The following is a 278966-nucleotide window of genomic DNA, read 5'->3' as shown; positions in this document are numbered from 1 at the left end:
TTGACTAGTATGATATGCTAAGCGAAGCATATTAAGTAGCTCGTAAACTCTTTCAAATACTACTAGCTAGCTAAGGTCGATATAGATATACCGATATTAAAGTCTATATATAAGAAGGTTGTTCGTAATAGTCAACTTAAGTAAAAAGAGCTTAAAAGTGTTAAAAGATATAATTATAATTAAGCTTTAATAAAAAAGAAATAAAAAGAAATGAAAAGATAAAAAAAAAACCGCTAATTAAAACTTAACGCTCGCAAGAATGCTGCTTAAAAAGAATTAAGCGTAAGCAAAACCCTTTTTAAAAATAAACTAACTTAATAAAATATATTTAAATCATAAAATGATATTATATAATATTCAAGTATATAAGACGTTAATATATAAGTTTAAATCAATAGTTTAATAGCAAATTCGCTAGAATCTAAACATGTCTTTTTAAGCTATTGATTCGTTTTCATTTTAAATTACTTTAATTACTTACGAAGATACCGATTTATTTTAAAGTCAAGAATTCGAAAGCTTTATAACTAATTTCTCTAGCCTAGTACTATCAGCAACTATTAGATGTTTTAATTAATATTATATTTAAAACGTTAAAGAGATTAAGACTTTTAATACTTAATAATCATAGACCTTATAGTATTTTTAATAACAAAAGGCTAATCAAAATCCTTTGCGAATCGATTAAAATAAAAAGAAAACTTCTTTTGTATAAATTGGATTCGTTTAAGCAGCTAAAAAATCAACAAAAAAGCTTATAGTATGCTATAAAAAGTGCGACTAAGCTTTAAAGCATCCGAAGCTAAAAGCTTTTAAAACGAAAGCATTAGCCGATCATTAGAAAACGGATGTTTACAAACGCGTCGTAAGTAAGCCAAAACAAAAGCTTTAGCAAACTCAATTAAGATTTAAATCTTTTTAACGCAATTTAATACGTTTGTTTTTATTTATAAATTCGATTAATAAATCTAGTAAATCTGATTAGTAAATTTAATTAGTAAATCGGATTAATAAATCTAATTAATAAATCTAATTAGTAAATCTAATTAATAAATCTAATTAGTAAATCGGATTAGTAAATCTGATTAATAAATAATAAAACTAATATCTAATAGACATATCTATTACGAAGAACGCTTTCGCATTAAGACTTAAAATTAGCATTTCGAAAAGGTGTTTTAAATATTATATTATTTACGCGAAGCTCGTTTCGAATAGTTAATAACTTGAATTAAGAATCTCTTTGCGAATTACAAAACTTATATCTTAAGCTCTTTAATGCTTCAACTATTAAGCGAAACTTCGACGATAAAATTCTAAAAATTGATCGCTATTTATTAAATAATTTACTAGCTAATCAAAAACTTAGCATTTCATTAGATTATTAGTTTAGCATTAAGCGCTATTCTTTTATATGTATAATCGGAATTGCAATTATAAAAGATTAGCATATAATTCAGCTTATGCTTAGATTTATATACGTTAAGTTCAATTATATAAAAGAAGAATTAGTAAGAATTATTTACGAACGCTTTATTAAATTAAGCTTAATAGAAAAAATAATCGCGATTACAATAGATAACGCATCTTCGAATAACACAATAATAAAAGAATTGCTTAAATGCGTCGAAGATGCGTTTAAGAAAAAGCTTTTTATAAGCTAAAAGATTTTATACGTTCCGTATATAGCTTACGTCTTGCAATTATCTTTTAAAGCGTTGCTCGGACCGCGATTATCGCTAACGAACGAAAGCTTAGAAAAGCATTAAAAAGAAGATTTTAATATAAACGAGCTAAAAGAAGCAAGAAGACGCGATAAACGAAAGATTATATATACACTTGCGATTATAAGTTTTTTTTTTTTTTCAAAAATATTTACTAATTATATTTATTAATTATTAATCAACGTATTTAAGTTCGGAAGTTTATTAAGTGTGTTACGGCTAGCTAACCTCGAAAATCGCGATTTAATAAAACGATAAAAGCTTTTATCGACGATTTAAAGCATTTTTTAACGAAAAGCTTAAAGCTTATTTTAAATGTTATTATAAAATAAGATTTTACATTTTATATGCTTAATCGATTTATAACTTTTAAAGATGTTATTTAAAAACATTATATAAAGATCGATAAGATAAGTATTTTCAAATTATTTAATACTTAATAAAAGCAAATCTTATAGCTAATCGATATCTTTCGACCGTTTCACTTTTTAACTATGTATTTAAGTGAAAAGCTTAGTTTTATTATTTAATACGGATTTTTAATATTTAATAAAATATTCGAACGTTTAAATAAAGCATAAGCACGATTAAAGTCTAAATATATAAAGATTTCGAAAGAAGATCGCAATGATTTTAAATAGATCTTGCAATTAAAAGAAAACGTTATCAATATTATCGAGAAATTAAATAAATATTATAAGAAAACGCAAGAGCCGCTAAAAGATATTTTTGCTTTCGCGATAATCTTATATCTTGCTATTAAGCTAAAGACTTTCGACTTAAATTTTTCTTAGCTTTACGAAAGTAAAGATTAGTTTGCAATATATCGAGCGAGATTCGAAAAGCTTTTTAACGAATATTATAAGTCTTTAATATCTATAGCTTAACGTATTAATAATATCAAAGCAATCGATCGTCAACCGATAGCCGTTTTATTACTCCGCGGTAAATTAATGCTAAGTTTTTTTTTATAAGCTTTTTTCGAAGATATAAATCACGAGTCGTCGGAAATGCATAATTATCTTTTAACTCGTAAGTTTGAAATTTTAATTCAAAACCTTAATTTTATTGATTTTTATTAATTAAGTTTAACGGTCGACGGACAAGAGATTTTGACTTCTTAGCGAAACCTTAAGCTTCGATACTTTAATCTAGCTCGAATAGCTAAAGATTTTCTATGCATCTCTTTAATTAGTGTTTGCGTAAAAAAAGTATTTAATATTGCAAAAGATATTTGCGATTATCGTCGCGGTAATTTATCGTTATTAACAATCGCAAAAGAAATAACTGCTTTATATTTCAAGATATATAATACTCGCTTAAATAAAGCTCGGCACTTATTCGAATCGATTTTAATAAATTACAATGATTTAAATAAAGATCAACTTAAAGAAGAATTCGAATAAAAAGTATAAAAGTTTCAAGAATAGCAAAATCGTTAATTTTAAAGCTTATCTTGTTTTAAATATATCTTTGCTTACGATAATCTTGCGATCGATCAAGACTTTCGAATAATAAGTTTTAAGCAACGAAAAGCTAAGTTAATAATATTGAAAGCTAAAGTGCGAAAATCACGTAAGTTTAAATAATATTAATTTTATAAATATTTATTAATTATATTAAATAAAAGAGAACTTAAATAAGTTTTAAGATATTAATAAAGATGTTTCGTTTAAAATGCGATAGCTACGGTACGGAAAGTCTTTAAATTACAAAGAGCATTTAAAAAGTAAGTTAATTTACTTACGATATTTTTACCTTTTATCGATTTACTAATCGATTTATTAATCGATTTACTAACTATCATATAAGATTATACAAAGCGCATTCTTCTGCTTCTTAAAGCAAAGTCGTAACAAATCGATTATATTCTTTACAAAGAAAACCAAGCAAAGTAAATCAATCGAAAGTAGCTACGGATTTACCTTTCGATAAGTAAACTCAAGATGATACAAATTAAAACGTTTTTAATAATATAAAAAACGAAAACGATTTAGAAAATTCAGATTCGAACGGTACGAACGAATCGACTAGCTTTAAACGTTATATAAACTATAAAAATAAAGTGTAACGAAGTACGATATTATATAATATACGCTTTTATTTAAATATAAATTCTAACTTAAATATTAGCGATAGCAAATTTATGCGATCAAAACGATTCGAATAATATTTCTCGACAAAATTATTTTAACGCAAAAGAAATATTAAACCTTAAGCAAGATGATAAAAAGATAATAAGTAGAAAAGAAGCTGATAAAATACCGGACTCGGCTTCGCTATCTTATAGAACTTTAAATGCCGCTTAAACCTCGAAACTTAGTATTTCGAAACTTAAAACTCCTTTAATCGTTATTTAAAGTCAAAGTAAATCAATTATTATATATAAGTTTAACGACCTTAAATCTAATACTTTTATAAGCGAACGAATTACAAATCTATTATCAATTTTAAAGCGCAAACGAATAAAAAAAAAAGAAAATAATAAAGCGGGATTAATATAAGATAAAAAGAAAAAAGCTTTTTTTAGAATCAAGCGTTTAATTGCAAAGAGTATCGCTCTTGCTAAGTTTTATAATTAGCGACTTTAATTTTATTTACTAAATTGCTTTTTTTGTATTATTAAGTTTTTGTATTTACTTGTTTACAATTGATTACAATAATTAATTGAATTCTTTTTTATCGATATCTTTAGTTTTTTTATTATTATTAATATATTTATATCGACCTTAGCTAGCTAGCTAAGAACACCGGTAATAGTAGTTAAAAGAAAAGTTCACTCGTGAACCATAGTTTACGAGTCAGTTAGCATGCTTCGCTTAAAATGTTATATTAATTAAAAGACCTTTAACTTGATTATAAAACCTTTTAATTAGCTAGTGCACGTAATTCCTTTAATCATAAGTATTACTTTTATTAAACTTTAAAAGAGCTGATTCTTTTTATAACTATTAAGTTTTTTAGTAAAGTTAAGTTATTCGTAAAGCTATATAGCCCGTGAACTATAGTTTACAAGTAAGTTACGTGTAGCAGCTTTAAGTACGTTAAGTGTAGCAGCCTTACGTAGGTTACGTATAGCAGCCTTACGTAGTTTACGTATAGCAGCTTTAAGTACGTTAAATATAGCAGCCTTACGTAGTTTACGTGTAGCAGCCTTAAGTACGTTAAGTGTAGCAGCCTTACGTAGGTTACGTATGGCAGCCTTACGTAGTTTACGTGTGGCAGCCTTAAGTACGGTAAGTGTAGCAGCCTTACGTAAGTTACGTATGGCAGCTTTACGTGAGTTACGTGTGGCAGCCTTAAGTAAGTTAAGTGTAGCAGCCTTACGTAAGTTACGTATAGCAGCCTTACGTAGTTTACGTATAGCAGCCTTAAGTACGTTAAGTGTGGCAGCCTTACGTAGGTTACGTATAGCAGCCTTACGTAAGGTACGTATAGCAGCTTTACGTAGGTTACGTATAGCAGCTTTACGTAAGTTACGTATGACAGCCTTAAGTACGTAAATTCTTTTTATGCAACATTTACTAATCAGATTTACTAATCAGATTTACTAATCAAATTACGTACGGTAAAGCACGTGCTATAGCCGAGCTAAGCACGTATAGCAAAAGGACGTGCAGCATGCAAGGTTTCTTTCCGTACAGCATTTACTAATTAGATTTACTAATCAGATTTACTAATCAGATTTACTAATCAGATTTACTAATTAGATTTACTAATCAGATTTACTAATCAAATTTACTAATCAGATTTACTAATCAGATTTACTAAGCGAAGCGTTCTTTTTTTATTCCGCGTCGAGTTCGTGTTTCAAATATTGTAATTCACTTTTATTAAATCGAAGCATTGCATCGATTATCATTAAGCGACGCGTTATTTTCTTTGTTCTGCGTCGATTCATTGTTTCAAATATTATAATTCACTTTTGTTGAATCGAAGCATTGCATCGATTATCATTAAGCGACGCGTTATTTTCTTTGTTCCGCGTCGATTCATTGTTTCAAAACGCGTTATTTTCTTTGTTCCGCGTCGATTTATTATTTCAAATATTATAATTCACTTTTAATAAATCGAGGCAATGCTTCGATTACGATTAAGCTACACTTTTATTTTTATATAAGTACTCGCTCTTCTTCCTTTTCCTTTTTTTTTTTTCATTATCACTTCAACACTTAACTTCTCAACCTCAACCTCAACACTTAACTTCTCAACCTCAACTTCAATACTTAACTTCAACTTCTTAACCTCAACACCTAACTTCAACTTCTTAACTAACTTCAACACTCAATTACAACTACATTCAACTTAAGTAATTATTTTTCTTTTGATTCCTTGCTTTTTGATTCTTTGTTTCAAGCTAATTATTTTCTTTATTTAGCAATGTCGATTCCTTTCCTTTATAACGCTATAGTCGAAGTCAACCCTTTTAACACTAGTAGTAATAAGCCAATCAACGAGATACTTAATCGCTACAAGGATTTCGTAGTCGTTTATACTAATAGTAGCGTTATTAATTCAATGTTTATTTGCTATAACGAAGAGGATACCGCTTTGTTTTTAAGACCAATCGGCTTCGATTACGAATAGAAAGGTCGCAAAAGTTTTGTCGACGAGTTCGGCATCAAGCACTACGGTGCTAACAAGGTTAATAATAATATCTATATTCTATGATCACTAATTGATTTTTTATTTAAAAGAAGAGCGCTTAAGTCCTTTGTTTTTTCGACTACTTTGTCTTTTTCTTTAACGCAATTAAAAAGCAATTCACTTATAAAGATGTTAAGGTTCGATTGATCTTAAGTGATCCTACTCTTAAGCTTTTCGATAGCGATCATGCCGAAGCTAAAAGCATCTTAAAAGAGCTATTGATGCTATACCCTTTTACTATCGATAGCACTTTAATATACAAACGCCTCACCCTTAAGTTCTCGAATGAAAATGAGTTTAAGTAGAGCAACAAGTGCTAAAAGCTAAAAGAGCTACTTAAGTCAAACGAGATTTATTTAAACTATGCTTATAAGCAAGAGCTTAAGCCAAAGGCGGAGACTGAATTGAACGTATTTTACGTAATTGCAAAAAGACGAGTCTTTATCAACTTTTTATAACTAATAGACTTAAGCTAAAGAACGGGTCTTTACTAACCTTTAAGCCTTTGTAACTAGTAAATTTGACTAATACTCTAAGTCTCTAATTAGTAAATGTGATTAGTAAATGTGATTAGTAAATGTGATTAGTAAACCTGATTAGTAATTATGCATATGCATATTTTTATATATATAAACCCTATAGAATAACCCCACGCCCTATAGGGTTTCCTTATAAGGAAGGGCAGAATTTTGTACTTCCCGTAGGTTCTCCCGTAAGGAGGACTCAAAACTCCGTGGGGCCCTATGGGGCCCCATGGAGCAGCCTACTTAATGCTAGTAAGCACTACAATTAAGAGCTATATTCGCACTTACGAGCTATTCAGTTAGTCTTTGACAACTTCCGAATTAATCGAAAGCGGATTCTGCAAGTCACTTTAACGCTACCTTGCTACAATTTTCATTTTGCAATCTGTCCTTTTCAATTATTGTTACCAACGGTGACCCAAGATAAATTCCAGTAGTTGTGGTGGTGATAAGTAATCCAAGGGCTGTAGTAGTGATTAGTCATCCAATCACGTGAGACTATTCTATACGGATCTGGCAAGATTTGTGAGCGTGCTAAGACTTTTATTCCATGTTAATCTATTGAACTTTTTTCGGAACGGGTCGGCCCGTTTAATTCATGTACAACAGCTAAGCCTAATTCAGCCACCGCTATTAATTCTGCCACACGTAACCTACGTAAAGCTGCCACACGTAATCTACGTAAGGCTGTTATACGTAACCTACGTAAGGCTGCTATACGTAACGCACGTCGCTGCCTTACGTAACGCACGTCGCTGCTACACGTAACGCACGTCGCTGCTACACGTAACGCACGTCGCTGCGCTGCCTCACTTAACTTACGTAAAGCTGCTACACGTAACCTACGTAAGGCTGCTATACGTAACTTACGTAATGCTGCCACACGTAACGCACGTCGGTGCAATACGTAACTTACGTAAGGCTGCCATACGTAACTTACGTAAGGCTGCTACACGTAACTTACGTAATGCTGCCACACCTAACTTACGTCGCTGCAATACGTAACTTACGTAAGGCTGCTATACGTAACTTACGTAAGGCTGCCATACGTAACTTACGTAAGGTTGCCACACGTAACTTACGTAATGCTGCTACACGTAACGCACGTTAGTGCTTTACGTAACGCACGTCGCTAGCACTGCTTTACGTAATACGTAAAGCACTGCAGCTAGGCTGCTATACGTAGCTTACGTAAGGCTGCTACACGTAACCTACGTAAGGCTGCTATACGTAACGCACGTCGCTGCCTTACGTAACGCACGTCTCTGCCTTACGTAACGTACGCTGCTGCTTTAAATATAAGTAATTTGCAAATGGGTCTGAGGTTTCTTTAATAAAAAGGGGGGTTTAAGGGGGTCCCCCTTTTATATTAAATTATTAAGTATAAGTAATTCGCAAAAGGGGCTGAGGTTTGCTTAGTAAAAAGGGGGGGTTTAAAGGGGTCTCCCTTTTATATTAAATTATTAAATATAAGCAATTTGCAAAAGAGTCTGAGGTTTCCTTAGTAAAAACGGGGATTTAAAAGGGTCCCCCCTTTATAATAAATTATTAAATATAAGTAATTCGCAAAAGGGTCTGAAGTTTTCTTAGTAAAAAAGGGGGTTTAAAAGGGTCTTCGTCTTATATTAAATTATGTTAGAGTAAGAAATTCTCACTTTATGAGGTCTGTGCTGTTGCTGCTAAGGAACGCTTGAAGAGATGGATAGTAACTGCTAGTTAGAAGAAGGAATAGCTAGCTAGCGTAGAAGGAGAATTGCATATAGTTCTCTTTCTTTTTGTAAGGATTACTTTTTCTTTAGATAATCGAAATCAATACTTTTGGAACCATCTTCTGCTTTTTTATTATAAAGAAGAATTATCTTTTTATAAGTTATAAGCTTTTAATGCTTAAAAGGTGACGGAACACGCAATTCGCAATACGCAATTCGCAAACTCGTCGATCGGCTTGACTTCTCGCTTTGTGCGAAGTACTACTTGGTGGTAGTAAACCTTTCCTTTTCCTTTTCTACTTTATTATCAATTATCGATTATCGCTTTACATTAATCATTATCTATTCATCGATATAGCTACTACTTAAGAAAAATTCGCTAGAATAAGACAATAGAAAGGCGTAAAGACCTTTATCAAATCGAATTTAGACGAATAGTTCGAAACTATCGAGACGGTCGCTTAAAGCGAGGATGTCGCTTATCTATTAGACTATTCGGAATCCGAACACTACTATACAACTATTACTAAAGCACTTTTGTAAAGACACGATATCGTTAATAGCATTTAAAAAATATTAAAAAGGCTTGATAAAGATGAATACGATAAATTGATTTACGAGAATAAAAGTCTTTTGAAAGCGTTTCGAGTCGAAACAGCGAAATTCAAACTCAACTTCTTTCGGAAGCTTAGCGAATTCGATCGCTAAAAGATTAAAGACCTCTTTAATATTAAGACTATGATCTAAAAGCTAAAAACTATTTACACCGCTACGACATTCCGATTTATATAAATCAAGCTTTAAGCTTTTATTAATTTTCGTATAGACTTTAGAATTTCTTTTAGCAATAATTAAAAACGCGTTTTAATATGCCGCCGAAAGGCTTATAAAAGCTTAAAAAAGGATTAATTCGACGATGATTATTGTTAGTTGATCTTTTGCATTAAGCTTGTTCTTTTAAAGACATACACACTATTGTACGATAGCTTTACCTTTTTTATAATAATAAATTAAAAGCTAAAACGTTTAGACGAGAAATAAGAATTTATTATTAATCTAAACTTTTAAGTAAAAGTATTCGCAGCTTATTACTCGAGTGACGAAAGAGCTTATATAACTAGCCGATAAGCATCTTATAAACGAGCTCTTTCAGGTTAATAATTACGCAGTCGTCGCCGGTCTTAATCTTTTAACTTTAAGGCTGAATGTTTTAAGTGCGGTTTTAATAAGCATATTAGTTTTATATATTAATTCGTTGAGATTGGTTTTAAAGCTGCTAAAGCTGCTCGTATCTTTAAAGAAAGCGAAGAGCTTAACGAAGCATTACGGATATATTAATTATTATTACTTAAAAGACGATCGACATCTTTTGCTTTTTTGTATAAAAACAACTCTTTATCACTTAAGTCTAATTAGCGTGCTCGAAGCAGATCTAATAGTGCTCGCAAAGATAAGAAAAGATTCGCTGCTGATATTGAATCCGATTCTTTAAGCGAGGTCTTTAATATCAAAGAGTTCGCTAGCTTATCTTAAAAGAAGCGTAGTAAGCTTTTATTTATACTAGCCGCCGCCGATACTAGATGTATTAGCTATATAATTGATTCTTTGTCTTTATTTAATAAGCTATTAACCTTATACTAAAAAAGGATTTAAATCGAAGGAAAGAAGCTTTATTCGGATAATATTAGAATTGCCGAGATATTATTATAAAGAAGCGGGACTATTTATTTAAAAAGTATATTGCATATCTTTAGCTTAAGATGCACATTAATATTAGTAAAGAAGCTCGTTAGTTTTAGTATTATAAAGCAATTCGATGATTAAAAGATGATTTTTATACGCAAGTTTAATAATATACTTTTGATTAAGGCTAAGGTATAAAATAGATTATATATCTTTTCGAAGTTTTTTAAAAAAGCTAATAAGATGTCTTTTGCTATTAAAAGCATACGCTACGCCGATCGCGACGATGCTATCGCTAGCGTTATGCTTATACACGTAGATCAAATTGATCTTTCTTTTTAAATAGACTCCGTTAATAGCTGGATTTTATTAAGACTTTTAAGATCATGCTTTTCGAAGCGTACTCGATACTTAATTAAATATGCTGCTTTTAAAACAGCAAAAGATCTTTTAATTGCTACCGCTAACTTTTACGAGGCTTTAAGTAGTAATAGCGAGATCTTTTTAATAAATAACTAAGACTTTAGCGAAGTGGAACGTTTACCGCTCGCTTCGGAGTTTAAAAGCTTTAAAAAAAGTATATCGAAGAAAGAAAAGAATAAAATAGCACGCAAGATTAAAAAAGTCGCTATTTAACAAAGCGAGATTCGTTTTAAAGCTACTTTTTTTATATTAAAAGAACGTCGCTTACAACGAGAGCTCTTTCGTTTCGTTGCTTATTATAAGCGCTTTAATTACTATAGCACCGAAGCGCTTTTATTATTACATATAGTAACGGATATTAAGAAAATTATAATCCTTTTAATCATCCTTTTATATAAGTCGTGCGCTCGATAAAAGATATTTAAAAAGAAGCTTAAGAAACTCGCCGAGCATAGCACTACGATACTTAAGAAGCTTAATTTCGACGTAGTTAATCCTTTTTTATTATTTATAAAAAGCTACTAATACTTTAGCGAGCTTATAAATAACTGGACTCGCAAGACTTAGACCCTTTTGTTTCGAAATCGAAAGGAAATTAATAAAGTATTAATTAAAAAGAAAAAGGAGCTTGAGCGATAATCAAGCCAGCTTCTCTTAATAATAAGTATCGATAACGCGTCGAAAATCCTTAAGATTATAATTACGTAAGTTAAAGCAAAAAGAGTATTTATTTACAATACGGAACTTTACTCGTTATATTAAAATAGCTTTGTAAAGCGCTTTATCAAAACTACCGAGCACTTTATTAAGACAGCACTTAATAACGCTAAGTTGCTTATCGAGTTCTAATGTAAAGCTATTAAAGCGCAAGCATACACTCGTATTAAGCTACGCTAAAGACTTAAAGTAGTAGAAGATATTATAAACGAAGTAACGGAACAACTTTTCCGTATCGAATATAAGATATCTTTTTAAAAGGCTTAAACTAAGAAAGTATTAAAAGTCAAAGATTATATTAAGATATAAAGCTGCAAAGTCATTGTTTACGTTCTTCGAGAATCTCTTTTAATTAAGACTAGAAAAGACAAGCTTATGCTTTCGAGTAAAAAAAGGATATTTATAAGCTACGACGAAAACATTACTTTTTATTATAAAGTATATATTCTCGAAATGCATAACATTATTATTTCGTTTAACGTTAAGTTCTTTAAAGATATTTTTAAAAAAGCAATCGAGGATTTTAAACTTTAAGTTGAATTATTCGACGGCATATTTTAAGCATTAAAAAGCACGTATAATCAGCACGTCATTCGTGCACGTAAAAGACGGCTAAGATTTGTAAACTTGCTTATAATAAACTTAATACGTAAAGAGCAAATTAAGTATCTTTTAAACTCCGTTATAAGAGTTAAAAAAGGATTAGCTTTTAAAACTAAAGATTATCTACTTAATAAAATTATTAATTATGCTTTCGAAATGCCGTTTGCGCTAATAACAATACCCTTCCGCGTCACACGATCTTAAACGAAGAATGCTACTTTTCGAAATAAAAAACTTAAAAAAGCTGAATCCATTTCGCTTTTATAATTAACATCGCTTATTGCCGAAACGAAATTAAGCGAGAGCTTTATTAATAGATTGAATAATCTAACTTCTTTTAAGCAAGATTATTAACTTGCACAAGTTATTTTTTAAAAGACTACCGGAACAAAGAGAAAAGCCGACAAAGAGCTCTCTTATGCTTTTAAAACATCAATCCAGCTTCGACAAAGCTAGACCTTACTCGATTCGGAATTAAATAAGCGTGCGAGTAATGCCTTTGATCTCGGTAAGCGATACGCTAAGACTTTTACGTTTTAAACCTCGCTTATTACAAAGAAAAGAAAAGGCTTATTATTAATAAAAAATAAAAAAGCAATATTAGTTATTCTCGATTAATTTAATGACGTTAACGGCATGTCGAATGCTAAAGAGATAGCAATAATAGCGCACGCGGCTAAACACGACATCTTTATTCTTATTACTTATAAAAAGGCTATAAAGCATCTTATATACGGCAAAAAGTAGAAGAAAGCTATTAATGCCGAGTTTGCTACGCTTATTACTAATTATATATAAGAAGAACGCATCCCTTTTCTTAGAGCTAATCTTATTAGTTGCAAATAAGTATTTACACTTAAGTTTAAGGCAGATAAAACCTTCGAACGCTTTAAAGCTAAGCTCGTAGCGAAAGGTTTTTCTTAGATGTACGGCGTTGATTATGACGAGATATTCGCACTTACAATTAAAATAGCGACCTTTAAGGTATTCTTTATAGTAGTTGCTTATAAGGATATAAAGACACGCTAATTCGATATCAAGAACGCTTTTACCGAGTTTATACTTAAAGAAAAGCTATAGATAAAAATGCCGAAAAGCTTAAAACGCACGAAGCGAAGATCCGCGCTTCGATTGCTATAATCTTTATATAGTTTTAAATAATTTGCACGCGATTAAAACTTTTTAATAAAAAGAGAGCTTTTTAATTAAGGATTCGTATAAAGCAAAGCAGATCTTTGTTTGTTCGTCTACTTAAAAAAAGAGATTAGACTATTAATATACGTAAACGACTTAGTTATAGCTGCATCGAATGCTAAAAAGCTTGATTAGTTTAAAAACCGCTTATAGTTACGATTTATTATTAAACCGATAAAAGAGATATCGATGATCCTTAGAATCAAAGTTATTAAAAATAAAGCGAAGAAGATTATTAAGCTTGATTAAGAGATCTACTTAAACAAAGTCTTAAATAAGTTTAGAATCTCGAACTTAGTTTTTAACGTAAAGAATGTATTTACGCTTATAAATAAGTATATCGATCTTCGCTTAACTTCGGACTAAGATAAAAGGGTTGATGCTACTTGATATCGTAAAGTAATTGGTTTATTAATATATGCGATAGTATATATACGCTTAAACATCGCTTTCGCACTTAATCGTTTAAGCTAGGCTGCTCTATGGGGCCCTATGGGGCCCCACGGAGTTTTGGGTCCTCCCCACGGGGGAACCCACGAGGGGTACAAAATTCTGCCCCTCCCTATAAGGAAACCCTATAAAGCGTAAGGTTACTCTATAAGGTTTATATACATAAAAATATGCATATGCATAATTACTAATCAGAATTACTAATCACATTTACTAATCACATTTATTAATTACATTTACTAATCACATTTACTAATCACATTTACTAATTAAAAACTCAAAGTATTAGTCAAATTTACTAGTTATAAAGGCCTAAGGGTTAGTAAAGACTCGTTTTTTAGCTTAAGTCTATTAGTTACAAAAAGTTGATAAAGACCCGTCTTTTTGCAGTTACGTAAAATACGTTCAACTCGGTCTTCGCCTTTAACCCAAGCTCTTACTTATAAACATAGTTTAGATAAATCTCGTCTGACTTAAGTAGCTCTCCTAGCTTTTAGCACTTGTTGCTCTACTTAAACTCATTTTCATCCGAGAACTTAAAAGTGAAGCGTTTATATGCTAAAGTGCTATCGATAGTAAAAGGGTATAGCATCAATAGCTTTTTCAAGATGCTTTTAGCTTCGGCATGATCGCTATCGAAAAGCTTAAGAGTAAGATCACTTAAGATCAATCGAACCTTGACATCCTTATAAGTGAATTGCTTTTTAATTGAGTTGAAAAAAGAGACAAAGTAGTCGAAGAGACAAAAGACTTAAGCGCTCTCCTTTTAAATAAAAAATCAATTAGTGATTATAAAATATAAATATTATTATTAACTTTGTTAGCATCGTAGTGCTTGATGCCGAACTCGTCGATAAAACCTTTGCGACCTTTTTATTCGTAATCGAGGCCGATTAATCTTAAAAACAAAGCGGTATCCTCCCCGTCATAGCAAGTAAACATTGAATTAACAACGTTACTATCAGCATAAACGACCACGAAATCCTTATAGCGACTAAGTATCTCGTTGATTAGCTTATTGCCACCGGTGCTAAAAGGGTTGACCTCGACCATAGCGTTATAAGAGAAGGGAATCGATATTGTTAAATAAAGAAAATAATTAGCTTAAAGCAAGAAATCAAAAAGCAAAGAATCAAAAAGAAAATAATTACTTAAGTTAAATGTGGTTGTAATTAAGTATTAAAGTTGATTAAGAAGTTAGGTATTGAGGTTGAGAAATTAAGTATTAAAGTTGAGGTTGAGAAGTTAAGTGTTAAGGTTGAAGTTAAGTATTGAGGTTAAGGTTGAGAAGTTGAGTATTAAAGTTGAGGTTGAGAAGTTGAATAGAAAGTAATTATGATAATAATAAAAAAAAGAAAAGGAAAAAGAAGAGGAGCGAATACTTATATAAAAATAAAAGTATAGCTTAATCGTAATCGAGGCATTGCCTCGATTCATTAAAAGTGAATTATAATATTTGAAATAATAAATCAACGCGGAACAAAGAAAATAACGCGTTTTGAAACAATAAATCGACGCGGAACAAAGAAAATAACGCGTCGCTTAATAATAATCGATGCAATGCTTCGATTCAATAAAAGTGAATTACAATATTTAAAACATGAACTCGACGCGGAATAAAAAAGGAACGCTTCGCTTAGTAAATCTGATTAGTAAATCTGATTAATAAATCTGATTAGTAAATCTGATTAGTAAATCTAATTAATAAATCTGATTAGTAAATCTAATTAATAAATGCTGCACGGAAAGAAACCTTGCATGCTGCACGTCCTTTTGCTATACGTGCTTAGCTCGGCTATAGCTCGGCTATAGCACGTGCTTTACCGTACGTAATCTAATTAGTAAATCTAATTAGTAAATCTAATTAGTAAATCTGATTAGTAAATGCTGCACAAAAAGAATTAACGTACTTAAGGCTGTTATACGTAACTTACGTAAAGCTGCTATACTTAACGTACTTAAGGCTGCCATACGTAAACTACGTAAGGCTGCTATACGTAACTTACGTAAAGCTGCTACACGTAACTTACGTAAAGCTGCTATACGTAACTTACGTAAAGCTGCTATACGTAACCTACGTAAAGCTGCCATACGTAACCCACGTAAAGCTGCTATACGTAACCTACGTAAAGCTGTTATACTTAACGTACTTAAAGCTGCCACACGTAAACTACGTAAAGCTGCTATACGTAACTTACGTAAAGTTGCTACACTTAACGTACTTAAGGTTGCTATAGCTCGGCTATAGCTCGGCTATAGCACGTGCTTTATCGTACGTAATCTAATTAGTAAATTTGATTAATAAATCTAATTAGTAAATGCTGCACAAAAAGAATTAACATACTTAAAGCTGCCATACGTAAACTACGTAAGACTGCTATACGTAACCTACGTAAAGCTGCTACACGTAACCTACGTAAGGCTGCTACACTTAACGTACTTAAAGCTGCTACACGTAAACTACGTAAAGCTGCTATACGCAACCTACGTAAAGCTGCCACACTTAACGTACTTAAAGCTGCTATAGCTCGGCTATAGCTCGGCTATAGCACGTGCTTTACCGTACGTAATCTGATTAGTAAATCTGATTAGTAAATCTGATTAATAAATGCTATACAAAAAGAATTAACGTACTTAAAGCTGTCACACGTAAACTACGTAAAGCTATTATACGTAACCTACGTAAAGCTGCCACACGTAACCCACGTAAAGCTGCTATACGTAACCTACGTAAAGCTGCTATACTTAACGTACCTAAGGCTGCCACACGTAAACTACGTAAAGCTGCTATACGTAACCTACGTAAAGCTGCCACACTTAACGTACTTAAAACTGCTATACCTAACGTACTTAAAGCTGCTACACGTAACCTACGTAAAGCTGCTACACGTAACCTACGTAAAGCTGCTACACTTAACGTACCTAAGGCTGCCACACGTAATTTACGTAAAGCTGCTACACTTAACGTACTTAAAGCTGCTACACGTAACCCACGTAAAGCTGCTATACGTAGCGTACGTAAAGCTATTACACGTAACTGACCCATGAACTATAGTTCACGAGTGAACTCTTCTTTTAACTACTATTACCGGTATTCTTAGCTAGCTAGCTAAAGTCGATATAAATATATTAATAATAATAAAAAAACTAAAGATATCGATAAAAAAGAATTCAATTAATCATTGCAATCAATTGTAAACAAATAAATACAAAAACTTAATAATACAAAAAAAGCAATTCAATAAATAAAATCAAAGTCGCTAATTATAAAACCTAGCAAAAGCGATACTCTTTGCAATTAAACGCTTAATTCTAAAAGAAACTTCTTTCTTTTTATCTTGTACTAATCCCGCTTCATCATCTTCTTTTTCTTTTATTCGTTTGCGCTTTAAAGTTGATAATAGATTTGTAATTCGTTCGCTTATAAAAGTATTAGATTTAAAGTCGTTAAACTTATATATAATAATTAACTTACTTTGACTTTGAATAACGACTAAAAGAGTTTTAAGTTTCGAAATACTAAGTTTCGAGGTTTAAGCGGCATTTAAGGTTCTATAAGATAGCGAAGCCGAGTCCGGTATTCTATCAGCTTCCTTTTTACTTATTATCTTTTCATCACTTTGCTTAAAGCTTGATATTTCTTTCGCGTTAAAATAATTTTATTAAGAAATATCATTCGAATCGTTTTAATCGCATAAATTTGCTATCGCTAATATTTAAGTTAGAATTTATATTTAAATAAAAGCGTATATTATATAATATCGTACTTCGTTGCACTTTATTTTTGTAGTTTATATAACGTTCAAAGCTAGTCGATTCGTTCGTACCGTTCGAATCTGAATTTTCTAAATCGTTTTCGTTTTTTATATCATTAAGAACGTTTTAATCTATATTATTTTAAGTTTGCTTATCGAGAAGTAAATCCGTAGCTACTTTCGATTGATTTACTTTGCTTGGTTTTCTTTATAAAGAATATAATCGATTTGCTACGACTTTGCTTTAAGAAGCGGAAGAATGCGCTTTGTATAATCTTATATGATAATTAGTAAATCGATTAGTAAATCGATTAATAAATCGATAAAAGGTAAAAATATCGTAAGTAAATTAACTTACTTTTTAAATGCCTTTCGTAATTTAAAGACTTTCCGTACCGTAGCTGTCGCATTTTAAACGAAACATCTTTATCAATATCTTAAAACCTATTTAAGTTCTCTTTTATTTAATATAGTTAATAAATATTTATAAAATTAATATTATTTAAACTTACGTGATTCTCGCACTTTAACTTTTAACTTTATCAACTTAGCTTTTCGTTGCTTAAAACTCATTGTTCGAAAGTCTTAATCGATCGCAAGATTATCGCAAGCAAAGATATATTCAAAACAAAATAAGCTTTGAAATTAACGATTTTGCTATTCTTAAAACTTTTATACTTTTTATTCGAATTCTTTTTTAAGCTGATCTTTATTTAAATTATTATAATTTATTAAAATCGATTCGAATAAGTGCCGAGCTTTATTTAAGCGAGTATTACATATCTTAAAATATAAAACAATTATTTTTTTTACGATTATTAATAGCGATAAATTACTGCGACGATAATCGCAAATATCTCTTATAATATTAAATACCCTTTCTACGCAAATACTAGTTAAAAAGATGCATAGAAAATCTTTAGCTATTCGAGCTAGATTAAAGTACCGAAGCTTAAGGTTTCGCTAAGAAGTTAAAATCTTTCGTCCGTCGACCGTTAAACTTAATTAATAAAAATCAATAAAATTAAAGTTTTGAATTAAAATTTCAAACTTACGAACTAAAAGATAATCATGCACTTCCGACGACTCGTGATTTGTATCTTCGAAAGAAGCTTATAAAAAAGAACTTAATATTAATTTGCCGCGGAATAATAAAGCGGCTATCGGTTGACGATCGATTGCTTTAATATTATTAATACGTTGAGCTATAGATATTAAAGACTTATAATGTTCGTTAAAAAGCCTTTCGAATCTCGCTCGATATATTATAAACTAATCTTTACTTTCGTAAAGCTAAAAAAAATTTAAGTCGAAAGTCTTTAGCTTAATAGCAAGATATAAGATTATCGCGAAAGCAAAAATATCTTTTAACGGCCTTTGCGTTTTCTTATAATACTTATTTAATTTCTCGATAGCATTGATAACGCTTTCTTTTAATTGTAAGATCTATTTAAAATCATTGCGATCTTTTTCCGAAATCTTTATATATTTAAACTTTAATCGTACTTGTGCTTCATTTAAACGTTCGAATATTTTATCGAATATTAAAAATCCGTATTAAATAATAAGACTAAGCTTTTTACTTAAGTGCATAATTAAAAAGTGAAACGGTCGAAGGATATCGATTAGCTATAAGATTTGCTTCTATTAAGTATTAGATAATTTGAAAATACTTATCTTATCGATCTTTATATAATGTTTTTAAATAATATCTTTAAAAGTTATAAATCGATTAAGCATATAGAATATAGAATCTTATTTTATAATAATATTTAAAATAAGCTTTAAGCTTTTTGTTAAAAGATGCTTTAAATCGTCGATAAAAGCTTTTATCGTTTTATTAAATCGCGATTTTCGAAGTTAGCTAGCCGTAATACACTTGATAAACTTCCGAACTTAAGTACGTTGATTAATAATTAGTAAATATAATTAATAAATATTTTTTTTAAAAAAAAAAAAACTTATAATCGCAAGTGTATATGCAATCTTTCGTTTATCGCGTCTTCTTGCTCTTTTTAGCTCGTTTATATTAGAATCTTCTTCTTAATGCTTTTCTAAGCTTTCGTTCGTTAGCGATAATCGCGGTCCGAGCAACGCTTTAAAAGATAATTGCAAGACGTAAGCTATATACAGAACGTATAGAATCTCTTAGCTTATAAAAAGCTTTTTTTTAAATGCATCTTCGACGCATTTAAGCAACTTTTTTATCATTATGTTATTCGAAGATACGTTATCCGTTGTAATCGCGATTATCTTTTTTATTAAGCTTAATTTAATAAAGCGTTCGTAAATAATTCTTATTAATTCTTCTCTTGTATAATTGAACTTAACGTATATAAATCTAAGCATAAGCTGAATTATATGTTAATCTTTTATAATTGCAGTTCCGATTATGCATATAAAAGAATAGCGTTTAATACTAAACCAATAGTCTAATGAAATATTAAGTTTTTGATTAGCTAGTAAATTATCTAATAAATAGCGATCAATTTTTAAAATCTTATCGTCGAAGTCTCGCTTAATAGTTAAAGCACTAAAAAGCTTAAGATATAAGTTTTGTAATTCGCAAAGAGATTTCCAATCCGAGTTATTAATTATTCGAAACGAGCTTCGCGTAGATAATATAACATTTAAAACACTTTTTCGAAATGCTAATTTTAAGTTTTAATACGAAAGCGTTCTTCGTAATAAATATATCTATTAGATATTAATTTTATTATTTATTAATTAAATTTACTAATCCGATTTACTAATTAGATTTACTAATCAAATTTACTAATTAGATTTACTAATTAGATTTATTAATCCGATTTACTAATTAAATTTACTAATTAGATTTATTAAATTTATTAACCGAATTTATAAATAAAAACAAACGTACTAAATTGCGTTAAAGAGATTTAGATCTTAATTAAGTTTGCTAAAGCTTTTGTTTTAGCTTACTTACAACGCGTTTGCAAATATCCGTTTTTTAATGATCGGCTAATGCTTTCGTTTTAAAAGCTTTTAGCTTCGGATGCTTTAAAGCTCGGTCGTACTTTTTATAGCATATTATAAGCTCTCTTGTTGATTTCTTAGCTGCTTAAACGAATCTAATCTATATAAAAGAAGTTTTCTTTTTATTCCAATCGATTCGCAAAGGATTTTGATTAGCCTTTTGTTATTAAGAATACTATAAGGTCTATGACTATTAAGTATTAAAAGTCTTAATCTCTTTGACGTTTTAAATATAATATTAATTAAAACATCTAATAGTTGCTAATAGTATTAAGCTAAAGAAACTAATTGTAAAGCTTTCGAACTCTTGATTTTAAAATAAATCGGTATCTTCGTAAGTAGTTAAAGTAATTTAAGATAAAAACGAATTAGTAGCTTGAGAAGACATGTTTAGATTCTAGCGGATTTGCTATTAAACTATTGATTTGAACTTATATATCAACGTCTTATATACTTAAATATTGTATAATATCATTTTATAATTTAAATATATTTTATTAAATTAATTTATTTTTAAAAAGGGTTTTGCTTACGCTTAATTCTTTTTAAATAGCATTTTTGCGAGCGTTAAGTTTTAATTAGCGGTTTTTTTTTTTATCTTTTTATTTCTTTTTATTTCTTTTTTATTAAAGCTTAATTATAATTATATTTTTTAACACTTTTAAGCTCTTTTTACTTAAGTTGACTATTACGAACAACCTTCTTATATATAAACCTTAATATCGGTATATCTATATCGACCTTAGCTAGCTAGTAGTATTTAAAGGAGTTCACGGGCCACTTAATATGCTTCGCTTAGCATATCACACTAGTCAAAGGACTTTTAACTTAACTAGTAAACTTATTAGTTAACTAGTGCGCGTGATTCTTTTTAATTATATAAAAAGAATCAGCTCCTTTGAATTTTAAAGAGCAATTAGAATTTAAATACTTTTACAATCGAGTGTTTTGCAATTGCAAGTACTTTAACGACCGTTACGAAGTTACGAATATATTCTTTAATCGCTTAAAAGGAATTTAATACTCAGTTTTTTTCAACTTTTACTTTCGATAATTATTAATTTCAAATTCAAATAATAATTTTATAATCTTTTTAAGCTTTATATGATCCTTTCGCTTTTTTATAAATTCTTTAAATAATCGCTTAAGGTCGTTATAACAAGTACTTACTTAAATTTATTAAAGTTTAATTAATATACAAAGATAAAGTGCTTATAGAAATCTTAATTTAAATATAATCTTTGCAGCTTTCTTTTCGGCTGCTGTTATGCGGTAAATAAAATTAATATAATCTGATAAATATTAAAAATAAAAGCATTTAATTAAAAATTTATTATATAAAACGATAGAACACTTTATAATCGTATTAGCTTATAATTATATTTACAAGTTCGAATATTTATTATAGCTAAAGAATAGATAAAAGAAATTCATATTTTAATAGACGCTTGCCGATTTATTTATAAATGCCGTTTTATTATTTATATATTAATCAAGTTATTAATTTATTAAAGATTGCAAACCAATTAAACTCGATCTTTACTAAAGTAGATAATAAAACTTATTATTCCTTTTCTATTAGACGAACGAACGGTCGAAACGCTCGGTATGCAATAGAAATGCTAGACGAAAAAGGGCGTAATCGTAGCTAGTTAGTTAGAATAAACGAATATCGAGTTAAGCGGTTTTTAAATAACGGCTATAAAATTAAGCTATTTATTAAATGGATTAATAAAAACGAATATAACGACGGATATTATAAAATTGGTATTGTTAACGGGCAAAAGACTTTTTATATATAAAAAAGAGGTATCGCAAGAAAAGAAGGTAATAAATTCGATAGCTTGCGAAGGCCTCTTGAATTTCATTATTATAAATTAATAGATGAGTTTATATAAATAGTTTTAAAATCGTTATTATATTAAATAAAATATATATATAATTAACTTTAAATATAATTCATAAATCTAAATATTAAAATAATTTATTAATATATTTATATCGATTTTAAATATAGCAAGTCAGTTAATTCTTTTTATTTAAAACTTTAAGATATAACGACCTTAAGCGATTACTTAAAAGAACTTACGAGAGCGCGAAGGTTTATATAAGAGCTTAAAAGAATCTTAAAGTAATGATTTAAAATCAATAATTACCGAGTGTAAAAGTCGAAAGTAGTTGAGGTTTATATATACGAAGATAAAAGCGCTAAAGACTCGTAAACTATAGTTTATAAGTCAAAAGCGAAGAATAAAAGAATACGAAGAATACGAAAAAAAAAATAAAGAAAGTAGCTTAACGCATATAAAGTGCGTTTAAGAGACTTATGACGACTTTAAGCGATTACTTAAAAAAACTTACGAAAGCGCGAGGTTCATATAAGAGTTTAAAAGAATCTTAAAGTAATAACTTAAAATCAACAACTATTAAGTATAAAAGTCGAAAGTAGCTGAAGTCTATATATACGAAGGTAAAAGCGCTAAGGACTCGTGAATTATAATTTATAAATCAAAAGCAAAGAATAAAAGAATACGAAGAATGCGAAAGAAAAAAAAAAAGAAATAGCTTAGCGCATATAAGATGCGTCTAAGAGACTTAGCGTATCGTTACAAGACTTAACGTATCGTTACATAAGAAACCGACGATTAGTAAATGTGATTAGTAAATATAATTAGTAAATATGATTAGTAAATATAATTAGTAAATATAATTAATAAATATAATTAATAAATATAATTAATAAATATGATTAGTAAATATAATAAGTAAATATAATTAATAAGTATTATTAATAAATATAATTAATAAATAAAATAAATAAAAGTATTTTTGTAAAATACAAAATTTGTAATTAATCGTGAATTCTATTCTATATAAACTTAAGCATTGAGTTTAGGAATGATCTTAATTCCGTATCGCTATCCTTAACGCCGTAAAACAACTCCGGAGCTAGCTCGTCTTTTTTCTAAATCAATTGCATAACGCGTTGAAATAAAATAAGATCGCAATCAGCTTTTTTAAATTCAGCATTCTTTTCGAATCCTTTTATATTTTATCAAGCGGCTGGACCCGGCAATTCGTATTCAATCTTATCGGTATTTGCTTTAATTTTAGCTCGCTAATACTTCTTTTTATCAAAGGAAAAGTAGACGTAAAAAAGCTTAATTGGATAAAGATTAAAAGTTATAATATTAATTTAATTGATTAAAAGCATAATAAAATGAATTTTTACTTAATTCGTTTTAAAACCGTACTTATTAAGTCTTAAGCTATCAATTTAAGAAAAACTTCCTTACTTTTTAAATTAGCAGCTCGGCACTTCTTTATTAAAGACCGCGCTATACTTTGCTAATAGCGACGAAATTGCTAAACGGTTATTATATAGCGTGACTTTATATTATTAGCAAAATATAAATATTTAAATAAAATAAATGCTTACTTATACGTGCTAACGTGCTAATTGCCGAGTGACCTTCTTTATCTCTTCATCGGTAATCGAGACGTATCTATCGCGAGGTATATCATTATTTTCTTTTTCGTCTTTTCGCAAATTAAATTCTTTATAAACTTTTTCGTTTAAATTGAATGCTTTATCAACCTAATCGCTATTCAAGTATTTTCTATTATTAAATCTAATTGTAAAAGAAGCGGCTTGTATAGCAAGATTATCCGCGTAGATGCTTCGATTCTTTTTAAAATCGATTAGTAAATTGCTTAGTAAATTAAAGAAAAGAAAAAGTATCGTTTATTTATAAGATTCTTTCGCATTTCGGCTTATCGAGTTTTCTTTTTAGCTTTTAATGCTTAAGAATATTCTAAGGTTTGTTTTTAAATTGCAAAAAGCTGATTAGCGGCCGCTTAATCTCGTCCTTTAGCTTTTCGAAGCTCATTTACTTAAAGATCTTGTTTCAGCTTTGCTATACGAGCATTAGCCTTTATCGTATAAAGATTAGTTGATAATTAGCTTTTTTCTAGCCTTCTTTTTTAAGAAAAATTAATAAATTAATAAAAGTTAAAATACTACGTAAAAAAGATATTTACTTTGCGCTTGCTAAGGTTTCTTAGCACCGGATTGCTTGCCGCTACGATTGCCGTCGTATCAGCCGCATTTTAAGAAAGACGTTTTTGATTAGTAAATAAATTAATAAATAAAAAAATGATTTTTATTATAGATTTTTCAATCCTTTTTATTAAATTAAGCTGATTTATATTTGCAATAATACTTTCTATCGAATCAAGCTGATAAGCGGTTATATTAAATAGTATTATAAAGAAGCCAAACGTTAAAAGTAATTGTTTAAAGTAAAATTAAAAGTAGTAGAATAAAAGTATTAAGATTAAAAGTGAACTCGTACATTCTATTTTTAAAACATCTTAGCGCGGCCGCTAGTGAATTCACGAGGTGATAAGGCAGCCGCAGCTAAGATAAAGCGGCCGCAGCTAAAATAAAGCGGCCGCCTCGCGCAATTTTTATTTTATAAAGTAAAGTCTGATTCCTTTTTATTATTACTTAATAATCAATTACAATTATCGCTTTCTTATTTGCTACGCTTTTAAATACAACGCTATTCATTGCTTTATAAGGTCGTCCTTTTCTTGTTTAAAATTATTAACTTATTGATCGTAAACTAGATTATCGCGATCAAGTCCTTTTATTAATACTTTCAAATAGCCTCTTTATTAAACGAACTTTTGCTTTCGGACCGACCTTTTTTTACCGATATACCAAGCATTACGGCTAAAAAAGATAACGCAAGTTAAGATAAGTTAATTGATAAAGCAATTAAGAATCAAGCGATTAAAAGTCAAGCGGCTAAAAGTCAAGCGGCTAAAGGTTAAGCGGCTAAAAGTCAAGCGGCTAAAGGTCAAGTAGATAAAGACGAAGCATAAGAAGGTGAAGCAAATATAATACGCAGCGAAAGCGTAGAAAAAGAAAACTTAAATTTGCAAAGTAAATAAAGTAAGTTTATATTTAATTAATCGGAGTACTATTAATACTTTTTCAATTACTTTGCTTAGCGTAAATCCTTATCTTTAATCTAATAAAGCTTAATTAACTACGGATGCGCTAAACCTTACTTTTGCTAAGCGCCGCGCTATTACAACTCGATAGCTATCCGGTTAATATTTGATTAGTAAATTGATTAGTAAATCAATTGCAAATAGCTAATAAGCATTTATAGAAATTCTTAACCTTACTTTTGCTAAGCGCCGCGCTACTACAACTCGATAGTTATCCGATTAGTATTTGATTAGTAAATTGATTAATAAATCAATTGCAAATAGCTAACAAGCATTTATAGAAATTCTTAAAACCTCGCGCGGTATTGCAAGTCTATAACAAAGAACTGATTTATCCTCGTCCTTTTCTCGCCGAATTTCTTAAAGTCAAGCTAATAAGTATTAATTACTTTATTAATTAATAATTGCTAATTTCTATCATTTTAAATAACGCTTTTCAAACACTAATAAACTCTTGCGCAAATATAAACTAGCACTTATCATCTCTTAAACCTCGATCCGATAATGTTTTTGACTTATAATTAATAAATATTTATTAATTAAATTTTTCTTTAACAAACGCAATCAGATTTACTCCGGCTATTCAATCCGAAATGAACAAAAGCATTGTTCTTAATAATACTAGCATAAGTATTAATAGCTTTCAATAAGTTTAATCTTTTTAAACCTTTTTCTTTCGTTCGCTAATTGTTTTAAAACTGCTTTAAAAGCAATACAACAATCGACGAGCCAAGCGAATGCATCAATTCAGCTTTAAAACGAAGATCCGTCTTACGACTTAAATGCTAAAAACAATTCTTTTGCAGCTATTGAACCTTCTTCTGCTTTTATTAGCAATCGCATTAAAAAAGCTTTCGCGTAAAAAGCTCTTAAAAGGTCTCTCACTATCCTAAGCCTAATTATAGCTACAAAAACCGCGACGAAGACGATGCTTTATAATAATACAAATAAAAAAGAGCAAAGCGATAATAAGGAAAACTCAAATGAAAATGATATTCTTCTCTTTCAATACAAAAAAGCTAAAAAATCACTTTCGACGGCTAAAGCTGCTCGCTCCGTTCCATCAGCTAGCAAATCACTTTCGGCAGCTAAAACTTCTTTTCGTTAAAAATCTAAAAAAAGCAAGTATCTTAAAAAGTCTGCAATTATTGCGAAAAAAAAAGGTTTAAGCTAACGAAAGCGCCGTCGCTATAAGCTAAGAAGTAAGTTCAATCAATTAATAAATTGATTCTTAAGTACAATTACTGATTTATATAGCTATTGCGTTAAAAGAGATCCGACGATACTAAAAAAGCATCGAGCTTCTTATTAAAAAGACTCCTTTCTAACGTCTTGTTCGAAAGATCACTTACGATTTTAAATAAGACTTTAAATTTCAAAGCGGTGCTTTAAAATGTTTACAAGAAGCTTTAAAAGCATTCTTCGTAAAAGAGTTTAAAAGTAAGTACTTATATATTTATTTACTAATCGATTTACTAATCGATTTACTAATCGATTTACTAATCACTTTTAATAACGAACTTATATGCTATTCACGCTAAACGAGTAACGATTCAAAACAAAGATATAGCGTTAATTAAGAAATTGCGAGAAATCATAACTAAAAGTTTTGTTTAATAATTTTAGTTTATTATAATATAATGCAATGTAATTATAAAGTATAACATATGTGATTAATAAATATAATAAATAAATATAATAATTAAGTAAAATTAATAAATATTCGTAAATTTGTTTTATTTTTAACGGCCCCACATATATTATTTTTAGCTGTCTTACTTTAAACTTATAAGGTTTCCCCATCCCCCGTAGAAAATTTGACTTAAAAAAATCCTCCCTATAAGGTTTAAAAAAAAAAGTACTCCATCGGCCAAGACCCCATGGAGGGAATGGGGAGGAAAACCCCATAAGGCCCCCACCCCATGGAGCAGCCTAGTTTAAGCTAGTATATGCAAGATCTAGCAGAGCATTACGCTTTAGCGTTAAAGCGCTTGATGCGCTACTTACGGTTCATTATATCTTTCGCTATTTCTTTCGGCCTTTTAAGAAACTTAATAGTCTATTCGGATGCAAACTACGATAGCGATAAGAATAGCAAAAAGAGCATCTCCGCTGCGGTAAGCTTAATAAAAAGAGGCTCCGTATTCTTCGAAAGCCGCAAACAAACCTTTATAGCTACGGCTATTATAAAGGCCGAGTACGCAGCTATATGCTACACCGCAAAGCAAAGCTAATAAGTCGCTTAGATCCTTCGAGATATAAGATTCGATAGCTATATCGCTAAAAATCATTAAACTATAAAAATGAAAAGAGACAATTAAAGCGCTATTGCACTCGCTAAGAACCTTTATCTTACAAAACGATTAAAGCATATCGATATCGCTTATTATTACGTTCGCGACTTAATAAATTAAAAGAGGTCTTTCGTATCTTATATACTTATAATAGAAATGGCCGCCGATAGCTTTTCTAAAACTATTACCGAAAGTCTTATTTTAAAGATTCATTAATATAATAAGCATGACTGATCGATCGAAGCTAGTATCAAATTCTTAAATACGCGAAAGACTTCGCTTAGCTTCTTTGTATATTAAAAAAGGAGATTTGTTCTCTCGACAAAACAAAGAAGCAGTAAGAGCAATAAGAGCTATTAGCAGCATTAAAGTAGGAGTATTAAAGTAAGAAATTCTCATTCTATAAGGTCTATGCTATTGCTGCTAAAGAACGCTTGAAAAGATGGATAATAATTGCTAGTTAAAAGAAAAGATAGCTAGCTAGCGTAAAAGGAGAACTGCATACAGTTCTCTTTCTTCTTATAAGGATTACTTCTTTTCTAGATAACCGAAATCAATACTTTTAGAACCACCTTCTGCTTCCCTATCATAAAGAAGAATTATCTTCTTACAAATTATTAAAATATAAGTAATTCGTAAAAGGGTCTAAGGTCTCCCTTATAAAAAGAAGTATTTAAAAAGGTTTCTTTTTTACAATAAATAATTAGATAAATTATTTCTTGCGCCAATTACTTTTAGATTTATTCAGTTTCTATTATTATATATTTTATAATTTACTTAAATATATAAAGATTTTTATAAATCGAATAATTAGCTCGTTGGTGACACTACAAAGAACTTGGTCCTTTGCCCTGGTATTCATTTTTTACAACTAACACCTACCACCCCTAAGAACTCTAATTAATTTTCAAAAGCTTTAATTACAAAATCAATTGCTATAACAATAGACGACAAAGTAGAAAAGGTTCTTTTAATTAACAAAACGAACCTTACAAATCGTAGCGACTTCTTAAGATGGATTACGAATTATAAATACTTTATTAAGCGCTTTAGCATAAAACAATACGCAGCTCTTCGTATTAGCGTAAAGGAACTTGCTCTTTCGATCGAATAGATTAAATCAAAAATGAAGTCTGCTATAAAGATAGTAACGGAGCTTAATAACGAATAGTTTTAGAATTAAGACCGCTAACGAAAAGCTTAAGATAAATAGCACTTAAGAGCTTTTGCAAACGATTTTAATAGACCTTTACGACTACGCGAAGCTGAATTCGAAGACGTCCGAAAGGTGTATAACGATAATATAAAAGAATACAATTTCGCTATAAACAATTAAAAGATCTTAAGTAATAAAAGCAATCAAATCATAAACTAAATTAAAAAAACGGTTAAAAGCTTTATTTTCGAAAAAGCGATCTTAGCGGCTATAAAAGAAAACAACACCTTTATTTAATTCTTAATAAAGAAGCTTTAAGAAATATGCCGTCTATTTGATTCGAGCTTTAAGCTATCGATAATACGAGACTATAACAAATCTTTGCAAATAGCTAAGTAAAAGAGCGTCTCTTTAACGGTATAGATCAAAGAACACCGAGCTATTTACAAGTTAGCGAAGATAAACAACTTTTACGAGACGACGAGTATATTCGCGATAAAAGCATTCTTAAAAACTATTAACGAAAAATAATTATTAACTTAAGCGTCGCTAAAGCTCGCAAAAGTCATTCGAAACGACGAGTTATCATTGCTTTAAAAGCGCACTCTTTACGATTACTTTAACTAATACGAAACTTAAGTCAACGAAAAAACTAACAATCCGAACTCTAACCTCTTTAATATATTCGTTACTTTCGAAGATTAAACGACTCGCAGCACTTTCGGAAGTAATAAAGCTAACGACACTGCTCTTAAGCAATCCGGTAAACGCTTCGATAGCTTTAAAAAACTTATTAAAAGTTTTAAGTGCTTATGCTTTAAAAAAAAAAACACACTATTAAGATGCAATCAAGTGCAAGATCCTTCGCTATTGCTTTAATAGTCTTAACGAAAGTAGATTCGCAAAGCTGAATCGAAATGATATCGTCGCTATAAAAAAAAAGCTTTAAGAGCTTAAGTTCAAAGCGCTTCGAAAAGAGATTACGAAAAAAAGTTAAGCATAAATTCAAGTCGATAAGATCATTTTAAAAAGCAAAGAAAAGCAATCGAACGATAGCGATAAGTTAAAATACTTTAAAAAAGTATTAATAGCTATTATCGATCTTAAGCTCTTTAATACGCTCGATAATCTTATCTTTAACGGTCTTTATAGCACGATTGATAATAAGCACTAGCTATTTAATAGCACTCTTTTCGACAATTGCGGCGCTACTCACTTTATTAACGATAAGAATCTCTTAAAACTAAAGTCAATTCAACGCTTTCGCTTAACCGACTTTATCGAAGCTAAAACGAATAGTCTTTTAATCGTCGAGCGAAGCATTAAAGTCTTTAAAAGAGCTTTAAACGGATCAAATAAAGCTAAAACGAAAGATTTAAAGTTAAAAAACGTCGCTATTATTAAAAGATTTAATATCAATATCATCTCGAAAGCTTTTTTAAGTAAAGCTAGCGTATAATACTCGAAATATAACGCAACTCTCCGCTACGAAAAGGTCAAGAAAAGCGTCGTATTAAAAAAGTTAAAAAAAAAGTTTAACTTTACGTTTTTTAAATATAAGCTATTCAATTATTCTTTGCTTTAATTGATTCGTAGCTCCTTTTGCTTAATAATGTTCCTTACAACTTAAAAGCGCTTGCAAACACGCTATAAATTCTAAAAAAGCAATATCTTCCGAGCTTTAAAAAAAGATTTATCGATATTTTAGCATTTACGAACAAGTTATTTAAGCAAAAAAGCGCTCGAAGCGCTAGCTTATAATACTAAAGGGATAAGACTTAAAAGAATCATTAAAATTAAATATAAAGCATATGCTATTACGCACGCTTAACAAGTTATATTTCGCCGTACGTTAAACAATAAAGCAGTTAAGCTATTCTACAAGATCGCTTAAAATCTATTCGACTTTCTTAACGGTTTCGATAAAAGCAAATGATGATTAATAATTAAAAATGAATATAATAAAAAGCTATTCGGCTTTATATTAAAAGACAAGTTGCAATTAACGGTCATAAAAGTACTAAAGGAATTTAAAGCATAAACGAGACGCAAATACGGTCTTTTAATAATTGTTATGCGCTATAATAACGATTCTTTAATAATCGCAATCAACGTTATCGGCTTTATCGAATATTAAAAATAAGCGAAAGAGGTTAAGATCGAGTTAAAGCTCTTATTATCTTTTAATTACGAACCTAATAAAAGAGCTAAGAGGGCTAAAAGAAAAGTAATAAAACGGTTTATTAAAATGAAAGTAAAAGCAAGGCTTTTAAAGAAGCTCTAGCCTGAAATTATACTAGCCGTTATCTACTTTTACAATATAACACCGAGAACGAAAAGCTTTATAAAGAATCCGAATGAAGTGCTACAGCTTTAATTTAAGTAATATTTTAAATGATACGATCCGGCGATCTTTATACAGATCGACACCGACTTAAGACTAAATTGTAACGGTTTAATTGCGTATAGCGCTCGTACGTACTTAATAATTAAAGATCGAGAAGCTCTTCGTAATAAAAAAGCTTTTAAAGTCAAACCGAAAAGACATATAAGTTACTTAATTAAATATATAGCTTCTAACATATATAAAGTCTATGTTCTTATGCTTTATAAAATGATTATTATACGCAACGTAACGTTCGATAAGACTTAATTCTATTTTAAAAACGAAGAAAAATCGGTCGGCTAATCGATTAGCGAAATCAAAAGCATCGTTATTAAATTAAAAGATATTAAGAACTCTAATCAAACAAAAGACGCTTTATTTAATATAAAAAACGTTGCAAAAGATCGCTTAAAAAAGACGAATGCAATTAATATAAAAAGTAAGCAACCGTTAGACTTTATAAAAGTTGATTTAAAAAGATCTAGTTAAAACTTAAAGAATGCGACCTTATTTAATCTAAGCGATGCACAAACGTTAAGAGCTCCAACTTTAATTAAAGACTTTATAAATACGTCTATACTAAAAGCAACTGCTCTACGAGACGATCCAATAGACTTTAACGATTTAAATCACACCGCTAAACGTCTCGCTAGCTCTTTAATTAAAAGCAAAAGCGAAGGTGCTTTAAAACTGCTAAAAGCAAAAAAGAGCATCGTAAACGAGCAAAAACCTAGCTTTAATAAGAAAGCGCGCAAATCATACCTTTAAATTATTATTTAAAGCCGAAGCTCGGAAAGCTAAGTTATAAGCCGACCAACAAAAGCTTTTACATTAACAACTAGCGGAGATTCAAACCGAACAATCAAAAAAAAGCCTTTAGACCTTTTTAAAGCGAGTATTAATAATAAAAAATTAAACTATAAACACTTTAAACAAAATTCCGACTCTAGTAAAAAGCACTTACTTATTAATAGCCGCATTAAAAAACGCGCAAAGATATACGCAAATATTAATAAGCTTCTCTTAAACAACTCTCGCGCCGATTCAAACCGCTATTCGCGCGTTTTAGATTTTGTATTAATTTTCTAAGCTAATAGCGAACCCGTGCGCGAAAATAATAAAGATTACGAAATATTATACGCTATCATAGCAGCTGTTACTTCGTTTAAGCTATTATTAAAACAACTTAACCCGCAAAAACGAAAACATCTAAAACCTTTTACTTATTAAAAAGAGCTATAACGACACTTATACAGCAAAGAGTTTAAAAACGGAGCTTTTATAAAGCTAAATAATCTAGAAAAAAGAAACTGCTAAAAAGTGATTCTCGAAAGCGAAGCTAAATCAAAACTTATACTTTTTAAGTAAGTGTTCATATATAAGACTAGCTCGTCCGAAGAGATCGTAAAGTTTAAATCGAAGATTATTATTAAAAGTGACTTTTAAAACGAATCTATTATTTATTCAACTTACGCGGCTACGCTAGCAGCTAGATCTTTTAAAATCATAATAGCTATAACAACCGAATTTAACTTAAAAGTAAAACAGTTCGATATCGTCAACGCTTTTATCAACGCTATAAGATATACGGATAGCGTTTTAATCACGTATTATCTCTTTAACGGTTTTAAGCAAAAAAGAATGCTCGTAAAAATCGATAGAGCTTTATATAAACTTAAAAACTCGCTAGCTTTATAGTATTTCGACTTCACAAGCACACTCGACAAATTAAAGCTTATACTACTTAGTAAAGAACCGTGTATTTTCACGAATCTAAACAAAACGGTTTTTATAGCGTTTTACATAAACGATATTTAAATTATATACTATTATTTTAATCTTTTTAAAGCGCAAAAGATCATTAACGGTCTTAACAAAGCGTATAAAATCGAAGCGATAAAAGATATTAAATGGTTTCTTAATATAAGAATCGCTCGAAACCGTTAGCGAAAAACGCTAACGCTTATGCACGACGCTTATATTAAAAAAATAGCTAAGAAATTCGAACTTACGGACGGACGCTGCTTAACAACTTTATTACCGTTTTATAACTTAATTAAAAATAAAAAAATAGCTTCGCGAAAACAAATAAAAAAGTATTAAAAAAAGGTTAGATCCGTATTATATATAGCGATCATGCTACGCTTAAATATAGCTTTTGCAGCCTCTTAACTCTTTCACTTTAGCACTAATCTAAGCGCGGAGCACCTCCGAGTTGTAAACTAATATCTGCGATATTTATTTAGCTCGCGCTTCAAAGGTATTTAATACAGCTAATTTAATAAGTCAAAGCTAGTAATAGCCTCTAACGCTTCTTACGCCGATAACGAAAAGACAAAGCGATCTTCTTAAAAGTATATTATGTTTTTATTCAAAAGTACGATCTTTTAAAAAGCTTTAAAGCAAGATACAATTATTACATTATCTACTAAAGCGGAGCTTCTTAGTATAGCCTTTATAATAAAAGAAATTATAGCGCTCTAACGGTTTTTCAAAGAGCTGCACCTTCGTTTTGCGGCGCTTTAAGTAGTCTATTATGATAATCAATAAACTATTAAGCTTATAGCTAATAAAAAGGAGCGTATCTCTATTAAGCTTCGCTACGTCGATATTCATAATATATAGCTGCGCTAAAAGCACTTCAAAAAGAGCTTTCAAGTTTAATATCTTTTTATTAAAAAGATATACGCTAATAGTTTTATTAAGAACTTGACTCGATAAAAGTTTAAAAGCTTTATTAAGCTCTTAAATTTACAAGACGCTCGCGCGTCCGTCGAAAAGCTTTAATAGCACGCATATACTATTTACTTATTACATTTCATTTTTTTTTTATTTGCACGCGATTTAAAAGAAAACATCTATTTAACAATCTTAACTATCATTTTATCTTATCTTATACGCTTTTACCTTTCGCTTCTTATAACAAAAGATCGACTAAAGCTCTTAACAATCTCTTCACTTTAGCCCGGCGCTCCGCAAGAGTCATAGCAACGGCGAGCGCCGCCGCGAGAGCGGCAAGCGCAATAACTAGCGCAAAAGAAGCGACGACGACGAAAGCGACAAGAGCTGCGAAAGCGACGAGAGCAACAAAAGCGACGAAAGCAATAAAGGCGGCTGGCGCAAGCGCAAGAGCTGTCACAGCAGCAGATTAAAGCCTTTGCATAAAGTCCGAAAGGAAATTCTAATTAAAAAAAGCTGCTTAAATTAAATTATTTCGTAAGTCAAAGAGCTTAACTTACGAAAAAGTGATATGCTCGAAGCGCTCCGAGTCACCGGACCACGGTTCGCTGCTATAAAACCATTCAATCTAATAAAAGCCACATTCAAATTAAAAGTCTTAAAAGCAAAAGCAAAACTTGCAAGGCCACCGAAACTACTCCTAAAACCTTTACTTCCACTCGTTAAACCGCCCGGACCACTAGCAGCACCTCTTAAAAAGGCAGCATCCAAAAGGAGCTATTATCGCATAGCATCTCGAAAACCCCGGCGAACTTTTTATATAACATTATTGTTTTTAACGCTTATAAAGTTATCGAAAGCGGTATTAATAACAGCAAAAGCAGCGGTGAAATTGCTATAACTACCTTTAGCACACCGGAGACAGCGTATAACGCTCGTGTCGCAATTATAACAATCTTTATTAGACTCTGATATAATCTTATTATTAATGCACTTAATACACCTTAAAGCCTTAACGGTCGTTAATATAAGCAAGCGCTTAATAAGAAGGTCTAAAAGAAAAGGCGAAGCTTCGAAGGTAAGAGTGCGTAATATGGCCGCCGCAGCCGCCGCAACTGCAACAGCAGCAATAGCTAAAGCAAACAAAGGATTCTCTTAATAATCAACATAAAAATATTAATCTATTAAAAGCACTACTTACTTTTAAACGGCCTCGGCCCCGCTTAACGATTCTACTAAACTAAGTTACTTGCTTAAAAAGCATTATGTAAATAGATAAAAGTTAAGTGTTTGTTATAATAGAAACGGACGCGCTTTTACTTATATAGCAACGCAACAAAAACGGCGCTAAAAACCTCCGCTACGTGATAAAACCGACTTAAAAAGGAATTGCATTCTTGATTAACACTTAATTAATAATAACAACCGCCATTTGTTTGTTTTAAACTGCGATAATAATCTCCTTTGTTTATATCGAGTTTAAAAAGCTTAGTTACTTATTTTTTTTTTTTTTTTTTGCTTGCAGCTTAGCAGCTACGCTGCTAACCTAAGGGGTATGTTATGCGGAACAGGTATGGTTCTACCCAAGCTATATATAACATGTCATATGACCTCGCTTAATAGCGCCTTTAGCATATTAAAGCTCTTAAGTACATGTATATAAATCCTGACGAGCTTCTTAGATAGAATATACCAAGCTTCATTCAATCTACAGAATCTCTTCTTAATCTTAGTGCTGGTAAGCACTACAATAATTTTTAAAATCGTAATTGTCGAGTATGAAAAGGAACTAAACGAAAGTCAACTTGATTGCGAATCAAGTAATTATAATAAGCTGTATAAAGACAAAGATTAAAGGTTTAAATCCTTGCGTGAGTTATTGATACCAGGGCAAAGGACCAAGTTCTTTGTAGTGTCACCAACAGGCTAATTATTCGATTTATAAATATCTTTATATATTTAAGTAAATTATAAATTAAAAAATAATAGAAACTAAATAAATATAAAAGTAATTAACGAAAGGAATAATTTATTTAATAATTAATTATAAAAAAGAAACATTTTTAAAACCTTCTTTTAACGGGAAGACCTGAACCCTTTTACGAATTACTTATATTTTAATAATTTCTTATAAAAAGGGAATCCTTACAAAGTCTTCTTTTTACTAAATATACTCTAGACCCCTTTGCGAATTGCTTACATTTAATAATTTAATATAAAGGGGGGGACCCTCTTAAACCCTTTTTTTACTAAGGAAATCTTATACCCTTTCGCGAATTACTTATATTTAATAATTTATTATAAGGGGGAGACCCCCTTAAACCCCCCTTTTTATTAAGGAAATCATATACCCTTTTGCGAATTACTTATATTAATAATTTATTATAAGGGGGAGACCCCCTTAGACCCCTCTTTTTAATAAAGAAATCCCAAAACCTTTTGCGAATGACTTATATTTTAATAAATTATTATAAAAAAGGGCTCTTTTTGAATCCCCTTTTGACTAGAGAAACTCTAGACCTCTTTGCGAACTGCTAATATTTAATAATTTAATATAAAGGGGAGACCCCCTTAAACCCCTTTTTTTAATAAGGAAATCCTAGACCTTTTTGCGAATCAGTTATATTTAAGGCAGCAGCGTGCTTTACGTGTAGCAGCCTTACGTAAGTTACGTGTAGCAGCTTTACGTAGATTACCTGTAGCAGCTTTACGTAAGTTACGTGTGATAGCGACGTGCGTTACGTAAAGCAGCGACGTGCGTTACGTAAGGCAGCGGCGTGCGTTACGTAAGGCAGCCTTACGTAAGTTACGTGTGGCAGCTTTACGTAAGTTACGTGTGGCAGCCTTACGTAAGTTACGTGTGGCAGCCTTACGTAAGTTACGTTCGGCAGCTTTACGTAAGTTACGTGTGACAGCGACGTGCGTTACGTAAGGCAGCGACGTGCGAACGCCGTTACGTAAAGCAGCGACGTGCGTTACGTGTGGCAGCTTTACGTAGGTTACGTGTAGCAGCCTTACGTAAGTTACGTATAGCAGCCTTACGTAAGTTACGTGTGGCAGCTTTACGTACGTTACGTGTGGCAGCCTCACGTAAGTTACGTGTAACAGCCTTACGTAAGTTACGTGTAGCAGCTTTACGTAAGTTACGTGTAGCAGCTTTACGTAAGTTACGTGTGGCAGCCTTACGTAAGTTACGTATGGCAGCGACGTGCGTTACGTAAGGCAGCGACGTGCGTTACGTAAGGCAGCGACGTGCGTTACGTAAGGCAGCCTTACGTAAGTTACGTGTGGCAGCTTTACGTAAGTTACGTGTAGCAGCCTTACGTAAGTTACGTGTGGCAGCCTTACGTAAGTTACGTGTGGCAGCTTTACGTAAGTTACGTATAACAGCGACGTGCGTTACGTATAACAGCTTTACGTAAGTTACGTATAGCAGCGACGTGCGTTACGTAAGGCAGCGACGTGCGAACGCCGTTACGTAAGGCAGCGACGTGCGAACGCCGTTACGTAAGGCAGCGACGTGCGTTACGTGTGGCAGCCTTACGTAGGTTACGTATGGCAGCCTTACGTAAGTTACGTATAGCAGCCTTACGTAAGTTACGTGTAGCAGCCTTACGTAAGTTACGTGTGGCAGCTTTACGTACGTTTAACGTTACGTGTGGCAGCCTTACGTAAGTTACGTGTGGCAGCCTTACGTAAGTTACGTGTAGCAGCTTTACGTAAGTTACGTGTGGCAGCTTTACGTAAGTTGTGACGACACGCCAGGTCTCCTGGACGCACCTCACATGCGCCAAGCTACTTCCCTCCTTTTTTCCTTCGTATTCTTCGTATTCTCTCATTCCTCGCTTTTGACTTATAAACCATGGTTCACGAGTCCTTAGCGCTTCTACTTTCGTGTATATAGACCTTAGCTACCTTCGACTTTTATACTCGGTAGTTATTGATTCTAAGTTATTACTTTAAGATTCTCTTAAGCTTTTATATAAACCCTCGCGCTTCCGTGAGTTCCTTTAAGTAATCGCTTAAGGTCGTTACATTATCAACAACTACCTCACTCCGCCGGGAACGGCTTTAATAATATTCCTTTTCTTTAGAATTCCTTAGTAGTTAGACGTTAAAAAACATTTAAACGATTTTAACGGTTACGAAAAGGCTTATTTCAAGTATAACTTAAAAGATAGTACTTACACAACACAACAACCTTCGCCCCGCGGGCAAAATCCTCCGCACACCTCTTAAAGGTGCTCCAGCAGCTCCTTCCTCTTCTACGGCCTAACTAATAATTCTTTTTACTTAAGAAGAAGCTACTAGTAAGCAAGACGATAAAGATGATCTTTCGGCCTTTACCAACCCCGAAGAAGCCTTGGCCTAATACCAAGCTCTCTTTTAGTCTTAACGAAAGGCCGCTAAGCTTAAGAAGCTCTTCGCAAATATGAAAACCCGCAACGAAAAGCTCGATAAAAGCGTTAGCGAACAAAAAACCTTCGCTAAAAAGGCTGAAAAAGAAGCCCGTCGAGCTCGAAAGAAACTAGACCAGCTTTAAGCGGTCTTGCTAACTACGGAACGCCCGTCAAAGCTTCTCTAAGTGTCTTTCGAAGATAACTTTAAAAGCAAGGAGCTATATAAGCCCTCGATCTTTTAGACTACTCTCTTTACTTATAAAACCGCTAACCTTCGCCGCCTCTTCGCCGACGACGATGAACCACCTTTTCCTTATAAGCTAACCAACCCTCGCACTCTAGCTAGGTTTAACACTCTTAAAGCCTCTTCCTTAGCTTCTTAAGGTCGCGCTCGTATCGAGCGGATCCTTAACTTTAAATAAAAGCTCTTAAACGGCGTAAGCTATCGAGCACGTCATTAGCAAGCCCGCGTTTTCGACAACTTAAAAGCTTTCGATGAATACTTTTTTATAAAACGCTAGCGCAAGAACTACGTCTTTGACCAAACCGAAAGTGTCGGTATATCCATATCGACCTTAGCTAGTGGTAGTAGTAGTTGAGGGAGCTCACCCGTGAACCATGGTTCATGGGCCACTTGGCATGCCTCGCTTAGCATGTCAGCAGTCAAGGGACCCCCAACCTGACAAGTAAACCTATTAGCTAGCTAGTGCACGTGATTCCTTCTAATCGTATAGAAGGAATCAGCTCCCCTGAGCCTTGGAGAGCAGTTAGAATTCAGATACCTTATCAACCGAGTGTTTTGCAATTGCAAGTACTTTGACGACCGTTACGACCTTACGAATATATATATTCCCAATCGCTTGGAAGCAATCCAACACTGATCAGTGGTTGATTTACTACTAAGTGATCAATCACAGAGAAGCTAGGAATACTCTATAGCGAGGATACCTTTCACTACGATACCTCCCTCCTTCTACAACGGAAGAGCGATTCCGTACCAAGTCGCTTGCCTATACTACCGAGCCACCTGTATCCACGGAAGAATTCGATCAGTTTATCGCAGGCCTACCAGACGAGCCGCTCGAATCGGGCAGCCACGCTAATATATCGGAAGGTTTTGTGATTACTTACGGCACTTTTAACGCTAACGAAGTATATAAACAACTAGAGATTCAAACGGCATTCTACGCTTTTATTAGCCAAATCGAGACTTAAAACGTGCCCGCGGGCAAAGCAAAGACTTACATAGCTTTTAAGTACTTTAAAAACGTATTTATAAGCCTTATGATTAACAGCGGAGCAGCTAATTTCTTTACCGCTGGCTTGCCTTAGCTACGAGCACTTTAAAAGAAGTACCTCGAGGTCCAATTGGATACATCCCGGGCAAAAGAGAAATCCGTTAAATACGGCATCGGCTCTGCCATTTCTATTGAAGCAATTACCTTAGACACTCTTTTAAGTCAAGTGGAGTTCTATATTATAAAAAGTGACGTACCTTTTTTATTCTTATTAGCTGATATAGATAAGCATAAAGTGATCTTGGATAACTTGCGGAACGTGCTAGTTTAAAAGAAAAAGGAAATACTAATAGTAAAGATGTTTAAACACGTGTAGATGCTATTGAATAAAAAGCACGCTGCTACTTATTATAGTATCGAAAGCGAGACCGTTTATTATCACTTTACGGAAGAACAATTGAAGACTATCTATAAGCGTTTTAACTACCTCTTAGCAAGTCGATTTGCTGCTGTTTTTAAAAGGGCCGAGCACGAATTCAAACGGGATTTGCTTTACAACATTTAAAAGTTTTGCTATTACTATTAAGTATTCGGACGCTTTTCGAAAAGGTTTAATATTAAACTTAAAGATGATATTGACTTTAATGACACGGTATACGTCGATGTAATGCACTTTAACGGCAAAAACGTATTGCACGTCGTTTGCGATTTTATTAACTTTTAAGCCGCTACTTTCTTTAAAAGCATGTTCGCATAACACTTACTTAAAAGATTTAGTCGATGTTAAGTTAATACTTACGTCGGGCCTCTTACGAACGTAATACACGATCCCGGAACTAACTTTAATTTAGCGACGTTCCGAAGATACTTTAAAAGTATTAAGAGCACTCCGAAGCAGATGCTTGTAAAAGCTTATTATAGCGTCGGGCTAGTAGAACGCTATTACGTCTTTGTACGACGCGCCTTTGAGATCGTTACAAAAGAGCTTCTTAAGGCCTTAAAGGAGGATCGGCTTCAAATGGCTATCAAAGCCATCAACGACACGGCGGGACTTAATAGCTTAGTCCTTACGCTTTTCGTTTTTGGGACTGTCGGTATCTCCATATCGACCTTAGCTAGTAGTAGTAGTAGTTGAGGGAGCTCACCCGTGAACCATGGTTCACGGGCCACTTGGCATGCCTCGCTTAGCATGCCAGCAGTCAAGGGACCCTTAACTTGACAAGTAAACTTATTAGCTAGCTAGTGCACGTGATTCCTTTTAATCATATAGAAGGAATCAGCTCCCTTGAGCATAGAAGAGCAGTTAGAATTCAGATACCTTATCAACCGAGTGTTTTGCAATTGCAAGTACTTTGACGACCTTACGAAGTTACGAATATATTCCTAATCGCTTAGAAGCAATCCAACACTAATTAGTGGTTGATTTACTACTAAGTGATCAATCATAGAGAAGCTAAGACTCTATAGCGAGGATACCTTTCAATACGATACCTTTCTTCTTTTATAACGGAAGAGCGATTTCGTACCAAGTCGCTTGCTTATATCACCGATTTTTCCTTATTCTTACGGAAGAGTGATTCCGAACCAAGTCACTTTTAAAAACAATAACTTTTAACGCTGTAAGAGCCGCGCTTGCTACATATAGCAAACCTAATCAATAAGATCGATCTACGTACGAGCAGACAGCAACTATAGCCGATCGAGCAACTGGACTTCCGGGTGAGGAGTCTAGCCGACAAAGAGCGGGGTATTATACTTTTCGAGTCTTATCACTACTTACGGAACCTTTAGCTATTCAGCTAAAAGGACTATTATACTTAGGACTTTTAAGCCTCTCGGAGGGACTAGACGATAAGATATCGGGCATCTCATTTGACTTAAACGAGCTATTATACGCAAGGCCCGATAATAAGATTACAGCTCGAGCAATAATGAAGGACTTCTTAAATGCAAAGTGTAAAGAGCTAAGAGATTACGACTTATAGAGCTTATTCCGGCACGCTTTCTTACGCTAAGATTAAACGAGTTTTACGATAACAAAAGATAATACAAAACGAAGCTTTAAGTATACTACTTTTATTAGCTTTAAAGAACACTTGCTGTTTAAAAGCGTGTGGTGCTTTTTAAAGCAAAAGGGCTACGCTAATAAGATGGTTAAGCTTTTAAACGACGAGCAGCAGCACTAATGGACCTTCGAAGAAACAAAAGAGCAATAAGCAACACTTTTAAGCTTCGATTTAAAGTAGACCGCCGAAAACCTTACGGACGACGAAGATATTACACTTTAATTACTTTCACTTCTACCTTCGCGTAATTTAAAAAGAAAGGAAAAGGAGACTTTAAGCAAAAAGGAAGAAGAGGAGGAAATCTAAAGGCTACGGAAAGAGTTTTTAAAAGAAAAGAGAGATATAGAACGAAATATAGAAGCTATAGCAAAGCAAATAGCGGAATTACGAACTTACGCTATATAATCTAACGAAAAGCTACGACGAAGTACTTTAGCGTATTCGACGTCTTTAATTCATTAATCGCTACGCAATACGCTAATCATATAACAAGAGTTAAAATCGCTTTAACGGCTTTTAAACCCTTTTCTTAAGAGCTACAACCGGGTTTTTTAAAAGCTAAGACCGAGTAGCAATAATAACGGCCTCGAAAATATAATCGAGCTTGATAATACGCGAAGCAATAGCAGCTATACGCTAAAAGAAGACCCGCTAAAACCTAAGAGTATTCCGGACAAAATCAGCTCTTATTAAAGATAGCGTGCAGATTTCCGTGCTTAACTTTAGCAACTCGAAAAAGAAATCTAGCACTTTCGGACGTACCGATAAGCTCTTTAGATCTTTTAACAAGCTACGTATCGATAAAAAGGATATTAAGAGTATAAGAATCGCTAAGAGCGCGCTTAAAAGTACGGATATTATTAAGTTAAAGCTTTAACCGGTGACTCGAATGACTTTAGCGATCTTAACGATAATCGACGAAGAGAGAACGAAAGAGATTAGCAAAGAGATCGAAGACACGGATACGGAAAAAGTAAGAACGGCTTTTTTAAACTATTAAAGAGATTCGGAAACGGACTTTTAAAAGACTTCGGATTCGGAAATGAGCTTTTTAAAGACCTTAAAAGAGGACGGACCATTAGCAATTATATCGGTAACCTTTTATCGATTAGATTATTAGCTAAGTATAGCACGCTTGCGTACGGCATTCTAAGCGCTTTTAACGATGATAAAGACGATTTCTTTAAAATAAAAGCAACGGACCTTTACTTAAAAGCAAAAGAGTTAGCTTTGTTTGCAAAAAGCTTTCTTAAAGAACTAAAGTATTCGAGACTCGACGATAACTTTAAGACTTAATTAAATATTTTCGCTGATTAAGCAAATCGGTACGGCTTAACATTCGACGACTATTTAATAGCGTTTTTAATTATGCTTACGAAAGAAGCTATAACTTTTTATTATAATTATATGATTAAAGCTAAGCTTTTTACGTTTAAAGCGAACGCTATTGCTATAAAAGACCACTTCGAGATTGATTACCGGCGGCAAGTAAAATACGACCGTTAAAAGGAAATTTCGCTAGATTTAATTAAAAAAGAGAATTTAAAGACCTCGCTTAGCGAGTGCTTTAAGAAGCTCGCTAAAGAGCTTAAAGGAATTCAAGGCTTATTACGATTAAGTTTAAAAGATGATCGAAGTCTTGTTAACAAGCTATATTTAACTTGTAAAAACGTGTTAAAGATTACGATTATACGAATGAACCTTACGTTTACTTTTACCGCCGCAGTTGCTAATATTCGTCGAGCAATTGCATTTGCAATTAAAACCTTTCGACCTTTCGCTAAAGCTAGAGCTTACGCGAGCTCTAGCGAGCCACACGATTATACTTGCTCTTAGCACAATACTTTAAAAGCTGACTCCGATTTAGACGAGGAATACGAATGCTTTATTCAAGACCGTTAATACTTCGGAAGTAAGAAAGCTGTTAAAGCTATTAAAAGTAAGAAAAAGTGTTTTGTTTATAAAAAGCTAAGTTGCTAAAGCACTAACCACACTTTCGACGAGAAGAAAGCATCCGTCGTTAAGTTTCAAAGCTTTAAGGACGCGAAAAAAGTGACGAAGAGCAAATTCTTTTAATACGTAGCATCGATTAAAAGCTTGCTATTTGTATCTACGAAAGAATTCGATCAATTTATCGCAAGCTTATTAGATGAGCCGCTCGAATTAAGCAGCTACGCTAATATATTAAAAGGTTTTGTAATTACTTACGACACCTTCGATGCTAACGAAGTATATAAACAATTAAAGATTTAGACGGCATTTCACGCCTTTACTAGCCAAATCGAGACTTAAAACGTGCTCGCGAGTAAAGCAGAGACTTATATAGCTTTTAAGTACTTTGAAAACGTGTTTATAAGCTTTATGATTGATAGCGGAGCAGCTAATTTCTTTACTGCTAGCTTGCTTTAGCTACGAGCACTTTAAAAGAAGTATCTCGAAGTTTAATTAGATATATCTCGAGCAAAAGAAAAGTCCGTTAAATACGGCATCGGCTTTGCTACTTTTATTAAAGCAGTTACTTTAAACACTCTTTTAAGTCAAGTGGAATTCTACGTTATAAAAAGCGACGTACTCTTCTTATTCTTATTAATTAATATAAATACGCATAAAGTGATTTTAAATAACTTGCAGAACGTGCTAGTCTAAAAGAAAAAAGAAATACTAATAGTAAAGATGTTTAAGCACGTGTAGATGTTATTAAGTAAAGAGCACGCTGCTATTTACTATAGCACCGAAAGCGAGACCGTCTATTGTTATCTTACGGAAGAACAATTGAAGATCATCTATAAGCGTTTTGGCCACCTTTTAGCAAGTCGATTTGCTGCTGTTCTTAAGAAGGCCGGGCACGAATTTAAGCGAGATTTGCTTTATAACATTTAAAAGTTTTGCTACTACTGCTAAGTATTCGAACGCTTTTCGAAGAGGTTTAGTATTAAACTTAAAAATAATACTAACTTTAATAATACTGTCGGTATATCCATATCGACCTTAGCTAGCTAGTAATAGTAATAGTAGTAGTTGGGGAAGCTCACTCGTGAACCATGGTTCACGGGCCACTTAGCATGCTTCGCTTAGCATGCCAACAGTTAAAGGACCTTTAACTTGACAAGTAAACCTATTAGCTAGCTAATGCACGTGATTCCTTTTAATTATATAAAAGGAATCAGCTTTTTTAAGCAAAAGGGAGCAGATAGAATTCAAATACTTTATCAACCGAGTGTTTTGCAATTGCAAGTACTTTAACGACCGTTACGACTTTACGAATATATATATTCTTAATCGCTTAAAAGCAATCTAATATTGATCAGTGGTTGATTTACTATTAAGTGATCAATCACAAAGAAGCTAAGACTCTATAGCGAAGATACCTTTCAATACGATACCTCTCTCCTTTTATAACGGAAGAGCGATTCCGTACTAAGTCGCTTTCTTATACCTCGATACCTTTCTTTTACAACGGAAGAGCGATTCCGTACCAAGTCGCTTGCTTATACCACCGATTTTTCCTTATTCTTACGGAAAAGTGATTCCGAACCAAGTCACTTTCAAAAACAACAACTTTTAACGCTATAAAAGCCGCGCTTGCTATATATAGCAAACCTAATTAACAAGATCGATTTACGTACGAGCAGACAGCAATTATAGCCGATCGAACAACTAGACTTTCGAGTAAAAAGTCTAGCCGACAAAGAGCAATAAAGTATTATACCTTTCGAGTCTTATTACTACTTACGAAACCTTTAGCTATTTAGTTAAAACAAACCTTATACTTAAGACTCTTAAGCCTTTCGGAAAGGCTAGATAACGAGATATCGAGCATCTTATTTGACTTAAACGAGCTATTATACGCAAAGCTAAACAATAAGATTACGGCTCGAGCAATAGTAAAGGACTTCTTAAATGCGAAGTGTAAAAGGCTAAAGGATTACGACTTATAAAGCTTATTCCGGCACGCTTTTTTACGCTAAGATTAAACGAGTTTTACGATAACGAAAGACAATACAAAACGAAGACTTAAGTTTGCTACCTTTATTAGCCTTAAAAAACACTTGCTATTTAAAAGTGTGTAATGCTCTTTAAAGTAAAAAAGCTACGCTAATAAGATAATCAAGCTCTTAAACGACGAACAGCAACACTAATAAACCTTTTAAAAAATAAAAGAACAATAAGCAACACTTTTAAGCTTCGATTCAAAGTAGACCGCCGAAAACCTTACGGACGACGAAGATAATACGCTTTAATTACTTTTACTACTCTTACGAAGTTTAAAAAAGAAGAAAAAAAAAGAAAAAAAAGAGATTCGAAAGTTACGCGAAGAGTTTGCGAAAAAGAAAAAAGATATAAAGCAAAATATAAAAGTTATAGCAAAGCAAATAGCGGAGTTACGGACTTACGTTATATAATCTAACGAAAAGCTACGACGAAGCACTTTAACGTACTCGACGCTTTTAATTCATCAATCGCTACGCAATACGCTAATCATATAAGAGCCAAAATCACTTTAGCGGCCTTTAAACCCTTTTTTAAAAAGCTATACTTAGTTTTCTAAAAAGCTTAAGCTTAATAGTAATAATAATAAAAGTCTTAAGATCATTAGCGGACTAGATAATACTCGAAGCTACAAGAGCTATACGCTAAAAGAAGACCCGCCAAAACTTAAAAGCATTCCGGACAAAATCAGCTTTTATTAAAGACAGCGTGCAGATTCCCGTGCTTAACTTTAGCAACCCGAAAGAAAGATCTAGCACTCTCGGACGTACCGGCAAGCTACTTATATCTCTTAAAAAGCTACGTATTAATAAAAGAAAGACTAAAAGTATAAGAATCGTTAAAAGCAAACTTAAAGATACGGATATCATTAAGCTAAAACCTTAACCGATGACTCGAATAGCTCTAACGATCTTAATGATAACCGATAAAAAAGAAACGAAAGAGATTAACAAAAAGATCGAAGCTACGAGTACGGAAAAGATAGAAATAAGCCTTTTAAACTACTAAAAGGATTCGGAAACGGACCTTTAAAAGACTTCGGATTCGGAAATAAGCTTTTTAAGGACTTTAAAAAAAGACGGACTACCGGCAACTATATCGGTAATCTTTTACCGATCAAACTATTAGCTAAGTAAAGCACACTTGCGTACGGCACTTTAAGCGCTTTTAACGACGATATCGATGATTTCTTTAAGCTAAGAGCAGTAAATCTTTATTTAAAAGCGAAAGAATTAGCTTTGTTTGCAAAAAGCTTTTTTAAAAAATTAAAGTATTCGAGACTTAACGATAACTTTAAGACTTAATTAAGTATTTTCGTTAATCAAGCAAGTCGGTACGGCTTAACATCCGACGACTATTTAACAGCGTTTTCAATTATGCTTACGAAAAAGGCTATAACTTTCTATTATAATCATATGATCAAAGCTAAGCTTCCGACGTTTAAAGCAAACGCTATTGTTATAAAAGACTATTTCAAGACTGATCACCGGCGGCAAGCAAAATACGACTGCTAAAAAGAAATTTCGCTAGATTTAATTAAGAAAAAAAATCCAAAGACTTCGCTTAACGAGTGCTTTAAGAAGCTCGCTAAAGAGCTTAAAAGCATTCAAAGCTCTTTACGACCAAGTTTAAGAAATAATCGAAGTCTTATTAACAAGCTGTATTCAGCTTATAAAAACGTACTAAAGACTACGATTGCACGAATAAACTTTGCGTTTACTTTTATCGCCGCAATTGCTGATATCCGCCGAGCAATTGCATTTGTAACTAAGACTTCTCGACCTTTCGTTAAAGCGAGTAAAGCTTACGCGAGCTTTAGCGAGCTACACGATTATACTTGCTTTTAGCACGCTTTAAAAGCTGACTCCGATTTAAACGAAGAATACGAATGCTTTATTCAAGACCGCTAGTACTTCGAAAGTAAGAAAGCTGCTAAAGCTATTAAAAGTAAGAAAAAGTATTTTGTTTGCAAAAAGCTAAGTTGCTAAAGCATTAATTACACTTTCGACGAGCGCAAAGCTTCCGTCGCTAAGTTCTAAAGCTTTAAAGACGTAAAAAAAATGACGAAAAGCAAATTCTTTTAATACGTAACGTCGATCGAAAGTTTACTATTTGTATTTACGGAAGAATTCGATTAGTTTATCGCAAGCCTATTAAACGAGCCGCTCGAATCGAGCAGCTACGCTAACATATCTAAAGGTTTTGTGATTACTTACAGCACTTTTAATGCTAACGAAGTATACAAACAACTAAAGATTTAAACAGCATTCTACGCCTTTACTAGCTAAATCGAGACTTAAAACGTGCCCGCGAGTAAAGCAAAGACTTATATAGCTTCTAAGTACTTTGAAAACGTGTTTATAAGCCTTATGATTAACAGCGGAGCAGCTAATTTCTCTACCGCTAGCTTGCTTTAACTACGAGCACTTTAAAAGAAGTACCTCGAAGTCTAATTAAATACATCTCGAACAAAAGAAAAGTCCGTCAAATACGGTATCGGCTCTGCTACTTCTATTAAAGCAGTTACCTTAAATACTCCTTTAAGTCAAGTAGAGTTTTATATTATAAAGAGCGACGTACCTTTCTTATTCTTATTAATTAATATAAACAAGCATAAAGTGATCTTAAATAACTTACGAAACGTACTAGTTTAAAAGAAAAAAGAAATACTAATAATAAAGATATTTAAGCACGTATAAATGCTATTAAATAAAAAGCACGCTGCTACTTATTATAATATCGAAAGCGAAAGCGAGACCGTTTACTATTACTTTACGAAAAAGCAATTAAAGACTATTTACAAACGTTTTAACCACCTTTTAGCAAGTCGATTTGCTACTGTTCTTAAAAAAGCCGAGCACGAATTCAAACGGGATTTGCTTTATAACATCTAAAAGTTTTGCTACTATTATTAAGTATTCGGACGCTCTTCGAAGAGGTTTAGTATTAAGCTTAAAGATGATACTAACTTTAATAATACGGTATACGTAAACGTAATGCACTTTAATAGCAAGAACGTATTACACGTCGTTTGCGACTCTATTAATTTTCAAGCCGCTACTTTCTTTAAAAGCATGTCCGCATAGCACTTACTTAAAAGATTCAATCGATATTAAATCAATACTTACGTCGGACTTTTTACAAACGTAATATACGATCTCGAAACCAACTTCAATTTAACGACGTTCCGAAGCTACTTTAAAAGTATTAGCAGCACTTTAAAGCAGATGCTTGTAAAAGCCTATCATAGCGTCGAGCTAATAAAACGCTATCACGTCTTTATGCGACGCGCTTTTAAGATCGTTACAAAAGAGCTTTTAAAAGCCTTAAGAGAAGACCGGCTTTAAATAGCTATCAAAGCTATCAACGACACAGCTGGACTTAATAGCTTGGTTCTTATACTCTTCGTTTTTAAAACCTTATCGAAGCTGACAAAGCAAAATCGACTTACCGTGTTTACTTAAGAGCGTGCTGCTGCTATTAACAAAGCTATAAAAGAAGTACGGAAATGCTACGCCGCTAAGCAAGTTAAAGACGCGCTCAAAAAAAAGAATAAGCCAATTACGGAGCATACTTTAAACTTCTTTATTAGCTTACGAGTGCTCGTGTAACGAAAAAACCAAAAGTAGAAAAGCCCTTTTCAACTGCTTAACAAGCAAAAGCACACGTGCATAATAGCATATTCGAGACTTACGGAATTCAAGTCAACTTTAATAAAACCTTATTACTTTAAAGTTAAAAAGCTGTTAAAAGAGTTGCAAGTACTTAAAGTAAAAGTGGAAAAAGATCAAAGTGAAAGCGAAAAAGAGCTAGAATCGAGGAATTCGCTTAAACCTTAACATTCGCTTAATCTTTTATCGAAGCCGCGTAATCCGATAAGTCCGTTAAAACTAGCAAATAACCTCTTTTCTAACTTTTAACTTATCAATTCTTAAAGATCAATAATACTAATGATCTAGATACTTTACTAGAAGTACGATTTTAATATCTCGACCGTGCTCGACGAAAAAGAAGACGATTCTTACGTTCTATTTACTAAGAACGCTAAAGTATTGATTATCGATAAGAAACGCCGAGACTACGAGCTCTTAGCTAAGCTGCGCGCCGAAAGGATCATCAAGAGCTTTAAAGCACTATTTCAAGAGTCTAGAGCAAAAGAATTAGCTAGATTAATAGCTTAAAGCATCTTTTAAATGATCTCAAGCACCGACTTACGCGTTAAAAGCGTTAAGATCTTCGGATCTAAGTTTGTTAATAAGATTAAAAGCAAAAGAACACTTACGCTATACGAAAAGTCTCGTATAATAGTCTAAGCCTTTTAAGATAAAAGCAAGACGAAAGTACTTACCGAGTCTCTTACGGTACAGCGAGCGGGCTAAAGATTTTGTTATGCTCTAGCTCTTTCGCTAATAAAAGATTATAAGTGTTAAGTCTATAATAAAGATATCACTTAAGCTTACACTCAATCAAGCACGAAGCTTATACGGATAATCGTCGTGCGACCATTTAAAAAGATCACTTATCGATTCCTTTTCAGCACTTTGTTCCTTATAACTAGCCTTTTATACGGCATTTCTAAAGCAAAGACGCATTAGTATAAGCGTTTTTTTAAGCACTTTATAAATAACTTCGGCATAAAGCAATCGAGCTTTAACTCTTGCCTTTTTGTATTAACTAATAAAGATCAGCTAAGAATAACTGTTTTGCAAACGGACGATGTTTTTATAATTATCAATCTAGCTATAAGAGTAAAAGAAGAAAAAGAGCTAGTTAAATCTAAGCTAAAAAGCAAAGAAATAAAGACTTTTACATACGCTGAGCCGATGATTTTCAATAGATGCAAGTTATCTTTAAATAAAGACGGGTTCGGATTATCAGTTAAGCAAAAAAAGCAAAGTAAAAGGCTTGCCGTAATCAAGCTCGATTCAATTACACGAGCTAAAAAGTACTTAAAGTAACGTGCTCGAAAAGCGTATTTAACTATCATTTGCTACTTAAAAGCATCTTGTGCTTTATCGATAGCTGCTTAATATTAAAAACCGAAAGACGAAGACTATAAGGCCTTTAATAAAGTGATCTAATAGCTGATCGATCACTTAATACGAAAGATCTATTACGTGTTATTAGACTTAAAGATTGCGAAGCTCTTTGTGTTCGTAAACGGAGCGTTTGCTAACAACGCTAACCTTAGTTCTTAAATCGATTTCGTAGCTATCTTTAACAATAAAGCTTACGTAAGTGAAAACGAGTTCACTTTAACAAGTAACATCTTTTATTAAGTGTTACAGAAGTGCAAGAAAGTGACAAAGGCAGTACTAGCTTTTAAGCTATACGCTATATCTTTAAGTATCGATATAGCTATTGCTATATCAATCACTTTTGCTTAAATCACGGCTTAGCTAAGAATTCTTAACTTCTTCGTAATCGTATGCATTGACTCTTACTCGCTTTACGAGTGCATAATAAAGCTAAAGACTATTAAAGAGAAGCGCTTAATGATCGATATTATAGCTATTCGAAAGTCATACGAAAGGCGAGAGCTTTCTAAGGTACGCTAGATCGAAAGAAAATCTAACCTTGCTGACGCCATAATTAAAATCGAAGCTAATACCTTTTTGCAAAAGCTAGTTTTGATTAATATTTTAAAAGTGCAAGTGGATAAATAAGTAGAAAAGCCGCTATAAGAAAAAGAAGGATAAGATTGTTTTTCTTTTGTTTAATTACCTTTTTTTTTTTCAGTCGATATAGTAGTTAGCAAAGCAATGCTTGCTAAAAAGAGAGTTGCCGGTGTCGGTATATCTATATCGACTTTAGCTAACTAATAGTAGTAATAGTAGTAATTAAAGAAGCTCACTCGTGAACTATGGTTCACGGGCTACTTAGCATGCTTCGCTTAGCATGCTAACAGTCAAGGGACCCTTAACTTGATAAGTAAACCTATTAGCTAGCTAGTGCACGTGATTCCTTTTAATTATATAAAAGGAATCAGCTCCTTTAAGCAAGAGGGAGCAGATAGAATTCAGATACCTTATCAACCGAGTGTTTTGCAATTGCAAGTACTTTGACGACCGTTACGACTTTACGAATATATATATTCCTAATCGCTTGGAAGCAATCTAACAAATACGGTATACGTCGATGTGATGCACTTTAACGGCAAGAACGTATTGCACGTCGTTTACGATTCTATCAACTTTCAAGCCGCTACTTTTCTTAAAAGCATGTCCGCATAACACTTACTTAAAGGATTCAATCGATATTAAATCAATATTTACGTCGGACCTTTTATAAACGTCGTATACGATCTCGGAACTAACTTCAATTCGATAACGTTCCGAAGCTACTTTAAAAGTATTAGCAGCACTTTAAAGCAGATGCTTATAAAAGCTTATCATAGCGTCGGGCTAATAAAACGCTACTACGTCTTTATACGACGCGCTTTTAAGATCGTCATAAAAGAGCTTTCTAAGACCTTAAAAGAGGATCGGCTTTAAATAGCTATCAAAGCTATCAACGATACGGCGGGACTTAATAACCTAGTCCTTACGCTTTTCGTTTTTAACACCTTACCGAAGCTAACGGAGCAAGATCGACTTGCCGCGTTTACTTAAGAGCGTGCTGCTGCTATTAATAAAGCTATAAAGGAAGTACGAAAATGCTACGCAACGAAGCAAGTTAAAGACGCGCTTAAAAAGAAGAATAAGCTAGTTACGGAGCATACCTTAGACCTTTTTATTAGCTCACAAGTACTCGTGTGGCGAAAGAATCAAAGGTAGAAAAGCCTTTTTCAGCTGCTTAGCAAGCAAAGGCACACGTGCACAATAGCATGTTCGAAGCTTACGGAATTCAAGTTAACCTCGGTAAAACCATACTACTTTGAAGTTAAAGAGCTGCTAAAGGAGTTGCAAGTACTATTACAAGTACCAGAAGTAGAAGTGGAAGAAGATCAGAGCGAAAGCGAAAAAGAGCTAAAATCGAAGAATTCGCTTAAACCTTAACTTTCGCTTAATCTATCACCGAGGCCGCGTAATCCGACAAGTCCGCCAAGGCCAGCAAATAGCCCCTTTTCGAACCCTCAACTTATCAATTCTTAGAGATTAACAATACTAATGGTCTAGATACCTTATTAAAAGTACGATCTTAGTATCTCGACCGTGCTCGACGAAGAAGAGAGCGATTTTTACGTTTTATTTACTAAGGACTCCGAAGTATTGATTACCGATAAGAAACGCCGAGACTATAAGCTCTTAGCTAAGCTACGAGCCGAGAGAATCATTAAAAGCTTTAAAGCATTATTTTAAGAGTTTAAAGCAAAAGAATTAACTAGATTAATAGCTTAAAGCATCTTTTAAATGATCTCGAGCACCGACTTACGCGTTAAAAGCGTTAAGATCTTCGGATTTAAGTTTATTAATAAGATTAAAAGCAAAGGAACACTTACGTTATACGAAAAGTCTCGTATAATAGTCTAAGCTTTTCAAGATAAAAGTAAGACGAGAGTACTTACCGAGTCACTTACGGTGCAACGAGCGAGTTAAAGACTCTATTGTGCTTTAGCTCCTTTTTTAATAAAAGACTACGAGTGTTAAGTTTGTAGTAAAAATATTACGTAAGCTTATACTTAATCAAGTACAAAGCTTATCCGAATAATCATCGTACGATCACTTAAAGAGATTACTTATCGATTTTTCTTCGGCACTTTGTTTTTTATAACTAGCTTTTTATACGGCATCCTCGAAGCAAAGACGCACTAGTATAAGCGTTTTTCCGAGCATTTTATAAACAACTTCGGCATAAAGCAATCGGGCTTTAACTCTTGCTTTTTTATATCAATTAATAAAGATCAGCTAAGAATAGCTGCTTTACAGACGGACGATGTTCTTATAATTGTCAATCGAATTATGCGGGCAAAAGAAAAAAAAAAGTTAGTTAAATCTAAGCTAAAGAGCAAAGAAATAAAAACCTTTATATACGCCGAACCGATGATTTTCAATAGATGCAAGCTATCTTTAAATAAAGACGGGTTCGGATTATTAGTTAAGCAAAAAGGATAAGGTAAAAGGCTTGCCGTGATCAAGCTCGATTTAATTATACGGGCTAAAGAGTATTTAAAGCAACGTACTCGAAAAGCGTATTTAGCTACCATTTGCTACTTAAAAGCATCTTATGCTTTATCGATAGCTGCTTAGCATTAAGAACCGAAAGACGAAGACTATAAAGGTTTTAATAAGGTGATTTAATAGCTGATCGATCACTTAACTCGAAGGATCTATTACGTGCTTTTAAACTTAAGGACGGCGAAGCTCTTCGTGTTCGTAGACGGAGCGTTTGCTAATAACGCTGATTTTAGCTCTTAAATCGATTTCGTAACTATCTTTAACAATAAGGCTTACGTAAGTGAAAACGAGTTTACTTTAACGGGTAATATTTTTTATTAAGTGTTATAAAAGTGCAAGAGAGTAATAAAGGCAATATTAGCTTCCGAGCTATACGCTATGTCTTTAAGTATCGATATAGCTATTGTTATATCGACTACTTTTGCTTAAATCATAGCTTAGCTAAGGATCTTTAACTTTTTCGTGGTTGTGTGCATTGACTCTTACTTGTTCTACGAGTATATAATAAAGCTAAGAACTATTAAAGAAAAACGCTTTATGATCGATATTATAGCTATTCGAGAGTCATACGAAAGGCAGGAGCTTTCTAAGATACGCTAGATCGAAGGAAAATCTAACCTTGCTGACGCTATAATTAAAGTCGAAGCTAATACTTCTTTGCAAGAGCTAGTTTTAATTAATACTTTAAAGGTGCAAGTGGATAAGTGGGTGGAAAAGCCGCTATAAGAAAAGGAAAGATAAGATTGTTTTTCTTTTGTTTGATTACCTTTCTTCTTTTTCGGTCGATATAATAGTTGGCAAGGCACTGCTTGCTAAAGAAAGAGTTGCCGGTGTCGGTATTTTTATATCGACTTTAGCTAATAGTAATAATAGTTGAAGGAGCTCACCCGTGAACTATAGTTTACGAGCCACTTAGCATGCTTTGCTTAGCATGCTAGCAGTCAAAGGACCTCTAACTTGATAAGTAAACTTATTAGCTAGCTAGTGCACGTGATTCCTTTTAATCATATAAAAGGAATCAGCTCCTTTGAGCATGAAGGAGCAGTTAGAATTCAGATACCTTATTAACCGAGTGTTTTGCAATTGCAAGTACTTTGACGACCTTACGAAGTTACGAATATATTCCTAATCGCTTGGAAGCAATCCAACAAGGACCTTACTAAGGCTGACGGAATAAGATCGACCTGCCGCGTTTACTTAAGAGCGTGCCGCTGCTATTAATAAGGCTATAAAAGAAGTACGAAAATGCTACGCAGCGAAGCAAGTTAAGAACGCGCTTAAAAGGAGGAATGGACCAATTACGGAGCATACCCTAAACCTCTTTATTGGCTTATAAGTACTCGTGTGGCGGGAGAATCAAAGGTGGAAGGGCCCCTTTCAGCTGCTTAGCAAGCAAGGGCACACGTGCACAATAGCATGTCCGAGGCTTACGAAATTCAAGTCAACCTCGGTAAAACCTTATTACTCTAAAGTTGAAAAGCTGCTAAAGGAGTTGCAAGTACTTAAGGTAAAGGTAGAAGAAGATCAGAGCGAAAGCGAAAAAGAGCTGGAACCGCGAAATTCGCTTAAACTTTAATATTCACTTAATCTATCGAAGTCGCTTAAATTAGCAAATAGTCCTTTTAATCTTCAACTTGTTAATCTCTAAAGATCAACAATACTAATAGTCTAAGTACCTTACTAAAAGTACGATCTTAATATCCCGACCGTACTCGACGAAGAAGAGGGCGATTCTTACGTTTTATTTACTAAAGACTTCGAAGTGTTGATTACCGATAAAGAACGCCGGGATTATGAGCTCTTAGCTAAGCTACGAGCCGAAAGAATCATCAAGAGCTTTGAAGTATTATTTCAAGAGTCTAAAGCAAAAGAATTAGCTGGATTGATAGCTTAAAGCATCTTTTAAGTGATCCCGAGCACCGACTTACGAGTTAAAAGCGTTAGGATCTTCGAGTTTAAGTTTGTTAACGAGATCAAAAGCAAAAGAATACTTACGTTATACGAAAAGTCTCGTATAATAGTCTAAGCCTTTTAAAATAAAAGCAAGACGAAGGTACTCACCGAGTCTTTTACGATATAGCGAACGGGCTAAAGACTCTGTTGTGCTTTAGCTTTTTCGCTGATAAAGGACTACGAGTATCAAGTCTATAGCAAAGATATCATTTAAGCTTATACTTAGTTAAGCACGAAGCTTATATGAATAATCGTCGTGCGATTATTTAAAGAGATTACTTATCGATTCTTTTTTAGCACTTTGTTCTTTATAACTAGCCTTTTATACAAGATCCTCGAAGCAAGAACGCATTAGTATAAGCGTTTTTTAAAGCATTTCACGAATAACTTCGAGATAAAGCAATCGAGCTTTGATTTTTGCTTTTTTATATTAATTAACAAAGATCAGTTAAGAATAGCTGCTTTATAAACGGACGATGTTCTTATAATTATTAATCGAGTTATAAGAGCAAGAGAAAAGAAAGAGTTGGTTAAATCTAAGCTAAAGAGCAAAGAAATAAAGACTTTTATATACGCCGAACCGATGATTTTCAATAGATGCAAGCTATCTTTGGATAAAGACGGGTTCGGATTATTAATTAAGTAAAAAGGGTAAGGTGAAAAGCTTGCCGTGATCAAGCTCGATTCAGCTATACGAGCTAAAGAGTACTTAAAGCAACATACTCGAGAAGCGTATTTAGCTATTATTTGCTACTTAAAAGCATCTTGCGCTTTATCGATAACTGCTTAGCATTAAGAACCGAAAGATAAGGACTACAAGGCCTTTAATAAGGTGATTTAGTAGTTGATCGATCATTTAACTCGAAGGATTTATTACGTGCTTTTAAACTTAAGGACGGCGAAGCTCTTCGTATTCGTAAACGGAGCGTTTGTTAATAACGCTGACTTTAGCTTTCAAATCGGTTTCGTAGCTATCTTTAATAATAAAGCTTACGTAAGTGAGAACGAGTTCACTTTAACGAGTAACATCTTTTATTAAGTGTTATAAAAGTGCAAGAAGGTGACAAAAGCAGTACTAGCCTTTGAGCTATACGCTATATCTTTAAGTATCGATATAGCTATTGCTATGTCGACTACTTTTGCTTAAATCACAGCTTAGTTAAAGATCTTTAATTTCCTCGTAGTTATGTGCATTAACTCTTATTCGCTTTACAAGTGTATAGTAAAGCTAGAAACTATTAAGGAGAAACGCCTTATGATCGATATTATAGCTATTCGAAAGTCATACGAGAAGCGGGAGCTTTTTAAAGTACGCTAGATCGAAAGCAAATCTAACCTTGTTAACGCCATGACTAAAATCGAGGCTAATACTTCTTTGCAAGAGCTAGTTTCGACCAATACCTTGAAGGTGCAAGTAGACGGATGGGTAGAAAGGCCGCTATAAGAAAGGGAAAAGTGAGGTTTAGTAGAGTGAGATTGTTTTTTTAGTTACCTTCCTTCTTTTTTCGGTCGATATAGTAGTTGGCAAGGCACTGCTTGCTAAAGAGAGAGTTGCCGGTGTCGGTATATCTATATCGACCTTAGCTAGTGGTAGTAGTAGTTGAGGGAGCTCACCCGTGAATCATAGTTCATGGGCCATTTGGCATGCTTCGCTTAGCATATCAGCAGTCAAGGGACCCTTAACCTGATAAGTAAACCTATTAGCTAGCTAGTGCACGTGATTCCTTTTAATCGTATAGAAGGAATCAGCTCCCTTGAGCCTTAGAGAGCAGTTAGAATTCAGATACCTTATCAACCGAGTGTTTTGCAATTGCAAGTACTTTGACGACCGTTACGACCTTACGAATATATATATTCCCAATCGCTTGGAAGCAATCCAACAGAAAGGATAGCTTATCTGTTCTTAGCTCTTTTAGTTATAAATCGTAGCAACTCCGTAACCGCTTCGGAACTCGTTCAGATCGCTTTCGAGTTCTTAAACGACTTCGCTAAAAAGGCTAAAGCGTCAATTGAGTTCGAAAAACTTTATATAAAGCTTAATTAGCAATTTTAAGACTTCTATTTTGTTTTCTCGAAGCTTGCCGCTACCGCCGAAATCAAGGACGAAGACCGATTACGTGAAGCCTTGCGTTCTAAGATCACTAAGACGCTGCGCGACTAGCTTTATTTAAAATTTGCTAAGACTATAACCTTTAAAGACTTTTAAACCGCCGTCTAGCCATTAGCTGCTGGCTAATACGCGTTTGCAAAGCTTTACAATGCTTTATAAGCTAAGTATAATACTTAATTCGCGAAGAGCTTTTATAATAAAGCTCGTAACGAATTCCGCTCGGCTTAAAGAGCAGCGGTCAAGCAAATCACTTATTACGAGAACCGCTAAAGTAGCTTAGCTTCCGTCTCTTTCCTTACCTTTCAGCGCTAAACCTTTAATAGCTTTAGCGCTAGTGCAAATCGATCTAATCGATCTAACAAATTCTCTTCTTTCGGAAACGCTTTTAAGTCAGCGATCAAAACCCTTAGATCGTCTCGTAAGGACTCGAATACGCCGAAGCTCTTTCGCTACTACTTAATCAACGAGATAGAATACGGCGCTAGACCCGAATACGGCCTTTATTCGGATAACTCGGACGATAGGCCTTACTCCGACGCTCTTGAAGATCACTAAAAGCTCTTTTTTGCTAACTCCGACGCTCTTAATAATAAAGGAAACGTCGAAGCTTAAGCAAAGCTTCCTTCTTAAGCCAGCTTCGAAATATGCGATACCTCGACTTCACGAAGCTCTTTAGTAATAAAGCTATAATTATACCCGTCACTTTTTGTCGGTATATTTATATCGACCTTAGCTAGTAAATAGTAGTTGGGGGGAGCTTACTCGTGAACCAGGGTTCACGGGCCACTAAGCATGCTTCGCTTAGCTTGTGACAGGTCCGGGGACCCCCTTCAACCTGCTTGTAAACCTAGTATTTAGCTAGTACACGTGACTCCTTCCTATTGTATAGAAAGAGTCAGCTTTCTTAGAGCAGATCAATCAACCAGAACAACAAGCAACAATTGAGTATTTTACTATCGAGTGTTTTGCAATTGCAAGTACTTTAACGACGTCACGACTTTTACGAATATATTACGAGAGATCGCTACCGGCGATCCAACACTGATCAGTGATTGTTTAATCGCTAAAGCGTTACTCAATCACAAAGAAGCTAGGATCGATCGAAAAGTTAGGACTTTACTTCTACTTACTCGAAGAGTATAGAAGTGGTGAGTTTGCGCTATAAGAAGCCTGCAACCGTAGTGAAAATCACTACTCAAATACCGATACCTTTACACCTTTCCACGGAAGAGCGATTCCGTACCAAGTCGCTTTCTTTTACACCTCGAATACCTCATTTACTACGGAAGAGTGATTCCGAACCAAGTCACTTATATACAACTTATCAACGCTGTAGAGCCACGCTAGCTACACACAGCAATACAACCTATCAACGCTGTAGAGCCACGCCAGCTACACACAGCATACAATACTACGCTTTAGCCAAGCAATATGCAATCAATCGATCCTCGAGGCAGACAAGGAGCTTCTGGAACGTTAGCAAGAGCTCAAGCAACAGAGATTCAAGCACTTCGAATCTCTACAGAATTTACGGACCCCTTTTCGAAACCCGCGGAACCTCCCTTAATGCTATCGAACGACTTAAGCACTCGGAATACCTTCGAAGCCTTAGACGAAGACGCGTCGGACCTCGGTTTTGACTTTGATTTACTATTATATCCGAAGCCGGAAAGTCACACGAAAGCGAGATTGATTATCGAGGACTTCTTGGACATAAAAAGTAAAGGATTAAGAGACTACGAGCTTTGGTCTTTATTCCGATACGCGTTTGCTAAATAAAGCGCGAACGAGTTCTCGTTAGCCGCTAAATAAGCACACGGCCGAGGAAACAAGTTTACGCTGCTTATTAGCTTAAGGGATCACTTAATGTCTAAAAGAGTTTGGTGCCTCTTAAGGCAGAGAGGCTACGCTAATGGACTAGCCTCAGTTATTTAAATGGAAGAGCACTAATGGACCTGGGAGGAACAGCGAGCGCAGCAAGCAGCAATCGAGGGATTTGACTCAAAGTGGAACGAGGTTACTATTGCACGCTTTAATCGACAAACTGAAGAAGTCGCTAAAATTTAAAGGAAGCAGGTCGAGAGGTTTCCTAATCAATCAGGCTTTATTCGTCTTACTAAAATCATCGACGAACCTTCGAATTCCTCGCCTTAAAGCATACTCGAAAAGGAAAACGAAAAGCTCCGACGTTAAAATAACGCTATTGCGCAAGACCTCGACGACCTCCGTAATTTGACGATTACGAGGGACGCGCAACAGCGTAAGGAGAAAATCGAGGAGGCTACAAGGCACAAGGAAGAGCTCGAGGCAGCTAAGGCAGCAAGGCAATTATCAAGGCGAAGTTCTCGCGAATCTCTTCCGTCTCCCGTCCCTTTATTACTTCAGCCAGCGATTTTGTCACCTAAAGAATGCGCTGAAAAGCAGCAAGACGAGGTTCCGAGCAAATTTTACTCTTACTAAGGACAGCGTGCAGATTTCCGTGCCCAACCCCAGCAATCCGAGAGGGGAATGCAATACCCTCGGACCTACCAGGAAGCTACGTATCGACAAGAGGAATACCAGGGCAATGGATACCGTCAAGGCCGAGCCCAAGGATACGAGCAGAAAAGGGAGCAAGCCCTTGCTAGCGACCTTAGCGATCCAGATAGCTCGGACGGTGATCTAGAAGGAGGGAATAGAGGGGGAAGCGAGTGGAATGGGCACGGAGGAAGAGGAGGAGGACACGGTGGCCCGACGAAGGGAGGGGAAAACGGACCTCCAAGGGATCCTGGATTCGGAAATGAGCCGCCAAGGGACCCTGGACAAGACCCTGGACGAGGATACGAACCCCTCGGCGGACCTGGGCCAAACCGACCCTTTACCAGCACCCCTTTTTCGACCCGAGTGCTAGCCAGGCACAGCACACCTGCGTACGGCACCTCAAGCGACCCTAACGACGATGGAGATGACTTCCCTAAGCTAGGAACGGCAAACCCACACCCGAGGGCGAAAGAATTAGCTCTATTTGCAAGGAGTTTTCTTAAAGAGCTGAAATATTCAGGTCCCGAGGATGACTTTAAAACTCAGCTGAGTATTTTCGCAGACCAAGCAAATCGGTACGGATTGACCTCAAACGACTACTTAGCGGCGTTCCTTATTATGCTTACGAGGGAAGCTATTAGCTTCTATTACAACCACGTGATCAAGGCTAAGCTACCTACCTTCAAGGCAAACGCTATTGCGGTAAAGGACCACTTCGAGACTGACCACCGGCGGCAAGCAAACTACGACCGCTAGGAGCAAATTTCGCTAGAATTGGTTAGAAAAGAGAATCCAGGGACCTCGCTTAGCGAGTGCTTCGAAAAACTCGCTAAGGAGCTTAAGGGCATTCAGAGCTCGCTACGACCAGGTCTGAGGGACGATAAGAGTCTCGCTGACAAGCTGTATTTAGCTTGTAAAAACGTGCTAGAGACGACTATTGCGCGAATGAACCTTGCTTCCACCTCTACCGCCGCAGTTGCTGACATTCGCCGAGCAATTGCTTTTGCAATTGAGATCATTCAACCTCTTCTTGAGAGTAAGAGCTTACGACCTCCCGCCAAAGCAAGCAGAGCTTACGCGAGCTCTAGCGAGCCATTTGCTCAGCACTCCTCTCAGCACTCTTCTCAGCACTCTCCTTAGCACTCCTCTCAAACCTCAAGCAAGGCTGATTCCGACGACCTTGAGAACGAGTACGAGTGTTTTATTCAAGGCTGCCAATACGGAGGGGAGCACTGCGAGCACTTCGCAAAGTGACGGGTTTTTTGAAAGGAAAGAGGGGGCTTGTTTTAAGAAGGATTTTCTTTGTTCCTTGCGTTTGAATTTTTGTTGTTTTTTTATTTATTTACTACCTTCCTTCTTTTCGGTCGATATAATAGTTGGCAAAGCATTGTTTGCCAAAGAAAGTTTTGCCGGTGTCGGTATATTTATATCGACCTTAGCTAGTAAATAGTAGTTGGGGGGAGCTCACTCGTGAACCAGGGTTCACGGGCCACTAAGCATGCTTCGCTTAGCTTGTGATAGGTCCGGGGACCCCCCTTAACCTGCTTGTAAACCTAGTATTTAGCTAGTACACGTGACTCCTTCCTATTGTATAGAAGGAGTCAGCTTTCTTAAAGCAGATCAATCAACTAGAACAACAAGCAACAATTGAGTATTTTACCACCGAGTGTTTTGCAATTGCAAGTACTTTGACGACGTCACGACTTTTACGAATATATTACGAGAGATCGCTACCGGCGATCCAACACTTTTACTAAGAATGGCCTTTCGTATAAAGTATCTGCTTTGCTCGACTCAAGAGCTAATAAGTACGCGCTAATTAACTTAACGCTACTCAAATCATTTTCTTTCTTTTTTAAACTTTTGATTCAACTTCTTTCGGCTCTATTCTTTATTAAATTATATAATAAAGCTCGTAGAACTATTATCTTACATTTTGCACTTCTCAATTTTACGATTGACAAGCGCGTTTAATCTTTTACTCTTTTTTTTATCATTAACTTTAGAAATCATAACGTGATCCTCGAACGAGCATAGCTAGCTAAGCATTAAATTCTCTTTGACTGCGCTCGCCGCAAGCTCTATTAGCTTCGTTTTAACCTTTCGACCGCTATTTACGCTAAACCTATCGAGATTACACACTTTAATTAGCGTAAAGTAAACGCTCGCTATTAATACGACGCTAACAAGCGTGATCGAGCCTTAGACCGCCTTTAAAAAGCTTACGACGCTAATTTACTTATAAACTATAGTTCACGAGTAAATCAAGTAGCAACGATAATCGTAAAATCACTTTTTTCTTTTTAAAATCGTCTTTTTTTCGCTTCTTTTTTTAAGATCGTTAAACCTTTTTCTTTTATTTACCTTTTCGTAAAGCCGTTATTTCTTCGCTTTACGAAAAACACTTTTTCTAAAGACTACGCTAAATCAATGTCTTAAATGAACCGTAAGCTTATGTTAACTGTCGGTATCTCCATATCGACCTTAGCTAGCTAGTAGTAGTAGTTAGGGAAAGCTCACCCGTGAACCATGGTTCACGGGTCACTTGGCATGCTTCGCTTAGCATATCAGCAGTCAAGGGACCCTTAACTTGACAAGTAAACCTATTAGTTAGTTAGTGCACGTGATTCCTTTTAATCTTATAGAAGGAATCAGCTCCTTTGAATCTTAAAGAGCAGACAGAATTCAAATATCTTATTAACCGAGTGTTTTGCAATTGCAAGTACTTTAACGACTTTACGAAGTTACGAATATATATTCTTAATCGCTTGGAAGCAATCCAACACTGATTAGTAGTTGATTTACTATTAAGTGATTAATCACAAAGAAGCTAGGAATACTTTATAGCGAAGATATCTTTCATTACGATACTTCTTTCTTTTTACAACGGAAGAGCGATTCCGTATTAAGTCGCTTGCTTATACTACCGATTTTTCTTTATTCTTACGGAAAAGTGATTCCGAACCAAGTCACTTTTATACAACCCTTAACGCTATAAGAGCCGCGCTTGCTATATATAGCAACTTAACCAATTTAAATCGACTTACACACAACCAGACAATAATTATGGCCGATCGAGCAATTGGACCTTTAAGTAAGGAGTCTAGCCGACAAAGAGTAGTAAAGTATTATACCTTTCGAGTCTTATTACCACTTACGAAACCTTTAGCTATTCAGCCAAAAGAACTATTATACTCAAGGCTCTTAAAGCTATCGGAAGGGCTAAATAACGAGATGTCGAGCATCTCATTTGACTTAAACGAGTTATTATACGCAAAGCTAAATAATAAGATCACGGCTCGAGCGATGATAAAAGACTTCTTAAATGCGAAGTGTAAAAGGCTAAAAGATTACGACTTATAGAGCTTATTCCGGCACGCTTTCTTACGCTAAGATTAAATAAGCTTTACGATGACGGAGGATAATACAAGACGAAGCTTTAAGTATGCTATTTTTATTAGCTTTAAAGAACATTTGCTATTTAAAAGCGTGTGGTGCTTTTTAAAGCAAAAGGGTTACGCTAATAAGATAATTAAGCTTTTGAACGACGAGCAGCAATATTAATAGACTTTCGAAGAAATAAAAGAGCAATAAGCAACACCTTTAAGCCTCGATTTAAAGTAGACCGCCGAAAACCTTACGGATAACAAAGATAATACGCTTTAGCTACCTTTACTACTTTCGAAAAGCTTAAAAAAAAAAGAAAAGAAGATCTTAAGCAAGAAAAAAGAAGAAAAAGAGATTCGGAGGTTACGAAAAGAGTTTTTAAAAGAGAAGAAAGATATAAAACGAAATATAAAAGATATAGCAAAGCAAATAGCGGAATTACAAACTTACGCTATATAATCTAACGAAAGGCTACGACGAAGCGCTTTAGCGTACTTATCTTTAATTTAATAATCGCTACGCAATACGCTAATTATATAACAAAAGCCAAAATCGCTTTAACGGCTTTTAAACCTTTTTTTTAAAAGCTATAACCGGGTTTCTTAAAAACCAAGACCGAGTAGCAATAATAACGGCTTCGAAAATATAATCGGGCTTGACAATACGCGAAGCAATAGCAGCTATACGCTAAAAGAAGACCCGCTAAAACCTAAGAGCATTCCGGACAAAATCAGCTTTTACTAAAGATAGCGTGCAGATTTCTATACTTAACTTTAGCAACTCGAAAAGAAGATTTAACACTTTCAGACGTACCGATAAGCTACTTATATCTTTTAAAAAGCTACGTATTAGCAAAAGAGAAACTAAAAGTATAAGAATCGCTAAGAGCGCGTTTAAAAATATAAATATTATTAAGCTAGAGCACTAGCCGATGATCCGAATGACTTTAGCGATCTTAACGATAACCGACGAAGAAGAAACGAAAGAGATTAGCAAAGAGATCGAGAACACGGATATAAAAAAGGTAAGAACAGTCTTTTTAGACTATTAAAAGGATTCGAAAACGGACTTTTAAAAGACTTCGGATTCGGAAATGAGCCTTTTAAAGACCTTAGAAAAAGACGGACTACCGGCAATTATATCGGTAACTCTTTACCGATTAAACTATTAGCTAAGTAAAGCACACTTGCGTACGGCATTCTAAGCGCCTTTAACGATAATAAAGACGATTTCCTTAAGCTAAGAGCAACGGACCTTTACTTAAAAGCAAAAGATTTAGCTTTGTTCGCGCGAAGCTTTCTTAAAAAGCTAAAGTATTCGAGATCCGACGATGACTTTAAAACATAATTAAAGATTTTTATTAATTAAGCAAGTCGATACGGTTTGACCTTAGACGACTACTTAATAGCATTCTCGATTATGCTTACAAAAGAGGCTATAACTTTTTATTATAATCATATGATTAAGGCTAAGCTCTCGACATTCAAGGCTAATGCTATTGCGGTAAAAGACCACTTCGAAACTAATTACCGGCGGCAAGCAAAATACGACTGCTAAAAAGAAATTTCGCTGAATTTAGTTAAGAAAAAGAATTTAAGGACCTCGCTTAGCGAGTGCTTTAAAAAGCTCGCTAAAGAGCTTAAGGGCATTCAAAGCTCTTTACGACCAAGTTTAAAGGATGATCGAAGTCTTGCTAATAAGCTGTATTCAGCTTACCAGGCCCCAGGGCAAAGGACCAAGTTCTTTGTAGTGTCACCAACGAGCTAATTATTCGATTTATAAAAATCTTTATATATTTAAGTAGATTATAAAAAATAAATAATAATAGAAACTGAATAAATCTAAAAGTAATTGGCGCAAGAAATAGTTTATCTAATTATTTATTATAAAAAAAAACCCTCTTTAAATACTTCTTCTTATAAAGGAGACCTTAGACCCTGTTACGAATTACTTATATTTTAATAATTTAATATAAGACGAGAACCCCCTTAAACCCCCCTTTTTACTAAGAAAACCTCAGACCCTTTTGCGAATTACTTATATTTAATAATTTATTATAAGGGGGGGGTCCCTTTAAACCCCCGTTTTTACTAAGGAAACCTTAAACTCTTTTGCGAATTACTTATACTTAATAATTTAATATAAGGGGGGGACCCCCTTAAACCCCCCCTTTTATTAAGGAAACCTCAGACCCATTTGCAAATTACTTATATTTGATAATTTAATATAAGGGGGGGACCCCCTTAAACCCCCCTTTTTATTAAGGAAGTCCCAGACCCTTTTGCAAATTACTTATATTTAATAATTTTATATAAGGAGGGGACCCTTTGAAACCCCCCTTTTTACTAAGAAATCCTATACCCTTTTGCGAATTAATTATATTTAATAATTTATTATAAAAGGGGAATCCGTTTAAAACCCCTTTTCTAAAGAAACTCTAGACCACTTTGCGAATTTCTTATATTTGATAATTTTATATAAGAGGGGGACCCCCTTAAACCCCCCTTTTTACTAAGAAATCCTATACCCTTTTGCGAATTACTTATATTTAATGATTTAATATAAGGGGGGGACCCTTTTAAACCCCCCTTTTTATTAAGGAAGTCCCTGACCCTTTTGCAAATTACTTATATTTAAGGCAGCAGCGTGCGTTACGTAAGGCAAAGACGTGCGTTACGTAAGGCAGCGACGTGCGTTACGTGTGGCAGCCTTACGTAGGTTACGTATAGCAGCTTTACGTAAGCTACGTATGGCAGCCTAGCTGCAGTGCTTTACGTATTACGTAAGGCAGTGCCAGCGACGTGCGTTACGTAAGGCAGCGACGTGCGTTACGTGTGGCACACTGGCAGCCTTACGTAGGTTACGTGTGGCAGCCTTACGTAGGTTACGTATAGCAGCTTTACGTAGGTTACGTGTGGCAGCCTTACGTAGGCTACGTATAGCAGCTTTACGTAAGCTACGTATGGCAGCCTAGCTGCAGTGCTTTACGTATTACGTAAGGCAGTGCCAGCGACGTGCGTTACGTGTGGCACACTGGCAGCCTTACGTAGGTTACGTGTGGCAGCCTTACGTAGGTTACGTATAGCAGCCTTACGTAGGTTACGTATAGCAGCTTTACGTAGGTTACGTGTGGCAGCCTTACGTAGGCTACGTATGGCAGCCTAGCTGCAGTGCTTTACGTATTACGTAAGGCAGTGCCAGCGACGTGCGTTACGTGTGGCAGCGACGTGCGTTACGTGTAGCAGCCTTACGTAGGTTACGTATAGCAGCCTTACGTACGGCAGAATTGATGGCGGTGGCTGAATTAAGCCTAGCTGTGTTTCATATTTAATTCGGGCCGACCCGTTCCGAAAAAAGTTCAATAGATTGACATGGAATAAAAGTCTTGGCACGCTCAGAAATCCTGTCAGATCGGTATAGAATAGTCTCACGTGACTGGATGACTAACCACCACATCCATTGGATGACTAACTACTACAACCACTGGAATTTATCTTAGGTCACCGTTGGTGACAATAAAAACGTGCTAAAAACTACGATTGCACGAATGAATCCTGCTTTTACCTTTACCGCGGCAGTTGCTAATATTCGTCGAGCAATTGCGTTTGCTATTAAGACCTCCCGACCTCTCGCCAAGGCGAGTAAAGCTTACGCGAGCTCTAGCGAGCCACACGATCACACTTGCTCTCATAACACTTCAAAAGCTGACTCCGATTTAGACGAAGAATACGAGTGCTTTATTTAAGACCGTTAATATTTCGGAAGTAAGAAAGCTGCCAAGGCTACTAAAGGTGAAAAAAGGTGTTTTGTTTGCAAGAAGCCAAGTTGCTAGAGTACCAACTATACCCTCGACGAGCGTAAAGCATCCGTCGCCAAGTTCCAGAGCTCTAAGGACGCAAAAAAGGTGACGAAAAGCAAATTCTCTTAATACGTAGCATCGATCGAAGGCTTGCCACTTGTATCCACGGAAGAATTCGATCAGTTTATCGCAAGCTTACTAGACGAGCTACCCGAATCAGGCAGCCACGCTAACATATTAAAAGGTTTTGTAACTACTTACGGCACTTTTAACGCTAACGAAGTATATAAGCAACTAAAGATTTAAACGGCATTCCACGCCCTTACTAGCTAAATCGAGACCCAAAACGTGCCCGCGAGCAAAGCAAAGACTTACATAGCCTTTAAGTACTTTAAAAACGTGTTTATAAGCCTTATAATTGATAGCGGAGTAGCTAATTTCTTTACCGCTAGCTTGCTCTAACTACGAGCACTTTAAAAGAAGTACTTCGAAGTCTAATTGGATACATCTCGAGCAAAAAAGAAGTCCGTCAAGTATAAAATTAGCTCTGCTATCTCTATTAAAGCAATTACCTTAGAAACGCCTTTAAGTCAAGTAGAGTTCTACGTTATAAAGAGCGACGTACTCTTTTTATTCTTATTAGCTAATATAGACAAGCATAAAGTGATCTTAGATAACTTACGGAACGTGCTAGTTTAAAAGAAGAAGGAAATACTAATAGTAAAGATGTTTAAGCACGTGTAGATGCTATTAAGTAAAGAGCACGCTACTACTTATTATAGCACCGAAGGCGAGACCGTCTATTGCTACCTCACGGAAAAGCAATTAAAGACTATTTACAAGCGTTTTAGCTACCTTTTAGCAGATCGATTTGCTGCTATTCTTAAGAAAGCCGAGCACGAATTCAAACGGGATTTGCTTTATAACATTTAAAAGTTTTGCTACTACTACTAAGTCTTTAAGCGTTCCTTTAAAAGATTCAATATCAAGCTTAAAAACGATATTGATTTCAATGACACGGTATACGTAGACGTAATGCATTTTAACAGCAAGAACGTATTGCACGTCGTTTGCGATTCTATTAATTTTCAAGCCGCTACTTTTTTTAAAAGCATATCCGCATAGCACTTACTTAAAGGATTTAGTCGATATTAAGTCAATACTTACGTCGGACCTTTTATAAACGTCGTGTACGATCTCGGAACTAATTTCAATTCGGCAACGTTTCGAAGCTACTTTAAGAGTATTAGCAGCACCTTAAAGCAAATGCTTATAAAAGCTTATTATAGCATCGAGCTAATGGAACGCTATTACGTCTTTGTGCGACGCGCCTTTAAGATCGTTATAAAAAAGCTTTTAAAAGCCTTAAAAAAGGACCGGCTTTAAATGGCTATAAAAGCTATCAACGATACGGCGGGACTTAATAGCCTGGTACTTACGCTTTTCGTTTTTAAGACCTTATTAAGACTAACGGAACAAGATCGACTTGCCGCGTCTACTTAAGAGCGTGCTGCTGCTATTAACAAAGCTATAAAGGAAGTACGAAAATGCTACGCCGCAAAGCAAGTTAAAGACGCGCTTAAGAAGAAGAATAGGCCAATTATAAAGCATACTCTAGACCTCTTTATTAGTTTACGGGTACTCGTGTGACGGGAAAACTAAAAGTGGAAAGGCTTCTTTTAGTTGCTTAGCAAGCAAGGGTATACGTGTATAATGGCTTGTTCGAGGCCTACGGAATTCAAGTCAACCTTAATAAAACTTTACTACTTTAAAGTTAAAAAGCTGCTAGAAGAGTTGCAAGTACTTGAGGTAAAAGCGGAAGAAGAAAAGGATAAAAGCGAAAGCGAAAAAGAGCTGGAACCGCGAAAGTCGCTTAAACCTCAACATTCGCTTAATCCACCGAGGTCGCTTAAATCAGCAAATAGCCCTTTTAACCTTCAACTTGTCAATTCTTAGAAATCAATAATATTAATAGTTTAGATACTTTACTAGAAGTACGATCTTAGTATCTCGACCGTGCTCGACGAAAAAAAGAGCGATTCTTACGTTCTATTCACTAAAGACTCTAAAGTGTTGATTACCGATAAAGAACGCCAAGACTATAAGCTCTTAGCTAAGCTGCGCGCCGAAAGGATTATTAAAAGCTTTAAAGCACTATTTTAAGAGTTTAAAGCAAAAGAATTAGCTAGATTGATAGCTTAAAGCATCTTTTAAATGATCTCGAGCACCGACTTACGCGTTAAAAGCGTTAAGATCTTCGGATTTAAGTTTGTTAATAAGATTAAAAGCAAAAGAACACTTACGCTATACGAGAAGTCTCGTATAGTAGTTCAAGCTTTTTAAAACAAAAGCAAGACGAAAGTACTTACCGAGTCACTTACGGTGCAACGAGCGAGCTAAAGACTTTGATATACTTTAGCTCTTTCTCTAATAAAAGACTACGAGTACTAAGTCTATAATAAAGATATTACACAAGCTTATACTCAATCAAGCACGAAGCTTATACGGATAATCGTCGTGCGACCATTTAAAAAGATCACTTATCGATTTTCCTTCGGCACTTTGTTCTTTATAACTAGCCTTTTATACGGCATCTCCGAAGCAAAGACGCATTAGTATAAGCGTTTTTCCGAGCACTTTACGTACAACCTCGGCATAAAGCAATCGAGCTTTAACTCTTGCTTTTTTGTATCAACTAATAAAGATCAGCTAAGAATAGCTGCTTTACAAACAGACGATGTTTTTATAATTGTTAATCGAGCTATAAAAGCAAAAGAAGAGAAAGAATTAATCAAATCTAAGCTAAAGAGCAAAGAAATAAAGACCTTTATATACGCCGAACCGATGATTTTCAATAAATACAAGCTATCTTTAAATAAAGACGGGTTCGGACTATCAGTCGAGCAGAAAAGACAAAGTAAAAAGCTTGCCGTGATCAAGCTCGATTCAGCTATACGGGCTAAAGAATACTTAAAGCAACGTACTCGAGAAGCGTATTTAACTATTATTTATTATCTAAAAGCATCTTGTGCTCTATCGATAACTGCCCAGCATTAAGAACCGAAAGACGAGGACTACAAAGCCCTTAATAAAATGATCTAGTAGCTAATCGATCACCCAACTCGAAAGATCTATTACGTGCCCTTAGACTTAAAAACGGCGAAGCTCTTTGTATTCGTAGATAAAGCGTTTGCTAACAACGCTAACTTTAGCTCTTAGATCGGTTTCGTGGCTATCCTTAGCAATAAAGCTCACGTAAGTAAGAACGAGTTCACTTTAACGAGTAACATCTTTTATTAAGTGTCATAGAAGTGCAAGAGGGTGACAAAAGCAATATTAGCCTCTAAGCTATACGCTATGTCCTTAAGTATTGTCGGTATATCCATATCGACCTTAGCTAGTAGTAGTAGTAGTTGAGGGAGCTCACCCGTGAACCATAGTTCACGGGCCACTTGGCATGCCTCGCTTAGCATGCTAACAGTCAAAGGACCCTTAACTTGACAAGTAAACTTATTAGCTAGCTAGTGCACGTAATTCCTTCTAATTATATAGAAGGAATCAGCTCCCTTAAGCATTAGAGAGCAGACAGAATTCAGATACTTTATCAACCGAGTGTTTTGCAATTGCAAGTACTTTAACGACCGTTACGACTTTACGAATATATATTCTTAATCGCTTGAAAGCAATTCAACACTGATCAGTGGTTGATTTACTACTAAGTGATTAATTACAGAGAAGCTAGGACTCTATAGCGAGGATACCTTTTAATACGATACTTCCTTCTTTTTTATAACGGAAGAGCGATTCCGTACTAAGTCGCTTCCTATACTACCGATTTTCCTTATTCTTACGGAAAAGTGATTCCGAACCAAGTCACTTTCAAAAACAACAACTTCAACGTTGTAAGAGCCGCGCCTGTTACATATAGCAACCTAACAAGATCGATCTACGTACGAACAGATAATAACTATGACCGATCGAGCAACTGGACCTTTAGATAAGGAGTCTAGCCGACAAGGAGCAAGGTATTATACCCTTCGAGTTTTATCACTACCTATAGAACCCTTAGCTATTTAGCTAAAAGAACTACTATACTTAAAGCTCTTAGAGCTATCGGAAAGGCTAGATGACGAGATGTCGAGCATCTCATTTGACTTAAACGAGCTATTATACGCAAAGCTAAACAATAAGATCACGGCTCGAGCGATAATGAAAGACTTCTTAAATGCGAAATGTAAAAGGCTAAAGGATTACGACTTGTAAAGCTTATTCCGGCACGCTTTTTTACGCTAAGATTAAACAAGCTTTACGATAACGAAGGATAATACAAGACGAAGCTTTAAGTATGCTACTTTTATTAGCTTTAAAGAACACTTACTATTTAAAAGCGTGTGATGCCTTTTAAAGCAAAAGGGTTACGTTAATAAGATAATTAAGCTTTTAAACGACGAGCAGTAGCATTAGTAGACCTTCGAAAAAATAAAAGAGCAATAAGCAACACTTTTAAGCTTCGATTCAAAGTGGACCGCCGAAAACCTTACGGATAACGAAGATAATACGCTTTAGCTATTTCTACTACTTTCGAGAAGCTTAAAAGAAAAAGAAAAGGAGACCTTAAGTAAGAAAGAAAAAAGAGAAGAGATTCGGAGGTTACGAAAAGAGTTTTTAAAAGAAAAGAAAGATATAAAACGAAATATAAAAGATATAGCAAAGCAAATAGCGAAATTACGGACTTACGTTATATAATTTAACGAAGGGCTACGACGAAGCGCTTTAGCGTACTCGTCTTTAATTCATTAACCTTATCAATCGCTACGCAATACGCTAACCATCTAAGAAGAGCTAAAATCACTTTAGCGGCCCTTAAATCCCTTTCTTAAAGGCTATAGCCGGTTTTTCGAAAAGCTAAGACCGAGTAGCAACAAAAACGGTCTTGAGATTATCATCGGACTAGATAATACTCGAGGCTACGGGAGTTATACGCTAAAAGAAGACCCGCTAAAACCTAAAAGCATTCCGGATAAAATTAGCTTTTATTAAAAATAGCGTGCAGATTTCCGTGCTTAACCTTAGCAACTCGAAAAAGGGATCTAATACTTTCGGACGTACCGACAAGCTCTTTAGATCTTTTAATAAGCTACGTATCGATAAAAAAGATACTAAAAGTATAAGAATCGCTAAGAACGCGCTTAAGAGTACGGATATTATTAAGCTAAAGCTTTAACCGGTGACCCGAATGACTTTAGCGATCTTAACGATAACCGACGAAAAGGAAACGGAAGAGATTAGTAAAGAGATCGAAGACACGGATACGGAGAGGGTAAGAACAGTCCTTTTAAACTATTAAAAAGATTCGGAAACGGACTTTTAAAAGACTTCGGATCCGGAAATAAGCTTTTTAAAGACTTTAAAAGAAGACGGACTATCGGCAATTATATCGGTAACCTTTTACCGATCAGACTATTAGCTAAGCACAGCACACTTGCGTATAGCATTTTAAGCGCTTTTAACGATGATAGAAACGATTTCTTTAAGCTTAAAGCAACGGACTTTTACTTAAAAGCAAAAGAGTTAGCTTTGTTTGCAAAAAGCTTTTTTAAAGAGCTAAAGTATTCGAGATCCGACGATGACTTTAAGACTTAATTAAAGATTTTTGCTAATTAAATAAGTCGATACGGTTTGACCTCCGACGATTACTTAGCAGCGTTTTTTATTATGCTTACGAAAGAAGCTATTACATTTTATTACAATTACGTTATTAAAGCTAGGCTTCCGACGTTTAAAGCAAACGCTATTGCGATAAAAGATTATTTCGAAACTGATTATTAGCGGCAAGCAAAATACGATCGCTAAAAGGAAATTTCGCTAGATTTGATTAAGAAAGAGAATCTAAGGACCTCGCTTAACGAATGCTTTAAGAAGCTCGCTAAAGAGCTCAAAGGCATTTAAAGCTCTTTACGACCAAGTTTAAAAGATGATCGAAATCTTGCCGATAAGCTGTATTTAGCTTATAAAAACGTGCTAGAAACTACTATTGCACGAATAAACCTTGCGTTTACCTTTACCGCCGCAATTGCCGACATTCGCAGAGCTATTGCGTTTGCAATTGAGACCTCTCGACTTTCCGTTAAGGCTAGAGCTTACGCGAGCTCTAGCGAGCCACACGATCACACTTGCTCTTACAATACCTTAAAAACTGACTCCGATTTAAACGAGGAATACGAGTGCTTTATTCAAGACCGCTAATACTTCGGAAATAAGAAAGCTACCAAAGCTATTAAAGGTAAGAAAAGGTGTTTTGTTTGCAAGAAGCCAGGTTGCTAAAGCATTAACTACACTTTCGACGAGCGCAAAGCTTTCGTAGCTAAGTTTCAAAGCTTTAAAAACGTAAAAAGGATGACGAAAAGCAAATTCTTTTAATACGTAGCATCGATTGAAGGCTTGCTACTTGTATTTACGAAAGAATTCGATTAGTTTATCGCAAGCCTACTAGACGAGCCGCTCGAATCGAGCAGCTACGTTAATATATCAAAAGGTTTTGTGATTACTTACGGCACTTTTAACGCTAACGAAGTATACAAATAACTAGAGATTTAAACGGCATTCTACGCCTTTACTAGCTAAGTAGAAACCTAAAAGATGCTCGAGCAAGATCCGCGTGTGCCCGCGGACAAAGCAAAGACTTATATAGCTTTTAAGTATTTTGAAAACGTGTTTATAAGCTTTATGATTGACAGCGAAGCAGCTAATTTTTCTATCGCTAGCTTGCTTTAGCTACGAGCATTTTAAAAGAGGTACTTCGAGATCTAATTAGATACATTTCGAGCAAAAAAGAAGTCCGTCAAGTACGAGATCGGCTTTGCTACTTTTATTAAAGCAATTACTTTAGATACTCCTTTAAGTCAAGTGGAGTTCTACGTTATAAAAAGCGACGTACCTTTCTTATTCTTATTAGCTGATATAGATAAGCATAAAGTGATCTTAAATAACTTACGAAACGTGCTAATCTAAAGGAAAAAGGAAATACTAATAGTAAGGATGTTTAAGCACGTGTAGATACTATTAAGTAAGAAGCACGCTGCTACTTATTACAATACCGAAGGCGAAAGCGAGACCGTCTATTGCCATCTTACGAAAGAGCAATTGAAGACTATCCACAAGCGTTTTAGCTACCCTTTAGTAGGTCGATTTGCTGCTATTCTTAAAAGGGCCGAGCACGAATTCAAACGAGATTTGCTTTATAACATTCAAAAGTTTTGCTATTACTATTAAGTATTCGGACGCTTTTCGAAAAGGTTTAATATTAAGCTTAAAGATAATATTAACTTTAATAATACGGTATACGTAGACGTAATGCACTTTAACGGCAAAAACGTATTGCACGTCGTTTGCGATTTTATTAATTTTCAAGCCGCTACTTTTTCTAAAAGCATGTTCGTATAGCACTTACTTAAAAGATTTAGTCGATGTTAAATCAATACTTACGTCGGACTTTTTATAAACGTCGTACACGATCTTAGAACTAACTTTAATTTAGCAACGTTTCGAAGCTACTTTAAAAGTATTAATAGTACTTTAAAGCAGATGCTTATAAAAGCTTATTATAGCGTCGGGCTAATAGAACGCTATTACGTCCTTGTGCGACGCGCTTTTAAGATCGTTATAAAAGAGCTCTTAAAGGCCTTAAGGGAGGACCGGCTTCAAATGGCTATTAAAGCTATCAACGATACGGCGAGACCTAATAGCTTAGTCCTTACGCTTTTCGTTTTTAAGACTTTATTAAAGCTGACGGAACAAGATCGACTTGCTGCGTTTACTTAAGAGCGTGCTATTGCTATTAACAAAGCTATAAAAGAAGTACGAAAATGCTACGCCGCGAAGCAAGTTAAAGACGCGCTTAAGAAAAAGAATAAATTAATTACGAAGCATACTTTAAACCTTTTTATTAGTTTACGGGTATTCGTATAACGGGAAAACCAAAAGTAGAAAGGCCCTTTTTAATTGCTTAGCAAGCAAAAGCATACGTGCATAGTAGCATATCCGAGACTTACGGAATTCAAGTCAACCTTAATAAAACCTTATTACTTTGAAGTTGAAAAGCTGTTAAAGGAGTTACAAGTACTAAAAGTAAAGGTAGAAAAAGATTAAAGCGAAGGTTAAAGCGAAGACGAAAAAGAGCTGGAACCGCGAAATTCGCTTAAACTTTAACATTCGCTTAATCTACCGAGGTCGCTTAATTTAAGAAGCTCGCCAAGATCAGCAAATAGCCTTTTTAACCTTTAATTTATAAATTCTTAAAGATTAACAATACTAATAGTTTAGATACTTTATTAAAAGTACGATCTTAGTATCCCGACCGTGCTCGACGAAAAAGAGGGCGATTCTTACGTTTTATTTATTAAAGACTTCGAAGTGTTGATTACCGATAAAGAACGCCGAGATTATAAGCTTTTAGCTAAGCTACGAGCCGAAGGAATTATTAAGAGCCTCGAAGCATTATTTTAAGAGTCTAAAGCAAAGGAATTAGCTGGATTAATAGCTTAAAGCATCTTTTAAGTGATCTCGAGCACCGACTTACGCGTTAAAAGCGCTAAGATCTTCGGATTTAAGTTTGTTAACGAGATCAAAAGCAAAAGAACACTTACGTTATACGAGAAATCTCGTATAATAATTTAAGCTTTTTAAGATAAAAGCAAGACAAAAGTACTTACCGAATCGCTTATAATATAGCGAGCGGGCTAAAGACTTTATTATGCTTTAGCTCTTTCGCTAATAAAAGATTACGAGTGTCAAGTCTATAGCAGAGATATTACTTAAGCTTATACTTAATCAAGCACGAAGCTTATTCGAATAATCGTCGTACGATTACTTAAAGAGATTACTTATCAATTTCCTTCCGGCACTTTGTTTTTAATAACTAGCTTTTTATACGAGATCTTCGAAGCAAAAACGCATTAGTATAAGCGTTTTTCAAAGCATTTTACAAACAACTTCGAGATAAAGCAATTAAGCTTTAATTTTTGCTTCTTTATATCAACTAATAAAGATTAGCTAAAAATAACTGCTTTATAAACGGATAATGTTCTTATAGTTGTCAATCTAGCTATAAAAGCAAAAGAGGAAAAGGAGCTGGTCAAATCCAAGCTAAGGAGCAAAGAAATAAAGATCCTTATATACGCTAAACCGATGATTTTCAATAAATGCAAGCTATCCTTAAATAAAAACGGGTTCGGAGTATCAATTGGTTAAAAAAAGCAAGATGAGAGGCTTGCCGTGATCAAGCTCGATTCAGCTATACGAGCTAAAAAGTACTTAAAGCAACGTGCTCGAAGAGCGCATTTAGCTACCATTTGCTACTTAAAAGCATCTTATGCTCTATCGATAGCTGCTTAATACTAAGAACCGAAGAACGAAGATTATAAGGCTTTTAATAAAGTGATCTAGTAGCTGATCGATTATTTAACTCGAAGGATTTATTACGTGCTCTTAGATTTAAAGACGGCGAAGCTTTTTGTGTTCGTAAATAAAGCGTTTGCTAACAACGCTGACCTTAGCTTTTAAATCGGTTTCGTAGCTATCCTTAGCAATAAGGCTTACGTAAGTGAGAACGAGTTCATTTTAACGGGTAACATCTTTTATTAAGTGTTACAAAAGTGCAAGAGAATGACAAAAGCAGTATTAGCCTTCGAGCTATACGCTATATCTTTAAGTATCGATATAGCTATTGTTATATCGACTACTTTTATTTAAATCATAGCTTAACTAAGAATCTTTAATTTCTTAATGGTTATGTGCATTGACTCTTACTCGCTTTACGAGTGCATAATAAAACTAAGGACTATTAAAAAGAAGCGCTTAATAATCGATATCATAGCTATTCGAGAGTCATACGAAAGGCGGAAGCTCTTTGAGGTACGCTAAATCGAAGGAAAATCTAACTTTGCTGACGCTATAACTAAAGTCGAGGCTAATACTTCTTTGCAAGAGCTAGTTTTGACTAATACTTTAAAGGTGCAAGTGGACGGATGAGTAGAAAGGCCGCTGTAAGAAAGGGAAAGATAAAATTGTTTTTCTTTTGTTTGATTAACTTCTTTCTTTTTTCGGTCGATATAGTAGTTGGCAAAGCACTGCTTACTAAAAAGAGAGTTGCCGGTGTCGGTATATTCATATCGACTTTAGCTAGTAATAGTAGTAGTTAAGGGAGCTTATTCGTGAACCATGGTTCACGGGCCACTTGGCATGCTTCGCTTAGCATGCTAATAGTTAAGGGACCCTCAACTTGACAAGTAAACTTATTAGCTAGCTAGTGCACGTGATTCTTTCTAATCATATAGAAAGAATCAGCTCCCTTAAGCATTAAGGAGCAGACAGAATTCAAATACTTTATCAACCGAGTGTTTTGCAATTGCAAGTACTTTGACGACCGTTACGACTTTACGAATATATATTCCCAATCGCTTGGAAGCAATCCAACAAGTATCGATATAGCTATTGCTATGTCGACTACTTTTGCCCAAATCACAGCTCAGTTAAGGATCCTTAATTTCTTTGTAGTTGTGTGCACTGACTCTTACTCGCTCTACGAGTATATAATAAAGCTGGGAACTACTAAAGAGAAGCGCTTTATAATCGATATTATAGCTATTCGAGAGTTATACGAGAGGCGGGAGCTCTTTAAGGTACGCTAGATCGGAGGAAAATCCAACCCTACTAACGCCATAATTAAAGTCGGGGCCAATACCTCCTTGCAAGAGCTAGTTTTGACCAATACCTTGAAGGTGCAAGTGGATAGATGGGTGGAAAGGCCGCTGTAAGAGAAAGAAGGATAAGATTGTTTTTCCTTTGTTTAATTACCTTCCTTTTTCAGTCGATATAGTAATTGGCAAGGCACTGCTTGCCAAAGAAAGAGTTGCCGGTGTCGGTATCTCCATATCGACCTTAGCTAGCTAGTAGTAGTAGTTAAGGAAAGCTCACCCGTGAACCATGGTTCACGGGTCACTTAGCATGCCTCGCTTAGCATGTCAGCAATCAAAAGACCCCCAACTTGACAAGTAAACCTATTAGTTAGTTAGTGCACGTGATTCCTTCTAATCCTATAGAAGGAATCAGCTCCCCTGAATCTTAAGGAGCAGACAGAATTCAGATATCTTATCAACCGAGTGTTTTGCAATTGCAAGTACTTTGACGACCTTACGAAGTTACGAATATATATTCCCAATCGCTTGGAAGCAATCCAACATTAACCGATATCGCTTTCGTAAAACCTTTTTTATTCGTTAAACGCTCCCGCTAAACATTTAAGTATAAAATCAACGGAAACCTTAAAATCAACGGCGTCTCCGGATACGCTTTTTATATAATCGCTCGCTAAAAAAACGTAGAATTGTTTTTTACGTCTCTTTACGAGCTCGATTGCTTGATCTCCGAGCGTTAAACGATTGCTTTTACTTAAGCTGACTATTAAGCAGCGCTAATACGCTTTATTAACGGCTCTATCTCTGCTATTGATCTTGCAGCGGAACTATTAAAGCTTATTAACGACTTTCTTATCTTTCTTGAATACTTCGATTACGCATACGTGTTTTTTAAAGCCGCTAGCAACGTGCTAGCACTATATAAGCTTTACGATTATAAAATCGAGCTTCTCGAAAAAGAAGAGAAAGCGCTTTAATACTTATTATTATATAAGATATCGATCTTTAAGCTAAAGCTTATTAAAGCTTACTTTATCGACAATCTTAATAAAGGTTTTATCGAATCTTTAATAGCGCTATTTATAGCTTTAGTCTTTTTTATTAAGAAACAAGACGGTTCCTTCCGCTTTTATATTGATTTCCGCGCGCTAAACAACTTTATTCGTAAAAATCGATATCCTTTCTTTTTAATCGATAAGACTTTCGCACGTCTCTTAAGAGTTAAAATCTTTACGAAACTCGATATTCAGCAAGCTTTTTATAGAATACGGATAGACTTAGCTTTAAAAGAGCTTATAATATTCAAAATACGCTACGATGCTTACAAGTGCAAGGTTTTTTTATTCGAACTGATTAATAGACCCGCCACTTATCAACGTTATATAAATAACTTCTTTTTCGACTTCTTAAACATCTTTTGCACGATATATTTAAACGATATCTTAATCTACTCTTCCGACCTTTTAAAGCACGCTTATTACGTTCGTTAAGTTCTTTAACGATTCGACGACGCTAGCTTTTAAGCTAATATTAAAAAGTGCGAATTCAATACTATTAAAGTAAAATATTTAAGCTTTATCATTTTTATCGAAAGCTTAAAAGTAGATCCGGATAAGACGTCGATAATAAAGCATTAAGCGCTTTTTACAACCGTTAAAAGCGTCTAAAGCTTTTTTAGATTTTATAACTTCTATCGCCGATTCATTCGAAATTACAGCGTGATCGCAAAGCCTTTAATATACTTAATTAAAGCTAACGTTCCTTTTTCATTTAATTCTTAATATTAAAAAAGCTTCGACCTTTTAAAGCTCGCTTTAATTACCGCGCTAATTTTATAACATTATAATCAAAACTTCTTTTGTATATTAAAAACTAACGCTTTCGACGGCGTAATCGCTTTAATCTTTTTTTAAAAGCATAGTTCCGATTAGCTATTAATCGTTTATTATTTTAAAATCATAGCTCTCGCTAAGCTTAATTACGTCGTTTACGATAAAGAAATGCTAGCTATTATACGCTCTTTTAATAACTTCCGCGCCGAACTCGCAGGCTCTTTTTATTAAGTTTAAGTAATCACCGACCATAAGGCTTTAAAGTACTTTATAACCTTTAAGACTTTTAACGCTCGTTAAGCACGTTAAGCAAAGCTTTTTTTCGATTACAATTTTATTATTACGTATAGACTAAATAAAAACAACTCGCTAGCTGACGCGCTAACACGTCGCACCGAAAAGCTCTTTTCTTAAAACAGCTTTAAGCGCACTTAGCGCTTGCAAACGCTGCTTCGCGCCGATAACGTTAACCTACGATTCTTGATCGAAGAGCTACGCTAACTTACGCTTTCGAAGACCGCCGTTATTATCGAAAAGATCGCGGAGCTCTTATTAACATTCCGAGTTATTAATTAAATTTTAAAAGCTAATCGGACCGCTTTTAATTTTATAGCATTTCGAATTCAAGCTTTTAAAGCTGAGTCTTTATTCGTAAACTACGGTTTACGAGCTAAACTTATTATAAAAAGCGACTTGCTGCTTTATAACGGCCGCTTATTAATTCTCGACGTTTAAAACTTGCGCTCGTTATTCGTTTAAAAAGTCTACGACTAAGTATTTACAGCACACTTTAGCTTTCGCAAAACTTATAAGCTTTTTGTAGCATAATACTATTAGCACGGTATAACTAGATTCGTTAATTAATACTGCCGCAATTGCTACGCTTGCAAACGAGCTTTAATGCTTCGCGATAAGAAACTTAATTTGCTTTAATTTCTTTCGATCTTTTCGCGCTTTTAAAAGCACGTTATTATAAACTTTTATAGCTTTAATAAAAACAAATACGGTTACGATAACGTCTTTGTAATAATCGACCGCTTTTTTAAGCAAGCAATCTCGATCTTTTATCATAAGTCTATCGACGCTAAAAGCTTCGCTAAGCTTTATATCTATTATATCTATAAGTATTTTAAAGCTCTTTTAATATTGACTTTTAATAAAGGATTTTAATACTAGTCCGAGTTCTAGAAAGAATTCAATAAGATTCTCGGCATTAAACTGACCTTTAGTACCGCCGTACACTTTAAGATTAACGGTTAAACCGAAATCTATAACTAGTATTTGCAAAAGCGCTTCCGTCCTTTCGTAAGCTACTATTAAAACGATTAAAGCGAGTTCTTTCTTATAATAGACTTCGCTTAATTGACGCTTTTTTACGACTTTTTCGGCGGCCTTTTTTTTTAAAGTAATTTACGGCTACGCTTCTCGGACCACTTAGAATTAAAGCTTAAAACGACTTAACGATTAAACCTTTTTTCGCAAGCTTAACTAAGACGAAGCTCGCGCTTACGCTAACCGCTACTTTAGAGCTTAGAACTTCGCTAAAGAGCACTTTTAACGCGCTTAAGACCGCATAGTTAAACAAGCTAATAAATCAAAGCGCTCGGTTGACTTCGACGTTAATAATAAAGTTTAATTAAACATGCGCTCGTTCTTTACTTTTCGATTGTTAAAAAAGCTCGACAACCTTACGAACGGACCGTTCGAAGTTATTAATAACGTTTATAACAGCTTTAAACTCAAGCTCTTCAAGTTAATAAAGGTTCACTTAATCTTTTATCTCGGACGGCTACGAAAAGCTCTTAATGACTTTACTTTCGAGCAAATTATTCTTAAACTTAACTCGATTAATATTATTAGCGAACTTAAATACAAAGTAAAAAACATCTTAACCGTACGCTAAATCAAAAAGCACTTTAAATACCGCGCTTCTTAGCTCGGCCGCGATATTAACTTTACTTAATATTCCGCTTCCGACTTTATATACGCTTTTTTTAAAATACGTGACTTCTATTTAAAACATAAAGAGCTCTTCGGCTTTCTCGCGAAGCTCTTCGAATAAATCAAAGCTTATTCGAATAGTATTAATAACTACGATCACTTAAGCAATAATAAAGCAATAGATAAACGCTTGAAGACGAGCTTTTTTTCAAACGAAAAGGTAGTATAACGATACGCTAAGTCTTTTAAACGCACTTTATATGCGCTAAGCTACTTCCTTTTTTTTTTTTTTTCGTATTCTTCGTATTCTCTTATTCTTCGCTTTTAACTTATAAACCATAGTTCACGAGTCTTTAGCGCTTTTACTTTCGTATATATAAACCTTAGCTACTCTCGACCTTTATACTCGATAGTTGTTGATTCTAAGTCATTACTTTAAGATTCTCCTGAGCTCTTATATGAACCCTCGCGCTCTCGTGAGTTCCTTCAGGTAATCGCTTAAGGTCGTCACATAAGTTACGTATAGCAGCTTTACGTAAGTTACGTGTGGCAGCGACGTGCGTTACGTATAGCTGCTGGCAGAATTAATAGCGGTGGCTGAATTAGGCTTAGCTGTTGTACATGAATTAAACGGGCCGACCCGTTCCGAAAAAAGTTCAATAGATTAACATAGAATAAAAGTCTTAGCACGCTCAGAAATCTTGCTAGACCCGTATAGAAAATTTCACGTGATTGGATGACTAATCAGTACCACAACTACTGGAATTCAGTACCACAACTACTGGAATTTATCTTGGGTCACCGTTGGTGACAATAAAAGCACTTAAAAAGATATGCTATACAAAAGCTTAGTACTAAGGCTAAGCTTTATAGCCTTCATAAAGAAGTGCAAAAAAGATGGGTAGAAAGCTCGTTGATTGTTTTAGCTAAAAGATGTATGCCCTTTTATAAAGGATGGGTCCGTCTAGTGTGGCCTTAGTGGCCATGGCAGGTGCTCCATCAGGCAAGGTGTTTACAGTAATGCTATTATTAGCGATTAAATAATCATTGATTAGTGTTGGATCGCCGGTAGCGATCTCTTCGTAATATTCGTAAAATTCGTAACGTCGTTAAAGTTCTTGCAATTGCAATTCACTCGGTAATAAAGTATTCAATTGTTATGTTCTTCTGTTGCTTAAGGGAGCTGACTCCTTTTATACAATTAGAAGGAGTCACGTGTACTAGCTAAATAATAGGTTTACAAGCAAGTTGGGGTCCCTTGACCTGTGACAAGCTAAGCGAGGCATGCTTAGTGACCCGTGAACCTTGGTTCACGAATGAACTCCCCCCCCCCCCCCCCCCCCCCCCCAACTACTACTAACTAGCTAAGGTCGATATAAATTTACCGACAATCATGGAAGAAACAGATCTAATCCAATTCTTTTGACTCTATGGTCGTATATGACGGCTATTGTGGAAGTTATCAGAATATCATCTACAAATTAGAAAGCCGCGCATTTGAAGATATTGAATTTGAAGAGAGATGGTGTGGCTATATTCAGCACACCCCTCATCAGCCATAGCCCACTCAAGAATTTTAAAGATACTCGACTCCAACCTCTTCAAAGACGTCACATCCTTTACTTAATTCTATCCGACTTCAAAAGAAAATCAATGTTCGATTGGGAAATCTGATCAATCAAGATCTGTACGTGCCCATCTCGGTTCTCGCTCCGGAAATGTCACCGCTTGACACCTTCCCTTGTGAACGCAAGCATCTCCAGATATGGAAGGCGCTGGCTGGTATTGTCGCTTAGTAAGCCTTAATGGTCCGTCTCAAGCTTTGGTACTTGGACGTGATTTTACTTCCTCCAACCAACGCGCATCCCTATTCCTGCATCTCTACTCTTTCAGCAATCTCTGGAGGAACCAATGATAGCATACATTCCCCAACCCACGTCCGACGCATCCGCAGAATCCTTCCGCTTTCTCGACCTCCCAGGAGAGATTCGTAACAACATTTATGGTCGCATCCTTACCGTCAAGCCTCCGCGACGAGGCTCCGAGACCCTACCGCTGAAGAGCCAATTGAGTACCCAGATCCTGCGAACGTGCCATTTCATTAGAGCCGAGGCGGGATATGTGTTGCGAAGGACGAATCTGTTCGTCAAGTTCAGGAGCAACCTCCCAAGTATCCTGTCCTCGGTCTTCAGAATTAGGGGGAACATACAACTCTGGAGACTGAAGCCGAAACATGCTGAAGATTTCCGGGCCTCGGTGGTGTCCTACGAAATCACTATACCACAGTCACCACACGACAGGTCGATGGTCTTCGTGCTTCTACATCGCGATCTGGAGCCGTTCTGTTCGCAACTTGCCGAAGCGAACCAGATACTCCTACTGCATAAAGTCACGGTCCGCGACTCTTATTGTTCGCCAGACCAGGAGTCGCTTCTCTCTGAAAGGCTGCAGGAGCAGCTCATAGCGCCCTTTCGAGCCACATTTCGAAAATCGATCTTCGAATTCGAGGGTGTTACGCAAAGGTTGAAGTTGGCTGCGGAACAAGACATCACACGGCCATTGCCAGTTGACCCAGAGAGTGTGTTCCGACACGTACGGTACCTGAGCGCTGAAGGATCATCTTTTTTCGTCCGCACAGGCTCCCCATACTGTCGGCACATGTTGAAAAGGGGAAATGAATACTGGGACGAGGCTCTGTGGAAGATACAGCGAGTTATGAAAGATGAAGCTTACCAAAGCTTCAGAGAGGCCGGCGGCGCAGAATTGCTAGATCGACTGACAGAACTATCCTTCAGGCTCAACCTGAACCAGGCCGAGGAATACCGGCAATGTATGCGGCGCAGCGAGGGCGATCAAGAGGCCCTTGACGGATTTGAGTCGAGGGTGTCTCATGCCGTAGAGGACGCGATGGCCCTCATACGTAATTACCCCGACAGGACCTGGCAGCCAAGTACTGAGCAACTTGGAACACTCGCGTATTCGAGAGCAGTCGCGTGTCGACTTAGAGGAGATCCCTCGATGCTCAGTCAAGCAGAAGCTTCCATCCGAGAGGCACTAACGCTACTGCCCAATGACGGGTCGGTCTGGTTTGAAAGAGGTCAGATTGCGCTTTGGCGGAGTTTCGCAGAAGCTTGACTGGCACAGTGGCTCGCTGGACTTATTGAAAGGGGTACATTCCGAAATTTGTCTGCGATGAGAGTGTCTCGCCTATAGGGTGCACAGGCCCTGTTTAGCTTTCGAGTCTATTAGAACGCCAGTGTGTTGTGGTAGCTCAATTTTTATCAAATACCCCTTTTTCGTGTGTTGATGAACTGGCGACGCAGGCTCCTAAAATCTTTCGGGCCTGCCTACAACGCTGAGAGCTGTGAAGAGCTGTCGCTTACTTTGTTGATCTGCCGGCGTGCTTGCCGAAACAGATCTTACCCTACGTTGCCGAGTCCCTGATCTGATCTGACCATGCGCAACTCCCCCCTCCTCCCTGCGTACCTAGCGTTTCTTATTTGATTCGCGTTATCGAATAATCTTGCGTACAAACTGCCCGCATGTGGCGCTTCATTCCTCCATCCATCCATCCATCCATCCATCCATCCATCCATCTTCACGGCGTGGAAGATTGGAAACCTGGCCAGTCATGGACTTCCTCCCCCACCCCCCTGTTTTCAAGAAAAAAACAGGTACCCAAAAATCTGTGAACAGAATACCGACCAATCATAAACAAACCGAATGGTGTTGTCCGTCTAATTATGAAGAAGAAGAAGAAGAAGAAGAAGAAGAAGAAGAAGAGCAGCAGCAGCAGCAGCAGCAGCAGCAGCAGCAGCATCTTCGCTACCTATCCTCGATCAATCGGCGTCTATTACCACACTCGTGTCATCAAGTCTCTCAACTACCTTAGCGGAGCAAGCCGGGATTCTAGAACCGTATAGCTGACCGTGTAGCAGCCTTAGGCCGTATAGCGGGCCATGTAGCAGCTTTAAGCCGTGCAGTGATCGTATAGAAATTTTAAACCGTGTAGAAACCGTTAGCGAAGGCGACCGCATAGACCGCCTTTTAATAACCCTTAACTCCGATATACTAATTCAATTCTGCCGCGCATAGCTGAATATATTTAAACTTCGCGTTCTTAATAAAACTTCAACTATTATAACTATTACAACTATCAAGCGCGTCACCTTTTAACTCTTAACTACTTTATCTTCTTTCACTTTTATTTGTAACGAATACTAATAACGTGTTAGTATCGAAAAAGCAAGTGATCCTTTCTTCGGTCTTTTCTCCTTCGGTCCGTCTTTCGGTCTGCTCACTTGCAAGAACCATTCCTTCGAATGTGGATTGGCCGAATAATAAGGCAAACCAGCCACTCCCCCCCCCCCCCCTTTCTTTTTATTCTTTTTGTTTGCTACGCATACTAATTAATTGTTTATAGTGATAGACGCGCTAGCCTTCAAGCTCCTTCCTTTTCTCTCTTTCTTTTTCCTTTTCCCTCTCCCTCTCCCTCTTCCTTTTCTTTTCTTTCTCTTTCTTCTTAATATAAGTAAGCTAATCTTTAAGTCTTTAGGCTCCTTCTCTTTCCAACCTTACGGTCCGATATTACCAACATCATTTTATAAGCTAGAAGATTACAAGGGGTCTAAAAGAGAGCGCTAAAGTGGAAGTGGCAGTCTAACAAAGGTAGAGGTAGAGGAAGTGGCAGTCTAGCAGAGGTGGAGGTAAAGGAGGTAGCAGTCTAGCAGAAGTGGAAGTAGAGGTGGAGGAGGTAGCAGTCTGGCAGAAGTGGAGGTAGAGAAAGTGGCAGTCTGGCAGAGGTGGAGGTGATAGTAAATAGCCCTTACTAATTGAATTCAAACTTGCCTCCATTTGGATACTTTATAATAGCTTGGCGCACAGCCACACTAGTGACCCCGCCCGGATTATTCTCCCGGGCGCAGCCCTCGCTTAACTCCTCCTACACGGTCTAAAAATATCTACACGGTCTAAAACTTCTACACGGTTTAAAATCTATCAACCGAGCTGTTTTGAAGGATAGTGGCCAACCGTGTAGACCTGCTACACGGTCTGCCTTACGGTTCTAGAATCCCGGCTTGCTCCGCTAAGGTACATACATACATACATACATACATATATACACACACATACATACAATAGCCCCTGGTAAAAGACCACCACCAACCAGCACCTAGCTACCAACAAACCCCCTCCCCCCCCCCCAAAAAACCTCGACGCGTACCAGAGTGAGAAATGAGATTGCCTAACCATCTTGTGTCTGTCTGTCTGTCTGTCTGTCTTGCAAGGACAAGGACAGGGGAAGCGTCGCCGGCCCCCGTGGCTCTCACATCCATCCCCCTTTTCCTTCACGGAGTACGTTGCTCCGTTTCAAATCGCCTCTAGGCTCTGATCGAAGCAGACGCAGACGCAGACGCGTACGCATACGCATACGCCCGAGCACACGCCCACGTTCACGTCCACGTCCACGTCCAAGTCCACCAAGGCCTCACAGCTAGCTCTCACGGCTACTAACAGCTACAGCGATACTAAGAATGAAAACTATAGCAATAACAACTCAAAACGACAGGACCCCAGCTACGGTATTCGACGCCTTCCGAAATTAGCGGCTTCTCTCATCTACGTCAAAGGCAAGCACGGCATGGCATATTCCCGTCAAAAAGAACATCCACCCAGAAATGGAGTTGGATATCAAAAGAAAAAACAGATCTTCGAATCTTATTGTGTGAAGGAAGAAAAAAAATCCATTATTTTGGTATTACTCCAGCCGAAGATTCCGTGGCTTGAACCTAGCCCCCTCCCTCCCGAACCCAGCCACATTCATACCTATATATACACGCATAATTCCACTCCCCAACCCTCTGAAAACCAACCCCAGAAACTCCTTGTCTCCATGCCAGAAGGAGAACAAAAGGGCCAAAAAAGAAGGGGGGGGGGGGGGGGGGGGGGGGGGGGGGAATAACTCCCATATGCAAACTTTGATTTCGTGCTAGTCAATTCCATCCCCGCGGGCCGCTTCACGACATCCTCCCATCCGGCATACTGACCCACACCAGCCCGCTCAACACAGCCGCGATCACGACCGCCGTCAGAATGCCCGCGCCGGCTTTACTGCCCGTGGTAACGGGGCCCATCGCAAGGGGGTCCGACGAGGACGAATCTCCGATGCCGGCAGTGGGATTCCCCTGACTCGTTCCGCCCGTTCCGTTCGTCAGCGGCTCCTTGCTCTCCTGGATCAGATTGCTCGTGATGGCCTCCATGGCCGCCATCTGCTGGCCCACGCCGCTGGTGCCGTCCCACTCCGCTTTCTTCGACCAGCTGAGCCCGCACATCCGCCCATTGGGGCGCTCGGCCGGCGAGCCAGAGCACTGCTGCGCGGCTGCTGCCGCAGAGGTCCTGAGTACGGCGATCACGCGGTCGTACGTGAAGGGGGCGAATTTGGTGGTGGCGGCCATCCAGCGAGTGAGGTAGGCTTTGTAGGAGAACATGTCGATAGTGCAGTGCACGAGCGCCGCTTCGCAGGCAACCTCGTAGGCGATGCCACCAGGAAAGAAGATTTTGATGGTCTGGTCGAGGAGCCCGTTCACGCGGGTTTCCCAGATGGCGCTGCCGTTGGTCTGGGTGGGGGGTGTGAGTATGCTATGGATTACATCAGGTGGTGGAAAGTGGTGAGCAAAACTTACATGTTTCCACATTGCCGCCGCGCCGAGCAGGAATACACCTGCGTTGTAGGAGAACTGCGGCATTCGGATCTGCGAGTCAACGCAGGTGTTGCCGGTGCCGATGGGTAACCCGTCAAAAACATTATAGCTGGCATCGATCAGGCCGACACTTTCCATCCAGTCCCAGATTTTGGCCGCCTCGTCGGCGTAGGTCGTATTCCCGGTGTAGACACCGAGTCGAGCAGCGATGTTGAAGAAGCAGCCATTGGCGATGGAGTTCTTGTAGTCGTAGCCGTTCAGGAACGAGTATGCTTGCCAGCGTAGACCACCGCCGCACACATTGTCTATCTTCACCAACTGCGTATTGAAGACTGCTTGAGCAAGTGCTAGCCACTGCGGTTGGGAAGGAGGCGGGTCTGGAAAGCCCAGCTCGGCCGCCGTCATTGCTGACATGCCCCAGAAACCTGTTGTTTGTCGTTAGAAGTGGTCACGGGACGCGTGGATGCATCGGTCCAAACAAAGGCTGTCCGGCTGTCCGTCTGGCCGTCTACTCTGCGCATGCTTGCTTGCTTGCTTGCTTGCTTGCTTACCTTGATCGTCGTTCCCCATCCCCGTGGTCTGGTTTTGAGGCAAGTAGTCATCGCGTTCTCCTACTTGGAACAGCATTCCCTGCGATGTTATGGCATTGTAGGTGGTGTCACCGGTGTAATACCAGTAATCCATCAAACTCCCCCACATGGCACCGGCCTCCCACCAGAAATAACCGGCATTTAACACGCTGGGGTTTGGGGGTGGACCGGGCAGCTGGCCGGGGATTTGTCCGGTGAGGTTGCCCTTGTAGTAGGTCAACATGTCAAAGGCAATGGTACTTGCTGCCGACTTGATGGAGTCTGGATGTGGATCACGAGTTTCGTTAGCAGGCCTTTCCCCAGAAGGGAGCGCGTACGTCACGCGACATGGATGTAGATCAAATCACTCACCGGTTGAGGTCAAATCGAGTTCGAGGCCGGCGACTCGATTGCTCCCGGCGCAGAGCAAGAGCGCCAGCGACAGCGAGGAGGATACGGTGCCACGCATGGTGATACGTATGGTGGTGATCAGCAGTGCATTATTCGAATCGCGAGTCCGTCTTGACTGTGGGAGGGGATAAACGAGTGGACCCAGACAGTGGGTATGGTTGTGGTTGAGGTTGTGGGTATGGTTGTGGGTATGGTTGTGATTGTCGATTTGGTGTCGTGGTGAGTGGGAGGAGGAGATGGAGAAGGAGTTGTTGGGCTGGAGTTGGAGTTGGAGTTGGAGTTGGAGTTGGAGTTGGAGTTGGAGTTGGAGTTGGAGTTGGATGGAGATGCAGTTGAAGTTGACGTTGAAGTTGAGGCTGAGGCTGATGAGTGAGGGAGTGGTGTCCCCCTTCGTCGTCCCGTGCTTGCGATGGCACAAAGAGGTGGGGCAGATGACGACGGAGGGGCGCTGGTTTAAGAGGGGATCCTCCTTGTCGGGCAGGTATGCAAGGCATGCCAGGCTGTTTCGGAGCCAAGATTACACCAAGACGATACCAAGACGATACCAAGACGACACCAAGAGCTTTAAGCGGCGGGACAAGTGATATCCACACCTCTTGACGGAGCTTAAACGCACGCCGGGTCTTCGGAGTGGTCGATGGGAGTGGGAGCTAAAAATTAGATTCTTCATCAACTGGAATTCCTTCGGCTTCGGATCGGATCGTGTCGCGTCGTGCGTTCGTGCGTCGTGCATCGTGCGTCGTGCATCGTGCATCGTCACGGATCTCCCCCTTGACTCTGGAGCCACAGCTGAGGTCACGTGTGGGACTAACATGAAATTGTTCCAGTTTGGCGAATAGAATCTATATCTACATCCATATCTCTATCGATCTACATATCTCTCTCTCTCTCTCTATTCTCCCCTCTTGCTTTTCTTTTTTCTTCTCTTCTTCTTCTTCTTCTTCTTCTTCTTCTTCTTCTCCTCCTCTTCCCTCTTCCCTCATCCCTCTTCCCTCGTCCCTCGTCCCTCTTCCCCAGCTCCGATGCCCCGTTCCCCCCGCCCGTCCCCGTTGCCGCCTCCTCCCGTTATGATCAGCCCCACATCGCGAATCGACCTACCTAACCTACTTCCAGTCTAGCGTAGGGCGGTGCAAGCAGCCTGTCTCGCCATGAGTATCAACTCTGATCCTCTCGTCCTCCCTTTCTCTTCCATACCAATTTACATCAAGAACGTGCATCGAACACGTACACTAACTCCAATACCGACGGCGACGACGACAACAACAAAAACAACAACTACTACTACTACTTCCACCCTGGATCTTTCCTCCTTCCGCTCGCTCTCGCTCTCCCTCTCCCCTCGAAACCCAAACAAGGAACCTGATTCTGAAAGACCAAGCCACGCCCAGCCCAGCCGCAAAACAAGCTACGCCACGCCCGGAACCCTGACCCTACGCACCGCATTCACCACTCCCCCATCTCCACTCCATCTCTTCTTTTCCATCTCCTCCCCTCGACACGACATCACCAACCCACCAAACCCCCCCAACCCACCAACCCACCAACCCACCAACCCATCAACCCACCAATCCACCAACCTACCGATCTAATTCCCTTCGATACCATCCAGACCCCACAACCTGTGAGATGCGCGGGCTATAAGCACCGAGGCCATCTGACTACAGTCGTTACTCCCCTTCTCCCCCCCCCCCCCCCCCCCCCCCCAACTCATTCCTGGAATCGCGAGAGACGTCGGAAAGGCCGATTGACGGGTAGAGCTGGATAATCCCCATACGCATCCCCGGTCTGGTGTCTGGTGTGTGGTCCTTTGTTCTTTTACGTTACGGAGTAGTGCGATCGGTGATATACCACCCGGCTCCACCCATCTCCGCCCAGCTCCGCCCCATCTCCACCCATCTCCACTCACCTCCGGATCTCTTCTTCTCATCACCCGGAACCCTTTCACCCTTCAACCCTTCCACCCTTCACGATGCGCCTCATCCGATCTTGGGGAACGGCTCTGTCCGTTTTACTCCCCCTGGCGAATCTCGTTTCGGGTATCAAAGTCTTCCGGTCGACCTCGTTGGAAGTATGCCAGGATGATTCGGCCGTCACGGCCAGTCTCTTTAACGTCGTCTTTACGCCAGACAACCAGACCTTATCGGTCAAGGTCAAGGCCGAGTCGACAGTGAGCGGAAATGTGACCTTCAAAATCAACGCCGCTGCATACGGCTACACCTTCCTCAGGCAGACTTTGGATCCCTGTACATACGAAGGCCTGACTACACTGTGTCCGCTGGAACAGGTAGAAATCGGATTCGACGAAGTCTTCTCCAACATATCGACAAGTCTAATTGGCGATATTCCCGGCGTGGCATATACGATTCCAGATCTCGATGCTGTCATCACCGTGAACATGTATCAGACCAGCGATTTGAAGAAAAGTTTGGCGTGCCTGAAGATCCGCCTTTCGAATGGAAAGACGGTAGACCAGCTCGGGGTCAAATGGGCCACGGCAGTTATTGCTATCATAGGACTCTTGGCTTCTGCGATTGTTTCCGGGCTGGGACATACGAATACTGCCGCCCATGTCTCTCTCTATGCAGCAGCGCTCTTTAGCTATTTTCAGAATATTGGAATCATCGGGCTGACCGCCGTGCACCTTCCGCCTATCGTTCTGGCCTGGACCCAGGATTTCGTTTGGTCGTTGGGAGTGATCCGGGTCACTTTCCTACAGCGATTCGCGACATGGTACGTGCGGGCCACGGGAGGAAAACCGACAAGCATTTTGACAACGCTCGGCACCAAGTCCGTTCAAGTGGCGAAGCGAGGCTTGGTCGACGATAACAGCCTCGTCGAGGCAGCACACTCGCTCTACAAACGAACACAAAATGTCGATTCTGCGACAGGCGGCGCGTATATCGTGTCTGGGATCCAGCGCGTGGCGTTTCTCGCACCCATGGAACCCACCAACCTGTTCCTCACCTGCGTAACTTTTTACTGCATCTTCGTCCTCTTCACGCTTCTCGTCATCTGGCTCTTCCGCTTCTTCTGCGACCTGGCCATCAAGGCTCAGTGGATGGAGTCGCAAAACAATCGCTTCCAAGACTTCCACGACAACTGGCGCATCATGATGAAAGGCACCATCTTCCGCCTGATCTTGATTGGCTACCCACCTCTGATGATTTTCTCACTTTGGGAATTTACTGTAGTCGATTCGCCAGCGGAAGTGGTGCTAGCCATCCTCTTCTTCTTCGGCATGAGCGGCGCCCTGGGTCTCGCCGCCTTCCACGTTATCACGCTCGCTAGACGGTCGACTCATCAACACAACACACCCGCCTACCTCCTCTACACCAGCGCCATAACCCTTAAAAAATGGGGCTTCCTGTTCATCCAGTTCCGCGCCTCAGCCTACTGGTATATTGTACCAATCCTATCTTACATCCTCATCAAAGCGTTCTTTATCGGGCTGGCCCAAGGATCAGGCCTCACGCAAGCCATCGCGCTCATCATCATTGAAGCCGCAGCCCTGATCGGTGTCTCCGTTATCAAACCGTACATGGACAAGACTTCCAACACGATGGGGATCGCCTTGTGCGCAGTGCAATTTCTGAACGCAATCTTCCTCCTTATCTTCACAGATGTATTTGATGGGCCTGGTCTCCTGATCGGAGTTGTTGGGGTAGTGTTCTTCTTCATCAACATCATATTCTCTCTGGTCCTGCTGATCATTGTTCTCGTCGCCTCTACGCTCTCGATTATCCGCTCCAATCCTGAGACTCGCTATCAGCCGATGTCTGACAACCGCGGTTCGTTCATCAAGTCTCAAACAACGCTCACAACGGAGCTCGACATGCTTGCTGCGACGGCCAGGGGAGCGGGGGATTTGGACTATAACAAGGAAGCGAAGGGTATGAGTCCGGTGTCGCGAATCGATACGGGGCATGGCTCGCACATCAGCGATCCAAAACTGAGCCCCTTTAGAGACGAGCACGCCCTACGAAACGAGGAGGTGGGCTGGAGGCCGCCGACGGCGCCATCGCGGACTGTGACACCAAGCCTCAGCACGAACACGCGGCGGCTGAGCTCAGGGAGTGACGCTAGATCTTTTCGGCGGTAGGTACATGCGGAGGAGCTGGGGAATCGGGGAAATGGATACATAGTACCGGGAGGCTGGGGAAAAAAGGACGGGGGGTATTTGGCATGCATGGATGTTATTATCGTTCTTTTCTCGGCTTTCCCGGAGGACCTTACATGTATGTGCATAGGGAAAATGGCGTTTTTTTGGCCGAATTAGGTGACTGGCTATCAGAGCCTGGCTGGATGGGCTGGCTTGCATTATGTGCGGTGCGCTGCAGCGCAGCGCAGACGCACAGACAGACTATGTAGTGCTGTAACTTGTAATGACAATATTCTCTCACTTGTCCTCATTCTTCTTCTTCTTCTTCTTCTAAAAGGAAAAAAAAAAAAAAGTGACTGATTCGCTCGTATTGGTTGGCAAGCAGGAAGGAAGTACGGGAGGGATTGGAAGGGTCGTCGTTGTGTTTACTTTTGTTTATAGGTGAGCCTTCTGAAGATTCGAGATCCGATATCCGGCAATCGGGACGCGGCGATGTGTTTTTTTCGGGGGCGGGGAGAGTACATCCCGGATAGAAACGGTAAACAGATCTGTATGGTTGTATCATGCGATGATTACGGATTAAGGATTATGATTGGCGAACATGTAAAGAATTTGGTCACTTTGTTGCATTTAGTCAATCGCACTCACTGTCACGGTCACAGTCAGGATGCATAGATAGATAGGTAGGTAGATATGAGAAGGAGGAGGAGGAGGATTGAGGCGGGTTTTGGTAGTTTCGTGAACTCTCCTTCTTTCTGTTGCTGGCTGTCCTAGATCCAGCTGAGAGAGAGTGGGGGGTGAGGGGGAAGAGGGAGAGAGAAAGATCCGGTCATGATAAATCGCATTGGTGTGGGTGTGAACCTGAGTATTCTCTGCTCAGGTGATCCTGGTGCTGTGTACAAACGATGGTCTAAATGCAAGGTCCATAATGTGCGATGGGCTTTCTGAAGGAGTGGGGTATCAACGCTAAAGAACATTTATCTGGAAAGGGAGTTCCCTCCTGCGATGAGAGGGCGGTGCCTGTAAAGTCCATCGTCCGGGAAGGTTTGTGGTATCATGCCTTATTGTTAGACAACCAACCTCAGCGCCAGGGGTTTTCTCCAGCGAAAATTTAAAAGGACTTCGAGTAAACGAGGCGCGCTCCTCTTTAGTCGACCGCAACAGGTCCCGCCTCGCGCCGTTTTACGAAGCATGGCCAGCTATGCGGCGCGACTGTAAAGTAATTCTCATAGGTCCACTCCTTCTTCGGATCGACCATCTCAATATCGAAGTCCCGCAGCATCATGGCAGCCGTCTTGTACAGCTCGAGTTTGGCAAGGTTTTGACCGGGACACTGGTTGTATCCTGCACCGAAGGCTACCAAATTGCTGTTCATGGCTGATGCTTGGGCGGGGGAGAGGTTCAGCCAGCGGCGGGGGTTGAAGATCGCGGCATCGAGGCCGAAGAGAGATGGGAGGCGGTGCAGGGCCCAGAGGTTAACGGAGAGGATGGTGCCGGCTGGGAAGAAGCGGTTGCAGACCGTGACTCCTTCCGCGGGGGCAACTCTCGTCAGACCAAAGCCGACGGGTGTATGAAATCGAAGAGTTTCCTTGATGCAGGCTTGGAAGATGGGTAGGTTTTGCGTCTCCTCGAAAGTCGGGACGTCGCTTAGGCTAGCCTGATCTAGCTCTTTCCGGAGAAGGGTCAGCATCTCCTGGTCGTGGATCATGTGATACACGAAGGCTTGTAGCACGGAAGAGACGGTATCGGAGCCAGCACCAAGGTTTCCTACCGCGTTGGTTAGGATCTCAATCTCGTCCATGCGTTCAGGGTGTTTCGCGAGCTGGATCTTCCATTGCTCGAGCATGTCTCTCCGAACCTCGGTGTTCTGGGAGCGAGACTTGATGGCGGCTACGCAGGTATCGAACACGTGCATTGCTGGAGTCAAATTTAGGAATTCGATCATAGGGTTTGCGAGGAGCAAGTCATGGGCCCACGGGAAGTGACCGAGAATCGAAATGTAGATACGTAGAAAGACGTTGTTGGCGACTGTGTTTCCCAGGTCTTTTCCGGTCTTCAAGAAGCCGAAGCTTTGAGAGAAGGTGGCTTCGCCCAAGACGTCAAAAGCAAGATAATTAAACCAATGTTCAAAATAAACTGGCTGCTTAAGAGATCCGAGACATCCGAGTTGGCTACGTAGGAGCTGCAGAGCATTATCGATATACGGCTCCGTCTTGATCACGTTGGTGAGACTGTACCCCGCGGCCAGGTTTTTGGCTTTCCGGGTGTGCTCTTTGAAGCCTAACTCCGCCATTTGATTGACGTATCGCTTGTCTGGCATACTGAAGATGGCATAGGTTGGACCCTGCGAGCATTGGCCATGGTTAGATTGGGCAATATAAAAGTGAATCAGGAAAAGAAAAGTGTGGTGGGACTACCTTGTCCATGTGTGACATGAGGACCATGCGAATAGCGGCAGCATCGCATATTGACACCTCGTTGTAGCCAATGCGAACGAACTTGCCTGGTTTCCCGGGTCAGTAGAGTTGTGTACGAAGCATGGATGAAGAGCGATGCGGACCGTTTCTTCGATGCTCCTCGATAACGGCCACTTCGATGTGTCCTTTGAGAATGTGAAGGATTTGCCAGAGCGAGGCCGAGAATGAGGCCGCAAAGGGACCGGGGATGTCGCTCAAAGGAGAGAAATATCTCCGGCGCACGAATACTGCGGTCAGCAGGATCGCTCCGACGGCGAGTATAGACTGGAGGATGCCCATCACGGGGTCGGCGGCTGGCTGCTGCGTCTGCTGCTGCGGCTGCGGCTGCGGCTGCGGCTGCGGCTGCTGCAAGAAGTTGTCTCTGCTCTGCTCTGAGGAAGCAAAATCTCATTAGGCGGAGCAAGCGTATCGAGTTGAAGACATGGGATAGATGGGCAGCTGCATCCAGTTTCCAGTCTCTCGGGATTGGGTTGAGTTGAGTTGAGTTGAGTGACAGTGTGCAACGTGCGAGATGCAAGACACGAGGCGAGGCTGTGCATGGTTCACGGTCAGGTAACGTGACGTGCCGGTATGACAAAATGTAGGAAGTCGGCTACGGCTTCTCACTACAAACTATATATTTCGACTTCATGCGCATTCCTCACCTAAGCTTCCAGTAACAGAATCTCTCTCTCTCTCTATTAACTGAAGCACCAAAAACTAGCGGACAGAAAAAGGACAGGCTTTCTGACACCCTTGCTTCTGAAATCGGTATACTTAACCACGTTACTGGACGGAGGTGGATGTACAGAGATATCTCTTTCTTATATTATTAACCATCCTGGTATTAAGACCCCTTGTTTATGTTATCGTGTACTAGATTTCGGATCATTAATGTTCCCTCCTGTGTTGAACGCCATGGACCTTCACTTAGACATCGCAAAAGCATGCTTTCCCTGACACCACGCTTATTGCCAGCGCCTGTAGAAATACTATTGAACGTGATATACTGCCATAAGCTAGTTCTTCCCGCCAATTCACACTCAATTGTTTTTCGAAACATGGTTATGAATGAATCATGAAAAGTGCCAGTAAATATCAATCGGGAGGGCGATTGTTGTTGCTGAACATTCTATCGTAGCGGCTTTGTCGCGGTGATGAACCACCTACCAAATGTTAACCAGATGCTCTCACCCTGTCGAGGTCCGACTTACGCTCTGGTGAAAGCATGGATCCTTGTATCCAGAAGATCTTTCCGCACGCCACCAAGCATAGCATGGACACTCGTCTCGTCCCAGCCAGCTCTCGTAAACAGCATCAGAGTATAGTTCTCTACGCCGCCCTCCAGCATATTACTCAAAAAATAGCGACCAATGTTCTTCAGCCTGCGATCCCTCGGCCACGGTCCTATGGGCACAATCTCATCATGCATCGCTATGTCCTCAAAGCCAGCTTCCCTCAGCCAGCGCGGCATCTTCGGTATAGGATCAAAATCTATGCCCATCAATTCCGTAGCTATCTTGTGAAACTCCTTCGTCCACACCCCACAACTACCATTAGGGTCGAACGTGCCGTCCAAACACTCCCATTGGAGCCCGAACTCCACGAACTCTAGCTTACCTCCTGGCTTAAGCGTTTTATAGGCCTCAGTTAGCAGCTCCGGCCAGCTCTTGATCGATCCCGCCATGGTGCGTATGTACACAAAATCCACTGACCGCTCCGCTTGCAGCCATGGCTTATTGACGTCGTCGATTTCGAAACTGACATTCGGCGGTACCCAAACAGGTTGTATCGGGGACTGGTCAACACCAACAATTGTGGCCGACGGCATCGCATCGCCCAGCTCGATCGCCCAGATGCCCGTTCCTGTGCCTACATCAATCACCTTTTGCGTCGTCGGCGGCAGCACGGTGCGCGTGAGTTCGCCATTGAGAATCAGCTTGAATATATGATGCTGGAGGTCAAGTCGATCCTGCTCGGTCTCGTCGTTGGGTAGCAGCGATTGGCCGTCACGATGATACCTGTGGCCGTGCTCATAGTGATACTCGAAGGTCGAATCGGTGAGCGACTCCAGACTGCTTCGCACGCTCTGGTGATTATCAATGCTCTATACGGCGAGCCCGAGGGAGGTGGGCAGGTGAGGAGAGAGTACACACCTGGCCCTCGTAGCCCGAGTCGCTGAAAGACTAGATTTTAGGTTTTCACAGGTAAGCTTTTGGGTTGCTCTCAAACCTCGGCCCAGCCCGCGGATTAGATGGAGACATTAAGTAGAGAGAGCACATACATCGGCCTCGATCGCGTCGTCTTCGCCCTGGTGGTCGAGCGACGAGATATTGGCCAAGTTATTCATGGTGGCCTTCCTATCGTATGGGATGGATGTTGTGTGGTATTTTGTGGAATTGCGTCGTGGGGATGGGATGTGGTGTGGTGGAGAACCCCCTGCCGGCCGCTGTGACGCTGTCCTGTACTTCTTACCTGTAAACCACCCTGGTGGCTCTGAATAGTGGGGTTGCGAGGTTACACATCTCCGTCTATGTGGCTAGCGATGAGGAGGACGAGAGTGGCTAATGTCCAAAGTTATCGGAGACTGAAGAGGAGTTGATCCTTCTGAAATGCATAAAGCTGGTTCTCGACCTCGCTTACGCTCCAAGGAGATGTGGATCGAAAGTAAACAAACGAAAACGAGACGATGAGCCTTTATCAAAGGACATTTATTGATGGATTCCACGTCCTATATTCTATGTTTTGCTCTTTATAAGTCGCTATCAGCTATCGAGTCATGAAGAGCATTCGGGTTAGGATTGTGGGGTTTTGCTTATTAAAGCTAGCGCTTGGTGGAGCTGGTAGATCGGTATTTGCAAGGTGTTTTCATTATGGATCAAAGAAATGTCATATCCCGTGACTCAGGGGTAGGTACAGTTCGCTTATGATAAGAGCTCCCCCCGCGGCGATAAGCCTGCTCGCCCCATCTTGACTTCACAATCCATCCCGACTCATCCTTTTCCTTTCTTGCTTCCCAACAGAAGCTCTTCTTAAACCACACACAGGAAAATGGAATACACAAAGCTCCCACAAGGCATAACCCCCCGTCTCATCATCCACGGCGGTGCGGGCAATATCACACCAGCCAATCTTCCTCCGTCGAGATACGCGCTCTACCACTCCTCCCTCCTCAAAATCCTCGCCCAAGCGCACCACTTTCTCACCTCGCCCTCCTCTTTCCCCCTCGCATCCTCGCCGTCAGCATCATCTCTCGACGCCGCGACCCTTGCTGTAACGCTGCTTGAAGAGAACCCGCTGTTCAATTCGGGCCACGGAGCCGTATTCACGCGAGATGGAATCAACGAGCTAGAAGCATCAATCATGGTGTCGAAAGGCAAGAAGAAGCGAGGCGTAGGCGTCATGGGATTGACTCGCGTCAAGTCACCCATCAAGCTTGCCCGCGAGATGCTATTGCGGGGAGAGCAGGACTTGGAGGGAGGGTCCGGACCATATCACTCCGGCGCGCAGGGACACTCCCAGCTGCATAAGTTCAGCGCGGAGAAGTTGGCCGAGGAATGGGGACTAGAGATGGTGGACCCGAGCTACTTCTTTACGCAGCAGCGGTGGGATGAACACATCAAGGGATTGCAGGGTGAGAAGAGCAGTGGGGTTGCGACGTGGCATGCCGAGGACTTCTTCCCGCAAGGAACGTGTGGTGCAGTGGCTTTGGATGCCGAGGGCGTGATATGCGCTGCGACAAGCACAGGCGGCCTCACCAATAAGCTCACCGGCCGAATTGGCGACACACCAACGCTCGGAGCCGGATTCTGGGCAGAAGAGTGGGAGGAGGACATCGCTTCACAGACAGAAACGCTGCTATCAAGACCGGGCCCAGCGCTAGTTCTAAGCGAGACGTTGAAAGGGCTGATGGCAGATTGCTTCCCCAATCCAGCTCTGTACACGCCCATATCAAAAGACGAGATCGACTGGGCTTCTCTGAGCAAAGATGACAAGGTCTTCCGCTCCGCCGGCCTCTCAGGAACCGGCAACGGCGACTCCTTCCTCCGCACAAACGCTGTCCGCACCATCTCTGCCATCGCACGATACAAGCCCGTCCCCCTCCAAAAAGCGCTGAAGGAAGTCGCGGGCCCAGGCGGCGTTCTGGAGGAGAGCGCCGGCGACAGATTCGGCAAGACGGGCGAGGGCGAAGGCGGCGTCATCGGCATCGAGCTCACGGTCGTGGTAAACGCTGCAAGGGAGAAGAAGGAGGCGGTGTCGCACGTCGTCGATGATTTCAACTGCGGTGGCATGTTTCGCGCTATGGTCGACAAACGCGGTAAAGCAGTCATGCGCGTGTGGAGGCCCGGCCAGTATGCTGATCTGGAGAAGTACGAGGGCGAGGGCAAGCCTTATGATCTTAGTTTGTGGTTGGATGAGGAGGTTTCCACCTAGACTCGGGTAGCGAGACACTGATGTGCAATCATTTGGAAGACGTACGTACGTTTTTTATTGATTCCACTACTCTTTCTCTTTTCCGTGGTTTGCTTGAATCTACAGAGAACATGGCAGCTTCAACAGGCCAGCCGAGAATTCCGTCCCAAGTCCCTTACCCCTTGGCTTCCAAACCTCGTTGTATAAGGATTATACAGCTTTTTTGATGCTCACCTATCCTAAACCTGATTGGGTCCAATGAAATATCAACTGTTTCGACTTGCACGTTATCATCGATAATTATCACGTTCAGGATTTCGAAAGCGGCCACGATCAACTTTCGAGGTTTCATGTACAGACCAAGGCTTGTTGAATATCACCTGAGGACGGGATGCAGTAGCTGAATTCGAGTTTCGTATTGTATGAGCTCCATTTTAAAGCAACAATCATCGGAGCACGACGCATTCCATGCCCATCCATAATATAGAAAAGCTAAATTATCTCAACAACTAGGAGAAACGATCCATGGTTCATCATCCATCCGCTCGCTACCTGGCCGCTATTCAACGATCGCCATACTCGCAAATCCCCTCCTCCAACGCCTTGATTTGCAAAGCGATCATCCTCGACCAGTACCGGCATAGGGCAAGATTCCCACCGAAGAACCAGAACCCTGGATGGCCACTCTTTCTCCATATAGTCCTCAGCTCACCCTCTTCATCGAAGCCCCAGACATCATTGACCTGCTCAGCCAGCTCGTCTCCAAAGATAGCTCGAGCCTTAGTTCGCATATTCTTGTATCCGGTGGCGAAGATGACTTCGTCGGCAGGCAGTTCAGAGCCATCTGCGAACTTGAGGCCATGGGATCGGACTTCATCTATTTCTTGGCCTTGTTTGATCTTGATCTTGCCGTCGATGATGAGCTGAGAAGCGCCCACGTCGATGTAGTACCCGCCTCCACGCTGGAAATACCTGGAGTTCTCGGAGTCAGCTTGCCTTGTTTAAAAGATTTGTGAGTATACGCGCATTTCGCGGTAGTCAACAACCCTTGAGACAGCCTACAAGTGGTGGAATACTCTGAGAGCTTGACTTACTTCATGAACAGACCGGCATCATCAGGACCTTGGTCGAGCTTGAAGCCGGCTTTCTCGAGACCTGTGAGGAGCTTCTCGTCGTGCTTATTTTGCGTGGCTGTAATATCGACATGAATACTCTTGAGAACAGAGGCAGGAATGGACCAGAATATGACATCTGCGTCCTAGACAGGGGGAGCTGTTTCTTCGTAGAGTCCTGCGAGTCCGATCTTCAGGAGAGATTCAGATGAGATAACGCAAGTGGACGATCGCTGCACCATGGTCACATCATAACTGGACGTTTTCTTTATCAGCCCAGATTACCATATGAAGACGTTTCGGGAAGGGGCTGAACAATATCTGATGATTTAATCCTTGGACAGGACAGAAAGGAAAGAGTATGGTTTCCCATCATCATACGTACCCATTTTCAAAGTAATCTTGAGCAATATCGTGTCCAGAGTTGCAGCATCCGACGACGATAGCTTTCTTTCCATTGCCGTTCAACTTGGCGCCTGTGAACTCGGACGAGTGACAGAGGCGATCACCCTTGAAGTCTGAGATTCCAGAGATGTGAGAGGGGAAGTTCATCTCGCCAGAGTGACCAGTGGCTTGGATGATGTGATTGGGGTGGAGGACTCTGGTTTCCATAATGCCAGACTGTTTCTCACGCTCAACAAGAATGCTCCATTGCTTCTTCGATGCGTCCCACTTGCTCTCTTTGATCGTAGTTGATGTCCAGACGTTCAGCTCTAGCAATTTGGCATAAATCTCGAAAAATTCGGCCAGTTTGTCTTTTGGTGTGAATATTGGCCAATGAGGTGGGAAATCGACATATGGCATATGGTCGTACCCTTTGAGAATACAATGTCAGCAACTTTGCTCGCTTACATATGCTTCGGGTGCAGTCCTGAGAGTAAATCGCGACGACCATCGGATGGGAACTGCCTCTGCCCAACTAACTTACAAACTGGATCGTGAAGAACAAGCTGATGGTATCGATTACGCCAGTTGTCTCCAATCCGGGGATTTTGATCCATTATGAGAGCTTTGATGCCAAGCATCTTCAAACGAGCCGCTGAGGTAAGACCACCTTGACCAGCGCCTGGAATCATTAGCTACGGAAGAGATTATCGTCTCTCTGAGTGCGCACCAAGGATCAGGACAGTGGGGTCGCTGTCTTCGAAATTTTCCTCGCTAGTGCGACGCTCAGCCCAGTTCTTCCTTCCGGGCTGGCCTCCATGCGCAACACCCTCTGGGCGACGACTCAAGATAGCCTCTTCATGACCCTGTAGCTCCCGCATGGAGGTGAAGAGGGATAAAGCCTCCAACTTGCTACCCTGCTGCACCAATCTTGCAACACCAAGGCCTCGTCCAACGTCCGACTCGACTTTCAAGAAAGTCTGGATACCTGGGATCTGTCCCTTGCCACCAAACACGGTGGCAGTGGGAGATCTGAAAGCAGTGGTCCTGTCGACGGCTACGCTTTTTAATCTGCATCCCTTCTTCAAGAAGGCCTTTGCTTGCTCAGGACCTTTGAAAGTGTGATAATCCCATGAGAGGCAGAGATGGTCGCGCCAGTGAGCCTCTGGCAGGAAGAGCTCTTCGAGACCAGCGAGACTGGGACTTTGGATTGACTTGTTGAAGGAGGATACCCATTCTTCGGTGGTTCTGTCGACATCTTCGTCTTCTGGCTTGGATGCCTCGATGGCTGAGAGATCGGCGACGGGGATGTTGACTGATCCTGGCTCCACACGCTGGTAGGAGGGGACTGCAGGCATGCTTTGAGTAGCTGCTGCTGCTGCCATGTTGGATAGGGATTCAAGTGAAGAGAAATGCTGATATGCGGCTCTCCTGTCCTGGATTTCGGAGGTGACGGTGAGTTTTTTTGTTGTGTAGGACTTGTGTAACAAATGGGACTGGGTTTCAGTGAGACATTCAAGGGCCTTTTGAAGGAAGGTACTGGCTTGGGGAGCTACCTTACGCCTTCCCAAAATGCTGTCTGTTATTTTACCTTAGCGAGTCGACGGCACCTCTTTCCTATTCTGATCATTGAGGACCGATAATCGTCGGTTTCCTTAAATTTTAATTCGAAGAATTGACCGACTTGCTGTAGCAAGTCGGCATCACCAAGGCGGGACACCTAGCAAGGCGGGACAGTAAAATTTGCTCTTTTTTAATGAATAGAAAATCAATCAATTATAATATAACAACTATTTCTGTATAAAAAGATGCAACGTATTGAGTTTGATATTAATCAATTAATCGAAGTTTAATAATAAGTTGTTATTACTTTATTATGTTGAGTTAAAGTAGTAAAAATGGTACTTTTGGTTTTTTTTTTTTTTTCGATTTTACTAGTGCGTATATATTAGAATTGCCGCGTAATACTAGATTAAGCGAAGAACACGAAAATCAGACTTTTACTTAAACTTATCAAAAGAATACGTGCATTACTATCAATCTTGATTTAATAATTAATATCTATAGTAATATAATATATTAAATCATTTATTTTCGATCTATGTGATAATTTTTTTTTTAATTAAGGCTGTAATTGTCACGATATTCGTAATGAAGAAGTAAACTTAAATTATTTGGGACAGTTTTTACTCATTTTTTATTACATTTCAATGTATTAAATCACTATAAATAAATGCATTTTTATAATATTAATTCAAGTTTATAAAGCAAAGTTTTCTGAGCATATAAAGATTTTTTTTTTATATTAATAGTTGTTATTTAATAAGTGGTATACCGTTACTGTCCCGCCTTGGTGGTCCCGACCTGGCGCAGCCAGGTCGGGATTTTTTACAAATTAAATTCAAGGTAACCGACGATTATTCTGATCATTGAGTACCGATAGCTTTGATTTTTAGAGAAAAAAAATAATCATCCATGTTTCATATTTGTACTTCAGAATTGAGCATCACCAAACAGTCAAGCATCTAAGAGATCCTAATCTTCGCCGAATCGGTTCTCGGATCTCGTAATAACTACCGCATGCTACCATGTTGTCGAAGCGAGCTTGATAGTACCGAGGAGTGTGTGCTGATGTGGACGATAGGGTATTCACGCCGGAAGAAGGGGAGAGGCCTGGAAAGTGTTGACCCGTAATGGTGTACTATCATGGAGGAGGCTGGGTGCTGGGCAATATCGACACCGAGAATGCTGTGTGTACGAACATGTGTAAGCGAGCGAGCTGTGTTGTCATTGCGATCGATTACAGATCCGGACTCCACTTCTCATTTTTCTAACGAACAACAAGAAGAACCGAGAGCTTCGCTGTTGACTTTTTCCCCTTGGACTTGCTCCGGAAGATCCCTATCCAGCAGCCGTTCACGACTCCTGGGAAGCGCTCCTCTGGCTCAAGTCCACCGCCTACCACCTCCTCTCTCTCGATCTCTCGAAGGTCGCCGTAGGAGGTTCCAGCGCTGGCGGAAATCTAGCAGCGGTAATGTGCCACAGAGCCCTCTCCGCTCCATCAAGCGTCCCGAAGCTCCGCGTCCAACTGCTCATCGTCCCTGTCACGGACCATACCGCCCTCCCGACTAACACTCCCTCCTGGAAAGAAAACGGATTCGCGCCCGCTCTTCCGTCGCTGAAGATGCTGTGGGATAGATTTCACTACTTACCGGATGAGAAGACATGGCCCGAGCCAGAAGCAAGCCCGTTGCTGTATGAGGGCGGGTGGAAGCAGTAGCCGTCTGCGCTTGTTGTCGGAGGATACTTGGACGTGCTGGGAAGTGAGGGGAGGCCTACGCCGAGATGATGGAGAGCGCGGGGGTCGAGGTGGACCTGAAGGTTATGAAGGGCATGCCGCATCCATTTTTTTGCTATGGATGGAGTGTTGCAGCAGGGGAGGGGCGCCATCACTTATATGGTGGAAGCGTTGAACAGAGCTTTCGCTTAAGATGTTTCGATCTGTTGTGATTGATGAGAACAGATGGGATGGCGTGCTCACTTGACAGCTGTTCCTCTTGTTTCTCCTTTTTTTCATAATACGGACATGCTTGCTACAGTACTGTATTAATCAACAAGCGATACACGAGGAGGAGGCACAGTTAAGGCGTCAAGTACAAAGACAGCTTGCCCTCGGCACTCTTTTCCACTAACTTGCTTTACACACACCTTCATAATGGAAGGCTCGAAACTTCAGGGCCCTTTACTTTCACCGTACATGTTTATTCTATCAGGAACCTACGCCACAGGCCATGAAACTCTCACAGGCAATCTCGCCAAATCCATAGCGGGCTCTTGGCTTAGAGGAGAGAACGCTTGCAATAACGCCCCCTCGATGGCGAGTGCCCACGAAAAGAAAGGTGCAACATCGACTGAAATTTCAAAGCACATATGTAAAGGCTTGATTTATAAGAATGTACCGGATAGACTTGTCGTCCGATGTTCTCATGCGTGGAGAAAGGCTTACCAGTTTCAGCGCCGCATAATAAAGATACCTCGAGAAGGGCGTTTCGCTATGGTAACCTGCTGCATTGAGACATCCCAAAAACGCCAAACGAAATTGGCAGGAGATCCAAGACTGGTATAAGTGATACTGTGAATACTCCCTACACCAGCTCCCAAACACCCTTCCCACTCCCCCCCTTAAAGAACCAACCCCCCGCTCGTGACCCCGATCGTATTCCTCCTGACAGTCTCATCAACAACATCGACTACATACGCCCCCTCCTTAGTCGTTGCTCTCCACCGCTTCCATTGGTCTTCAACACGATTGACCAACGCCATGGTGTTCGGTCGATCCGCCGGGTGATGCTTCAACATGTTTGCGACGACATCTCTTAGGATCTGGGAGTAAGCCCCGTCGTTCATGCGCGAGATCTGCCAGTTATAGTCGTAGTGGCGTGGTGGCGGGATGCCAGTCATCATGGTGTAGATGGTAGCGCCAAGGGACCAGATCTCGCTGGCGCGGGTGTGAGAGTGGGTATTTCTATAGATTTCCTAATTCGAAGACCTCTCTTAGCCAAATTCCACAAGAGTCAGAGCGGCGGAGAGGGAGGGAAGGAAGACAAAAAACGCGCTCGCTTACCGGAGCAAAGAAATACTGCTTCTCGAGCGGCGCGTTCTCGATCCGCGGCGTGAACGCCACCGTCGCCCCCACCGTCCCAGTAACCTTGGCCCACTGAAACCCTCCCAGCTTGCACTCCCCGTACGACTCATCGCCCACCGGCTTCTTGAACCAGATCTGCCCGGGACTGACGTCCGTGATGAGGATGGCGTGCCAGTCGTCGTCATGCTGCACCCATTCTCCTGGAATGCCATCCGTCTCCTTGACGCCGTGATGGAGCCAAATCAATGCACGCGAGATGCTTCTCAGTACGTGCCAGCAAATCCCTTCCGGGAGAGCTGGTCGACGGTAGTTCTGGGCGGCGAGAGTGTGCCAGGTTGCCTCGTCGTGAAAGGGCGGGTAGGTGCTTGCTGAGGGCAGGAGATAGGCGAGGGAACCGCCATCCATGTCCTCCCAGACCGTGACATCGCCGTAGGAACCGACGGACTCATTTGAGCTGCCTTCCAAGTTTGCATTCCGGACTATATCCACGAGGGAGATAATATTCGGGTGGTTGAGGATGAGTGAGATGGGTACAGCGGCTATGGGAAGGACCAGGTCGGCAAGCTTTGTTGTTGTTGTTTCGCCCTTGAGACCTCTGGCTACGACATCAGGGATCTTGGTCGCAAGCCACTTTGTCTGGTCGCTGACACGAATGACCTTGACGGACGATGCGATATTCTGGGGCTCATTGGGATTTTGAGGTATGTATCGTTGATGAACGGGGATCTTGGTCGACTTGACTGGCCTGATCGGATTCATGATTGAGGTGGTACGAGGAGGTTTTGAGACTCAAGCGATCAAAATGCTACAGATATCGTGGGCGATGGAAGCGCCAACATCTGAATGAGATGGTAAGCAAGGTTTGGATTGGAATGCCAGGAGGAATGTAGTCTCACCTTCAGGACAACAAAGCTCGCTTCCTAAGTAGTAAATGGAATCTTTGATGACATTGTTCCTCACATTTCGACTGACTGGGACATTTTTGAAAAGAGTTTCGGTGCTTTTCATTCTTAATAATTGAAGTCTTTGCAATTGTCTTGGGTTCGATCAATTGCAAATAAGCTAGGTCGGTCGACAGCAAGGTAGCCGATCAGCTGATTGAGAAAAAGTCGGGTAGTTCGTCTACGGTAAGTACCGGTCGGTATCCAGCCCGCAGTCTTAGGTAAGGATGAATGGAGGCCCACCTCCCTAAGCGAGCCGACGATTCGTTGCAGTAGCAAAAGCACGATGGACGGAAAGTTCAAACTTGGCGCCAAAAAGCGGCATCCAAATTGCTCAGAACAGGATTTACTCCAAAGATTGAAGGATAGAAAGCTCAACCTTGAAGTAGTAGGTAATTTTGATATTTGTCGTACAACTAGAACTAGAGCTAGAACTACAACTACAAGTACAACTACAACTAGAACTCGAACTAGTTGTAAAAGGGTTGCTCCTGGTATAAACAAGGCCGTGCTCCTTGGCGCCCCGCCAAAACTACTCTGTACTACCGGTAGTCACGACACCGTCACGTTCACGTCCCCCACTCAAATCACCTCCCACTCCGACTCCCACTCCTACTCCCACTCACATCATGTCAATTATATCTATCTATCAACTCTCATTTTCATTCTACTAGGTACTACCCCAAGAACATGATTCTAATCAGCCGTCCTCAACTTCCGACCCAGCCATGGCCGAGCCGAAAAGATTTTCTGAGCGGCAACAAAGCCCCGTAAGAAGGGTAAGGCAAGCCTGCCACAATTGCCGGTAACGTTCCTGCTAGGCCAAGTGATATATATGGCAATTGCTGATCCTGGAGATCAGACGTAAAAAGTCTAAATGTCCAGGCGAAAGACCCGAGTGCTCAATATGTAGCCGACTACAGCAGACCTGTTCGTATGAAGTTTTCGAGCCTGAAGCTCGTAAACGAAAGAGGTCCCCTGAGCCCATACGTGATGCGCAAGGGGACGTGTCGAAGAGGTTCGGGACGATCGAGCAGAAGCTGGAAGAGCTTGCGGCTTCCATGAAGTAATTTGGTCTATCAGATTCCTAAAATCTGAATGCTTACCCCGACTAGAAAAGCCGCTCCAGTCTCACATATTAGCCCAAATCACGTAACCGAGGACAGCAGAGGATATCAGCAACAACAATCACCTCTTCAAGGTTTCCACTCCTCGGTGGCATGTGTTGCGAGCTTGTAAGAGTTTCTGTTTTGGGTGGTCTTGAGTCATGTACTGAGCTGAATGACCCAGAAATTCCGCAATCGAAGGGCTCCCTCCCGATGTCGTAGAAGATGGTGTCAAGACTTACTTTATGGCTTTCCATGCACAACCTTACAACTTGATGTGCCAGAGGGAGTCGCTTCGGCCGGGCCATGTCATAGATCCTGTCGTTCTAGATTCCATGCTTGCTCTGAGTATTCGCTGCTCTTCTCATCCCTTCTGGTCAGATCAGTCGAAACTCAATGATTGTATTCGCGCCCTGACTGATGATTCATGGAAAAAGCTCGTCAATCTGTATAGCCGAGGGGATACAAGTCTGCCTTATTTACAGGGACTTTGCCTTCTGGCGCAGGTCGACTTTGCTGGTTAGTTTATGTCTATTTGCTATGTTCGTCGGCTTGACTGATCTCGACAGACGGGAGAGTACAGAGAGCTCACACCCAAATATCTCTCGGCGTCAGAATTGCTCAGTCCCTAGGTTATCTTACAGAACCCGCACGTCTCGAGGAAAGGAGTGAGGAAATTGTCCGGTGTACTTGGACTTTGTTCATGCTTGACCGGACGTTCAGCATCACTCGTCTTGTCTCGCCTTCACTCCCTTACCAGGAATTCAGGCTTCCCAAACCACACTGGGAGGGTGCACTTTCGTTGAATCCGATGTACCATAATCTCAGCACTGAGACCTCCTTGGGAAGCGGCCAAGACCTTTCGGCTCTGCTAGTTGGTGTCTACGCTATTTGGGACGATGTTATCCGATATGTTTTCGCGACAACAAGCAATAGCACAACTCCTCCTTGGCAACCTGGCTCTGAGCTTGCTACGATCGAATACAGATTTGCCGATTTTGAACCAGGTTCGTCGACTGAAGACATCTATCTCTGAGGGCGATTCTGACTCCGACCAAAGACTTCTCCACGCATCGATACCGAGAGGTTGACTTTCCTCGACGAGCTATACAGGAGCCACACTTGCGACCATACTTCGCGTCCTGGCTCTGCTTTCAGCTGACTTATATGTCAATACAGTGTTGCGTGTGCGCTACCCATCACCCAAACTCCCGCAAGCGACTGACACGCTCTAGGCATCACCCATTCATCATGTTTATCAAATTACAACACGTTATACGGAAGGTACCACCCAGTTTCCTTCAGAAATCATACAAAAGCTCTCTCATTCACTCCCGCTGGATCATCCGATTTCTCAACGAGATGGACGAAGCTGGAATGATGCTTCATGACCCATTTGTTGGGTATCTTGCGGCGATAGCTGCAACAATCCAGCTCGAGCATACGTTGAGCAAGCATTCGGACGTTGCAGCAGCGGCCAGACTTAGTTTTGCGAGTGCTGTACGGTATCTTAAGAAGCTATCGAAGTATTGGACAAGTATCCAGGAATTGGTACGTATCACTCGATCGATCCAACTTCAAAGCTCTCACACAAGAACATAGCTTTCAATAGTCCAAGAACTGGCCGCGAGATTGAGGCACCGACATACTCTTTATTACTCACAGGATGACTACGACGGTATCTTGCCAGCAGTCGAGAGCGAAAGGGTTGGGCTTGCGGGAGATGATGCTGAACTCATGTGGAAAGTATTTGACTACGCCTCGATGTCGGCATTGAGCGGAAAACGGCCAAGAAACAACCCAGAGGGGGCAAACAAGACCAAACAAGGCTCTGATGGGGTTCTCGTGGCCCAGCCAGAACGCCAGGTAGGGAATCCGAATGTTTTTGCTAGCGTGCAGCTGTCCGGGGTGTGTTTAACTGGTGGCAATGCCGCCCCGGCCCCCAAGGACTTCCCCAATATGCAGGCGCCGGAAGGCATGCTCGAACAACCAAACTTATTGCCGTTTGAGGAGCTTCCGGAAGATTGGGCATTTACCATTGATGACTGGACATTATTTGGTGCACCAGGCTCAACATATTTTTAAATCGAGGCCTCATGACTGCACACTCATGTTTATGGACATTGGAATTGCATCATTTATTTTCTGGATTAAATACAGTACGGATCTGGTTTCGGAAAAGAAATCACCCTTCTGTTGAACGGGCTGACTGACTGGCGCATTAATGTTGTATTTTCTCTTGTCGTTATTCTCAGACTTTTATCCGGAATGGCGCCAAGACTGCTCTAAGGCCACGTGCTGCGACGCTAAAAATCGACTCGCTCTCCGACGTGATATCAACCGCACTACACCTTCGGCTGGTCGTGAACTGTTCGACAGGCAGCGTCTCTTTGGCTTTCCGAACAATTCTTGGAGCCTCGGAACTGTACTTCTTCCTGTATGCTTCCAGAAGATCAGGCGTCACATCACTCCCTCCACAAACGGCAACGACAATCTTCATCTCCCGCCACTCCTCATCACTCATATGGCGGCCCATAGCTTTCCGCAGCTCGCCGTTGTACACAGCTGCGAGCGCAACACCGCAAGATACCTCGATCAGGGTATCCTCATCGTCCGCAAACCGAACGGAGCCCATAGCGGCCTCAGCATCACTCAAGACAATGCTAGTCACGTTGTGCTTCTGCGCCAGCTCAAATGCCCGTGCAGCAACTCGGACAATGCCCAGCGATGTCGCTATGCTGGTGATCTTTGGCAAGGTGATGTGCTTCGCTCCTCTCAGACTCGCGTTTAGACTCTCAGCGCCCCGAGTCTCTACCGCCAAGATCTTCGGAGATTGTGGCCGTCTGAGAGAAGGGGTGTAGTTCCGCTCTATCGCAGTTATGATGCCTGTGAGAAGCGATCCGCCGCCAACACTACAGACAGCACCATCCATGCCACCCTCGTCTTCCATCTGCTCATACACCTCCTCGAACATCGACGACGCGCCTTCCCAGATGATCGGGTGGTCGAAGGGAGGAACATAGAAGCCGTTGGGGTCCTTGGACAGCAGCTCTTCTTTGAGAAATCGATCCGCGTCAGCCCAGCTTGCGCCGACTTGATGCACGCTCGCACCCAGTGACCGGATCTTGTTGGCCATAAACGAAGATGTCGGTGTTGGAATGACGACCGTCGCGGGGTATCCCATTGATCGAGCAGCTGTGGCACAAGCGATGCCAGCGTTGCCGCCGGATGAGCAGTAGTAATGGATCTTTGCGAGAGACTCTGGATCGCGGTTGACGAGGGCGCTCTTCATGAGGTGGCTGATGCCTCGATACTTGAAAGAGCCGGATGGCTGGAGGTTGTCCAGCTTGAGAAATATTCTACTGTGTGGGGGTCAGAAGATGTTATATGTGAAGGGGACAGAGGGGAGACGAACCATCCTGCTGCTGTGGAGAGAGCCGAGGACTCAACGACAGGTGTGCGAGTCCAGAGATTTTCCGACATTTTGGGATATTTTGAGAAGGGAAGAGTATATCTCGGCTTGAAGATAAGTCGATGGGAAGGTTGAACTGGACTTGAGAGACGGAGAGAGAGAGAGAGAGAGAGAGAGAGTAACAACAAGACCGAGTGTTAAAGAGATGCCTCCTTCCTCCCGACCGGGCGCAGAGCGATACCTTTATACCTTTATACCAAGCCACGAAACGGTAGCCAGCATCACATTCTCACCGTCTCCACTCTTTCCTCCTCGATATCACCACAAGCCCACCACGCGGCTGCAGCACGGGAAGTAAACTATTGTCCGCCGTTTCTTATGATTGGCCGAGCCCTCTACCAAAATACTCGGAAGGTCCGAGTTTCGCTGGGATCCGGCTACCGCCTGTCCGGTCACGTGGATGGCCCGATCAGGTGAGCGGCGCTCACACCACCGAAGGAAGCTTGGGGGGACCCGACGCAGATAAGCTTCACGGAGCTTTTGCAAGGGGATTTCATCCATGCCACTTATTTACGTTATCTCTTCCTTCTAGTACATATGCGTATGCGTACGGACCAGCCAGCTACAACTAAGTAGTAGTAGTACCGGTAGTAGTAGTATCTCTGCTAGCTACCTACCTAACTGCATCTTGGGGTTATCCCCTACACGTACCTAGTACTACGTAGTCGTAGTAGGACGTAGTACGCTCTCGACGGGCTGGAGCCTCGCTAACCTTATCAAGTGGTCTTCAACCACATCAAGAGAAATTTCGCCGGGCTAGATAGATAGGCAGAAACTCCCCATTTTTTAAAAAATCTGGACTTCTTGTTTTCTCCGTGAATAAGCTTACCGGCTCTTCTACGAAAAAAAGCATGTGGCGCCGGCATGACCGTTCACCATTCATTCAATTCAGTCTGGAGATTTCTCTTTCTCATGTTCTTTTTCTCATCCTCATTCACGTCACGTCTATTACGTTGTACGCTGACCTTTGCAGTCGATATTATTTGCCGCATGCATATACAAACAACTACTTATGATCGCCTCACCCTCTCTCTCTCTCTCTCTCTCTCTCTCTCTCTCTCTCTCTTAATCTACATATCATCAGCAATTTCCCTTCCTGCGGCCAATAGCTCGCTAGCCAGCTCAACGAATCGATCAATCAATCGTTCGGCCTATTTGCTTGCTCGCTTGCTTGCTTCCTCTAAGCGATCGATGCGTGGGATCGCTCGCTCGCTCGCTGACTGTAAAATTTACAGGCCGCAAAGCGGCATTTAAATTTCACATTACTATCCCAACTTCCCCCCCACACAACCACTGCCTCTGCCTCTGGCACTTACTACCTACGTACTTGTACTTGCCTATGAGACTGTTGCCACCCCCGCACCACCCCCCGCACCAGAGACGTGGGGTGGTCATTCGGAGTGGAGTGACAAAGCAAATCTGGCCGTTTTAATGTCTAGGTTGGATTGAGTTGACAATGGGTACATTCCGGCTGGGTGCCTCGCCCCACCCACCCACCATCAAAAGGATCATGCAAGGCTACACATCTTTATAGAGGTATACAAACTAGTAGTAGTACAACAACCATCACAGGCACAAGCATAAGAATTACACTCTGAGAATCGGGCATCTACGCACGTTGTACTACCTAGGGATATCATCAAAATGCAGATTTATACTTTATCTTCTTGGACCTTCCCTCCACTTCCCCTCGTTTGAAAAGGATCGGGCAGGGCTACAGATATGACTGTATCGCTAGACGGTAGAGGTAGGCAGGTAGGTATACAAATTACTACAAACAAACATCACAGGCATATAAGAATTACACTCTCAGAATCGGGTATCTATCTACCGATACGCACGTTGTACCTGGGGATATCATCAAAACGCGGATTTATACTTTATACTCCTGGACACCCCTCCTCTCCTTCCCCTCGTTTGAAAAGGATCGTGCAGGGCTACAGATACGTATGACTGTTTCGTTAAGGAGGTATACAATTAGTAGTACTACAAACAAACATCACAGGCATGAGCATAAGAATTACACTCTGAGAATCGGGTATCTACGCACGTTGTGCCGAGGGATATCATCAAAATGTAGATTTATACTTTATCTTCTTGGACAGCCCTCCTTCCCCTCGTTTGAAGAGGATCGTGCAGGGCTACAGATATGACTGTTTCGTTAAGGAGGTATACAACTACAACAAACATCACAGGCATAAGAATTACACTCTGAGAATCGGGTATCTACGTACATTGTACCTAGGGATTTCAAAGTGCAGATTTATGCTCTATACTCTTGGACCCCCCCTTCCCCCTTCCCCCCTTCCCCCACCCTCAGGGTGTGATTTGTTATGGCTGTTGTGGTGAGGCATATGTACTCTGTACCTTATATATCGATAGCTATGCCAAGCCTTTCACCATATCCTCTTCAGCATCTCATATCGACTAATCTTCCCGAAATCCAGACTCTTGTCCGCCTTCTCCTTCCCCATCTTCTCCTTCTCCTTCATCTTCCTCAATGCCTCCGGGTCGTCCTGGTAAATCCATCGTCTCTTGTCCTCGTCGACTTCCGTCATGCCCCCAACCCCAAGACGCTTACCCTCCGCGCCGTAGTTCTGGTGCTCTCGCTTCTTCATGCTGCGGTACCGGTTGCGGGCGAATTGGAGGAGGAGCATGCCCAGCACGAGCTTACATGCGAGCAAGACGAAGAAAGCACCGAGGAAGAAGACGAGCATGGTCAGTGCGGCAATGGCATCATCCGCGCTGGGCAGGTACCAAGGGTTGGTGGCTAACGGGTCCGGAATACCGAAAGTCGAGCGGCCCAAAGCCTTGCGAATGATGGTATCGAAGTGTTCTAACGCAGCCGTCGTGGCCGCAGACGTGCTCGTCGATTCGACGGAGAGAGCGGTTGCGGTCGATGCGACTGGGGATGGGAGATGGGTGGCAAGGAACATGTGGTAAGTTTGCATCGAAGATCGAATGAAAAGGCACGACAAGGGGATGACAGGCAATCCGAGACGTTTGATCAAGTTCTGGTTGACAAAAGCCTGCGCTATCTTAGCCAAGTTTTTGATATAGCGGTATGACTTACATTGGTGTAGTAGTCCTTGGCAAGGACGTCCAGATAGCGCTGATAGACGGCCGGCTTAACGTTGTTGAACTTGCTTATGTAAGAGTGTTTGATCCAGTCCACTAACATCTCGCTACCGATTACCAACAGGAAAGGAGTCAGGACTTCTCCCGACCAACTGGGGAAGATGGTAAAGCTGCTGGGAAAGATGGAGCTGCTCCGGGTTGATGCCCTCTCCCCTACCATATCACCATCTGATCCGCTGATGATACTCAGCCCACCCACTTCGACAATGTTTCGCAGAGCAATGATGACTAGCATAAGCCAAAGCTGAAACCTCTCCACGATGTCGGCGCAGGTGAGTTGAAACAGGTTGTCCTTTTCAATCTTCTTGAACACGGTCGACTTGATCTCCACAAATTGGTTAGATATAAGGAGGGTGAGCAGCGCGTTGGAGTAAGAGTTGACGGCGACATTCAAAGCGATGACTTGGTAGAACAGGGCAGTTGCGTGTGTAACGTTGTAGATTAGTGCCAGGATGAACATGCACAAAGGTCGCAAAACCTTGCTTCTTCCGTCGACATCCCGCTCCACAGTCTCATTGGAAAACAAACACTCAAGAATGTCCTGTCCAAGAGCAGCAAGAAGCTTGTCACAAACCTGAACCTTCGGTCAGCAATGGTCTTAGATTGGAGAATTTTAATTTATTCTTACCTCGAGGGCGTTGAAAATGACATAAAGCTTGATTGCGGATTGACCTCGGATGCTGTGGTACATCCGGCTAGCATCCAGCTTCATGAGAATGATACAGCTGCACATGATAACTGCTCCCTGAAGGAGATCTGCTTTATTGTAAGATGATAGGGAAGATGGCTGGGACTTCATCCGTCTATGCCTGCGACCCCAATTTTGTCTCGACTTCCGTTCCAGCTCAACTCTCAGATGTTCTGCGTTAAGATTAGGAGGCCCGATTTCAATTTTTCTCCCAGACTGGGATTGATAAGAGGCCATGGTAGAAGCTGATGGACGGCTCGCTCTAGATACACTTCGTGACCTCTCTGCCGAATCGGTGCTTCCCCGCCTCTCACGTTGACGGTGCCAGAACCTTCCCGATCCTTGGTATATAAAACCAGCAATGGAGCGTGCCTCCTTTGCAATGGCTTGGCCCCACCACTGAATCAAGATGCCAGCTGCTTTGAAGAAACGTAGAGGCAGGATTGTAAACGTGTGCAGCCAAGCGTCCAGACATGCCATCGTTCCAAAGTAAAGAGTCTGTTCTAGTTGTGGGGGCAGTAATAGAAAATTTAACAATCGTTCAAACTTGACCTTCGATGATTCATACGGGAATTCGCTGGACGCTGGACGATAAATGTAAAGAGGTGATGGCCTTGTCGAAGACAGCTCCAGCTGTAGATATGTCGGTATTGACATAGGAGGAATAGGTATTGACTGTGGTATGGGAGATGGCGTGGCCGAGTCTGGTTTGCTTGCGCTGTTTTGGAGCTTCGCTGAGACCTGGCTAAGATCTAATGGTTCCGGACGCAAACTTGATGAGTTCGGCTTGCGTTTCGGTGACTGTTGACCCTGCTGTGCTTTTGTGTGTGGTGCATGTTGACTGGCTGTAGGTGGGGTTGTTATAGCTCGTGAGAAATGCCCAGGCCTTCTGATGAAAGTGTGCGAAGCAGTCTCGGCTCTGGCCCGGCGATTGACTTGATCCTCCGGCAAAACATCCATCGCCTCAGGAGCACTGGTCTTTCTATACCTTCGACGCCTGCCTTCCACATCGGAATGCGGACCATCAGATACAGAGCCTCTTATGTCGATGACTGGCGATGGCGCAAGTGAAGCCTGCGCCGAAACAGTCAACCTTGTTGGCGATGTCACGGGCAAATACTCTGGCGCTGATATCAACTCTTCAACTTCAGCAGCCGACAACTTGAGGATTTCGCCATTGACTTTGTTTACTGAAAGTTTTCGAGGTCTTCTTCTGTTCTCTTCTGCCAAGCTCTCCGTTCCCACAGGTCTCGGCATTTCTCCATTGGCTCTGATGATCGATCCCTCCCGCGGCTTTCCTATTCTCTCTTCTGGAATATCGTGGAGTTCATGGGGTGGCAGCGTCTTCGATATGGACAGAGGAGATAAGATGGCGGTTTCATCGCTGTCCTTGGTTGCCGAGCTGGTTGTTGAGGCTTTCCCGAAGGACCCCGAGTACTTGCGTTCGTGGGCAACTGAGGGTAATGTACCGGTGTTTCCTACCGACGACTCTGTTCCGCCCTGAGATGGGGATATATTCCGTGAAGAAGGCGATGGCGATCTTGAAGGCGAAGGTGATGGAAGTTGAGATGCTTGTTGGACGGCAAGATCGAAGCCGGGAATACTGGTACTGGGACCATTTTGTATGGTGTCATGTGACCTATGTGTTTCCGGGCTGGCTACCTGCATCGCCACCTGTCCAGTTCTCTGGCCCTCGGGCTCTGCGACTGACACCATGACCGGGGACCTGTCAACGGTTCATAGGTGCTTAAGATCCAGGCAAACCTCGTACAGAGCAGGATGCGATGTGAGAGAACAAGTGATAGTCGTCTTGGATGTCACGGTATTGCTCCTCCGTATAATTGCAGATTTCACATCCACAACGCTCGGTTACAGTTAGCGTGCCAAGAGCACCCCTTTTCGCTCGGCTGCTGTTATGTTTATCTCAACCCGGGCCAGAGTCTGAACCCCGTCGTAGATTGGTCTCAACTTTCGTTTGCTTGGTTTGGTTGGTTTGCTTTGCAAAAGTGCGGTGCGATATTCAAACCGTGGTCGTTCAGTCCCCGCGTCTGTAATATTTTAGATCACGTGTCCCGACATTCCTACCCTCTGGAATGCTATGCTCCTCGCGTTGGGCTGGAATGTGACAAATAGTTGCGATGGATTTTAGTTGATGCTCACAATGCAATTGTTCACCCGCATCATCCAGACACAATCGTCGTCGTGATGTCGGCAACAAGAGAGAAAGTCAAGCCATGCCCCTATGCCGGTCCGTTCGATCCGTATGCAACTGTAACGTTAACAGAAGCAATGCTAACTTGTATCGTAGGTTTCCAATGCGAGTACGTTTCTCCCGAGCAAGGCTCTCGATAGGAGTACTTACTGATGGTCCTGGGCAGAGGACAGCCCAAACATGTCGACACCGAGTTGCCAGATGAAGGCAGTGGCATATTTTACTACATAGCCGAGCCCTATGGGAATTACGTGCACAAAAATCAAGACTTTGCGGTGCTCCTGTGCTCCGACGAGCACGGGCTTTGGCATAGCAGCAGGCTCTTGGCAGACCAATTCGCTGGTGTATGAGCTCTTCGGTTATCCTCTTCGTTTACCGTCACGAAAATCTCACTGACTTTGAATCTTCAAACAGGCTGGGTATTTGACTATTGTACCTGACCATGTGGACAGACGCACAGTACAGGGCAGTGCTATCACTGGTGCGTATTTCCTTGAGACGGAGTGATCCCTCACGATCCAGCTGACCAGACTTCAGGTGCTCCACATACATTTGACGAAAAAACATCCTCAGCCCGAATCGCTGAAGCCTTAAAATATCTGAAAGTGCAAAGAAACGTCACCAAAGTCGCTGCTGCGGGGTAGTAAGTCAATAGGAAATTGACCCCAACTTTAGCCAATATACATTCATCGCTGTTATCGCTGACTCCATCATCATCCAGTGGAATCGGTGGGAACGCCGTTGTATCCCAACTGGGTCTAGGCGACGTTCACATTGGCTTCGTTGCTACTCCGACTCATGGGAGAAAAGATTTCCTAAAAACTGTCGACGGTATCGCTTGTCCTCTAAGTCTAGCTTTTGCAGATGGTCAGTGTTGGAGTAGTGGCTACCTGCCCTTCTTTCGTGTGTTTAGAAGCAAGACTGACCCCGAAAAACTCAAGAATGACCATTGCTAACCTCTCATGCTTCTGCAGAAGATACTGAATGGGACTCACCCAGGCGAAGCGAGATCGTGAACCGCGTGAGGGACACGTCACAGGCGTATCAGGTCAATCTCTATAGCCATGTTCCTCCCGGCTTCGCCAGCAATCGTGCTGTCTCAACCAAGGCGGAGGTTTACGCCAAGAAGCAAGCGTTCGTTCAGGCTTTGCAGTGGTTCGAGGAGCATTTCCATAACGGAGATTAGGCTAGAGGTGAACTTCGTAGGGCAAGGAAACTGCGGTAATCCTGGTTCTGATCTTTGGTTCTCAGTCAATTGAAACTATCGTTCGCTCGGAATTTTACCTCCCGTCGCTCATAATTTATTAATCGTAAGTGATGGTGCTGGAGATGGTGCTGATCAAATTGATGAGCGTTTGATGCATACGCTGTGATAGTACCTGCTCTCTCCAACCATATAGTGACCACTGTCTCGCCCTAAGAGGCTCTCGTTCTTCTCACCCGAAAAAATCATTAATCACCTGGGTCACCGTCTGTCCACTTTTATCATAGTGAAAGTAAACTTAAAGAACATAGCGCGAGCGTAAAAATCTTCGGAGGAAAGCAAACATGGTAAAGAGAACCCGCCAAAAGATGAAATCTGCCTCGCTCCTCCCAGTTACTCATCCTCTGAGTCCGGAATGACGATGACTTCCTGATGGACAACGCGAACGGGATTTCTAGCAGCTGGCTCCTCATAGCGGGGCTCGATTCGGTCTCGGTTCTTGATGTACTGCATCCAGGAGTCGAGGAATCCTTCAGCGAGGCTAGCTCCAAGGGGAACGGGAACCGCATTTCCTATGCCTCTGATGGCATCCTCTACTCGCCAATTCTTCAGGTCGAACTTTTAGCAGGCGGGAAAGCCTTGGACGCGTGAAAACTCCCGGACAGTCTCGATGCGGTGCTGTGTGGGATGAAGAATCTGAGAAGATGAAAAGTCGGTTTTTTGGTCAAAACTCAAGATTGAAACGAGGTTTACTCACGTTTCCGTACTTTCCTGCAACTTCAAGTTCCGTCATGCAAACATTGTGGATACCGTCCAAAGCCAATCTGCAGCATTTTTTTGGGGAGTAGACCGGAGTAGAGTTGCGGGATCTGAATTTGAGAGCGACCGGGAGGCTCTCGTGATTAGCCTCTGTAACCAGTGGTATCGTACACACGCGCTCGGTATTGATTGAGGTCAGCTTCCTGGTGACGTGGGCAGTGATCACATTATCTGTAGTTCCTTTTCTCATAATTCTCTGGTATTCTGACTTAGGGCCAGAGGCGTAAGTCTGATTATCGCTGCCAACGTAAGATTCTCCATCCAGAGAATCATAGAATGTTATTTTATTCCGCCTTTGTTCAGCTTCGAACTTTTGAAATCGAGTTTGAGGGATGATCAAGTGAGGGTTCTTAATGTCGTACTCCGGAAGGTCTATCCACGCATCGCCAAGGGTAACGACTCTGTGGGGTGTTGATCGGCGTTTGCGATGCCAGTGAAAGTCGGATTGGTTCAACTTTGAGCCAGGCATGAAGATAGGGCACGCAGCACGAGTTTTCCAGAGATGTTCCGGCTGAGGATACTCGGGCAATCGGCAGCCTGGCTGCGTGGCCCAGATGATGACTCTGGGCCGCGACTGAGGGCTACCATGCTCCTCGGCATATAGTACTGCACATTGCACTTGGTATCCCATGCTCGTATAGGTACGGTAGATCATTCTAGAGAATATTAATATAAGATAGGATATGTAGTATTGCATCGTTGCTTACCTGATTGTACCATTCTCGAGTGTCTCTGGTTTAGTTTTGAAATCATTGCTTTCCGGTGTTCGCAGCTAGACAACGGTCAGCTACCGAATTTAATACCCTAGACTCTCCAGCGAGGGTTTACCGTATGGTGTATCAAGCCCGTGACGTTTTCAATCAGGCTGTACTTCGGTCTGTAGAAGTCTACGTATGCCGAATATAACGCTACCAGACTGTTCTTGGGCTCTCCGTCTTTCTTCTGGCAATTCGCAACAGAATATCCCGGGCATGGTGGTCCTGTAGTAATTAGCAAGCTCTATGTGGAATATATTGGAATAATACTGACCACCTTTGATGAAGTCTACTTGGTCTCTGAAAGGCAAATCTGGTATGAGATTTCCTTTCCCGTCAAAGAGCTTCCCCAACTTAGCCCCTTGGTCCCTCTTTATAGCACGTAACAGAAGATTACTCGCGTCTCCTTTGTGAACGATGACTCCAGGTTGATTGTTTCTCATTGTCACGCACGCGGCCTAGAATATTTGTTAATAGATCTCCTTCACAGGGGTATGTAAGTATTATTACAGGATCGATCTCAACCGCGTTGGTAATCCCAGAGATGCCTTTGAAAGCAACCGTCAGTCCACCGATTCCATTGAATAGCTCCTATATAACTGTCAGCATGTATAGACCAGTTTGATATGGTGCTTTTATTTTACCAAAGTTCTTGCTTTCTCGCCCCGCTCTAGGAATTCCCTGACGAGAATCATCTTCTTCTCGTGTTCGAATTTTGTCGCGGAGTATCTTACGGATCCGGAATCAAGAGGCCTCAAGTCCCGGGGTCTTACGCATGAATCCCAATCAATCTCCTCTTCCAGCCTATCCTTGACCCAGAAAGTGTCTTTCTGATCCTTGAATGAGTCTAGGTCGTCCACATGGTCCCGGTGAAGCACGTAACATACTCCGTCCACGATACTTCCGTCGATCTTGATGGTCTCCCCTGTAAAGAATAATCGTCGAGAATCGCGGATGCCGAACTTCCTTCCAGGTTCGTGCTCCTGTCCTCGGCTAGGAACTAAGTCGTCGTACCTTTTATAGATAGCAACTTTAAGTCGGACGTCATGGTCGCTGACCATCGTTGAAGTCAGTTTTGAGACCTCTGAAAATCGTGATAAGTATATATCTTGGATTTGCCCTATTCGACAAGGCTCAGAATGGTCAACCGGAAGTAAGTACACGAAGTCCAAGGTTCGGTATTGAACCTGTCTCGAACAGAAACCGGAGATGATCCCTCGCCCTTTTGAGTCTGGGACAATATCCCACAAGATTCTGGTCTCTTCATCCTGAAGCCTTTCAGCCATTATTTTACAGCAATGGCAAGTCCCGCTGAGAGATTTTTTACCCAAGCCTAGGTAAATGTTTGATTCGTGGTCGCTGGCACTTGTAAACTGTTTCGAATTGGGGTTCCAGTGGTGTCGGTAATAGAAACCGAAATCTTCGTGATCGATTGTGTCGCTGACGGAGTCATATCGACCTGAATTCTGGTCACCGAAGAAGCCAACCTTGACTTTGGCTACAATACAATTTACTGGATTACTATCGCAGCTTGTCAGAAGAAAAAGCTCCCGAGGCCCAGCTGTTTCTCCTAGTATGGTATTCGAGCCAACTTCGAACCATCTTAGATGTACGGAGACTTCGTCGTCCTATTATCCTCAGCCAAATTCAAAGTAGAGTAGTAAGGAGCTTACCTCATCCTCAAATATCGAGATGATTCTTGCGAACCGCGGTTCTTCGCTCTGGGCTTCGGATGCAACAATTACACAATCGCCGGGATGGTAAGAGACACCGCCAAGAGTAATAGATGCAAACGCTTGGGTATCCAGCTTTCGATTGTACCAGATCTGAGTCCCCAATCTGTACGCTCCAGCGTCACTCGATGTATGATCTCTGACTAGAGTTCGCAGCTCATTCATGATATCTTCTGAGTCTGACTCTAGTACCACCCTTTGTCCTTTAGCAATGCCGGGCAATTGTACTCGCTCCATTACATTTGGGTAGAAGAATTTCCACTATCGAGAATCAGTATCCAATTCGAAAAGAGTGTCTATAGAAAAGCTCACAAGTTTGAAAATCCGTGGAGTGACCCAAGTCTTTCCCAAGACATTCTGGCTTGGGACTCTTCTGATATTAGTTTTGCCCACTTTTTGTGATCGTCCCTTGAAATCCGACCACTCGGAAAGTGGTAAATTCGAAAAATCGGGTTTTCGAGGATTACTGCAAAAGTATTAGCTTGGGTTGGGACTGCAAGTAAGTCTCAAGTGGTGATGTGAGAGATTAGGTCATATGTGGAAGTGAATGATTGATCTAATCCGTAGGAGTTCATCTTGAAACTACAATAATAAATACAGGGAAATCTAAATGGAGAATACCAAGAGAATATTCATGCTAGCAGATTGCTTCATTCATGGGAAGAAGAAAAGGCTCGAAGCAGAGGCGGTATATCAACAAACCAACTAATCAAAAGCAAGAAGGAAAAGCGATAATTGAAAATGAATTGGGCATCGTTAGAATGCTCTACCCTTACTTCCTGGATATTTGATTTGAGCAGGTAAGTTCCTAAGCTCTAGAAGCTTGAAAATGCCATGTACTGAAGTCAATAAAACGAGCAGGGCAAAGATCGCGTCGCTGAAAGTCCCCTCGAAGGCAACAATAGCTCTGTACACTATAAAAAAGCCATGAAAGAAAGTCGAAGGGTGCTACGCAATATGTGATGCCGAACTTGCTATTCAAAGGAAACAGGCCTGGTTGGTGGACGTTTGCTAGGTGAGTGAGCCGGAGTCGTTCCGTTCCTTCCTCAACAAGCGAAAAAGCGGTAAGTAGTAGCAGTAGACATGACTAAAGCCGATCAATGCTTTCATTTCCTCATGTGGCTTGCTTTAGGGTTATCAGAAGTTCGTTATTCATGGCATTTTTATAGTTTACGGGGTTGATCGCAGGAGTGACGCTGTTCAGTCGAGATCAAGAAGAGCTACCAAGACTTCTCCTTCGGAGCCGATCTCGACTTTACCGACTTAGACGAGGGACCTTTGCGGGAGGAGTATGAGCAAGGCTTGGAGGTACACCATGACGGAGGAGAAGTGGTCTACGAACAAACAGCAGGCAGGGCTTTGTGTGTCTCGTGTGACATTTGACGAGAGGAAGAGCAGAAGCCTTGGAATTCGTGTCAGGGGAAGGAAAAAGTGGGTGAATCAGCCGGGCTGGGCTGCATTGACCTTGAGGTTACACGGGACTAGTGGACTGGACTCGAGCCGGGGAATTGACAATCAAGCTTGCATCGATGACAGCGAGCTCAGATGTAGAAGACTGGGAGGATCTTGGCCGATTCAATCGTCTTTGTATGGACTATTAAAGAGTTGCTGGGATCAATAACTGACAAAATGGGTTTGCACGCACATGTAAACATCGCAAAGAAGCTGGCTGGCTTGAACTTGCTCAATTTTTCAAAGGAACCGCTTGCAAACTTACAGGTCTTTGTTTTACACGAAGCCCCTCTATGCATCAAGTTGTCTTTTTATTGTTCTTGTGCATTTACCATGCCCTTGAGTGATCAACCGGTAGGGCACCCCATCAAGACCTTTCAAATTCCGAGACTTGTTCGCCATCCACAAGAAAGCAAGCAAACCATGTTCCAAACCATGGTCTACGCCATGGGAGGCACGAGCCCAAGGTAAACGAAGCACCTAGTAAAACACCTCGCCATGCGATATTTGACTTATCAAACAATCTAAACGCCGCGCTGGTTTTTTATCATCAACCACCGTCTCCATATCGCAACCTCTTTCCCTCAGGCAAGCGACTCTTACTTCCGGGGCAACTCTTTGAAAACCTGTCTAAAGATCTCGCGACTCTTGTAAAGGTTACTGATCCTCAAACGCTCGTTGTCCATATGCGCAGAGTCACTGGCCTGACCACATGGTAGATGCGCAGCCGGGGCGTCGAATTCCTTCTCCAGAAAGCGGATACTAGGGATACTGCCTCCTTCGCGGATATACAGCGGCTTCCTCCCCTTCGTTTTGCTCCCGTTGGCGCTATTTGAAGACACGAGGGAAGTTAAAGATGCAGGCTCAAGCGGTATAGCTGCAAGCGAAGTATGATTGCTGCCGTTAGTGAGTGTTGTGACAGTTGCAGGCGTAGGCTTAAGACTAGGGCTCACGCTGGGCATAGCAGGAGAACCAGGTTTCAGGGCTTGAGGCTTTGGTCGTGGACCGGGAACACTGGAGCAGCGGCCTTCGCCGATGGGTCCCCAGACGTTCATGATTGCTTCCTCGAGGGTCTGGAAGATCTCGTTGTCGGGGTCGCCAAGCCAGGCGTCGGCTTGATTATCAATTGTGATGGAGAGATGATTGTGGGTATCAAGTTTGGCGAAGGCGTCGGTGAGGAAGGCTGTGAGGGATTGGATGACATCTTCGACTTCCTGGTTGGGGACAAGACGCAGTGAGATGGCGGCGCTGGCGTGAGAGGAGACGAGGGAGCCGTCTGGTCCGGAGACTTTGTAGCGATGGACTGTCAAGTTTGGTTCTCTCCAGCGTGCCATTAGGGAAGCTTTTAATGTCTCGGGTGGGCCATTCTCGGGGTTACGGCGAATGAGAGTCTCTGTGATATCGTCGTAGCGAGCCTCCTCAACCGCAGTCAGGGGCAGGATGGAATCGTAGAAGCCAGGAATCTGGATCCGGTTGTGGAGACCCTTTAGCTTTGCCAGAATAGAAGTCAGGTCGAACAGTGGCTCATCCATCATGTAGCTTCCGTCAACACCGCTGTGAACATCAGGATGAGAGCTGTCCACCTTAACAGTAGCATGAAGAACACCTCGCAGACCGTAGGTCAAGCAGGGTACATCATCATCCAGCCAGTAACTGTTAGCGAGGATGATGTAGTCAATATCGCCAATCAGCTCCTTGTGTCTCCTCACGGCCTCCTTGAAGCCTCGGGATCCCGATTCTTCTTCGCCCTCAATAAGGAAGATGATATCAGCTTCGAGCGCCTTCTCGTGGATGAGGTCAACGACGCCATAAAGAGCAGCCATGATCGGGCCCTTGTTGTCAGTCACACCTCGGCCATACAGGTAGCCATTGATACCCTTCATGTCGAATGGGTCAATGATCCATTTGTTTTGCTTGTTATCAGCAGGAACAACGTCATCTAAACGCAAAGTTAGATAAGGATAAGGCCATCAATATGTGCTTAACTTACAGTGACCATAGAACAGGATCTTCTTCCTCTCGCCAGAAGTCGCAGGTTTCCCCTTGAATCTAGCGTAGACAACTGGATTATGGCGACCGTCTGTATTCAGCATCTCGGTCTGGGCGCCATGCTTGTTGAACAGCGTTCTCAAGAACGTAGCTCCACGACGACAGTCTTCAGCATGATCTGGTCGTGAGGAGATTGTCTTGAAAGAAACAAATTCTTGCAGAGACTTGAGCAACTGATTCTCAGCAACTTCCGCCTTGCCGGCTTTTGTTGAATCGCAGCCCGTGATGTTCCATACCGAGACTGAGTTATCGTTGGCACCTGTAATGTAGAGTTGTTGTCCATTGAAAGTGGTGAGAGCCGATGCCAGGATTCTGCCTTCATGAGCCTTCCACCTATTGACACAGTGGTATTTTTGGTTGAATAAGATTGAGTTCTGATATTTTCCGTATTGAACCGTACTGTATTTCTGTGCTCGTCAGCCACACTTCCATAAATGCCCTCAGGCCTCTCATCACTCACTCTCGCATATCCAGTAGATCCGGCACTGAACAGATATCCCCAGCCCATTTGCAAGGTCATTACGTCCCCTTTGTGTGCTCTGATGACACGAAGCTTCTGCTTGGTATCGAGATCCCATAGCTCAATGACTCCTTCGAGTTTGCTGCTATACAAAAACGACCCATCGACGGCCATTGAAAGAACCGATTCAGCGTCATCTTCACCTAGGCGAGCGACTTCTTGAATGGCCTGGCTGTTATCGTATGACAGCTTCCAGATCTTGATTGTGCCATCTCCACCACCAGATATGAGCACATCTTCGTCCGCATCCACCAGCCGAGTGATACCACGAACCAGGAGCATACAATAGACGTAGCCAAAATGAGCATATTGCATCATGTGCGACTTGTCAATTTCCAACACCAGGCCATCATCCGCTCCTGTGCGGGTAGTATGCGGTCTGGGTGTGTGTTTTCCTCCTACAGCAACAGAATCGAAGAACCGATGGTTTCGACGATCAGGGTGGTTGTCCGGGCATGGGGAAGGCCTCGTACTTGATTCCTTCAAGCTGCACCATTGAATACTGGTATTCTGGGCACCCAGGTACACCGTCTGGAATTGCGTCGAATATGCCACACTGAAGACATCGCCAACGTCGTACGTACTGTAAACATGGTAGAGCCGGTTCAACGAATCCGGGCACCAGGCATTCACAATCGCATCTCCAGCACTCGAGAAGAGAAGGTTGCCGTCCCCGGAGAGGAATAAGCAGAGGACTGCCCTGGTATGCGCCTGTATCCTGTTCACCAGCTCGAACGAAGCCAAAGACCACACCACAATCTCTCCATCTTGTGTGCCAGCATAGATATATCGGCTTCCCACGGCGAGAGTAAGGATCGAGCTGTCGTTCTGCAGGTGGTGGGCCAGTTCGGGCTTCTCTTGTAAACTCACCCCGGGCACCGTGTCGTCCGCCACTCGATGCAGGACTTCAGCTTCGTAGGGCTCTTCGTTTCTGGCTTCGGCTGTAGACAAATCAGCACGTGGAGCAGCGACGCCAGTGTGTTGAGCATGAAGGCTTCTCGCTCTAAAAATTGAAGCCATTTTGGTGAGCTGTGGCGGTTGCGGAATAGTGGCCGCCCGAGGCTTACTTAGCAGCACGAGCGAGGGGTGAGCTTGAGTCTCGAGGAGGATCTTTACCCTTCGCCAACCTCTCGGATTGACATCCGTACACTATCAATTACCGGCGTACTACCTAGTACTACTTATCCAATTCCGAAACCCTAATTGATTGAAGCGAATGCTACTGCCACTGGATGATAGGAGAGTGAGAGAGAGAAAGGACAAAACTTACTCTGGCTGTTATCGCTATCGCTCCAAATCATCTCTTCCATCTCCTCTCCACTCGCACTGCTGGTCAGCATAGGGAGATCCGGGTCGCACAAGGGCGTCGGCGGTATGGCAAATTCAAAAGGCGACTGGCCGCAACCGTTCCACAGTGAGAGCTGGAAGATCTCTTCGTCCTCCAGATGTGTCTTGTAGGTGTTCTGCATGATGGACCGACAAATAGGCTGTCAGTTGCGCAAGGCTAGTAGAAATAACAAGCGGTTATTGCGCAATGCAGAGTCGTGACGACGCCTTCCTCCTGTGTATATGTGTTTACGTCTTGACCTCGCCTACCTGGCTGCCTATTTATTACGGGATGCTATGTTCAGCTTCTTGGGCAAACAGGCCATGCCCAGCCTGCCACGACGTTACACTCGAGGCACGCTTTCAGCTCGTTATCATGTCTCCATGCTTCAGAATATGCGCAGCTCGTGGCATCCTTTGATAGCTGGTAGAGTCGGTAAGAGAATCCAGCCGGTGTCTTGTTTGCCTGCAAAGTCGATCGCCGGTATCATTGATTCTCGGCATGATAGCATGGCATAGCATGGCATTTTTACGCTGGGATAAAGGTCAGATGGAGGTCAAACACCACAGCCGGTCCGACCGGTTTTTCTGACATCAGAGAGAGACTGTGACAGAATATCTCAGTGGATGATGCGGGTATATCTTGCTGTTGTTTACATCGGAGCTTTGGCATATTTGACGGAGATAATTTAAAATACTGCTTAAAATGACTGTTATTAATGTTTCTATTGCTAGTCCATTACTTTTAAATGCATAGCATTCACAATGTTCAAAGGTGAAGACATAAGTCACATTCTCTCTTCTTAATCAACAAATAGATCTGATAGCAATATGAATGCTCTTAGCTCATCGAAACAGCACCATACAGAAGTACGGTGAAGAAAGAACCTTCTTTTTAAAACCTTAAGCGACCATCCGACCTCGGACACAGATCCACCCGCGGACCAGCACCCGTGTTTACTTTATCTGCAGAATCAAACACAAAAACATACACAAACACAAACCCTTCTTCCGACCTATCCGGTGAGTCCGCTATTCACATTATACCAAGTCAGAAGCACACGCCGAAATCCATATCTTTCCTGTTCATGTATACCACAGACCTAAGACCAACCGCAAAATGTCTAGCTTGACCACCGCTCAGCACAACTAGCGATCTCTATAGTCAAATTTTCTCAATGTCTTGTCCATTGTTTGAGACAACTTCCAATTAACAACAAACAGCCAGCCATTACACTCTACTTTCTGCTTTACTAAACTGGATATATTTAAATCTTAATATATTTAAATTGAAAAAAATTCTGGCTGCAGATAAAGAGCATGTGCCAAACGGAGCCAGACCCGTACTCATCCAGACAGCAGAAATTCTGAGTGTGTGATCTTCTCCCTCAATGATGCAAATTAACTCCTTGTATAATGCGTCTTCTGCCGTCTGAAAAGTGCTATGGTCCTGTTCGTGACATGGCCGTCTGATGGCTCTTCCGCTACTACTTTGCTGTGGGCGATATAAATGCTATGATCCCCTGCTCGGGACCTGCTTGCTCCGTTACCGAGCAGTCAAATCCGATGTGAAAACATGAAGCAACCATATGGCCTCTTTGCTGATCGCGATTCTCGTCTTTCCCTGGCCACAGGATTTCCTTCTTCCACACCGCTCGGATGTGAGCCCCCCGACAAACAGCCAAGTCGCGACTAGTAAAAGAGTCATCACGCTCGCGACCGACCTGATCCCCTCGCTCATCAGAGCGTTCCCCGTATCAATCGTGATGACCGTAAAGCCCACGTTGGGAAAGATGAAAGCCCACCAAACCAGGTGGAAGCCCATCCCCTCCTTCGTAAAGAAGGCGCCGTGGATGACGCCTACCAGCGCTATCCTGAAGAACCAGAAGGCCGTTGCCCAGAGGAAGATGGTGGTTGAGAGGGCCACGATGTGGAAGATGTCGGCGATGAACTCGGGATGGATTACGTGTTGTAAGGTGGTGTAGGACGGGTGTATATCAAAGAGGTCGTTAGAAATGCTGAGCAGGGCGAAGCCGGTGAAGGACGGTGGGCCTACGGCGATGAACATACCTGGTCGTAGGTCTGGCTTAGGGAGACCTTGTGTCATGAGTCTGGAGAGGTAGATGCTATACATGAATATGGAGATTAGCATTCCTAGGCCTTGAAATGTGGCGCCTGCTACCAGGATCGGCAGAGCGTAATTCAACAGCTGACATTTGCCCATCAGCGCCGCGATGGTAACAGTCAGCATAATGGGGAGCATGGGGAGGATCCAGGCTGGTGTCATTCCTTGGATGGTCAAGGGTCTTCCGGTGAAGAGGAAAAAATATTGGCCAACTGCCACGGAGAAAGTTGTGGCGGCGTAGGCCCAGAATAGTACCCGCATGACCACTACAAGCCAGTCTGTGGGTACATAAGGGAGTTAGCATACGCCCATCTACAAGTCTTTCGCGAAGAAGATAGGACAAGTTGCCAGGTGACTTGGGATAATCAGGAAGAGTGATTGACGGGCCTTCCCTGTTACCTACATCCGCATTTTGGCACGCCGTAGGATTGAATCTGTGAGAGAATGTTGACGAACGATATCCAGAAAGTCGGAAAAAAGAGGGACTCGGTGGGGTGGGAGAGAGAAACATCAGGGATTGGGGAAAGAGAATGAACCGAGTAGCAATGGTAGAAGTGAAGATGACAAAAAGGACGAAGTCAAGGATGGACACAATGTCTCCTAGAGCTGTCCAGCCACGAAACTGATGTGGTGTTTATACCAGAACCAAGCCAATTCCTCCCGCAGACTGTCCTTCAGTTACATGAGCTGCTGCTAACAATGTCATAGTTTGTCTGGGAGAATACCATCGTAGTCGTGAACCATGCCCGTGTAAAATGGCGTACCCTATCCCAACTCGCAAAATCTCCATGCTGTGTCCCCGTTTTTCTCTCAATTTGCAGATTCCCCTCTTCCCCTCCAACAAATTTGTCGAGTACCTCCTCCTCGCCGACCCCCCCACGGGCACCGAACGGACTCGTTGGCATATATATTCTCGTGCCTGTTGTCATCTGGATCCGTTGTGTCTGCTGCGTTTCCGGCATGTTTCGTCTTGCAGTCACCTCTCTGGTCTGGACATGCCAGCCTCAGACCAAGGCAATTGCTAGAATAAGGGGGCCTAGAAGTCAGTTGAGGGATAGTGTATAGCAAGTCGACGAGAGCAACATCTGGTCGCTGAAGTTCACTTCGTTGCCGACTTTTTCGTTAGTCCCGTTGCACAGTTGTTGATGTCGAGCAAGGTCGTTTTCGAGGTACGGTACGGGACGATGCGCAATTTATCCCTGCCAGCGGCATTCGTGCATAGAAGATCTAGCCCTTCGTCGAGTTTATCTGTATATAAAGATTCGAGGTATAAACCTGTCCTGCTAGTAGGCAACGGTGTTCCAGCTTGAGAGATGTTCGTATAGACCTGAACGGTACGAAATCTCGCTTAGATGTGGAAGGTAAACATGACCACAATAACCTTTGCTTAGCTGTAATCATAAGGAAACAGTTTCTTTTCTTACATATCCGCGCATTTATGCACGCATCCACGAATATAGAACCCTCTCAATACACAAAACAATAGAATGCGGTACCGCGGACACAGACAACTAATTCTCGTCAGCGAGATTGGCATAATCATCGCATTATGTTTCCCAATAGAAGTGAGCGAGGAAAGCGAGTCGAAGCCGACTGCAGAATCATCAGGGGCGACGGCGACTAGACCCGGAAAGATAGGTATACAGCAATAATGTCTCTCATGACTCGAACTATAGCCTTGAGTACTTGATTGCGCCAGTCAGTGGGATCATGTAAGGGGTCTCTCCTTCCATACGGAGATACTTCATTCAGCACGCACGGTCTGCACATGCTCGCGGGTACCCTCAAGCGGTCAACCGCCTGCTGCTAAGTAAATACACAACAACCTCAGAGCCTCTCAAAACCCGACTTCCTAGCTCAGAAAACAAACCGAACCTGCAGTGGTACCACAGGATGGAAATGACGTGCAGAAATACGACGTGCAACAAAATCCCAAAAGAGCTGTGCAAACTCGCTCCCAGGGCTTTGTGCGACGAGGACACGCTCAGCGGCTTCTCATGACGTGCAGAAATGCGATGTGCAACAAAAGTATTGATCTGGCAGTGCTGATAGCCCAAAGAACTCGCTAGAGCTTTGCTTGGACACAAACAATGAAAAGAGACAGACATGAAGCTCCCAGAGACTATTGGCGGCGCTAGCCCCAATTTGATGCCATACTTAATGGGATCTGGAAAAGGGCCACGGGGGAAATGGCGGACAGTAAACGGGATTCTTGTTATTGATTTGTTGAGCCACTCACCAGCGCCAAGTGAGTCCTAGATGTACACCACCAGCTAGCTATGCATACATTGCCAAAGGACGGAAAATAGCCCAAAGATTACAACAGTCCCAGCCGCTCCTGGCCAAGGACGAAAGAGTAGAGTGATGGCGTCTCAATTTATGGACGGAAAGGTGTGAGAATCGAGGGGTATCGGGTCGGGATTATGCTACAGCTGGGAAACCGGTGGCACCAGTCTCGGCGGGTGGAGGTTGTGGTACCTGGAAATTTTGGTTAGCAGAGGGCAAAGGCAAGTGTGGAACAAGGCCATACCTCTAGTCGCGTGTTCTCAGCCATCATTCTCTGAAACCCAATTCCCACACCTTCAATAACTGCCAGTAGACAGGCACATCCTATCGCTGAGTTCCTCGCAGCCTTGTAACCTCCTCGAACGGCAAGCGCGCCACCAGTGAAGAATCCTGCGATGACTGCCCAGCTGTCAGCATATATCGGGATTATCTCAACTTCCAGAACCGATCGAGTACATACTGGCATTATACGGATCCTCCTTCTTCCTTACTCCCTTCACGGCGCAGTCAAACGTCGAGAACAGCCCCCCCCAAACCCCAAAGTTGCCCCCTAACACCGGTGCTCGCGCTTTGATCGCTGTGAGAGCACCGATCCGTCTCTCGCCGTAAGGGGAATTTCTAAAGCCTTTCACGCCGTGCCACACTGCTCCTCCTATTGCCTATGGGAAGAATGATGTCAATTTGATATATCTGGAAAGAGGAAGCAGGTCGGCGCAAGACGGGGGAGCTTGAAAGACATGCTGTTAAGCCGGCAGTATGGAAATTTTGCATACCCCCATGCAGAAAGCTCCCCCAAAATCATTCAGTGCCACCCAAGGGCATGGATCTCGTGTATGGTCCATCTTCTATGTGTTCGCTGAAATTTATCGCCTGCGTTCTCCTGCTTTGGACAGCCGTTTGAGTATCTTCGTGAGAACGACCCAGTTCGTAAGATACAGCAGAAAGGTTCGAAAACGTGGTGCGCAATTGGGAATGGATGTCGTTGGGTTGTCGCTGGCCGTTGACTCGATGATCCGTCTAAACGCTGGTAACTTCGAATGGAGCTGAACTTTCTGGACGCTAAGAATCTGCACTCTTTTGATCACGTGGAGATAAATCACGAGCGATAAGGTGGGCTGGTAGCCAAAGCAACTTGCCCATCAAAAATCAAGAATATGCTATGTTTCCGGTCGTCGAATTACTCCACAACAGACGTAACTCTGGATGGCAAAGCTAAGAAGGCCATCTCAGCCACTCAGCACATAGCAGATCTCGCATCTGAACTTCGTCTGAGGCCAGCCAAAAGTCCGGGTTCAAGCCGCTCGGGCGACGACGAGGGTTAAGCACCGCACTCCATCCCACTCCCTCACCCATGGGAAGAAGTCTGGCTCTCTTGTCGAACACTTCAAACTACATTCTTTCGTGGTGCTAGTCGCATTCTTTTATCTTACTTATTATTCAGTCTCTTCTTTGATTGTGTCGCTTAGTTATTGTTTTCCTACGCATGTTTTGCCCTGATTTAACAACAAGCTTTACTTCGAGAGACCTCTTCAATACAATTATGTCATAATTGAATCTCATTTACCTCTTCCAACTGGCTTCGACTGCTTTCATAGACGGCCACTCTGAGACCACGACGCATATGTGCAGCGAAGACAGATGCATGGCCATCTGAACGTTGGATCTTATGGAGAATCAGGACGTCTACACGCTTTCCTCGAGAGAACAACACGCTGCTACCGGCGATGTTCTGCTTGAGGGCCTACCGCGGGAAATGCCGGAAGATATATCGGAGGAAACGGGAACTCAGCCGCCTTGAGTTCTGTCTCTATCAAATCAGTATCCGAGCCGTTCGTTTGGGCCTTATCAAATTCGGTCAAGGTAAACAAAACCCGAAACAACGAGGTTGGCAAGGGGACGACCAAGAGCTTCGCGGATACTATAATCCCTCAAACGACGAAGGCAGCTGGAAATGTCGGGATTTTCTCGACTCCTAGCGTTGGACCACCCACGATTGCACTAGCGTCTTCCATGTCCAATCTATCCAGTGAAGGCCACGAAGAAGGGCAACAACGGAATTTTACTGTAAAATCTGGCGGCAATGGAGAAGCAGACTCTCGCTGCTACATTTTCCACAGAGTGGTCGTCGACACCTTCAGGGTTTGTCCCCCCCCACCTTGCTGGTCTGCCACCTGCATTATCAATGAGTGGGGAAGTCTTCGAGAATTTCACCGCAGCCTACTCAGCTGCTTGTGGAAACCATTTCACCCAGTGTGTCAGCTTCTCAGGTCTGTACTATAAAAGAACGATGGATAGGCGTTAAGTGCAGGATGGTATAATGTCATACTTGTACGTTTACTGTCATAAATGCTTTCCGGGACTTGAAGCTGTGAGTCTGTCACTGTGATGGCCTGAGGCTGTCAGGCCTGTTGGGAGCACGTGTACGCTAGGGGAGGTACATAGACTTCTCCTATTAAAGAGAACTTAGAAATATCATCCTCTCTACACAACACGGCCCCCCCCTCACTACTGAAGTGGTGACCTACGCAGCGATCGACCTGACAATCCTTTGATTCGCAGATAAGGAGCTTAAGCAATACACTAAGAATACAACTATCAAAAACAACTTTAGCTCCACCCCTTCCTCCTTCCGAAGAGTTCATCGACAAATCACCGCCTTACTACTACCTCAACTAAAACCACCTCAACTAAAACCACGGACTCATAAAAGAAATCACGGACCAACGAAAGCAATAACGACCTACAAGCTAGATAAATGCATAAAAAAGGAACAAAAGAACTCCGCTCCGGCTCACTTTCTTTAATAGACTCGGACAGGAAATACGAAGAGAAAATCCATCACCTTTAACTTTTATCATCAACATCATCATCGAACGAAAGGCAAGCGAGCTCACTTTTAATAGCTTCGATACTTTTTACTTTAAAATAATAAGCATAGCATAAGCTGATCATTAACCTTCTTTTACGAACATATCTATAATTAGCAAGATCAATAACTTTATTACCGCAACTATTAGATACTAAGACTTAATCATCACTTTTCAACCTTTAAGACCGACTAAGTGTTAAGTTCGTGCTTAAGATCGACACAAAGATTTACGACACAAATGCTCTTATAAAAACCGAGCAACAATAAGATACTTAAGCAACTAATCAACTGCAGAACCATTATCTCACCCCTTTTTTTACTATCACTATACCTAAACTTAAAGCAACAGAAAAGATATTAAACTTAAAGATGCCGAGGTTCGACCGTTATAAAGATTACGATAAGAAAATGCCGGCTAAGCTATAGCTAAACCGATTGAATTACGATTTCGAAGTCGATAGCTCCGATAACCCTTCTTTTTTAACGTATCTTAAAGCAATCTTAATCTTGCTAACAAAGAAAGCTAGCAAGAAGTTTAAATTTAATATAAGAATAAAATACATTATAACCAACCGCATTATAGCAATAAAGAAAGAGAAAGCTAAAGTAATAAAATAACTAAAGACGCAATTTCTTAATAATAAAGAACTAATAAAAGAGCAAGACGTGATCGCCGAAGTCTTTAACTTATAACAAAGATTATAAGAAAGTCTCGCATCTTATTATTTACGAACGGTCGCGCTATTAAAAAAGACTAAAAAAAGAGATCTAGAAAAGAACGAAGCACTATTAATAATAACGAATCAGTTTGATTCGGACAAGTATATACTTAAGTCTATTACGTCGGCTTTTATTAAAAGAGTTATAAACGATAAGCTTCGGACATTAGCTTTAACTAATAATACCTTGCTTTTGCTTTACTTATAAAAAGCATACGAAACTCTCGTTTTCTTTTAAAATGCATTTAAAACATAAAAGAAGATTAAGTCGGATATAAAAAAGATTAAGATATACGAAAGAATGCAAAAGTATATCGAGCATTATGCTAGAGTCTTAGCACAAGTAGCTTTAGCATCTTTTTAAGACACTTTATACGTCGCCGCTTTATCAAGCTTTAACTTAAGACTGCTCGCTCAACTTGTAAAGCCAATTTAACGTATTTTAAAACCAAGACAAAATAAGAACTTAATAATTTTATAACAGAATGCCCTTCTTTTTTAAGCATAAAGATAAAGTAGATATTAAAAAAACAATTAAAAACCGAACTATTAAAGCGGGTATATAAACTCTTAGACTTAAAGCAACTTAATTATTAATAGACAAATTAAATAGCAACTGCTTTTACGCTTACTACTTTTAAACGACCCGCCTTTTGCATTACTTCGACTAGCATTTAAATTTAGAAACTAGTTTATTAATAAGTCGAAGATCTATAATAAATCGAAAAATAGACTTTTATGCATAAGTTATAAATAGACCGGCTACTTAAAGATAGCTTGCTTTAATGCTTAACTTTAAAACTAAAAAAAAGCTTATTTTAAAAGAATCTGCTACTTAAAAAAGACGGTTATAACATATTATTTTAAGATTATTAGCGAAAAGCTATCTTTGTTTAGCTTAAGCTTTAATGCTTTTACTTTAAAAATAAACACACTAATAAGCATTATAAGTATATCCTTTCAATAGTACACGGATAGCTATAAAATAACTTCGATAAAAGAGATACTCGACGAAATCATCAAGACTAATACCGAGTGCAAGATAAGAAGCGTCGGAGATCTTAAATATAAAGTGGTTATTTTAAATAAAAAAGACGCTACGAATATTAATATAAAAATAACAAACAATAGATCGAAAAAGAGATAAAGAGTAGTAAGAGCATCAAATGACATAGATACTATCGAGGTCGTTAAATAGAACGCTAAAAAGCTAGCACCGAAGAAAGCTCTTACAAAAGACAAAGTAAAGATAAAAAGCAAGAAATTAAAATAATTAAAAGAGATCGTAAGCCGCGAAAAGAAAAGACCGATAGACTACGGCGATCTAGCAGCGAAATTCGAAATAACTATCAACTTTTTAAAGCTCTTTTAGCTATTATTAAAAGTATTTAAACAATTCCGGAAGTTGTTTATAAAAAAAAATATAAAAAAAAAAAAATCGCAAACGATATTAACGGCTAAGAGCTAAGCAAACTTTAAATCGACACTATCTTAAATCTGCTCGTATATATACTCCGACGAGAAAGCTTAAAAAGTAGTATTATATATACGTATAAAAACAAAAAAGAAAACAATTAAAATAGAGTTGCTTATAAAAATGACTGCGGTAGATTAAGGTTTTAATATCGTATTAATATCTTTTAACTTTGCGAAAAAGCTAAATCTAAAGTCCAAATTATTAATATTAGCAAACTACGAAAGAGTTAGCTTTAGTATAGCAAACGGAAAAGTCTACGACTTAACAAAATTCGTTACGATCGAGATAAGAATAAAAAGAATATAAACATAAGTCGATGTCTTCGTTAAAAAAAACGCAAGAATAAAAGACATAGAATTAAGCTTGCTATTAAGTTTAACGTAAATGCATATAATAGACGTTAAGTTAAAGATTCGAGTTAAAAAGCTTATAATCGATAGCAACGTATTAAGAAAAAAGCAAGTGGTGATCTAATGCTCTTTCTTCGGACTATTAAAAAAGATCAACTTAATCTTATAGCTTAAAAAAGAATTTAAAAAGTCTTTCGATAACTTAATAATAAAGTTCGAACTATTAAAGTCAGATCTCTTTACGATAAACACGGAATATAAATCAGATTTAAATAACTTAAACGACTCGAAAAACTCGGAAAACTAAGTTACTTAAGCCGCTTTAGCGATAGCGTAAAATTTATCTAACGAAAAAGAGTTCACTTTCGAACTAAAAGAACTTTTACCAAGCAACCCCCTCCGCTTAAACAATGCAGCAACAGCCTTATAACCTTAACCCTAGCCCTAGCCTTAATACAGTGCTATTAAACACTACTTAAAGAGTTCACCTTTATACAAATCGATAAAAAAGACTTGCAAACACTACTTTTAAAGACTAAAGCTTTAAAACTGATTAAGATTACGAAGAACAATATACTAAAGATCCAATCGAGATTATATAAAGTCTACTTAGCAATAAAAAGCTTCTCGATAGAAAAGAGAATCATTAGACTATTACGTAAAGACTTAAGATCCTTCGTATTAAAAAAGTAAGCAATAAAATGCGGACTTACTTTTAAAAATAGAATCTTATTAAACAAGTTAAAAAATATTTAAGTTTTGATATATATATATCGAAGAATGAATAGCGCAAGACTCGATAATTTCTTTTATATAAACTTTATTACTTATCGATACAAGGTTCTTAAAAAAGCTACTTTAATAATAGATAACGTTCCGAAACGATACTTACTTACAAAACTAGCATAACTATACAAGACGATTAAAAAAAGAATAAAAAATAATATATTTAAAAGCATAATGCTTGCAAATGAAAAGCTGAATAACTAAAATAGCTATTCGAACTTGATTTAAAAGTCGAAAGAATTAAAACTCGGGAAAAATGAGTTCCGAGTCACGTTCGATTACTTAAAAGTAAAAAAAAAGATCTTAAAATGCATATTAATTAAGCTAAGAGAATGCTACGAGTACTTGAACTATTTTTAACATAAAGTGTTTTCTTAAATAGATCTTAAATACAAGTATTGATCGGTGTTTATCTACTTTAACGACCGTTATGTCTACGCCTTTTCTATATTAAGTCACTCTTAATTGCAACTAACTCGAATGACTTAAAAAAAAAGAAGCTCGGCTTTTACATTTAATAAATTAATAAAAACTATACTCGAAAAGATACTAAAGTCTTAAAGAGTAATAAACGAAGAATTTAATAACTCGGAACCTTTACTTTTCTTTTTTATACTCGACGATAACGATGCATCTTTATTAAAGCTAAAGTACTATATAAACGACGTTTTCTTAAAAGCAAAGAACTTTAAAAAAGCGTTCACTTTCTTAAAACAACACTAGTTATTACGCTTATTATGGTCGCAATTAAAGCTCACCTTTAAGAAATGTTTCTTGTTTATAATTAAGGTTATAATACTAAAAGTAACATACAAATCAAGTAAAAGAGCAATAATAAAAAAAGAAAAAACATAGAGTATCAAAGATTAGCTTACTTTTCGTAATGCTTAAGAGACAAAACGCTTTTTAAAATCGATTTAGATTATTAAAAATTAAATTAAAAATTTCGTAAAAATTGCCCGCTCTTTTAATCGGCTTATAAGCGAAGTAGATTAAACGTAAGAAGAAGCAGAATACATATTCTTTAATATCTTAAAAGATCTTTACAGCAAAGCTTTAAAACGATTCGGTTATATACTTAACAAACCGGTGCTAATATATACAAATGCGAATGCTTATGCTAAAGGATGCTATATTACTCAAATATAAGATAGCGGAGACGAAGCACTTTTACTATTTAATAGTTTCACTTTAACGAAAATATAATGTTAATGTGACAGCCTGCCTTGTTACCTGCAATCAGCTGATCACCCATTCAGGCCTAGCGCTTGTGGCCATGTATATAGACCTTCCTGAGCTCTCCTGAGCTTCCTGTTTTCCTCTCCTCACTTTGTATTCTAAGGTCAGAATTCATCAGTTCGTCACATTATACAAAGTCCTTCGATTAGGTCGTCGTATTACAGCTTATTGTTATTGATTATTGTTACAGATTATTGCTTATTGATTATTGTCAAGAACGGAGTGAGTTACTTGTTGGGTGCTCCACGGTCTTCATTTATTGCTTACAGATTATTGTCTTTTTTACGACCTCACCTCTTCCTCAGCTCTTCCGACCTAAAAGAGCTCCCCTCAATTTTTGCACTTCGGTTGCAAGACGAACTCTCTTCCCCACTCTTTTTTCCTGGCGTTTCCGACACTCAAACGCCCCCCCCTCCCTCCATTTCCACCACCATGTCCTCCCACGAAGACGACGGCCCTTCCCCCCTTACGAGAATCGCTCAATTGGAGTCCCTCGTAGAGCAATTACGAACGGCCCCTCGCCAGCGCAATGCGTTCTCTTTTCGGATCCCGATAAGTTCAATTATACGATCCTTATTCAACGCTTTAGCTCAAGACTTCGGCGATCGGAAGTTCGGAATTCGAAAGTTCGGAATTCAATTACAATATCGGTATTCTCGGACCAGCTAGCTTTCGCTTACGGTACGGTTCAGCGATAGGATGCTAGGCCCCCCTCGCACGGCCAAGCTCCTTATCGGCGGTAAAGCTCTTAGCGGACCCACTACTCAACTCAATTACGTTTACGGCACCCGGTCCTCATTCAATCAATTTGAACTCAACTATACGGACTCGCTCAAACAGCCAAATTAACACTCTTTAACGTATATCGAGTACGCGCACGTCATTCAGCAACCTGAACGCTTTTCCGGCTCTCTCGGCCTTCCTAGCTTTTCGGTTCGTTTTTTACGGGTTCCTTTTTCCTTCCTTCCGGCCTTCGGTTCTTCGGCTTTTCGGCTCTTCCGGCCCGTCCTACGGATTCTCTTCGTCCCTCGGCTCTCTCGGCCCCTTTCGGTTCCTCAAAACCGCCCTCGCACGGCCACGGGCCCCCTTCTCTTCCAGCGACTTAACCGACCTCTCGGTACTCAAGTATTTGCAGCACGTTATTTGCAGCTTGAGCACTTGCAATACGCTTTCGGTTCCTTCGGCGCTATAGAACTCTTTCGGCAATCAAACAAAGACTCAGCTTTTTGGAAGATCGAAATCCCACCCTCCAGCATGCTCCTCACAGCTCCCTCGATCAGCAAGCTCATCAATCTACCCGTTGTGGTGCAATCAATTTGGATTGCTGGGTGCTCCTTCTCTTTAGCTAAGCCTTGAACAAAGAAACGAGTTCTTTTCGAAAGAACAAGGGTTTAAAAGGGTTTGATTCAGACGAAAAGGAGGATATTTTGGCGGATTTGGACGCTTCTAGAAGCTACGATCGGTAGTTTCGGCGTATTTTTTGGTTTTTTTTTCAGCAATTCCACCCGTGAACCATGGTTCACGACTGAATTTTTTTATTTTTTCCTTCCTCTGTCAGGTACTTTTGAGAGAGCTGGGACCGCTCTCTAAAGGGGTAGTGTGACAGCCTGCCTTGTTACCTGCAATCAGCTGATCACCCATTCAGGCCTAGCGCTTGTGGCCATGTATATAGACCTTCCTGAGCTCTCCTGAGCTTCCTGTTTTCCTCTCCTCACTTTGTATTCTAAGGTCAGAATTCATCAGTTCGTCACAGTTAATATAAAATATATAAAAAAGAGCTGCTAATGATAGTCGAATTCTGCCGCAAATACAGCTATATGTTAAAATGCGATAAAGCAAGCATAGTGTTCACCGATTATAAACTATTAACACATTTCTTAAACTTTAAGTCAGTATAAAAAAAGATTTACGCAAGATAAGCTTACGAGCTAAAGAACTTTAATATAACGATACAATACATCGAAAGCTATAAAAACCAAGTTGCTAACGCTTTATTTAAAACGATCTTTTTAAAAGATGATTATCGAAGTTTAGAATTCGAAAGGTTCGAAACGATCTCGAAGATAAACAAAAATAAAGTTTAGATTTAAAAAGACGAGAAAAAAAAGTATAAATAGCTATTAAAAGAAGTAAAGAACTTATTAAAAGACTTAAAACTAAAAAAGGTTAACGCAATAAGATATATGCTAAAACTTAAGTTTACTTTACAACTATCCGGAAAAGCTTAAAGAAACGTCAAGTTCGTATCAGCTCTTTATCGAGCAAAAAGACCGAGATACGTTATTAAGTTAAAACCGATGTCAAAAAGAAGGATCTCGATATCAAATCACTTGCAATCGATGCTTACTTAAATTAATATTATGCTTATCTATTTTTTAAAAATACTAAACATAATTTTTTCTCGAGAAAAAGCTTATCGATAATGCTTTTAGTACACAAATATCTTTAACTTAATTGCTTACGGCATCTTTTTTATAGACTCGGATAAAGTCAAGCAAAAAAGACTATAAACGAAAGCGAGTTCTTATAAGTAAGAAAAAGAAACATTATAATACTATTAAAAAAAAGTATAAAGAACATGTCTAACGCTTAAAGATATTAAAAAAGCGCTTCGGACGGCTTATAACCAAAGAGGTCACTTCGCTATCACTATTACTATAAAGAAGTTGAGAAACGTATAATAGCTTATTATAATTAAAGACGTATACTTATATATCTTAAAATGCTTAAACTACGCGAAGCACGGCACCGCTATAAGATCTTAACTATTATCTAGCGTAGTAGTCTCGAGACCGATAGAACTTCTTAAAATAGACTTTTGCGGATTTTTCTTAAGAGTATTAAAAACATTTCGGTTCCTTTTAATCATTATAAACTACTTTTCGAGATTTATCTAAGCGTTCTCTTGTATCGCACCCGATTTAAAAAACGTTATACGCTATCTTATAAAACTATTCGACTAAAATAAAACACTAATCGGATTTTATATCGACTTTAATAGCTATTTTAGCGACACAGTCCGGAATTTTATAAGTAAAAGAAGGGTCTTATAAACTAATTCTTTATCAGTATCAAAGAAATCAATAAGCATAGCGGAGAAAGCGGTCGATATAATGCAAAAAGCGATAGCGAAGACTAAAAGAGCATTCGAAAACAAGTTTAAAAAAGTAATATTCGAAACGAACGCGAAAGAGATCTTTCACTTAAAGTACTTATTATTTAAGATCTATCGAAGACATACCTTTAAAGCAGCAATAGACCTAGCTTTTTTAACGTATTATGCGAAGATTATCTATAAGATATTCTTAAATAAAAAGTTCTTAAACGAATTATAAAAAGCAGACTTTGCAAAAACAAAAGATTAAAAGAACGCTATTTTAAAACACATCGCGCATCACGAGGTCATCAAGCAAAACGTCCGAGAGAGCTTTAAAAAGAAAGAACCGTTCTTTTAAAAAGTCAAGAGTTTGCTATTAAGATCTTTTATAATGCTATACGACTAGAAAGCAGCTAAGCAAAAACTCAAACTATCTTAAAAAGGCTTATTCAAAGTATCAAGCTTAAAAGGTAAGCATAAAAGATTATATACTTTAAAACAGATCAATAAAAAAGCGATACTACGACATTTTTATATAAACTAACTAAAGCCGTTTTACTTGCGAACTTCTTATTTAATAACAAAAAAAGAAGAAAGACTATTAACATACTAGAACTTGAAGGCTAACACTTCGAAACACTCGCTACTATCGGAGCTCAAGAAGAAGAGAAAAGAAAAAGAAAGGTTGATTAAAACGATAACAAAACATTAAAAAAGATAAAAAGATAAAAAGGAAATAGAGTTTAAAGATTTTGATAAGAGTTATTAAAGAATATTGATATTAGCGCAAAAGAAATCAAAAAGCGAGTGAAGAAGAGAACTATAAGAAGTTAAGCAACGATACCTTAGCAGAGTTTAAAATTCTTTTAAAAAGAGTAATAAGCATTAAGCACTTAGTTAAAAAGAAAAGTCCTCGGGTCGAGAACCTCGTAAGATAAGGTCATGTGATAGCCTAAGGCTATCAAGCCTGTTAAAAGCACGTGCACGCTAAAGGAAGTACATAGACTTCTCTCACCAAAGAGAACTTAGAAATATCATCCTTTCCACACAACACGGCCCCCCCCCCACCACTGAAGTGTCACTCAATAGATTTGTTGATTCGTAAACTGAAGCCGAATTCTCGCCCTTTCTTTTTCAAACATTGCAATGCTTGTGGGTTCGAAAAATCAACATAGATCGTGCTTTCAAGTGTAGAGCGGACATAAGGAGAGCTGCCTTATGAGCTCTGGTACGCAGAATCCACCCTTACTAAGCTGTATCGTCTTGAAAATCGGTATTATCGTGGGCTATACATGCCCGCCTGCGAATACTCGACGCCATTTGTAGTAGTCTGCTTATGCATCTCGCACCCCATTCCTTTTTATCAGGCACTGATTGGTTCGTGTAACTTCTGTACCACCGGACAAGCAATGGAAATCCGAATTATCACACGGCTGATAGACGTTTCCGACATGACCAATATCTGGGATGCGCCTCTACGTCGGCCTGTTGTCAAGATCCGTATGACTTTTGCGTGTGTGCGTGTTTGCGTGTTTGCAACCAAGCCGAGATGTCTCCCCAACCATTCAGCAGAGCCTGGTTCGAGGACTTTGCTCGTGAGGTGAGGATCGATTCTACTACTGCCTATACGAATATCTACCTCCAACATTCAGAGCGTCCAGAAATCTGACCAGGCTAGGTAGTTCTTCGCCGCTGTCGACTCCATGGATACGACTCGCGCCATGTCGTTCCTCGTCCAGGAGCCAACCTGTCAATTCGGGAACCAACCCAAGATCTCCGGGAGGGGACAGGTCGAGAAGGTGCGGGGCGGACCATGTTCCCTTCTCTTCCTTATGCAGATCATCAGCTATCTAGCTATGTATGTTTGTGTGTACATGGCTCTGACGTGAGAGAGTCTGTACGCAGCTGCTCTCGGATTTCTACCAGGTCTTGCACGGCATGTCCCACGAGATCAAGACCATCGACACAGGTAAACAAGTACTCTCTATATCCCAGGGGCGGCGCGCAGTGTCGATATCGCGATAGTAGTCGGTAGTTGGTTGACTTTTTTTCTTGGGGAAAGATCTCGAGCACCGCACGATCTACGCTGGAACGGTAGTCTCGTACGTAGTCAAGGGAGATAGAGAGGAAGCGCCGATTTCGATTCCGGTCATGACCCTGTTGAGGTTCGGGACGGCGGGCGGAGGTGAGGAGATGAAAGCGCGGGATCTGAGTGTGTATTTCGATCCGAGCAGCGTGTTTGAGAAGATGAGCGAAGTCCAGTCGAGGGCATGATGGCTAGGGGGGCGCATGAGGCTAGCCTCGCACATACACGCCAAAGAAAAGCTCTGCTCTTCTAACCGTTTATTAGAAGAGATTAAGTACATTCGAAAGATAACTAAACACCCGGATTCGGCTGTGATGAAGAGTGTAGGTAGACATTCACTCCGTTATCACAATCGATCCGGCGAAGAAAATTTAGCAGCATCAGATCGAATATTTCCAATACTTGACTATACACGCCATGAGACATTTCCTTTATATAGAGACATTAGATAGTCGTTGCGGTGCTCTCCATGCCACCCGGGCCAGCTAGGTAGACAGAAACATGACATAAAGGTATCGCTCTCGTAGTGCAGCCTAGGCGATGACAAACCTCGCCGCTTGGGAAATTTATATTGTCGTTGAAGTGCGCTCCACTCCCGTAAGAGCCAGCTACGTAGATAAGAGCGTGGCATGAGAATGTAGCGCCTATAGCGCAGCCTGCTGGACGACAAACTGCGCCGCCGCGGTGGCGTCTTGTTCGTACTTTTTTCTCGATTAGTATCGCGACAGAAAAAGATTACCGAGCAAGACTTACCGTGCTGTGCGCATCTGTTAATATGATGCTCCCTTCGCAGATGTAGTCACCGTCATTACAATAGATAGTGGTCCTGGATTGTGGGATCTGTCCGAATGGTTCACCATTCTTTGGATCGCCGAACGTGATCGCTGCCAACATTAGCCTGAGCATCATCATCATTCGTAAGCATCAACACATACCTGACGAAACCTTTGCCGCGGTTTCGGGCTTTAGTAGTTCCGCGGCGTTGTGTACAAGCTGGGCGCCTTGACTGTTGAAGAGGTGAGCTTACGATTCCGGTTCGCGAAGAGGGTCTGGGAAATCTTACCTCCAGCCGCTCAACGTGACCTTGGTGTCTGGGCACCGGGAGAGAACCTCCTCGACGAGATTCGCCATATATTCTGACCCGTCAGGATCTCCACCCTAGTTGGGGTCAGCTATTGCCAAAAAGAAAGAAAAGGCTCGCGTGTAACGTACTCGGAGAAAGCCAATAACATCAGCATCGTATTCGACCCCTGAAACGCGAAACAAAAAGGGTCAGCATGTGGCTTGAAGGGTGGGTAGTCGGGTATCCTCAGTAACTTACCTTGGACCGCGACGTTTTCTTGTCCGACTAAACGTGCGACTGCTTGGAAGAATGGTGGGCCGGTCTCGGTACCGACGTTGCCCGGTGAAGTAGTACCTTTTGCATGGATGAGTGTGAATTTCTTGCAAGGCACGCCATTGACGAGATCATTCTGAGTATCGAGGGTGAGATCACGAGCCTTGAGGACAGAGGGAAGGGCAAGTGAGGATCTGATCGACAGAGCCAACGGCAGCAGCAGAGCAGGGGGGAGCTTCATTGTATAAAAATAATGGGAAGGTTTTGCGAAAGGAATGAATGAAAGGATTTGGTAAGAATGAATGAGAAATTTCCTAATAACCAGTGGAGCGACTGCCAATAGATGAATACAGATACTGATACTGTGCTCACTCGAACAGTGGGGGAAGAGTGCTACATATAGAGTGAGAAGCACCGGAGTCATGGTGCTCTTGAAAGCTGTAGGTTTTGAAAGGTAGTTAGCCGGCCGGGGGGGGGGGGGGGGGGGGTTATACTTTTGGAAGTTGAAAGAGAATAAATTTAGGGTCTGTATGGATATGAAGTTGGTCACCAAAAATATCTAGGGGCTCGCTTTCGTAGACTTGGCAATTAGCTTGAGACGGTTTAATTTAATATCCATTACAATCAAGGCTTAGATACTTGGTATCGCCGGCCCCGCTCTAATAGGTACTGGTTTATACTACTAAAATGTGGAACATGGATGGACCACGACAAGAGAACCCTAGCAAAAAGGTCTGTCTCCCGAGAATTTGTCCTCGATAAGTACTACTATACAACTATAGTAGTAATTCGCATCGTAGAGCAGAGGGTTGCCAGGCCCAACAGCGCACGTCTCTTAGAATTAAGCGAGAGGTCCGGAACCCGAAAACAAGCTTCTTCTTCATCAGCCTTTTCTTTGTCGTCAGGGGTTTTGCTGTGAGTGTTCCAGACTTCCGGCTGTCGAATACGCTTGTCGAGTATGTCAAATTGGCAATTTATTGTCAGAGAGGAAAGAAGCAGCCCATGATACCTACCAAATGAGCAGGTGAATCAAGCGCGGGTTTATTGATTACACGGGAAATCGTCTCTCTCTTCTTCGGTGGCTCGAGCAACTCACTGTAAGTCAGACACCATTAACTTTTCTCATCCAAACAGACCCTTGTCTATTTATCGGCTGTGTACGCCGTACTCAAGATAATCTTCCAAAGGCTCATCTATCTGATTCTACAACTACTGTGCGCTGTACTATACTCCCCCCCCCACGAATACGTAGTACATGTCGAAAGTATAATCTCGCAAGGGATCTTACCAGATCTTGATCCGATCAACTTACGTAGTATCAGAATTCATTCAGCCATGAAAAGTATCTTTGAGCCAGTATTTAGTCTGTGCAATGGAGTTGACAGGGCTTTAAGCCATTCAGAAATCACCGCTCTACGATTTATGGAGCTAAATTGGGTCCGACATTTATTCATGGGGGGGATAGTAGTAGCATATGTGCACACAAAATTTGGGTATGGCTCGGATGTGGCTGCATCGCAAGTTCGTAATTGTATGAGCTCGGGTGCTTGCTCGGTCCCGGCAAGTCTCGACAAACTATAATGGTAGTAATTGTAGTTGTAAACTTCCAAAAAAACGCCTCGCCTTGCGCATTTACTACGTACCTCTTTCTCAGTCCTACGGAGATTACGACCCAGTCTCTCGCTCCCGTCTACATTCAATCCCGGCACAAGTCCCACATTTGCTGTCATAGTAGTAAATTCTACTCCATAGATCACTACGCTGCTACTAAGTCTTTCCGTAGGCCCCGAAGACGTCTGGCCAGAGCGAGAAGCTCTCTATCCGTATTCGAAGCTGCGGGTACTCTGCCGATGGGTTGTCAGAAATGGGCACTGGCATCAACCCTTCATATGATGTTTGTACCGTATGCGAAAACTATCCTCCGATTGATGACTTGATGGGGCTCTTAATTGGCATCCATGGCTGAGGGCACGATCTTCGTATCGTTATGTTTGAAGTCGAGATGATCAAAACTCCCGGGGATTAAAAGAACTACTACTCTTTGCTGAAGGTTCTTGAACACTTCGCTTTTCTAGAATACGGAGCTTGAATCATGGAAAGCAGGGTTCACCGAAGTTTAGCAGGGGATACGGAGCCAACTAGATAAACACGCTTTGGAGAAAGTTGGAGCGTTACTTAGCCGCGTTACAGTACCTACCGTACCGTACTGTACGTAGAAGCACGCTCCACTGTAATGTCCAGGATAGCCTGCACAGACGATCTCCGTACACGGCTCAGACTTCTAGAAGTACTTAAGTACTACGTACTACGTACGGGATGAATTGATAAACTTTCTGGAGGCACTTTTGGATTTAAACTACCGTATCGACCATACACACCCATCTGCCTTGAACTTCTATCAAAATACAAGAAAAATATACCGTTACAACCCGGAATAATTGCCCCCGGCTCTAACCTTGCTCGCAAGATCGTCCTGAACTTTATATCTAACCTCAACTAACCTGCGTTAAACGTTTGCGATGCAATTCTGCGTGTACTTCTTTGAAGCCAAGACCTCGCCCCAAGTGCTTTGCCGTGGTGCGAGCTTTCTTTGTACCACCTTGGCTATGTATATCCTTCACTTCTGTAATAAGCCGTCGTTTATGGACTCCGTACTCTGATGAGGTTTCGTTTCCGCAGAATGACTCTCCAAGAGTTTCACTTCGAATACGTTCTGTACCGTACGGTAGCGAAAAAGATACTTTCGCTTTCCGGACAGAGCAGCTGATCCGAACGTACTCCAGCGTGGTGGTCTTTTATTATTCACCGCACGCGCGATCCGAACGTACTCTGCTTTCTCCGCACAGTATCTCTCCAAGTCGATCAAAGGTAATCGTACCCCTGGTCAGAGCACAAGTTAGAGGCAGGGGTTGCGGTTTCTAGTACTCTTCGGCGATGCGGTCAATTTTCAGCGATACAACTTTTTGAACCTTTTTACAGCAACATACCGGTATCCTCCCCCGCCCCCGCCCCCCACTAAATAGATTTAATACTGGATCTTGTGTAGACCGATTCCAGGGGGTATAGCAGGAGGTATAGCAACGGGTAATAGTAGAGTATACAAGGGCTTTAAGCCAATTGGGATAACGAAAATATCAATCGATTAAGATTCTATCTAGCATGGAGTTGGCCTTCCTTGAGCATCGAATACAGCTTGACAACGCTTCTACTACGATTCGTATAAACATTCGATATAGCTAATAGAAATAGCGTCCTAAGCCTTCGATATTAGTTATTTTAGTTTCTTAAAAAGAGATCAATTCAGCGTCATAAACAGATAGAAAATATCTCTTCTGAATAGAATAGTTTCTTTCGAGCGTATACCTCGTTCGATTTTTCGGTGTTAAAAAAGCAAAAGTCGTAGAAAAGCTTATTTATAAAGCGGTGAATTCAATAATTTAATTGATATCTATTGTAGCTATCAATAGATTGAAAACGGGTCGAATATACAAGGATCTTAAGCAAAAAAAAAAAAAAATCCACGCAGGACGAAAGATAAGTAAAGTTCGTAGTAAGTGGCCTTTATTTCAATTGGCTTAAAACCCTTGTATACTCTACTACTGTATTACCGCTTGCTATGCCCCCTGCTATGCCCCCTGGTATCGGCCTACAAAAGACCCAGTGTTACGTTTATTTAAGGGGGGGAGAGTATATCTAACGAACCTTTAAATAGAAATACTGATAGTAAAATATATTGTTGTTCTTCAATATTATACCTAAGAAGAGAATTAGGAATCAATAGAGTTTTGTAACGTAGTTATATTCGTATTCTGACTTCGTCGGCGCCCTTCCCAAAAAATTCCATTTTGTAAATAGGTAGATAATTCAGCAACCACAAATAATTACATGTCGTGCGGTAAATAGGGTTATAATATTAGCAACCTGCAATGTGCATTGCAGATCTACTTTTGCACAACAGTTAAGAGCCATATTCGCTTCGATACCGGTAGCTCAATTAGTCGATCGATAGCTAGCTATCATTAGTAAATTTTGTGTATGCAGCTCAAAGTTTTCTTAATCGGAAACCGATGCTACCCCGCTATAATCAGCTGCGAGGGTGCATCTCGATTTGGTAACTACTGGATTAGTTAGCAAAAATAGTTATAATATGCTTAGTCAAGTAGCGATAAAAGTTATCGCTAATAAAAAATCCAAACACTTTAAAGATAGCAACAAAACCCTTACTATTAAGTCAAACATTGCAGTGCCTTAGTAACTGCTACGTGGTAATATATAGCAGTCGGTACAGCGGCTCAGCCAGCCTGCTCTGGGGGGTGTGTCGTGCGGTAAATAGCATTCTAATCTTGGAAAACTGCCAGGTGTATTGCAGGTCTGCTTTTGCACAACGTTACATGTAATTTTCTAGAAACTCATAATCGACAGTTTCAACTATGTTTATTTTCATTTTTCTAGTAGCTTAAAAAAAAGGAGGGAGATTAATTTTTATAAATTTAAAATGGTTGCTATTGTTTACTTAAAGTTTTTGAGACGCATGAATCGCCGAATAGCCGCCGAAAGGCCTTTGATCTTTCTTTACATTATCATTTAATATATCACAACTCGCATTGACCTTTGAATGACTAGTGGACATTAGAAAGAAAATATACTTACGCAACCTCATGTTTTTTATACATGATAATGGTTTGTTTAAGCCTCTTTTTATAATCTATAATTTTTCGGCCTTTGAATCTCGCATTAAATTAGCGAAGAAAGGCGACGAATTTGGCACCAGTTATACTTGGTTTGATATTAGGATTAGATATTCGGAAAACGATAGCTTTAGCGATATCATCTTCCGTATCGATATTAAATTTCATTGTAGTGCTGTTGATTAATCGCCTATGGAAGAAAAATCACGAAAAAAATTGATCGTATCGCTTGAAATTGACCGTACCGCTGAAGAGTACTAGGAGCCGCAACCCTTGCCTCCGACTTGTACTCCAAACAAGGGTACGATTATGGCTCAGTGTAATACACAATATGTCTAGATGCTCATACTTAACTTATATCAATGATGCCGCTGGCTCCTTACAAGAGCCGCAAGCCGACCCTCATGATTTCTCTCCATTGAAGTGTCGTCCCTCGGCTGCCCCGCAATCTTGGCTACGAAGAGGAACCGCGGCTGATGGCAGAGTATAATTGAATTTCACCTGTATGTGTCTAGAAGTTCATTCCGTATACACGTTTCGTGATCTTCAAAAGAACAATATTGATCTCCTTGTATCTTCCTTCCTCAGCCCTCAAATATGACCAGGTACAACGACATTATTCTTGAGATCGAGGGTCAGATTGGCATAATCAAAGTACACCTATGTTTCGTCGGGCATCTACTCTGGCTAATGGCGCTTGTAGCTCAATCGCCCGAAAAGCCTGAACGCGTTCGGTGGCGAGCTCCAGGAGGAAGTCGTCTGCGCAATTAGAGAGCTGAACGAGCATCCCGACACCGTGTTTACAGTGCTCACTGGAGAAGGCAGGTTCTTCTCAGCTGGTGCTGACGTCCGATGTAAGCCTTCTTTGCCTCCATCCACACCTATGCACTCTTGTCAGAAAGAACAGCGACTGATATCGCGATTAGCCACGGGTCTAGAGTCCGAGAACGTCTACGAAAATGATGGGCAAAAGAAACTTGCCTTTGTCACAAGGTTCGCTCCAGGCACGTTTTCTCGGTCCCATGCCGAGCTTTCTGGACTGACTTCGGTGATCAGCAATCGAAATGCTTCGGTCCATCATTGACCACAAGAAGGTTTTTGTCTTGGCTCTCAACGGGCCGGCAGTAGGAGGTGGGTCGGCCTGGTTCACTGGATCCTCCGATCTCGTGTTCGCCTCTTCATCTTGCTACTTGCAATGCAACTTCAGTGCGCTGGGTCTGGTGCCCGAGAACGGCTCCGCAATCAACTTTGCGCAAAGTATGGGGGTCCATCGCGCCAACGAGTTCTTCATGCTGGGTCGCAAACTCACTGCCCAGGAACTCGAGCAGTGGGGTATCGTCAACCGGGTATTTGACAACGAGGGCTTTGTCGATAGTGTCAAAGCCTATCTGCAAGAGCAGTTGAAGAACAATGACGGGAAGAGCATGATGGAGATGAAGAGGCTCCAAAATGCGCCGTTGAGGGATGGGAGGATGGTCGCAGTTCTCAATGCCGTTGATGCGCTTGCTGAGAGGTTTGTCGAGAACGCACCGATGGAAAGGTTTGCGATCAAGAAAAAAGAGCTGGAAGGTAGGTCTCCTGTGCCTCCAGATTGTTGCCGGCATGCGAGGATGCTAATCCTGCGCAGCAAAATCAAAGGGGAGGACTTCCAAAATCTGATACAGCTGTGAGACTTGAGTGCTGTGCTGTGTACGCGGGAGAATGGTTGGAGGCGAGAAGTAGATTTCTTCCTTCTATTTTCTAAGAGACTACCCATCTGTTGATGAACGATTTAAAGAGCCCAATAGTTACGCTTTCAACCCAGGGCTGAATACACCGAATCCCAGAGACCCCGTCTTCCTGCTCATCCAAGCCCACCCCTCTTTCCTTTCGCACCTACTCTCTCTCGCCGTATATATTGGCCGAGTGCTCCTGCTCCTGCTCCTCTCTTGACGACAAAAATGGAAGGGACGCCTCACCTCATCATCGCACCATAGGTATCTCCAGAGACTAGCACCAAATGACGAGCAGATCTCTATTGGTGCCAACTATATGGGAAGCTTCCACGAAGTGAAGGTTTTGCTCGCCGTCTTCATCGCGGGAGCATATTAGTTATGGCAAAGACAAGGCGCAGACGATAGTGGACGCCACGATGATGAAATCTCAACTCTCATATTTTCACTTCCAAGTCATCGATACACGGTATGGTATATAGGTCAATGGTATTAGGTTATGTATTAAGTGCATTGCGCTACGCTAGAATGACCGACCCATCTCTGTCTCACCAAAGCCCAGACCGTGAAAATTGCTTCCGGATCCATTCTCGAGGCAGCAGCACCCGGTCTAGGAGTCTGTCTCACTACCTACCGACGAACTCAGTATCGCAAACACGAAAGAACAATCAGAGCGCCGTTCTCCCCAGACCAGATCCAAGTGTTTCTCCTTTCCACTTTGCATCGATATCAAACCTAGGTACGTACCCACGCTTCACTCGCTCTGCCTCCCCAACTAGCGAAAGCAGCAAAAGGCGCCATCCATCAGGTGCGGTCGCCATCTCAGACACCGCCGACACCGCGTCAGGCTGGAGTAGGAGTGGCGCGTGAGCTCATCGCACTCTTCTGGCCAGCCGTTGATGGCGCGGCAGTGGTTGCACTTGCGCGTTCTCGTCTCCCCGTGACCGCACCGGAACCAGGTGGTCGTTTTGCGGCACATGCTGCTGCTTTGTAGTTGGTTTGTTGGCTTGGCTGTTGGAAGGATGTGCTGGTGGATTGTGGAAATCGACGCGAAATCAGGGGAAGAAGGGGCATAGACATAGACATATTTTTCTACCTGTACCATTAGAAGAAGCCTGTTTAGCCAGTCGAGTACCCCGGCCGGCTGTTGTTCTCGAGGTGAGAGGTGAGAGAACAGAGGTGAATGAATGGCATTGTTTTTTTTTTTTCCTTTCTTCTTTTTTTTTTTTGCAAGACAAGAAGAGAAGCGCATTGTTTGAAAAGTCTTTGTTCCAGGAGGCACCTGCTCGCTTCGCCTTCCCTTCGAGGCGACAGCAAAACCAAACCCAAACCCGAAAAAAAGGGGTGGAGGGAAAAAATGTAGAAAGAAAAAAAAAAGTGAAAATTTTTGGCAAAAAATGCCAAAACTTTGGTAGAGCCCTTGCGTTTGTGCGATGCAAGAGGGCTACCTAGAAAACCACCGACTCGAGGGAAGGAGTTTTTTCGAGCCACTTTCCTCAGCGGGAGAGCGGCTCAAGCTAACGTCTGCTGGGCATTACCCAGCTACACCAAGCGAGCAAGCTGCTTTGGTGCGGCGAAGAGCGAACCGGAATATTCACATATGTAGTCGAAAATATTTTTTCAGAGGGGGCGTGACTAGCTGGGTCGGGGGAAGAAAAAGACGTCAGAGAATGGAGCGGTCGTCGGAACTACCTAGTCTAATTTTTCTTTGGGGAACGACCGAGTTCTGTATTGTCCGGACAACGAGTACGTACTACGAGCGCTACCACAGCACAGGCGTGTGTATCCGTTTGCTCTAGATTTACGTTGATCTTTTGCCGGGGTATCTTTTCCGTCCTTTTAGTCATTTCTTGGTTCACTACGATCCCATTCAGGAACTCTGCTCACCACGGTCTCAGTACCTTTAGCATAAATCTACGTTCCATTCGCTGGACGCATACTCTTTATCATTCAAGTGCCTAAATACGAACCCAAATACGACCCCGGACATGAAGCCAATAATTAACAGACTAGCAAAAGCCCACCTGATAACAGGGACCGAAGACAAAACCACAGCATGCTGAATGGCAGACATGCAGTTATCAATCAACACAAGGTCTAGCATGCTATTTAGGACTCGAGCGTAGACAATTGCGGAGGCGGTGACATCGGTGAGAATTCTGCAGAGGGCGGTATTACTTATGGTGGTTTGTGTATACGATGGAGAGACCTGAGTAGATGGCCCGGTTTGTGTAGGATTAAGCCAGCGTGAAGCCATCACATGCGATGAGGCAAGAGGAAGTAAACGATACACGGGAGCAGATATTATGCCGAGAAACCGATCAACCTTGTGATGCAAGTACAAGACAGGGACTCTCCATCGAAACCTCCGATATTGAAAGAGAGGCAGAGTGTCGTGCATTCGGCTCTGCCTGGATGAGAGTATATGTGGTGGGTTTGCGGCGACTCGAATTAGCGACGTGATTTTTTTTGGCATTAGACAAAGCCCAGGATGTTTAGGCAGTTCTTGACTTGGGCTGGTGAGACCAACTACCAACAACTCGAGCCAACTTGATTTCAGAGATTCTATGGTCTTGGTAAAGCATGTCATGGTGGCGGAAGAGGCACAGCATACCGGTACTCGTAGGCCAGGCGGGGTCCCTGATTCAAGCAGGAACGCAACTTGCGGCTTTTTGATAGTAGCCCTTCGTTTCAGCGTACAAACACTATCACTGCTGTATGGAATTGAGTCTTGCTCAAGATCAAACAATGGCAGCGGGGAAATAGAAGTACCGATAGAGCCCAGGCCGACACACCTACCTTTGTTTTTAGGAAAGCGAGCGTCAAGGCCGTAGAGTAGAAGAGCCCTCCGATGCGCAGAACAAGTAACGAGTAATTCATATTGGAAAAATTTCAATGAATAATGAGAGCCGAGGAAATGTCTTTTGCAAAAGCAGGCTCTGAAAATCTGGACACTTTTGAAACAGGTACTGGCTTCTAGAAATTCATCTTTCCCCGAATTAGACAAGCATTGATTTCCTCGCTGGAATCTACGATGAAGGATCGTCAAGCATCAGCTATCCAGCCCGTCGATGAAGACCCGATTAAGTAGGAAAATCAGTGTCTGGCACACCACCCAACCTAATCGTAGACGGGTCAACAATCAAACGGCTGAAATAATAAACGAGACTGCTCAAAATCAAGAAACCAAACAGGAGCATAGCGGAGGAAAGCCAAAGGAGTTCAAGAATGTCTAAAGAATTGATGTCTAAATAAACCTCCACCCCCTCCAAAAATAAATCTTGGCACCACTTCCCGTCTAAAGTCTCCTCCAACAAACGCGTCTCACCGAGCCTCAACCCCGCGACAGCCCCCATCTCCAAATAAACAAATAAAAAAAAAGGAACGAAAAAAAAAATGTCCACCAGCACCAACCGGCCACCAGGCGCCTCCTCCACCAGCGCACAGCAGCCCTCCAAGACTCTCTTTGAGCAGCAGCGCGAAATTCTCCTGCAGGAAATTGGCGTGGTGCGTTTCCATTTCCCCCTCCCCATCTTCCCTTGTCCCTTATCTCCCCTCCATCAGAGTATTTATCCTACCCGTTGAAAAATTGGGGGAAGCGACGTGTTATTAACGAAAAAAAAACCCCCCTAACCTCTTTTTTCTTGCGATGGTAGAGTTTCGAACATGTACTGGCGAACATCAACAAGTTGAATCGCTCGCTGGAGGGGGTCATTGCTGTGAGTTTCTGTGATCAGATATCCGAGTGGTGCGGGGGAAGGGGGTGGAAGGAGAGCTGATAGTGAGTGCGTGTGTGTAGGTAGGCAATGAGTTCGGCTCCGTCGAGGCGCTGTGGTCGCAGTTTGAGAATGTGATGGCGAAAGATCCTGACGCCGAGCCGGAAGGACAGGATGGGGTTGAGAGAGAGGAGGGAATTGGAGATGGAGAGGATGAGACGGCGACGAGTGAAGGGAGGGGGGACGGTAAATGATGTATATGGGATTCGGGGATGGGAGGGCGTTTGCAGATTACTGTCTATACCCAGCACCGGCACAGCACACAGCGAGGTAAATGGTGGTGGTATGGGAGCATGTTTGACTGATTCTTATTTCTACAAAGGAAAAGTTCATGATACATAAGAAACCGATAACCCCAGTCTCTTTGTGCATTGTCCGGCACAGACAGATCCCCATCACCAAAGAAGGCGCAGCCACGAAAACTTGCTAGAAGAAAACTCAATGTTCTGAGAAGAAGAATGGCAGCAATGCTCTCCGGCCAGGAACCATCTGTTCTTCGCAGATCCTCTCAGCCCAATCCTTGCATTGCTTCGCCTCATGTTGTGCTGTCAGTCATAGTCGTATTAAAAATCGTATCAAAATCGTTGCGAAGGTGCCTAGAGGAATCGGCAGTTCCGCTTCTTCTTCCTCATGCCGCCCATCTGTTGGCTGAACCTTCCTCCTCCTCCACCACCACCGTAACCCGTCTGCGATTGAATTTGGTTGCTCTTGTCGTTGGCGACCACCGTATTAATGGCCTCTGCGAAGATCTCCTCCACTCCGGTCATCTCCTTACTACTGCACTCCATATACTGCGCGCCCATCTTGCGGGCTACGTTCATTCCTTGTTCATGGGTGACGGGAGTCAGTCCTTGGGTCTTGAGGAGGTCGATACAGGTGCGCTTTGATCGGAGATCTGATTTGAGGCCGACGAGGACGAGGGGAGTGTAGGGGCAGAAATGCAGGACCTCAGGGTACCACTAAGATGTGTAAATATCAAATGTTCGCCGGCGGGGAATGTGTCTTACCTTGTCCATGACATTGTCCAAGGAGTTCGGGCAGTCAATGGCGAAGCAGACAAATAGTAAATCGGTTTCAGGGTATGAGAGAGGGCGGAGACGATCGTACTCTTCTTGTCCGGCGGTATCCCACAGCGCGAGTTCGAGAGTCTTGCCGCTGGCTTGATGGGTTGGGTATGTGATGTAGTTCTCGAAGACCGTTGGTACGTATTTCTGTACCGATCAGCCCTGCTCTTGATGTTTTAAGAAACTGCACCTACCTCTGGGAAGTAGCCCTGGCTGTAACTGATCAGAAGACATGTCTTTCCGCACCCACCATCTCCCACAACAACAATCTTCTTCGAGTATGATGGGCCCTCAGTGATATGAGTGGCCGCCGACTCTCTGCCTGTAGAATTGCTCATCATTGTGCTGACGGTTCCCTCGCTGGATCTGGCGCTTTGGTCATGTCGTGAGGCCTTCCTTCTCGGGGCGTCGTGCTGCTCTGACATGTCGGATAGGCGATTGTTGTGGTGACCTTGCTGGTACTGCGACGACATGCTGACTTGGATTCGAGGCTCGGTAACGATCCAGCGATAGCGGAACGTGTGAGGTGCGTGGTGTATGTTGAGGTATGCGGCACTGATTCTAGTAATGCCCGATAGTATGCAGTTCGTAAGGTGAGGTGTCTCGTCTTTGGAATGGAATCTGGGTATCGGTTTCTACTTTCGAGATTTGAGATTTGAGATCAGATTCAAGAAGTAGCGTAAACAGCATTTTGGCCCGGCAACCGGACTTGAGAAAGTATGCCTCAGATTCCAGACCACAAAAGACGCGGGCGACGGAGCTAACTTCTTCCGCTCCGTGGAACTCAGATCGGCCGAGGTGACCTTGCAAAGCTTATCGAGTTCCGAGTCGACGTCCGAATATACATAGAGAGAGAAACCGCCAACGCAGACACCCATATCACGCTCCTTTATACCTAACCTAACCTGATCCAATTCAACCCATTGGGCCCCCCACTCCTCGCCTACAGACCTTCCCGGGGCCGACTTCGCGAAGATATACTCACTCCATACCCAAATCTACATGCATCACCGACCATGTCCTCGACTCCGAACCGCTCCAGCGGTCTAGAGCTCGATAACTTCCCAAATTCTCTACCATCTATCGCAGTGGTTGCGCCAGGAGACGCGGTCGATGCCGGTTTACGAAGTCTAGATCATTGTATGTGCGCGGGAGCTTCAGTTGTTATGCGCTTATTGCCTTCTGTGGGAGATATCGTCGTCCTAGTCAGGCCATAGAGGTCCAGAAACGGCTTATGTATTGGTGTCGCATTTGCCCAAATCTTCTTTCTTCTACCTTCTTCTGAAGTCCACTTGTGCCTTTCTTCTTCTCTTCAGTGGCAGATGAACATATACAAAGTCACCTCGCTTACTCTTCGCAGACAAGCGCAGGCTTCCACCATGGCGGTACAACTTGCGAAAGAGCATACTGCCCTACATCCGCTGGGAGACGCCGTACCTGGCGTGGATGCAAGATAAGATGCGGTCCCCAGCCCTCGACACGTACTTTGCTATTACCGCAAACCTGGGCACGCATACATTTTTTATGGTGTTCCTCCCTATCCTATTCTGGTGTGGACATACGTCAGTGGGAAGAGGGCAAGGCTACCTCCAAACCAGTTGAACGGTACAACTGACGAACATAGGATGGTTCATATTCTTGCATCTGGGGTGTTCTTCACCGGATTCCTCAAAGACATGCTCTCGCTACCACGTCCATTGTCCCCGCCTCTTCACCGGATCACCATGTCTGGATCTGCTGCGTTGGAGTACGGCTTCCCATCTACTCATTCCGCAAATGCTGTTTCTGTGGCTGTCTACTGCCTCTTCACCATATACTCGCCCGACAGTCAGCTAAGCCCTTCGACGAAGGTCATAGTGGAGGTACTCAGCTATACCTATGCGATCTCGATTGTCTTGGGCCGGCTATACTGTGGCATGCATGGGTTTATCGATGTGATCGTGGGTAGTATCATGGGAGCTGGAATTTCCGCCGTGGAGTGTCTATACGGTGCCAGAATCGACAAATTTCTGCATAGTAGCTCCTGGGTAGCACCAGCAATAGTCGCTCTTGCAATCATCTGCCTCATCCGAATCCATCCCGAGCCAGCTGACGACTGTCCATGCTTCGACGATAGCGTCTCTTTTGCGGGTGTCATGGTAGGGATTGAATACGGCGGGTGGCACTACGCAACCGGAGACTGGGCATGGAATGTTCCGGTCCCAGCAACGGTGCCATTCAGCCTTGAACATATGGGATGGTTTACCGTGGTCGTCCGACTGTTGGTCGGGATCCTGGTCATTTTCGCATGGAAGGAATTGATGAAACCTACACTCCTCAAGTTTCTCCCCTATCTCTTCCGCATCATTGAGAAGTACGGATTCATCCTTCCTCGCAAGTTCTTTATGCCTGCATCCGAATACGGCAAGATCCCCTCTCGCCTGAAGGTCGACAATGTCATGCCGTCCGTATCCGATCTTTCTGGTCTTCTCACCTCGATTCGTCATCCCGGACGAGGCCGTGCTGTCTCTGTTGGTCCCCAATCGGCTGCCGATGCCTACGAGACTTTGGCGTACCGCGAAAAGAGACGGAGAGACAGCTTAACCCATACCAGCGAGGCCGCGTCGGCAACCCAAACGCCCCGCTCTCCTCCTCCGCAGACGAACCTCACAAATGACTATTTTGGACGAGCTGCTCATGTTGATCGGGACGGCGCCGTCTCTCACGTCTCTGGGAATGCATCTTCACTTGGTATCAATTCTCCGGGCAATTTGCCGACGCCCGCTCAGTCCCGAGTCGGCTCATACGAGCAGATGATGGGACAAGGCCAAGTCTTGCTCACCCCCGCAACGCCACCTGTAGCAGAGGAGAAGCCAGATGACGATGATGCCAACATCTCTGTTGGGCCGCATACCGAGCTGGAAGAGAAGGAGATGTTTTCACGACTCGAAATGCCTCGTGTGAGGTACGACGTTGAGGTTGTTACGAAATTGGTGGTTTACGCGGGTAAAGCTTCTCTCTATCCCCACCGCCCTCAAATACCAGACTAATTTGATCAGGCATTGGATGGTTGGCCGTCGAAGCCAACCCTATTATTTTCGAGATTATCGGGCTGGGAATGGGCGACATCCGTCCGTTCCAATAGATTTGCTGAGGTTTTTTGGGTGGGTGTTCAAGGGCTCAGGCCTAGTTCACTATTCTTTGTTGCATACACCCCGGCGTTGGGTTTTCACGAGCTGCACGGCATTCTGGATATGACTGCATGGCGTTCTGGTCCGAGGGGTCATGACGGTGTCTATATTTAGGGCGGCATTTGTACAGAGGCTGCTGCATTCAGATTGACGACATTGGAGGCAATGGACATTCTTGCTTTCTTTCTTCCCTTCATGATACCACGGTACAGGCCTAAGTATTACCCCTCGAGGGTACGTTCTCGCTGTTTTAATAAGCTTTTATTTTACCAGGCTGTATACCACCCGTCCGCCGCGATTACGTCTAAAGAACGCTATCTTATAGTTCTAATTAAAGCAACAAATTTATCTTTATCGATCGAGTGTTACGCTTCTTGAATAGCTATTCTTAATCGAAGATAGCTTTAATAAACATTAAGATATCTTTCTTGAATATAATCTTTTATCCATAACCAAACCGTCTCAATTGAATCAAGATCGAGCGATAAAGCTGGTTACCTTATCGGCTCGATATTATAAGCTTTTAAAACAGCTAATGTAAATCGAGCAATATGTCTTTTAGCGTTTTCTTACTGAAACTCTAATTCGAGATGATCGTAAAAAATCTATATCGACGATAAGTATAATAATCTTTGAATAAGTTCCGAAATTGATCGGTTTCCACTCTTTTTCTTAAAACAAACCTTTCTACTCGACCGAGTTTTCCGCAAATTCCTTTTTAAAACATCCATTCCATTTTTCGTTGATCTCGACGAACTGCTACGGCTGGAAAGAAGTAGTATTGTGGTACTACCTAATCGTACGCTAGGTAATAAGAAAGACGAAGAGAGGAAGTACTACGTCGCAGGCGTAAGTATTACCCCTCGAGGGTACGAAACAATGGTTTTTACCAAGGGAAATCGGAGAAGCGTCCCATTAGATCGGAGATATAATAAAAGCGTATCGAATAGGTTTAGTTCTTAATTGATAAGTACTATTTTAATGCTGCTTTTTCTTACCTTTCTTTTCAGTTTCATTAGTAAAATCTTGACTATCGATAATGGAATCTTTTAAGGCTTTCGAAGCTCTTAAAGCTCTTAATCTTATTCGAGACGACCGATTAGGTACGTACTACGTCGCAGGCGTAAGTATTACCCCTCGAGGGTAAGGAAAACAGGGGGTTTAAAGTGGAAACCAAACTTTTAAGGCACCCTCGAGGGGTAATACTTAGGCCTGTACCGTGGTATTTACACGTTATACCCACGGTACAGGCCTAAGTATTACCCCTCGAGGGTGCTTCAAAAGTTTAGTTTCCACTTTAAACCCCCTGGTTTCCCTACCTTCGAAGGGTAATACTTACGCCTGCGACGTGGTATAACGATGCTAGTTTTTTATTATTTCAAATCGTTTTTCAAATTAAATTCACTCTCGATCAAGCAAGATATACTTGACGAGGTCAAATACGTAATAACACTTTAAAAACGTTTTAGACGACCTGTTACACTCGATACATCAACGAAAAGCCGAATGGTCGATTAGGGTTTTAAGTCATTAATTAATCGAGAAACGCCTTGGAATCAGATTCTCGCTTTGATGAATCTAAATTGTAAAGAAAAGGCTATTCGAATAGCTGTAGCTAAAAATAGTTTTGCTCGCCGAATTCAGCAAAGACAACCTCCTGTAACTTTCGACCACGCTACCGATAGATTAACGTGGGCCCTCGAGCACGTTGATCACCGGTAGACCGACGATTTAATAGGATAAAGTATTGTTTATTGACAAGACGTGGGCTCAGCCGAGAAAACATCGGAAAGTCTACCGGTACGTTACTCGTCGAGCTAACGAACGCGAGCACCTTGACTGCGTAGTTCGTGTTACGGTCCTGACAGGCCTTGGCGTAGTTGAGGGATTGGTTAGGGGATTAGTGATTAGTCAGCGGCCCCAGTCCTATCCAGGACTAGACCCACGCTAGCGGCCGGCCCGGGTACAAGACCTTTCCGTCCTCCTGTATTCTAATACGTAGTAGTACGTACTACGTACTACGTATTTTCCACTTTAAACCTCCTGGTTACCCTACCCTCAAGAGGCAATACGGTAAAGGATAACACGGTAAAGGATAACTTCATATACAGTACTACGGTACAGGCCTAAGTACTACTATTACCTATCGAGTATTACGTACTACATACTACGTATAACCGTGCGGTAATGAAGGAAGCTATCGGCAACCGGTTACTTTTGGTCTCAAGCTCTATATTATAGTAACGGATGCGTTACTCCGAACACCAACTTTTATACTTTCGATACTTGCTTGACTTTTTTGACTTGATTGTACTACGTACTACTACTACTACGTACTACGTTGCAGGCGTAAGTATTACCCCATGAGGATAGGGAAACCAGGGGGCTTAAAGTGGAAACTAAACTTTTAAGGCACCCTCGAGGGGTAATACGTACAGTAATTACTACTACTAGTACGTAGTACTACGTATTTAGGCCTGTACCGTGGTAACGAATTAGCTTTCAAATGCTTGACGATGATTCTCGAAACTTGATTTCCTTCTATAAAAAAACCATTTTTGTTTCGAATTGTTTCACGGCTTGCCTTGCAAAAGTTACTGTATTGCTCGTACTTTTTATATTAGCGATAGAAAGTATTGTATCCATACCGAGATTGCCGGGCCACCTCGCACTCATGAGTATATAAGACAAGCAGCTGTTCCTCTTCCTCACTCTCCTTATACACTTCTTTCATTCCCGTGCTCTACAGTGCTTTACAATCTTTCTACAAGCTCAATCCGTCAAAACGATCACCTTCAATCACCAACCCCACCATGCGTTTCAATAACAACTTCTTCTTGCTCGCCTCCTTCCTCGGCGGCGCAACCGCCATGCGCCGAAGCTGCTACCTCGACGGGGACGCACCAACTAACAACGGCGTTTACAAACCTACCGACATCGACACCATACGAGCAATCGCGGCTGACTTTTGCACCGACGACACAACCCTACTCAACCTGAACGACAAAAAACCCCCTTCAGCAGGAAGTGATTACATAGTTCCTTGCGCTCAACGGTATCGCGATTGCGCTCGGATCCCGGACACCGAAAACGGGTACTACACGGTCGCCCAAGGGGACACTATTATGAACATTGCGCGGGATTTCTGCCTCGATAGCGGCGAGAAAGTGAGGTCCATGAACCCCGACATGAAGAGCGACACCGTTGTCACCGGCTCGGTCCTCCTCGTTCCGTGCGCTTGGAATTAGCGACCGTGCAGGACATGGGAAGGGGGAGGCGGATTCGCGATTGGCCGTCCTGGGTTCCTCGTTACAAATGGCTGTTGCGAGGCAAAGCCGGAGGAGAGCAGGGTGCACGTGCTACCAGAGGGCACTGCATGGACCTTGAGACTTGGCACTGGTGCTTATCTCATGATAACGTCGCCCCGATTCCTAGTTGTAGAGAATACAAGTTCACCTTACCCAACCAACCACATACACACAACATCATGAAAAAGCTTCCTTTGGTGACTTGGTATTGTCACTAGACAAGTACCAGGTACGTAGTGCTAGCAATAATGGTTAAACATCTTTGTATTACCTTGAAGGGTGGTAGGGGGTCATTTACGTAGCACGTAGTAAAAGGTCCTCTGATCCTCTTTTATAAGAAACGGCCATTGGACCGCTTAAATTCAGTACTACGCTCTTTTCCAGAATAGTTTACCGAGAAGCCCGTCCCATTGAAAGAGATCGTCTTGTGGCCGTCCCATAGCCACCCCCGTCCAGACTTTCAAAACAGGCTTATTAATAAGCTCGTTTTAAAAAAATTGAAATCGTTCGATAACTATTTTAAGAAAGATATAATAGTCAGTGCACTGACTTTGTGACCTGCGGGCTCTCGGTCACAGTCAAGGCAAGCCAGTGTCCTAGGTCAAGCAAGTGTTCCATTTCAATTATTTCAACTTATATTGAGATAACTTAGCAACGAATATTGCTATAATATTTAAAACTAGATGCATAGATCGGCGTAACCGGGATCTTTAAAAGTTGAACTAAATATAAAATCTTTTTATCAACAATTTAATAATTAATAAAATAAATAATATTTGATTAATCGTCGGTTACCTTGAATTTAATTTGTAAAAAATCCCGACCTGGCGCAGCCAGGTCGGCACCACCAAGGCGGGACACCCAGCAAGGCGGGACAGTAACAGTATACCACTTATTAAACAACAACTATTATTATAAAAAATTAAAAAAAAATCTTTATACGCTAAGAAATTTTTTCTTTACAAACTTGAATTAAAATTATAAAAATCCATTTATTTGTGGTAATCTAATACATTGAAATGTAATGAAAAAACGGTTAAAAACTGTCCTAAATAATTCAAATTTACTTGTTTATTGCAAATATCTTAATAATCACAACCTTAATTCAAAAAAACCTCACATAAATCGAAAATAAACGATTTAATATACTATATTACTAAGGGTATTAATTATTAAATAAAAGTTGGTAGTGATGCACGTATTCTTTTGATAGGTTTAAATAAAAGTCCGATTTTCGTGTTCCTCGCTTATTTTAATATATACGCGGCAATTCTAATATATACTCAATAGTAAAATCGAAAAAAAAAAAGATCAAAAGTACTATTTTTATTACTTTAACTCAATACAATAAAGGAATAACAACTTGGAATTAAGATTCGATTAATTTATTAGTATTAAACTTAATACGGTGCATCTTTTGATACAAAAACAATTATTATATAATAGTTGATTGATTTTCTATTTATTAAAAAAAAGCAAATTTTACTGTCCCGCCTTGCTGGTTGTCCCGCCTTGGTGGTGCCGACTTGCTATAGCAAGTCGGTCAATTCTTTCGAATTAAAATTTAAGGAAACCGACGATTACCGATTGAAATTGATTGAAAATCAAATATTTTGTATTGAAAATTTTATATTTTTTAATATTAATCGTCTTTTAGATTGAAATATGATATAAAAATTTAATATTTAAAAAACTCTTAATCAAGCGGACTCGTACTATTTGTTTTTTTATTATAACTTTTATAACTATTATTTTATTTAAGTTATAAATATAATCGAAAAGTTGATGTTCTTGAATTTTTGCTAAATTGTCCGAGCTTTTTTCGCTATAACAATTGTAATTTTGCGTAATAAATATTATTTTACTTATTTCAATAATAAAAAAATATAATATGTTTTATAAAAAAAGTATCATTTACTTATTTCGATTCGTATATCAAATTTTTATTGTTGTATCTTTTTTTGTTCTTAACTTATTCTTAATACAAATCGCGATTTCCGATTCTTTTCGATAAAGAATCAAAAACAATTTATTTTTTTACGATTTGCAACTTGAATTACTTGATAATAATAAAAACTGCAATAATAAAATTTGAATGCATTAATCGGCGGAATCGAGCTCTTTAGAAGTATCAGATTTTTAATATCGTAGCTTTATTCTTTATTAAGTTATTTTTAAAACAAGTTGAAATAATTGAAATAGGACACTTGCTTGACCTGGGACACTTGCTTGCCTTGACTGTGATCAAGAGCCCGCAGGTCACAAAGTCAGTGCACTGACTATTAGATAAAAAATTATCTCTTAAACAAAATCGTTTTGATAATAATGTCATAGGTTCGATGACAAAAGATTTTTCTCGGTATCGCTGCCACGGCTTACATCTCAACGTTTTAAAACTTTTTATCATCGGAATCGATCGATTCAGCAAAAGTCAACCCGCGCGAGTAGCGCGTGCAGTGCGTGCCCTACGCCTCGAGAAGGGGGGTGGTGTGGTAAGAGGTACCTTAGCCTAGCAGGTAATACAACAAGAAAAAAAAAAATAGATTATTTGCTTACTAACTTACGCTCTCCGGGACGGTTTCAAGCTCAAGGACGGCCATAAGACGGGTCTTAAAAACGCCCGAGAACGGTCCCAAGACGGTTTCTATACCAAAAGACGAGTATTGATACCAAAAGACGAGGATTTAAAAAAAGGACGATTTCATCAAATAAACTAGTTCTATCTTAGCTACGATTTAAAAAAAAAAATTTAAATCGTTTGTGTGTGTTTTCAGATTCTATTCAATCTTTAAAGTATCGGCCTAGGGTGATCGATCCACCAGCCATGCCAACCTAAGGTAGGTATTAAAACCGTCCTGAAAAGAGTTGGTTATCGGATGATCAGCTGACCGTCTAGATGCTCCTGCATTCCCCTTTAAGGCTACCTCAGTTAGTATATAATATCCATCTCTCCACTCGGAATCTGAACTCAAGCTCATCTTTTTATACTCATTTTACTTGACCGCGACCGCGACCTTAACGCAAGACACGAGCAAGATTACGGTAGAAACTAGGTACCTAGTACTTTGCATAGCTCACTCACTCACTCACCCACTCACCCACCCACTCACTCACTCACTCACCACCTCCTTGCCTTCCCATCCCCCAACCAATAATGCCCCGCTGCTCGCTCGCTCGCTCGCTCGCTCGCTACTCTACAACCCAATCAAACCGCACCGTCGTCCGGTTTCCAGCGCCACACCCCCACCGCCCGCATGCATGCAGACTGTAAGTAAGGACGGTACTTACTTACCTACCTACCTACCTTACTTACGTACAGCAGTAAGTTGTACGTACGTACGTACAGAAGTAAAAAACGCCGTTCGTCCGATGGAGGTCGGTCGATCGATCGATCGCAGTGCATAAATACCGGTAGGGTATGTATGCATGTACTGTACTGTATGTAGGTGTACCGGTACGTACGTACGCATCGATCTGATCTCGTGATGCGAGCACGAGAGCAGAGCAGGCATGTTCCACGTGTGTGCAGTGTGTGATTTGTGATTTGTAGTCTGTGATTTGTGATTTGTGATTTGTGATCTGTAGTCGTCCGCTCTTTTGGTGTTCTCTACTTACTTACCACTCCTTCCCTCTTTGGGTGTTCTCCCCATCACCTTCCCCTCCACCCCCTCCCACTTGCACAGGACCGGAGGGCTAAGGTGTCGGGATGTGGGATGTCGGGATGTGGGGGTAGGGCTATTGTTGATACCGATACCGATACCGATACGGTACCTACCTTACCTACTATACGTACAGATAGAATACCGGTATAGGTAAGGTACCTACCTAGGTACCTACCTTAGCGGAGCAAGCCGGGATTCTAGAACCGTATAGCTGACCGTGTAGCAGCCTTAGGCCGTGTAGCGGGCCATGTAGCAGCCTTAAGCCGTGCAATAATCGTATAGAAATTTTAAACCGTGTAGAAACCGTTAGCGAGGGCGATCGCATAGACCGCCCTTTAATAACCCTTAACTCCGATATACTAATTCAATTTTGCCGCGCACAGCTGAATAAGTAGTATATTTGAACTTCGCGTTCTTAATAAAACTTTAACTATTATAACTATTACAACTACTAAGTATCAAGCGCGTCACTTTTTAACCCTTAACCACCTTATCTTCTTTCACCTTTATCTGCTACGAATACTAATCTATATTCTAACGTACTAGTATCGAAAAAGCAAGTGATCCTTTCTTCGGTCCCTTTTCCTTCGGTCCGTCCTCCGGTCTGCTCACTTGCAAGGACCATTCTTTCGAATGTGGATTGGCCGAATAGTAAGGCAAACCAGCCACCCCCCCCCCCCCCCCCCCTTCTTTTTATTCTTTTTATTTGCTACGCATACTAATCAATTGTTTATAGTGATAGACGCGCTAGCCTCCAAGCTCCCTCCTTTTCTCTCTCTTTTTCTCCCTCTTAATAAGCTAATCTCTAAGTCTTTAAGCTCCTTCTCTTTCCAACTTTACGGTCCGATATCACCAATATTATTTTATAAGCTAAAAGATTACAAGAGGTCTAAAAGAGAGCGCTGAGGTGGAGGTAGCAATCTAGCAGAAGTAGAGGTAGTAATAAATAGCCCTTACCAATTGAATTCAAACTTGCTTCCTTAAATATAATAGCTTAGCGCACAGCCACACTAGTAACCCCGCCCGGATTCTCCCCTTAGGCGCAGCCCTCGCTTAAGTCCTTCTACACGGTCTAAAAATATCTACACGGTCTAAAACTTCTATACGGTTTAAAAATTTTACACGTTTGAAATTTCTATACGGTTTAAATACTTACACGGTTTAAAATCTATCAACCGAGCTGTTTTGAAGGATAGTGGCCAACCGTGTAGACCTGCTACACGGTCTGCCCTACGGTTCTAGAATCCCGGCTTGCTCCGCTAAGGTACTTACCCCTCCTTCCCTCTTTGGGTGTTCTCCCTATCACCTTGCCCTCCACCCCTCCCCTCCCACTTGCACAGGACCGGAGGGCTGAGGTGTCGGGATGTGGGATGTCGGGATGTCGGGATGTCGGGATGTGGGGGTAGGGATATTGTTGATACCGATACCGATACCGATACCGATACGGTACCTACCTACCTACCTACGTAGTACCTACTATACCGGTACATATACTTACAGATAGAGTATAGGTAGGTACCTTAGGTACCTCCCTAGGTAGGTAGGGAGGACGCCCTTTCTTTCCCTTTCTTTCCCTTCTTTCCTTTCTTTCCCTTCTTTCCCTTCTTTCCCTTCTATTCACTACCTACCTGTTCACGTCACGTCACGTCCTGTGGATACTTATGTATGTATGTGTAATGGATTATGTTAGGTTGTGTTGCATCGTAGAACTGGATCACTATTTGTTAGGTATATTATTATCATCATCATCATCATTACTAGTCAGCGAGCTGAAATGAAATGAAATGCAATGAAATGAGATAAGCTGGCTCAGCTGGCCAAGCTAAGCTAAGCCAGCGACAACAGTAGGTACCTACCTAGGTACCGGTACAGCCATGAAAACGGGCAAAGGGGTGATCGTTACCATACTACCTACCGTATACTGTACCGGTACTACAGTTACCTTACCTTACCTACCAACCTACCTACTAACCCAGGATTAGTAGCGGTAGCGCGAGTATGTGATGGTGCGGCGTCATCCATTAATAAGGACATCACCACCACCACCACCACCACCATAGCACCCAGAGCAACGATTAAAAAAAAAAAAAAAAAAAAAAGGCAAACCCAAACGAACACAAAGCAACGATGAAAAAAAAAGGGCAGGCCGATACCAAAACAGGCGCAGAAGGCAAGCGAGTATAAAGCTATACGTAATTATACATACATACATACGTACATACATACATACATACATACATACACACGTAACGTCGTACCGGTAGCAAGAAAAGTATCTAATCCGCTTCGTATGTCTACCCACCCAGCCACCCTTTCTCTCTCTCTCTCGTAGACTTTTTCGACTTCTTCGGTCGGTCGTCTAGGTAGGTAGGTAGGTATCTAGGTAGTGCCTATTGGTTCGTTCGTTTACCGGGACGGTGCGGTAGGGTAGGTAAGGTAAGGTACCTACCTATTCATGCGTCCTATTGTACTAGTACGTACGGTACGAGAGCTTGATGGGGTTTACCGTACGTATATGCGTTCTGTTGTAGGATAAGGATAGGGATAGGGATAGGGATAGGGATGATAGCAGCAGCAGCAATGACGACAACAAGCACAATAACCACACTGAAGCTACCAGTAGGTATGGTATGGTATTCCTTGCCTTCCCTTGCCTTGCCTTGCCTTCTTTCTGTCCCTCACTTCACTTCACATCCACATCACGTCACAGACCCGGCGCCCACCCGGCCGCCCACCTACCCGCTCCCATACGGTACCCCCTTGACTCCGTCCGCACCGCACCGCACCGCACTGCACTTGCTTGCCGTACACGTGGCCCACGGCACGCTACACTAGGTACGCTACGCTACGCTACGTACAGTAGTAGTAGGTAGTACTTCCCATACCTCCCTCTCCTTCCCCTCCACTCCCTTCCCCACCAACTCCACTCCACTCCACTCCACTCCACTAATCCCAGCCCAAAAAAAAAAAAAAAAAAAAAAAAAAACACACACACACACACACACACAAACACCCCTTCCCCCCCCCCCCCCCCCCCCAAAAAAAAAAAAGTTTAAATTTTGTTTTTTCTCTCACAGCCCAGTCCCCCAGTCCCAGTCCCAGTCGCAAGTCTCGGAAATCCCTGCCTCCTACGGTACTGTACTGTACGTACGTAAGCGTCTCAGGTGGTGCCCGATAAGGAGAACAAAGACGTCAGCTCAGCTCGTGTTTGAAACGCGGCTCCACTTTGCGCGGTTTCAGCCGTGGTGGGGGAGGGAGGGGGAGGGGAGGGGGAGACTAGGTTCAGGACTTCCTAGGGAGGGGGTATGGGATGAGAGAGGAAGGGACGAGGGAAGGGACGAGAGGATGGGACGAGGAAGAGAAAGGTGGAGGACGGAGGATGGAAGATGTATTGTATTGGCACCGAGGTACGACGACGAAGTACGGTCATGTCATGGTGCTTGAATGTTAACTCTGGCCAGCTACAGTAGTGAGGTAGCTAGGTAGGTAAAATGCTTGCTTGCTTCTGCTGTGAGAGTCGGTAAGTAGCACGAGGAGCCGAGACAGTTGCGCGAGCCGGATTGCCCTGATGTGTGCACCGCCTAGGAGAAGCTATTCATTTCTCGAAAGCCTTCAGAGGAGAGTCGCAGACTCTCGGACATATGATACACTCAGACCGGGAGAACCTGATGCCATCCCATCGGTAGCCTGTCCTTTCCCGGATCGACTCCGTACCAAACTCCTCGGCGTGATTCTTGCCTTCTGATCCCTCAGCCGGACGCGGTCTGGTCCTCGGCTATCCCGAGCTTTGGGCCTCGCAACTCTCGTGGTCAGCTGTAGCAGTATTAATGCTGTTGATATGTAAATTCCCCCTCCTCCCCATCGTGCTTCACGTCCCAGGATAGGGCTTGATGTGCCTGTCGCGGCCCCCCGCAGTCAAGGCGCGCAAGCGTCCCTTGAACCTCGTCGCGATACCCTCTACACTCTCGGCAATCTCGCGGGGCCGCTCCTCCAAGCTCCGCCTCAGCGCATCCTCGCTCCTGACGCCAAAAGCAATCGTCCGTTGGCCGAAATGCTTCAGGCTGTCGGGTACCGCAAAGTCCGGCTGCACCGGACTCTGTCCGCCGTTCGACGGCCAGGCCGGGGTCGTGTAGCGTCGACGGGCAGCCGAGAAGGAGAAGGAGTCGGTCGAGGCGTTGGAGGCGGAGCTGTCGCTGCGGGCCTTGCGTTTGCGCTCTTGCAGCTCGTCTTCTTGTTGCAGAACGGCGAGGAGGAAGCTGTTATCGTGCGAGCTTTGGAGATGGACTTCGGACCCGGTGAGGGCACTGCCTTCGGTGAAGCGCGATTCGCGCCTCGGTCGGGTCTTGGGGGGGATGGTTGGGATCGAGGGGGTGGGTGTGGTGGAAGCCATCGCCAGGGATGGGGCTGTGATGGATGGATGGATAACCGGCCGAGAGGTGTTGGGTGATCGCGATGCTGTTGCTGTGATGCTGGTGGTCTCGGTATGGATATGATGTGATGATCAGTGGCCGTGGCTGTGGTAGCAGCCGTGATAGTGGCAGCGAGAGACTTACGAGTAGAGAAAGAAAGTAACCTTGCCGGGGGGGGGGGGGGGGGGTCGGAGTACTTGTACTTGTGGGCTTTCCTTTGCGACGACGGGTAACATCCTACCCACCGTACGGGACCTTTACCTACACTACAGTACCGCACTAACCATGAGGCGAGACGCTAGACCCAGACCCGCGGGTCCTGCAGGAGCGATCCCCCTTCTCTTTCTTCCCTTTTCTTGTGCATCTGGGCCTGGAACCCTGGACCTGGGCCTGAGCCTGAGCCTGGACCGGGGTCTGGGCCTGGACCCGGGGTCTGTCCCCGGTCCCGCGTCCCACATCCCGCATCCCGCATCCCGCATCCCGCGTCCCCCGTCCACCGTCCACCGTCCACCGGAAATTCCATCCTCGTCTGTTGTCAGGATGACCACGGCAACTTTCGACTGTACTACGTATGTATCGATATAGGACGATCACCCACTCCGCGATACAGGTATCTTGCCTGCCGCGAGATTCATGCGTGCAATTATCGTACAATTAATTCATGCCACGATACCATTCCTGCCATCTCCTGCTACCCCGCTTCCGAATGCTCGTCGCCAAACCCGGGTTTCACATCTCAGAGTAATTGCATGCAGTAGGTACGTAGTACGTACCGAGTACGTACTACTGCTACCGGTACCGGTAGGTATCTGCAACCTCGACCGCTCTCATTCGCTTGCCAGCGCTGATACTCTTGTTTTCTCACGTGGTCAAACTCATCCTGAGTTCGATGGACTGACTGGTCGGAAGCTGAAACCGAGAAGCCAAACGTGCCGACGAAGCTGGAAATGTGGAGATCGAGAGAACCAGCGGCTTCTTTCTCGCACGAGGTCCTGACCAGACGTCGATCTGCATCAAGTATTGTAACAGGGAGGGCGAGAGACGTCCGATCCGAGAGTCGGCTGACAGTTGGGAGAGGTGATCCAGAGGTTCGACGGTTGCGATGGAGGGGGCTCGAGCTTCGATATCGCTACAGTCAGCAGGGCAGCAGGGCAGCAGGGCAGCAGGCAGATCATCGAGTCAGAAAAAGCTGCCACGACCCTGCGAAGGGGAATTGCCGCTCTGTCAAGTGTCTACTCGAAGCGAATCTGAAGGGTGCAGAAACGATCTTCGCTTGCCGTTTTTAGATCCTGAAACACAAAGAAGACTGACTGCCTCGAGGTGATGAACCCGGCCCGGCACGGCCCAAACCCAGGCCTCGAGCCCTCGAGCTCCCGACGCGGTCTGCAAACCGGCTGGCGATGTAGGTACTAGTAGTTGCAACGAGGTGCGGAAAACGTCAAAGGCGTGGGACCATCTCCAAACTCGCTTACGCTTTCTCGAGTGCGGGTGCAGAGGCATACCGGTAGGTACCGACAGTCCCGTCGGTGCATCTGGCGGTGAGATGGGGTCAGCGGGCTTCCAGACCCAGGCCCAGACCCAGGCCCTCTTCCGTGCACCACGAGATCGACTGGCCGTAAACCGTAAACCGTAAACGCGCGGAAAAAGACAAAATGAAAGAAAAAAAATATATATTTTTAAAAAAGGCTTCTCCCTCCGTAGAAATCGCCGCGAAACATTTCCGGGCAAGTACAAGGCAGCAAAGGCTGTTGATCTGCCGCGTTCGTCGGAAGTTCGTTTCAACCTACGGGTCAAGTACTACGTCCTACCGGTACTTAGGTACTTACTTCCTTCCTGACTTTCTGACTTCCTTCCTTCCTGATCTGACCCCGTGTTTCCACGCCGCTGCTTGGCCGCCGCGCTCATGAAGACGGAGTGATACGTAGTAAGTAGCGAGAGAGAAGTTATAAAAATCAAAAATTTTAAAAAAAAAGGGAAAGGGAAAGGGAAAGGGCGGACGGGCGACTCGGTACCAAGCTCACGCATGTGGAATCGTGGATGGAGCTAGCTAGCTACTATCTAGGTATCTATTTATCATTTGATTTGATCTGATTTGATGTGATCTGATCTGATCTGATGTGGTCTGATCTGATCTAATTGATCTGAGAGCCTCCTTCCGGAACGCGGTCCGCGAGGGCAAATGGCAAATGGCAGAACTCTAGACAGACAGACAGATATTGACGTTTGGGGGCTCTGCTCGAGGACAGGTCGAGTCTGGCGCGGGGGTGGCAGAGGAGGTGGGAGGGAGGAGGGAGGAGGGAGGAGGGAGGAGGGAGGAGGGAGGAGGGAGGAGGAAGGAGGGAATATGTAAGAGGGAAGAGGGAAGAGGGAGGTAGCCCTCCTAGCATCTCACCCCGCAGTCTCTCTGGTACGTACCTTACGTAGGTAGGTACCGGTAGATAGGCAGCGGGCACTGGCTAAGAATACATCTGTGACACTCGCTCTCTGTCGCTCTCGCTCATCTACAGCGTGCAGGAAGGGGAAGAGGGGGGGGTTCTACGCGTGCCCGACATGTGATCTGGACGTTACAGTACCGTAGAAGGCCAAGCCAGACAAACGCAGTGGCGCCCCCACGCGAACGACAGGGAAAGAAAGTGACGGGGGAAGAGAGTCACTTACTACGTCGCAGGCGTAAGTATTACCCCTCGAGGGTAGGGAAAACAGGGGGTTTAAAGTGGAAACTAAACTTTTAAGGCACCCTCGAGGGGTAATACTTAGGCCTGTACCGTGGTAGTTGCCGGGATGGTTTTGTGTGAGAGTTTCCCGTGTTCCGTAAGTATGGTTTTTTTCCTCCCGTTCTTTATTTAGTTACGGAACCCGCCCCGGTGATGGATGATGGCCGGCGGCCACCAGAGCAGAAGACCAAGCTGCACCGTCCGTCCCCCACCACCTTTGGGGGCTACCGGTAGGTACATCATCGACTTCTCCGAAGTAGAGCAGCAGCTTAGAGGCCAGGTCCCCCCCCCCCCCGCCCTCCGCGCGAATCAATCACGCCTCCAAGACCACGCACGATCAATCAGTACTTCAATTTCCTGCTTCTCCTTCCAGCATTCCGAGGAGCATCCCCTGGCTGAGAGTCGCCGACTGGTGATTTTTGGGAGCATGCAACAACCTGGTTAGGGTAGTGTTCATTGCATAAGTCCCTGAAGTTGTACCAGGAATCTAAACCTATATCACACTTTGGAAATGATAAGCAGATGAGCACATATATATATATATATATTTTTTCTCTTCTCTTGTGTGGTAAAAATTAAGGGGGGGGGGGGGAATTGGAAAGGGACTTTGATTCGAATCTGGTGAGAATCACTTACTTTGCCAGTCGCGGTATCCATGGCACCTGATTTATTCTTGACCAGGGGGCATACGGCTTGGGTTGCGGTAGTATCTAAACAGGTGCAAGCAATCTTCTCTGCGCTCACTGCAGAGATACTAGAAGCAACATGCCAAGTTAGCAAAGCTAGCAGCTATGTAAGACTGGAAGAACTTGAGTAGAGAGGCTACTTACAAAAGCACGGTAAGCAGAGACTTGATGGAGACCATTTTGACAGTCTGAAGGGTTGATGTGTAATTCTTTTCGATTTGGGAACTTGATAGTCTGACGGCGGGAAATGTGGGATGGACGTGATGTTTGGGTAACGAGAGCACGGCGGTTGGGAATGACTTTATACTCGTGAGTACCATGCGGAGAGCTGTAGCTGATAGGGCTGAAGCTGGTGAATCTTCAAGTCCTCCTTAAATTTGGGGCTTGGCTGATGCACCATCAGCTTCATATAACCGAAACCAGAATCAACTTTCTGTAAGAATAGGTGGAACGCCGTGTACTTCCAAAGTATACTTGTCGCCAAACAAACCAGAATCAACTGACTGTAAGAATAGCATGCCGTATCCTGCCAGAGTATACTTGTCGCCGTCTTTGCTCGCCAAGTGCGGTCTGGCAAGAGCGTGTCTGCTCAACCATACATTGTTCTGCCACTGATGCTGCTATGAAGTCAGAACTGCAGCAGGTAACAAAGAGGGAAAACGATGGCATAGTCGACAGACCTCCTCTACACAGCTCAGACTCCCTTTCGTATAGGTACTGTCTGTTAAGCCGTACAGAGGATTGCACCGCACTGTACTATTTATACCTGCAACCGGGGGTAAACGTGGTGCCGTAAATAACTCCGCATGTTTCCACGATTCGGAGCCACGGAAATAGGTACTGGGTCTGCCGCACGTAAAATACCGTACGTAGTACTACTACGTAATAATTCAGACGGAGCGGAGAGCGGAGTTCAAAAAATACGGTTTCGGATGCCAAGCCACGTCAGACTGACAAGATGACTTTGAAGGTACTGTAGTTCGGACTGAGCCAAAAACCGTGTTAGCCATTTCAGCCATTTCAAGGCTTTTCCCCCCTTTTTTGCGACAACGCGAATGTCCGATGAGTCATGTCGTGCTAATTGATACATAGTACACCTTGCTGCACCTTGCTGTTGCATGCACCTTGCTATCGATGAATTAATCGGCCATCTTGCAATCGACCCAGCTGATTTGTAACTGGCTACCCTGTCAGCGGTTCGGCGGGCACGTTCCTATTGACGCAGGTCATGGGTGAAGCTTGTTGTATACACTATCCCGGCAAGCAAGAGATCCGTAGCTGTTAAGCGAGGTAATTAGTATAACCCGTAGATCCTGTGCGCGACGCTTAAAGAGATCTTACCATTGGCGGCATGATCAAGGCGTCGATCAGCTCCGTAGATCTGATTAGTTTCATGACAGCGGTCCCTTCCGTTGGGCTTGGGATCTGTATCTGTGGAGGGAGTGGGCTCTTTCCACTTCTGACGGTGCGGGTCGTCGTTGAGCTGAAGCTGAAGGTCGAGGTGGTCGCGTATAGAGATCAAGGGGTTGGTCAAAAGCCAGAAGCACAGATGAAAAGATGAAATCGCAAATACTGTCTCGGGTCTCTTTTGATATAAGCTTGAGTATAAATGAAATGGATGGCGAGAGAGAAAGAAAGAGAGAGAGAGGGAGTGATGACTGAAAAGGGTGTTGTAGCGAGAGACGAAAGGCTATCATCGTTGCAAAGAGCATCACACAAAAATGACATGGAACGCTCGGTCCCAAGCTCATTTGCTAATGCTCAATCGCATTCACGCTCAGCCCACAGATGTGGCGTGTGACATGTGAGACGTTGAGCGAGGCGACGTATCGGCTGCGCAGCCTGCGGTTGAGATACCGGTACCAGCTGGAGCTTCTCGCACGGGAGTAGGGGAATGAGATATGGGGGCTCGCATATGGAATCAACGTCGGACACTGGAGCCTCGGTAGCGAGTGAAAGAGATGGGGAGGAGAGGGAAGGGGGTGTAAGAACATGATACTGCGCACCAAGCGGCGTCAGATCATACGGACTCGTTTGCCAATCAGGCATCTTCTCGCCATGGTAGGTATAGTGACGGCGCTCCACGTAGTCTGGTTCCTTTGAGCGGGGTAGCAATGCGATGGGATGGGATGCCACGAGATATAGTCAGTGAAGCTTTTCAAGTGACACGGCAGCTGTGTTGCGCCACACAGCTATACGAAGTAGCTTGATACACAACGTACAGCTCACTCGAATCTCAACGAGGATCGCAATTGACACCCCACAAAGTAAGCAGAGGGCTTGAGACAGCAGGAGGCAGAAGAAAGAAAGGAAGGAAAGGGGGGGGGGGGGGGGGGGAAAGGACATAAATAAATAAGAGAAAGCTCACCGCATCGCAAGCTAAGTAGTACTTACTCACCTACCTCTGGCTAGCTCTCGCTGTAGCTGCAGCTGTAAGCACCCAGCGCGTCATGTGACCCCCTCTGCATGCACGTATGCATACACACACATGAGGGCTGCAGCAGGAATCATGGCCCACTAGGAGAGCTAAATTTGATGCCGGAGTAGGCGAGGTGCCGCTGAACTATGAAAGAGTAGTTCGGAGCGGGTGGTTGGAACTTGGAAGGAAGGATTGTGGCCTGCCGGGACTCCCCATCTCGCCCAAATCTCCCCAGACAATCAATCACGTCACGGCGAAAGGAGATAGAAAGATCAGATAAGATTTCGATATTGATTGGTTTGCAATGTAAAGGCTAATCATACACAAGTGTCATTCCCATTCGTCACTACTACCCCAGCTTAACCAAGCTTAACCAAAGAGGGCATCGCCCAAACGGATCGATACTGTCTTTGTCTGAGTGTAGTTGGCCAACGCAGCCTCGCCGAGCTCACGTCCGATACCCGACTCCTTGTATCCACCGAAGGGAAGTTGCCAGTGGAGCATGTTGTATTGGTTGACCCAGACGGTACCAGCGCGGAGACCGTTGGAGACGCGGATAGCAGTGTTGAGGTTGGTGGTGTGGACAGCAGCGGCAAGGCCGTAGGACGTGTTGTTGCCGGTCTTGAGAATCTCCTCCTCCGTCTCAAACTTGGAAATAGAGCATACAGGGCCGAAGATCTCCTCTTGCATGATCTTCATGTCCTCGGTGACATCGGCGAAAATGGTAGGCTGAATAAAGTATCCCTTGTCACCATGACGTTCACCGCCGGTGACGATGGTGGCACCAGACTTCTTGCCCTCCTCAATGTAACCCATGATTCGGTCGTATTGCAGTTGGGAAATCTGAGGGCCTTGGAAGGTATCTGGGTGAAATGGGTCTCCGACCTTGTTGGCAGCGGCACGCTCCTTGAATCTTTGAATGAACTTGTCGTAGATACCAGATTGAACGTAGACACGGGAACCAGCACAGCAGCATTGGCCGTGGTTGAAGAAAATACCAAAGTTGACCCAAGAGATGGCGTTCTCAATATCGGCGTCGTTGAAGACAATGTTTGGGGACTTGCCTCCGAGCTCGAGAGTTACCTTCTTCAGGTTGGAGCCGGCTGCAGCCTTCATGACTTGCCGACCGACAACGGTGGATCCGGTGAATGCAACCTTGTCGACATCCATGTGGGCAGAGATGGCAGCACCGGCAACCCTTCCGAAACCAGAGATGATGTTGATGACCCCCGGGGGGAAGCCAGCCTCCTTGATAAATGATGCGGCGACCAGAGCCGAGAGGGGAGTCTGCTCAGCAGTCTTGAGGACAACCGTGTTACCAGCGGCAACGGCAGGGCCGATCTTCCAGGACCACATGAGCAAGGGGAAGTTCCACGGGATGATTTGACCGCAAACACCAATCTATCCGAGGTGAGTAACATGACTATCGTGTTCTGGCATGGGAGAAAACGTACGGGTTCTTGCTTTGTGTACGAAAAAGTATCCGAGTTTGTTTCGATAACCTTGCCCTCGATCTTGTCGGACCAGCCGCCATAGTATCTCAAGCAGCCAACGACGGCAGTGACATCGTCCTTGGCCATGGAAAGGGACTTGCCGTTGTCGAGCGACTCGACAGCAGCAAGGAGGTCGGCGTTCTTCTCGAGAAGGTTTGCGAGGTTGACCAGGCATCTGCCACGGTTCTCTGGTGTTACCTTCCTCCATGGGCCGTCGAATGCCTTCCGGGCAGCTGCTACGGCGATATCGACATCCTTCTCGGTGGCCTCGTGGACAGAGCAGATAACCTCCTCGGTGGAAGGGTTGATGGTCTCGAAGGTCTTGCCATCGACACCCTTAACCCACTCGTTGTTGATAAACCTGGGGGAGAAAGAGGAATCAGTTTAGACCACAGCGTCTAGAGGGGGGAGCAAGACTCACAAGGCGGTGGGTTGCTTGTACTTGCCAGTGGATGGCGTTGAGAGCTCGATGACAGTCATTTTCTCGAGGGGAGGGAAGTGCAAGAGGTATCTTGAGATGAGTAGATGAGTTGTTGTGGTTTTGCCCGAGGCGATGGGGATGGGTATGTTGGGTATATGGAAGAGGAAGAGGAAGAGGAAGAGAAAGAGGAAGAGGAAGAGGAAGAGGAAGAGGAGGGAGAAGAGAGACTGTGAAGCTCGAGGGATGGATAGCGTGGGGGATTTTATGGAATTTATGCTAAGACAGGAGCCACAGGCAAAGGCCAAGGATGGCGGGGCGTTACCATTCCCTAACCTACTTCCCCGCATCTCGCTGGACTTTCCCGCGATTCGCGAACGGCAGATAAGTAGACCATCGACCAAATCCCGATAATCCTCTCGCAAGCCATCGGTCATGACATAATCACCACGTCTACTGGCTGTCACCTGGACTGCACATCCCAGCATCTTGGTAAAGTAGTACCACGGTACCGGTAGAATACTCTCCCACCCCCTACTAGCCCCTGCCATGAGCACATGTCGAAAGTATAATTTGGCAAAGGATCTTACCAAGGCTTAAACTAATCAACTTACTAGTAGTACATAAGAAGTCAGTCAGTATTTAGCCTGTGCAATTGAGTTGACAGGGCTTGGAGCCATGCAGAAACCACCGCTCTACGATCTATGGGCCTTTACTAGGTCCGACATGTATTTATATAGAGGGACAGTTTGATTCAAAAGCGCTTTGTTTTCTCCTCTTTGCATTATTAGTACTACTAAGGTACTTATATGCGCAGTTTATAGTTTTCTTAACCGAAACCCCCCGGTGCCACCCCGCCATCGTCAGCTGCGGGGATGCATATCGATCTGGTGACTACAATATGCTTAGCCAGGCGGCGATAAAACAAGTTATCGCCGACCAAAAATCAAGATACTTCGGAGATAGCAGCAATACTCTTACGTCAGCAAAGGGCCCTCGGCAAAACAATGCTATGCAATGGTACCTAACCGCTACGTGGGGCGGTAAATAGGGTTGTAGTACTGGAAAGTTGAAACTGCAATGTGCATTGCAGGTCTGCTTTTGCACATTATATATGTACAATATATATGTATATACGGCTAACCTCGGTCCGGCTTCGATACCAATCGTCTTGCAACTTAAATATAGCTATGTTTTTAAGCTAGTTGCGGCAATCTATACTTGCGTTACTTTCTTTTTCTGATAGCTTCTCTTTTTTTTAAACGAAAGGTCTCTTTCCCCTTATGATTCATCTTATTTGTAAAAGAAGGGTGCAAACCATGATAGCTTTTGCTGCATTATCTCAGATTGCTTTTTAAGGCTATCTTGTATGTAAATTCTTAGCTTGGCACGTCGCCGTACCTTACAAGAGGTCTTAATGAGGCAGGCTTCGCTTGCTACCCGCCCGACGTTAATAAACACAATAACAATGACTGTCGGGACATCAATATCGACCCGACGCAGTCGGGAGGGAAATAGCCGGTTCGGCTATCTCAGGCACGGATGAGCATACCTCGCTTAGCGTGGCATGGCATGCCCTCAGGGAGCCCCTAACTTCGATGTAAACACTATTATATAGCTCTAGAAGGAGTCAGCTCCCTTGAACCTTGAGGGACACACAGAAATCAAGTACCATTTTTACTGATTGTTTTGCAACTGCCGAAGCTACGTGCGCTATACGTTAATGATACGAAGTTACGAACGCTCGCTACCGGCGATCAAATAATAATAATAACATCACTTTGAGTACTTGCTAATCTTTACGTCACCGAAGCAGGCTTGCAGATTGCTTTTTTCAAGATCACTTCTAGAAGCTGGTTTGTTTGTGACGAAACTTTGTATAGAAGCGGAGCTATTCAATAGAATCGTAATTCCTTAGCAACGAAAGACTACCTATTTAAAAAGATCTTATTGACGATAATAAAACGACCTTCCTTTGCTGTTTATCGCTTTGTATCTTTCGATATCGTGTCTCGGACTCTCGATGTCGCGATAAATCTTTATATTTTATGTGCCGCAACGGAACGCAGTAATACGGTCGTTGGATTTGCTATACTCGCTTAATAGAAGATCGCTGATATTACCTCGAAAGGCGAAGTAAAAGTCGTTGACTACGCATTGGTCCCCACTAATCTCAATTAGCAATTTAAAATCAAATTAAATTAAAGGATAGTAATAGTGATCTACTCACCCGTAAAACTCGCATCCGTAGCCGAAAGTATTGAAACCGGTCATAACTTCCATTAAACCCAAGTCTTCGAGGTCAACTTTTTATATATATTAGCTTTCAGAATTATCAAAAAGTAAAAGGGAAAAGTGAGTTCTTACCGCAATTATCTTGGTCATAAGTGATGTTTTGGCATTTATGAAAGTCAGGGTCTTGGCAGAAATAGAGCTGTCCGCTGCGAAATTCACCCTCAGGATCTTGTGCAACCGCGATTGCAAAAGTAATTGCAGCGAAAAGAGCGTTGGTAAGTCGCATATTGATAGATCAATTGAATTGAAGATCAATAAAAAAAAGTGTTTTTTTCAAAAAGTAGATGGGTAGCAATAAAGAAGATAGTGCCGGACTGTGTTGATGATAGACAAATATGTTGCGCGACTTTGGAGGTATATAACTACTTTTCAAAAGCTAATTGCGAATCTATAAATATGATGATTTTAAACTTGAAACTAGGTACGATATTTGTCGCAAATAAATATGGTTTACTATTTACGTATTTTTTCTTCCCCCTTTTCTTTCTCGTATCAACTCGTTTCATGTGATACGGCGCTCGCTAAGCGATGAACTTTGCAAGGGCCGATCGAAGCTCAACTAAACTTTTAATTTCACAAAGAGCCTGCAGCAACCTCAGTCTTTAATACCGGTAATATCAATCGACGAAACAGAAGCTGTCTAGCGCCCACAGCTCCTTTGTTTTTAGCCTCCTTGACCTTCCACGGTCATTCTATATCTGCCAAATTGTATCTCCGGGCACGCGACGGGCACGCGACGATAGGTTTTGATCTTTTAGGCAGGAAGTGTTTTACCAAGCTCCGGCAGGAGAATACTCTCTTACAGTGGTACTACTATTTAATAGTGGGCCTTGACGTCGCAACTTTTGGGGCCCTTCCTTAAAGTGGGCGAAAAAATTATGTCCCGCGAAAAAATTATGTCCCGCTTCAACGCTAAAAATCGCGGGGAACGTAGACACTTCAACAACACTTCAACACAACATTTTCCATCAAACATTGACCTACGTACCTAAATAAAAATGGGCAAAAAACGCGCGCGCGCTCCTGCACCTCCTGATCTTAATTCTGAATACCAGAAGCTCTTAAAAGCTTCTTAACATAAGCGAATACAGCTAGCATTCGAATAGCTCCTCGAAAACCCTTCCGAAACACCTCTTACTGCGAGTCGCATTCATATGATAGAGAAGCCTGATACTTTAAAGCGAAGATAGAATAAGTATCAAGCTAAACAAGCTCGATTGAAAGAAGGGAAAGCGTTACAAGTAAAGAGGCCTATAGTTCTATCAGCAGCACAGCACAAAGCTGTTTTGATCTACGCCGCAGATCAAGCAACTAAAAGAGAGAAAGGAGCTACTAAGCGTATGCTTTATCGATGCATTTGCTACTTTAAAATACAAGAAAATAAGCCAGAACCTTCTTAGCGTTGGTTTCAATCTTAGTTGAGAAATACGGCAGAACTCTATGTTATACGGACTAAACCAATCGCATCTTATCGCGTCGATATGCATACCGAGAAATCTCTCTCTAACTAGTTCTATACCGAGCTTGTTCCTGCTATCCAGTTCTGCGGAATTGGGCTTAAAGATAAGCATAAAATCGCAAATATAGATGAGAAAGGCGCGCGGATTTGTATGCCGGCCGGAGAAGAAGTTATCGTACCTATCGGAATCAAAGAGATGTATACAAGAATCTATGAAAATCGACTATCCGTAACTGTGATCGAAGCTATTCTTGCCGATAGAAAAGCTATTCCTCTAATGATTATTGTGCCCGGAAAGCAAATTATAGCGTTTTGGTTTTCCGAAAAGATGACTAGACATAAAGTTGTCACTGTTTCCGAATCCGGTTATACGAACGATAGGATTACTATAAAGTAGCTTAAGCACTTTATTAAGCATACCGATCAAGGACCCGATAAACCGTAGATGATATTATTACTTAATAATCAGCTTTGCCACGAAGCTTCAAATTTCATTCTACTAGCTAAACAAAATCGTATATAGCTTATTAAATTCCCTTCTTATTAAACTCATCTTTTACAACCTTTCGATGTCGGCTGCTTTCGCACTTAGAAACATAATCAACAATGTGCTATCATAGATGCTATTCGAAGCTTCGAAGCTGAATATACTATCTCATCGTTTATGCGAGACCTTCCTCAAATTCGCGAGCAAACCTTTACAACTCGGAATATCAAACACGCTTTTCGAGATGCAAGAATGTGGCCGATCAGCTTTTCTTAAATTCAACGCAAATTGAAAAAGTATAGTAAAAAGAGTAAGAAAGAAGCGGGATTGCATATACTCGAGTACGGAGAAACGTCTGATCTTGAAGAAGAAGATGAATATTCTTTTTCAATCGATAAGCAACCTAACGAATTACCTCTTCTTGCGCTACCTCGACCTCCTCAATCTTTTCAAGATTGCGTAAAGCAACTCGACGATCTGAACGATAAGATCAGAATAGCTCTTTCTTCTCTTAGCCGCCAACGCTTCGATATCGCGAAACAAGGTACCGAGACTTGGTTGTTACGAGGAAGCCTTGATCAAGCAAAACTCGATAAAAATTAAAAGCTTCAGCGCGATACACATCGGAAAAAGCTGATTGGAAGGTCGAGTTTGCAAACGGGAAGGAATATACTAGCTTCTAAAGCACTCGAAAAAGTCAAGGCTATAGAGATAAAAAAGCAAGAAGCTAGTCTTAAGATAGCGAACGCTAAACTCAAGTCAGCAACGATTAAAATTCGAAACGATCGTTATAATCAAGGAGTTCTTGATCGGAAAGCCGAAAAAGAGCGAAAGAAATGGTTGAACGAAGCGTATAAGCAACAAGGTCGAGAGATTCCTATACACATTCTACCCGAACGAGAAGTCCTTATTCGAGACCGCGAAAAGCAACCTACAGCAGAAGAACTAGAAGCTGATAATATTGATCTGATTTCTTTTCGAGACGCAATTGCAAACGAAGAAGCTGCGTTAAAAGAAGTTCAAGAAAGAGATCTTGCTACATTCGCGGACCCTTCGTATTCAATCGATCCTCAAATCCTTACAAAGGAAAAACGCTTTCGAATCAGACAAAACCTATTATCTTGCATTCAAATTAGCGATGACGACGAAGATGAAAGATTAAATACTTTACCTTCGTCTCCTTTAGCAAAAATAATGCTTATTAAGTGGGAAGAGCCTGAAAAAGAGCTTGAAGAGAAAGAAGATTCGATATCGATTCGATCTGTAGCATCTCTTAATTCAATTCAAGGGACACGCGGTGAAATAATTTTTTCGTAGCTTAATTAAGAATGAATAACATTATTAAATATATATATATATATATTATTGCAGCGTTGTGAGCAATGTTATAAGCAATATAAGTGTCTACGTTCCCCGCGATTTTTAGCGTTGAAGCGGGACATAATTTTTTCGCGGGACATAATTTTTTCGCCCACTTTAGGGAAGGGCCCCAAAAGTTGCGACGTCAAGGCCCACTATTAAAAGTCGGACCCAGTTTAGGTGTTACGGTCCTGGCAGGCCTGGAGGTCTTGGCATGGGCTCTAGGGGTTGGTTTATTGTAGGATTAGTCAGCCGAGGCTAGCGGCCGCCCCACGGCACAAGACCTCGGCCCTCCTGTATTGTACGTAGTAGTTCTTTCCTTCCTCGTCACAACGTACTATACAACGTACTACGTCGCAGGCGTAATTGTTACACCCTTGAGGGTAGGGTGAATTGAAACCTTTGAGCCACCCTCATGCTGTAGCAATTCTTTGGGGGGGAGGGGAGGGGGGGGGTATAAGAATCCAGTCTTGAAAAGTACTTTTAGGTCAGTATTTAATCTGTGCAATTGAGTTGACAAGGCTTTGAGCTATTTAGAAACCACCGCTCTACGATTTATAGGCCTATCAACACTCTTCCAAGCTAACATACCGCGATTCGACCCCTCCTCCTCCTCCTCATCGACGTCAAAGGCTAAGACAAGACGTCAAAATGTACGGAGTATTCTCTGAACGGACCTTCATGCGACGTACCGTCATTTCGTCCAGCCCCTCTCTAATGGGTCCCAAAAGCACCGGGTCCTCTCGAATCCCAAATGCCGCATTTGTCTCCCCAGCCTACGTACGTAGTATGTCTCGGCGGTACCCCCCCCCTGAATACATGTACAGTAAGTAGTAGTAATACTGGGTCCTTTGAGAGCCGATTCCTCTATTAATAGTAGTACATGTCGAAAGCATAATTTTGCAAGGGATTTTATCATTTAAACCGATCAACCGTTTCCTCCGGTTTAAATAAGACCTTGGCAAGCCATGCGCGGTGGGGTCACTAAGGTAGAGAAGCGAGAAAAAAGATGACTAAGCGAGCAGAATCCAACGTCGAGAAATTGATACAGGTCAGAATTGATCGAATTTCAATATTTTCGTTCCTTTTATAATTTATCTTAATTTAATTTCGATTTAATGAATATATTTATATATTAATTCCAGTTAAATCTATACTTTCCATTACTTTCGATCAATTCCCATATTCAGTTCTATTTTTTTTAGAGCTGGAGCAGCGTTTTCATCCTCGTTAGGCTCGATCCCGTCTGAATATACTACGTCCCAGGCGAAAGTATTACCCCTCGAGGGTAGCGTAACCAGAGGGTTTAAAGTGGAAACTAAACTTTTGAGGCACCCTCGAGGGGTAATAGTACTACTACGTACGTAGTACTTAGGCCTGTACCGTGGTACGTGTATATTCGGTCCGATATGAGTTTGTAGTTTATCTATCGTTAAGTATAGATTTCTTCTTACTACGTATTTGTATTACTCTAAAAACAAGCTTATCGTTGCTCTATTTTCTTTTTACTAGTAAAACGCTTTTAGCGCTTCTTTTAAAGCTAAAGCTAGCTTCAGAGCTACATGAGGTATTTGCTAAAGGCGGTTCTGGTGGCTCTAGTAGTTTTAATGGAGTTTTAAAGGTGGGCAAAGACATGTTGGCATATCAAGATGTAATAGCAATGCAATTTTATTCATTTTGGCTGCTCAAACGCTATAGATTTTGATACTTGGCATTTCTGAGTCATCAATTCCTGCCAATCGGTCACTTGTCGCCGTTGCCCGTCTCCACCGCGCACAGCTTGCCAAGGTCTCATTTAAACCAGAGGATACGGAACTCGATACCTCGCAGGCGTAACTAGGTATTACACCCTTGAGGCTAAGGTAACCAGGGGGTTTAAAGTGGAAATTTAAACGTTTGAGGCACTCTCAGGCTGTTGCAATTCGGCGGGGAGAGTGGTATACGGTATACGGGGTCGACAAACATAGTCGCCAAGGCCATTTCACATACTACTAGTTCCGCTCTTACTCACTCGGCGAACGCGGAATTTGCGACATGCGGCAACTGAGAAAGTGGAAAGTGTAAAAGGCCCAGCAAGTGTACATTATCCCTCTACATGCCATCTGTATTACTGCGACCAGTGGTCATGCGAATCTCGTCAAGTCGTCCCGCGCCAAATGCAAAATCATTTTCCCAGTTTTCCGTATCCCAGATTGCTCCATAGCTCCCTCCAAACCGAAATTTACAGTCGCTAAGAGCAAAAGTGCGCAAGTCAAGAGCCATCCATTTCACTCATCTCTTCTTAGGAGAAGCGACCGGCTCGAATGCATCCTCATCCGAGATCTCGTCGTCGCTCAACTCAATTGCCTTTTGCGACTTAGGCTGAGGCTGAGAGAAACTGAGCTGCGTCTGTCGAGCCTTCGCTATAGTTGCGACAGCTCTTCGTGGTTGTGATTTCGCTACCGGAGGCGGCTCATCGTCAGGTATTATGACTTCGTCGTCGTCACTATCATCCTGAGCCCTCTTACGCTTCGCAGGAGCCTTTGGCTTCACCGGCCCCTTTGGCTTTGCTGGAGCTCTCTTAGCTGGAGCTCTCTTGGGTAAACTTTTCGTCTTGAACTTAGCCGAGACCACGGGCTCGTCATCATCGTCGCTACCCACAGCCTTTTTTCCACCACGCTTTGTGGCTGTTTTCGGGCTGTCATTCTCGTCATCCTCCACAAAGACATGTGCTCCAGGCTGATCCTCCCAGTGTTCACCTTCAGCATCAGAATCCCAGCCATGGGGCTTTGGCTTCAAAACTCCCTTTCTCTTAGTCTTCTTGGCACCAGTCTTGAATGCGGCAGCCGCCTTCTCGCGCAAGCTTCCCATGACCTCTTCAAGATCTTCATGGTCTTCTCCCAACTCTAGCAATTCCCGAACTTGGGTAGCAAGACTATCGACGACGAAGGTGTCCATAGCATGCTTGTCGTCCTTCTCCACAAACTGGGTAACGGCATCTCCAAAAGGCTCTTGAGGGAGAATCTTGAGTGATTGTGCCGCAAGGAATTCCTGGACGATTTTGCCCACCTTGACATTATCGTTGCTGATAGCAGCTAGGGTCTCAGCATCAGGCATGTCCTTATCATCGGTATTGGCATTTCCTTAAGATAATGTCAGCATGTATTGCCATTTTCGGAGGACGATGGGCTTACGGGTAGCTGTCTTCTTTCTGTAGAATTGTACCACGTCCTTCCTATTTGCCACAACCTGAGTAAATCGATTGGAGAACCGCTGAGGATTCTCAATCTCAAATTTTCCACCGTCTGGTGCCGAATGCTCGATCCGGAGCCTAACGAGTGGCAGAGGGATCTCCTCTGGAGGTTCATCTGGATCCTGAATCTCAAGCCACTCCGCCTTTGCCTGCGCAATGAGCTCATTGACAACGGTTGCCAACTTCTTGGTCAACTGACTCTTGTGATTTTTGACTCTTGCCAAGTTCTTAAATCGATCGTCTTGAGAAAGAACTATCTCCTCGTGAATAAATGGCCGGACGGATTTGATTCGATGCTTCTTGACAACATAGTTTTTACCTGTGATCTCGACGATAGCAACGTGTTTGGCCACTGCCTCTCCTGGGCACAGAGATGTTGCCACTGAAGATCCAGGTTGCATAACGTCGAAGCCCATTTCAGAATTACGACGCGGATCGATGATGCATTCGTGCTCGTGACCCCAGACAACAAGATCAAGCATTTGGGGCAGGAATCCTTCTGGCAAGTATCCGGACTCGGTATGGGCATGATGGTTTTGGTGAACAGCCATCAAGTTGAACCAGTCGTTCGGTTGAACAGTGGGCTTGAAGAACTTTACACCGCCACTATTGAATGTCCGATAAAGGCGCTCATCTCTGACGTTACTCATGCCGTAGAGTGCGAGCTTGGTATTACCCTTCTGCAGAAGGACCGGCTTGATATCGATCTTGTCAGACTCCGGTGTGCGTCCAAAATAGTTGAGCAGTCCCGAGACTTGGAGCAGGTCGAGAGAACATAAATGACCGTCTCCTGTAGGGTCATCGTGATTGCCGTGGATGGAGAAAACCGGAATAGCAACATTGATATCGGGGTCCTCGTAGTTGACATGATTGAAAGCACCATCGAAGACATCATTGGCATCACAAAGAAACTCCAGCTCCACAGGTTTCTCGCCCAAACAGTTTTGTCGAAGAGAACGCATCACTTGGTAGATTGACTTTCTAGATGGCTTGTTGTCATGAAACAGGTCGCCAGCAAGCAGAACCATATCGACCTGCACACGAAGTTAGTCAAGAGCCTTGTAGTCTGTTTAGAGGACTTACCTCTTGCTCCTTCGCTAGACACAGAACCTCATCAAAGCTCTTCCACGAATCGTCCTTTCGGACGGGGTCTCGCTCTTCATATCCTACATGGCTGTCGGTAGCAACGAGGATGCGAATAGTACTCGCCACTATACATTTTCAGCCAGTGTAAGAAGCAGACGAAAAGATATGAACGAACAGTCACGAGGCATCTTGAATACAATTACGACAAGAAACTCGGGAGAAATTTGTACTGAAATCCGTTTGCGTAGCGGTCGTTAATTTGGTCGGATACTGCCACAGGTTTGTTAAGTACCTGGGCAGAGGCGGGCCTCGGGAGACGTGATAGGATCTGGCGCGTCTTTAGCGCGCTGTCATCCCTGCTGGTCAGCCCCGGGTTCCGGATCAATTTAACGGAAATTCTTGACGGCGACACCTTACTACAACTTCTTCGCACCACCAGAACAATGATTCCTACTCGGGCACTTCTGGCACGCTCCGTATGGAAAGGTATGCGAATTAATAGTTTGTAAAGCGCTCCGTTTGACCACTAACAAATTGCAGGACCCAATATCGTACCGTAAGGTCAACAAGTTCCTGCTACCCCCAACCCCCTGACATTCGACCAGTCTACACATCCAAAAAGTAGCACCCGGCCAGAAGATCCCACCGATCAGGACGCAGGCACGATCTGCGACTATTCTTCCAAACTTCGTGGGACTAGTGTTCCAAGTTCACAACGGAAAGAAATACGACGATGTGGTGATAACCGAGGACATGGTTGGACATAAGCTCGGGGAATTCTCAGCGTAGGATACGCCTGTGTTATGGACGAAGAGCAGTGCTTACAGAAGTCTAGGACGAGAAAACGTTTTTCATACAAGCAGAGCAAGAATAAATAGACGCACCGACAGCACATGGGATTGCGTTATGGGAGCGACCACTGGGCGATCTGTACGAGAATGGGTGTTTCACACAGAGACTTTTCGGGCACGAATATCTTGATGAAGAATGCCGGGAAAAATCGAACTAGCATGGGTAGAAATAGCCAGTGATACGGCTAGAAGTCAGTGAGTGAGCAGAATCGCAAGTGTGAGGCGGCAGAGCGTCCGATGAGAGAAAGAATACTAGATGTGCTAGCCGCAAAATATTTGGTTACCAGTTTTGAGATTCAGCAGATGTTATCACCTGTTCCCTTGTAATTGTTCCCTTGTAATTACTCCCATGGTACTGGATCTAGCTCACTTCCCCAACTGTCCATTGCCATAATCCAGGCAAGCTCAAAACGCCATAAGAAGCACTATAACTCCGCCGATACCGTCCTTCAAATTGCCCCTGATCAGTCCATCCCGGGATCCCCATCAACTCGCTCATCGATAGAACTCTCCCCTCTTGACATTAACACCATACTCGCCAACAGCCATTCCCAAGTCCTCCATTGTGAGAACAGTCCTGTTCTGGCTGCCGCCCTGCCCACCACCTCCGTAGCCTGGACGCTGAATACCTAGAGGCCCACCACGTCCTGCTTGTTCTTTGCTACCTGGCGCGGCGGCCTGCTGACCTGCTACAGGGAATCCGGCCGCAGCTCCAAGGTTACCCATAGGATTGTTGGCATTTGAGGAGTTAGATGAGCGGATACGGGAGTATTGGTAAGCGTCCGCAGCGATGTCCGCAATAAATTTCTGAGTTGCGAGAGCGAGGAGGCGGGCGAGTCTTTGGTCTGTTTGAGGTGGGGGAGCAAGACCAGCTTTGGTAAGATAGTAGTTGGTCACTGCATCAGGAATCTGCGAAATTGTTAGAGCGTCTCAAGTCTCGTATACCCGTCACCTACTATTGGCGCATAGTCATCCATCTTGGACATGAACTCCTTCAACGAGGCATCTTTGCGAGTTGGCAATTTTGGATCTGTAGCTGGCGCAAGGGGATCGGCTTCATCCTCTGTGATTTGCACCGGAAGGAGGTCCTTCGAAGGATCTGGAGACTCTGCATTCGCCATTATGGGTTGACTTGTACGATATGTTTCTCGACAGGACTTGAGGGGGAGTTGGCTACACGGGCCGAGAGTTGTTCCGTTAGCGCGAGATGATAGGTTCAAGCAATTGGGACGAAAAATCGATGGCCACAGCTTGTTCCCTTCAGCCTTGCGATATCAAGTAATTCCCAGAGACTTCCTGCCCTCGTCAGCTATCACCATGACTGACCGTCGTCCAGATCAGCAAGAGATGTCCAAATCAAAGCGGGTCAAGACTGATGGTCTCGACCCAAGGGCCAATCCGTACCTGGCGCATAATTACGAAGAGGAGAGTTTCTACTCGGCGCATGATGGCAATAGCAATGGCAATGGTGCTCGCACAGGACTGTCCGAATTTAAGAGACATGCTACGACGGCTGTACAGGCACACAAGGCCGAAGATGGACCCAATAACCCCTTCAACAACGCTCCTCTATCAAACCAATACTTCAACATCCTCAAGACGAGACGAGATCTTCCTGTTCACAAGCAAAGGTGGGTTGCGATCAATGATTTTTGATCATATCTAACGTATGTGTAGACAAGAGTTTCTCGATATGTTCCATAAGACCCAAATCCTTGTATTCGTTGGAGAGACTGGTTCCGGAAAGACTACCCAGATCCCACAGTTCGTACTCTTCGACGACCTACCCCATTTCAACGGAAAGCTCGTCGCATGTACACAACCCCGTCGAGTTGCTGCTATGTCGGTCGCTCAGCGTGTGGCCAATGAGATGGATGTGCGGCTTGGAGAGGAGGTCGGATACAGTATTCGATTCGAGGATGTCACTGGACCGAAGACGGTGCTCAAATATATGACTGATGGTATGCTTCTGAGAGAAGCTATGCACGACCACAACTTGACAAGATATAGCTGCATCATTCTCGATGAGGCTCATGAACGGACTCTGGCAACCGATATCCTGATGGGTTTGCTGAAGGAGGTTGCGTTGAGACGCCCAGATCTCAAGATTGTTATCATGTCTGCTACGCTTGATGCACAGAAGTTCCAGCGCTATTTCAACGATGCGCCCCTTCTTGCCGTTCCGGGAAGAACACACCCCGTAGAGATCTTTTACACGCCAGAGCCCGAGCGAGACTATGTTGAAGCTGCGCTACGAACAGTTCTTCAGATTCACGCCACCGAACCCGAAGGAGATGTGTTATTGTTCTTGACAGGAGAAGAGGAGATTGAGGACGCATGTAGGAAAATTGCTCTTGAAGCAGATGAGATGATCAGAGAGACAGATGCTGGACCATTAAAGGTCTACCCTCTGTATGGTACTCTGCCTCCTGCGCAACAACAACGAATCTTCGAGCCAGCACCACCACCATCAAGACCTGGAGGTCGGCCCGGACGGAAGGTCATCGTAGGAACGAATATTGCAGAAACCTCCTTGACGATTGACGGTATTGTTTATGTGGTGGACCCAGGTTTCAGCAAACAGAAAGTCTACAACCCACGTATTCGAGTAGAGTCCCTTCTGGTCTCGCCTATCTCTAAGGCTTCGGCGCAACAACGAGCTGGTCGTGCTGGTCGTACTCGACCTGGAAAGTGTTTCCGTTTGTACACCGAAGCTGCTTTCAAGAAGGAATTGATAGAGCAAACATACCCCGAGATTCTTCGATCAAATCTGGCAAACACGGTCCTGGAACTGAAGAAACTTGGGATCGATGACTTGGTACACTTTGATCTTATGGATCCGCCAGCTCCAGAGACGCTTATGCGAGCCCTCGAAGAGCTCAATTACCTTGCCTGTCTCGACGATGATGGAGATCTGACTGCTCTCGGCAAACTTGCCTCCGAGTTTCCCCTTGACCCAGCGCTCGCTGTCATGCTCATCTCCTCCCCAGAGTTCTACTGCTCCAACGAAATTCTCTCGCTCACCGCCCTCCTATCCGTCCCTCAAATCTTCGTTCGCCCGGCTAGCGCAAAGAAACGCGCAGATGAAATGAAAGCCCTCTTCGCACACCCAGACGGCGACCACCTCACCATGCTCAATGTTTACCATGCATTCAAGGGCCCCGAGGCGCAGAGAGATGTTAAAGGCTGGTGCCACACACATTTCCTCAGTTTGCGAGCCCTCCAGTCCGCCGACAACGTTCGCCAGCAACTGAAGCGGATCATGGAGAAGTCTGAATTGGACTTGGTCAGCACACCTTTCGACGATAAGGAATACTACACCAACATCCGCCGAGCACTTGTCGCTGGTTTCTTCATGCAGGTTGCGAAGAAGGACCCCTCTGGAAAAACTTACAAGACTGTGAAGGACGACCAGAGCGTTCTGCTCCATCCTAGCACGGTTCTTGGCGTCGATAGCGAGTGGGTTATCTATAACGAGTTCGTGCTTACCACCAAGAACTACATCCGCAACATCACCACTGTCAGACCTGAATGGCTCTTGGTACGTACCCTCTAATGAACCTTGAACTTTGCAGGTTGTGAACAGCTGCTAACGTACACAATAGGACATCGCACCCACTTACTACGATCTCTCCACCTTCGCGAAGGGAGAAATTAGGACCTCTCTCCAGCGAACAATGGAAAAAGTCAAGCGCAAGCAAGCAATGAAAGGCGGACGATAGAGAGACTGACTTCAGAGCCTGGTTTCGTTCGGACGGACTCGCACATGCCATGTATTCATAGAGGAGATGCATGGGATTTTCGGGTGTTCTTGGGGCTTAGGCATGGGCATGGATGGCGCATTGTGAGAAGAGTGCTTCTAGTCTAGAAAGGACAGGCTGAGTGCATGTGCAAGCACCAGCCCTCAAGCCATCTGTGTATAGAGGCCCTGGTCCTTGCCGATAGCAGAACTGCCCGAATGATTATAGAATATCGGGATCTTGTACTTCTAGCAGAGGCATAACGGATGAGCCTGCGCATCCTGGCGCTTCCCAGCAACTTATTCTGATGCATGGTAACTCTGCCCACGGCCTCTGGCCTACGAGAAAACGTATAGGGATCCCCCCGAGCCATCGACGCAAGTTATGCATCCTTTCCCGCGGAGTCGTAAGGTCTGTCCGTGATTGGGGGGGGAGAGTGGAGACGGTGCCGTGCGGTCAATTCGTGTCTGTCAGCCAACAAGTGTTGAGCCGCTGTTTTCCACGAAACAAGCAGATCTGCCTTTACCTATCTGGATGGGGGGGATGGGAGACAGGGAGAGGGGAGGAAAGGAGGGGGAGAACCCGAGTTATCACATTTCGAGTTTTTGGCTTTAAGCAGCGGACCTGTATCATTGGACGATGTGCGCTTGCGACGTTGAGGATGGGAGAGGTCTTTTAATAGCTAGCATAAGAGGAGAGAGGTAGAGGAGGAGGAGGAGGCTAGGGGAGCGTGAATGGGTGACGGGCTATTATGCCAGCCACTCTTTTGATGTAGATCGCTTGGGTGCTGTTGGGTGTGGCTCCCCGCCCTCCGGTAGCCAATTCAAGTTGTTGGTGAGATTTTCCTATGTGATAGGTATGCAGCGCGTTCCAAAGCAGGTTGAGCTCCCAACGTATATGCAGCTTACGTCGGCGTTTATTTGTATAGTCGTTCGCTCAACGGCGGGCTCCCTTAAGGTGAGGTGGACGACGACTAATTAACTTGAGAATTTCAAGAAAATAAAGGCAGTGAAAAGAAATGCGATGGCAGCACATACCTACGAGTATGCCAGTATCAGATCTAGAGGTGCAATAGCTGCGGCATCAGAACAAAAAGATGTGAAGATGGCAGAACCAGGAAAGGAGAGGGGGCATGATTTAGAAAGGAACGGGGTAAACGGAGATAGAGGGGGGAACAAGAGATGAAGAGGTCGGCGGCGAGGGAGCTGACCAACCTTCGAACGAGGTTACAGCAGCGGATATTACCCACGACATGATCGACTGATCATTAACGAGTGCTGTTTATGACTGAGGAGAGTGTTTGCTGCCAAGATCATTGTACCCGTCTTGACCTTTCTAGCCGACCGGTCACTACCACAAGGCTCAAGCATCGCCGAGATGCCTTTCATAGAGATTATTGCCATCATTAGCGCCTAGAGCGCTTCTGCTAGCGACATCATCCTCTGGATCACCGAAAAAAAGAGCACCTAGAGCTCGCTCTATAAGTAGCCTATCTTATCAAATGCAAGAACGGATAGAATTGATTTTTAAAAGATGCGGCGAAGGGCAGCACAGGGGCCGGAAGCAGAGAAATAAATCGATGACAGAAAGCACGAAGGGGCAGAGGTAGGTATAGGGATTTGGCTGGTAGACTGACTAGAACTTGTTCTCATTGTGACATACCTGCACTAATAGGTAGGTTACTTGCCGTGTTCACATTGAGGATGTCAGTATGAGGACAGCTCTTCCAGTTTAAGAGTTTACAAGCCAGAGAAGGGATCAAATCAGTGCTCAAGATGGTGGCAAAAGAGGCTTCTGGAGACGCCTGTTGGCTAAAAACCCTTGAAGAATCACCTTTTGGTCCGCCCCTGAACTGCCCGTCCCCCTCCAACGGCCATTAATAGTAAAGTAAGTGATTGAGTTTGTTCGCGGCCCAAGACCTAGAAGAGTTTATTAATTTGTAGCCCTTCATGGAGTACTACGTATGTCATGAAGCCCGCATCAGAAGCTACGGTAATACCGTACCGAAAGCCTGAAGCGGCCTGACAGCATCGGCCCGACGACAGCGCAACTGAATCAAGCCGTTGATCGTGATCGGGCCTTCGCTGCAGCCTGCTGCCGGGCATCCTTTCCGCGGGTCGGGGTTATCTTGGTACAATGGATTTAGCATGATTGCGATAATGTGAATATCACTGCCGCTCCGCTTCGCTCCAAGAATGCAGTAAATTGCTAAGTCAGGTGCGATATGTAGACAAAAGTCAACCTGGCTAGTGGGCGGATTGCGGACTTTGTGGTGCCAGGATACCGACAATCTTTAAACCCTGCAGGATGGACTCAATTCGAAGCGTAGTTTCCTTCCAAGGATTAAGCGAAATGCGCCTTCGTTCGTTACATGATCATGACCATAATTTGCGCGCAATCCTTTGTAGAAGGACAAGGTTGGGGCCGCGGCAGCAAGGGAGCAGCTCGAGCCGGGAATCACGGAGTAGGCCACAGATATCCTGGGCTTCCATCTCTTTTCTTTCTCTGTGCCAAATCCCACTCTTCCAAACACTCTCGTAGCCTCCCATTCCCCGCGTCTTATCAACGTGGGCTAGAGCCGCTCCTCTATCAGCGGGTAGAATCCCGGCACCATGAGTGGTTCTGGAGGGTACTACAAGTACCATTGCTAGTACTGGTTAACTTCCAACTGTCGGAATTGGGTTTGGGTGAACAATGCGTCTTGTACCCGTTGTCTTGTACGTTGGCCTCGCCACAACGACCGGAGGTTCCTTGCTAATCAAACAAAGGTAGTTGGTCGTGATTCAGACCTCGCAATACCGGGCCCCTTCCTTATCTCGCGAGAGGTTTATGTAACACAGTTGAAAACTGGAATGTTTCATTACACCTTGATGGAGATCATCGCAGCGAGTGATTATGATAGTGGATGGATGGTCCAGCAGCCACAAACAAAGACATTCCCCACTTCGACTGCATCAGCAATAACCAGCATGACCGCAATGGACGGGGTCAGTAATCGAAGAAGTGGAATCTCAGAAGGACGAATGCAACACATGGCAGATAGAGCGGACTGGAACAGGAATGAGAATCATTCCGAATAGACCTGGAATCGATATTCAATGTTCAACGGAGGCACTAGTTCCAGTTTGTTGATATTTCCAGGGCATCACATGTCTGATAGAAAATGGTTTGGGTTTGGGGGCTTCAGCTGAGCTGAACAGGGGATACAGTGCTATTTTCCATGCTTTTCATGGGGTTGTGCGGATATTTTCAATTCCCTCAACGTTTTGTACTTTGCGCTGGGCAACGAATTTGTTAATCGATTTCCAGAGAAAAATGTTCGCGCCCTCATTGTTTTGCATTTGATAGCTGGAATATAATACGAATTCGAGCAGAGAAGGGCCCTGGTCTGCCATCTAATGGATGCGCTGGGGCCAAAGACAATCCGAGAATGCGATATCAGCTGAGTTTTGTTCGCATGTATAACCAAACGTAATGCTCTGAGAATCTTCAACTCCGAGTGGCAGCAGTTCGAGAAAATCAGAATTTAAGGCAGGTAGCTGACCGATCGGTAGCTGCATTAAAATTCGCAGTTACAAGCGTCTCTGCTTAAGCAACAAAACAATACAACGAAAGCATCTGAATGAGTACAGAAAGATCATAGGCGAGGACCCATCCCATCGGGATTTGCGCAATTAAAAGCAGCAACATGAAGAGTATATCATAATTTTACTCCGATTCGAACAATAAGAGCAGGCAATAGGCTCCCTCCTGCCATCATGGCCCCGACCTAGATGCGATTCTTTTCCATCATCCAATCAATACGCTGGTATGTTGGTTGACTGCAAAGGTCCATTGGGACGATGCCACGAACAGGTTGATAATAAGGACCACTCTTTCGAGGGTGTATGCAAACTTGTGAGGCCGAGCGGGGAGTAAAGTTGGGAGTTGGGGTATTGGCCGACACGGACGAGGAGCAGAACCCGTCTGGTTATGCATAGGGGCAACAGCATGCCGGAAGCCCTCTGTGCCGTACCGGTCGGTCGTACCGGAGTTTCCCGAAAAATAAGATGGAATTGAATATCGGATTCTTCCATCTCCATATGCCAAAATTTATGACATTGGCTGATGTTGGTGGTGGACGGCCAAAGTACATAGGTGGGTGAGGTGGGAAGAAGTCGTGTTTGGAGGGGAGCCTGACAGAGCCTGATAGAGCCTGAGATACCTGGCAACAACCATCCCAATCCTATCACATCACGTGGAACATTCTATTACGGGGTCGAACTTCGCTTCTGGCAAAGACCTCACTTCAAGCAATCCGACATGCAATGCGCGTCATCCAAACGTCGGGACACATAAAGACACAAGAGCTCTCTTCTGGCTCCATGATATCGGCAATCTTCTCGTCATCCCGTTGCTCAGGGTAGTATTTGAGCATGAGGTGAGGTATAACTGCACTGGGACTTGCGAGACATCTAGTGGCTGGAATCGAGGTGTTCACCCTTTGAGCAGCACCATTATCTCGCCTACAATACTGAGCAATTGATAGAGCTATGAATCCAACAAATACGCTTGCTCATGGAGCTCTCCTGCTCGGCAGGCTGCTATGTGATCCAGCGGCCTAGGGTTTGCTGCTATGGTTCCGAACCTTGTGAGACCCTTTGAACCGCAAAAGCACCTTTAGACTGACTGAGCTAAAGACCTATGTACTGTAAGTGTAGACAAAGGTAGTGGATGGAAGACTTCGCTAATAGAACATGTAGGACAGTTGTCTGCTGCTAGAGCCCGAACATTCCTGGACTTTCTGATTGTCACGTATGCTCTTTGACTTTGTTGTATTTTGCTGCAATGAAACGAATGTCGTTGTGTGCTTAGATTTGATTCTTCCATGCTCTCTCTAAGTTGCTACCGTACCGCAATGTCTTGCTTGCCAAGAACAGTAGAGTCTGTCTCTTTTTCTCCGGCCTGCAGCATCTAGCATCTAGTATCAAATTTCAAATATGGAATGCCCTTGACTGGACTCATTTCTTGAGAAAGAGGCTCAAAAAGGCTCAAAGAGCTGGCAGCACTGCGCTGCACTGAGGCTGCTATCCGTAGAAACCGAACTGGGCAGGCGTGACTGGTCAATGTTCGCCCTGGGCGCGGCTTCCGCTCTGGACCGCTAGCCCGACCTGACTTGACAAGAACAACAAGAAGAGTATTGCCTTGTCTGCCCCGGCGATCCTTCTCTTTCTCTCCCTCTCTCTCTTTCTCTCTCTCCCCCCCCCCCCCCCCCCCCCCCCCCTTTCTCTTCCCTCCATCCAACATCATCCCACACACTTCCAGCACCACTGCCCTACATTCCTTTTTGCTGCCTTGATACGATCCCAGGTCCGTCCGCCCCTGCGTGCTTACACCTTCTTGCGATTCCGGTCTTTGCCCGCTCCCGCTGTGGTGAGTTTGACTGCGCGCTCTGCTTTGCTTTGCTTTGCTTACGCTGCTCTTCCTGTACCCCAGTCCTAAGCAGTCCTTTCTTTGTGAATCTCCTCATCACACCAGACTGTGCATACTGGCAATACCCACTATCTTTGTAGTCTTTGAACTGCATTGATGTACCAGTGGTGCCCGGCGATGCTGCGCAGGGCGGTGGCTAGACGGCTTGAATAAGAGCTGACTGGATAATAGTCTGTCTACAAGATTCTGATCCTGATCCTGATCCTCATCCTCATCCTCATCCTCGTCAAGCCTCGTGGTAGCCAGAGGCTTCGTCAGAGCTGAAGTTGTGGTCCGAGCGCCTCACAGCCTTCAAATGCGAAAAGTCCTGTCACCGGAAACAATAACAAGATGACACCAACAACCCCACCCCGTTGCTACACCCTCGAGGAGCTGCTGAGCTTCAGAAGATCTCTTCCTGTCGTGTGCTGCCTTGTTAAGAATATCAACAAACACCCTGATACTGGTAAGCAAAGCGAATCTCACGATGAATATATACAGCAGCTTGCTGACGGGGTATCTCCTAGCCGGCATCTTCAAAATTCCCGACGAAGCAATCCGTAGACCTGAGCAAATCACCTACAAATCAACCCACCTCGCGGACATCACAAACAAACTTGCGTCTCAATCGCTCGGCAGAAAGAATATCTCCGACTCATCGCAGCAGAGCGAAGCTCATCCGCATTCTGACTCCCGAGCACCTCACGATACAAATTGGGGTCTTCGTCGACGCGACTGCTCAAATCGATCTTCACACTCAACCTCCCACGCAAGCTCCCAAACCAACCCGCAACCACAGACTGCGCCAACTGGCTTGTCTGTACACAGATCGGAGAATTTCCAACGATTCTATCGAGCCGTTGTGTCACCAACCCACGTTCGAGTCACAGCTGGGGGTCGCATCGTGCCAAACACGCGTTCTCCTGTACGACCTCGTCTTGAGTGGAACAGTGACCAACCTGCCCCCGAGCCCGATCTCACCAACATTCAACCCATCACTTGGGAGTCACGCTTGCCTTCGACATACCCACCAATTGCGCAAGGGAGCTTTCGGCCCCAAGATATAGCCGATATGGCCTCTCAAACCGTAAAGGCGCCCCCATCCTTGGCCCGAGCCTCCTCCCAAGAGCCCATCAAGATCTCACCGCCCAACCAGTTCGACCAAACCAAGCCATTCTCGTACAATGGGCAGCTTGTCTACCCTGTCCCGCACGGATTTCAACCTCCTCCATCTGCGTTTCCGGTTCCCATTTCCATGCTCGGAAACCCGAACTTCTACCCACCACCTGGCTTTCTCCCTGCTCAAGGCCCCTTTCAGTTCCCAGGCGCACTTAATCCCATGATGTTTGCCACTGGCCAGCATCACCCAATGATGGCTATGCCTGGCATGGCCCCTTCTCCCGAGAACCCACCATACTCATTTATGCCACTGCCTGGTGTCATCGCTCCCGCAGAGTTCATGCAGTCTCAGATTCAAGTTATGCGTGGTTATCTCAAGCAGGTTGAAGGCCAATTGGCAGACAATAAGCATCAGATTGACATAGTTATGATGGAGAATCAACGCAGCGCTCTTCTTGCCCAAATCGGTAATATGGAAGCACTCCTTCGGGTTCACCTTGGTCAAGAAGGCACAGCGGTCAACCTTGCTCCACGCACTGGCCCCACAAGCGGACCCTCAGAGGAACAAAAACTGAATCGCTCAGTCTCTCATGGTTCGCTCCTGCATCCAGACACTGCGACTAAGATCGTGGGCCACGGTGAGGCTAATAACTCGGCGCGCTTCGAGCAATCGTCGTCCAAGTCGAAGTTGTCTATGGCTGCTGCGATGGCCCCACCATTCCAGCCACGTCCAAAATCCCAGTTTGATCAGCAACTGCACAGCGTAGAGCTCAAGCCAACATCTCTGTCTACCTCTGCTCTTCAACCCTCAAAGCCAAGAGAGACCCAAGAAGAGACCGAAGCTCGACCCATGGCCAAGGCTACCACAAACTGGAACGCAACTCACCAATACACTCTTCCTCGGTCGTATCACTTGTATGGGAACATTCATAAGCAAGGTCCGAACTCGCAAGTCCCATACCTAATTGGTGTTCTCCCTCCTGGCATGAATGCTCACGCAGCCGGCCCCCAAGACTTGATCTACGGTCGGCCATTGACAGAGAAGGAGCTTCGTGCTCGACACCTGTACTGGGGTAAGGCACCTCGCTCTGCCCAGAGTGGACTGCCCAAGTTTGATGGAAGAGACTTCTATCCCCCATCTCCTGTCAAGACCAATGCCGCTCTAGCTGCCAAAGAAACCGGGCCACCACCTTTTTTCAAGTCGATAGTCCGGCCCGCTGTTCCCAAGGAGACTGAAGACCTTCATTTCGAGAATCTGTTTCTTGAGAAGGGAGCTGCTGGTTATCGAAGCCCATCGCCAGCTCGCTCGGCAGATCATGATCTCGGCGTCTCAAACCCGGAGCCAGTCACCCAGCCAGTCTTCGCCAGAACCACGATGCCAGATGAAATTGACTTCACTACGCTGTTCACTGAGCGCGGAGTCCCTGGCTACAAATCGCCACCACCCAAGATCAAGCAGATGGAGCTCACCTACAGCGAGCCTGCTGGCGAGATGCCTGTCACACCTGAGAATCCCACCTTCTTTTCTGAGTCCGACGACGGTGGTGATACTAGCACAGTTGATTCCTGGATGCCACCTAAAGATGATGCGATCAAGGGCACTAGCGATGCTAGCATCAGATCCCAAAGTGATGACGCTCAAGAGTCAGAGTCGACTGTTGACATCCGCCTGTCTCCACGTGCCAATGGTTCACCACCCAAGGCTTCCCAGTCCTATGACCGTGAGGACATCAAGAGGTACTTCCACAACAGCTACTTGCTACTAATGAGAGCGATCAGCTAACATCTTCTAGCGCCGATCAACCGACTCACTTCTTGCAGAGCATGTTGAGAAAGGTTACCCAGGCACCCATTATTGGCACCCCGGTTTCTGGAACAGTTTCATCCGCGACTGCTCAAGGATATCTTCCACAATACCGTGGCGCTGCAGCTGCGTCACTGGCTCCAGCTGAAGGTAGCAAGGTTTCTAGCATCGCTTCGTCCATGGCTTCCAATTACGAGAATCGTCCACTCGGCCAACGAAACAGCCGTGGTGCCGATACTATGACCGCCGAGAACTACTTGAGATATGTCACCCAGAAGGGCATCAGTCAGGAAGACCTCAAGGTTCTCAATCCCTCGACCACTGGCATGGGACCGGTGCGACCCGGCGAGGAATGGTAAATAATCGACAGCTCTGGCCACTACCCCATTATCTCTGCTTTCTGTCGACTTCCTCATGACTCACTGGTGTTTTGATTCTCGCAATCCAGACCCGGCGGCTTGATGTCACAGAAAAGCATCGATTGGTCTTGCGATATCACTTGCTGCACTGCCGCCTCGCCTCACTTTCAAACCTCCCCTCTCCTATCATCCCTGGACCTGCTGTGGGAGATGCTTCATCGATCTCGTTATCGATACCTGTATCATTTGCATAGGTGCAGAACTATTCGCATGTTTTCTCCTGGCTTTCTTCTCTTCATACAGAACTATTGTAAGGTTTCATTTTATTGCCCCTGGCGCGTCGGGGGTGGATACGAGCATGACCAGAGGGTAGAGGTTTGAGATGCTGCCTTTTGCTATTGCTTCTTGCTCTTTTGATGGTAATCATACGGAAATCAGAGGAGAGGTTAGATAGACGTAGTTCGTTGTTAATGCAAGCCAATTTTCCAAAGGTGCCCTTGATGCCGGTGACGGATCTGTTCACGACGTAATTGACCGAAGGTGTAGAAGCTCGTAGTCCTCTATTCTGATAGGGTTCCGACCCGATGCTACCTTAGGTTTGGTCAGCACTGCGTCTCGAAGTTCTGTACAGGTTCTAGAAGGCGGAGCCGTATATTTCTTCTTTCTTATTCGTGCGTGAAGAGCTCGTCAGCCAAGATGGCGGCATCGCGCAGGCGGGCATTACTCCTTAGATTTCTCCGATGGCTTCTGGGGGAGAGAGGGGATGTCTTTTCCCCGACCGGACATGTCTTGCAGGGCCGATATTGAGGTTGGGGGAGCACAACGATGATCAGAGGGTTGCAGTTGAAAGAGACGGTATTGTTGATGCGGCACGGGGCCAAGCAAATAATCCTGTAGAGAGAGCATCAGTTGGGAAATTCACGTTGGTGGAAGAGGAGGGAATACCTGTGATAGGGACCTATTGTTCCATAGATATATTAGATATATTAGATATATTAGATATATTAGATATATTAGATATATTAGATATATTAGATATATTAGATACCTATATAAGATATATAGATGTATAGGTAGATATAGATATATATACTTTCCCTTCGGTCGGCCCTTTTCTAGGCTCTCCTGAGGTCACCTGCAGCCCGGCACCAGCCAACCGCTATCCCCAATCCCCAATCCCCCCTCCACGCCAATCCACTCCACTTCCACTCCATTCATCCATCCTGCTAGCCTGTCTGCCCACCCAATCCTTCTCCGAATAGCTTCGTGTTTGGTATTCTTTCTGCTCGGCGGTACATCGTCGCGACGACTGAATATTCCCGCGTGACTGCGCCCCACTCCCCCACTGCCAGCCGGCCATTGCCACTGTCACTGCCCCGTACGGAAGTCGGGGACGGCAAGCGGAGTGGATTGATTACATAGCATCCGAAAGGCACGGTCCAGCCAGGTGAAGCAACTTGAGGCAACGGCAACCCCCCCGGCCCTCACCCCAACCCCAAGACGACAAGCCGACAAGACGACCTCCCCATTCATTTCGACTACTTACATAGCTCTCTCTTTCTCTTTTCCCTTCGTTCACTACCACGGCTGTCTCATTCCCGAGCACCGCGCTGCAGCTGCTGTCAACGCTGCTGCGGATTTCTCCATGACAACCCTATTCCACGGCTCGTCTCCGAACTCTCTTCCCAACGAGAAGAGAGCCTTCTCCGGCCTTTCAATGTCGTCGAACAAGCACCACAACGGCCACAGCCCGTTTCCGCAGAAGCTGAAGAACTTCTTCCGCATCAACAGCAGTGACGAGAAGAAGGATGGGTCGCTGAAATCCGAGAGCAAGAGCTCATTCCGCCAATCCAAGTTCTTCCCCGGCTCAGGACGAAATCGGTCGACGACGGTGGCCAGTGAGGGCAATCCGTTGGAGGATGGACTCAGCCCGACGGCTCATGCCAACCCATACTTTGCACACCAAGGCCCTCCGGCGCTGCGACATCACAACGAAGGTTCGGTTCCTCCGAGTCCGCCAGATACCCCGTCGCTTCAAGGTAATGCCGTCTCGGGTGCCAACGACCAGGCCACAATAGCTGGGAAAGAGGAGCTGGCTCGGAAGTTAAGGAGGGTAGCCAGCGCTCCAAATGCCCAAGGGCTCTTTACGAAATCTAAAGGGAGCGGTGACAGACCTGCGACTGCCGAGCTTGGTAAGGAGCCATTGGCCCAAAATGCAAGCACGAGCATGTTATCATTGGTTGATCCAAAGACGAATGGCACCGGAGTCGGCATAGCAGCACAAGACAGCCTAGGAGACCTGCAGCCACCTAACATGCGGAACATGGCATTCAGAAGGACGTACAGTTCGAATTCCATCAAAGTACGGAACGTGGAGGTTGGACCAGGAAGCTTTGACAAGATCAAGTTGATTGGGAAGGGCGATGTAGGGAAGGTGTATCTGGTGCGGGAGAAGAAGAGCAGCAGGCTGTATGCTATGAAGGGTATGTGATGAGGCTTCCAGGGAGAAATCGGCAGAAGAATTTACACTAACAATTGGCAGTACTGAGCAAGAGGGAAATGATCAAGCGGAACAAGATCAAGAGAGCTTTGGCGGAGCAGGAAATCCTAGCCACAAGCAACCATCCATTCATTGTAACTCTATTCCACTCTTTCCAATCGGAGGACCATCTGTACTTGTGTATGGAGTACTGCAGTGGTGGGGAATTCTTTCGAGCTCTGCAAACCCGGCCTGGCAAGTGCATACCAGAGGATGATGCGAGATTCTACGCGGCAGAAGTCACCGCAGCGTTAGAGTATTTGCATCTGATGGGGTTCATCTACAGAGATTTGAAGCCAGAGAGCAAGTCCCCTCATTGTTCCTGGCCACCAGTTGCTTGCTAACATTACCAGATATATTGCTTCATCAATCTGGACACATCATGTTATCAGACTTTGATCTTTCCAAGCAGTCTGACCCAGGTGGAAAGCCAACCATGATCCTAGGCCGAAACGGTGCAAATGTCAACTCCTTACCCACGATAGATACGAAGTCCTGCATAAACAACTTCCGTACGAACTCGTTTGTTGGTACTGAAGAATACATTGCACCTGAGGTGATCAAGGGGTGTGGACACACAAGTGCGGTTGACTGGTGGACGCTGGGCATATTGATCTACGAGATGCTGTTCGGGACCACTCCTTTCAAGGGAAAGAACCGCAATGCTACGTTTGCCAACATCTTGAGAGACGATGTACCCTTTCCGGAGATTTCTGGATCTCCCCCAATCTCCAAGTAAGTCTAGGATTATGCTTGTGGAGGACCTGACTTGCTAATGCACTTGCAGTCTTTGCAAATCTCTGATTAGGAAGCTTCTGATCAAGGATGAGAACCGCCGTCTTGGCGCCCGAGCTGGTGCTTCAGATGTCAAGACTCACCCATTCTTCCGAACTACGCAATGGGCTTTGATTCGACATATGAAGCCACCTATGATCCCAAACCAAGGACGTGGTATTGACACTGTCAACTTCCGAAATGTTAAGGAAAGCGAGAGTGTGGACATCAGTGGAGGCAGAGCGATGACTCCAGTAGCGAAAGGAGTACCGCTTGACTCTGGACTAGCCACCCCAGGTGGTGAGGTTTTGGACCCCTTTGAGGAATTCAATTCCGTTACGCTTCATCACGATGGCGATGAACACCAAACCGAGGACCTAAACAACGGTCGTTACGATAACTGAAAGGCCTGTGTCGTTGCGCTGCCTTCCACCTGAGGTATAGCAGCCTTGTTTGAGTATAGAACGCCAGTAATTGATTTCGAGATACGAAAAGTTCCTGGCTTTTGCGCGCAACAATAGGAAGGGGAGAAACGTTGCCAGCTTTCGCGTTTCTTCCCGAGGATCCTCTCCTCCTTCCCTGACTTAAGAGACCTTCATTTGCCTTTTCCAATCGACGCAAGCATGAATGCATTGAAGAACAGGACGGAACGGCGTGGCGTTTTGATAACTGGGTTCTCTCTAGTTTCTTCATTTGACCTAGCGGGCGGGCTGAGCTGAGAGAAGGGAAAAGGACAGACAGACGCGCACGACATACAGCACTGGCATGGGGTATCCATCTCTCTCTCTTCTCTTTTCCTTTTTCTTCTTTCCTCTCCCGCATCTGTAAATATGTCTTTTTTTTTTTCGTGACATATTTCCGCACGGGCAATCATCGATGGGATAAGGACTATGGAGACTGGGCGCGCGCGAATTGGGCGTTGTTCTTTTTAAGAGGTGCAAATGAAAAACCCTTTCTCTCTGCGTCTCTCAACTCCAATCCCTTCTCTCTCTCTTTTGGGGAGGGGCTTAGTCTCCCATTCTCCGTCTGGATTTGGTTGATATTGATCGTGAGACATATGTGCGGCTGATCTGGGCTGAGATGAAACGAGGTCTTTTTTTTTTCTTTTTCTCGTAGCAGGGAGGAATGAGAAGGAAGGAAGAAAGAAAAGAGCTGATGGGCGGGTGGGTTGCTGGTTGGCTGGGTGGCTGGGTGGGTCTGAGAGGAGTAGTGCGGATAGACGCAGTGATGGATGGACCGTAGGACCGGGACTGGGGAAGATAAGTTATTGAGGACGAGTGAGTGAGTGGGTGGGGTGGGACAGGCAAAGAAAGGCAGAGAAGTAAGTATCCAAACATATCACCAAAGCCGTCGTCACACCATCAAGATCGGAATCCAAATCATGACTTGGATGTGGAAGATTCTGTTCTCGAAACCTATGTACAGGCGAACCCTAATAATCATCGGATCTCAGAAGCAAAAACCAGCAATTTCCCAACCCCGGAGGTCCATCATCCCATCATCGAGGTCTCTCTTTTTTTTTTTTTTTTTTTTTTTTTTGTTGAGGGGAGGGGGGAGATCGGTATCATCTTTTGTTACATCCATCCATCCATCCATCCACCCGGGAATATCTCGCCTTTACTTGGAGGTCCTTTACTTGGAGGTGTCGACGACGTATCGTCCGGCGATCTTGCCTTCGCGCCTGGGAATGTGGAGTTAGTTGTTTGTGACTTTTTCTGCTTTCTCTTGCCGGGGGAAGGGGGGAGAAAGGGTGGGTGCGTACATCATGTCGTAAACCTTCTGGAGCTGGCTCATGCCGATAGAATTGTAGGGCGCCTTGATCAAGCCACGTCTGAAGAACTCAATGGCCTCGGCGGAGTCGGCTCTGTTTCCCACGTACGAGCCCTTGATGGTGATCATCTTGACCACGGACTCGAATACGGGTGCTCGGAGGTAAGCGCCGGCGGGGAGGCCGATGGCCACAACAGTACCACGTGGGCGGACGTACTATTTTTTTAGTTCATCAGCAAAATGGTTCATCGGCTGCAAGAGAGGAAGGAAAGAAGGAGGTGAGGAGGTGAGGAGGGAAGGGAGGGAGGAAGGAAGGAAGGAAGGAAGGAAGGAAGGAAGCAAGACCTCGGCAGCTTGTTGGAAGGGCTTTTCGCTGACGGCGACCAAGATGACGGCGTGGGGTCCAAGGCCATCGGCAGTGGCAGCCTTGACGTCGGCCACCAAGTCCTTGCTGGTCTGGAAGTCGACGAAGGCGTCGGCACCCAGGCTGGCGGTCATCTCTTTCTTCTCCTTACCGCCGTCGATGGCAATGATGCGGAGACCCATGGCTTTGGCATACTGGCAGGCCAGCGATCCCAGGCCACCACCAGCGCCGACGATGGCTACGGTCTGTCCGGGTCGGGCTTGGGACTCCTTCAGTCCCTTGTAGACGGTGATGCCGGCACAGAGAACGGGGGCGATGGCCTCGAGGTCACACTCCTTGGGGATGCGGGCAATGTGAGCAGCCTTGGCGATGCAGTACTCCTGGAAGGTGCCGTCGACTGTGTAGCCGGAGAGGAGAACTTCTGCGCAGAGCGGCTCATCGGATCTTTGGCAGAAGTCACACGCGAGGCAAGATCCGTTGACCCACTTGGAGTCTGTCAGCATGCTCAAAAATGTGAGAGGGAAACCAGGTCATACCTTCACACCAGCGTAGTCACCGATCTTGACATCGTGGACCTGGCTTCCCAGGGCAACGACGATGCCAGCACCTTCGTGACCGCCGACCAGCGGAAGCTTGACCGCGAGAGGCCAGTCACCGTTCACGGCGTGAAGGTCAGTGTGGCATACACCCGAGTACTTGATGTTGATGAGAACCTCATCTGGACCTGGCTTCTGAACGGGGATCCGCTTGTAGACGACGGCTGGGAAGAGTCAGCTATTGCTATTGGAGTTGGAGCTCTTGATATGATGAAATTATATGTGAAGCCTAGGTAGTAAGGTTGGTCCACTTACGCTTTCCAGTGGCCTCGACCACTTGGGCCCATTGCTCAGTTGGAATAGTTGGTGCCATTGCCATTATGATTGTCTTGTTGTATCTGCTTGTCGTTTGTGCTTGCGTTGAAAGTAGAACTGGAAAGTGAGGAAGCTGTACTTGTCACCTGTGTTTGTTTTGGATGGAAGAGGGAGATGACGGGCAAAGAAAGGAGGAGGGAGGGAGACCCGCGGTCTTATATTCACCTGGAGATAAAAACACGCCACTTTCAAGTCCCAGAAAACTCCCACCTGTGACCCTCACGCCGATCAAGAGCTCGGGTACTCGCTGGAACTTTCACTATTTACTTGACTTCTTGGCCTCAAGTCAAACCAACCAGTTCCAGGAATTTCCAGGTCCCGTGACCCTTGAATCATCCCGGGTCTAAGTCCAAGTCCCAGTGCCAGTCTCGGTTTCAAAGCAAACAAACCAAAGACCAAAAGCCCAAAGCCCTCATCCGTTGATCATTGATCATTCTCCTGAAGAAGATGCCGAGGAAGCTGGTTGATTGCGGGGATGGATATGCATGTGTATATATATATAATATATACATATATATATATATATATATACACATAATCGCCTGGGCCGCTCTTCCTCACCGGCACAGGCGATCAATTGCCGTACCAGCTTGCCTTCATGCATTGGCAGATGTAGGTACTAGGTACGTAAGTTACCCTTGATCCGAAGGATGCGCGAATTTGTCTCCGCTTTCTTCTAACTTCCAGGTTTGAAGACGTCGATGATCCGTCACTGGCGGGACCAAGATCCTCTGAATACGAGATGGACGAGCTGCCTGATTTGGTCTGATGTTGTTGGCTACAGGTACTTAGGTAAGTACTTTACTTCACTGTAAGGGTCACTGTAAGGGCAGCGATGCGCTAGTCCCAGCGGGGATCGGAGAGGGAGAGCAGAAAAGGGTGACAAGCTGGCCTGCATCAATTATGCATCCATTCATGGCTGCTGACCAACTTCTCTTCACAGATCACGAGCATTTGCAGAAATCTAATCTGGACTTGGGCCATTGGTCATGTTTGTATTTTCCTTCGTTTTCGTGATACTTACGGTAGCAGCAGACAGACGAAGAGTATGCCAGAGAGAGCCACTAAATCGCATAAAAAAAAAACGCTATCATCATTGTGCAACCGCCATGACGGCAAATCCGACTGACGCTCAAAATACAGAGGAGCTCAGAAATGAAACCGAGATCAAGCAGAAACTAGGACCATGCTGGAAGAATCGTGGATATCTTCGACCTCAGGGGCAGCGATCTCGCCATCGTCAAAGGCAACGACATCTTCTAGCCTGTCGATGGTATTAATCTTCGAGGAAACCCAGGGCTCGGCGCTGGAATTTATTCTCGAAGCGTTCAGTCGAAGCGGGGATCAAGATAGTCAATTCAGGGAAAGTGTTCATATCCAGACCGTATGAGGGACCGTCGACTGGGCGGAGAAGTCGACCGGCTTGGTACCCGATTGCAGGGCGGTATCCGTAGGGAGCCTGTTCGAGGACGGCGGCGTTCTCGCGGACTTTCTCATCGACCATGGCTTGGGTTTCGGCCGAGTCCTGGGGTGCGCCCATGGACTCAATGGCTATGCCACCAGAGTAGAACCTAGGGCTAGGCAGCGGGATATCAAAAGCACGTCTAAGGAGGGCTCCATATCCATAAAGGTTCCACAGGCTTCGCTCTTGGAAGAAGGGTAGCGTATCGTAGGGGGTGTGGCCAAAGTTGATAAGACCCTTGAGAGACGTTAGCGTGGAGCTTCAATAGAGGAGGAGGAGGTAGCCTTACATTCTTGTTGGGTCCGTCAGGAACTCGCTTGTAAGGACCGTAGCGTGGCGCACCGAATTCGCGAATGCAGAAGCCGCAGAGACGGAAGAAAGAAAAAGCGGTGCTTCGGAGAGTCAAAGATCGGCCCAGCTTTTCAAATTGGCAAAAATGGACTGTTCAGAAGTTAGGACCTATACCGGCAGAGCGGAAACATTGTTGAAGAGTCAGGAAGTGTGTGGCATCCAGCACCTACCGACATCCCAATCAAGGATTGAGACGAGGATCTTTCTGGTCAAGGGTTTGAGCATGGATGGAACGCTCCACATGATCTGGTTCATCAAGGCCATTCCAGCTGTCTGGTTTGTATCCGCACGCCAACGGGATGTCTCCTCAAATTTCTGCAATGGTTAGCGACCTTTTGAGTTGATCAGAGACAACTTACTGTGCGCCACTCCTTAGCCTGGTCGAGGGTCTCTGGGATGCACTTGACACCCATACGGCAACCGAGCTCACGCCAGAGAATCCGCCTTGAGATTGTTAGCCTTCGAAGAGCTAGTCGAGTAAGGTAGGTAGATACTTACAGAGCATCGACCTCGAATCCTTCGAGCGAACGGTATCCGAACTTATTGATCCATGAGACGGGTGCCATAGCGAAGTGGATGATGAGATATAGGACATCGTCGCTGTTTATCCATTTTCCGTAGCGATGGTGATGCTCGTTGATACGGGAGATGATCAGGCTATGATTCCGAGAGCCAATTCTATAAGCCATCATACCGGACATCATATAGATGGTTGTCTGCAAGCGATTATGTTCTATCCTAGATGACAGAGAATCAACAGTTGTTTCACAAGGTAAGGACAAGATATCCGAAGATATTCTAAGCAATAGTACTTACATCTGATCAAGGTTGACCATATATCCCGATTTTATAAGTGCACGAGAAACACCAGGATTCGTCAAAGCACGTAACAATCCGGACACCCAGGCGAACTGGAACAGTCTTGGGAACTCCCACTCGGCAATGTTTCTCTCGATCTCCTGGGCTTGGTCGATCGTCATGTCTTTCCATGTAGCCGAGTCCTCCGTGTAGCCGTATTTACTCTTGATAGCTTTGATACGTTCGAAGCGAAGCACGCGCTGAAACAACTTAAATTGGATGACTGCCATGACCAAAAAAGCAGCAGATGCGGGGGAGTTCTTGAAGACGCGGTCCTTGAAATCGGAGAGGGAGGAACCGACGGGCTCAGGGGGGGAAGTGTAGGTTGCGAGGGCGAGTAGGATGACGGAGAACTGCATCTTGAAGCAGATCGAGGTGGGAGAGCTACGGAGATCATTAGGTCAGTATCAGTATTCTGTCATCGTTAAGGCCTCCAATTTACCAAAACTGCTTCGGTACATGCTCTAGGAGAGATCGATTCTTGAAAAAAGAAATTGTCGAGCCTCGACAGATCTACCTTGCAAACAATCGAAGAGAGGGGGTATTAACAAGGGAAGACCTACTACAGGTAGAAGCCAAAGAGTTGGAACAGGAGGAGGGTCATCTCTATCATGGTCATGATGGCGCGCCATTTTTCGGTGAGCACTGCCGGGGTCAGTAAAGGTATTGAGTGTTAACAAGAATAAATTCTCACTTTGGTAGAGTTGCATGTTGCCGTAGGTCGTCTATTGTTCTGTATAGTGCTGTCAGTACCGAATTAACTGCACTCGGTAGCAGAGCTCCGCTTACCAGGTACGATACGAGTCTCTCTCAGAGGTTATCTGAAGTTGTGAAGAACGAGAGCTCGGAGGTTCGATCTTCGAAGATATGGTGTTGTTGTTCGGCGTTCTTGTTTATAAGAGGGAGATTCACGAGTTCGGCTTCGTATATTTCGCCTCGTCTCCCTAAGAGAATTCTGATCAGACTAGGCAGCAACACAAAGGCAAGTAGTGAATGACTGATTCTACCACCCACGCACATACTCTCTTCAGCTTCAGCTCATGCTCGTAGCTATGGCTATCCGTGCCATGATGACCCAAACCGAATGCAGGCCGACCCTAGATCGCACTCTACATCAATCAATCGGCATATGGCTGCTCTACTACACTTTAGTATCCTCTCGATGCTGATCAAAATAGGTACTACCAGAAGATGTTCCCAAAGTTTCAAACAACCAATCGCTCGAAGCTTTATCTCCCTCACGAGTATCTCGAAATTAGAAAACCCGATATGCTGCACTACAGATTTGCATTGCAGCCAGCAAATCAATCGCTCAATGCTGTGAAACGGGTAGGTTAGATGCCATGCGATAGCCATGTGTCTCTATAGTGTAATAATACAAGTCTCTCAATATCTATTTGGTATATAATGTCCAGGCCAGCATATCCAGGCTCGAGGTTGTTGCTATCCGAAGCCCAGCGCCGAAAAGGCAAGAACGTCGTTTGTAACCTAAACCCGTCCCCGAAATCGAAATTCCACGTTGTAAGATGCAGTTGCAAAGTCTGAAAATTCTCTTGAAAACAAAAGCCGTGTCACTAACTGACAAGCAGCCAGCTTCTGACTACCTAATCTTACCTTAATTACAACAGTGCCTCGTCAGTTAAGGTCGCCGTTGTTGTTCTCCATCACAGCCCCCGTCGTTGCCGTTATCTGAGGGTCATATATATATATACCAGCATGCGGACGCTTTATTCTCCTCGCGCGCTCTGAGCGTGGACAAACAAGATGTAGAAAGAAAGCCCCGTAGAAGTGGATCTAGCATGAAGCTGATTTTTTTTTTTTTGATCGCTATCCGTATTCACAGCTTTCGAGCACCGGGATGATCCATTTTAAAAAAAAAAAAATGTTCTGAAATATCTGTACGTAGAGGCGGGGGAGAAGGGGTAAATAACCTGGGGTTAGGTAGGAGATTCGGCTGAACTTTTACCTCGCTTGAAAAAAAAAAAAGAAAAAAAGAATGGCAGCACATCACCGGCCTCCTGAGAGAAGATTCTTCTTATATCTGATGACTTACAATCCTCCCTTTCAGTCATTGTCAAGCAAGTCACATATTAGTATCGGGTGTCAGCATGCAACCCTTGTAGTAGCGAGTCCCCACCAAGGGCGTAGCCGAAGAAAATCCTTAACTCCCCCACCGAAAATTTTTGCTTGGAACAAGTACCCTAACAACTCCCATGCCATCCATCAAGCACCCTGCCCGGGTAGCTCAATCGGTAGAGCGTGTGGCTCTTATAACACATATATAGATCACCTCAAGGTCGTGGGTTCGAGCCCCACCTCGGGCTCAATTCCCGGGGTTTCCAATGGAAGCTTCTTCTTTTGCAAAATTGGCCAGTATGGCCTGGTCCTGGATGTAGGGAGAGACTATCACGGTTTTATGGCGCCACTGTTTCGATTTGGACGTTTGCGGTGGATGGAACGTTTTTATATTCATGACTTTTTGCTCTCAAATCTATCATTTTCGTTCTCGGGTCGACTCTCTCTGCATCCCACAAACTCCACCAATTACTCATTCCACTCATTATGATCCACCTGGACCACCCAACAATGCAAATCGCCGAACAATCGATGGACCAATCTCCTCGTACTCTGAAAAATCGTATCAGCAAAATCCTATCCAATCAAGCCAGGAGTACTTACCAGCTTTTGTGTGACAGTAGCTTCGGAATTCGGGGGTTTGGCCGAGCAAACTTCCACCAAACCACGGACCATGCCGTTGTCGCTTGTGCGAGATGACCTGCACTTCCAAACCACCACTTCGTGCACCACCACTTTTGGCCTCACTTGCTCTGATTCTGTCATCGACGAGGTGCTTGATGTCACGCTGTAATCTGCGGCCGAAGTCCTTGTACAAAGTACTTCCCCCAGAAAGAACAATGTTCTTGTATAGACCTCGGCGCACATCGATAGGAGACGATTGGATGACACCATCAACTACGGTTGGGAGAGGAGTCAAAAAGTCGGAGGAGTAGATTTCAGGGTTGAAGAAGATTTCTGGGGCGAGGAATCGCTCGTAGCCAACATCGACTGTGACTTTGCGACCACCTGGCTGTGTGACTTGATGCTTTGCAAAACGTGTAGGATCACGGTCAAAACGGGAGAATTCCTTGACGATATCTGGGCAGACGTAACAGTACTCCTCCTTGATCTCACCAGCGGTCTTCAAAGACGAGTCGGGCTCGCCTCTGTCGCGGAGTAGGGACTGGACAAAGTAGGTAATGTCTCGTCCGGCGATTGGAATGGACTTAATAGAAGATCCAATAACGTAGCCTTCAGCAACTGGAATAACGTGAGTGACACCATCTCCAGAGTCAATAACTGTTCCTGTCAGAGACCGATCGGACACCTTCGATGATGTCCAAGAAGCTGCCAGAGCTAGCACTGCTTGCACCGCAATGTAGAGTCCAGCACAGTTAAAAGACTCGAACATGATTTCGGCGGTGTTCTCGCGGTTCTCGGGGGGGTTGAGAGGCTGATGCTGGTGTCAATAGACGTCCTAATCCCCGGATGGGGCAGGACTTACGGGCTCTGTCAGTAGGAAGTAATGATCTTCCGGTTCTACTCGAAGGTACTTAAATATGGAGTTTGACCAGAACCTCTCCATATGATCCTACGAATGTTACTCCATGTATATTGATATGGGGCAGACATATTTCTTTACCCAATTCTCAACTTGACCATGACGGATGGGATAGTTGATATTGTAGCCTGACCTACTCAGCAAGTTCCATGCAAGAATGATGCTTGAACATACCGGGGCCATTGGCTGCAGTAAGCGCTTCATCACCAATAAAGAAGTCCAAGTCCTCGGTACCACGCTTCATATTCAGATGGCCACCTTGTCCAGCTCCTCCGGTCAGATACGAAGGCTTGTTGGCCACGGCCGGCCGCCCGGATCCAGAGCCTCCACCTGCACTACCGGCCGGGCCTTTCGTTGCAATCGCAGTCGGGAAAACGAAGGAGGGAGAATCGTTGCCTGCGAAGCCTGGGTGCTTGTCAGCTTGCGAAAGAGGCCAATGCTGCCGCAGAGCACTTACCAAGCTTAGAGAAACCGGTACCGCTGGAAATACCATGTCAGCTTCAACGGAGGGCCAAGCAAGATCCACGCATCATCCTCTGAGGAAGTGCAGCTTTCTGGGTAGGGAGCCACCTACTTGTCCATGACAACGGCCGGAGTGTGGGAAGCCATCCTGAAGTGAAGGCTGCGCGGCACACCTGGAGCTCTTCGGAGATATTAAGCGACAGCTCTAAGATGAAGCTCAGGCCGTTGATTCCGAGGTTGTACAGTCAGTTAATTGTGTTTCTGTCCTGTCATGCAAATAAAGCTTCGAGAACCGCGTGGTGTGCAGTGTGTAGTGTAGGTAGTGTGATGACGGTGGCAGCGGGTTGGCTAAGGATGGATCGCTCTACGGAGGGACCCCGCCGCTCGCTCCGACATTCTTTGGAGTGGAGTGGAGTGGAGTGGAGTGGAGTGGAGTGGTAGGGATTGAGTCCAGCCACGTGACAATATCTGGTCGACTTTCACTCCAAGGGTTGTGCTTCCTTCCTTGTTCGGCAGAGGGTAATAATAGGCAAGGTAGTCTAAAAAGATGCGTCGCGACTACCTCGTAGACTTGGTAGACTAGCATTGGCGGGCTTCTTTCCTTCGACCCATGTTCTTCCTCGACAGCCATCCATTCCAATTCTCAACATCACCACCCCATATCCTTCCTTCTATACAGTCTCTACTTACTCACAAGAAGTCATTTGTTATATTGGCTTTGGGGATCCTGAGTGTCTGCAAAAGTCTGCTGGATCCTGTCCCATCGTTTTCACGCACCTCAAATTCTGGTTGTATCTGAGCTCGCCCAGGAGCGAGGCTCATAAATCCTAGCTGTCCTACTCTTCACTTGATATGAGAAGTATCGCCCTTCGGTACGTTGAGCTCAGAACTCACTGGATGAATTGCTCATGCTGATAGTAGTAAAGTTCTCTAGATTTCTCCAAATTGATCATCGCCTTCTGCAAGTCCTCTCGGCTTCCTTATTGTGGAAAACATCAACGACCTCTGCGCCTCGGAGACTGAACATCTCCAAAATTATTCCTAGAATTCCTTCAACACCCATTCCGAACTACCCCAAAAAAGGGTGTATCTTCGTCCCTTCATATCAACACAGCGCCTCTCCACCACATTCTACTTCTCGAACGAGGCCAAGCTCAGTCACCCCAAATGCACGAGGATAGTAACCTACTTCCTTCGATTGCATCCTAGTTCATCTCCGCCGCACATATCCTCCCTCTACTTGATCTACAATTTCCATGCCACACTTCGACTCACGACATCAACACTCGCAATCCTCTACAACCTTGGAAGCTGCGCGAGCCCAACTTCGAAGGATCAAAGATAGCCTGAGGCAGTCGTTCTCCTCCAGGCCTCAAGACCAATACATTGGTATTGCTCGTTCTCGATCTGCGACCAAGCTAGGTTTCCAGAAAGGACTAGAAATAATTCAAACTCTCGGATCCTCCAAAATTCCGCTTTTAGACACAATGAACCTGGCTCCAGAAACTGATGGAGCGGCCGAGAGACTGTTCAGAAGAGGCCAATCGTCAAACCCTCAAGCTAATGTTGCAGCGATATTCGTCCACGCGGGAGCAGGCTACCATAGTACCACGAACGAGCACATACATCTCGGCGCATGCGACAGGTATGGGCCACTCAGAAAGCCTCGGTGAGTCACATCTTGAACAATCAACTGAATTTTCTGCAGTGCGGCTCGGATGGCCATGCGTGTGCTGAATGCTGGCGGGACTGCCGTTGATGCTGTCGAAGCTGCTATCAAGGTCCTTGAAGATAAAGAAATAACAAACGCTGGCTATGGCAGCAATTTGGCAATCGACGGAGTGGTCGAGTGTGATGCTACCATTGTTGACTATCTGGGTCGAAGTGGTGCTTGTGGAGCTACAGCTCGTAAGTAGTTTGCCCATGTAAAATCTCCGGACCCAAATCTCAACGAGTATCACAGAAATAAAAAATCCGATCCACTTGGCCCGATCGATTCTTGACGCCTCCAGCAGGCCGCTATCTCTCCGGAGAGTCCCACCTAATCTTTTGGTCGGTCAAGGCGCTACCGACTTTGCTTGGGAACATGGAATTCCTGTTGTTCCACATGAGATGCTGGTTTCTCGAAATGCCAGAGACCGCTATGTAAGATGGCGTGAAGATCTGAGACGTGTCGAGAGTGGTGGACGTGGGACCCCTGGTTCAAGCGCGAACAGTAGTCAAGCCGAGGAAGAGAAGCTAGACTTTGAGTACGAAGAGCGTATTCGGGCAAAGCAACGACGAGACCACACTCTAGCGATCTTGAATGGCACATGGAATGAGGGTCAACCAGACTCACCCTCAAGTTCTCCTCAGGTCACCCCAGCTCTCACTGCAAGCCGAGAGCTTTGCTCCCAGGATCCATGTCCTGCCCTCCGCTCCCCAAGCCCTTCGGCATTCCCCTTATCCAACACTCGTGCTCGTGGCAAGTCTCCCACTGGGCAACCTGCAAAGCGTCCGCGTTATGGTGAAGAGCGACGCACCCACTCGTTGCTCGGTCCAAATGGCGAATTACACAAGAGCCCCCCAGACGTCACTCTTACTAGAAGCGAGTTCCTCCTAAAGGAACCCTCTAACAACCCTAACGGAAGCAGTGATGGCTATCAATCTCCGACTAGTGATACCGAGACTGATTTTACCCCATCTCGAGCCTTTTTCGAAGAGGGCACCGCAGAATCTCCATCAAAACCGTTCAAGAGAGCAGATGAAGATTCCATCACAGATACTGTCGGTGCCATTGCCATCGATATGTTTGGACACATTGCCGCAGGCTCGTCGTCTGGCGGTATTGGCATGAAGCACCGTGGCCGGGTGGGCCCCGCTGCTCTTGTCGGTATCGGCAGCGCTGTTATCCCTGCTGATGATAGAGACGAGGAAGAAGTTGCTGTAGCAGCCGTGACGAGCGGAACCGGTGAACACATGGCAACTACCATGGCATCTCAGAAGTGTGCAGAAAGACTCTATCACAACACTAGACGCGCTGAGGGCGGTGCAGACATTGAGGCTACTGAGGAAGAGGCTATGATTTCGTTTGTACAAGCCGACTTCATGAGCCACCCAGGTGTCGCTGGAAGCAACTCATCAGGCGCCATTGGTGTGATGGCTGTCAAGAAGACTCCAGGCGGATACTTCCTACACTTTGCACATAACACGGACTCTTTCGCCTTGGCTTCCATGCACTCGAGGGAAAGAGAAGCCAAATGTGTCATGTCGAGACTCGGTGATCACGGAAGCGTTGTACAAGGAGGAAGAAAGATTCGAGTCGACTGATGAGTGAGTCCTTTCACTTAAGTCCTCGTCTTTGGGGCTGTTGGTAGAATATCACCTCCTATGTTAGCGCGGCGTTTGGTAGAGTGCAACCGGCTTCCTATTCACGAAGTAATGACTGACGGCTGAGGTATTTGCTACAAAGAATGGCATCGCGAGCACTCTGCGGGAATGGATACATCATACGGTGCCGTCATGGCCAGGGCGGCGATTCAGGAGTCAGAGGCAGATGTCCTACAGATATCACCTAGAAGATTGTCTTTTTTTCAATGGGGACGCATTCTCGTGGTTGCTCTGCGCGCTCAATCAAGACCTAAGTATCCATTACATTCCGATAATCTCCGGTCTCGTATATCTTCATAGCGTGACATTTAATTCAAAGGGTGAATCGGTGCCACGGACCGATGATGACTTTCGCGGCCGAATCAAACATATGTAGGGTGTGATACTGACAGCCTTGGTTCGGTAAGTATAAGAATTTTTGCTACACTGGTAATACCCAGAATGAGTCTATCTACTCTCCCGGTGTTGGTGTCCCTCTCGCACTCCCCGTCTCTACGCCTTCATTCAACCTCTTTTTCTTCTTCTTCTTCCTCGGAATGACGGCTGGATTTGCACCATAATTACCTAACTTGAGTGGCGCAGAGCACGTCAAGCAGACCGCCCCTTCAGGCGGCACGCAGAAGACTTTCAAGGTTGTCAATGAGGAACAGGTGATGGAAGAGAGGCACTTACTGCTCAGGCAGATGCTGCACACATAGCCTATATCCACCACCTTCCGATGGCAGAAACAGGCGGCTCGGAAGTCTACTACCTCTTGCGTTGGAGGAACGAGGTGTTTGCGAGCCACCTGGTCGGGCAGGAATGCCATCATCAGGTACTGGAGCAAACCTTGTGGATTTCGCAACTGCATGTAGACGCCCTTTGTAGCGTCGGACGCCTGCTGGAGGAAAACCGTGTCGCCGGCCAGCTTCAGGATATCAATGGGGATACGCAGGCGCTGGGCTGCGAACGTGGTGTTCATTATGGGAATGTACTGGTGGGCAAGGTCTCCGGAGACGGAGACGACGAGGATACGACTCTGCAGGCCAAGTATGGTGTCGGCATTCTCGGTACTGGGGGCGGTAGCAGGCTTAGATTCCGTGTCAATGCCGGAGAACTGCTGCGTCGCTTTGTGGATATAGGAGAGGGCCAGCGTCAGAGCTCCAGCCATCTGGGTGGAGGTGGTTGTCGCGACATCGCTTTCCGTCGTCGTAGCTATGAGTTCGCGGAGCGAATTGAGCAGGATATCTTCGACGAGGGCGAAGGGTCTGTATTTGTTTGGGTTGTCGATGTTCGAAGAGGCGGCATCGTCGCTCATCTCAACGTCCTCAGAGGACGACGTCGAGGCCGGGTGCGGGTAGAGCCACGCGGCTCGGTGGCAGTGGGACGCGACGATAGCGACTTGGTTCGCATTATTGACTGCCAGGTGGGCATTTATGAACACGAGGATGTTGGCTATTGCTTTGGAGAGCGGGAGGGTGGGTGAGAGGAGGGCCCAGGCATGCGGATTTGTATCGATGACGACGACGAGCAAGGCGGGCGTGACGGCTACAATGAGTGTTAGATTAGATAGATAGACAAAGGTATCAGGGGTTATATATGCTTGCTGACCTCCGACCTTGACTTCATAATGTTCTGATCCATCTACCGCGTTCATATTGGAGGAGCAAGAAGCACATCAGCTTCCTGGACTGGAGGAGCTGATGGAGAATGTTGAGAATTCGGTGAAATCGGACAAGTAAAATGTCGATATTGAATTTTAGTGCCCGAAAGAACACGAGTTCGCTATCGATGGACTATGGCCAGTCTAGCTGGATGAAATTAGGCAGTAGACTTGGATTTATCTCTTGTTCATAGTACTCAGCATGTCCCAGGTCGTTCTTTCATCCTTTCGTCCAGACTCCTTCGCGAGGTGAGGTTCTTAATCCTTGTCGATTTTGACGCCTAGTCTCGTGACCCGATCTTATATAAACTCTCAAACCGCCCTTCACCACAGCGTGATAAGCCATCTACACTCCATTCCTCCACCGGGCAAACTTCAAGCAATCAACATGGATCCCAGTGTTCCACCACCTGCAGATGCTGTCAAAAGCACCAATGTCTCCCTGGAGGATCAGACGCTGCTACTTCTGGCTCGGTTGATGGAGGGAGGCCGGGAGGACGAGGACACTTGCAAAGACCTGAATACTCTTACCAGACTGCTCACTGAGGACTCCTCGGATGCTGCTAGATCTTCTGAGCCACACAAGTCACTTTACAAGTTGTGTGATGAAGAGTGCATTGACACCATCTTGGGTCACTTGGACATGAGGCATCCACCAACTGTCCGGGGCCACGCAACTCTGACTACCTCAGCATACCTGAAAGCTGCTGGCGAAACAGGCATCAAGACACTGTCGAGTTTCTTCACTACAAAAGTCAGCAAAGGCACTTATGATGACCTCATCACTGCCTTCTCCGTGGCCGCTTGTCTATTTCCTATCGTTCCAGATGTCATCGCAGACCTGTTCTTGGGTGAGGGGTTTGTCGTTTCTCTTGGGCCTCTCATGATGAGAAAATGGAGGAGCAGGAAAGTGGAGCAAGCTGCTTTAGAGATGTTGAACGCTGCCTGTATGAACACGCCCTCTCGGGAGGCGATCAAGAAGTACTGTTCCGAGTGGCTGGACGAGATCGTCAACAGTTCTCCTTCTGCTCCCGTCGACGTGTCTTCACCAGAAAGAAAAAAATTTGTAGAAGACGGCTCCATTCAGCAAAGAATGCATTCCGAAGAAGTCAGAAATTTAGCAGCGGTTGTCCTGGCTAAGCTGCAGGTAAGCATTTCCATCGCAATTAGTTTTGCTAATTTATTGATACAAATCTTCGCGAACTCCAAACCCGTATTCTAACTAACTTCAGGATTGAAGGCTGTTCCATCGGCCCCGAGTGCTGGAGAAGAGGAGCGTATACAGCCAGCGACCACCAGTATCGAAGAACTCTCAGACATGTTCAAGACTATGCTATCCACAACTAGCTCGCAGAACAGCTCAATAGAAGGCTTGGCTTATGCCTCCTTGCAACCAAAAGTTAAGGAAAGTCTGGCTTCGGATCAACCTTTCCTGAAGACTTTGGTCAAGGCATTGGGAGAAGCACCTGCCAAGTCACCTGCAACCTATGGAGCTCTCACTATCCTGGTCAATCTGACAACTTATCTGCCAGCGCTTTCGGATGAACAGAAACGGATGAGCCAGCTCAAAGCATACGCCAACGCCACAAAATCGACAACGTCAGAAGATCCTATTAACGACGACGATCACGTTTCAAAACGCTGTAAAGCTGTGTTTGACGCTGGGGTTATTCCAGTTCTAGTCACTCACAGCCAGCATGGATCGGCTGCATCCTTGATGCTCGTCGTCTCGATAGTCAACTCGCTCTCCAAAAACACTAAGATCAGAGGGCAGATGGCACAGCAAGGAGCCGTGAAGCTTCTCCTACACGCATACTCAGTCTTCCCAGCCGACAACATCCCAGCACGCCGCACCACAGCCCACGCACTGGCCCGCATTCTCATATCCACGAACCCTCAGCACGTCTTCGGGGGCTCCAACCCATTATCAGTGACATCCGCCGTCCGACCACTCCTGCTTATACTCGGCGACGACCCCTCAGTCGAACACCGAGATCTTCTCCCCGTCTTCGAATCCCTCCTCGCGCTCACCAATCTCGCCTCAACCGACGACACAGCCCGGAACCCTATAGTCCGCATCGCATTCCCACAGATCGAGGAGCTTCTGCTCTCAAACAATAAAATGGTAACCCGCGCAACAGTCGAGCTAATGTGTAACTTGATGCAAGCTCCAGAAGGGGTTGCCAAATTCGCAGATGGAGGAAAGCAGGCTAGTCAACGCATGCACATCCTACTCGCCTTGACTGACGCCGAGGATTTCGAGACGAGGAGAGCGGCTGGTGGTGCGATTGCCAGTCTTACCGAGTGGGACACTGCCGTCAATGTCATCTTGGAGAGGGATAGGGGCGTGCCGCTCCTGCTTGGGCTGTGCAAAGAGGATCAGGAGGAGCTGCGGCATCGGGGTGTGGTGTGCGTTCTGAACATCATGACGGCGCCTGGGAAGGTTGGCGAGTGGGGAGTCAAGAAGGTTAAGGAAGCTGGAGGCGTTGATGCATTGAAGGAGTGTCTGAAGAAATCACGGAGCCAGGAGGTTTTAGAGATTACCGTCAAGGCGTTGAAGAAGCTGCTGTCGGATGAGAAAGCCGGCTCCGCGCTCCTTGCGGCGTAGGCAAATCCATTCCCTTTGTCACTTGACGATCTGTTACTTTACGATGCCTGATGGCAAAAGTACGAAGTTATTCCGAAACGCCGATCGTGAGATGACTATTGTTATGACATGGATTTTCGTTATCTTTCTAATTTACATACTAGTGATGTAACGTCTATGACCTGGTCCACAACCGAGCATCCTTGTGATCACTCCCGCCGCTACATCCCCTCCCCCACAATCAAACAGCCACCGACCCCTCCCAGGCAGTGATCGTCATCTCCATAGGGCTGACTTTTGAAACTTCCGCGGGGTCGGGGCAAAGAGAGGATTGGGTCAGAAAACCTCAGAGCCCCGCTCACTGTAAAGCCCCGTGTACTTAGGTATTAAGTCCAGGAGCAAGTCAGCTTCGTAAGTAGTACATATATATATATATATATATATATATATATATATATATATTACACAGCAAGTGGCATGGCGAAAGGGGAGCCCAGGCCCGAGCGAGAGAGTGAGTCAGAGCAGGTGTGTGTCCGCCATCCAAGGTCTTGGTAGAGATCAAGCAAACGAATCTCTCCTTCTTGACATGAGCGCCGAGAGGGAAGCGATGCACGCGGGTTTGGGTCGGTGCTTGGAGATATGGTAGGTAGGTTGTTGCAGTTGAGCCCGTACAAGCACCATTTAGACTGGGCGCGGCTGAGGTGAGTGAGATGGATATAGCGGAAGGAACATGGGAGAGATATTGATTGGAATCACCCCGGTGGGTTTCTTGGGTATCTGTCTCGGACTCGGGTGTTGTCGGTATGGGGATATTCATAAGAGACCGACCGCGCAGTTGTTCATGTTCAAGAACCAAGTCTCCGGCTATCAGTCGACCGAACTCAACGAGAGGAGAATGGATGAATGCATCGTAGCATCAGCATCAGCATCAGCATCAGCATCTGCATCTGCATCTGCATTGACGGCCAGCCGGCCAGGCCCGACGATTCACTGCCACGCCACTTCAATGGGATGGTGTTTCTTTTGGCCTGCAGCCACCAACTGGGAATTCTCCAGTCCTCCGAGAGAGAGAAAGGCATTCTCAATAAGCATCGGGGTTGGCGAAGGTGCCGTGTTGTATTGTGAGACCATTTCCAATGAGCTGTTCGTTCATGTTGTGTCTGGAGACTCGCTTCTGCACCTGCACTCACTTTCCCCATGGGCGTTTAGGGGTCCAAAGGGTCCAAAGGGTCCAAAGGGTCCATCCAAAGGTCGTCCAAGGGTCCAAGGGTCCAAGGGTCCAAGGGTCCAAGGGTCCAAGGATCCAAAACGCCCAGCACAAAGAGCATCAGCATCAGCATCAGCAACCACAACCACAACCGCAACGACAACAGTCGAGAAAAAACATCCATCGATACTTTGCCCAAGGCCGGGCCTTCAAGCTACAGATACAATACCCAATAAAAGTACTTACTCCCCGCTGCCCCGTCTGCTTTTTTGGTTTTCGGCCACCACAGATAAACGTCCCAAGTTCTGCCCATCTTGCCCATCTTGCCCATCTCGCCTCACCCGCAGATCAGCCCCGCTACTCGTCACCCACCAGCCATTTGCTCAAAGGAGGTTACATACCCCGCGCTGTCACCTCTTCACCTCTTCACCTACCAACCTACCAACCTCTTCACCTCTTCACCTCTTCACTTCACATCCGGTCTTTGTAATCCCGATTTCATCGCATTTCATCGCACCATCATCAACTTCTTGCACACCCTTTATCTCTCGTGATGCCTTCCAGAGATTCCACCTTCCAAGGCTCCGACAGCGACATCGTTGCCACGGGCTTGATCAATCACAACACCGGAATTTTGGTCAAAGACTGCAACGAAGAACTTGACCCAGAGGAGTGGGACGATTGGATGCGTTGGGAAGGAACAACAACCGAGCTGCGTCCTGCGTCGATTGAGAGGAGACATAGCACAGCGAGTACAATCTCGTCACTGGAGGAGCCATGGATTACGAGCTTGGAGACTTCAGCAATCGACCCCATCTTAGCCTCCTATTCCAATGCCAACGACTTCCCCTTCGAAGATGCACAATTAGAGCTCGACGAGACGCCATTGACATCGGCCAGCTCGACAAGCAACAACGAAACTCCCTGGTGCCCACCCGCTGCTGCGTACACACAACAAGAACTTCGGAGATCATACCACGGATTCTCGTCCCTCACCGCTGCCGAAGAACGAAGTCTGCAAGACATTGCAATGCCATACCACGCTCTTTCCAACATCAACATTGCGTTCGCGCCCGTATCGCCCATGGAGTCCCACGCATCGGAATCGGCTTCTCCCTCCCCAGAGCCCGAAGTCCCTACTCGCAAGAACAACAAGCGGAAGTCCATCGACCTGGGCGAGCTACCGAGCACCCTGAGCCAGTCAAAAAAGAAAGGACACAATGCCATCGAGAAGAGATATCGAACAAACTTGAATGCCAAGATCGAATGCCTTCGCGAGGGCATACCATCTCTGACGGGGCCTGACAACCTTGCAGGCGAAGAAGAGTCCGGCGGCGAAGGAGCTGACAGCAAGTCTGCCGCACATCCGAAGTACGGAAAAGCAGCCATCCTCACCAGAGCTCTCGAATACATTCAGCATCTGGAGAGCACCACCCAGCGACTTGGCAGCGAGGTCGATAGCCTGAAGATACGCATTGGAGCATTTGAGAAGCTGGCCATGGGTGGAAGCATGATCATGGTTGGAGGTGGCTTGGACGGGCCAGTGTTGACCAAGAGCGAGACACTCGAAAGCATTCAATCTGGTATTTTGTCCTGTCAACCAGTCAGCACGAGCTCTGCTAACTCGCCGTTAGATTTTCAGGCTATCAAGCCGAAAGCGAAGGTGGTCACTGGATCTACTACTAGAAAACGTGGCTCGAGGCAGTCTAAAGCTTCCTGACAGTAGATGCATCAATTTATGGAATGAAAAGATAACTGGAGCCCGAATCACAAAGGCCGAAGGCTGTCTGTAATGGTCGCTTGGGAAAGGGGGTCTGGGCTCGCCGTGTACGCGTAAGGATTTTAGTTCACAAACCATCGGTATGATGACAACAGGATCATAATAATGACACACAGAAACTCGAATTCAGTGTTCAAATGAAGCTTCTATTTGGCGGCATGAAGCGTGTTTGACGTATCTTGAGGAATAAGAAAGACTGACGTTAAAATCTAGCAATTTTAGCTTTGGTATAGCCGAAAGCTTAAACCAATATGGGGTAGGCGCGGCTCGGAGCAAGGACTTCTCAATTATGTTAATTGACTTTGAAACCCTGACGAGTCTAAGTCCGAGATCTATATTTCTTTCTCGAAGCAAATTATAGCATAGGTGATTATCTCTACCGATATTCTTTAGCGCAGTTCATCCCGAACCAGCAAGTGTACTTGATCAGCGAGCCACCGCCGACATTGTCAACCCAACACACTTTTTCTAAATCCGAAACAACTCCCGAGTATCTAGTACTACCTGCAAAGTGTAGAAGCGACTTGATCCCTCCTGCAGAAAGAAGCGGGCGAGGAACCGTCTGCTCATCGGTAATTGAGACAATGAGGCGCACGAGTCCAAAGCATTCGACGTATATGTACCTGTATACCTAAGAGCAAGAAGCTTGAAGGAACTTGCAAATCCCGCAACGAGATGACTAAGGATTTCACGATTTGATCGATATAAAGACATTCGGTTTGTACGATGGCACTAATGCCGATGGCCGATGGCCTTATGCCGTATGCTGGGTGAGACCGGGTGGAACGGAACGAAGCCCAGCGCCGCTGGGCTGGTGCCTGGGGGGCAGTTGAGTTATTTCAATTGATGGTCCATGGGAAGCTTCGATATTGAAGCGGCATAGGTTGTAGCACGATTGACGAGATGAAGTGCCTTTCTAGGAGTGGCAATTGGATGGAGAAGTCCTTGGTGCGAACGAAAAGCAAAGGTATGTATGTAGCCAGCCACTCGTCGACCGATTGATAGAACTCGCTGCAAGATTCGAGTTGATCCACGCAAGAGAGAAGACTATGAGTCTCATGCAAAGGTCCACCGGGATAAGAACCCAAAAAGGCAGAGCTTACCATAGTTATGTACTTGCCGTCTCATGGGGACCCGGGAGGCGAAGGACCGGCGACCCAGGAGAGCGGCAATGTAACCTCAACCGCGCGCTGTGTAGCCACGCCTTAAACAGTTCTGTCCAACTACAGCAACATTAGGGACTGAGCGGTACCGTTCGGGATAGTCATTTAGTCAGTGTCGTCAAAGAAAGGAAAAAAAAAAAAAAAAAAAAACTCCGGGCTCTAGGGTCTGAATCTAGTATATCTCTTTCAGAACCTGGACCGGAAAGGTCCACCTCTCCGCCAGCAAGCCCAGGTAGCGGCGCGATGGACTTGGTGTCTCTCGTATGTGTTGAAAATGTCTTGGGCGTATCTACCGATATGCTAGCAATTTTGACGTGCATCTCCCGGAGAATTTACGGGCTTTCTAACGGGCTCAGATTAAGACCATTACGAGTAGCGGTTGTTAATGTGAGTAGTGGTGAGGTTGAGCTTGACACCAAAGCTGAGCGTAGATCTACTCGAAAGGGTGTGAGCGGTCTCCGTCTTGAATGTTGACAATCAGAGCTTATTTGGAGAGGCCGGCCTGGGTATCGGGTTTGGGAGGGAGAGAAGATGGCAAAAAGTGAGCGGAAGAGGAAGCCGCTCGAGGAAAAATAGTCTCTTACACTTAGGTACATAACAAGCTCTTTGTTTTCTCCACCTCCACTACTCTAGGTTTCGTCTTCATCTTCATTTTATGCAATGCAGCCAAATATACTAAAGTATTCGGAGAGTGAATGTCTTAGTGTCAGCAAGGGGGGAAGGACCTTGCAAAGTAGAAGCAGAAGCCAAAAAGCCATACCATTACGGCCCTTCCTTACCGGGCACTGGTGATCTCGTTGCGGCTGCAGATAGTGAATGTTTCAAGCTGGGCATGGGGTCAGGAGAGTAGGTGCTTGCAATTAATTGCAGTCGAAAATCAGACCACCACCGTAAGATACTCCAAAGAGGACCGATTAGGTAGCAGTGCCACTTGGAGAGGCATGGCTGGTGTATACTTCGAGTTTAGTACCATATTAGGTAAGCCGCCCAAATTTCGAGTATTTCTTCCCTCCGATTTTGCTTCTTGACTAGACCACCAACAAGTCTACAAGATCTTTCCAAGACAGCCAAAATACGCAAGCAGCAACCATGCAGGTCACAATCCTTACGTTACTGAACCTCATGCTCCTCATGGTCTTCTCACCTCTGGTAACCTTCTCTCCTCCTTCTACCGTACTTGGGCAGGACTTACAATGAGGTGACGACAGACTCATGTCGCGGCACTCGCCATTCCAGCAGAGCTCTCTTCGTCTCTTGATGGTATGGGTCAAAACTTGGAGATGGAAGGCTACAAGATGGGCACCATGACCTTCAATGGCACCTACACAGGACTCCCCGGTACCATCGTCGCCAGTGGCAGTTTTGAGGTAGGCGCATCGCCACCCGCTACAGAAGTTGCCCGTTAACACGTCCAGGAAATCATTGCACAAGTTCAAAAGGATCACCCTCATCTCAATAAGAGATCCGTCAAAACTGGCAGAGCCGAGAGCGTCAAACTGGCACCGGACATTAGTGTGGGTTCCCTTGCACCTCAGATATTCCTTGGGGCTCTTTCTTCACAGCAGTCCGCTAATCGATATTACTCTCAGGGCCTTTTCTGCGACAATAAGGCGCGCGCTTGGAACAACAATATCCGTAAGGCTATAGCTGTGATCAGAGGCGCCAACGGTCTCTGCTACGCCGATCCTCATACGTGTGTGAAGGTCATTTGCTCATCAGGCACCAATATCGTCTACTGCAACGATGTTAGTCAATATCCTTCCCTGAATATTCTGTCCTTTCAGAGTACCATTTTCTCACCCATAATTTTGGCAGAGCGATTATGGCCTCGAGGCAGACTGCACGTTTTTTGCGGACTCCGCCGAGGCTATCATCAGAGGCTGCAATTCCAATGGATGGACAGCAGGAAAGTTGACCGACTATGACCAGCACTACAGCCTTCAGGTCTCCGTGAGCTTCTGCATTTAAACATTCCAACCCTGTGGGGTAGTTTGCCACGGGTGACATTCGCGGGTGCATGGGCTTCCTTCGGGATACAACGATGATTTGATAGGGCTGATAGTTGCAAACTTCACTACAATCGCTCAATAGACCTTCACAGATCTGCGGAATGGATTCAGCTTCACATCTCATGTTCGATAGTCTGGATGATCAAGAAGTGATTTATGCTATTTCACTCCTGAGCAACCACGCATCATAGATTCGACACTTAACGAATACTCCTGAAAACAAAGGATGAAGATAGATTGAAGCTAACTCTTTCAATCAATGACTGTAATTCGAATCGCATCTCGCTGCATCAATCATTAAATACCGAGCTTAAAACACATCAAATTCGATAGAGGATAAGAAAAAGCGCGATACAACCAGCATGAAAATCTCGCCGCCGCATCAGAGCATGCAACTGAAACCGCAACCGAACCCTCTCACCAGAATCACAAATGGCTACACCGCTCCGGTGCTGTCCGCTATCTCAACTCTCAAAACCCTACCTACCCAGGCCCCAGGCCATCCTCGTCGGGCAAAAACATCAAGCCACCCGCACCAAAGAGCGGGTCATCTGAACCGAGGTGCTCTTCATCCGCTCAGCGGGCACGGAAATACCTACCTACCTACCTACCTACCTACCCAAGCCCCGTCCATATAGAACTCGTCCCGCGGGCGGAAAGAATTTTTCTATTTCTCTTTCGATCTATAGATAAACAGAGATTTAGATTCTTACATTTTCAGATCTCCGAAGGCGTGAGGATTAAGGAGCGGCGCTCATTTCAAACATAGCATACGGTAGTGGAAAACCGTTTTCGTCGTTCTGCTCCTTTTCGCGAGCCATATACCGGTACCGGTCGTTCTCCTCTCTCTTTCTGGCGCAACATCTTTTCTTTCTCTCTCTCTCTCTCTCTCTCTAGGATCTACTTACTCCCTTCAGTGGCAGCCGGACTGGAATGTGAAAGACCACACACACGTCGTCTGATTGGTCTGCGCCGCGATCGCTCGTTTGGCTTTGTCAGCTGCCATTTCGTCGTGCGTCGTTCGTTAATCGTTTGTTCGTGATCTCCACATTTTTTAACCGAGGACGGCTTGCCTCTTCTTTGGTGACCAACACCCCCCTTCCCCCCCCCACCCCCCCCAAAATTTCAGGCTGAATGGATAGATGGACACGACACGGATGCTTTAATATAGATACATATATATATATATATATATATATATATATATATTATTGTATGAATGAATTGCGATGAAACGGGCTGGGCCGGGTGCTTATGATTTGGTTTCGAGCTGAAAGAAATGGGAATCGAGATGTTCTCTCATGGTTGGATGAAGCAGGAACGTGAATTCCACACCAGACCAGGGTGAGCGGGGATAGGCGAGCGAGGTTCCGCGACTGCGTGTCGCGATTTGCACAGCTCTGTCGGTTTTTCTATTCACGAGCGATCGACTTACGGGTGAAAAGAAAGGGCTTTGTATCCTGTGGAGCTTCCAGCCTGCGTGCAGGGATACCTATGGACCGAAGTCCGCCAGAGCAGGAGACCAGATATCCGACGAGAGGTAGCTGCTGCAGGCCAAGAAGAGACCGGTGACGTTTAGATGAGAGATTGTGGGAGACTTGTTGAAAAATTCTTGGGAGTACAGCTTTGCTATGGTGGTGTATATCATCAGGAAGCGAAAGTTATGTGCCAAATATGGAGAATGAGAACCCCAAGCCCCAACTCTTGACGGCCACTACCAATCTTCAAGACTTCAAGCGCCCATCAGCATCAGTCTTCGGATCTCCTTCTTCGTTCTCGTCCGCCTGTACACAAACACGAGTATGACCACAGCCAAGCCATTCACTACCGATTTGGCAATACTCAGCTCCCATATCCTTTGCTAGTCAGAGTGTCAGAGAATCAGCCACAAGTCGAGTAAATCCTCCACTCTTGAAATAGAGAGAAGCCACGTACCCCTCTGTCACAGACCTTTCCAAAATTCACAACCCCTTCAAAATTTGGCTCTGCAAGACATCAGAGTAAGCATACATCTTGCGTGAGGAGTGTATAGAAACAAATTGAGAGTAGCTCTCGAGACATTGTCTGGAAGAGGATACTTGACTACTCACGTATACCCTCCGCAATAGGACTGCACGCCCACCCCCAGAGATCCCTCCCATTCTTCGCCACTCGATAAGCGACCGCGACCACGATCCACACCACCAGATGCCCAACGTCAACCACGATAACTATCCCCACTTGGACCCCAGCAATGGTGTTGGCGGCTTTGATGGAGAAGTAATAGGCGATGACCATACCGACGCCGAGGAGGGCGGTGATGAGGGAGAGACAGAACATCAGGAGGGAGGACCAGAGCTGCGTCTCCTTGGCCCAAGGGCCGCGCCCGGAACGGATGGTGGTGTGGGTTGTGTAGAAGGCGTAGAGGGTCTGGCCTTCTTGGGCGACGATTGCGATTGCTATTGCGGTGCCTGCGAGGCGGGAGAGGAGGCGGAGGTAGCGGATTCGGCTTTTGAGTTTCTGTACTGCCTTAGCATGAGCCTGGGAAGTGAAAGCTATATGCTCTTTGAGAGTGTTGGCTGGAGAAGATGGCTCACTCTGTCTTTTTCCGAAAGGAAGGACATGGCGGGTGACTGCGGGTGGCTTTGAGTGCCTTCTTCGCCGAAGTATTGTGTAGGAGATCCGACATGGATGTTCACGGGCTTATGGATGGAGTCGTTGTAGTTCATGGAATATGGCGTCGTTGGTGTTTGGGGCAGGGCATTGTACGTTGTAGATGCCATCTCGAGAGAATCCAGGATTCCTTTCCTGTTCAGTAAAGGTGTAGCAGATTGTGAAGCAATACATAAGGCTTGAGGCTCAGGAGCGGTCGGTGTGTAGTAGTACTCCGAAGCGAACAGCCGCAGTAACTTCAAGAGGATCAGGAACACTGGGCGGCCAACAGCCTATTTATTATATGAATATCTGTCGGCATCCAGAGCTTACATAAATATGAGGATCTTTAGCACGAATGCACGGCAGAATGCTGTATAACAGTGATTACTGAGCGTGCTAATCCTGTCTACGGAGAGCTTTTGAAGAGGAGAGTGGCTGCGCAGTAAGCAGCCCAGTCCACCAGCGAGTAGCAAGCCTTATTTTATGGAGGGCACAGCGGGGAAGGTTTCTAGTCAACAGCCAAATCGCAGTGCATTGATTGGGAAGAAATGCAGAGCAAGCTGGCTATGTCCTGGCGCTGGCGAGCTTATAAAAGGCACCTTAAAGCAGCCAGCCTCTTGATTGCCCGCAGAAGAAGGGATTGGAGTGGTCATGTCGCGAAGCCGGTGGTGAGGTGATGAGGCTGGAGTCAATACTGTCGAAATTTGGAGGTGGAATTTTTGGACTTCCTTGACCTGGGTCTGAGAACTGCTCAGCGGGGATTTTCTCTCATGGGCCAGACCGGGTTATGGAGATGGGAGAGAGATGTGACGGGGGTTGGGACTGAGCATGAAATACATGATTCCATTGTTTGATCATAATCAGCCGTCCCCTATTGAGACGACGAGCACTGCGTGCTCACCATCTGTACGCAACGCAGCTTCTACGCAACGTCTCCCTCATATCCATATCAATTTCAAGCTTGTGGATCGCTAGTGTTGAATCTCGTAGCAGAGTTCAGCTGCACGACGAATCGAAATGAGCCAAAAGTTTGGCCGACATAGTCTCGGACACAAGGAATCAGATGATGCAAGCCTCAAAACGACAACCGATGCCATCCATCAGATACTTTGGTCGTATCGGTTTTCCGATGCATCGGTCATTATGCATGATGTTGCACTCTGGGGCACTCTCGTGGCTCTCCATCGCGCTGCCCTGAGGAAGATATGCAGGATGCTCTAAAATTGGGCTTGTCTGGAAAGCATGTGGCTTTTACTTCGCTGGTCCGGTAGGTGCTGAGGATGGTGCTGAAGATGCACCACCACCACCACCACCACCACCACCACCACCTCTTCCACCCGCTCGGCCACCACGTCTCCCCGGGGCCCCACCTCTACTTCCACGACCGCCTCCTCTTGAGGACGAAGGAGCATTCGGAGCGTTCGGAGCTGGATTGGCAGGCTTCTTCTCCGGAGGCAGAGCTGTACCTTTTCGCTGCATCACCTGGACGGTACCTTGGGCTACAGTGATAGGGTTTGCTGCCATAGCCTTTTTCAGGCCATCGGTATCAACAAAGTCAACATATGCGAACCCCTTCCTTCTATCAATCTCTACAGTCTTGACTGCTCCAAACCTCTCCATTGCTTCCTTCAACAATGCTTCGGTGACCCCCTGAGATGGGTTAGCATGCTTGACGAAAGCTTGTGTAGCACCATCTGACGGGGCGGCCATTTGCGGAGGTCTCCGAGCTACAGCAGCAGGTGCAGACTTCACAGTTTGAGTTTTTGAGCTGGAAGCAGGAGAAGGCTGAGCTTCAGGCTTCTTCAACAAAACCATGGGAGTGGGAGGATTGTTGGCTGTGGTTGATTTGGCAGAATTGTTATCTGAAGGTCCCCTACCACGTCCTTTTCGGTCATTTGCTTGATTCATAGTAGACTTGGGGGCAGTGGGGGGAGTGGGGGCGGTTTGAGTATGTTGCGGGCGTGGAGAAGCATTCGAGTCCTTGTTCTCCTTGGATTTATCTATGGCTGCAGCTCTTTCAGCCTTTTGCGCATCTGCCGTGTCTCGTCTGATTTGGCGATGAGCTTGAGCTGGGCTCAGACCAAGGTCCCGCTGCAGCATGCGAATATGGGCTGCTGCTACAGTTTGTCGTTGTCGACCTGGTGCTTTACCACTATCAGGCTTTGGAGAGGATGACCCGGATGCACTCGATCCCGTGCTGGATTTCAGCGCTGTAGAAGACTTTGAAGCGGTCTCCCTGTTCAGAATCTTGACAGCCTCCTTGGCAGCCTTTTCAACTAGTCTGTCCGTCTTGACATCTTTGCCTTTCTTTTTATCTTCGGTGGCCGACGACTCCTTCACAGGTTTGCCCTTTGCGGTGTTAGCCTCTTGCTTTTTGGCTGCCTTTGCCGCCAGATCCTTGTTCTTGATCGCCTTCTTGTCCTTGAGCGCCTGGACCAGGGGAGTCATGGTAACCTTCTCTTGCTTCGCAGTTCCAAGATCAAACTGAGAATCACCATTGGCCTCCTTCCCTGTTGTCGGATTTGCCAATTGCTCGAGGAAAGCCATGAATTCAGGGTCTTGGTCGATTGTACCAGCACGAGCATCAACACGGCGTCTACCTGCTGGTGTACGGCCGTAAGGTGCAAACTCGACAGTTGGCGGCCCAATAAGACAAGCACTGTTGAAGGTATTGAGCGCATCTTCGAAGTTAGATTGTCGAACGTGATCGGAGAGGCTTAGGAGGTGTGTTTCGCTCGTGAGATGGAAATAGGCCCGTGAAGGTTTCGATGGCTTGGATGCGCTTCACCAAATTAGTGAATGAACATAGTAGAACAGTGAAATCATTACTCCTTTGACTCTTTGCCTGGCTTGTAGAGAAACCAGTCTACCTTTCCCTGTCCTGCTTTCCATTCTTCTCCCAAAACTGAAGTAAATTCGTCCTCTGTGAGGCCTGGTGCCAGCCTTCTGACTACAGTCTTCAGCTTGACAGGCATCGGCTTAATTGGCACTGGTCTAGCTCCATTTCCAGATGCTTGTGCCGGTGTGATTGCCAGAACTCCATTTGTTTGAGTGCGATTTCCTGCCATGGTCAAAGGTTTGGGGGTTGTAGCACCTGAGCGAGCGGCGCTACCTTGAAAGCGGTTAGGTGCAAGGATCAATCATAGAAGTTCTCACGGGTTGTCAGGGTGCTCGCTTTCGAACGTGCATACGTTTCTTCGCAACGTTGGTTGCTGGCCTTTTTTCTTGTCGTACAACAGAAGCAGCGCAGTCTCGAGGACAATTCAAGTCTTGCTACTGCTGTCTACCACCAGGACCGGAAATACATAAATCCGAGCCTCCATCCCACCAGGCCCGCGCTCATACATCCGAAGAATCGCCGATTGGACATAACTCAGGATGGCGGAGACGAGCCCTGACGTTGAGCACGAACGCGTGCTTACAATTCCCAACTCGCCTTCATGTTCATTTCCATTTGCATCTCCACCCCAATCCACCATCACTGCCCTCGACAAAGATCTCTCTCTCTGCGATCAGCGAGAACTCAGCGACCCTATACCTGACACCGACGACAACGACGACAACGACGACGACGACAAGCGTTCCCAAGCCCTCGCTACCGCCTTTGAAGCTCCGCGTGCTTTACCTCCCGTCCTTACCCCTCGCCCACTCCCTGAGCTACCATCGCATCCTCTACCTTCTCTCCCTTCCTCTTCGAAGACACACCGACCTCGCTGGAGCCACAAGGGACAACTTCTCGTTGTTCCAGCTTACTACAACATGGCAGGATCTAAGGTCCCTAAGCCAGGCCCGGCAAAGCTCAGCAAGAACTCTGGGCTCCCGGAGTGGCTTTCCCAGGCAAAGCAATGCCGCCATCTTCCCGAGGCTGTCATGAAGCAATTGTGTGAACTTGTCAAGGAGTGTTTGATGGAAGGTAAGTTTACCGTGCCAACATCTCAGGTAAAGTCTACTTATCATGGCGCAGAGTCCAATATTCAACCTGTGTCTACGCCTGTCACGATCTGCGGCGATATCCATGGCCAGTTCTACGATCTCCTCGAGCTGTTTCGCGTTGCTGGTGGTATGCCTGGTGAGACCGATGTCCAGGCTCCTACCACCCAGATTGACCCCTCCGAGATCGAGCCTCCTACCGAGATCACCAATCCTAGGTTGAAAAAGAAGATCCGCGTATCTGATAGTGGTGTTGAGAGTGCCAGTGGTGAAGATGATGAAGAGGAAGAGCGCGGTCGCCCTCGTACAGCTGGTCAATCAAGCCGTGGTGCAAGCGCTGGTGGCGATTCTGCCATTGGCGTCAACCAAGTCTCGGGCAACGGAAACCAGAACTTCATCTTCCTTGGTGATTTTGTAGACCGCGGCTACTTCAGTTTAGAGACCTTCACCCTCTTAATGTGTTTGAAGGCCATGTAAGTATACTAAACATGCGTCACGTTTCCTATGCTAACTTTTCAGGTACCCCGACAAGATCACACTTGTTCGCGGCAATCACGAGTCCCGCCAGATTACTCAAGTCTATGGCTTCTACGAGGAGTGTCAACAAAAATATGGCAATGCTTCCGTTTGGAAGTCGTGTTGTCAAGTCTTTGATTTTCTCGTTCTTGCTGCCATTGTAGACGGTGAGGTTCTGTGTGTACACGGTGGTCTGAGCCCTGAGATTCGCACTGTGGACCAAATCCGTGTTGTCGCTCGTGCCCAGGAGATCCCTCACGAGGGTGCTTTCTGTGATTTGGTTTGGAGTGACCCTGAGGAAGTTGAAACTTGGGCTGTTTCTCCCCGTGGTGCTGGATGGCTTTTCGGTCATAAGGTCGCATCTGAATTCAACCATGTTAACGGTCTGAAGCTCATTGCTCGTGCCCACCAGCTTGTCAATGAGGGCTACAAGGTATACAATTCCCTACTGCACCATGGTCTGTGCTAACTTTCTCAGTACCACTTCACTGAAAAGTCTGTCGTTACCGTCTGGTCCGCCCCCAACTACTGCTACCGCTGTGGTAACGTTGCCTCCATTATGAACGTTGGCGAGGATCTGGTCCCCAAGTTCAGCATCTTCAGCGCTGTCCCTGAGGATCAACGTGCCGTTCCCGCGGGTCGCAGAGGAGCTGGCGAATACTTCTTGTAAACACCTTTACTTATTTTCTCTCTGCCATCTTGAAGAGCTTCGCAGGATATCATGACAGCGTCTAAAGGGCTTGCATATGGAGTTGGCGTTTGTTACCCTGTACAAAACCATGCGGTGCTATATCTCACCTTTCTCGTTTCTGCATCATCGATCGACGACACGATTCCCTGAAGATAAACTTCTTCTGATTTGTGCCATGTCACTGCATATCGGCACAACATCTCTGAAGCCTTGGAAACATCATGAGGTGGATTACATGGCATTTGGCGAATACGATCATTGAAGCCTTGGGGTGATCAATGCGGTCAACTTCTCGATTGATGGTACGTGTTTTCCACTACCTTCCGTCCACATTACAGCAAGATGATGAAGAATCATAAAGATTTTACAGACCTGTTCTGAGGACATTAGTCCTGTGTTGAATTCTTGGATACTTTCTGATACTTACAAGCTCGTCTTCCGACTCCTATCCCCGCGTCGACTGGCAATGGCTTACTTTCTGTCAATTTAGATCTTTCGCGTCGGCTCGTGCATGGTACGTACGGCACTAAGGTGTGGTACGAATGATACCTTTTGCTTGTGTCTTTTCTTTTACATATCACGCCTTTCATGAAGAAATGGACCTATGCGTATGATGGATTGGGGCGGAGTATGGGGATACCTGGGGGTAACACATGACTGAATTTTGCCTGGGGCAAAACCAATTTCGTCGATTTCCAATTTGCGGTTTCGGGAGGATGATTCGATCTTCGGATCTCAGGAACTTTCTCTGTTATGTGAACAGCCTGTATGAGTACAATGATGAGCTGATGAGTTGAAGGAATGAGGAAAGACACAATCCAGCAGCTGCCTTTTGAGGGGTGAATATATTCTAGCCGTGACAGGGCTCAGGACCCGGGGGAAATTTCACTGGGCTCTGCACGACTTGAGTCAGAGGTGCTTGCACAGAACAAGTCAAGAAGTTTTCGTCCAAGAACATTCGTTCGTTGTGTGTCTGCACCATCGATTACCCAATCCAGACTCCGCTAAGCTTTTAAGCAATGCTCTGCACGTACTCCGCGCTCCCACGCATACAAATTTCAGGATACCCTCAGATTCTCCTCTATGTTCCTCCCAACCGATGCTTGCTTGCTTTCCCCGACCTCTGGTTATCCCTTAACCTCTCGCAGTACACTCATTCAGGGGCTCAGAGGCACCCTCTCGCTACACCTCCGAATCTGCCAGACAGCATTGAGCGAGCGACCTGCCCACCGGATCCCAAGCATGTGGTTTCCTCCGAGCGGGCAATGAGACTCCGGAGGGCAGGTCACTTTCGTAACTCGTAACCCGGGAAGATGTGGAAGCTTGATGCGTTATTTCCCCTCTCAGCATAACTTCGATTACATCTCCTACTTCCGAAAGCATCCTTCACAGTGGCGTGAGATGGTACTTGCCATCATTCAGAGGACTCGCATTCGCGTAGTGGCCCCTGCTCGGTAAAGGGGCGTGCGCAAACACCGGCGCTGACGAGTACGACACGGCCGACGGCGCATACGCGACCGAGATTGCGGGCGCGTAGGTGACGACCGGCAGGCCTGGATCCCTCGGCGACGGCAGGAATGGGTTGGGCGCGGAGTTTGGCGGTGGCCGCTGGTAGGTGCTGGATTTACGCTCGCTGCGGTGCGACGACGCTGCTGATGCTGCTGCTGCTGATGCTTCGATCTCGCGTCTCGAAGGGGAGCTCCTCGGCGGCGAAGCCCGGTTGGAGGCCCGTCTGCGCTTCCGCTTCTCGTGCTCGAGGTCTTCCTTGAGCTCCACGATTTTGTTGTGCAGGTCTGCCTTCTCTCGCTTCAGCAGCCGGTTCTCCCTGTTGCTGTCCGAGAGCAAGACGTTGAGCTTGGCGGTGCTGGCCTCCAGCTGGCCGATCCGGTCGTTCGCGGCATCGAGCGCTTCTTGTACGGCGCGCAGGCTGTGCCGCTGGGCTTCGATTTGCGAGGAATTGAAGGACTCTGTGGGGGTTCCTAGCGAGGCTCGGTCTGAGGCAGAGCTAGTGCCTACGCCCGAGTCCCTGGAGCTGCGGTGGTGGTGCGAGCTGCCTTTGGTGCCACGTTCGTAGTGAACGGACTTCTTCTGCTTGGGCGACGACGACATGGTGTAGCGGGTGTCTGTGGAGCGAGGCAAGGTGAGGCAAGATGAGGTAAATCGAGGCTAGAGATGTCGCCTAACGTGCAGTGAGCTGGCACAGTGCCAATGATTTGATCGGTTTGGTAGTAGAGTGTGAGGCTGACTGGCGGCCAGGTATTAGGGTTGGGTCTCAATGCCGATGATATAAAGCTGGGTCGGGTTGGGTTGAAATTGAGGGGTGTCGAGGTATATATATAAAGATTGGAGGGCTGGTTGCTCGTCTGGAGAGAAATGGACTTAGCTCGGATGCTGCCTGCCTGCCTGCCTGCCTTACATATATAGACATGTTCTTCTTCATGAAATGGTACCCTGCGCATGGCTATGGGCTATGGGCTATGGGCTATGTGCTATGGGCTATGGGCTATGGCTGTGGATGGGCATAGGATAAACATGGGGATGGGCATGCCGGACTTTGCGTTACTCGGTGAGATGTACCCCGCCAAGCACAGCCCGCATTCCATCCCTTCACCTGGGGAACTCGCCAGAAGAGTCATCGAGGCATCAAGTCAGAGGGTGTATGAGTCCTGCTATTGGCGAAGTATGGGAACGGGATGCAGGCTGAATTGGAGGAGGGGAGGGCCATGCCTCGGTGCCTAGGTGGCTGTCCTGATCCAGTCAGGTGAGCGAGCGGCACAGCAGAAAATCCGCCTGGCTAGGAGCCTTGGAGCCTACCGGGCCCTACAGATCAGAGGAATGAGGTGGATGCTGCCTGATAGCCATGATCCAAATCCAGATGGAACTGTGGTCAGTGTGCGTTGTCCCTCTGCGATGCTGCTGCTGCTGCTGCTGCTGCTGCCAGTATCCGAGGCGGATGACTCGCACGTGCAGAACAATCATTATTCTTATCGCAATTCGTCCGGATTCCATCGTACGTCAGCTAATGCGGCGTCATGGGATGTTCCATCGTTCGTGTAGTCATTTCTGGAAATCAACAAACAAGCAGAAACTCTAATTTGTTTTTGCGTCTAGGGAGGGATCACCAGGGGGATCAGATGGAAAAGCTTGGTAATATAACATGTTGGAGACATTTATCCTTCGTCTTACTCGGACTCGGCTCGGCAAGCGGCTAAGAGGCGCCTTCCAAACTCTTCTCGTTTAATCGTCAGTCTTCCGAGTCCAGCAGGATTCAAGTTATTCTTAAGCCGAGCCAGATTAGCAGAGGCCGGGTCCGGATACCAATACTACTTACAGTACAGTGGGCTTCTGCTATGTTACATGGATCTCCTGTCCATGGAAACCCGATCAATGCCGGAAGTCGAATGCCAGGTCCACGCAAGCTCAGGTTCGTGTTGGCGGTTTCATGGTGGAAGAGTCGTTATTGTCTGGTGGCGAGATAGCTCTTTCTTCTTTCGTCTCTCGGAGCCGAGAGTTTCCAGGGTGCTTTCAGTCCCCAGCTCCAAAACCATCGGCTCTAGAATCCGTACGCTTTGAGGAAGTTCTAGAGGTTGGAAATCGTGGAGTTCTTCTCGGCAATTCTGGTCTCGGCTAACCTGAGCTGATCCCCCTTCTCAACCATCCTGGTTCTCAGGAGCTCGACCTCGAGCAGCTTTTCTTCGTAACGTGCCCGACAGCTCTCACCAGTTCCTCTCTCTAACATGCGGATTGTCTACTCCAGTTTCTAGTTTTTGCAATGTAGTCGTTCGCTCTTGTCCTCCTCATGCGCAAGCAAGTTATCGATCCTGGCAATCTCTTGGACTTGTGCGTCCAATTGAGCGCGCATGTTTCTGCACTGGTAGTGTTTGTTGACGACCCTTTGGTCCTCGGTTCGAAGGTTCTGCAAATGCCATTGGTCTCTTTGCGCCACGCTGAGGCGGGCCTGGAGGGATGAGACTTTGGAGGTGAGATCTTGTTCTCTGGCTTCGGCTTCAACGAGGAGTTCCTGAGTGGTTTCGTGTCCGTATCATGAAGATCGATAACGAGAAGATGGTTGGCCAATGAAAAGTTTTTCTCGCCCTCGGCTGTCCCTCTCGACGTATCCTCGCCTATGGTACATGTTGCTCGGTGTGTTCTCTATCTTGCATAGGCCTCAGGACTTCTTGAGACAATACAGTACCAGTGGCTAGTGCTTGTGTCTTGGATATCTAGTGATTGGTGTAGGCAAGTATGATCTGCAGCAGTAGTACTGGATGGGAAACGATAGCAATGGATCAGTGGGGGATGGAAACTGGGATTTATATGTAGCGTTGCCTAAGCTCTTTGAGACAAGGCCTGGCATCACCTGAAATACCTCTCTACACCATTTCACTGAACATATATCCACAAGGGCGAGAGGAAACATGGGGCTAAACGAAGTTGCAAGTGTCACGGTATTGAAAAGTGTGACAACACCCTGAGACACCCCGATACCCATCTGAATAAAGGTCTGGGAGTGTTGAATATCATTCCTGGCTTGCACAATCTGATCCGTACTGTGGAACTGTGACTGGATATAGCAACTTTGCTTATTGTCTCCCAGCTGTTCATGATTTCGCGAGCCTGGCAGGAGGCTCATCCCATCTTTTCGTGGGGTGCGTCAACGTCAACTCTAATTGAATCCAAGCATCCCGGCGGGCACGAAGAACGGGTATAGCCACTGTGCCGGAGCCCCTGGGCTATGCTGACAAGTGTGGTGGGTAAATGGACGGTGATGCTCTCCAGCCTGGGGTGGGGGTCCGAAAGGCTTCAAGCACAGCCACGAGGAGCTCAGAGCTGATGAGGTCCAAACTGGATCTGACGACCGACAAGAATAACTATCTCGTCTGAACCGGCCAGGAAGAGATCTTAGGCGATAATCTTAGATGGGCATCATTCGTATGCTTTCTGGCTGGAGCAGAGTCGGGCATGATGTGTGGCGTCGGAGGGCACAGTGTGACTTGATGGGGTAAGCTGAAGCCATCTTCGAGGTCGCAAGACCTCCCCTTCGTGACAGGCGACAGGTCGATGACCATTCTCCCAAAAATTTGTCGGGAGTGGGATCTCAGAGGTTGAGTGGACAGCCAGCCACGATATGGAAATAGTCTCCCTAAAAGCTAGATGGCATCAAGCTCCGTAAGCATTTCATGCGCGCAACATCTGTCTACGGGGGCGTGAAGGGGACATCGCGAGTCACCTTTTTGATTCTGCCCCTTGCCAGAGCTGGGCGGTGAGCCATAAATTCCGGCCTCCCATGTCGTGATGTGAAAGCATGAGTTGGTATACAGGTAGGAAGGGCTTCAGGTGATCGGATAAGGGGCGGGGGAGAAGACTATGTACACGACAACAGGCTGCTTAGTTCATGGACTGTGTGGTTCCACGTCTTAAGGTTTCGAGCGAACCGCGAAGGATTTTCTTCTTCAAACCCCCGATGAATTCAGGATGTCCAATGAAAAAAAAAGAGTGGTCTCTCAGACATCCACCAGCACCTACCCCAATGGCATGGCCGAAGCGCAAGTCATTAGGGTCGAGATCATCGCCGCTCTCTATACAGTGAACGCTTGCGCGGACACCGCCATCCTTGCGGACAGTGCGAAAGCAAAGGCCTCACTCTTAGGCACCGGGGAAAGTCTCATCCTCGAGAGCGGGTCTGTGGCTTTTTTGAGAAGCTCAGAGAAGGACGTTTACTTCTGTAGAAGAGGGAGTATGGTCAGCAAGAGGTAGGACCAGTAGAGGGTGAGGGGAATTTTCTTACTAGAAATGATTCTATGAAGTATTGTCGAACATAGTAAGAAAAGAAAAAAAGTTGAAAGAAACGGAGGGAGGGAGGCATTATATAGGGTGTGGAAAATATTTTCCGCGCTACTGTCGCTTAGCGTAGCGTCCGGTCTCGTGATCAAAGACCGGGGCTCCAAGGACTTGGCGGCTCCGCTCTCGGACCGATGGCCGCCGATATTTTCCCCCTCGGATTTATTCACGGTACGGTAACCATGCTACGGTGTAAATGAGATGGCTCTCCAAATGACAAGCGAAGACAGACAATTAGCGCCCACTAGCTGGTGTAAAGGACGCCCGCCATTCTTCTGACATTGATTACCCACTCCAACTTACCTACCACCAACTAGTACCGGTAATTACAACAATCCACCTCCACAACACACCTTCGATCGAATATCCCTCGAATTTCTATCATTATGGAATCTCAACCCAAAGATACGACTCATACACCCTCTCAGCGATATCTTTCTACCAGAGGAGGGGACTATGGGGTTAGCATCCAACTGAATCGTGGCTAGGTCGTGTTCTAACCGGCTACAGTTTTCATTCGAGGAAGTCGTACTGAAGGGTCTGGCCTCTGATGGCGGTCTGTTCATCCCAGAAGAGGTCCCCGCATTACCCCGCGATTGGGAGTCGAGGTGGAAAGACCTGTCTTTCTCCGACCTGGCATTCGAGATCCTCTCCCTCTACATCTCTCCCTCGGAAATACCTCCCGCCGACCTGAAAGAAGTCATCCATCGAAGCTACTCTACCTTCCGCGCCGTGGATACAACCCCGCTGGTCACATTGGACGAGACGACCAACTTGCACCTGCTCGAGCTTTTCCACGGTCCTACATTCGCATTCAAAGATGTGGCTTTGCAACTGCTTGGAAATCTGTTTGAATACTTCCTCGTCAGACGGAATGAGGGTAAAATTGGGAAGGACAGGCATCATTTAACGGTTGTAGGCGCAACAAGTGGTGATACTGGATCCGCTGCCATCTACGGCCTGCGAGGAAAGAAGGATGTCTCAGTATTCATTCTGCATCCGAAGGGTAGAGTCAGCCCAGTACAAGAGGCGCAGATGACCACGGTTTTGGATGCCAATGTTCACAATTTGGCTGTTGAAGGCACATTTGATGACTGCCAGGTCAGCATCCTGCTCCACAGAATAAACAAAATCTGACAATTGTAGGACACTGTAAAAGCTCTTTTCGCAGACCCCGAGATTAACCAGAAGCTCAGCCTAGGAGCCGTCAACTCGATCAACTGGGCACGAATTCTAGCACAAACCACCTACTACTTCTACTCGTATTTCACACTCATAAAATCGCCCGCATACAAAGCAGGTCAGAGGGTTCGCTTCGCTGTACCTACGGGTAATTTTGGAGATATCCTTGCAGGCTACTTTGCGAAGCGAATGGGTCTGCCCGTCGAGAAGCTTGTAGTGGCCACAAATGAGAATGATATCCTGGATCGCTTCTGGAAAACTGGACGCTACGAGAAGCAGGTCGTGCATGGCAAGGCTGCAGAAGGTGGAATTGCTGCAGATGGTGCGAAAGCTCATGAGGATGGTGTCAAGGAGACACTCAGCCCGGCAATGGACATTCTGGTATCGAGTAACTTTGAGCGTCTACTATGGTTCCTAGCATACGAGTTTGCAGCTGGTGCAGGTATGGACGATGAGTGGAACAAAAAGCAGGCAGGTCAAGAAGTCGAGGCGTGGTTAAAAGAACTCAAGTCCAAGGGAGGCTTCGGTGTACACGCGGAGATTCTGGCAGATGCACAGAAGGACTTCGAGAGTGAGAGAGTCAGCGATGAGCAGACTCTGGAGACGATCAAGAAGTTCTTCTCTGCCGAAAAGAGCTACATCCTTGATCCGCATACGGCCATTGGCGTTGCTGCTTCTCTGCGATCCATCGATCGAACTACACCGGGGGAGACCCACCACATCTCTCTTTCTACAGCTCATCCAGCCAAGTTTGCGAATGCCGTGGATGTGGCTTTGAAGGGCGAGCCAGGCTTCAGCTTTGACAGCGTGCTCCCTGAGGAGTTCGTTGGCCTTGAGCAGAAGGAGAGACGAGTGAGAGTCGTTCCCAGAGGCGCCGGGTGGGAAGGCATTAGAGCGATTGTCGAAGAAGAGGTCGAGGCAGAGCTTCGAGGGACTAGATGATCTAGATTTGGCGGGGCTACAAAAGTATTGTATTTGTTTCGATCGAGGCGTTGATGGCGCTTTTGCATATATAATACCCCGGGATAGAGGGGTGGTTATTATTGCGCTCGAATCGATTTGGTTCCTAGGCATGAGCTGCATAAACATGATTACTTCTTACTATGCCTGTGGTAGTCCCGAAGACTCAAATTCGGCGTATCGGACGGCTTGCTCACCCAAGAAAGACGCCGAAAGGGGTAGGAGTGCCAAAATTAGGCGAAATTGGTCACGTGGTAACTCTCCACTTTTGCTCTTGCTTATCCAGGTATGTCTGTCTGTACATGCAACGTAGCGGGGTATAGATCGCTAACGTCATAGATTTGCCTCCTCTCGTCTGTCAAATTCCGACTGGAAATCGGCATGTCTGATACCGGTATATACCCATCCCTGATATCTGATATCGTTTTAGTTCTACGTATCAATGTTTATCTCTGGTTCGGTCGTCGCTCCAAAACCCGCCGATCTTAATCAGTCGTATCTTCCTTCCACCCGGTCCCTTTCAGAACCTTTTGCAGGAACCCGCTTCTGAGCCGAATATCGAATACCTAAAACTCCTCGAAATCCCGGTGTCTGATGTGATACACTATTCCCCTTTCCGAACAATCCTTCCTTGACCCACATGCTCCTACATTCTCGCTTATCTTGAAATACCGGTACCTGCCGACCTCAGATCACCTCTCTCTCTCTCTCTCTCTCTCCCTCTCTCACCGTGCCCATGAGACCGCCCGGCCCAGTCCCCAACAACCCTTCTCCAACCCGCGGCACCTACGGCCCTCATACCAGCATGTCTCTCACCCCGGGCCTCCTCTCCGCCACCGCGACGGCCCCCCCCAGCGGCAAGCCCACCATTCTATGCCTCCACGGCGGTGGAACGAACAGCACGATCTTCAACATCCAGACTATCCGGCTGCAGCGCGCCCTCGGGGCGACCTTCGACTTCGTGTTCATCGACGCGCCCTTCGAGTCGCCCGCGGGGCCGGGCGTGATGCCCATCTTCGAAGGCTGCGGCCCCTACTACCGGTGGCTGCGGCCCGGCGTCGAGGAGCTGGATGCCGAGACCCGGGCGCTGATCTCTGCCACCCTGGCTGCGAAGGGGAGGCACTTCGTTGGCATCATGGGGTTCTCGCAGGGCGGGCAGACCGCCGCGGCTACCTGTCTCGAGCAGCAGGTCGTTGCGGCGAAAGTGGGTCGAGGGCGCATCGGGTTTGGGGTGTTTCTGAATAGCACCTCTCTGCCTGTGACGGCTGGATCGGGCGTGGATGGAGATGGGGATAGGCAGCTGATCGGGTTGCCGAGTCTGCATGTGGTTGGGCTTCAGGATCCGTAAGTTTGATCGGGCCATGCGTAGTCTTAGTCATTCGTATCCTGCTTTTTGGGGGGCGTTCTGCACTTGAGACTCGTTACGAACATCACTCCCCTTTCTCTCTCTTAGAAGAATAAAGAAGAATAAAAAAGAAGAGGAAGAGGAGGAAGAAGCGAAATGATGGCTGACTTCTCAATCTTCCAGGTGGAGGGAAGATGGTGAGAGGCTGTGGCAGAAGTATTTTGAGAAGGATAAGGCGAAGAAGGTCGAGTTTGATGTCGGGCATCGGTTGCCGACTAGGCAAGAGGATACGGAGGTTATCGCGAGGGAGATTAAACGGTTGTACGAGGAGACTAAGGGTATGGCGCAGAGGTGTTGACCGGGTTTTTGTGGCATGGGTGGATGTGCTTCTCATTTCTGACGTGGTGAGATGGATGGATTCATGACTTGGATGAAAATAGTTCTCGCTGAGCGATAATAGATTGGCCTCTGGGGCGCGGAGGGAGAGGGGGAGGGCGGGGGCGTTTAAGGAAAAGGGGGGAATCTTCTAGGATTTTGGGACAAGTCACCGATCTTAAAGTTGATGTTCGCGGGCTGTTAGGGGCTTGGGATAGATAGCGGTCGAGAATGTCACGCATGTAAACATGTTACTATCGTACTTACTATCTGATCACATAATGTCACAAAACGTTGTGGGTGTGGAATCTGCGAGCGCTTCGAGGGGCGATACCAGCAACTACGTCGTGGAATCCTTTCCCTTCCTACCAGCTCGAAAGTCGATGCTGGGAGTTGTGGGTGCCGGCGGAGCGGAGGCCCACCACGTACGGACCATATTGGTACGTATGTAAGAGTGAAAGTACTGAGAAATATTGCGTCTAACACGCACTAGGTCTTAAGGAGGAAAATTCACCACCACTAGTAACTAGCAAAAGGCATAGCATTGCGCAAGGTCAAGGTCACGAATTGACGTAAATTAAGAGCGTTCTCATAAGGAAGCCGTGCCGAGCAGCTACAACAGTCCTTTTGTGCAAGGGCAAAGGTCAGATTGAGAGAATTAAAATCGAGAAGGAGCAAAGATCAAGATGATAAAGTTGTAAAAAAAATTGCTGGGGAACTAAATTGGTGTCGACCTAACCTCGACAACACCCCATCCCGACCAAGAATCTACCTGCAGCTATGGAAAATCCCATGACAGAATACAAAGGACCTATACTATGACAGAAACAGGAAAGCATTTCGGGTATCGCCAGCGCTAACTAGCCACTCCCACTTCCAACTCCCACAAACCCATTTCGAACTTCCACATACTTCCACGCACCGTTCAACAGCGCGGAATCTTCAGCAACATGTACCTCGCCAAGGCTTTCTTTGTGGCTGTCGTTTCCTCGTGGGCATTGGCCATACCGTCCGACGGCTTTGCTCTCGAACGCAAAGAGGTCGCTGGAAAGAAACACAAGAAGCCCAAGAGCAAGGCGTTGCCCTTTCCAAGCGAGCTGCCCGGAATCGAGCAGTACGACTGGCGGGAGCGGCCATGGACTCACTACGTTGATCATAAAATCTTGGACAAAATGTACCCGGTGAAATGGGACCAAGGTATGTGTACAAAGACTTCCCCTACCTTTTCCACGGTCTTCCGAGACTCGTCAGGACCCAGGCCTGGCAATTGTGGTGGACGGGAATTAAGGCTAACACGCAAACCTGACAGTGAACATCGACCACGATGACAGTACGTGATAGAGGAGAACTGTCCCATCCATCTCCCGACTTTGGTCGCTATCAGACACTTACTGACTGCCTTGTGTCCAACAGTCGTCACCCCTTCTCTCCCACCCGACGTCAAGATCCCCACCCCTTTCCTCCCAACCAACGACGAGAAGGTCAAGGAGCTCTATTTCAAAGCACTCGCCGCATACTTCGAAGACAGAGACAAGCCCGAGAAGAACAAGACGGCGGAGCTGTCGCAGAAATGGCAAGACGTCAACGACTTCAACGAGAAGGCAATCTGCTACTACTCGACTCACGCCTTCAACCTGAGGTGTGCCAAGAAGGAAGATGCGAAGGCCAGACGATGGCAGATCATCAAGTTCCGCCACCGGTACCATAAGCTGAAGAACAAGCTGATTGACGAGATGCGGGTCGAGGGGCTGGTCAACTTTGGGAGAGAGTTGGCTGATTATTTACAGGTGACTGGGCAGACATTTGGTGCATCAGCAGGAGATGGCAGGACTGTACCGTAGCTCTCTGCTAGGAGGAATATATAGGTTGTCTGTGATTGGAATTACATCAGGATCGGCATCACAGATATTACATACCTTGATTATCTCCTTACCACATCTCAGACCTGCTCCCACCCGCTCGTACCTCCATCCGCATCTCCATCTCCATCGTGGATTTTACTCTGTAGATCTCCCTTTTTCAAGCCATTTTTTAACAAAGCCACTCCCGTACCGCATCCTATTTTGCGGGGCAAGAAGAGTCTCAATGTTAAGCTTAAACTTATGCATAGACGGCTAAGGGATATTGGACGGTACTATTGGACGAGACTGACAGATCGAGTCAGGATGTGCCGAAAAGGAAGATGCGCCGAGACGTCGGGTTGTTTGTTGACTTGACAACTTACTACTATACTGTACGCAGCGAGCTTCAGGTCGAGGCGAGGCGAAACAGGACCTATCAACTCATATTTTCTCTCTCTCTCCTTTCTGTCCGTTCTCTCGATTGTCGCCTCTCTTCTCTCGCCTCTCGCCTCTCGCCCTGATCCTCTCGAGTCCAGGAGATCTCAACACTTGGGAACTAGACTCCAAGACAGGACGAGAGTCCGGCTTCACGAAATTTTTCGCGCAGACGCAGACGCAGCGATCCACTCAAAAGCGTCACCCAAGCCCCAGACAAGACCAGCCCAGCCTAGGCAATCGAACCTCGCTTCTGCCAATGCCCTCTTCATACTCTGTACCGAAGTGCAAAGGTTTTCGCCCGACACTCGAACTGCTCCTCTTGCGCTTCCTATCGCCCTGGCAATTCCTGCCCCCGCTCCCGTCGCAGAGCCGCCCTCCTGGGATCACAGCGCGAGCATCCCTGACCGAACGAACACCAGCCACCAGAGTCCAAGAACGAGATCTGCTGGACTCGATCAAGGGTGCCGGAAGCTACCTCTCCAGCGCTCTAGGCTCCGGGCCTAGACCGAACGAACGCGGTGGCCAGAGTGCATGCTGGATGCAGCCGCATTGCTGCGACGGGCTTGATGATGGTGGGTTTCGTGATCATTGTTTGATGCGTTGTGAGCACTGAGGCGATCAGCCTTTTATTCTGCATTGTACTCCCGGAGTTTGGTACAGCGGGCCGCATGGACTGGTTGGTTGGTTGGTGCATGGGACACGGAGCGACGAGATGGATCATGACTGATGGAGGGCGTGATGAAAAATGCAGTACATAGCAGCTGTTGATCAGCTGGCGTTGGATGTTTTTACCCTACGGGTCACTTCAGACTCTCTAATAACCCTCTCCGTTTCTCCATTTCCGTGGCTTTAAACCTTCTCTGTACCCCCCCTTCATTTCTTAGCTCCAACAAATGGCAGGGGTAATCCTTCGAGCCATATGTACCTAATGACACAGAAAACAATTATGTAGGTATAACTCCATATATAAATCCATATATAAATCCATATATAAATCCATATCCACCCCCTTCTGCTACGTCTAAACTAGCTGAGAGCGAATTAGTATATGCATAGAAGAAGTACGTTGGTATCATATAGCAGGAGCCTTCCTAGGTAGATTTTGGAACCCAGCTCTTCATCTATAGCACTACCTACCTAGTTATTGAAATTCCGTATTGAAACCCCCTTTCCTTTCCTTTCCTTTCCTTTCCTTTTCTCGTACCTTGTCTTATCCATCCATCCATCCATCCCCGTCCCGAGCTTTCTTCCCGTGCCCCTTTTTTTTTTCCTTCTTTTTTTTCTCTCTAAACTTAACTTGATCTTGATACCTGGGACGTTAGAATAAATAATAGTATATGTAAGTGCGAGCTCCCAGTTGATTTTTTCCTAGCTTGTCATATTTGTGCTGAAGATTCAGGCACATGTGATGTGATCATTCTGCCAGTTTTGGATTTGGGAATCGTTGATAAGAAAGGCGATTTTACTTCCGGGTCCGGAAATCAAGAGCTTGACCTGAGAATGCTCGACGGCTTGCTAAGCAAGGGCTCTAACAATTACCCTCTCCTGATCGCGTCTCTATGTGGCAATGAATTGCGCTGAAATATGCAGCTATCCCATGAGATGAGCAGGAAGAGACAGGCACGAGACTTGGTCAACCCAGGCTTTGCTTGACGGACGCCCCCGGGTATCAGCCAGACTGGCGGATTCCAGAAGAAAAGAACGGTGTTGGACGCGTCAATTCAAATCCCCTGCAGTCGAGTTTCATGTTGATTCAATAGCTCACTGGACCCCTTCAACGCCCCAGTCCTCCCCACCTGCGTTCCGCACCCAGCCCTTCAGCGCGGCCGCTCTCACATGGGCCTTGACGAGCCTCCTCGCCTCGAGCAGGTGACTCTGCTTGACTGCAGCGTACGTTTCGGCTCTCAAGGCTCGCTCGACAGCAGGTGCCTGCACGGACGCCAGGGCCGCAATGTCGAGAGCGAGCTTCCACTTCCGACGCTTGCAGACGCGGCTTGCGCCCTGGATGGAGAACTGCTTGCGGCCCTGGAGACGGCCGCCGATGAGCGTGTCGCTGTGCGTGGGCGTCCACGACGTGGCCGTGTTCGACGGGACGAGCTTCTGGCCCGCAGCTGGGAGGGGCTGGCGCCGACTGTAGGAGAATTCCGTCTCGGTGTTGAGGATCTGGAATGGGCGGAAGGAGTAGCCGCCTGCCCACTCCTTGCTTTTGAGGGGGGAGAGGCGTCCGGAATCCGAAAATGCGCGGGTGCATGCGACGGAGGAGGACTGCGAGGTGGGTAGGACAAGCGAGTGGATGTAAACATTGCTAGGCGAGATAAGCAGGGAGGTGATGGATGAGAGGAGAGAGGTCGATTGTTTGAGGGCGATTTTGTCCGAACATGATTTCGAGAGGGTCGGTGGAGCGTCTGGACGAGAGGGTTTGCGACGGACAGAGCCGAGGGCTGAGAAGTATCCTCGGCCATGAAGTACGGTGGGCTCTGTCACGGGTGAGTTATCTGAAGCAGTGGTTAAGGGTAGTTCCCACGGGGTCGAGTCTTCTTGGGCTGCCATGGTGAGCTCCATGCTTGCATCGCCACCTGTGAAGCGTCAACAGAGCCTGTAGATGGAAGGGATAGAGGTGTAAACATACAAGGAGCTTCCGAGCAATACATGTGTAGGTTGATACCATCGTTCAGTGCAAATGGCTGAAAACTCATCTCGCTTTTCTCATCCTGGCTTCTGATCCGGACGTACTCCGACGCGAGCTTCTCTGCAGACGCCAACGCATAACATTCTTCGAGGAGGAAGCGGTTGAAAGAGCGGATAGCAAGGACTTCGGCATGCCAGTCGTGCAACACCACCCCTTGGGCCTGAGAGACATTCTTCTGCGGGAGACACTTCATCCCCGTCCTACACGCAGTGAGAAACCAGCCCCTTTCCTCTCTTGATGCAACCCCATACGTACGCTGCTGCCACGCAGGTCATGCCCCATTTTCCTACCCTACGGTCAGCCTTGTGATCGGCGAATGATGCCGGGGTCAACGAACCTTGTGCTACGATCCCGCTCAGCGGCACCCACTCCCTGACCCCATCACTCCTCACTAATGGTTTTCTCTTCGCAGGCCATTTGTCGAATACGTCCAAGACAGCCTTCGCGATCTCATCACCTGAATTGATCTCCATCACATGAGGGGGAGCAGTTGTCGTGGTTGTTGTTGTCGTTATTGTTGTTGTTGTTGTTGACAGACGAGAGTAATTAAGCGAGTGCAGGAGAGGCCGTGCAGATGACGCGAGCATGGGGCGGAGTTGGATTTGAAGTTGGAGTACCACCGGTGGTGCAGGTCGGGTCATATCACATCAGATCACAGTCCGGGAAGAACCCTCGAACGGGACGCGATATGCGTTATCGCGACTTCCGCCTTCCATATCTATACCGGCTCTTCTCTGGAGCATGAATCCCTTAAGTATGTTGTTGCTTTCTTTTACTTTTTTCCCCCTTCCCCCCCCGACCCTCCGACCGCTTTCTCTACGGCCAGGCCACGACCATGCCCAAACACAGCACCAACCCGCAGCTGACGCTGCATAATCTCCTAGTCTCCAAGGCCCGACGGGTGAGTTCCAGTATAGAAAAATAGCCCTGCCATACACAGATGCGCGACTCGATCGCTTGCTGACAGGTCTTCTTGCAGCCCAAGTTCGAGCTCGTTCTAAGAGTGCGCTCCCACAATTTCCGACCGACGGCAGTGGTGCGTGCGAGGCTAGGCTGACGGAGGTAGATTTTCGACCTCAACAACGTGCCGCTGGTCAACGGGACCTCCTACGTTAAATGGCATCTCCCAGCCTCGAACTCCGCCGAGCATCGAGGCAAGACAGATCCCGCTCCCATTAAAGAGCACAAAGTCTCCTGGGACTACTCGAAGTCCATACCGATCCGGCTTATGATCGACAAAAACAACAATCTGCAGGAATGTAGCGTCAATTTAGAGGTTGTGCAGGATTACAATGTGGCTGGGCTGAGGGGCGAGAAGATAACGCTGGGATTTGTGACGTTGAATCTATCGGAGTATGTGGAAGAGAGTGAGATGGGCCCGGATGGGGAAGAGGGGGTGGTGAGAAGGTATCTGATGCAGGAGAGCAAAATCAACAGTACGCTGAGGATTGGTATTCTGATGAAGCAAGTCGATGGGGAGAGGAATTTCGTGGCTCCTCCCTTGAAGACAGCTCCGGTCTTTGGAGGCATTGCTGGAATCATGGCGGGGGAACAGGCTGAACCGGACGATGTCGGACGTGAGTACTTCTTGTTCTTGTGGACAATGTGAGAAGGGAGGCAGGCTGACTGGATTAGATATGCCCACCCTAAGTAAATCCAGGGACCATGGCGAGCTGCAGGATATGTACCGGCTGGCCCTGGCTGCTTCCTGGGCAGCAAATGCGGACGAACTACCTGCAGACCAATGCCTGGAAGACATATTCAATGGAGGCGATGGTTGGAAGCACCATGCTAATCTCGATACGCCCAAGATCACACATTCGGATCATTCCGAAGAGCACCTGATGCGACAACATCAGCGTTCACAATCTGGGGCTAGTTCTAAGAGTGCGACTTCTCAGACCACAGTGACAGGGAAAGGAGCAACGAGACTGGGGCACAAGCATTCAAGCAGTCGAGAGACTCTGGGGTCCTCGACTGCATCCACATCAACGGCAGATCTTTTGCATGACAACAGTTTAGAGAACTCATCGGAGAGGGGGAGGACTGGCTTTAGAAGGGTCTCAGAGCTGGAAGAGCTTAATATTCGGGATGATCTGGTGGCCTGGAAACTACCCGGTACGGTATCATGATACCTGTATGACACAATTATGTATAACGAATTGGGCTAGGGTTTTCTGAGGGGCGAGTTCAGAGGTCAGTATTACTGCGTCTTTTATTCAATAGCGATTCGATGCCAAATTTGGCACAGCTCAAGGGCCTTTTCCTTTTTTCAGATGCTCGACCGGAACGCCATGCTATGCCCTCACAACGTATCCGTATCACCTGACTAAAATCTTCTCATCAAGCGTCTTCCGCATCGTCCACAACCCTTGCTTTCAAAATCCTCACTTCCTCCACCGGCCTATCCTCAGCCCCAGTTCTTACCAGCCCCATCCTCTTCACCACCCCCAGGCCCCTCGTCACCCTCCCAAAAATCGTGTGTTTACCATCCAGCCACGGGGTCGGCGCGAGCGTGATGAAGAACTGGCTCCCGTTTGTGTTGGGCCCGCTATTGGCCATGCTCAATATGCCAGCACCAGTGTGCTTGAGGGATGGAACGATTTCGTCCTCGAACTTTTCGCCGTAGATGCTGGAGCCGCCGCGGCCTGTACCAGTCGGGTCGCCGGTCTGCAACATGAAGGAGGGGATGATGCGATGGAAGAGAAGGGTATCGTAGTAGCCTCGCGAGACGAGCGTAGAGAAGTTGGTGCAGGTCTGGCTCGCGGAGCGTAAATGAGAAATTGGTCGACGGTGGATGAGAATGGGGGGGAGGGGGGTAAATTTGATTTACCTTGGGGGCGTGGTCGTTATAGAGCTCGACGAAGATTGTGCCCTGCGACGCTGGTTAGAGTTGCTGCTGCTGTGCTGGGACGGGTATGGAATTGGGGGACATGCCATCGTGGTTTCGAGAGCGATGTTGGTTGCCATGTTGAAGACTGTTTTGCGCCGGAGCGGATTGCTTGGAATTGCAGGAGGTTACGGAGCCGTCGATGCAGCAGGCGTTTGAATTATATGGTATCTAGAGCTTGTTATAGAAGATTAGTTGATTGTTTGGTTGGTGGATGTGGAAGATTCTTGTGAATATTGTTGTTGCTGATATTTTTCTGGTGACCCGCGAGGCTGACGAAATGCCTTGCTTGCATCCCCGTCCGTGCGTCTTTGTCAGTAAGTGCTGCTCTCAACGCGTCATTCTGTTCGTGAGCGTCCCTTCTTTCAAACAACTTCTTCGACCAGATTTTGAAATTCTTACTTCTCGTTAACTGTTTCCATACGCGAATTAAGTTCTTAAATTCTCCTAATTGAGAACCCGATCTAGCCTCGCCCAGGCTCAGCTCGCCCCGTCTACCAGAAGTGTCACGTGTCTACGAAATACCATATGGACTGAAGTCGCTGAACCCAATCTCGATCCCATCAACCGCAAAGATGGACGCCATCTTCTCTAACTTTTCAGGCGAAAGCCCAATTCTCCAATCCATCGGAAGATGGAGCTACACGGCCTACCACAAGCGCGAGCTCATTCAGATGTACATCCACCTTGTCGCCGCCGCTATCTTTCCCATCTACATAGGCTCCCACGCCTCTTTACGAAGACCTCCCTCAGCAGCTGCACCGAAGAAGCGAATCAACGCGCATGGAAAAATAGTCGATGAAAATGGGGACGAGGAAGAGGAGGTCCGGATTGAAGGCTTGACGCCAAGCGATGCGGTGCTGTTTCCGATTATGGCCGGGATCACGTTAGGTGGGCTTTACTTGATCATCAAGTGGTTGGAGGATCCGAAGTTGTTGAACAAAATCCTTAATGTTTATTTCTCTGGTATGTCCAAAACTTCTGGTAATGATCAGCAAAAGCTAACTGGGACTAATAGGACTTGGCATTTTTGGCGTTGGCAAGTTGGCAGTGGATGGTCTGCACGTAGCCACGACGTTCTTTTTCCCTTCTGTGTGGTCGTCGAGTACAGAAACGTACTATGTTGAACCTTTGCTTTCCCAGCAAGTCACAGGCCCGGTCAACAAGGCTAGAGTCCAGGTTCATCGCAAGTTCGTCGACAAGATGAACCCTTTCCCGGGCTGGTTGTCTCGAATCCAGTTGCCAGCGGCTCTTAACAAGAAAGCATGGTCTCTTCGAGCCGCTCTCAAGAATCACTGGATCTTCAAAGGTTACCTCCATGGCAAGTTCGAGTCTCTCCTTTCCAAGACTCATCAACCCAGAACCTAACTAACTCTCCCAATAGGCGTTGGCTCCATTAAACACCAAGTCCACCTCAACGACGTCGTCGGCCTCGTAATTGGCATCGCCACCATTGCAGTCTACAACCTCAATGGCCGGGCCTGGTGGCTCACCAATTTCATGGGATTCGGTTTCTGCTACGGCACCCTGCAGATCATGTCGCCCACCACCTTCTGGACCGGCACGCTCGTTTCCGTGGGGCTCTTCATCTACGACATCGTCATGGTGTTCTATACGCCCCTGATGGTCACCGTTGCAACTACCCTCGATGCCCCCATCAAGCTCGTCTTCCCCGGCCCAAAACGTGGCAGTATGCTGGGCCTTGGCGACATTGTACTCCCGGGAATCGTCATAGCACTTGCGCTGAGATTCGACCTGTACCTGCATTACTTGCGCAAGCAGAGAGTGGAGACCAAGCCTACGATTCCGCCACTGGCGCTGAGGAAACCGCAGGTTGTGCGGGAGACCTACGTCGATGCTACTGGGAAGTGGGGCGAGCGGTTCTGGACGCGGAGCGCAAAGAAAGGCACGGTGGCTGTGGCGGACGCTGCGAGGTTCTCGAAGGTGTACTTCAAGGCTAGCCTGGTGGGGTATGTTCTCGGCCTGCTCGTCACGCTCGTGGTAATGAACGTATTCAACCACGCGCAGCCTGCGTTACTCTACCTGGTTCCGGGGGTGTTGACGGCTCTCTGGGGGACGGCGCTTGTAAGGGGCGAGTTGCGGTTAATGTGGGAGTATTCGGAGGATGGGGAGTGGGGTCTCGAGAAGAAAGAGGATGGGGAGAAGACTGGCGAGGGTGAGAAGCAGGACGGTGAGGCGTCTGCGAAAGACATCTTGGATTTGGTGCCGAAGGCAAAGAAGGATGATGAGCACGAGCATCATGTGTTCATGTTCTCGCTGGAGACACCGAGGGGGCTTGGCTGCCAAAAAGGCTGAGATCTGAAGCTTTGTAACCCTATGATAGATAGTATGTAACAAAACATGAAATAGAGCGAGCATCGGGACGGAGGCGTTCAAGGCGGGGGAAAATAACTCTCTTGATTTTGTGAGGAAACTATATCGTCCGAGGGATTGAGAGATGGGATTTAAACCATGGTTCATTATTCTTGATTTTCCTTTCTAACTGCACCATTCTTCGGTCCTTTTATCACTCTGAAACTAGATCCTAGACACCTATCTATCAATGCTCCAACCGACTCTTTTCCGTATTTTGAGTCGCCCTCTCGTGCCGCAACGCCAAGATGTTAAACGCAGCTGTATCCATACCTTGACATGTCATCGTCTCATATAGCCCCGCCAGGACTAGCTGCCAAAGGCAGCTGCAGGGTATGCTCTCTTCTTCTTTCCTCTCCCCTCAGCGCCACCTCTGGAGCTACTCCTCGAACTAGCCGCGCTCCCTTGCTGACTACCCAACGCACTCGGCGGCTTTAACATCCCACCACCCAGGATATCCTCGGGTAGATCATTCCACTCCCTCTCTGGCCCTTTGTCCTGGAAAGACCTCGCGTGCGCTGGAAGAGCCGGCCTCTTGGCAGTCGTAGGCGACGACACTTGTGCGTCTGATACACTCCTAGATGTCTGTACCGCCGAAGCAGCATTCAGATGGTCAGACGGCCGCAAGGGCCTCCGATAAATCAGAGCTGTGTCCGGACTCAAACGCCGGTAATAGCCATGTATCACGCCTTCCTCTCTCGTAAACCCCCTGGCCGCATACCATGCCAGCGCCTCCTCGTTCTGCGTCCACACGTGCGCGTAAAGACTTCTAATCTTGGCCTCCGTCTGCCGCGTCGCGGCTTCAATGATCTCGCTCAGCACCGCGGCCACGAGTCCCTTCCCGCGGTAAGGCGACAGGAGCGCGAGGCTCTGCACGTAGATGTCGTGGGCATCGGGTGCGTAGACCGGGGTCTCTGGCGTAGAGGTGGGAGAGAGCGCGGGGTCTAGACGGCAGACGACGCCACCGACGAGCTTGGTCTCCTGGCTGGCGGGGTCTGTCCAGAGGATTGCGCGCGAGAAATTGGTGCTGGGGGGGCCACCTGGTGTTGCAGGGTCGGGCGACAGGATCTTTTGGTAGAAGGAGTCGGGGTAGGCGATTGGGAGGAGGAGGGCGTTGATGCGGCGGAGAGGCTGGATATGGGCCTGCGAGATGGGGGAGATGGTTGCTTGGGCGGGGAGTTTGGGAGCTTGGAGAGCTTGGGGAGCTTGGGGACTTGTGTTTGCTGGGTTTGGAGATGGGAGTGAGGGGGGAGGGGGGGGCGTTTGTGTCGTGGAGCGCGAGGGCAGAGGTGAGGGCGACGGTTGAGGAGCGGAAGAGCCTGGTGGTGCTGTGTAACTGGGTTGTCGAGGTTGGAAGAATGATCGTATGGAGGGCTGTATCCGGGCAGCGGGCGGGCTGGACGCACTGCTGGTGTCCATTATGGCCGGGTTTCTGAGGCTGTACAGCAACGTCGGGAAGAGGTGCACCGTCTGGTTGATTTCGTAGTATCTGGATCGTCCGGATCTCGAGTTTCTGAGTTCAAGGAGGGAGATGGCGGATCAAACCCAGAGCGCGTGGAGAGGAATGCAAGATCTGGCTTCGACGTCGAGAGGAGGAACCGACAGAACCGACAGAAGATGTCCGGAGTAAATAAGTAACCGAGCGCTAGTACAATATGCCCCTTTCTGTGTTATTTTATCTGGAAGGGGGAGACTCGTTGGTATTTACAAGACCTCTAGACATACCTAGATACCGGACATGTAGCTAATGAGCCAATGGAGAAACCAAAGTCTACCTCTTGAATGGAGTTGCGTCTCGTCATTACTGTGCCGTTCGTTTGGTTGACCTTGAACGCTGACCTCCGTGACCTCCGTGGCCTCAGTCGCCTCAGTGGCCTCAGTGACCTCAGTGACCTCACCCACCTCACCCACCTCACCTCACCCACCTCTTCCATCTCACCGCCTTCAACCCCCCCCCATATTTATACTGCCCACGCTAGCACCCCGTCCAGCCCAGCTCGTGCTGCCAGTTTCATAGGTAGCACTGCAATAAACGAGTACGTAGCTACTCCCATCATAGCACTTCTCCAAACCATTGCTCGGTGATTCTTTCGCATCTACCCCTTCCAACAGCTACTCTACTCCCCCGATCATGGCACGGACGAGAGAGTGAGCGAGAGAAAATTATACAATGCTCTCCCCTTTCCCTGGTGCTCCCGTCGTTTTTGCAGCTATTTGTGTTTGCATAGGGGCGTTGCATTGGATTGCATCACAACGGTCCCTATTCCCTTTCCCAAGCAGGCAGATTGCACCACGCTTCTCACAATGTCTGTCAACGATGATTTCGAGACTCCGGGCCTTGTAGCTCCTGATCCAGATGAGCAACTTGATCCCATTGGAAATTTGGTAACTTTATGTCTCTTTGACCCTCTTCTATGCTGCCTGGGAAAAAAGTACCGACAGCTAATCGCCCGCGGAATTAGACTTATGCCGTTCTTGACGATTCATTTTACAACATTCTGCACGACCTGGTCTTTGAAACTTTCCGGGAAGAGAAGCTGTTGAGAGCTTCATCTGCTGCCATTATTGTCGAGCAGAAAGCCACCCTGGCTGCCGAGGATGACCAGTCTGTCATCGAGACGGATGGGGCTTCGTGGGAGAATGGCGTTGCGTACCTGAAAGGCAACCCGCTACAAACTACAGCCTCGAAGGAGATCCGCTGTCCCAAGTGCGGTCTCCTTCGCCTTCTACACCCGACGGACGGCAATGGTGGCAGGAAACCGGCGCTGGAGGTTCAATACTGCACAAAGCATCCGTTCATCAATAAACCATACCATGATGTCTACGGACAAGCATATGTACCAGAGGGCCCCGGGCGGGGCAAGAAGAAGAAAGACATGATCAATCCTCTGAAGCAGCAGAAAGAGAGCACTCCGAATGGAAGTCAAGACGGGGAAAATACATCACCAACTCCAGGTGATGAGGAAGAGAAACAACCAATAAACTTCCCGTCGTCCAAATGCAACAATTGCGGCATGCACGTCCCAATCAGACGCATGAACAATCACATGGCAAAGTGTATTGGTGGTTTTGGTCGGCAGTCCTCGCGAGATGCAAAGGCTAAGATGGCGACCGGCAATGGGGCCGGTAGCCAAAATGGCTACACACCTCCGGGTAGCCGTAACTCCACTCCTGTCCCTACGGCCCCGACAAGCAAGAACGGTCGCACAAGTCCTGCCAAACGCGAGGCAGGCGATGACTTTGACTCTGAAGAATCTCCACAGAAGAAGAAGAAGCCCTTGAAGAAGAGTGCGGCAAACAAGTTGAAACTTCAAGCTCCGAAGATTTCCAGGAACCCAAGTCAGCACTCGGCCAGTGGGCTTAGTTTCGAGTCAAAGCCTCCTGCGAGCGACGATGAGGCACTCGGTGATGACGGGGACGACGATCGTGATGGTGATTTCAACGAGAAGTCGATATCCGTGGACCCTAAGAAGAGGAAACTCACGAAGCCGGTGAAGAAGTTGACGACCAAACCAAAGAGCAAATGGCTCTATGGTAGTGGCTCTACAGCTGCGGCCAATCTTCCCAGTATGCCGCCAGAGCCCGTCAAATTGAAACTCAAGACTAATAGTGGCGAGGGTAATGGGCATTCGAAGCAAGCCAGAGAAGTTTCAGGTAGCAGAGATAGCAGCCAAACGTTGAGCTCGTCGAGTTAAGGTTGTATGTTACGGGCTGGGCGTGCATTGGACTGGACCTTCAGAAGTGAGGCGATCTGGTGAAAAATATTTGGGGACACTCTAAGCATGGATAGGCAGGCTGATGTGGTCTGAACGCGAGCATGGGATTTGGCGTTTTAGTTGTATCATGTGCCTGGGCATCTTGAGCCTGGCCTGGCGTGGGGGATCTGGCTCGGCGCGGCACGGAATAGCATGGCTGCACTCACGGCGTTCAATGCGGTGGTGCGTACGGTATCAAGAATGCATTTGATTTTCTATTCTGCTCGGTGTTTTTGTGTTGGCCTGCAGCGAGACCTCTCCGGACTCCTCCGGAGACCGAAGAACTAGATACAAGGAAACAGCCCAGCCAGCTTACAATTGATAGAAAGAAGCAATATTGTAGACGGAAAAACTTGCTAATTCTGCTCAGCAAAGAACTCCACGTCGCCGTAACTAACACTTACTTACTTATCCAACACTCGTCCACGTTCTTCGTCCTCCTCGTACACAAGCCCCAAGAGACATCCCCCCCCTCCCCCCCTAAAAAAAGAAAAGATCGCCGTGCCTTCGTCTCCTTTTTCTTACGATTCCCTTTTTCCCTTTGGATCGCACCTCGTTGCACTCACTCCATACATAGTACATACATACCATACCATACCTACCTACCTACTTTCTCCTCCTCTGGATGATAGATAAACAGCTAGCGCTCCGGAGTCAATTCTTCCAGTCCAGAGTCCAGAGTCCAGTTTTCTCGGATCTCGGATGAAAGGGACAGTTGTTACGGAATGTGCTTTGTATATTATCGATGTATTTTTTTTTTTTCTTTTTTTTTTCCTTTTTTTTTGCGCTCACCTCTTATTACCGATCTATGTTAGTTAGGGGGTTGGGAGGGGTTTTCAGTACGTGCAATGGAATGCAATGGGAGGAGGTGAGGAGAGAGGGGTCTTTTTCGGAGGGGTCAATTATCGTTGTAGATTTATGTATTGTTTTATTGCTCTTGCTTCTGCTTTGTTTTATTTTATTTTGGTGGCCGATTTTGATACTTCGGTTTTGAGACTTTGGCTTCGGCTTCTTCCTCACTATCTGGGTCTGATTCATCCATCCAAAAGGTTGATATCGCAGTCGATACGAAGAAGAGAGCAAAAGGGCAGGCAGGCAGACAGTCAGTCGGTAGTGTAGACCTTATTAGTGACGGACAGCTGCTTGTTGGCGAACGCTCTGGCTTTCAGGGTAGGGTAGGCTGTTTTTGAGATGTCTGTCTGTCTGGTAGCCTGGCAAGCCGACCTCCCAGTCAAGCCTGGGCCCGGGGGAGAGGAGATGTCGTCGATAAAGCTGGCATGTTCTCGCGCCTGGTTGTGGACCTGCTATTACCCACTCACTCGTTGCGTCAATAGGGAAGATTCTGGGAAGATTCTGCACTGTAACTTTGTACAAGGTTTGGGGAAGGCGCCCGGGGGAGGGAATGAGGGAGCTCACCAGAATTGGAACTCACTCACGCGAGTCATCATCGTTGTTTTCTCGCTTATGGTAAGCCTGTTCATACCGCACGCATCTCGTGCCGCAACGACGCTTCCACCTCCCTCTCTCTTGTGTACTTCCGCTCCGGCCCGGCGCTGATGAATCCGTTAAGCTTGTCGGCCGGTCCTTTTATGCTCTTTCGTAGGCACGCGAGTCTTCATTTCCAGAGCTCTGGAAATCGGTACTGGGACCGTACGCTTACAATTTTCCTAAATCCTCCCCCGCTCCTCATCTTCTTCACTCCAGGCAGAGGGGAGATTCTGCTCTGGGTATCTTTCCTCTTCTTAACTGTAAAATGAAGCATATATATCCGCTGGCTTTCGCATCCTTTTGGTCACCAACATGTACCAAAAAGGAGAAAATTTTCAGTCTTCGCAAGTATTTCGCCGAAAGTATTGCTGGATTTCCCGCTACATATTAAACCGGGATATAATAGCCCGGGCCTAGAGAAGAAGAAGAAAAATCTAAAATTTCTTCGATTTCGGATTCATCTGAGTCTGGGTCTGAGTCGGAGGAGTCGGCTGTGAGGTCGATGATGGCGTTTGGTTTCTGGGGGGCGGGGTAGGTCGCTCCTGCCTTTGGAGCGTTTCGCGCCTTTTTGCGTGCATCTGGTTCTTTGCACTCGGGGCATCCGATTGCTGTGGTGGCTGCTGTTGCTGGATTAGAAATGGAGCTGGGCAGTGTCGAAACAGACTTCTGGTTTGGCTGGGATGGCTCATGGGTGCTGTTAGTGTCCTCTCCGTAAGTGCTGCAAGAGTCAAACAAGACAGCGCTCGCGTCTAGCGAGCCAGCTTTACGCAAACGGTCGAGTCGTTGAGCGGGTCCAGATGCTGCAGCGTCGATGTGGTGAGACTTGCGACAGCCTGGGTCATCTTCGCCTCGCCCGCAGCAGAGCCACTTCGGCGATTTGTCATAGTAGCCGTTTCTGTATTTCCGTCTGGCTCCTAGGGAGTGGACATCAGTCCAGCAACTTTGAAATGTACAAATTTTAGTTACCTGGATGGAAGACGCATGAGTTTTCCTTGTTCGCGGCTGCTGAGGACGACTTGTTGCATTGAGCGCAAGTGGTGAAGCCAAAGAGCTTTGAGAATTTCCGGGTGGCTTCGACCTCTCTCAGACGCTCCTGCTCCTGAAGGGCTAGATTGGAACCGAGAGACTCTTGCTCGTAACGAATCTGCTCTTCCCGGAATGCCGCATGGCCTTGACGGGCTATGAAGTCGTCGAATACATCTTGCATAGAGTGCTTCGTCTTGGGCCTTGGAGCAGACGCAGCTGGAATGTCCCGAGAAGGCCCTGAGACTTTTCCAACAGGCTTGTGTTTAAAGGCTCCTGGAATTGCTGGCCTTTTCTTCCTCGACGCCGCAGCAGGATCCTCGCGATCTCCCTTCCTCTCTCTCTTTCTCAAAGCGGAGGATACCTCGAAAGCGAGTCTCTCGGGCCCAGTCACATCCTCGTCACTCGAATTGAACAACGCCTCGCGCAAAGAATACCTGTCCTGCTCATTTGCCCTAAGCACTTCTTCAACGACGGGAACACAGCGCTTGTCGACCTTGCAGGCTTTCTTCACCAAGTCCGCCAGATCAGAAGCACGACTGGTCGCGGAGTATCCTTGGATGGCACTCGCTAATTTCGAGCCCGCGGTGCCTCTCGATTGGATCCTTCGGAGCACATCTTTCAGTTCGGCTTGCTGGCTGCCTCAATTGAGGTTCGTAGACTTCTATAGAGGGATTCATCCATAGCTGGTATGTTGAATGCTTCACAGTTGCAATACCGGATGCGAGACTGATGAAGATTTACTCTCTCGCGTACATCTCGCGTGTTCAGGGGTAGCTTGGTTATTATCGTAGGTTGGGTTATTAACAGATGATACTTGTAGATAGTATTAGACCAGGAGAACTGTATTCTGGTCACGTTTTACTCTTAAAGTATAAATCGTCTTCGTTCTCGTATCCCCACCACTTCCTCCTCTAGATGCAAGACATCCATCTCCATCTGCATTCCGTTGGGGAGAATCCATGCCATCTCATGCCATGCCATGCCATGCCATCATGGCCAACGTATCGATTTTACTGTCAGCAGCGATATTGATATTCAAATTGTCCTTAGGTAGATTTCCGCTTGGTCTTCGGCTCCTTCCTGCCTTTGCCGCCTCGAGGCTACCCCAGCCGCGGCGTCGGATTTCAGCTCCATTATATCCTGCTCAAGTATTTACAATCAACCACCTGTCCCAAATATTTCTTCTGGTCTGTCCATACCCCCCAAATCGCCACCTATATAGTAAATACTGATTGATATGTAGCCTCCTCTCTCTCTGCACGGTGCTGAGTGACCCCATCATATCTTAGCAAAATGATTGACCCATTCTTTGCACCGATTCCTGTCCTCAAAGAGGCGGTTACGCCATTGTGCGAGTACCTTCACCTCGGTAGCCTACCCTTCCACATCCACGAAGTTCTGTTCGCATGCAGTTTCTACCACATCATCTTCGAACACCTTGCGCGTCCATTGTCAAACTGGCTCATCCCGTATCGATACAATCATCTCTCCTATGAAAGCAAATTGCGATGGAACATGCATTGTGCGTCAATGGTACAGTGCTGTACGATCTCAATACTAGCACTATGGACTATATACGCAGACGATGAGAGGCGGAACATGGATCTTGAAGAGCGAATGTGGGGGTATACCGGCGCTGCGGCCCTGGTTCAAGCTCTGGCTGTGGGCTATTTCTTGTTCGATTTGGTTGTCATGGTTCGCTACCTAGACGTCTTTGGACTCGGTATGCTGGCACATGCTTTCAGCTGTCTTGTTACGTACACGTTGGGATTCGTACGTTATTACCCAGGTGAGCACAAAGAAATGTAAGTGTCTTACTAACCATCATTCTACGAAGCGACCAATATTCAATTACTACGGATGTGTCTTCATGCTCTACGAGCTTTCCACGCCGTTCCTGAACATGCACTGGTTCTTCGATAAGATGGGCATGACTGGGACCAAGGCGCAACTCTACAACGGGCTCGCACTCCTTACCGTCTTCTTCAGCTGCCGATTGGTCTGGGGAGCGTATTCGAGCTTCAACGTCTACCGCGATGTATGGAATGCACTACATCTCCATCGATCAGCCAAAACTTGGGGAAACGAAGGGGTGATGCAATTTGCTGGCGACAGATCCTTGCCTGCTTGGCTCGTCGTCCTGTACATGAGCGGACATGTCACTTTGCAGACATTGAATGTTTGGTGGTTTGGAAAGATGATCGCTGCAGTGAAGAAGAGGTTTGCCAAGTCTCCCAAGGAAAATGATTCTAGAGAGAGCGGTAAAAAGAAAGCGTAACATTCGATTCCGCTTAGCGTAGGGTTTTGCTTGAAGGGATTATGAATCTCAGGAGCGTTCTAGATGAGAAGAGCTTTGTTTTAACCACCCGAGCCCGAACTCAAGCGTTTTTCAGCTGTTACACTTCTCCGTTGCGAGTTGATGCGTTTCTTTATTTATGTCAAAATCCACTGTAAAACCGTGAATAGACTAAATATTGTTCATTGCGATGAATGGGAACAGATTGGGTGAGCTTCTTTAGATGAGCCTTTTTGTAGGCTTTTAATCTATAAGCCCAATTGGCCTGTAGACGCAACTGGAAGTCATGCCGTAGTATGCTAATTCTAGTGACGCAATACAATGAACTCCAGTGGCATACCGTAATTCTCCTCCAGTAGACGTCTCCGCTTCCCAGAACTCAACTTATTAATAACTTAGTCGGTCTACCTTGACCTAGTAGACGTAGGCCCTCGAAGACCTCGACGTCGACGTAGAGCTCGGTAAAGAGTCAAGAGACACTCAAGGAATCTTTACCTAGTCAGAACCTTGGCTAGCGAGAAAGCTTGAGAGAAAGCTTGTGTCTACAAGCCTGGTCTCCCCCAACTCAGCACTGGGCGCGGGCGCGGGTAGGGACCACGAACCTAGCTCGGATTAATCGTCATCAAGAGAGCAGCTGAAAAGGTGGCGCTTCCGCTTCCGCTTCCGAAACCACCCGCTCTTGAAAGCCTAGCTCACGGCGACAAATAAGACATTAGTAGCTGCGGCAGCCGTTGTTCACTCCCTCGGACAGGAATGCCATCTTGTGCGAGAAGACCGAGTTGCAAGGTGGGAGAGACACCTAGCTTTTTGAACACCGGACCAGTTGAGCAGAGGCAAGGGGGGAATTTTTCATTGTCTCTGAACTGAAAGTCGAGATTGTAAATATTGTTTGTTTTGTAGGTTGGACGAAGAGGATTCGTTGGTGGGATGGGACTGTTTTCGATGGATATATGACCACTCAAATTTGGGCTGGCTCGAAGGCCCTGGCCTGGCCTAATGAGTCTTGAAGAGTATGAGTATCAGATACACTAGATAGTAGTAGATACCGAACCGGACCCGAGTAGAAGCCCCATGCAGGCTGTCAAGTTCATGGATTTTCATATGCGTATGTAGGGAGCACATATGGCCGGCTTGGGTGAGCGTTCCACGCATCGTGATTGCAGGCGTCGTGGACGGACGCGACTTGTGATGGTATGCCTCGCTAATCTTGTCAATGGGTGAATAAAGCTGGCAACTCCTCCTATCGATACTATACACATAAAGCTGGACAGTACGGAGATGGTCTCCGTGGAGCTTTCAGTGTACTTGAATCTTGGGCACCATGCAAGTACGACGGGGAAGTTACTCTGACCTCGTCGGGCTGATACCATGGTGAAGGTCCAGGTCTCATACAGGCAAGCAAACGAGAATGACCACGATGGAGCCGAGCTAATCCCAGGAGCCAAATAAATATACAGACTATACAGAGTAGCAGATGAATGAATATTCGGGACAGGAGCCTGGCATTATCCGTGTATCTCTAAAACAGATGTTGATTTAGCTTACCAGTTTATCATGGGGGAATGGAAACAGTCGGCCCCTTCAACACTTAAACGAATAGCAACATGCTAGGCGGCTTTTCGTAACGTGGATCAACGTATATTTCAGACTCTTCCTATGTTCTTTCCAGCACAGAAAGGAAATTTCTTCGCCGCAGCATAGACCCTTCGAAATCTTTCCGAATTATCAAAGTTCCAACTTACACACATTTCTCCACTATCAGTTCAACCTCGCCAGTCATCTACGCCGTCTTCTTCCAAGTCGAGTAAACACCAATCAAACTGCTCACTGTTCCAGCCAAACCGACAAATCCATCATCAAAGTTCGTTATGCCAATAGCCGATGTAGGGATAGTGAGATCGCAGATGTCGGAAACAAGTTGGAGTTTGATAGCAGCTCCCTCCCTGTGATCCGGTTAGCCTATGTCAACACACAGAATATATTTAGGTGTGTACTTCTCAATCCTCTTAGCAGCCACCACGCCCTCGCCATCCTCCTTGCTAATCCTCCTCTGCTGCTGCCTCAAATTATACAGCGAGTAGCTCCCGCTCACAGCACTGAAAAGCAGCCCAATCATCCAGAACCGATACGCCTCCCTCGCCAGCCTCTGCGTGGTCGGGCTCTTCCTGATGCCCGCAGCGTCCAGGTACGTCACCGCATCCAGCGACAGGTATCCAGCGTATCCCAGCTGGCGGCCAACGGCGCAATACTTTATGATGGGGTCGAGGCTCTTGGAGTCGGCGGCGGTGGCCGCAGCTTTGAAGTGCTCGACGTTCTTGCCCACGCGCATCAGTTTGCGGGCGAGTCCAAACTGTTTCTTGATGGCTTCGAAGGGGGCGATCTCGCTGGGCGTGCCGTTGGTGCGGAAGAGGTACCAGGCGTAGAAGCGTGAGAAGTATTGGATTGTACGGAGGAGCTTGTCGCGGCCGACGGTCGTGGCTACGAATCTAAGGTAGTGGGCCACCGAGGGGTGGTAGATGAGGGAGTCGGCGACCATGATGAGGGTTCCTGGTGTGATCTGTTATTTGGGTATATTCTAGGTGTATTTCGTGTTCGTAGTTCAGTTGTGTTCCTTGTTCGTAGTTCAGAGGAAAGGGTGAGAGCGTAGAAGGGATATAGATCGTAGGAGAATCCCTTGTGAAGATCCGGGGGTTTGATATGATACGCATGCGCTCAACCGAGGTAGTGGGGTCAAGATCCCAGCGCATCAATCATCACGTGTCATGGCTCCATAGTGCAACTGTCACGTTTTCCAGTCCTTGCTGTGTCGCTAGCCGACCACGCCTTTATTGACATCTGTTGATCACCTACCGGGTATACTTGAAGCTTTCGCTTCACTTACAGGAGGTTGACGATCGACGTTCGATCCAGTAAGGCGTCAACATGCCTGAAATTGGAGAAGGAAAGTTCCCATCTTCCCTCATGTATCATTGAATTTCTACTAATTTGTCTCCCAGTCGCGCGGATCGTGCATTATCTGAAAAAGAGTCTTGTCGGGAAGACACTTTCCACTGTCAAGGCTCAGGATGATGCGAATGTATTTGGCAAAGTCGGAACGACCGCAGCGGAGTTTCAGAAGGCCATGGTAGGGAAGAAAGTGTTGGATGCTGGCCAACAGGGGAAGTACTTCTGGTGAGTACCAATCTATGCTACCACCTGGCTACAAACCCATTGTAGATCTTGACTGATAATTCCCAGGATGATCATGTCAAGCCCACCTCATCCGGTCTTCCACTTCGGCATGACTGGTTGGTTCCATATTCGAGGAGAGCCGACCAGTCATTACCGACCCAAGGAGACAGACGATTTGGATATCTGGCCGCCTAAGTTTTGGAAATTTGCATTGGAAACCAACAGCGAGCCAAAGGTTGAAGCAGCATTTACAGATGCTCGGAGATTCGCCCGGGTTCGGCTTGTTGATTGTGCCGCCGAAGATATCAGAAAGACGACGCCTCTCAAGGAAAACGGGCCTGACCCTGTCATTGACAAGGATGTTCTTACTGAGGACTGGTTGGTGACAAAGATGAAGAAGAAGCATGTTCCCGTAAAGGCTTTTATGCTCGATCAGGCGAATATCAGTGGTATTGGCAATTGGGTTGGGTATGGACGCACTGTCAAAAGAATTTGGGCTAGCTAATGTCGACAGAGACGAGATTATGTACCATGCTAAGCTCCACCCGGAGCAGTATACAGATACTTTCAGCGAATCCGAGATTAGACATCTTCACGCTTCGATTCGCTATGTCTGCCAGACTGCCGTTGACCATTTATCAGACTCGAGCAAGTTTCCGGAAGAGTGGTTATTCAAGCATCGGTGGGGAAAGGGAAAGAAAGATGCAGCAACCACATTACCCAACGGGGAGAAGATCACTTTCTTGACAGTTGGTGGCCGAACAAGTTGTGTGGTTCCCAGTGTACAGAAGAGTCAGTTTTCAGGCAGTAGTCAATCCCCTTCTTCGGAGTTTCTCGGGTGCAATTTACCCCCAAAACTGCCCCTGAGACATGCAGAAACGATCGTTTGCTGAATTTACTTTTTTCGGCAGAGACAGGAGCTGTTGCAGGTGATTTAAAGAAGGAAGGTGATGAACAGGAAAATGGCACTGCGAAGAAGGGAGGAAGAGCATCGAAGAAGAGAAAGGTGAATGAGGAGGAGGAGGATAGTGACAATGAGAAAGTGGCGGAAGAGGATGAAGCCCGGGAGAGCGATCAGCCGACGAAGAAGAGGAGGGGCACTCGACGTGCTCAAAACACAGAGAATATCTCTGGCGAAGATAATCTTCCTCCGTCCAAAGAGAAGACAGCATCTGTGGGTAAGGAAGAGGATATCAAGTTTGAGGCCGCAGATATCAAAAATCCGATAAAGGGAAAGGCAAAGAAGGCCATATCCAAACCGGCTGTATCATCAAAAGTCCCAAAGACGGCCAGCAAGAAGATCAAGGTGGAAGATCAACCACTGGAGGGAAGACGTCGTTCAGGTCGAGTTTCCAGTAGAAATGCTTAATATTACGAGTTGCGAAATGTACAGTACGGAGGAGTCTGCGATAATTGGATGCAAAGGCTTCGAAGCTCTGCTCGTTTGTATGAACAATTTACCAGGAGGGCATGTATTGGTCACTCGGCTGTAAAATGATTCGCCATTTCGGCTCCCGAGCTTCTTCTCGTTCGCATCAAATGAAACTCTGACTGATATCCTTTTCTTGAGGCGTACTTGGTCTCTTCCTTTGGTCTTTCAGCTCCGGTGCTATCGGTTCGTAATCTTTCATTTGTGTTTTGCGTCAGAGCTTACTTACTCGCCGCTGAGGCACATGAATTCGCAGATCAAGACCGGACTGATCGCCCGCCAAGACGTGATTGAAAGGGTTCCTTGCGAAGCAGCGATTGTGATATTGTTATTTCTGACCTTTTAAGCTTTTAGAACAAGAAGATGATCGACTGACTGGGGCAAAAGTTTTATATAATACCGAAGAGCGCAAGGGAGAGCCCAGGAGGCTCTTGGAAGATGTGTATAATCCATCTCGCAAACTCTGGAATGTACTTCACTGACACTGCTATAGCGACGGCTGGGTTATTCCAGGAACTTCAACTGCTCTCATGGTGAGTCGTAGGCGCTAGTACCATATTCACTGATGCTAACCGGTGATAGGATGTATCGGGAGCAGGGAAATCAACCATTTTAGACGTACTAGCTAGTAGAACGACTATGGGCGTTGTGAACGGGCAGATGCTAGTTGACGGTAGAGAACGGGATAAGGGCTTTCAGAGAAAGACTGGTTACGCCCAACAGCAAGATCTGTATCTAGCAACTTCAACTGTTCGAGAAGCGTTGGTTTTCTCTGCGGTTTTGCGCCAATCTAGGATTACCCCCTACAAAGATAAACTAGCTTATGTCGACGAAGTCATCAAGATGCTAGAGATGGAGGCTTATGCCGATGCGGTCGTTGGTGTTCCTGGCGAAGGTAAATATCGCTCATGCTCACAAATTGTGGCTTCCATATACTGATGTACTCCAGGCCTGAACGTGGAGCAACGCAAACGTCTGACTATTGGTGTCGAACTCGCGGCAAAGCCCGCTCTCCTCTTGTTCCTCGACGAGCCTACATCGGGTCTTGATTCGCAAACAGCTTGGTCTATTATCGCACTACTTCGTAAACTGGCAGACAACGGGCAAGCTATTCTCTGCACGATCCATCAACCTTCTGCCATCCTTTTCCAGGAATTCGACCGTTTGCTCTTCCTGGCGGAGGGAGGAAAGACGGTATATTTTGGAGGCGTTGGAACTAATTCAAAAACCCTCACCGATTACTTTGAGAGGAACGGGTCGTGTAAATTCGGCGCTGAAGAGAACCCTGCCGAGAAGATCCTTGAGGTACGTTTTCGTCTTCTAGATTTAGGGCAGATACTAACACTTACAGGTCATAGGAGCTGCTCCTGGATCTACCAGCGAGATCGACTGGCCGAAAGTCTGGAGTGAGTCTCCAGAGCGGAAAGAGGTGAAAGCAGAACTTGCACGTATGAAAGAAAATCTCAGCCAAGAGCCTGTCGACGATGACCCAATGGCTCTAACCCAATTCGCTGCCCTTCCCTTGATACAATTACGAGTCGTTCTCCTGCGAGTCTTTCAGCAATACTGGCGCACGCCTTCGTATCTCTACTCCAAACTTGCACTCTGTAGCTCTGTTGTAATTTATTCCTCCTCAAGTGACTTTGTTCTTGGTCTCACTGACACGCTCAGGGCCTCTTTGTCGGTTTCTCCTTCTGGGACGCCCCGATCTCTCTGCAAGGACTACAGAACCAGCTCTTTGCAATCTTCATGTTGCCAGTCGTCTTTGGTAGTCTGTCCCAGCAAAGTATGCCACATTTCGTGACACAAAGATCGCTCTACGAGTCCCACGAGCGGCCATCGAAGACATATTCGTGGATTATCTTCATAACATCCAACTTGATCGTTGAGCTACCGTGGAATACGCTTCGGGGTTTGATTTTGTTTTGCAGCTGGTATTATCCTATCGGGTTGTACCGCAACGCCGAGCCAACACATGCGGTGCCTGAGAGAGAAGGACTCATTTTCTTGTTCCTGTGGACATTTGTCATATTTGCTGGCACATTTACGCATCTGGTAGTTGCTGGTATCGATACGGCGGAGACTGCAGGAAATGTCGGGAACTTGCTCTTCTCTCTTTGCCTGATCTTCAACGGGTAAGTTCATCTATTTCCCCAATCATCGTGTGTAATGCTTCGCAATCTTCGGAGCAGTCACTAACAAGCAATCTCAGTGTCCTCGCCCCATTCGATGCCCTACCCCGGTTCTGGATCTTCATGTATCGCGTCTCTCCGTTCACATATCTGGAATCTGGTATGATTTCCACGGGCCTAGCCAAAACAAAAGTTATCTGCTTCTCAATCGAATATCTCCACCTAAACCCTCCCGCCAGCGACACCTGCCAAAGCTTTCTCCAAAACTACACCATGATGGCTGGCGGCTACTTGCAAAACCCCGAAGCTATGACAGATTGCAGCTTCTGCCCAATCGCGAACACGAATGTCTTCCTGGAGTATATGAGCGCAAAATACGAGGATCGCTGGCGGAACCTGGGTCTTCTGTGGGTGTTTATCGTGTTTAATTGCTTTGGGGCTGTTGGGCTGTATTGGTTAGCGAGGGTGCCGAAGAAGTCGACGAAGAGCAAACAGAAGTAAAGTGACCTAAGTCGGGGCTATTGTGCTGCTTCTTTATTAAGATACCCCTGTGCGATCGCGAGCCATAAATTCTAGTTCAAATTGCTTTGTCCGGGATATTGTATCGTAGTCTCTTGTTGGGCTTGGCATATAGAGTGCCCGAACTTATTAATCATACTTGTAGAAAAACATGCGTTAGTAAAATATAGCGACAAACTGGGCTTTAAAATAAGATTAGTTGAGTGCACTAACGTCTGTCTATCTATGAGTTGATCGGAAATTTCAAATTGACCCTCCTTGCCCTACAGTGTTTACCTTCGGCAACTGAAAAAGGGGTAGGTGGAGCAGATAGCCGAGGTGGCAGGGATACGCGTCGCGTCGACACGTCTCGTCCAAGGCACACGGCTTGATGACTTCATGACTTCGACCAAGCTAAAATCCAGGACACCGCGAATCTTCCGACCACCACCCCCAAAAATAACACCAAAATGCCTCCTCGAAATACCCCGCGCAACCCGCGCGTCAGCGCCCCTGAAAACAGAGTCTACACATCTACTACGCCCCTGACACAATCTAAACTCCCCATCCCGCGCAAGCAGATCCGCTCCTACGGCAAGAAGACGTCGAGGCGGATCGCGATGTCGAAGCAGGAGACGCTCACGCAGATGTGGGATGGGAACATGAGTGCCTTTCCCGCCGAAGATGAGAATGGAGAGGGGGTGGGGGAAGAGGGAGCGGAAGGAGGAGGGGAGGATGGGGATTATGAGGAGGTGGCGAAAAAGCGGACCAGGAATTCGAAGAGGAGGAAGACGGAGGGGGATGAGCCGAGTGGGAGTGCGAGTGCGAGGAGGAAGAACTTCCATACGCAGCATCTGACGCAGATTTGGAGTTATAACCCTTCGATGCAGGGGTATGATGAGGGGGAGCTGGAGCAGATGCAGGAGCCGGAGCAGCAGGGAGAGGTGGAGCGGTCGATTTGGGATGTGATGAGTTCGTCACCCGTGGAAGTTTTTGGGTCTTCATCAAAGAAGGCTTTCTCGAAAGCTGATACGCCGTCCAGGGCAAAGGCGAAGAGTGCTGGGAGGGGGAAGGGGACAGGGAAGAAAAAAGCAGCACCGAATGGAGGGGCGTCACCGAGCAAGCAAATGCCGCCTCCGCAAACACCGCGCCGAAGAATCCTTGCGACGGAAATCCCGTCCTCGCAATCGCCTGCTGGGACGCCGTTCTCTACACATTCTAGGGCTTCGATAAGGAGGTCGCCGTTGGAGGAAAAGTCTCCGAATATTGCTATTCCGTTCAACTTTAATCCTAAGCGGAGGTCGGAGGTCAGTCCAGAGAAAATTCCGGTTTTGGAAGTGAGGGATACTTATGCTACGGAGGAGGAGAGCCAGGCTACGACGAGGGTGCTGTCGAGTCCGGGGAAGAGAATGAGCCCGACGAAAAGTGTTAGATGGGTATTGCCGGACGAGGAGGAACCAGGAAGTCCGTCTGTTAAGAGGAGGGGTATGCCAGGATCAAGGGCGAGGCAGTTTGCCGAGAAAGAAGGTGAAGAAGATCGAGACGAGGAGGGAATTGGGGAATCATCGGCGTTGATTGGGTCACAGTCTACATCAAACGCCACAACTGAACTTCAGTCGAGTGAGCAGGAGAAGAAATCTCGGTCACTATTTGTGTTGCATGATACCTCGAAGTTTCCGTCCCGATCTATCGATGACACGAAGGAGGCCGAGGACAGGGAAATACCGCAGCCGTTACAATCTACTCAGAACCCTCCGCCCCGAAGTTCTATTGGTCAGAGAACAGTGATCGAGGACTCGGAAGCGGAGAGTGATGAAGATTTTATGGATGATATCCGAGAAGATGACTCGGTAGAGCCAGCTGCGGAAATTGATGATGATCATGATGATGATATTGGTCCAAGGCCAGTGAAGTTGGCAGAGCCGGCGGACGTGCCAGAATCGATGGAGCTTGATAATGACGGAGCTGGGAATGCTGTAGTGTATGATGAGGGCAGAGTGATGGAAATATCAGGATCGGTGGACCTCGACCGTCATGATGAAGATCGGGATCAGGAAACATTCTCTGTGCCACCAGGATCGCCTCTTCTTGGCACCACGAGCATTCCAGAACAAGAAAGTGGGGCTTCGAGTCACGAAATTGAGGAACAGCCAGAGACGTGCTATGGGGAGATCGGCCTAGAAACACAATTCGAGGTTTACGGGATCATGAGTACTGCGGAGCCAACGCGGACCCAATTCAGTATGAAGCCGGAAGTAGACCATGAGAATATTCCGGAATCGGTGCGAACTCAGGCTGCGACGGCACACCATGAATTAATCGAAGATGGTGATTCCGAAGAAGAGGAAGATAGTTATCTCTCACAGGACGAAAATGCTGCCGAGAAGACCCAGTACATAGAAAGCCAAAGGCTTTCCACCCAGCATGTCCAATCGATGGCGGCAAGAACAGCCGAATCCGACGTTTTTGTTTCTGTTCACCCGTCCAGTGTCACCAACATTGTCAAAGGCAAAAAGAACCATGAAATACGCGCCTACTCCTTCCCTCCCAACGTCTCACGAATCTGGCTCTACGAAACAAGCCCAACGATGCGATTAACATACATGGCTGAGATTGGGCCTGGCAAGAAGCCCGGCGAGATGACGGATTTCAGTGGCCTAGGAAATGCGGATTTTAACAACAAGTCGGATGCTTGGAGGGCATATGAGATACTGCAGGTATACAAGCTTGCGCGTCCGCGGCCGTTGTCGGAACTCAAGGAGAACGGATGGCTAAAAATTGCGCCCAAGAAGACGACTCGAGTCGCACCGGCTGTGATTGACGAGCTGATGGCCAATCTCCTGCCGCCACTGCTGTATCCAGAGGGAGAAGCGGGGTCGGCGACCGACCCCACGTCGTCGTCCACGGACACGCAAGAGATCCAGGATCAGCTACAGAGAAACGTCGAACAATTTACACAGTCTGTTGCGAAAGCTCTTGGACCACGACAGGATCCAACAGAGGAGGAATCCGACGACTCTGACGAGGAGATTGTCGTGCCTGGGCCGAGACGGCGAATCCCCGACTCGCCCGTGGCGGAGAGAGTCCCCTCGTCTTCCCATCAAGCCACCACGCCTCGACCCCGAGCGCGATCCCCGACGCGCCCACCATTGTCCCAAGCTACGACCGTCGACCTGACGCAAACACCCGTACCGAAGCCTGCCTCTTCCCCGGTCGAGGTCGATGTCGTCTGGGAGAGCCCGGCGCGGCCTGTGCGGAGCAGCAGCACGCCTCCGAAACTGCCCATGCCGTCCAATCGAGAGGATCAGGGGCCGGAGTCTGTGGTCCCCTTCTCTATGGCGAGCTCGCAGCTGCTGACCAAGAGCCAGCTGCTGTCGGATAGCCTGTTGTTCGACCATGGGGCGATGGGCCCGCCGCCGTTGATCATGGATTCGGACGATGAGATTGAGGATTGAATGAGTCTGGAACTGGAACTGGAACTGGATACCATCGGTGTGTGCTGTTTGATACCGTACAGGTTTGTGGATGGGTCTAGGATAAGGTCTCAGAATTTTCTATACTCAAAAGTAGAATTTACTTTAAATTTCGAAAGTAACTGTCTTCTCTCTCTCTACGGAGTCAGTGACACCTCCCTCACTCTCTCAATGATTTTCTTTTTCCATCTTTCTTGCCCTATTATTTTGTATCCCGATGAAAGGCAAGGGGTGTGCTTAGGTAGGTAGGTAGGTGTAATATACAAGTCTTCTTCCTTCTTTTCTTTGCTTTACCTTTGGCAACCCCACCCGCTCTGTATTGCTTGCATACTACATATCTGCTACGGCTGGAATAGAATATTATTGTAATACTATCTAATCGTACGCTTGGTATTGAGAAAGTAAGACGAGGAGAAGAAGTACCAGAATACAGGCTCGAGGTATATACATCCCCGAGGGCGGCATGTCATGTGACTCTGCTGACCAACCAGCCCCAACTCCTACCCTTTAGGTAGAAACCTTCCTTGCCAAGGCCGTAACACTATCTACCTTAGGTATCTATGCTCTACCAGCCAACTCACTAGCTCTAGTTAGCTAGTTAGCTAGCCACGTATAACCATATGAATACTGCTCAATCTGAAACCACCGCCCATGATCAGGTGTCTAGAAAGCGCAGGAGTAGATGACGGGGTGATGAATTAGCGTGTATATATACATATACGAAGTATTTGAGTCGATATCACAAGTGCATATATATATTACACTTATACTCCGTAGGTCAACGTCTAGAATAGGTAGGTTAGGTACTCGTACCCAGATCGATCGGCGGTCGGTGTAGCTGCTGCTGCTGCTGTTGTTACTAAATATTAAAACGGATATAACCGGGATTTTGACTCCTCCCTGTCATGAAGATCGGAGGGTTTGGTTGGTTTGTTGGTTGGTTTGTTGGTTGGTTTGTTGGTTGGTTTGTTGGTTGGTTTGTTGGTTGGTTTGTTGGTTGGTTTGTTGGTTGGTTTGTTGGTTGGTTTGTTCGTTGGTTTGTTGGTTGGTTTGTTGGTTTGTTGGTTTGTTGGTTGGTTGGTTGGTTGGTTGGTTGGTTGGTTGGTTGGTTGGTTGGTTGGTTGCAGGTAGCCAGCCGGTTGAGCGTGTCATCTCATCTCGTCCATTTCGCTTAATTCGCTTTGTTCCCCTTTTGCGCTCTCGCTTGAAAAAGACCGCGGGCGAGCGAGCGAGCGATCCATGCGCGACATGCACATACTTACGAATCGCTCCTATCTCTGCTCTCACTGCTGCGAGGTATTGCAAGCGCGTGCCAGACTACGGAAGGACTAGGTAGTGCGACTATAAGCCTTCTTGTCGCTTCGTCTCTTCGGAGATATACGCTTCGACTGATCACCCAACAACCGCTCTCAGGCTGAGTCGATCGGAGCAGGGAGGCGAGGCTGCGGCATTCACAAGGTGAAATGCCTATCTACCCTCCACTGACCATTTCTTACGGAGTATTGGCGAAATGAATTACTGCAAAAGATATCGTGTTGCGGTAGCATGTAGCCAATTTCGGTCGGCATTCGACCTTTGAGAGTCTGGAGAGGAAGAAGTGTGCGGGTGCGCACTGGCAAGAAAATTCCGGGCACATGCACTACTCTTTCCGTTGCTACTGCAAAGTTGGGACTGGAAATTTGATGCATGATCGAGTCATGCCTTCTTCAGAACAGGTTGCCAGACGGGGCACCTAGAGAAGAGGAGATACCAGAACCATCTGTACCAAGCAATGCGACCA

General features: G+C 44.6%; 65 protein-coding genes across 66 annotated transcripts; 33 read left to right on the top strand and 32 right to left on the bottom strand.

The window, feature by feature from the left end:
* Positions 1-60345: 60345 nt before the first annotated feature.
* Positions 60346-61113, top strand: L3040_001516 (uncharacterized protein; the record flags this gene model as incomplete). Its single annotated transcript, XM_066156778.1, has 1 exon — positions 60346-61113. The coding sequence occupies one exon, from the start codon at positions 60346-60348 to the stop codon at positions 61111-61113; it is 768 nt and encodes a 255-aa protein (XP_066012796.1).
* Positions 61114-83921: 22808 nt separating this feature from the next.
* Positions 83922-85145, top strand: L3040_001515 (uncharacterized protein; the record flags this gene model as incomplete). The annotated part of the gene is made up of 1 exon (XM_007291008.2): positions 83922-85145. The coding sequence occupies one exon, from the start codon at positions 83922-83924 to the stop codon at positions 85143-85145; it is 1224 nt and encodes a 407-aa protein (XP_007291070.2).
* Positions 85146-88027: 2882 nt separating this feature from the next.
* Positions 88028-89749, bottom strand: L3040_001514 (uncharacterized protein; the record flags this gene model as incomplete). The annotated part of the gene is made up of 4 exons (XM_007291009.2): positions 88028-88627; positions 88694-89136; positions 89263-89562; positions 89653-89749. The coding sequence occupies 4 exons, from the start codon at positions 89747-89749 to the stop codon at positions 88028-88030; spliced, it is 1440 nt and encodes a 479-aa protein (XP_007291071.2).
* A 1911-nt stretch (positions 89750-91660) lies between these two features.
* Positions 91661-93790, top strand: L3040_001513 (uncharacterized protein; the record flags this gene model as incomplete). Its single annotated transcript, XM_007291010.2, has 1 exon — positions 91661-93790. One exon carries the CDS (start codon positions 91661-91663, stop codon positions 93788-93790), a length of 2130 nt encoding a protein of 709 aa, XP_007291072.2.
* Positions 93791-94937: 1147 nt separating this feature from the next.
* On the bottom strand, positions 94938-96546 carry L3040_001512 (uncharacterized protein; the record flags this gene model as incomplete). Its single annotated transcript, XM_007291011.2, has 3 exons — positions 94938-96134; positions 96208-96293; positions 96351-96546. The coding sequence occupies 3 exons, from the start codon at positions 96544-96546 to the stop codon at positions 94938-94940; spliced, it is 1479 nt and encodes a 492-aa protein (XP_007291073.2).
* Positions 96547-97378: 832 nt separating this feature from the next.
* On the bottom strand, positions 97379-98596 carry L3040_001511 (uncharacterized protein; the record flags this gene model as incomplete). Its single annotated transcript, XM_007291012.2, has 4 exons — positions 97379-97412; positions 97461-98335; positions 98403-98432; positions 98531-98596. The coding sequence occupies 4 exons, from the start codon at positions 98594-98596 to the stop codon at positions 97379-97381; spliced, it is 1005 nt and encodes a 334-aa protein (XP_007291074.2).
* A 701-nt stretch (positions 98597-99297) lies between these two features.
* L3040_001510 (uncharacterized protein) lies at positions 99298-100680 on the top strand (the record flags this gene model as incomplete). The annotated part of the gene is made up of 1 exon (XM_007291013.2): positions 99298-100680. The coding sequence occupies one exon, from the start codon at positions 99298-99300 to the stop codon at positions 100678-100680; it is 1383 nt and encodes a 460-aa protein (XP_007291075.2).
* Positions 100681-101222: 542 nt separating this feature from the next.
* Positions 101223-103540, bottom strand: L3040_001509 (uncharacterized protein; the record flags this gene model as incomplete). The annotated part of the gene is made up of 6 exons (XM_066156777.1): positions 101223-101631; positions 101754-101917; positions 102011-102026; positions 102157-102586; positions 102700-102837; positions 102886-103540. The coding sequence occupies 6 exons, from the start codon at positions 103538-103540 to the stop codon at positions 101223-101225; spliced, it is 1812 nt and encodes a 603-aa protein (XP_066012795.1).
* A 1308-nt stretch (positions 103541-104848) lies between these two features.
* On the top strand, positions 104849-105435 carry L3040_001508 (uncharacterized protein; the record flags this gene model as incomplete). Its single annotated transcript, XM_066156776.1, has 2 exons — positions 104849-104921; positions 105065-105435. The coding sequence occupies 2 exons, from the start codon at positions 104849-104851 to the stop codon at positions 105433-105435; spliced, it is 444 nt and encodes a 147-aa protein (XP_066012794.1).
* A 902-nt stretch (positions 105436-106337) lies between these two features.
* On the bottom strand, positions 106338-107559 carry L3040_001507 (uncharacterized protein; the record flags this gene model as incomplete). The annotated part of the gene is made up of 2 exons (XM_007291016.2): positions 106338-106691; positions 106780-107559. 2 exons carry the CDS (start codon positions 107557-107559, stop codon positions 106338-106340), a joined length of 1134 nt encoding a protein of 377 aa, XP_007291078.2.
* A 910-nt stretch (positions 107560-108469) lies between these two features.
* On the top strand, positions 108470-110932 carry L3040_001506 (uncharacterized protein; the record flags this gene model as incomplete). Its single annotated transcript, XM_066156775.1, has 8 exons — positions 108470-108546; positions 108604-108807; positions 108857-108976; positions 109032-109366; positions 109417-109854; positions 109908-110034; positions 110083-110398; positions 110450-110932. 8 exons carry the CDS (start codon positions 108470-108472, stop codon positions 110930-110932), a joined length of 2100 nt encoding a protein of 699 aa, XP_066012793.1.
* Positions 110933-111098: 166 nt separating this feature from the next.
* Positions 111099-112330, bottom strand: L3040_001505 (uncharacterized protein; the record flags this gene model as incomplete). Its single annotated transcript, XM_007291018.2, has 2 exons — positions 111099-112209; positions 112263-112330. 2 exons carry the CDS (start codon positions 112328-112330, stop codon positions 111099-111101), a joined length of 1179 nt encoding a protein of 392 aa, XP_007291080.2.
* Positions 112331-114715: 2385 nt separating this feature from the next.
* On the bottom strand, positions 114716-116382 carry L3040_001504 (uncharacterized protein; the record flags this gene model as incomplete). Its single annotated transcript, XM_007291019.2, has 3 exons — positions 114716-115348; positions 115393-116031; positions 116086-116382. 3 exons carry the CDS (start codon positions 116380-116382, stop codon positions 114716-114718), a joined length of 1569 nt encoding a protein of 522 aa, XP_007291081.2.
* An 805-nt stretch (positions 116383-117187) lies between these two features.
* On the top strand, positions 117188-117649 carry L3040_001503 (uncharacterized protein; the record flags this gene model as incomplete). Its single annotated transcript, XM_066156774.1, has 1 exon — positions 117188-117649. The coding sequence occupies one exon, from the start codon at positions 117188-117190 to the stop codon at positions 117647-117649; it is 462 nt and encodes a 153-aa protein (XP_066012792.1).
* Positions 117650-118350: 701 nt separating this feature from the next.
* On the top strand, positions 118351-119543 carry L3040_001502 (uncharacterized protein; the record flags this gene model as incomplete). Its single annotated transcript, XM_066156773.1, has 7 exons — positions 118351-118393; positions 118454-118466; positions 118524-118701; positions 118772-118838; positions 118895-119000; positions 119079-119224; positions 119332-119543. 7 exons carry the CDS (start codon positions 118351-118353, stop codon positions 119541-119543), a joined length of 765 nt encoding a protein of 254 aa, XP_066012791.1.
* A 411-nt stretch (positions 119544-119954) lies between these two features.
* Positions 119955-123033, bottom strand: L3040_001501 (uncharacterized protein; the record flags this gene model as incomplete). Its single annotated transcript, XM_066156772.1, has 10 exons — positions 119955-120179; positions 120225-120257; positions 120319-121036; positions 121088-121152; positions 121209-121360; positions 121410-121593; positions 121646-121726; positions 121780-122219; positions 122463-122763; positions 122809-123033. 10 exons carry the CDS (start codon positions 123031-123033, stop codon positions 119955-119957), a joined length of 2424 nt encoding a protein of 807 aa, XP_066012790.1.
* Positions 123034-124919: 1886 nt separating this feature from the next.
* L3040_001500 (uncharacterized protein) lies at positions 124920-128358 on the bottom strand (the record flags this gene model as incomplete). Of its 2 annotated transcripts, XM_066156771.1 has the most annotated exons (5): positions 124920-126259; positions 126311-126776; positions 126830-127830; positions 128006-128038; positions 128160-128358. In XM_066156771.1, the coding sequence occupies 5 exons, from the start codon at positions 128356-128358 to the stop codon at positions 124920-124922; spliced, it is 3039 nt and encodes a 1012-aa protein (XP_066012789.1). The 2 variants fall into 2 exon arrangements, with proteins under 2 accessions (XP_066012789.1, XP_066012788.1); XM_066156770.1 differs by lacking the exon at positions 128006-128038.
* Positions 128359-129761: 1403 nt separating this feature from the next.
* On the bottom strand, positions 129762-130502 carry L3040_001499 (uncharacterized protein; the record flags this gene model as incomplete). The annotated part of the gene is made up of 1 exon (XM_007291022.2): positions 129762-130502. The coding sequence occupies one exon, from the start codon at positions 130500-130502 to the stop codon at positions 129762-129764; it is 741 nt and encodes a 246-aa protein (XP_007291084.2).
* A 2259-nt stretch (positions 130503-132761) lies between these two features.
* On the bottom strand, positions 132762-133468 carry L3040_001498 (uncharacterized protein; the record flags this gene model as incomplete). Its single annotated transcript, XM_007291023.1, has 4 exons — positions 132762-132818; positions 132871-133025; positions 133087-133285; positions 133400-133468. 4 exons carry the CDS (start codon positions 133466-133468, stop codon positions 132762-132764), a joined length of 480 nt encoding a protein of 159 aa, XP_007291085.1.
* An 11244-nt stretch (positions 133469-144712) lies between these two features.
* On the top strand, positions 144713-145437 carry L3040_001497 (uncharacterized protein; the record flags this gene model as incomplete). Its single annotated transcript, XM_066156769.1, has 4 exons — positions 144713-144763; positions 144842-145021; positions 145069-145132; positions 145226-145437. The coding sequence occupies 4 exons, from the start codon at positions 144713-144715 to the stop codon at positions 145435-145437; spliced, it is 507 nt and encodes a 168-aa protein (XP_066012787.1).
* A 456-nt stretch (positions 145438-145893) lies between these two features.
* Positions 145894-146826, bottom strand: L3040_001496 (uncharacterized protein; the record flags this gene model as incomplete). Its single annotated transcript, XM_007291025.2, has 6 exons — positions 145894-145950; positions 146003-146133; positions 146185-146255; positions 146313-146407; positions 146462-146499; positions 146571-146826. 6 exons carry the CDS (start codon positions 146824-146826, stop codon positions 145894-145896), a joined length of 648 nt encoding a protein of 215 aa, XP_007291087.1.
* A 5044-nt stretch (positions 146827-151870) lies between these two features.
* Positions 151871-152932, top strand: L3040_001495 (uncharacterized protein; the record flags this gene model as incomplete). Its single annotated transcript, XM_066156768.1, has 5 exons — positions 151871-151927; positions 151977-152127; positions 152200-152277; positions 152330-152842; positions 152901-152932. 5 exons carry the CDS (start codon positions 151871-151873, stop codon positions 152930-152932), a joined length of 831 nt encoding a protein of 276 aa, XP_066012786.1.
* Positions 152933-156381: 3449 nt separating this feature from the next.
* On the top strand, positions 156382-157096 carry L3040_001494 (uncharacterized protein; the record flags this gene model as incomplete). The annotated part of the gene is made up of 5 exons (XM_007291027.2): positions 156382-156492; positions 156642-156704; positions 156785-156947; positions 157010-157031; positions 157084-157096. 5 exons carry the CDS (start codon positions 156382-156384, stop codon positions 157094-157096), a joined length of 372 nt encoding a protein of 123 aa, XP_007291089.2.
* A 261-nt stretch (positions 157097-157357) lies between these two features.
* Positions 157358-158298, bottom strand: L3040_001493 (uncharacterized protein; the record flags this gene model as incomplete). The annotated part of the gene is made up of 3 exons (XM_007291028.2): positions 157358-157720; positions 157769-157972; positions 158020-158298. 3 exons carry the CDS (start codon positions 158296-158298, stop codon positions 157358-157360), a joined length of 846 nt encoding a protein of 281 aa, XP_007291090.2.
* Positions 158299-158841: 543 nt separating this feature from the next.
* L3040_001492 (uncharacterized protein) lies at positions 158842-160949 on the top strand (the record flags this gene model as incomplete). The annotated part of the gene is made up of 4 exons (XM_066156767.1): positions 158842-158965; positions 159186-159402; positions 159450-160810; positions 160864-160949. The coding sequence occupies 4 exons, from the start codon at positions 158842-158844 to the stop codon at positions 160947-160949; spliced, it is 1788 nt and encodes a 595-aa protein (XP_066012785.1).
* Positions 160950-163808: 2859 nt separating this feature from the next.
* On the top strand, positions 163809-164243 carry L3040_001491 (uncharacterized protein; the record flags this gene model as incomplete). The annotated part of the gene is made up of 1 exon (XM_007293048.2): positions 163809-164243. The coding sequence occupies one exon, from the start codon at positions 163809-163811 to the stop codon at positions 164241-164243; it is 435 nt and encodes a 144-aa protein (XP_007293110.2).
* Positions 164244-171833: 7590 nt separating this feature from the next.
* On the bottom strand, positions 171834-172355 carry L3040_001490 (uncharacterized protein; the record flags this gene model as incomplete). The annotated part of the gene is made up of 1 exon (XM_007293047.1): positions 171834-172355. One exon carries the CDS (start codon positions 172353-172355, stop codon positions 171834-171836), a length of 522 nt encoding a protein of 173 aa, XP_007293109.1.
* Positions 172356-175429: 3074 nt separating this feature from the next.
* L3040_001489 (uncharacterized protein) lies at positions 175430-175953 on the bottom strand (the record flags this gene model as incomplete). Its single annotated transcript, XM_007293046.1, has 3 exons — positions 175430-175591; positions 175725-175842; positions 175919-175953. The coding sequence occupies 3 exons, from the start codon at positions 175951-175953 to the stop codon at positions 175430-175432; spliced, it is 315 nt and encodes a 104-aa protein (XP_007293108.1).
* A 246-nt stretch (positions 175954-176199) lies between these two features.
* L3040_001488 (uncharacterized protein) lies at positions 176200-177823 on the bottom strand (the record flags this gene model as incomplete). The annotated part of the gene is made up of 7 exons (XM_066156765.1): positions 176200-176391; positions 176455-176491; positions 176730-176759; positions 176899-176952; positions 177025-177052; positions 177116-177346; positions 177550-177823. 7 exons carry the CDS (start codon positions 177821-177823, stop codon positions 176200-176202), a joined length of 846 nt encoding a protein of 281 aa, XP_066012784.1.
* A 739-nt stretch (positions 177824-178562) lies between these two features.
* Positions 178563-180166, bottom strand: L3040_001487 (uncharacterized protein; the record flags this gene model as incomplete). The annotated part of the gene is made up of 3 exons (XM_007293045.2): positions 178563-179594; positions 179648-180047; positions 180108-180166. 3 exons carry the CDS (start codon positions 180164-180166, stop codon positions 178563-178565), a joined length of 1491 nt encoding a protein of 496 aa, XP_007293107.2.
* Positions 180167-182150: 1984 nt separating this feature from the next.
* Positions 182151-182625, bottom strand: L3040_001486 (uncharacterized protein; the record flags this gene model as incomplete). The annotated part of the gene is made up of 3 exons (XM_007293044.1): positions 182151-182271; positions 182335-182410; positions 182472-182625. The coding sequence occupies 3 exons, from the start codon at positions 182623-182625 to the stop codon at positions 182151-182153; spliced, it is 351 nt and encodes a 116-aa protein (XP_007293106.1).
* Positions 182626-187975: 5350 nt separating this feature from the next.
* Positions 187976-190210, bottom strand: L3040_001485 (uncharacterized protein; the record flags this gene model as incomplete). Its single annotated transcript, XM_007293042.1, has 4 exons — positions 187976-188826; positions 188878-189970; positions 190020-190147; positions 190198-190210. 4 exons carry the CDS (start codon positions 190208-190210, stop codon positions 187976-187978), a joined length of 2085 nt encoding a protein of 694 aa, XP_007293104.1.
* Positions 190211-190465: 255 nt separating this feature from the next.
* L3040_001484 (uncharacterized protein) lies at positions 190466-190900 on the top strand (the record flags this gene model as incomplete). Its single annotated transcript, XM_066156764.1, has 4 exons — positions 190466-190508; positions 190563-190578; positions 190628-190807; positions 190858-190900. 4 exons carry the CDS (start codon positions 190466-190468, stop codon positions 190898-190900), a joined length of 282 nt encoding a protein of 93 aa, XP_066012783.1.
* A 468-nt stretch (positions 190901-191368) lies between these two features.
* On the bottom strand, positions 191369-191994 carry L3040_001483 (uncharacterized protein; the record flags this gene model as incomplete). Its single annotated transcript, XM_007293040.1, has 2 exons — positions 191369-191782; positions 191830-191994. 2 exons carry the CDS (start codon positions 191992-191994, stop codon positions 191369-191371), a joined length of 579 nt encoding a protein of 192 aa, XP_007293102.1.
* A 196-nt stretch (positions 191995-192190) lies between these two features.
* Positions 192191-194595, top strand: L3040_001482 (uncharacterized protein; the record flags this gene model as incomplete). Its single annotated transcript, XM_007293039.1, has 3 exons — positions 192191-192504; positions 192551-194414; positions 194479-194595. 3 exons carry the CDS (start codon positions 192191-192193, stop codon positions 194593-194595), a joined length of 2295 nt encoding a protein of 764 aa, XP_007293101.1.
* A 5820-nt stretch (positions 194596-200415) lies between these two features.
* On the top strand, positions 200416-203346 carry L3040_001481 (uncharacterized protein; the record flags this gene model as incomplete). Its single annotated transcript, XM_007293038.1, has 3 exons — positions 200416-200530; positions 200592-202920; positions 202977-203346. The coding sequence occupies 3 exons, from the start codon at positions 200416-200418 to the stop codon at positions 203344-203346; spliced, it is 2814 nt and encodes a 937-aa protein (XP_007293100.1).
* A 1645-nt stretch (positions 203347-204991) lies between these two features.
* L3040_001480 (uncharacterized protein) lies at positions 204992-207063 on the top strand (the record flags this gene model as incomplete). Its single annotated transcript, XM_066156762.1, has 4 exons — positions 204992-205829; positions 205889-206188; positions 206239-206620; positions 206673-207063. 4 exons carry the CDS (start codon positions 204992-204994, stop codon positions 207061-207063), a joined length of 1911 nt encoding a protein of 636 aa, XP_066012782.1.
* Positions 207064-208291: 1228 nt separating this feature from the next.
* On the bottom strand, positions 208292-209708 carry L3040_001479 (uncharacterized protein; the record flags this gene model as incomplete). The annotated part of the gene is made up of 5 exons (XM_007293036.1): positions 208292-208340; positions 208422-208645; positions 208775-209278; positions 209330-209553; positions 209645-209708. The coding sequence occupies 5 exons, from the start codon at positions 209706-209708 to the stop codon at positions 208292-208294; spliced, it is 1065 nt and encodes a 354-aa protein (XP_007293098.1).
* A 1272-nt stretch (positions 209709-210980) lies between these two features.
* Positions 210981-213085, bottom strand: L3040_001478 (uncharacterized protein; the record flags this gene model as incomplete). The annotated part of the gene is made up of 8 exons (XM_066156761.1): positions 210981-211403; positions 211456-211607; positions 211688-211832; positions 211877-211961; positions 212016-212174; positions 212334-212759; positions 212939-213020; positions 213070-213085. 8 exons carry the CDS (start codon positions 213083-213085, stop codon positions 210981-210983), a joined length of 1488 nt encoding a protein of 495 aa, XP_066012781.1.
* A 1850-nt stretch (positions 213086-214935) lies between these two features.
* L3040_001477 (uncharacterized protein) lies at positions 214936-216603 on the bottom strand (the record flags this gene model as incomplete). Its single annotated transcript, XM_066156760.1, has 7 exons — positions 214936-215003; positions 215055-215886; positions 215938-216024; positions 216076-216122; positions 216169-216399; positions 216452-216474; positions 216569-216603. The coding sequence occupies 7 exons, from the start codon at positions 216601-216603 to the stop codon at positions 214936-214938; spliced, it is 1323 nt and encodes a 440-aa protein (XP_066012780.1).
* A 1340-nt stretch (positions 216604-217943) lies between these two features.
* L3040_001476 (uncharacterized protein) lies at positions 217944-219765 on the top strand (the record flags this gene model as incomplete). The annotated part of the gene is made up of 3 exons (XM_007293033.2): positions 217944-218101; positions 218165-218364; positions 218420-219765. 3 exons carry the CDS (start codon positions 217944-217946, stop codon positions 219763-219765), a joined length of 1704 nt encoding a protein of 567 aa, XP_007293095.2.
* A 511-nt stretch (positions 219766-220276) lies between these two features.
* Positions 220277-221461, bottom strand: L3040_001475 (uncharacterized protein; the record flags this gene model as incomplete). Its single annotated transcript, XM_007293032.1, has 3 exons — positions 220277-220449; positions 220498-221352; positions 221416-221461. 3 exons carry the CDS (start codon positions 221459-221461, stop codon positions 220277-220279), a joined length of 1074 nt encoding a protein of 357 aa, XP_007293094.1.
* Positions 221462-221855: 394 nt separating this feature from the next.
* On the top strand, positions 221856-224075 carry L3040_001474 (uncharacterized protein; the record flags this gene model as incomplete). Its single annotated transcript, XM_007293031.1, has 2 exons — positions 221856-222614; positions 222708-224075. 2 exons carry the CDS (start codon positions 221856-221858, stop codon positions 224073-224075), a joined length of 2127 nt encoding a protein of 708 aa, XP_007293093.1.
* A 1739-nt stretch (positions 224076-225814) lies between these two features.
* L3040_001473 (uncharacterized protein) lies at positions 225815-226981 on the top strand (the record flags this gene model as incomplete). The annotated part of the gene is made up of 2 exons (XM_066156759.1): positions 225815-226844; positions 226896-226981. The coding sequence occupies 2 exons, from the start codon at positions 225815-225817 to the stop codon at positions 226979-226981; spliced, it is 1116 nt and encodes a 371-aa protein (XP_066012779.1).
* A 2312-nt stretch (positions 226982-229293) lies between these two features.
* On the top strand, positions 229294-230172 carry L3040_001472 (uncharacterized protein; the record flags this gene model as incomplete). Its single annotated transcript, XM_066156758.1, has 5 exons — positions 229294-229353; positions 229413-229571; positions 229620-229718; positions 229794-229949; positions 230020-230172. The coding sequence occupies 5 exons, from the start codon at positions 229294-229296 to the stop codon at positions 230170-230172; spliced, it is 627 nt and encodes a 208-aa protein (XP_066012778.1).
* Positions 230173-231945: 1773 nt separating this feature from the next.
* L3040_001471 (uncharacterized protein) lies at positions 231946-232975 on the bottom strand (the record flags this gene model as incomplete). Its single annotated transcript, XM_066156757.1, has 4 exons — positions 231946-232074; positions 232149-232198; positions 232304-232712; positions 232790-232975. The coding sequence occupies 4 exons, from the start codon at positions 232973-232975 to the stop codon at positions 231946-231948; spliced, it is 774 nt and encodes a 257-aa protein (XP_066012777.1).
* Positions 232976-234098: 1123 nt separating this feature from the next.
* L3040_001470 (uncharacterized protein) lies at positions 234099-235915 on the bottom strand (the record flags this gene model as incomplete). The annotated part of the gene is made up of 2 exons (XM_007293027.1): positions 234099-235629; positions 235677-235915. The coding sequence occupies 2 exons, from the start codon at positions 235913-235915 to the stop codon at positions 234099-234101; spliced, it is 1770 nt and encodes a 589-aa protein (XP_007293089.1).
* Positions 235916-236225: 310 nt separating this feature from the next.
* On the top strand, positions 236226-238530 carry L3040_001469 (uncharacterized protein; the record flags this gene model as incomplete). Its single annotated transcript, XM_066156756.1, has 6 exons — positions 236226-236760; positions 236812-237250; positions 237297-237726; positions 237772-237959; positions 238249-238286; positions 238475-238530. The coding sequence occupies 6 exons, from the start codon at positions 236226-236228 to the stop codon at positions 238528-238530; spliced, it is 1686 nt and encodes a 561-aa protein (XP_066012776.1).
* An 840-nt stretch (positions 238531-239370) lies between these two features.
* Positions 239371-240093, bottom strand: L3040_001468 (uncharacterized protein; the record flags this gene model as incomplete). Its single annotated transcript, XM_007293025.1, has 1 exon — positions 239371-240093. One exon carries the CDS (start codon positions 240091-240093, stop codon positions 239371-239373), a length of 723 nt encoding a protein of 240 aa, XP_007293087.1.
* A 4118-nt stretch (positions 240094-244211) lies between these two features.
* L3040_001467 (uncharacterized protein) lies at positions 244212-245949 on the top strand (the record flags this gene model as incomplete). Its single annotated transcript, XM_007293024.1, has 3 exons — positions 244212-244286; positions 244336-244926; positions 244972-245949. 3 exons carry the CDS (start codon positions 244212-244214, stop codon positions 245947-245949), a joined length of 1644 nt encoding a protein of 547 aa, XP_007293086.1.
* A 754-nt stretch (positions 245950-246703) lies between these two features.
* On the top strand, positions 246704-247670 carry L3040_001466 (uncharacterized protein; the record flags this gene model as incomplete). Its single annotated transcript, XM_007293023.1, has 2 exons — positions 246704-247311; positions 247496-247670. 2 exons carry the CDS (start codon positions 246704-246706, stop codon positions 247668-247670), a joined length of 783 nt encoding a protein of 260 aa, XP_007293085.1.
* A 967-nt stretch (positions 247671-248637) lies between these two features.
* On the top strand, positions 248638-249528 carry L3040_001465 (uncharacterized protein; the record flags this gene model as incomplete). Its single annotated transcript, XM_007293021.2, has 3 exons — positions 248638-248884; positions 248997-249017; positions 249101-249528. The coding sequence occupies 3 exons, from the start codon at positions 248638-248640 to the stop codon at positions 249526-249528; spliced, it is 696 nt and encodes a 231-aa protein (XP_007293083.2).
* Positions 249529-251727: 2199 nt separating this feature from the next.
* L3040_001464 (uncharacterized protein) lies at positions 251728-253128 on the bottom strand (the record flags this gene model as incomplete). Its single annotated transcript, XM_066156755.1, has 4 exons — positions 251728-252542; positions 252596-252855; positions 252911-252941; positions 252993-253128. The coding sequence occupies 4 exons, from the start codon at positions 253126-253128 to the stop codon at positions 251728-251730; spliced, it is 1242 nt and encodes a 413-aa protein (XP_066012775.1).
* Positions 253129-253490: 362 nt separating this feature from the next.
* L3040_001463 (uncharacterized protein) lies at positions 253491-254787 on the top strand (the record flags this gene model as incomplete). Its single annotated transcript, XM_007293019.1, has 4 exons — positions 253491-253556; positions 253635-253658; positions 253722-254232; positions 254291-254787. 4 exons carry the CDS (start codon positions 253491-253493, stop codon positions 254785-254787), a joined length of 1098 nt encoding a protein of 365 aa, XP_007293081.1.
* A 211-nt stretch (positions 254788-254998) lies between these two features.
* Positions 254999-255625, bottom strand: L3040_001462 (uncharacterized protein; the record flags this gene model as incomplete). Its single annotated transcript, XM_066156754.1, has 3 exons — positions 254999-255412; positions 255489-255530; positions 255593-255625. 3 exons carry the CDS (start codon positions 255623-255625, stop codon positions 254999-255001), a joined length of 489 nt encoding a protein of 162 aa, XP_066012774.1.
* A 495-nt stretch (positions 255626-256120) lies between these two features.
* On the top strand, positions 256121-257861 carry L3040_001461 (uncharacterized protein; the record flags this gene model as incomplete). Its single annotated transcript, XM_066156753.1, has 3 exons — positions 256121-256511; positions 256564-256866; positions 256930-257861. 3 exons carry the CDS (start codon positions 256121-256123, stop codon positions 257859-257861), a joined length of 1626 nt encoding a protein of 541 aa, XP_066012773.1.
* Positions 257862-258227: 366 nt separating this feature from the next.
* On the bottom strand, positions 258228-259337 carry L3040_001460 (uncharacterized protein; the record flags this gene model as incomplete). Its single annotated transcript, XM_007293016.1, has 1 exon — positions 258228-259337. One exon carries the CDS (start codon positions 259335-259337, stop codon positions 258228-258230), a length of 1110 nt encoding a protein of 369 aa, XP_007293078.1.
* Positions 259338-260222: 885 nt separating this feature from the next.
* On the top strand, positions 260223-261613 carry L3040_001459 (uncharacterized protein; the record flags this gene model as incomplete). The annotated part of the gene is made up of 2 exons (XM_007293015.1): positions 260223-260303; positions 260381-261613. The coding sequence occupies 2 exons, from the start codon at positions 260223-260225 to the stop codon at positions 261611-261613; spliced, it is 1314 nt and encodes a 437-aa protein (XP_007293077.1).
* Positions 261614-263548: 1935 nt separating this feature from the next.
* Positions 263549-264942, bottom strand: L3040_001458 (uncharacterized protein; the record flags this gene model as incomplete). The annotated part of the gene is made up of 3 exons (XM_007293014.1): positions 263549-264075; positions 264128-264822; positions 264929-264942. 3 exons carry the CDS (start codon positions 264940-264942, stop codon positions 263549-263551), a joined length of 1236 nt encoding a protein of 411 aa, XP_007293076.1.
* Positions 264943-265179: 237 nt separating this feature from the next.
* L3040_001457 (uncharacterized protein) lies at positions 265180-265460 on the top strand (the record flags this gene model as incomplete). The annotated part of the gene is made up of 2 exons (XM_066156752.1): positions 265180-265374; positions 265431-265460. 2 exons carry the CDS (start codon positions 265180-265182, stop codon positions 265458-265460), a joined length of 225 nt encoding a protein of 74 aa, XP_066012772.1.
* A 20-nt stretch (positions 265461-265480) lies between these two features.
* Positions 265481-266465, top strand: L3040_001456 (uncharacterized protein; the record flags this gene model as incomplete). The annotated part of the gene is made up of 3 exons (XM_007293013.1): positions 265481-265709; positions 265770-265960; positions 266025-266465. 3 exons carry the CDS (start codon positions 265481-265483, stop codon positions 266463-266465), a joined length of 861 nt encoding a protein of 286 aa, XP_007293075.1.
* A 1798-nt stretch (positions 266466-268263) lies between these two features.
* Positions 268264-269019, bottom strand: L3040_001455 (uncharacterized protein; the record flags this gene model as incomplete). Its single annotated transcript, XM_007293012.1, has 2 exons — positions 268264-268426; positions 268478-269019. 2 exons carry the CDS (start codon positions 269017-269019, stop codon positions 268264-268266), a joined length of 705 nt encoding a protein of 234 aa, XP_007293074.1.
* Positions 269020-269604: 585 nt separating this feature from the next.
* L3040_001454 (uncharacterized protein) lies at positions 269605-271023 on the top strand (the record flags this gene model as incomplete). Its single annotated transcript, XM_066156751.1, has 4 exons — positions 269605-269654; positions 269721-270122; positions 270169-270446; positions 270566-271023. 4 exons carry the CDS (start codon positions 269605-269607, stop codon positions 271021-271023), a joined length of 1188 nt encoding a protein of 395 aa, XP_066012771.1.
* Positions 271024-271613: 590 nt separating this feature from the next.
* On the top strand, positions 271614-273716 carry L3040_001453 (uncharacterized protein; the record flags this gene model as incomplete). The annotated part of the gene is made up of 6 exons (XM_007293011.2): positions 271614-271616; positions 271666-271978; positions 272033-272388; positions 272435-272701; positions 272755-273218; positions 273296-273716. The coding sequence occupies 6 exons, from the start codon at positions 271614-271616 to the stop codon at positions 273714-273716; spliced, it is 1824 nt and encodes a 607-aa protein (XP_007293073.2).
* A 467-nt stretch (positions 273717-274183) lies between these two features.
* On the top strand, positions 274184-277168 carry L3040_001452 (uncharacterized protein; the record flags this gene model as incomplete). Its single annotated transcript, XM_066156750.1, has 2 exons — positions 274184-274414; positions 274604-277168. The coding sequence occupies 2 exons, from the start codon at positions 274184-274186 to the stop codon at positions 277166-277168; spliced, it is 2796 nt and encodes a 931-aa protein (XP_066012770.1).
* Positions 277169-278966: the final 1798 nt, after the last annotated feature.

The sequence above is a fragment of the Drepanopeziza brunnea genome, assembly GCF_022702325.1.
Source record: "Drepanopeziza brunnea f. sp. 'multigermtubi' strain 214-2 chromosome Unknown ctg2, whole genome shotgun sequence".
NCBI classification, from domain to species: Eukaryota; Fungi; Ascomycota; class Leotiomycetes; order Helotiales; family Drepanopezizaceae; genus Drepanopeziza; species Drepanopeziza brunnea.
This window is presented reverse-complemented; position numbering and strand designations above follow the sequence as displayed.